General features: G+C 44.7%; 8 protein-coding genes, 1 long non-coding RNA gene and 2 other non-coding genes across 18 annotated transcripts; 3 read left to right on the forward strand and 8 right to left on the reverse strand.

The window, feature by feature from the left end:
• Positions 1 to 7,658: 7,658 nt before the first annotated feature.
• On the reverse strand, positions 7,659 to 30,287 carry Noxred1 (NADP dependent oxidoreductase domain containing 1). Of its 2 annotated transcripts, none has more exons than XM_037210749.1 (7): positions 30,016 to 30,287; positions 29,332 to 29,503; positions 23,018 to 23,217; positions 17,654 to 17,834; positions 16,933 to 17,084; positions 15,562 to 15,784; positions 7,659 to 7,925 (listed from the first exon to the last, which is right to left on the reverse strand). In XM_037210749.1, exons 2-7 carry the CDS (start codon positions 29,484 to 29,486, stop codon positions 7,736 to 7,738), a joined length of 1,101 nt encoding a protein of 366 aa, XP_037066644.1. In that variant the 5' UTR covers positions 29,487 to 29,503; positions 30,016 to 30,287; the 3' UTR covers positions 7,659 to 7,735. The 2 variants fall into 2 exon arrangements, with proteins under 2 accessions (XP_037066644.1, XP_037066643.1); XM_037210748.1 differs by having other exon boundaries at positions 30,008 to 30,285.
• Positions 30,288 to 33,292: 3,005 nt separating this feature from the next.
• Positions 33,293 to 59,452, reverse strand: Vipas39 (VPS33B interacting protein, apical-basolateral polarity regulator, spe-39 homolog). 3 transcript variants are annotated; one of them, XM_037210751.1, is made up of 21 exons: positions 59,239 to 59,452; positions 58,971 to 59,111; positions 56,705 to 56,797; positions 54,423 to 54,525; positions 53,234 to 53,374; positions 51,791 to 51,829; positions 50,500 to 50,564; positions 48,993 to 49,049; positions 47,895 to 47,987; positions 47,005 to 47,038; positions 46,291 to 46,393; positions 44,993 to 45,020; positions 43,957 to 44,030; positions 41,187 to 41,262; positions 40,465 to 40,599; positions 39,512 to 39,553; positions 39,125 to 39,214; positions 36,780 to 36,866; positions 36,217 to 36,306; positions 35,349 to 35,453; positions 33,293 to 34,229 (listed from the first exon to the last, which is right to left on the reverse strand). In XM_037210751.1, the coding sequence occupies exons 3-21, from the start codon at positions 56,795 to 56,797 to the stop codon at positions 34,209 to 34,211; spliced, it is 1,476 nt and encodes a 491-aa protein (XP_037066646.1). In that variant the 5' UTR covers positions 58,971 to 59,111; positions 59,239 to 59,452; the 3' UTR covers positions 33,293 to 34,208. The 3 variants fall into 3 exon arrangements, with proteins under 3 accessions (XP_037066646.1, XP_028731885.1, XP_037066647.1); XM_028876052.2 differs by lacking the exon at positions 58,971 to 59,111 and having other exon boundaries at positions 59,239 to 59,451; XM_037210752.1 differs by lacking the exons at positions 58,971 to 59,111; positions 59,239 to 59,452 and adding an exon at positions 56,906 to 57,713.
• LOC114699115 lies at positions 52,317 to 52,422 on the reverse strand. The gene has a single exon (XR_003735471.1). It is a non-coding gene; the product is annotated as a U6 spliceosomal RNA (small nuclear RNA).
• Positions 59,453 to 59,779: 327 nt separating the features above from the next.
• Positions 59,780 to 67,786, forward strand: Ahsa1 (activator of HSP90 ATPase activity 1). Its single transcript, XM_028876074.2, is given in 10 exon segments — positions 59,780 to 60,014; positions 61,283 to 61,473; positions 63,131 to 63,213; positions 63,583 to 63,700; positions 64,772 to 64,860; positions 66,343 to 66,471; positions 66,913 to 66,940; positions 66,943 to 67,013; positions 67,245 to 67,296; positions 67,387 to 67,786. Coding segments are annotated over 10 exon segments (1,014 nt in total). The 5' UTR covers positions 59,780 to 59,934; the 3' UTR covers positions 67,560 to 67,786.
• Positions 67,787 to 72,637: 4,851 nt separating this feature from the next.
• Positions 72,638 to 91,688, reverse strand: Ism2 (isthmin 2). The gene is given in 7 exon segments (XM_028876042.2): positions 72,638 to 74,247; positions 76,475 to 76,558; positions 76,842 to 76,982; positions 79,563 to 79,871; positions 79,874 to 79,937; positions 81,288 to 81,533; positions 91,549 to 91,688. Coding segments are annotated over 7 exon segments (1,497 nt in total). The 5' UTR covers positions 91,684 to 91,688; the 3' UTR covers positions 72,638 to 73,729.
• Positions 91,689 to 102,087: 10,399 nt separating this feature from the next.
• Positions 102,088 to 182,482, reverse strand: Sptlc2 (serine palmitoyltransferase long chain base subunit 2). Its single transcript, XM_028876029.2, has 12 exons — positions 182,246 to 182,482; positions 162,270 to 162,464; positions 150,137 to 150,291; positions 148,549 to 148,697; positions 140,260 to 140,384; positions 134,742 to 134,835; positions 129,682 to 129,787; positions 128,365 to 128,584; positions 123,312 to 123,438; positions 107,465 to 107,600; positions 106,336 to 106,465; positions 102,088 to 102,483 (listed from the first exon to the last, which is right to left on the reverse strand). Exons 1-12 carry the CDS (start codon positions 182,369 to 182,371, stop codon positions 102,364 to 102,366), a joined length of 1,683 nt encoding a protein of 560 aa, XP_028731862.1. The 5' UTR covers positions 182,372 to 182,482; the 3' UTR covers positions 102,088 to 102,363.
• A 17,174-nt stretch (positions 182,483 to 199,656) lies between these two features.
• Positions 199,657 to 201,980, forward strand: LOC119089065. 4 transcript variants are annotated; one of them, XR_005092914.1, is made up of 4 exons: positions 199,657 to 199,748; positions 199,845 to 200,046; positions 200,365 to 200,702; positions 201,790 to 201,980. It is a non-coding gene; the product is annotated as an uncharacterized LOC119089065 (long non-coding RNA). The 4 variants fall into 4 exon arrangements; XR_005092916.1 differs by lacking the exon at positions 199,845 to 200,046 and having other exon boundaries at positions 199,730 to 199,748; positions 200,557 to 200,702; XR_005092913.1 differs by lacking the exon at positions 199,657 to 199,748 and having other exon boundaries at positions 199,755 to 200,046.
• Positions 201,981 to 232,011: 30,031 nt separating this feature from the next.
• Positions 232,012 to 250,042, reverse strand: Alkbh1 (alkB homolog 1, histone H2A dioxygenase). Of its 2 annotated transcripts, XM_028876016.2 has the most exons (7): positions 249,816 to 250,028; positions 247,271 to 247,379; positions 244,747 to 244,909; positions 236,959 to 237,049; position 236,447; positions 234,544 to 234,736; positions 232,012 to 233,051 (listed from the first exon to the last, which is right to left on the reverse strand). In XM_028876016.2, the coding sequence occupies exons 1-7, from the start codon at positions 249,996 to 249,998 to the stop codon at positions 232,622 to 232,624; spliced, it is 1,170 nt and encodes a 389-aa protein (XP_028731849.1). In that variant the 5' UTR covers positions 249,999 to 250,028; the 3' UTR covers positions 232,012 to 232,621. The 2 variants fall into 2 exon arrangements, with proteins under 2 accessions (XP_028731849.1, XP_028731840.1); XM_028876007.2 differs by lacking the exons at positions 232,012 to 233,051; position 236,447 and having other exon boundaries at positions 234,544 to 234,682; positions 249,816 to 250,042.
• Positions 243,307 to 243,441, reverse strand: LOC114699054. Its single transcript, XR_003735454.1, has one exon. It is a non-coding gene; the product is annotated as a small nucleolar RNA SNORA58 (small nucleolar RNA).
• A 37-nt stretch (positions 250,043 to 250,079) lies between the features above and the next one.
• LOC114697706 (SRA stem-loop interacting RNA binding protein) lies at positions 250,080 to 255,848 on the forward strand. The gene is made up of 4 exons (XM_028875997.2): positions 250,080 to 250,224; positions 253,448 to 253,506; positions 255,215 to 255,322; positions 255,732 to 255,848. The coding sequence occupies exons 1-4, from the start codon at positions 250,128 to 250,130 to the stop codon at positions 255,804 to 255,806; spliced, it is 339 nt and encodes a 112-aa protein (XP_028731830.1). The 5' UTR covers positions 250,080 to 250,127; the 3' UTR covers positions 255,807 to 255,848.
• Positions 255,845 to 269,973, reverse strand: LOC114697695 (SNW domain-containing protein 1). Its single transcript, XM_037210753.1, has 11 exons — positions 269,846 to 269,973; positions 269,647 to 269,753; positions 268,416 to 268,520; positions 267,109 to 267,178; positions 266,568 to 266,633; positions 264,418 to 264,534; positions 262,700 to 262,841; positions 260,543 to 260,639; positions 259,088 to 259,205; positions 256,587 to 256,750; positions 255,845 to 256,507 (listed from the first exon to the last, which is right to left on the reverse strand). Exons 1-11 carry the CDS (start codon positions 269,897 to 269,899, stop codon positions 256,309 to 256,311), a joined length of 1,239 nt encoding a protein of 412 aa, XP_037066648.1. The 5' UTR covers positions 269,900 to 269,973; the 3' UTR covers positions 255,845 to 256,308.
• Positions 269,974 to 273,303: the final 3,330 nt, after the last annotated feature.

Raw genomic sequence — 273,303 nt, forward strand, 5'->3', positions numbered from 1 at the left:
TGACTATGGAAGGACCCTGGCTCAGTTGCCAGCATCAGTTCAGCCACCCGGAACTCCACTGCCAGAGGATTCAAGGCGCACTCCTGGTGTCCATGAGCATCCGACAACTGTGATGCTCACAAACTCATGCGGGCGAGCATGCTTACATAGTAAATAAGACCTTTTTTTTTTTAATTTGTTTTTTCGAGACAGGGTTTCTCTGCGTAGCGCTGGCTGTCCTTGGATCTCACTCTGTAGACCTGGATGGCCTCGAACTCACAGAGATCCACCTGCCTCTGCTTCCCGAGTGCTAGGATTAAGGGCTTGTGCCACCACTGCCCAGCTAGACTTTTTATTCATTTATTTATTTAAAAAAGAGCTTAAAGGGCTGGGGATTTAGCTCAGTGGTAGAGCGCTTGCTTAGCAAGCACAAGGCCCTGGGTTCGATCCTCAGCTCAAACAAAAACCAAAAAACAACAAACAAATAAACAAACAAAAAAAGGAGCTTAAAACAGTCCCCAAATATCAGTCAATTTCCAGAGTGTTTTTTTGTCTCCCCGGTTTACCATCTGACCCAAAGGAAGAAGCAATGGAGCCAGAAACATGAACCAGGTGACTAGTGACGTCAGTGAAAGAATGGACAGCGTAGTGACAGTGAGAATAAGCAGCCTCAGGAAGGAAGACGAGAGCCAGGGTCTGGGGAAGTCCTGCGTGCTTGGAGCCAGAAAAGAAGATGAGAACGACCTTGGCTGTCTGAGCGCCCCTGCGGCCTTCCGTCTGTTTACACTGGACTTGAAGAACTGGTACCAGCAAAGGGACAAGTGGCAGAAGAGCCATCGAAACATCTCCCTTGCAGCCTCGCGAGCGAGCCCTTTCCAAACCAGGTGGCAAGAACAAGGATGTGACGACATCCAAATCGGCAGAGCCAGGTTTGGAGGAGACAGGAGGACAAGCGTGAAAGGCTTATTCACGTGCTCTGACAGAAAAGACCACTGAGACTTAGACTAGGGAAATCAACCCTCCGTTTTCTCATCTGTCAGAAACAGCTGAAGAACCAGCAATGAAGAAGAGATGTGACAGAGGGGGTACATACAGGCCTGTCAATGAGGCCTGGTGGGTAAAAAGCTCGTGCAGTGTAAGCCTGATGACCCGAGTCAAGTCCCTAGAGCCTGTGGCAGAAGGAAAGAGACAAGTCCCTAAAGTTAGCACTGACATCTGTGTGCATACATGCACATCACCACACATGCACGTGCACATATGTGCGCACGCGTGCACACACACACACTAATTTAAAAATATTTGTGAGAAAAGATGCATCCATTCAGGACATCTGTTTTTGCAAAGGCATGAGGAAATGTTAAATATGACAAACCTATCAGAAATTAGAGTGTTCATAAAAATTGTCAAAAAAAACCCACAAAAAACAAAACCCCCAAAACTGTTGTTTATTCCAAGGAAGACTCACTGTAACACCAAAGGCAGAGCCCTCAGAGCAAGTACCTTCCTGGGCTGCAGAGATGACTTGGCGATTAAGAGCTGCTCATCAGAGGGCCTGGGTTCAGTTCCCAGCACCCACATCATGGCTCACAATCACCTCTAACTCCAGTTTTAGGGAACCCGACCCCTCTTCTGTCTGCCTTGGGCACCAGGCACATGCGCACATACAGGAAGGCAAACCACTCATACATATAAAAAATAATTGTGTAAAAAGTACCTTCAGGAACTAGAGAGATGCCTCACTTAGCACAACTCTGTCTCCAAGGGATCTGATGCTCTCATTTGGCTTCCACAGGCACATGTACACACGTGGCACATGCTTGCACACACATCTTTTTTTTTTTTAAGTGCCTCCTAATTTGACAAGTGGTAGTTGTGAGGAGAAAGATGCCCATGCAGTGCCTGTCTGGGCTACTGTGGACCTTTCCTGGAAAAGAACCCAGTTTGGAAAGTGTCTTTCAGGAAAGCTCATGGTTCCTGGAAGATGTGTGCTGTTCATCTTCTAAGGTTTGTTTAAGGGAAAATAATTTAGGCTTAGAAAGTAACAAAGCAGAACGTGGGAAATGCTTTAGACATATTTGAAGGGAATTTCTTTAATAAATTTTAAAAAAAAGTAACAACCTTAGAAGCAGATACAGTTGAGAGATGCACAAGCATTTGATTGGTAAATGAGAAATGATAGGGGGCTGGAGAGATGGCTGAGCGGTTAAGAGCACCGACTGCCCTTCTAGAGGACCTGGGTTCAATTCCCAGCAACCACATGGCAGCTCACAATTGTCTGTAATTCCAGTCCCAGGAGACCTGACACCCATAACAAAACAAGAGTGAACATAAAATTAGATAGGTAGGTAGATAGATAGAGAGAGAGAGAGGAGAGAGAGAGAGAAACAATAGGATCCAAAATGCTACCACATAGAAATTTGTATAAGACATACCTAAGTCTTGTGAGCCAAAAGGCTTACCCACTTGGAAGGAAAAAGACAACATTTCTATACTTACCAAGAAACAAAAATAATGCAGGCCTTGTGCCAGAAACCATCCCATGACATTTGCAGTGTTTATAAACACAGGAAGCCTGAATTAGAAGATGCCAGATAGCCATGTGATGCAGAATGCCAGAAACGCATCTAGATGACTGATTAAGGACAGCAAGATGAGGCTATAGCAATGTAGTTAACGTGTTACCTCAAGCCTGGCCATGGAGAAACTAAACTCCATCGGTCAAAGGAGCAGATGTCTGTCAGCTTTCCATCATGTGGTGAGGGGAAGACCCCATCACTCCCTGAGGATTCATAAGCCTCTATGATTGTTGGGGAGGCTGCCGTGACAACCCCATCCCCGCCCCCAGGGTCCACAGGCATCAAAATTTACTGGGGAAGGAGGGACATTTCCTTCAGTGGTATAGCCACTAATAAGCTGCTCATGTTCTGTAAGTAGCCCCTCACCCATGCTTTTGTAAGCAATCCTAATTAAACTTCATTCGTTCACTAAAGAAAAAAAGCTGTCTTATTCTTTTTTTTTTTTTTTTTTTTTTTTTTTGGTCAGAGCTGAGGACGGAACCCAGGGCCTTGCGTTTGTTAGGCAAGCGCTCTACCACTGAGCTAAATCCCCAACCCCGAGCTGTCTTATTCTTAAATAAGCATGAAACTGTGGCAGCAGAGCACAGGGCGGCCACTAAAGAACTTGCAAAGACAGAGACCTACTCTTTAAAGTAGGCAGGTACAATCTTTTTACATACAGGTGAATTATCTGTATCCAAATGGAGGGATTTTTTTTTTTTTTTTTATAAATAGAAGGAAAGTTCCTGGTAAGTTACTCCTTGGTACCAAGCTCCTAGGCCAGTGGTCCTCAACCTTCCTAATGCTGCACCCCTTTAATATAGGTCCTCATGATGTGGTGACCCCCAACCATACAATAATTTTCATTGCTGCTTCAGAACTGTAATTTTGCTACTGTTATGAATCATAAGGTAGAGCTATGTGTTTTCCCATGGTCACAGGCGACCCCTATGTTAGTTATTAGATGCCCCCAAGGGGTCATGACCCACAGATTGAGAAATGCTGCCTTGGCTTACTTCCTACAGATAGGGAAGTAAGTAAAGTGCCTCTGTATGCCTGGCTGATGTTGTCAACTCTGTGGAATTTACAATCACCATGGAAACAAGCCTCTGGGACAGCCTAGGGGAGGTTTCTAGATTAGGTTAAGGAAGGGAGACTTGGAGTAATAGAGGTCCCCACAGACAGGTGAGCAGCACCACACTATGGACTGGGGTTCAGGACGGAGTAAAAAGAAAGGGATCCAGCAGCAGCTTCCTCTCTCCACCTCCTCATTGCAGGTGCAACGTGACCAGCCGCCTCTTTGCTCACACTTCAGACGATGGCCCCAAGGCTCCGAAAAAGACTGTCCTGAGTTACTAAGTTGGCAAGAGGCTGATTCATTTATATAAGTCTTCAAAACTAAAGATCCAAAATTGTGTGTGTGTGTGTGTGTGTGTGTGTGTGTGTGTGTGTGTGTGTTTAGGCAAAGAGTCAGCCTCTGGTGGTGTTTCTCATTTTTAAGACTTATTTTATGTGTGTGGGCATATCACATGTGTGTGATTGTGTTCTACATGAGTGCAGTGCCCAGGAAGTCCAGAAGAGGGCATCAGATTCTCTGGAACTGGAATTGCAAAGGATTGCAAACCACCATGTGGGTACTGGAAACCAAACCCAGGTCCTCTGCAAAAGCAGCAAGTGTTCTTAACTGCTGAGCCATCACTTCAGCCTCATGTGCACCTTATTTTTGAGGACAGGGTTTCTCACTGGACCAGGGCTCACCAAGTAGGCTAAGCTGGCTGGTCAGAGACGCTCAAGTATCAGTCTGTTTCTGTAACCCCCACACCGGACGATAAGTGTGCCCCACCATGGTTGGGATTTTACATGGGTTCTGGGGATTGAACTCAGGTCCCTGTGATTGTACCATAAACTACTTTTTTTGGTTGCTGGGGCAAAATACGACAAAAGCCACTTGAAGGAAGGGTTCATTTTTGGCTCATCATTCAATGGTACAGTCTGCCACGGCGAGAAGCCATGGCGGCTGGTCTCATTGTGGCTGCAATGAGGAGGTGGAGAGAGGAACGCTGCTGCTGGATCCCTTTCTTTCTACTCCGTCCTGAACCCCAGTCCATAGTGTGGTGCTGCTCACCTGTGGGGACCTCTATTACTCCAAGTCTCCCTTCTATTAACCTAGTCTAAACCGCGCCCAAAGGCTGCCCTAGAGGCTTGTTTCCATGGTGACTGTAAATCCCATCAAGTTGACAAGATCAGCCAGTCATATAGAGGCACTTTACTGACTGAGCTATATCCCCAGGACATACTCTAAGGAATTGTTTTAAGTGAAAAGAGGGGAAATGTTTTCGGCATCAGAGGAGAAAGAGACAGGCAGAGATGGGAAGGACTCAGATGTAAAAACTCTCACAGACTACAATATTTAAACTGAAGTCAACTCATGTCTGGAATTTTTGAAAAAAAAAAAAGTACTTCTTTTTGCTTAAATAACTCACGTTTCCATCTTATTTTGATTTGTTTGGCTTGTGACAGGGTCTTATGTAGCCCAGACTGCCTGGAACTTGCTATGTAGTCAAGGAAGACCTTGAATTCTCCTGTCTCCACCTCCCACACCTGGCTGCTTCCTCTCAAGCTGTACAGGTTTAGCTGTCCTTTCTCTCTTGGCCTTACTGCTTTTAAATTTTTTAAAACTTGAGTATATAATTGTGTGGGTTTACATGTCATCAACGCATATTGGTGAAATTATTAAGGCCACTCCACATAGTTAAAAGGGAGGTTTATTTTGTGGGGTAACTCACAAGTGAAGGGATAGGAAGCAGTGTCTGGGGAAGACAGCGCAGTCCAGCGGAGTTCTCTGGAGAACTCTGCTCAGTCTACCTCCAGCGTCCAGGGTCCAGGAACCAAGAGAGCCGGCACATCCGGATCTCGGATCTTCAGGGTCCTCTCTTGTCCCTGCCTTGTAGGCGTGACAGTTACCGAAGCCTCAGTTGGGGTTGGAACTTCCAGACCAAAGCTGGAATGGCTACCCACTACAAACACATGTGGAAGTAAGAGGAGGACTTTGTGGAAGTGGTTCTCTCCTTCCATCTTTATTTACATGGATTCTGGGTAACAAACCCAGGATGTCTGGCTTGTATGGTGGGCTAGCAATCACCATTACCTACTGAGCCATTTTTTGCATGCATGTGTGTGTGTGTGTGTGTTCTTTATGTGTATGTGTGTGTGTGTGTGTGTTCTTTATGTGTATGTGTATGTTTGTGCCTGTTATCAGGGGCACACACGTGTGGGTGCGTTTGGAGATCAGAAGTTGATGTCAGGTGTCTTCCCCATCATCACGGTCATATTATTTACAGAGGCAGGGACTCTCAGAGCGCATTGACTTGGCTAGTCTGGGTAGCCAGCTTGCTCCCTGAGGCAGTTCCTGTCTCCAGCTCACCTCTCGAATTATACACAACCACCACACCCACTAGCTCAACTTTACTCAGATTCTGAGGATCCAAATTCTTCTGCTCATCTTTTTTGTGCAGCAAGCATGTTATCCACTGAGGTGGCTCCTCAGTGTCTTGGTCTTATTCCTAAAATCCACTGTGGTGAGAATAGAGTACAAAAGGTCATTGATGGACCTTCTCTAACAACACACCTGAATGGGACAAGTTAATATTTGTGCTACATATCTGTATTTGATGACAAACCAACTTTCCCCCCAAATTATACTAGGAAGTTCTATCAGAAACCGTCCTAAATAAATAAATAAAAGGAAAACATTCTGGAACCATTGGATTTACTTAGCGAATGATTATGCAAAACAACAAAATGTAAATGGTTAATATAAGACCACAGTGATTTCCATGCATTGCGAATGGTTTTGCTCAAAAGCCCTGAGCATTCGAAAAACATGACTCTACCCAGTGACAAAGCTGGGAACTTCATTTCCTAGCTGGGGGTAGGGAGGGCAGGGAGGGGATCACTTTTGTTCTCAGCTCTACTATAATTGACAAAAAAAAAATTGTAAAGCATGAAGCAAATGTACATCCTAGAAATAAGATCAATATTTTGCAAAGCTTCTCTAAGGATTCAATGTAAGTGCCAAGTTTGAGTGTGCTTTTTTTGTTTGTATCTGTCTGTTTTGAGACAGGGTCTCACCTGTGGCCCAAGACTAGCCAACTTCCTGCTGCAGACTCCTGGCACTAGGATTATAGATATGTGCCATCACTCTGCATCTGTTTGTTTTGTTGTTTTGTTTTTGGGGTTTGGTTTTTTTTTGTTTTTTGGGGTTTTCTGCCTTTATTGTTGGGTTGGGTTTTTCAAGACAGGGTTTCTCTGTGCAACAGCCCTAGCTGTCCTGGAACTTGATTTTTTTGGAACCAGGCTGGCCTTGAACTCACCTCTGCCTCCTGCATTCAAGGATTAAAGGCATGCACCACTACTACTACTACTACTACTACTACTACTACTACTACTACTACCACCACCACCACCACCACCTGGCTTTGTTTTGTTTTTTTTATTGTTAGTGGTGGTGGTGCTGGTTGATTCTTTTGGGGTTTTGGGGGGACATGGTCTCCTGTACCCCAGGCTAGACCCAAATTCACTATGTAGCCAAGGACAACCTTCAATGTCCTATCCTCCTTCCTCCACCTCCTAAGTGCTAGGATTGCAAGCAGGTGCCACCTCACCCAATTTGTGGGGTGCTTATGACTGAGCACACAGTTCTTGCATCCCAGGCAAGCACCACCACCACCACCACCACCACCACCACCCCAACCCCCCGCCGCTGAGCTACATCTTTACTAGTAATATGTTTATGGTTTTATGGATCTAAATGGTTTAAATGAGAACAGCTTTAAATAGCCATCCTAGAATAGTCAAGTATAACTAAAACAAGCATGAATTAATCATAATTCAACTAAGACTGCTCACCCAACATTTATTTCCCTACCCAAAAGAGTAGGAGAATCTAGTTGTCTCATTTTCTAGCTTTATATTATTATGGGGAAAGCAGCTTTCCTATTTGACTATCTGATTATGACATAATTACTTGGATTTAGCATTTGGAAGAGTAATAATTTGTGTTAAAAAGGCTTTTGGGGGGAAGCAATGTACTAGGTAGCTTCAAAAGCTAGATACGAGCAAGTATATTGATGTATATGGACCTCTTTTATTCTGTAGTCAAGTCATTAGTACAATTCTCTAACACAGTGCATGGCTCTCTGTCAACCCTCATCCCCTTGAGGCGAAGAACCCGGGGAAACCTCTGGTAGTTCTTCTTTGGTTAGGGAGATGCCAAAGTAGTCACAGTATAGAAGAGTAAGGTGGTCCTGGAGAATAGGAGTTGCCGCGAGATGCTGGCTGAAAGGTGTGTCCTTGCTTTGCACAGCAGACAGATCAAACCAGGGAAAAGGCCTGAGGTGGAGAAAAAAGATGGCATTATTTTCTTTGAGTCTGTTTAATACATATAACTTGGGTGTGAAACACCAAAATGAAGGAAGACTCTCTGAACTTGACTTGTATCACTATAGAAATGTCCAGACAGAAGAAGTAAAAAAAACAGCAATGATGAGCTATATGGACCAGCATATGCAAGGACTAGATAGGTAGGTAGACAATAGATAGATAGATAGATAGATAGATAGATAGATAGATAGATACCCATCAGATAGATAGATAGATAGATATAGATAGATAGATACCCATCAGATAGATAGATAGATAGATAGATAGATAGATAGATAGATAGATAGATAGATAGATAGAGATAGATGAGAGATAGATACCCATCAGATAGATAGATAGAGATAGATACCCATCAGATAGATAGATAGATAGGCAGACAGACAGACAGACAGACAGATAGATAGGCATAGAGACAACAGACAGATAGATAATACTAGAAGGGGAGGAGAGAAAGGAGCAGAATACTTGAAATAATAATGAATGAAATGTTTTGCAAATTAATATCATATAGCCAGCCAGAGGTCTAAGCAAGCTAAGAACACCAAGCAGGATAAATTCCAATAATAAAATGACCACAAAAACGACAGCCAGGTACATTCTCAAATGATAGAAAATGACAAGATAAAGCCAAAATCCTAAGAGAAACCAGAGGGAAACCACTTCCCGGTAGAACGTCTGACAGTCGGAAGCCACGCAATCACGAAGATGATGGAGTGACAGCCGAATTGAAACCATCAACCCAGAATTGTGAATCTTTTTCCCTGTCCATTTCCTTTGCTTGCACGTGTGTATGTGCACTACACTCATCCCTTGTGCCACAAGAGGTCAGAAGAAGGCGTCAGCTCGCCTGGTCCAGATGACTCTGAGCTACCCTGTGGGTGCTGGGAAGCCACACCCAGGTCCTTGCCAGAACGGCAAGTGCTCCTGACCTCCGTGCCGTCTCTCCATCCCCCAGAGATGTGAATTTTGTAGAATCATCCTTCAAAAGTGAAGGAGAAATAAAGAACTTTATCAAACCAAAGTTGAAGGAGTTGTCGGTATATCAGTCTTACAGGGAATGTCCACAGTTCTTTAGCAAGAAGGAAAACGGATGTTAGAACCTGGGAGCCACATAAAGGAAGGAGGAACATTACAGACGGGCGGAGGAACCCGTTCTCCTTCCTCTGCAGAGAGCAAACAGACAGCAGTGTGTTCAAAGTAATAGTAATGGAGATGATGCTCCATTGCTGGAATGTGTGCTCAACATAGGTGTCCCGGGTTTAATCCACAGCACCATATGAACTTGGGCTGCTGACTGTTCTAGGGAAAGATCCACCTCAACTCCCCTCCCCCATCTTTTTCCCCCAAACCCGCCCCTTCAAAGCCCACCAAACACAGCTCCTCCCCCAGAGAGGCTCAAGACCACTCCCACAGGGTATTTAAGCTGCATCCCAGAAAACAGACACGTGGTTTTCCGGAGAATCACCCGGGAACACCTTACTCATTAAACCGGGACTTTTCTAATTAGGTCTGATTCAGTCTGATTTAGATTGCTGCATCAGTGGAGAGATCTATCAGCAAAAAAAAAAAACTTATCACTGGCTCATTCCTGTAACCACAGCACCCAGAGGTGGAGGCAAAGGTCAGAAGTTCAAGGACATCTCTGCGGTGGAATAATCCTTTTGTGCACTGTAAAAATGTGTTCTCTCATTGTTAATAAAAAGCTGGAAGGAGCTGGGCGGTGGTGGCGCACGCCTTTAATCCCAGCACTCGGGAGGCAGAGCCAGGCGGATCTCTGTGAGTTTGAGGTCAACCTGGGCTACCAAGTGAGTTCCAGGAAAGGCGCAAAGCTACACAGAGAAACCCTGTCTCGAAAAAACCAAAAACCAAAAAAAAAAAAAAAGCTGGAAGGAAAGCTACCACGTGACTGAAGGAAAAAAGGCAGGATTTTCAGGGCAGAGAGAATGCTGGAGAAGGGCGGAGTGAGAGGAGACTCAGAGTGAGCAGGACAGGAAGTACCTACATGAATGAGGACAATGAGCCTCAGGGCAGCACACAAATAAATAGAAATGGGTTAATTTAAGTGATAAGAGCTAGCTAAAAACAAGTCTAAGCTATAGGCTGAGCATTTATAATTAATAATTCTCTGTGTGGTTATTTGGGGACTGGCTGGAGGGACAAAAAAGTCTGCCTACATTTCTCCTGGTACAGAGTGAGTTGGAGGTCACCTGGTTATATAAGAACAGTCCAAAAAAAAAAAAAAAAGAATGTACTCAATAATTATTTATGCGTGTATACCACATGTTTGTGTGAATCAAATTATGCCAATAATATAAGCACACATGAGGGAGGAATTCAAAGTATTTTGATATTATAAAACACACAATCTATGAAGTAGTGTGGTGTTATCTACAATTGACCTGGATTAGTTTAAATATATAGTACAAGGTTGTTGGTTATAAGATTGATGTACAAAACTCAAATCTCCTTCCTATAAACCAGCATTTTGGTCCATTTTTTGATGCTTATTTAATCCTTTCTGGAAACATCTTCATAATCACACTTAAAAGAGTGCTCTACTATCCTGAGAGTGATTTAACCCAACCAATCAGGCTGACAGTCAAGATTGCCCATTACAAACATGAAAGACAGGATCCATGAAAGAAAGAGTGAACTCAACTTAATTAAAATAAAAATTCTCTGTTACAGATGTGGTGTGGTGATACATGGCTATAATCACCACATAAGGAAACAGAGGTCAGAGGCTTCAAAGTCAGTCTGAACCTGCTGAGTTCTGGACCAGATAGGGCTACAGACTGACATTTTGTCTCAATTAAATAAATTAAACAAATATATAAATAAATAAAGTCTGTCTTGTGACAGACACTGTCAAGAGAATGAAAATTCAGACCATGAATTGGAAACTATCTGAAAAAGACACATTCAGACTGATACCTGCCTGGCGGTGGTGGCGTACACCTTTAATCCCAGCGCTCTGAAAGCAGATGCAGGAGGAGAGTCTCTGTGAGTTCGAGGCCAGCCCGGTCTACAGAGTGAGTTCCAGGACAGCCAGGGCTACACAGAGAAACCCTGTCTTGGAAATTAAAAGAGAGAGACAGAGACAGAGACAGAGAGAGACTATTATCTAAAATACAGAACTGATTCTGAAAACTCAAGAAGATGAAGAACCCAGTTAAAAAATGGGCAGAAGACCTTAATAGACTGCTCACTGAAGAAGATAACACAGATTACAAACAGGCATAGGGAAAGATCTTCAACATTAAGTTGTAAATTTAAAACAGCAAGGTAATGGCACCTCCTACCAACAGCTCTTCCCACCTACTAAATTAATTTGCTAAATAACTAAATCCAGAACACCGACAGCACCAGCTGCTGGTGAGGAAAAGGAACAACAGGAACTGGGCGGGTGGGAATGCTGAGGGGATGTTGGGAATGCTGAGGATGGTGGGGATGCTGAGGGGATGGTGGGATGCTGAGGGGATGGTGGGAATGCTGAGGGGATGTTGGGAATGCTGAGGGGATGTTGGGAATGCTGAGGGGATGGTGGGGATGCTGAGGGGATGTTGGGAATGCTGAGGGGATGTTGGGAATGCTGAGGGGATGGTGGGAATGAGGGGATGTTGGGAATGCTAAGGGGATGGTGGGGATGCTGAGGGGATGTTGGGAATGCTGAGGGGATGGTGGGGATGCTGAGGGGATGGTGGGGATGCTGAGGGGATATTGGGAATGCTGAGGGGATGTTGGGAATGCTGAGGGGATGGTGGGGATGCTGAGGGGATGGTGGGAATGAGGGGATGGTGGGGATGCTGAGGGGATGGTGGGAATGAGGGGATGGTGGAAGCTCCCTTAGCAGATTCTTAGAACATCAAAATCTTCTTTATTTACCAGACAGGCAGCAGCCAAGCCCTTGCGCTTACCAAAACAAACGGGATACATTGAAATCTGTTGCCAGAACACCTGCACCTATGCGTTTATAGCAGTTTCAGTCATAAAGATCAAGGCTTGAAAATAACAGTGGTGGTGTGAATGGAAATGGCCTCCATAGGCCCTTAGGGAGTGCACTATTAGGAGGTGTGGCTTGTCGAAGTACATGGGACTTTGTTGGAGGAAGTGTCCCACTGGGCATGGGCTTGAGGTTTCCGAAGCTCAGGCCAAGCTTAGTGGCTCACGGTCTTTTCCTGCTGCCTGAGGAGTCAGATGCAGAACTCTTGGCTCCTTCTCCAGTACCATGTCTGCCTGAATGCCGCCATGCTTCCCACCATGACAATAAAGGACTGAACCTCCGAACTTAGAAGCCAGCCCCAATTATATGTTTTCCTCAATAAGGGTTGCTGTGGTCATGGCAATCACAGCAATAAAACCCTAAGACAATAACCCTGGTGTCCTTCAGCAGGTAAGGAGATGAAGTGGGGTACAGACAGACAGTGGGATATGATTAGGTATGAAAGCAAAATAAGCTACCAAGGCACGAGAAGACATAGAAGAAACTTTGATGTGCATTGCTAGGTACAAGAATAACCAAGAAAAGAGGGGAAGGTAGGATCTTGCAAAGGCATAATCAGAGAAGTCTGGAGAACTCAGATGGCCAAGTCCAGCTGAACACATCGCTTCTCCAGGGTGGGGTGACATGAGCATCTGCATCACAATCATTCATAAAGCTGTATATTTACAAACAGAATATGCACTTCTGTACGTGTGTTATATTCCACAATATTTTAAAAAAGTAACTGGAGGGGTTAGGGGTGAAGGGGTAAGGGGGTAGGAGAGGTGGGATGTGAGGGGGCAGGCTGGGAAAATGGTTCAATTGGTTACGTGTTTGCTACTCAAGAATGATGCCCTTTAGTCAGGCATATTGGCACAGGCTTTTAATCCTAGCACTCGGGAGGCAAAGGCAGGTAAATTTCTTTTTTTCTTTTTCCTTTTTTCTTTCTTTTTTTTTTTTTGTTTTGTTTTGTTTTTTGTTTTTGGAGACAGGGTTTCTTTGTAGCTTTGGAGCCTGTTCTGGAACTCACTCTGTAGACCAGGCTGTCTCAAAGCAGGTAAATTTTTATGAGTTCAAGGCCAACCTAGTTTAAGTAGCAAGTTTCAGGACAGGCAAGGATACATAGTGAGACATTGTCCGATTTAAAAAAAAAAAAAAATAGAAAGGGTAAAATGGCCCAGCACCTGGGATTTGGCCAAAGGATTGGTAGAGCAGCCTGGGATAGATGAGACCTTGTCTCCACAAAGCAAAAATATAACAAGGTAGGTTAGAAAGGCCCTATAGCTCCCAACAGCAAATCTAAAAGCTGAAGACAATGGAACAGTGCTCAAAACCACCTCAGGGAAATGATTTTTTTTTTTTTTTTTTCAATACAGGGTTTCTCTGTGTAGCTCTGGCTGTCCTGGAACTCACTTGGTAGCCCAGGCTGGCCTCGAACTCACAGAAATCCGCCTGGCTCTGCCTCCCGAGTGCTGAGATTAAAGATGTGTGCCACCACCGCCCGGCTCCGGGAAATGATTTTCAGTGTAGAATCCACTACTTAACCATGTACTCAGTAAAACTGTAGGTAAGAGCACAAACATTTTCAAACATTAACAAATTGCCAAAATTACTTCCAATGTACCCTTTTCTCAGGGAGTTATTACAGGATATGGGGCACTAAAATTAAAAAAAAATAAATAAACTAAAAGGGATTCTGGAAACGAAACAATAGAGAGGTGAGGGGAATTCCCAAACCGAAAGGATAATCTGCTGGTGACCAGACTATGGGGTGGGGAAGAGAACTGGAGTCAGTGATTATGTCTGGGGCTCTGGGGTTCCTTGGAGCACTTGGTGAGGCTGTAGTCGTTAGGTAAGAACCCCACAGAAACAAGGATGCTCAAACACACACGTCGGATTTCAGAGGAGGTGGTGAATATGGGGTTATGTAGGCACAGCACCAACGGAGAGTTTTATGCTAGGAGAGAAAAAAAATGGCAACTTGAACTCCCACACGGGAAAAGATCACCCAGGAACTAGTGTAGACGAAAGAGAAGGGGGCCCAGGCTTGATCCCTCAGACCTCTCAGATCTGAGGGCAGGACAGCGGGAGAGCGATCTAAGGGGAGGAGCGTCAGCCCAGAGAACGACGGCTTGAAGAAGGATGGCGTGCCCAAGGCGTCCACGAAGAAAAGGAGCTCCGAGAGTCCAGTGAGTCTGGAGACATGGAAGTCACTAGCAATGACAGCAGCAAGCTTTTCATATTGGATCAGCAAAGGCCAGAAAGGGCGCCTGTATCCTTACCACACTAGAGAGGAACGACACGCGCCTACGGCAGCGGGGGCGGCGTTTTGCTAAGCAATAACGTACGTACGTTCGTGTCCTCTAACCCAGACAGCCATCGGGATGTTTACCCAGCAGAAATATCTGTCCAAGTATTCGAAGCAAGCGCATGGATGATCTAGCAGCGCAGTGTGCAAAATTTGAGGGGGAAGAAGGAATTACACTCTGTCACAGGAAGACAGGGCAATGTGTAACTTGCACAATGTGTCTGACAGGCTGCCCACGGGGCTGCTGTTCCTAAGTGAAGTAGGCAACGCCAGCATCCACAGAGTTCTAGCTGGATATAGAAAGCAAAAGTGGTGTTATGGCTCCATGCCTCTAACACTGAAGTAATAGATAGGCATGCCTACTGCAAGACAACGACAATACAAATATCTGTTGGTGCCTAGATAAAATGACTAAACAGTCTATTAGAGACAACTATCATGAAATGGGATTTAGGAGGCAGGGAGGCTTTTTTTTTTTTAAAACTGATTAATTTTTTAAATTTTGTTCTGTTTTTTTAGAAAAGTGTATTATTTGTACCAAATTTAAGAGGACACAGGCCAAAGTCAGGCAATGTGGTGGGGCATGTTTGCAATTCTGGAACTTTGAAAGGTTGAGAGGTTCGAGGCCAGCCTGGGCTCTATGGAGACTCTCAAACAAAGAAACACAAATAAATAAAATTTAAAAAAAAAAAAAAAAAACTCCTGAGACGGGGAGAAGAACATGAAAGCATAAAAGAAAAACATAGGGTTGGAGAGATGGCTCAGAGGTGAAGAGCACTGCTTGGTCTTCCAAAGGTCCTGAGTTCAATCCCCAGCAACCACATGGTGGCTCACAACCATCTGTAATGAGATCTGGCACTCTCTACTGGCCTGCAGGGATATGTGCAGACAGAATACTGTATACATAATAAATAAATAAATCTTTAAAAGAAAGAAAGAAAGAAAGAAAGAAAGAAAGAAAGAAAGAAAGAAAGAAAGAAAGAAAGAAAGGAAAACATAAAGGTGCTTGCTGCCAAGCTTGAGAAGCTGAGTTCGATCTCAGCACCCACATGGCAAAAAGACACCACTGACTCCTAGAGGTTTCCCTCTGGTCTCTCCAAGTCCTAGTCACTGTTCCCCTCCCAACCCCACTACCCCTCCCTCACCCCACTGCCCCCCCACACCCTCCACTCCCCACTCCACCCCCACACCCCCCACACACACACCCCGCCACCAACAAAGAAATGTTTCTAAAAAGCATCTGTTAAGACAAAACCGTGGGACAGATTCCAATGGCCAAATGTTCGACATCTTACCTTCTATGAAACAAGCTCTTGACGTAGCTCTTGTTCATAAAATCTGTTAGCTGAAATTTGGGGCAAGACGATTTGTCTTTCCCACAGCTCTCCAGGTGCACAGAGAGAAAGAGTCTGTTGAGGATGTGCAGCACGTGGGGGTGGAACACGTTCCTGGCGGTGCAGACATTGATGACCGAATAGAACACCCCCTCCAGCCATTTGATGTTGAGGATGACTCCCCCTAGACATGAAGGAGAGTAGCCGTGAGCATCTGCAAAAGCAAGCTGCAGGGAACCCAGAGGAAAACCCAGAGACGGGCTCTGCCAGGCCACCTTCCCCCTAAAGCGATTGGCGACACAGCCAGGAGACAGACACGCTTCCCTCCCGGGCCGCGAGCCCTGTTCGCCCTTTACAGCCACATCGTGTGCTGATCACACAGAGGGGAGCAGAGAGGGCTGAGTCACACTGCTGAGGGCAGAAGGATCTCCAGAATGGTCCCTGCCCACAGCAGGGAGGAACTGGGAAATACCGCAAGTGGAGAAGGAAGCCCGTTTTCTCTTTGTCCCAGTCATTTCATTCTCCTGTGTTTGTTTGTTTGTTTGTTTGAATCGGGTTCACATGTAGCTTTAGTTGCCCTCAAACTCGTTATATAGCCAAAGAGTCTTGATACCCTGATTCTCCTGTCTCCACCTCTCCAAGGCTGGGATTATAGGCATGTACCCCCAAGCCCAGCTCATTCTATTGTTCACATGAGCTACTTTCCCTGGTTGTTTCTAGTCCAGCCTGAAGGATCCAAAAAATTAGGCTTCTCAGCTCTGCCTAAGAAAAGCTGCTTTTATCCCACCCCCCACCCCCCGCCCCCACAAGCTCTTTTCATGCTATGGTAGTTTGAATGTAATTGGCCCCTATAAGCTCATAGGGAGTGGCACTATTAGGAGGTGTGGCCTTCTTAGAATAGGTATGGCCTTGCTGGAGGAAATGTGTCACTGTGGGAATGGACTTTGAGGTCTCCTACACTTGAGCTATGCCCAGTGACACAGACCACTTCCTGTTGCCTGTGGGTCAAGATGTAGGACTCTCAGCTCCTTCTCCAGCACCATGTCCGCCTGCATGCCACCATGTCCTGCCATGATGATAATGAACTAAACCTCTGAAAATGTAAGCCACCCCAACTAAATGTTTTTCTAAGAGTTGCCATGGCCATGGTGTCTCTTTACAACAATAGAAACCCTAACTAAGACACATACCAAACTCAAATAACTAAGAATGTATCTACTTTGTACACACACACACACACACACACACACACACACACACACACACACACACCAGTCATGAAAGGTAATTGTCAAAAGAATGTCAGCAACAGTTACACAGTTGAGCATTTACCCCCATTACTGTAGGGGCAGGTAGCCCGAAGAACCACTGGATCTTGGAGAACAGCTGTGATTTCCTTGTTCTCTCCCCAGATGTCATCAATATCCTCAGCAAAGTGATATTGGGGCCGCAAGATGTTGGTGTGGTTCAGTAGAAGTTTCAACCTGGAAGCCACAAAGACAGGAGAGTACAATGCCAGATTGGGGGGAAAAAATGACTATCCAATCTACTGCATTCGCATCTAAGCCAAAACAACAGCCCCTTCCCCTGCACAGCGCTGCTCAGGTAACATGATGTGGCCCTGAGTGTGCACTAGGGACACTCACTGATTAACTGGATTATTCAACCATCCACCTAACATTTGCTGAATGTTGTTATCAGGTGCCTAGCTCTTGACTAGATGCAAGAGCACAAAAATAACATTTGACATGTATTTTTCGTAGCTTTTTGTGTTTTCTCATTAATGCACAGAGTGGGGAGCGAGTACTACAATATGCCATTAACGTTTTAGACAGGGAAAACATCCCGATCCTAAGTGTTGTCTGTGTGAAAATCTTGGGGGTGAGGGTGGGCGGTAAGAAAGGCTGGCTGGGTCTTTCTGCAGTTCCAGCTGCCTCCTTATTACTGAGGATGACTGACTTCGAGAGGTAGGGCTATGGTGGTGGCAGGTAGTGAACGCGGAGGAGACGTCAGCGCCTGCGCCGTTCTGGTCTCATGCCATGTGACAAGATACCTGGGTATCGGGATGGCAGATACAAAGCTGTACACGATGCAGGTCTTCTCAAGTTTGGATTGGATCTCTAAGCAGATGTTAGGCAGCTGAGAGGGCAGGCAGCAGAGGAATAACACGCTGGCCCAGTTCGCCACAGCAGGATTGTCGTACAAGCACCGGACTCCTTGTTTCTGGAACTCAACTTGGGAGGGAGGGAGAAAGAAGAGAGATTGGACCTGAACGTCAAACGTGGGGAGAGGATGGTGGTAACTGTGTATCCAGTAAGCAACCTAAGTCACGTTGCCACAGCAACCAGAAACTGCTCCTGGATGCCTCTGTGAGCTGTGAAAAGAAGGGCCCTCCCCTGTGGGAAGTTGTTGCAGGATTCCTTTTTGTCTTGATTTTAGAACAGATGCTGGGTGTTTTATTTTATTTTTTAATTTAAGCTAGGGGGAAAAAAGAATGCTCTAAGAAGCATTCTGCTTCCATTTACTGTAGAGCTAGCACTTGCCAGATAGTGTATAAAGTGTTTCCTATGTATTCTTTAAGGTAGCTCTCAACGAGGATCCTCTGAGACCAATGAGGGCGGTTCCCATATTACAGATGAACCAACCGAGGCTTCAGGATGCTGCGTGGCTCACTGAAAGTTAGATAGCTTACTGGCCTGAGGTAGTGGGTGAAATTAGAAGTGTTCGAGAATGTACAACAGACACTGGGAGGTGCTGTGGAAGGTTCAATAGTTTTTGTAAGGTATACAAGACCTTTGTAAGACATTCATAAATGTAGAGGAAAAGTCTCTGTGCACATGACAAGTCATACAATTGCTTTAAACACACAGGTACTTAATTATTTGATTATCCTCACTACAACATGGATTTCTCAAAGTAAGAATTTAAAATGTATACTTCCATCTGGTATGCTTTAAGAGTTACTGAAAAACAGAATGCAAAAGATGTGGGGTTTTTTTTTTTGTTTTTTTGTTTTTTTGTTTTTTTGTTTTGTTTTGTTTTGTTTTTAACCAAGAGGTAAGCACTCATCCCACTGACCAAAAATGTTAAAAGTGATGCTGAGCTGGGCAGTGGTGGCTCACGCCTTTAATCCCAGCATTTGGGAGGCAAAGGCAGGAGGATCTCTGTGAGTTTGAGGCCAACTTGGTCTACAGAGCAAGTTCCAGAACAGCCAGGGCTACACAGAGAAACCTTAAATCGAAACATGGGGAAAAAAAGAAAAAGAAATTAAAAGACACATTAAAATGATGACATTCAGAATGCTTCCCAAGCTGGAGAGATGCTTCAGGGGTTAAGAGCATTGGTTGCTCATCCACAGGACCTGGGGTTCAGTTCCCAGCCACCACATGACAGCTCACAATCATCTGTAATTTCAATTCCAGAGGATTTTGGCTTCCAGTGGAAATGTATGCATATGTTACACAGATATGAGATACACCCAGGCAGAACAATCATATTCATAGAATAAAAATAAATATTTCTTAAGGAATGGTTTCAATTATTAAAAATGGTATAATGAGGGGCTGGAGAGATGGCCCAGGGGTTAAGAGCACTGGCTGCTCTTCCAGAGGTCCTGAGTTCAACTCCCAGCAACCACATGGTGGCTCACAGCCATCTATAATCGGATCTGATTCCCTCTTCTGGGTTGTAGGTGTACATGCAGACAACTCATACATAAAATATAAATAAATAAGATTTTAAAAAGAAAATGTTATAATGAAATGGCTGTTCTTATGCAACATTGCTAAAAATTCAAACCTGAACTTTCTTCAGGTTAAATTGCAAAGCAAAAGCATTAGCTATCTAACAAAACAAAGCATGGGATATTTCTTTAACAAGTGAGCCATTTTGCTTTCAGGCATTGTCTTAAGAAAATAAAATCAAAGTAGAATTTCCACGTGAACACTTGTATACAAGCCTTCATAGATGTTTTATTTGCAGTGAGCAAAAATTAGGGGGAAAGTTACATTAACAAATAAATAGAAAAACTGTAATACTCGTGCAATGAAATGCTACTTAGAAAGGAGGAAGAGCTAGATGCCAGGCATGGTGACACACACCTTTCATCCCAGCACTCAGGAGGTAGAGGCAGGCAGATCTCTGTGAGTTCAAGACCAGACTGGTCTACAGAGTGAGTTCCAGGACAGGCAGGGCTACACAGAGAAACCCTGTCTTGAAAAACAAACAAAAAAACAAAAAAAAAAAAAAAAAAGAAAAAGAAAAAAAGGAGGAGGGTATTGATATGCAAAATGGTATGGTTATATATCAAAATAATACACATTAAAAGATATCAGACTTAAAAGTCCTGCATGGTGCTGTTAAATAAAATTCCAGACAATGTGAACTAATTTATGGTGATAGAAATCATAGCCATAATTTCTTTTAAACAGGAAGGTGACTCAGTGTGGGGAGCTGATCTCAGCTCCCCAGAACCCACACAGAAAGGCGGTCACGGCAGTGCACACTTCCAATCCCAGCTCTGGGAAGGGGGGGACCATAGCATCCCTGGGACTTGCTGGCCAGCCAGGCTAGCTGAACTAAATAGCTCCAGGTTCATCAAGAGAACCTGTCTCAAAAACTAAGTTGAGGAGTGGCTAAGGAAGACCCCCCAACACCCATCTCTGATCTCCATGTGCATACAAAAATGAGTAAGTAAAATTTAAAAAAAAGAACTGCCACTGGTGTGTGAAGTGGTGGGGGAGAGGAGTTTACAGGAAGGCAGAGAGAGAGAGACAGGACATAAAGGTCAGTTAAGGGCAACTTTTGGAGGTGATGGATTTGTTCATTATGTTGAGTTTATGGTTTCCTGGGTGAATGTGTGTCAAAAACGCCAAACTGTACATTCTGGGTGCAGTTTGTTGTGTACAAGTAATATTTTAATAAATATGTACCTATTGGTCAAACTAGGAACTTTGTTTTGAAAATTATGTGTGGGGATAGTCAACTAAATAAGGGACATCTATGATTTGGGATACTACAAGATACTTAAAAAATTTTTTTTTACACTTACTTGTATGTGGCTGTGTGTGAGAGAGAGAAAGAGAGAGACAGGAGACACAGAGAGAGAGAGAGAGAGAGAGAGAGAGAGAGAGAGAGAGAGAGAGAGAGAGAGAGGATTCTGTGGTATTTCAGTAGAGGTCAGAAGCCAACCTGTAGGAATCATTCTCTCCTTCTACTCTGTGGGTCCCAGGGCTTGAACTCAGGTCTTCAGGCTTAGCAGCAGGTGCCCTAATCTGCTGATCCACCTCACAGCCCTTTTTAATATATTTATGTTTATTAAGGAATGTTACATGATCTTAAAATCACCTTTTTTTGTGATAAGATTAATCTGGTATGGAAATCAATGTTAAATCCTGAGAAGAAAATAAAGGGGTGTAGCTGGGGAGCACAGAGCAGCCTTCATTCACAGCTGCAGCTCGGCCACACACACACACACACACACACACACACACACACACACACACACACACAACTCAGCACCAAAATGCCCAGATGCCAGGGCAGCAAGCACACCCTGGCAGAGGCAGAGACACAGGGCTGTGTTCTCAATGCCAACTGTGGGGCAGTGAAAAGGCTTAAAAATCTTTATTTTAAAGAATGTTAAGTGATACAGAATGCACTTCCAATGCAAAAGTCAAAAACCAGGATACAGTTAGGTACAGTATCAATTTCTGATATACTTTCTGCTGTGGATGATTGATTGATAAATAAAACACTGACTGGCCAGTAGCCAGGCAGGAAGTATAGGCAGGACTAGCAGAGAGGAGAATTGAGAGAACAGGAAGGCGGAGAGGAGGAGACGCCAGCCTGCCGTCCAGGGAGCATCATGTAAAGGCAGCAGGTAAAGCCACAGAACATGTGACAACATATAGATTAACAGAAATGGGCCGAGTATAAGAGTAAGAGCTAGACAATGGTAGGCCTGAGCTAATGGCCAAGCAGTTTAAATAATATAAGCGTCTGTATGTTTATTTTATAAATGGGCTACAGGACTGCTGGGACTTGGCGGGACCTGGAGAGAAAAACTCTAGCTACAACTTTCAAAAAGAAGGAGGAAGAGGAGGAGAAGAAAGAAAGAAAGGAAGGAAGGAAGGAAGGAAGGAAGGAAGGAAGGAAGGAAGGAAGGAAGAAAGAAAGAAAGAAAGAAAGAAAGAAAGAAAGAAAGAAAGAAAGAAAGAAAGAAAGAAAGAAAGAAAGAAAGAAAGAAAAGAAAACAATAGCCTAGTTAAGAAGCATATGGGTCTGTGAGTCCAAGGCCAGCCTTGTCTACAAAGTGAGCAGGATAGCCAGGACTGTTACACAGAGAAACTATGTCATGAAAAACCAAATAGAAAAAAAATGAAGAATATGGGTAATTATTCTTCCTTTAAGAGTAATTTTTCAGGACTGGAGAGATGACTCAGAGGTTAAGAGCACTGGCTGCTCTTCCAGAGGTCCTGAGTTCAATTCCCAGCAACCACATGGTGGCTCACAACCATCTATAGTGAGATCTGATGACCTCTTCTGGCCTTCAGGAATACATGCAGGCAGAACATTGTATATGTAATTAAATAAATCTTTTTAAAAAAAGAGTAATTTTTCTACAATATGCATACTACTTTTCACTGTTATTTTGCATTTTATTGCAGTATAATTTACATACAGTACCACACAGAGTTCTGAAGGATATTGTTTGAACAGTATTTTTGGTTGAGTGCATACATCTATGCAGCCCATATTTCCTTCTCAACCTTCCTAATTCTGAGAACATTTAATACAGTCCCTCAGGTTGTGGTGACCCCCCAACTATAAAATTATTTTTGTTGTTACTTCACATCTATAATTTTACTGCTGTTATGAATCATAATGTAAGTATATTTTTCAATGGTCTTAGGTGACCTCTATGAAAAGATCATTTGACCCCAAGAGGGGTTGTGAACCAAAGGTTGAGAACTGCTGCTCTAAATAGAAAACATTTTCTTCTCTCCAGAAAGTTCTTACAGGTCGTTTTGCAGTCCATCTCCTCAGAAACAATCACTGTTCTTAATTCTATCACACTGATCAATAACTGAAACCATTGTACTTTCATATTCAGATGTCATTTTTTAAATATAAGGCCAAATACAAATATTCGTTGACCTTTTTTCCAGACTCTAATACTCCAGTTAGACTTGAATAGTATATGGAAAACTCCCCCGTATCTCATACCCAGAAAGATAATTTGCACCCAGGTCACAGGGAGGAGAGGCAGACATAAGTAAGTGGAGAAAAATTGTCTTAACAAGTTCAAAATTTCAGGCCAGCAAGCAGAGAACCCTGCTTTAAAGGGACCTTTTCAAAATAGCTTTGTTAGTGCCACCAGCCTCTTATCTACGGTCTAACACTCAGTGCTCCTCACCCAGGGACTCTGGCCTCCGAGTGGAGATCTGCAGGCTCTCAGGAGGGATGGGGACAAGTCTCAGCAGTACGTTAACCAGCTGCTTCCCAAGGTGGCCGCATCCAATGATGCCCACCTTCAACTTCTCATCCTCAGCAATGGCGGCGTCAAATGATACAGATCGAGGATGTATTTTGCGCCGACCCTCTTGTAATAATTCTCTAGAGAATGAACAAAGACACACAAATGCATGTACACATTGTAGTTTTCCCCAGGAGTCTCGAAGTTGAATGATTTTTGGTGTTTTGTTTTGTTTTGTTTTGTTTCATGTAGAAGCCTGATGATGTAATACTTCAGAAACAAGGCATTTCAATTGGAGGCCATTTATAGCAAGGCTGTAGCCTTACTAGGGAATAAAACCTTCATCCTGAAAAAGCACATTGCTTTTCCAAGGGATGAAACTGGGTGAAAATATTTACCAATGAAAATATTTTTTTGTTTTATGTATCTTGAATTTTCCTGGGACCTTAAACACGAGGTCTGTATATCTCATATTTTATTAACTTTGAACATCACTAATTGCTTGCTATACATCATATGGTGACATATAGCACACCATGGACCAATTCTTTTAACTTTATGGTCTATTTTCTGGGCAGACAGCTGTCAACTAGACTGCATCATCACCGTCTTCAGTACACAGTATGTTTGAATCTATGCATATTGCTATGCAACTGATATCTAGACCCTTTGCATCCTTGCAAAACAGAAACTTTATATTCCCGAACAGCTCACTTCCCATCCTCACATCTGGAAATTACCATTTTACTTGCTGTTTGTTTTCTAGACAGAAAAACTTTAAAACTTAAAAAACTTTAACTACGCCATCTAAGCAGAATCGTGCAGTGTTAACATTTTTGCACCCAGGATCATGTCCTCAAGCCTCATCCAATTCATAGTTTATAAAATTTCCTTCTGGAGGCCAAATAGTAATATTCCATCATATGTCTCTAATGCGATTTGTTTTGTTTTGTTTTGGAGAGAGTCTCATAGCCCAGGCTGGACTTAAATTCCCGATTTCCCAGCCTCTGAGTGCTGAGATTACAGGTGTGAGCCACTACTCCTGACATATATAACACAGTTTGCTTATCCATTATATTAGCCATTATATACCCATTACATCGTCTCGTTACTGTGATACCTAGCAAAAGTATCTTAAGGGCTATCTTAGTTATTTTTCTATTGTTATGGTAAAATGCCATGACCAAGGCAACTTATATAAAAGAAAGGGTTTGATTTGGGGCTCATGGTTCCAGAGGATTAGAACCCATGACCATCATGGTGAGGAGAACGGCAGCAGTAGACAAGCAGGCACTGGAGCGGTAGCTGAGCACTTACATCCTGACCCATAGGAAAGAGAGCTAACCGGGACTAGCTTGAGTCTTTTGAAACTTCAAAGCCTACCCGCCATTGGCACAGCTCCTCCAACAAGGCCACACCTCCTTATCCTTCTCAAACAGTTCCACCAGCTGGAGACCCAAGTATACCAAACATATGAGCTTATGGGGACCATTCTTATTCAAACCACAAGGTTTCTTTTTTTTCTTTTTCTTCTCATCATTGAGGGGTACAGTTGATCATGGTGAAGAACTCATGGTGGCAGGCGCTTGCCGAGATGGTCACGTGGTATCTACTATCAGTAATCAATGATGAGTGCTAGCACTCAGCTCACTGTCTCCTTTTTACTCCATCTGGGACCCAGCCCATGGCATGCTGCCACTCACAGTTTAACGGGACCTTTCCACCACAGTTGACCTACTCTAGATAATCTAGATGGTTCTCGGTCCTGTCAAGTTGACAGTATTAACCAGCACACCCATTCATCATCAATGGACATTTAAATTGCTTCCACATCTTGGATAGGTTAAATGAGGCTGCAATGAACATGGGCATAGAAACATCTCTGGGAGTTCTTAGGGTGTATACCCAGAAATGGGATTGCTTGATCTTATGCAATTTTATGTTTTTCTTTCATAGTAACTTTACTTCTTACACTCTTACCAACATTGAACAAATGTTCCAATTTCTCTATGTCCTTACCCAAACTTGTTCATTTCTGGTGCTCCAGTAGTGGTTATCATAACAGGTACAAAGGAAGATCTCATTGGAGTTGTGATTTGCATTTTTCTGATGGTTGTCAATGTTGAGCATCTTTTCATATATCTGTTGATTATTTCTATACACTCTTTGAAGAAGTCTTAGGTTAAAAATCAGGTAATTGAGTTTATTGCTGAGTTGCAGGATGTCTTTATATATACTAGATTTTTATTTTATTTATTTATCTTGGTTTATTTGAGACAGGATTTTTGTGTGTAGCCTTGGCTGTCCTGGAACTCACTCTTTACACCAGGCTGGCCTCAAACTCACAGAGATCCACCTCCTCTGCCTCCCAAGTGGGTTTTTTGTTTTGTTTTGTTTTTTGTTTTGTCTTTTTCTGACAGCTTAGTGGCTGCACATGAAGCTACTGATATTTTAATTATCATCTGCGGCCCCAGAACCCCACAGTCAGAGCCCTTCTGGCCACCCAGCCTGTGGCCTGCACTTGCCATATGTAGGTTTAAATGAAGTCTGTGTCCTTCTGTTTACCAACAAAGACTCAGAAGTCAGATGTGAGGGTGAAAACCTGCTGGATCAGAGAAGCTGAGAAGCAGCTCATCCCCAAACCAAAAGAAGCTCCAGACTCTAGCCCCACCCTTTCCTTCCTTATCATCTTCTCTGTCCAAATTCCTAGCTTCTCTGTGGCTAATTCCAGTTAGCTGGTCATTGGTTTCCCCCATTCAAGATTAATGTTATTAACAGTCTTGGAGTGTCACAGTGAGATCAAATATCCCTCAACAACAGCAATTATTATTATTATTATTATTTTTTGAGACAGGGTTTCTTTGTGTAGTTTTGGTGCTTGTTCTGGATCTCACTCTGTAGACCCAGCTGGCCTCAAACTCACGAGATCCGCCTGGCTCTGCCTCCCGAGTGCTGGGATTAAAAGTATGCACTATCACCTCCTGGCTCCAATTTTTCTTTCTTTCTTTTTTTTTTTTTTTTAAATAAATATTACTTATTGCTTGCATGTATCCCTTCAGGCCAGAAGAGGGCACCAGATCTCATTACAGGTGGTGGTGAGCCACCATGTGGTTGCTGGGAATTGAATTCAGGACCTCTGGAAGAACAGCCAGTGCTCTTACCCTCTGAGCCATCTCTCCAACCCCTCCCAATTTTTATTTCTTAAAGAAAGGGTCTCAGGGTTCTCTCTAAAGGAATAGAACTGACAGAATCAACGTATGTGTACATTAGTGTGTGTGTGTGTGCATGCATGTGTGGTGTGTGTGACTTATTAGACTGGCTTACGGAATGTGGTCTTGGTAGTCCAACAAAGGCTGTCTCACAACAGCAAGGCAGAAAACTTAATAGCTATTTCGTCCACCAGTCCAGATATCTCCGCAGTCCAAACCTGGCCCCGGAGGAGGATTCCTGCAAAGCCGCTGGTCTTCAGTCAACATCAGGATCCTGAAGAAGCTAGATTTAACGCGGCCACACCACAAGAATGAACAAACTTCGGAGTGGGCGTGAGGGCTAGCCGACAGAAAGCACGTTTCCTTCTTCCCTGTCCTTTTCTGAGCACGGCCACCAGATGTGGCCCAGATATGAGGTGGGTCTCCCTGCTCCAAATCATTGGATTAAGATAATTCTTCCCAGCAGTGCCCAGCAGCTAGGGTTCCAGCTGATTCCAGATAGTCAAGCTGACAACCGAGATTAGGTCATCAGGTATATGTTATAGATAATGGAAATGATAAACTGGGAGACAGTAGTAGTATGCCCAAGGAAAAGTTATATGACACTAAGGATCACAAAAGGTGGAGCTACTTTAATCCCAGCACTCAAGAGGCAGAGAAAGGAGGATCTCTGTGAGTTCAAGGCCAGCCTGGTCTACAGAGTGAGTTCCAGGACAGTCATGTGGTTACACAGAGAAACCCTGCCTTGAAAACCCACCCCACCCCCAAAAAAAAGAAAAAAGAAAAAAAGGTCGAACCAGTCAAATGATTCCTACTAAACATTCCACATTCTCTTCTCAACATCCGAGTCCATAAGACTCGAAGTGTGGTCCTCACACTTAAGGTTGCTCGCCCTTTCACTTTCTCAAGTATTTCCTCTTCCAAATGAATCTTTGCTTGCTCACCTTTTGTCTACATCTATAAATTATTTCATCACTGAGAACAAAAACCTAGACCAAAGAGATCTTACCTCAGTCAACCTTCTTTACGTCAGTGTGTTACACATTGACTGATTTTGCATGTTGAAGCATCCTTGCTTTCCCGGGATGATCTCCACTTGTTCATGGTGCATTATCTAATGTATCTAAATAATTACATTATTTAATGTAATATTGAATTCGGCTAGCTAACATTTTGTTGAAGATATTCACATCAATACTCACCAGTAGTGGGTATTGGTTGAGATTTCTCACAGTATATTTGACTTTGGGTATTAAGGTAATGCTGTTCTCTAAAATAAGTTTGAAAATGTTCCTTCTTCAATTTTTTTACAAGAGTTGTGGTGTGTGTGTGTGTGTGTGTGTGTGTGTGTGTGTGTGCTGCATGTACAGGTGTGTACATATGCTTGCACACCAAGGGTGATGCTGGGTATCTTCTTTGGTTGACCTTCACCTTAGTGAGCTAAGGTCTCTGACTGATCCCAGAGCCTGTGGTGGAGGCAGACAATTTAGCCACCTTACTGTCTGTCTTAGGGTTTCTATTGCTGTGAAGAGACACCATGACCACAGCAACTCTTAAAAAGGAAAACATTTCATCGGGGCTGACTCACAGTCAGAGGTTGTCATCATGGCAGGAAGTATGGTGGCATGTGGGCAGACATGGTGCTGGAGAGGTAGCTGAGAGTTCTACATCCAGATCGGCAGACAACAGAGAGTGCACACTGGGCGTGGCTTGAGCATCCGAGACCTCAAAGCCCGCCTCCTAGTGACTGAACTTGTGGTGGTTGTTGTTTTTTCTGAGACAGGGTTTCTCTGTGTAGCCCTGGCTGTCTTGGAACTCTCTTTGTAGAACAGCCTGACCTCAAACTCAGAGATCCACCTGCCTCTGCCTCCAGAGTTCTGGGATTAAAAGTGTGTGTCAACACACCCAGCCTGAATTCTGGCATATTTTTAAGTACGACTTTAATAATCCTAAGTGCGTTAAGGCTTGTTTTGTGGTCATATGTAACCGACCTACCCCGAGATGTTCCAGGGGTACTGAGGAATGTTTTCTGAAATCTCAGCACTCAGAAAGCAAATGCAGGAAGATTCAAAGCTGGCTTCGGAGAGAGACCCTGTCCAAGTAGAGCAGACCAAACAGCACACAAAGAGCGTACGTGTTCTCCTGCTTCTGAGTGGACTGTCCCGCTTTGCCTGTGAGGCTCCCATCGGTCCCCCGCATCCTCCTGTCTGCTGTTCCCCTTTTGACCTTCTGTCTGGATGCCGTAACAATGGCCGTAAATGGCCTTTTATCATTGTGACAATTCCATTCTTTGTCCCTTGGGAGTTTTTGATTTAAAATCTTATCAAATCTACTTAAAAACAGTGTTTGTTTCAACATGATGGAAGTTACATTGTACATGAGTTGCCTTTTTTTTTTCTTGCTTTCAAAATTATTTATACTTGGCAATTTGATTGCAATGTTTCCTTTCATTTTTTTCTTTTTGTTCTTACTAATACCTTCAGCTGACCCATCTTTGAGTTCACGGATTCCATCTGCTTGATCATTGCTGATGCTGAATTCCCCTGGTGAATTCTTTCATTTCTTACTGTTTTCCAGAACCTGACTGGTTTCGTAGTTTCTCTTTGTCAATATTCTTACTTGTTCATGTGTTCCTGATTTCCTGCAGCTGTTCCTGTCAACTATTAGTTCAGTCTCAGAAGAAAGAACTGCCTCTGTCTGAAGCAACTGACAAGGGATGACCGGTCCTCAGTGCTGTGGAAGGCAAGCTGGTAGTCTGAGTAAGTGCGTGAATGAATGAATGAATGAATGAATGAATGAATGAATGAATGAATGCAATGTATCAGCTGCCCTCTGGCTAGAAATCACCACTAATCCAAGCTTTACTATGTAAACACAAAATATCCTTGAGTGAATTTTGCTAGTCATTTCAGATCAGAAGTGATTGATTGTGGATTGGAAAGGTTAAAAAAAAATTTTCCCACCGAATTTAACCTCCAATATACAAAGCGCAAGTCCCTTGGGTTCCCAGCAGTGATGATGGTCTTTCTTTTTCAACTAGCTTACCTCAAAGTACAGAACAGTTTGCAAAAGAAGAGCGCATGGGCACAGCCTTTGATCATCAATCCCCGATACCGTCCCTGCAAGTACAGCCAGTACCGCTCCTCCTCTGGAATCCCATACTCAAACTTCAGGGACTCAAGGTCTTCTAGTATATTCATTTCCAAACCACGCTCTCCTGCAGTGACAGATACCAAGCACCATGACTCCCTACCCTGGAGAAGAGGGGTTTAGGCACAAAGGCGTAAAGAGGATGGGGTGTGTGTGACTAGGTCATGAGTCCTCGTGATGGTGGGCTTCAAGCACCACTCTCCTTCCAGATTCTGAACTTGGAGTTCACATCTCTATTTGAGTGGGACCACTGAGGCTTCCTAATAACTACGGGTCATGAATCCTGGATTCAGGAAACCTGAAAAGGAATTCTCAGTAACATTGATCCATGCTGGCTAGAGGTGCATTTTCAGCAGGAATTAGGATAGTGATAGGTTTCAGAGGTGTTCTTAGCTGAGAGCTTTTCCCTTCCATTCTGCGGGCTTTGGAAATATGGCTAATCACACAGAACCTCACTTCAAAGAAATTATCCACTTTAAGTAAACTCTGTGTTCCCTGTAGGGCAGAAAAGAGTCCTCGGCTAGAGCATGGGCACTTCAGTCTTAGAAAACAGATCTAGACATATACAAACCCATTTACATGCATCTCTCACTAACAAACAGAGATATACGCTCTATTCCTCAGGACTTCTAGCCTGGGCAAGTGAAAACGATATATGGGAGGCGAGCCACCCAAGAGAATTGTCATTATGACTCCTTAGCAACCAGTTCATTCTCCCCTCTGGTCTTAAAGGAGCAAGGCACATCTACAAACTTCCCTGGTCTGAGTGTGAGGAGGACACAGTTCCTTTCACTACTTGTAGGAATGCTATCCCAGGCCAGGGAGGAACTTATTTTTCCCAACAGAAGATTCTAGATTTCTATTTTTTTTCTTCCAGATTAGAGTATCATATAGATTTTATCACTGCTATAAAAAGAAGTAAATGACAGGACCCATGAGATGCTACGTGGGTCAAGGTACTCACCATGCAAGCCTGGCAACCTGGGTTCAATTTCTAAACCCACCTAAAGGTGGAAAGAGAATCCTCCATAAAGTTCTTTCTCTCTCTGTCTGTTTGTCTGTCTCTCTCTCTTACACACACACACACCAAACAAAAACAGCAAAAAACCAGATAGTTATTTAATGATTCCCCTCCCCCAGTACCTGGGATTGAACCAGGATCTGTGCATGCTGGGCAATAACCCCAAATCCCTTTCTGAGACGGTGACTCATTAAGTGTGATCGCCCTGATCTGCTATCTTAGGAAGCTGAGACTCCAGAAATGTACCATAACACTCCGTAAAGGAATGTGAGACCCTGAGGACTGAACCCAGAGCCTGGCATCTGCTGGGCAAACACTCTACCCATTCTAGCCCTTAGCACTACCCTGTCTTTTTGTGTTCAATAATCAATCTTGTAGTCATAAAGGCTGAAATCAGAGTTTAAAACCACCCAGTCTCTAAATCTCATTAAATTAAAAAGAAATCTAGGTGTATTTCATATAACATAAAATTACTCATTCTAAAACGAACAGTTCTTCATTACATTCAGAATGCTGTGTGACTATCTCTATTTCAAAAACATTTTTATACCCCACAGAAAGAAATCCTATTTGCATTAAGCCATTACTCCCAATTCCTTCCCACTTCCAACCTCCTGGAGTCACCAATCTGTTTCCTACATATGGATTTACATATTTCAGGTAATTCATTAAAAAATAATTGTGGCTGCCACTTGTCACTTTTTATGCTTGGCTTCTCCGATCCCTCTTACAGGAATGTGACATCGTAGAGGTCACATCCTACTCTTGCAAGCGAAGTTTCCTGTTCCAAAGCAAAGAGGAACTCAAAACCTGCCAGACCTGCATGACCAACACAGCCCCCTGCAGGCCTGAGTCCTAGGCATTTATCTGTACATCCTCAAAAATGAGAATTCAGAGTTATAGCTTTGTGACCTGGCAACTTGGTTAGACTGAACTGCTTTCCAGAATCCCTTTCTTTTGTGTTTCTGGTTAGAGGGGACCACAAGGAGTGTCTCTGTGAAGAATCTAGAATGTGAAAATCAAACGGCAGCCAGTTCCTGTTCCAGCTTGCAAGGCCACATCATTACTTCTCTGACTTGCTTCCTTGGTGTAGGTCAGCAGCTAGACCTGCAACAGCTCCGCCTGTTCCCACATCCTCCTTTCCCTGCTCACTCCTGGACCAGGTGATCCTCAACTCTGTGACAACACCCAACTGCTCCTGCAGGATATTACTCTATCGAGGTTGGAGGCATGCATCCTACTCCGGAACTGTGCTGGCTAGTTTTACGTCAACTTGACACAAGCTGGAGTTGTCTGAAAGGAGGGAACCTCAGTTGTGAAAATACCTCCAAGAGATTCAGCTGTAGAGCTGGGCGGTGGTGGCGCACGCCTCTACTCCCAGCACTTGGGAGGCAGAGGCAGGCGGATCTCTGTGAGTTCGAGGCCACCTGGACTACAGAGTGAGTTCCAGGAAAGGTGCAAAGCTACACAGAGAAACCCTGTCTTGAAAAACAAACAAACAAAAAGATTTGGCTGTAGGCAAGACTGTAAGGCATTGTCTTAATTAGTGATTGATGGAGGAGGGAGCAGCCCATTGTGAGTGGTGTCCTCCCCAGGCTAGGTGGTCCTGGGTTCCATTAAAAAAAAAAAAAGCGGGCTGAGCAAGCTATGAGGAGCAAGCCAGAAGGCAGCACCCCTCCATGGCCTCTGCATCAGCTCCTGCCTCCAGGTTCCTGCGCTGTTTGAGTTTCTGTCCTGACTTCCTTGGTGAACAGTGATATGGAAGTGTAAGCTGAATAAACCCTTTCCTCCCTGAGTTTCTCTGGTCCTGGCCATCGCAACAGTAGCCCTGACTAAGGCAGTAACTCTCGGTTCCAGCCCTGCCGTCCCCCACGGTACAGCATCTCCCCTGCCTCACTGCTTCCCCTGTGAAGTTCAAACTCTAGCACCCGACACAAAAGCGACCACTTCATACCAACTGTCAGCTGTCATCTGGACCTGTCATGAAGTATGTGGTGAGGTTGGGGAGATACAACCTATCTGCGCCCCTGGTGGCTCTGCCTCTCGTCTGAAGTCTGCTGTACCAGCAAATGAAACCCACTTCTGCAAGACTGAAAAGGAGACTCAGGAAAGTAACAGAGTATGAGGCTCCCTGGAACTGTAGAGGATTGCAAAATGCAGAAGGGATCTGATCCCTTGAAAGCAGATTCTTTCATTTAACATGTGTATGCGTGCGTACACACAAATATGAGGTCACAAGACAACTGTGGGCGTCAGTTCTCGGCTTCCACCATGTGGGACCTGAGATCAGATCCAGCTCTTCAGACTTGGCGGCCAGCACCTTACCCAGCTCTGAAGCAGGAGTAACGCAGCTGTTAGTTTTAAGCAGGATAATCCTTTGCTGTGGGGGCCTTTTCTGCACATAACAGGATATTTACCAACATGCCCCTAAGTACAGCAATGGAAATTGCCTTCAGCTATTGCCTAACGTTTCCTGCAGGCCCAAAGTGCCTCCAGCTAAGAAGCACACTGTCTTAGACGTCAGCCAGCTGTGTGCTGTGTGCATTATCCATTTTCCTAAAACTCCACGCACTTGTCATGAGTGCAGAACGTTAGTCACAGACTACGGTGCTGCTTTTCTGCAGATGAAGATGGGTCCCCAGACTAAGGACTCCCTGGCCCTGGTTTGTCAGCAGCGGAGCAGGGGAGTCAGGCCTTCTGTCTTGGACTGGTGCTGCTGCTAACCCCCCAATCCTGCCTGGCTGTGACACTGTCACACTATGTGGTGTGCTGACGGTCGAGGGCAGTCACAGATGCGGACAAGACACATCCTGCACTAAGTAACCAGAGAGGGCAGAGAGGGCACCAAGACTGCAACAGTTTTATTAGGAGTGCAGGCATGTCAGGGAAATCCAGTTCAGGGAGGCACAGGGCAGAACCTAACACTGCTGAGGTCTCCAGCAGGCCAAGTGGGGAACAAAACCTCTGTTGAGATAGCCGGGTGAAGTTCTGCCACATTAGCTCAGGTGAGACTTGTGGCTGCTTCTGGTGAAGTGACGTCTGCATAAAAGACGAGTGCTCCAGCACCGGTGGATCCGAATCCCATGTAAGACTGCATCCAAGACCGAAGGAGGGGACAGGGGAAGCAGATGACACACCACCCGGACAGTGTGAGGGGAGAGCGGGACCCTAAGTTATGAACAAAAGGACAGCGGATGGACACTGGCTGAAGATACCACGTCTAGGAAGCGTCTGTCATAAGATGGGTGGCCCTGTGCTTGAGAATTTGAGTCTGGTTTCCAGCAGGTCCTGAGCAATACTCGTATTCCTTCCTGAGGCTCCTGAAGAGTCCATTTAGTTCTGACTTCCTTTAGAGCAGAAATGCCGATGTCTCACACAGGTCCTGGGTCAGAATGGCTGAGAGGGAGTGTCTTGACCGCCCTGTGACACTGTAGCTCTTGGTTCAGATGTCCTTCTGGGGCAGTCACTTCTCTGACCAAGACATCTTAGCCAGGATGGGCTGGCTCCCGCCTCTCCACAGCACCGGGTGCAGAGCGTCTTTGCTGTGAGTCAAAGCCTTAGGTACTGGCCTTTAGATAACATCCCTGGGACAGACCAGCCTCAAGTTCATGGGCTCAGATGCTGGTCTCTGTCCCCAAAGCGGCAGGCCCTGCCTGCAAGTGAATGCTGGGACTCCCCCAAGGAGAGAGCGCTCTATCTTCACAGGCAGAGAAGTAGGAAGTGAGGCAGGTTTCCGGACAGCCAGCGACCCTCAGTTCTTCCACCGAATTTGCTGGGGAAAAGCAGACAAGGTGCGATCAGTTTTCACTCACCACTACAATGAAGGAGGGGAGTGAGAATAAGGGGCTGCTGAGTTTGGTTGTTTGGGACAGGGTGTGTCTATGTAGCCCAGTCTAGCCTGGAACTCAGTGTATAGCCCAGGCTAACCTCAAACTCCTGATCTCCCTGCCTTAGCCTCCCAAGGGTCAGGATTGCAGATGCACCAGTAAAGGTTATTTTTAACTCTCTGTGTGTGCATGTGTGTTAAAGACAGAGGTCAAGCTTGGGTATCATTCCTCAGATGCTACCCACCTTGTTTTTTTGAGACAGGATCTCTTACTAGCCTGGAACTTATCAGTTAGGCTAGGCTAGCTGACCAGTGAGCCCCAGGGAAGCTCACTCTACCTCCCTAGTGCTGGGATTACAAGCACATGCCATCATGCCCAGCCTTTAGGTGGGTGCTGGGCACTGAACTCAGATCCTTGTGTATGCAAGGCAAGTACTTTATTGATTAAATGATCTACCTAGCCCCAAGAAGATTTTTCCTTTTAGTATGTGGAAGTTCATTTATTCAGAGATAGATTAAATACCTGTTCTGTATTTTACAGACTGCTGGTTTAGAGCATTAACCTGGCTCTGGCCTCTTGACTGCAGAGATTTACTAGTGACCAAGCAGAGGTGTCAAAATTCCTAATACTAAGTTCTATGTTAACGAAAAGCTCAGTGATTTCATCCCGTGAGAGATAACCAGCTGGACTTCCCAAATAACTAATTCCATCTCATTCCCTTCTTATTTCCAACAGGCAGGTCACAACCATGTCCTAGAGGAAACATACAGCCTGGACATGGAGTCCATATCATGTGCTCTGTAGTTCCTAGGTGCTAGGTCTAAACAATAACCAGCAATCACAGCTAAGCTTCATGCTGAGGTCGTCAGGTTATTCTTCTATCATTTCATATCTCAAGAGTGACTTCTGCTGTTCAAAACGGTGTCTCTGCTCCTTCACTGCACAGGTGAGTCTTGTATCCACGTGGCTTGGCTAAGTGCCCTGCCTGGTCCTGGGAGCCTACACTTGACGCTATTTTCTGAACGGTCTCCTGGGCTCACCAGAGGGTAAGTGGGGCTGCTCACCGAACTGCTGAGGACAGCATCAATCTTCTCTTCCTCAACAGATCCTTTATCCACTTTGCTCCTGTAGGCAAGCAACTGCTGGCGGTCCCTCAGGTCGCGGCAGGTCTGTGCACCAAAACACAATCAACTCCCTACTCAGCCTCTCTATGAGGGGCTCACTCCTTCTGCCACTGTCCTTTGCCCCTGGGCTCTGCGGTAAAGCACCCACAGAACCCCTCACTGGAGAGAAGGCCTGCTGTGGGACGGTCTGTATGTCTGTATTGCTCTGATTGGTCAATAAATAAAACACTGATTGGCCAGTGGCCAGGCAGGAAGTAGGTGGGACAAGGAGAGAGGAGAATTCTGGGAAGCGGAAGGCTGAGGTGGAGAGACACTGCAGCCACCACCATGATCAGCAGCATGTGAAGACGCTGGTAAGCCACCAGCCATGTGGCAAGGTATAGATTTATGAAAATTGGATTAATTTAAGCTATAAGAACAATTAGCAAGAAGCCTGCCACGGCCATACAGTTTGTAAGCAATATAAGTCTCTGTGTTTACTTGGTTGGGTCTGAGCGGCTGTGGGACTGGCGGGTGACAGAGATTTGTCCTGACTGTGGGCAAGGCAGGAAAACTCTAGCTACAAAGGCCACAGACCTTACACAGCTCAATTCAGTTCTAATGACTCCAAATTCGACCTAAAAGTTGACAGAACTCAGTTGGAAGACTGTGAAAACAATACAAGTGTGTTGGTCTCCAAACTGATTCTTGCCAGACTATTTTGTCCATTCAGTCAAAACGGCTGGGAGCATTTCGGGATCTGGGGCAAATGTTGTATCCCCGACTCTCCACCCAGACCTAACTCAGGGTTCTCTCCTTGGGGACTCACATCAATAACAACATCATGGCACTTGAGCTTAGTGGCTAAGTTCAGCTTTGTGTCCACATCTTCCACCAGATTGACATAGTCCTGCAGTATCTGTGGGAGAAAGTGCTCTGATTAATGATGAGAACACAGGGCTCCCGAGGCAGAAAAAACAAGTTCTAAAGAAGGAAGAATTCACTACCCCATGTCTGCGACTGCCATTACAAAGCATAGTTCCGAAGTGGGAAATGAGGTGATGCTTGGCAGCATGTCCCTGCTGCCTCAGGAGGAAAGGGAAGAGCAGTCCAGATACACAGACCACTAGTCAGCGCTCTAGAGCTGGTTCCGGCATGCCTCATGTCCCTTGACGTCCTTGCCTACAAGCAATGCTCCTGAATCCTGGAACAGTGCACAGTTCTCCATATCGCTAAACACAGTAGCCGCCCCTCAAAGGTCTCAGAGTACTTGTAAAGGAAGGCTCCCAGCTGCCCTTTTCTATCTCAAGGCCCAGCACAGCCACAGTGCTACCATTAAGGAAATGGGAACAGCTCAGGTCCCCACCACTAGCTCTTTTTCAGAGCCATTACCTGGACGGGGGCACTGTTCTTGTGCAAAATTTCCACGACTCGATGGAAGCCAATGGGTGCTCTCTTCTTGGTGTAACCCAACCAGTTCTGAAAGGCAGGAAAGCAGTGGGTGGGTCAGACATCACTGTGTTTCATGATCAGAAAAGCAGGTGGAGAGAAGGGGTGAGGAAGGAGACAGTGACAGACAGATTTTTCAGAAAAGCCAAGGACTGCCGAGGGAGGAGCTCTGAAGGGATGAGAGATGACTAATACACACAGCATGAGTTTGTCAGTACGGAGATTCTACCTCTCCATCTTCACACGCGCATGGAACTGTCCGTCTGTAAACTGCAGGAAGGTCTGGGAAGGACTCACAACAGTCCCTCCCCAGTGAGGCGGGAGCAGGCAGACAAGAGAAAGCCAACCTCTTCTTGTCTGCTGGGAAACGAGAGCAGGCCTCTGCACACTACCCACCTGCTGAGCACAGTCCCAGCCTCCTGACTCATCACACTTCTGTCTATAGTGCTGGCTTTTTCCATTAGCACGTCTTGCTTTAGCAGTTAACATAACTAATTGATAAGTAAGAAGAAAAGCTAGAAAATTCTCAAGGCTAGAATGAAAAATTATTTATATTTAAATTTTAAGCCAATTTGTATGGAACCACAAAAGATCTCAGATAACCAAACCAATCCTGAGAAAGGAAAACTACACACGTGCACAAAATAAGTATAATTTAAAAATATTAATGTCACCATTCCTATATGAATTGCAGCATTATCCCCAATAGCACAAAATATGAAAAAGGTGCCTATCATTAAAAAAATAGATAATGAAACTGTATTGTGTATATATATGTGTGTGTGTGCGCGTTGTGCGTATATATACATATACATATATATACACACACACATACAGTGGAATGGCCTCCACTCTTAAGAAGATCCTGCTATTTATGATAGCATGAACTAACCTAGAGGTTATTATGCTAAGGGAAGTAAACCAGACACAGGAAGAAGCTACATAATCTTATTTATATAAAATCTTAAAAAAAAAAAAACCCAAATCTCCAATACACAGAAACAGAAAACAGTGGTTTGCAGGGGAAAGAACATCAGGAGTGGGCTAAAGGGTATGGTAACGAAGATAGATAAATCCTCAGTTCCAAGCTACAGCGGGAAGCCTGTAGCTAACTAGAGGATATCTTAAACTAGAAATCTGCCATAACTGCATTTTAGGGGATTATTAACACACACACACACACACACACACACACAGAGTGATGATGTAGGATAGATGTTATTAGCTTGGACTATAGTAATCACTCCATTATATTAAATCAAAATACTATACTGTACACTTTATAATACACAATAATCCACTGTTTAAGTATATATATATATATAAATTAACAGAGACTACAGTCACATCCAAGGATTGAATACAATCACTGGATCCTAATAACGCCGAAGTACAAAAACTAAAAACAGTGGCTGCAGAGATGGCTCAGAGATTAAGAGTACTTGATGCTCTTGTAGGAGCCTTGGGTTCAATTCCCAGCACCTACCTGGTGGCTCATAACTATCCATAGCTCCATTCACATGGTACATTCATACACATAAATTAAAAAAAAACCAAAAAACTAAAAACAGTAACGAGATAATTTAAAAGTGATGTATATATGGCAGATATTTATGATAATATAATTATATTAATATCAAATTTCTTGAGATGTGATACTTATGAGATAAAAGCTTGAATATTGGAGGCAAAAGTGTTATACATACAGTTTACTTTCAAATGGTTAAAAAAAAATGCATATAAAAAAAGTAGCCGGGCCGGGCGGTGGTGGCGCACGCCTTTAATCCCAGCACTCGGGAGGCAGAGCCAGGCGGATCTCTGTGAGTTCGAGGCCAGCCTGGGCTACCAAGTGAGCTCCAGGAAAGGCGCAAAGCTACGCAGAGAAACCCTGTCTCGAAAAACCAAAAAAAAAAAAAAAAAAGTAGCCGGGCAGCGGGCGCACGCCTTTAATCCCAGCACTTGGGAGGCAGAGCCAGGTGGATCTCTGTGAGTTCGAGGCTAGCCTGGGCTACCAAGTGAGTTCCAGGAAAGGCTCCAAAACTACACAGAGAAACCCTGTCTCGAAAAACCACAAAAAAAAAAAAAAAAAAAAAAACTAAATAATACAACAAAATGTTAATCAGCAGGGAGAAACAGTGGCTACTAGACTCTTCTTGCAAATTTTCTTTACACTTAAAATTTCAGAACACAGAGGCTGGAAGAGGACTCGTCAGCATCTGGAATTTGAGAGGCCCATGAAGGCATTCTCGCTCCAAAGGCCTCGGACGCACAAGCGTCAGGACACCCACCTTTGTGGTGAAGAGGGCATCAACATCATTCCAGGCTCGAAGCTTGGCACGAGCAGCCAAGGCTGTTAGCACATACTGTTTATCTGGGATCTGAAGAGCAGAAACCAGGAAAGCGTAAGAGGGAATACCAATGCATCCGTTAAATGCTTTGACATGCTAGAAAAATGTCTCTGTTTGCTGCTATTGATCCTGTCCTTTAAAGTTAACGGACCGCTCGGGTCATCAAACACCCCTATCTTCCCAGGCCACACCGCCGTACACGGCAGCATTAGAGTTCTCTTTCACTGACACAAACTCCTAGCCCTGGACACACACAGGGTTACCACGTCACATGCACTCCATCCAACACCCTGACGCTACTTTACAAAAGAGTCATGGCAAGGCTACCTTGAATGTCTTCTTCAGGTTGATGGGACTGCTGAAGGTCCCCTAGGATGACAGGGGAAAAGAAACTTCAATGACAGCACCCAATGCCCCCATTTTCTTTTCTATTATTCTACTATTTATTGTAAACCATTTAAACCCAGAAATCAGTTTATGAGAAAGTCTCCCTCGGGTCTAACAGAAAGGCACACAACCTACTTCATCGGGAAGAAGATTAGTGAGCACAGTGCTTTTTCCATTTTCCTGCTAATCCAAGTAAGAGAGAAGCATATTTGTTTTTATTTTTATTTTATTTTTATTTTTTGGTTTTTCAAGACAGCGTTTCTCTGTGTAGTTTTACGCCTTTCCTGGAACTCACTTGGTAGCCCAGGCTGGCCTCGAACTCACAGAGATCCGCCTGCCTCTGCTTCCCGAGTGCTGGGATTGAAGGCGTGTGCCACTACCACCCGGCCGAGAGAAGCATACTTGTGAAGGTTAAGTCAAGTCCAAACTTTTAAAATAGAAAAGGGGCTGGAGAGATGACTCGGTGGTCAAGAGCACCGGCTGCTCCTGCAGAGGACCTGGCTTCAATTCCCAGCATCCACATGGTAGCTCACAATCATCTGTAATTCCAGTCCCAGGGAATCAGATATCCTGTTTGGCCTCCATGGGTACCAGGCATGCATGAAGGTAAAATAAACCACCCATGCACATAAAGTTATTTTTTTCAAATAGAGAGCAATCCATAGCCCTATGACACTGTTCTCTATGCCACTGTTAAGGGAGCCAGAGACACCCGGTGCTCTGCTAGCATGCCGACCACACATGGCCACACAAACCCTCATAAACCTTTGTCCTTCAGCTCACTCTTGTGAGGGCCTGAGAAGTTTCTGGGTGAGTTCTGAAAACCACACGAGTCCTCTGACAATACCTCACAACCCTGGATTTGAACAATGCTCCTGCTTATCCGCCTGTACCTCGGACTCCGTGTAGTGATAGAAGCAGGCGTAGAAGAGCGTCGTCACCAGTGGCATGTTGAGAATGGAAGCCTTACGGGGGTGCTTCCGGAAGATCTCAGTCTGCCCCGCAGACTCTAGATGTCGATCGTTCACCTGTGATGGAGTAAGCCAAGTGATGGGGAGAGGCAGGGAAAAAACAAACCTGTACTACTACAGCAGTTGTTTCCCACCCTAGGAATGAAGCAAAAGAGAAAAACATAGAAATCGCTTAGGATATCCCAGGGAGGACTAAAATCCATAAACGGATCATAGATTTTAAGTTTAATTAAGAGATCTCAACAGCTCAGCTTGGTGCTGCATGCCTGTGATCCTGGCTCTTGGGGGGCGGGGGGAAGCAAGAAGATCAGCAGTTCTAGGCCAGCCTGGGCTCTATGAGATCCTGTCTCAAAAACAAAAAGAAAGAAAAGAAACAAAGTAAGAAAGGAAGGAAGGAAGGAAGGGAGGGAAGGGAAGGGGGGGAGAATAAATGGAGGCAGTAGATATGACACAAGCAATTTGGAATAAAAATGAAACAGGAAATATCCCCAGGCTAGCAGCAGGCAAGTGGGAAAGGATGCTTAAGAACCGTCAAGGAAAACTCAGAGATGAAATAAAAGGTTGTGACAGAAAATGGCATGTGCAGAGCAAAGGAGTGGCCTGGATGCTGAATGCGGGAAGCAGAGAGAGACAAGGAGTCTGACCTCAATGATGATCTGGCGTTCCAGGAGCGTGTAGTGGTCCTGTATGTGCGCAGAGTCTTCTGCTGAAAATGGCAAACTGGTAAAGGGCACAGGGTTAGTACCACTTTCTGCGTGAAAAGCAAAACAAACCCAATGAAACAACTGCTCACTAAAACCTTCTGAGGCTCCCGGTTTTAACAAGTCTGATCTCAATGCACCTTACAGCATCCTCTGAGACAGAAGAGCGGAAAACAGAGTAGACTGGCCTGGATGCTGCATGTGAGGATTGCCAGCTGGAGCTGGGGATAGAGCATGGCTGGAGCAGTACTTGCCCAGCACGCATGGAGCCCCAGGTTCAGTCCCCAGCACTGCACAGACCGGGTGAGGCGGTATATGTCCGTTATCCCAGCTTTCTCAAGGTAGAAACATGAGAATCAGAAAATCAAGGCCATACTTGGCTACAGAGGGAATTCAAGGCCAGCCTGGGCTACATGATATTCTTTTTGTTGTTGTTATTTGTTTTTCGAGACAGGGTTTCTCTGTGTAGTTTTGGTGCCTGTCCTGGCTCTCACTCTGTAGCCCAGGCTGGCCTCGAACTCACAGAGATCCACCTGCCTCTGTCTCCCGAGTGCTGGGATTAAAGGCGTGCGCCACCACCGCCACCACCTGGCCACTACATGATACTCTTTTTCAAGAGAGAGAGAGAGAGAGAGAGAGAGATTGTAATTTTGAAAACTCAAAAGGGATCTCCCGAAAGTTCACAAACGCACAGCTGCAAGTGCTTATTTGGGGAGTTGGATATTTGCTGAGTGGGTCACAAAGCTAGTGAGCCCTCAACTGCTTGTCATCAACATGCCCACAAACCCTGTGCCTTGCCTTGCTGAACTCTACTTAACCTGTTAACTATTTCTAGAGCAGAGTATTAAAAAGCAAATTAAGCCGGGCAGTGGTGGCGCACGCCTTTAATCCCAGCACTCGGGAGGCAGAGGCAGGCGGATCTTTGTGAGTTCGAGGCCAGCCTGGGCTACCAAGTGAGTTCCAGGAAAGGCGCAAAGCTACACAGAGAAACCCTGTCTCGAAAAACCAAAAAAAAAAAAAAAAAAAAAAAAAAAAAAAAAAAAGCAAATTAAATTATCTAGCATAGTGGTAGGTTGGCTAATATCCAAAGACTGTACCAATCTACAGAAATGTCAAGGACTCCATCTTCAGATCTGTCTTTAGCAGATATGGTGGCACACGTTTGTAATTCCAGCACTTGTGAGGTCAATCTAGGAGGTTCAGGAGTTCAAGGTCATTCTTGATTACATAGCAAGTTCAAAGCCAGTCTGGGGTACATGACAGTGAAAGGCACCTTTAAACCCTCAGTTCAGAAATCCATCCTTTAGGTCAGCAGCTCTCAACCTCCTAATGCTGTGACCCTGTGACCCTGTGATACAGTTCCTCGTGTTGTGGTGACCCCCAACAAAGAATTATTTCTACTCCTGTTGCTATTCATAACTGTGATTTTGTAACTGTTATGAATCGTAATGTAAATACCCGATATGGGACCCCAAAGGGGTTATGACCCACAGATTGAGAACCACTGCTTTAGACAATGCTGCCTGTTCCTCTAATCACAGCAAATCTTTAGAAAGAATTCTGAAATTAGTTACTGACCCAGGAAAGTGTGAGCCACGCTATCTGTCTGGTAACATTAAAATTAGGGGTTTCATAGACAAGCAAATTCTTTTTTGTTGTTGTTTTGTTTTTTGAGACAGAATTTCTCTATGTAGCCTTAATTGACCTGGAGCTCTCTATGTAGACCAGGTTGGCCTTGAATTCAGAGATCCACCTGCCTCTGCCTCCCAAGTGCTGGCATTAAAGGTATGCACCACCACTGCCCAGCTGACAAGCAATTCTAAATGTGACCCTGGAAATCCTTCTGTGAGGTATGGCTGAAACCACCGTGAATACTGGACCTTGAGGAGCAGGGGCTACTAGAGACTATGCAGCTGTATGGAAAGATACTGAGACGTACACTGCAGCTTAACCTAAGGAAGCACTTTCCTATAGCAAAGGCAAGGCAACAATAAAACCAGTCACTTCCCAGAGCAGAGAGCATTCCATCAGAAGAACAGTAACATCTGGACTTCCCAGAGCAGTGAGCATCCCATCAGAAGAACAGTAACATCTGGACTTCACAGAGCAGGGAGCATCCCATCAGAAGAACAGTAACATCTGGGGCTTCCCAGGGCAGGGAGCATCCCATCAGAAGAACAGTAACATCTGGGGCTTCCCAGGACAGGGAGCATCCCATCAGAAGAACAGTAACATCTGGACTTCCCAGAGCAGGGAGCATCCCATCAGAAGAACAGTAACATCTGGGCTTTGTTTGTTACAAGGAGGATTTGTGTTTGGATGAAAACTCACACTACAGCAGCAGTCCTGACTGTGGGCTTCAAAACCCGTAACAGGAAAAATGCACAAGGTCCATAAAAAGTCACTTTTTAACTTGATTACACCAAGTCATTAAGAAAAACACCACCAATTTTATTGCTAAAAGGAGGGATACGTGAGAAACCTAGTCCCAGAACAAAAGAGTCTTTCCAGTCCAGTGCATTCAGCTTTAGGGAAAGAGTCTACCCCAGGTTAACTCTACCAGTGACAACTCGGCTGGAGACTAGTATTTGGGAGCCACCGAGGGGACGACCTTCCAATAGTGCCATGTGACTCACTGTTAGCCTTTCCCTTCCCACTCCATCTTTTCTTCTCCTGACTACATCTACATAAGACTGCTTTCCCCCACACTTACCCAATGCAAGTCTTAAGAAATTCTTTTCGTTTTTCAGGGTCCTGAATGTTTAAATGCTCTCGATAATGGGTTAGCTACAAAAAACCAGAGAAGAATTTTAAGCTATTATGTCTCCTAAGAAGAGAGGGAGCTTGGACAGCATCCAGAGGTATAGCACTTGTCCAAGCACACATATGAGCACAAAAAGAGACACACACACACACACACACACACACACACACACACACACACACGCACGCACACACGCACGCCTGCCACAGAGAGAGAGAGTGCTAAGTGAATGTGTGAATGTGTGTGTGTGTGTGTGTGTGTGTGTGTGTGTGTGTGTGTGCGCCTGTGTTTATATATGTGTAGGAGCCAGAGGCCAGTATCTGGTTCTTTCTCTATTCCTCTCCACATTATCTCTTTATAGATGTATTCTAAGTATGTACACACATGCTTGAGGAGCCAGAAGACATAAGAACCCCTGGAGCTGGAGTTACAATGGTTATGAGCTGCCTGACAAGTGCTGGGAACAGAATTCCAGTCCTCTGCAAGAGCAATACACACTCTTAACTTCTGAGCCATCTCTTCAGTGCGTCCACCTGATCCTGAGCCAGGGTCTCTCACTGCTCCTGAAGACAGACTACCAGGCCAGCAAGCCTCTGGGATCCTCTTGTCTCCACTGCCTCAGCACTGGGCCTATGGATGCATACCCACTGCACCCAGTTTTTACAAGTCCTGGGGATCCAAACAAGGGTCTCATGCTTGCATATCAAGCACTTTATCCCCTGATAAATCAGATCTCCCCATCTTCCCAGCTTGAAGCTCTAGAAACCCAAATTCTTTATTCTCAGAGAGTTCTCCTGGACTGTAGATGATTATGTGTATGTTGGGGAATATGGTGGGCTGTGTCATTTCCTGGATACCTGTCTTCTAGATCTAATCTACAAAGAACAGGAAACAATTCAATTGGCAGGAGAGCTTGGCGGCTAGGCTGGGTTTTGGCTTAGATGCCTGGTAAGCAGACTCCCGACAGAAACAACACCACACTTACCGCCAGCTCTTCTGTTCTATCTAGGAACCTGGGAAAGCAGAAGGAAGCAGGAGAGTTAATGGACTGAGGAGCGGCATTTCCGACAAGCTCTAGACACATCTTCACAGTGTACAAAAGGATTATTCCACAGCAATAATTCACAGTTCCACTCATCGTCTCTACATAATGAGGTACCCTAATCTTACAATTCTTCCACTTCCATCCCTTCAAAACATTTGGTGACTTAGGGATCTACTTTTCTCTATGTCCTAACTAAATGAAACACACAGGGCAGGGCACTAAGAGCTTAAACAGACTGCCCTGGCCCATGTTTCTTTACTCAAAATCAAAACACTGTTTTCTGTCAAAACAATCTTGAGAACAGACATTCCACACAATTCTTTATTTCGTTCACATATAGAGTCTAATGTAGTTGGTCTGTTTCCTCCTTATTCTGAATAGACCATAGCTGACAACACCGACTTGATACAGAAGTGATGCTGGACAAGACTTCCTTGACTGGAAAGGGAAGCCAGAGACAGCAAACAGCCTGCCTCTGTGAGCACGTCCTCTTTTTAAAGTCCTTCTGGCCTAACCGGGTACACTGCTTTCCCACATCAGTCTTTGGGACAGCTCATCACTGTTCTGGCCACAGGGTAAGTGAATGACTCTGGGCCACAAAACCTAAGGAAAGGATAAAACATGCTTACAGTTTCATCTAAGAACAAGAACTCATCCCCACCGCGGGGAACGAGAGAAGGAAAGACGGCAGAAGGCCGCCACCACCAGACAGCCCACCTCTCACCTAGCCCCCTAAAGCTGCTGTGAGACTCCCATGGGGATCCGGACTGGGAAATTACAGCCCCTTCTTTTCTACGGTGCTCCTCACTGGCATCACGTGAACAAGAGGAGGGGACCTTTAATCCGGTGTTTTATAAGAAAATGCTTAGCAAACACTCATACAACAGATTAATGCTAGCCTACCCACTCAGTCTTCATTACCCAGTGTGGCAGACATCACCACCTCCATTTTACAAGGAGAAAAGCGCACTCTCAGAAGTCTAGTGACTTGCTCAAGATAACAGGCACACCTAAGAGCACACATGCAGTCCAGGCATGTTTGACTGTGGGGCCTGATTCCTAACACCCCTGCCACACTGCCAGCCTGAATGATGATGTAATACCCAACACACCTCAAGACCTTGTTTTCTAGGTGTTTCTGGAACAGAACACAGTCTTCAATTTCTGTGCACACCCCAGCTCCGAGTGCTCTGAAAATGCACCTAATACACCTCATAGACCAGAGGCCCAGCTCTTACCTGAAGAGATCCAAAAGCAGCTTTTGGTCCCCTATTTCTTTAAGGAAATGAATGAGATGTCTCAGGGCGACCTGGCGTACCTCCAGCTCTCGGAAGAGGATCTCTGCATGTAGGAAGAAGGTGGGTGAGGAGAGAAGGAAAGCTACCTGGCACTCGAGTCCGAGACTGGCTTCTCCACTCACGCATCCACAGCATCTCCTGAAAGCCCAGCAACAGCTAACGGTGGTTTCTTCTGATCTCAACGCACCATCACCAACAGCCTCTGTGCTCTAGAGCTGTGGTCCTCACCCTTCCTAATGCTGCACCCTTTAATACAGTTCCTCATGTGGTCACCCCCAACAATAAAATCACTTCGTTGCTACTTCATAACTGTAATTTTGCTACTGTTATGAATCATAATGTAAGTATCTGATATGCAGGATATCTGATATGGTTGAGAACCACTGCTCTAGAGCAACACATAGCCACTCAGGCAGCCTTTGAGTTCTCAATAATACTAACAGCGGGTACTTCCCACTTCTTCAAGCACACAGCCCAAGTGTTCCCAACAGAGAGAAGTGGCTAATACTGCCCCCACCCTAAAGGCTGCCCTCAGAGGTACGATGCTCTTAAGTCTCAGGCCACCCTAGCTCTGAACCAGACTTGATCCTGGTGAATTCTGATATAGAAGCCATGGGTGTTGCTGAGTGGAGACTTCCTTCAAACCATGCTCACCTTTGCTTAGGGTCCTCTTCAGGAAGATCAGAACCTAGAGGAAAGGAGACAAAGACTGTGCATTCTTTCATACCCAAAGGCTGCCCTGACTACTTCATGTGTAGGAATGAGGCCAGCAACTTGTGAGGAATCATTGCTGTGGAATAAACCTTTTGTACACTGTGAAGATGTATCACTGTTAATAAAGATCTGATTGACCAATAGCTAGGCAGGAAGAGGTTAAGGCAGGAGAGCCAAACTGAGAGGACTCTGGGAAGAAGGGAGGAGCCACAGGGTCGCCAGCCAAATGCAGAAGCAGGAGAGGAACACACCATACTGAAAAAAGGTACTGCCATGTGGTAGGGTATAGATAAGAAATATAGGCTAATTTAAGATGTAAGAGCTAGTTAGTATCAAGCCTAAGCTATTGGCAGATCATTTATAATTAATAATAAGTCTCTGTGGTTATTTAGGAGCTGGCTGGAAGGCTAGAGCTGACTGGCAGGACAGAGAAAGTCCACCAACCAATCATTGCAGGCAGAGCATGCCCTCTCTGTGGGACAGCAGGAAAGAACAGACATTTGGAACTAAGCCGTGTCCTAGGTGTCCACATGCCCATGCCCACTGTGTCCACATTGGCTGAGAGATACTCCACTTCTTGTCTGTTGAGAAACTACTCTCACACAGTTCCGCTGCCATAATACCTTGCATAAGATAGAGCAGGCAGCCTTCTGTTTTCCAGGAACAGTTAACAGTTCCGCATGGAACGCATGTCCCACCGGCTGAGTCGGGAGCACAGCTCTTGAGAACGCTATGCCTCAGAGAGAAAGCCAGGCTCTTGACATGCGACCCACTGTTAAGCCAGTTTTGACTGAATTTTCAGGAGCTACTGAACAACTGCTCACACTTACTGCAGTGATGACGTTTCCATCATGCATGCTGACAGCTTCCTCTAGGAGCTGCAGCTTGTCCTGTAGGGAGCGGAATCGTTCTAGTGAGCAGACCTGCAGAGTAAGAACACAGAGAGTCCGTAAGGGAGACGCTGCCCCCATTCCTTTGTCACTGGCAGTGAGAGAAGGCTGACAGTGACGGGAAGCACCCAGAGGGAACCTCTATAGTCACACGCTGGTCTCTGTGCTGGGAGCCCGCAGGTCCCACCACACCCTACCTAATGCAATGTGATGCCCTACAGGACACCAAAGTCTTCCAGTCTTGGCCAAGCCAACAGATGATCACTTGCTTTTCCTTCACGTGCAATTTTCATACAATAAAACTCACCCTAGGCGAGTGTATAGCTCAGCTTTGAAAGTGCCTACAACAGACATAGAACACTTCTATCACCCTTAAACAGCACCCCGTCCATGCTGACATCAATGCCCTCCTGTTCCTAGCCCACCAAAACACTCATCTGCTCTCAGCCACTGTAGCTTGGTCTTCCCTAGAATGTCACACAAGAAAGACTGTCACTACATAGTCAACCGATTTTCAAAAAAACATACTTCCAAATTTCAATAAGAAAAAGTCTTTTCAACAGTGCGAAGAAAGATTGGTATCTATATTAAAAAAGAAAAAAACATTAACCTCAACACTTATCCCACACCATGTACAAAAATTAACTCTCACTGTCTTTCTCATGGGAAAAGAGCAAGTTTGGGAGAGGGCCTCCACTGTGCACCCAGGCTGGCTCAAGCTCGCCATGCGTCCCAGGGTGGCTTTACCCTTGCCATTTTCCTGCCTCAGCCACCCAAGTGCCAGGACTACAGGTGTGCCCTACCACACATGCCTGTATCATCCACAACGGCTTCCCCCCATGCTGGCAAAGCAACTCGAAAGCCCAGAGAGTCAAAGACTCTGCAGCTGGCTGCTAACCTTAGTGGATTTGCTTTGCTCCTGAAAACCACTCCACTTCAGAAATGGGAACTGGAGAGGTAGTCACGAAATCCGTCCTGTGGAACATGCTCCCCACCCTGCCAAAGACTCCTCGAGAATTTTCTGTGCAGTAGCCTTACCTTGCCCCGGCGGAGGCGTCGCACTGTGTCACTGGGGCTCCAGTCGTTGCTGTAATCCTGGAAATGAGCAACACATGAGCCATACGTTATGGGCTCTGAAAGACTAGTGTACCAGCTCTATGCCTCAAATTCAATCTTTGACCTATGGGAGAAAGACTATGGGGAAGAATTGATCAAAAACATAAAACTGGAATGGTCCTGTTCTGAGTCTGGTCTTGGTCTGAGTTTCTACAGCAAGAGTGACACAGGCAGGGACAGGTGGCCTGAAGAGGGACACAGGCAGGGACAGGTGGCCTGAAGAGGGACACAGGCAGGGACAGGTGGCCTGAAGAGGGACACAGGCAGGGACAGGTGGCCTGAAGAGGGACACACCAATAGCGAAGCCCAGGACCCTCCGCCTGCTGCCTCACGGTTCCACACTCTATAGGCAACCAGTCACATCTGACACCCCAATATTCAGTGTCATTAGCCAAGAGAAGGGGAGACATTCGACAATAGCCCCCTTTTGGTCTTAGAATATAGTTTCTTCCCTTTGAATCATTTTCCTTGTTTAGTATGCTTTGTGGGAGTCTGACCTCCACCATCCCAGACTACAGTGACAGTCACTTAGTTTCATGGCAAACTCCCAAAAGGCAGCAGCAAAGGCAAGGAAGCATGCTAGGCCTGTGTCAGAAAAAGACAGACTTCGAGTGGAAGGTCTACCCTTTCCCAGCTGTGGGAACCCAGCTAAGGACTACTGTTACGAGACCGGTTTCTCATCTCTAAACGGAGGCTGAAATCCATTCATGTGCCAATGCATATACAACAGCAGTTCAACAGATTAAGGTGGAACTGAAAGTTTCCTGTTGTCTGGTAGTGTGTGTGTGTGTGTGTGTGTGTGTGTGTGTTACACAATCATGCACACGTATGTGGAGGCTAAAGGAGGATACCCTGCTCTATCAGCTCTCCACTTGTTCTCTTGAGACAGGGTCTCTCTCTCTCTCACTGAGCCCAGCAATCTTCCTGTCCGTGCCCCCGCAGCACCAAGACTAGAGGAACATTCATCACGCCTGGCTCGCCTGGCAACACATTTCCCAGAAGGCATCCCTGTCATTCTGTGACACATGACTGTAACAGCTGCTCAGAGTTGGGAAAATTAAGCAAGGTACTTTATACTGCCTAAGTGTCACACTATCTGATGACTGCCTGGGCTACAGGGGGAGATCAGATTTCAGAAAAGCAAAATCAAGGCTGGTGGCATGATTTTGCAGGGAGAGGCACTTGTTGCCAAACCTAATGACCCAGGGAGACAACCAACTCCCTTAAGTTGTCCTCTGACATCTGCACCTGGTGTGTGGCCAACACGTGCACATGCACGCATGCGCGCGCACACACACACATGCACACGAGCACACACATGCACACGAGTACACACACGCACACGCACACGCACACACACCATAAATAAATGTAGTTTTAAAATCAAGTAAGCAGTAGAGGGGAAAGGAAGAAAAATTCTGTAACTCACCCTGTACTCCCCTTTAGGCCTCCCCAGCTCTGGAGCATAACTTTTGGCAGGTGTGTCTGACAGAGCTGAAAAGGAACCAGAAGCCAGGTTAGAAGGCACTGGATGTACAGCCTCTTTCTTTCTTTCTTTCCTCCTTCCTTCCTTCCTTCCTTCCATCTTTCCTCCCTCCCCCCCCCTCTTTCCTTTGTTTTCTTTCAAGACAGGACTTCTCTGTGTAATCCGGCTGGCCTCAGAACTCACAGAGATCCGCCTGCCTCTGCCTCCTGAGCACTGGGATTAAAGGTGTGCATCACCGCCCAGCTATGCAGCCTGTTTCTCATCATTCTTTTCTTTCCTGCTTTCTTACTACATGCTGCGTTTGTGTGTGTGTGTGTGTGTGTGTGTGCATAAGCACATATGCGGTGTGTGTATGCCATACCAGGAGTGTGGAGGTCAAGGACAACTCTGAGATCAGGGATCGAACTCAGGTCATCCAGCTGTCTAGTGGCCTGGATGAGAATGGCCCCCATAGGATCATAGATTTGAATGCTTAGTCACCAGGGAGTGGCACTATTTGAAAGGATTAGAAGGATTAAGAGGTTTGGCCTTGTTGGAGGAGGTGTGTCACTGGGGGAAGGCTTTGAGGTTTTAGAAGCCCATGCCAAGCCCAGAGTCTCTCTCTGCCTATGGATGAGGATGTAGTTCTTAGATACTGCTCCAGCGCAATGCATGCTGCCATGTTTCCTGCCATGATGATAATGGGCTATCCTCTGAAACTGTAAGCAAGCCCAAGTAAACGCTTTCCTCTTACAATAGTTGCCTTATCATGGTGTCTTTTCACAGCAAGAGAACAGTGAATAAGACACCAGCCTCTATGTAAGTTCCTCTGCCCACTGTGCTGCCTACCCAACGAAACCTCTCCAAAACAAAACAGGCGGCGGCGGCGGCGGCGGCGGCGGCGGCGGCGGCGGCGCACGCCTTTAATCCCAGCACTTGGGAGGCAGAGGCAGGTGGATCTCTGTGAGTTCAAAGCCAGCCTGGTCTACAGAATGAGTTCCAGGAAAGGCACCAAAGCTACACAGAGAAACCCTGTCTCAAAAAACCAAAACAACACAACCGTTTGTCTCCTGGGGACCTCCACAGCCAAAAGTAGAACATGAACAGCTCTCTTTCCTGACTGTAGCCCTAGCAGTCAACCCCGGCAATGGAGCCTATGTGACCCCTACCTCCTCCCTTGGCACTAGAGGAAAGTTAATCCACTCATCCAGGCTGTACCTTAAATCAGCAATCAAGGAAAGGGGCTGATGCTTACCATCAGAAAGGGACTGGAAACTCCCAAGTCTCGTTCTGCCTGAGGGAAAGAATACAGCAGGAAGATGTCAATGGTTCAGGTCAGACCACCTGAACCTGGCTGAAGACACAGGGCACATAGAACCTTACTACCCAATATGGAGAAACAGCTTTTAAAAAGCTTTTATTCAGGCTGGAGAGATGGCTCAGAGTTAAGAGCACTGGCTGCCCTTCCAGAGGACCAGGATTTGATTCCCAGCACCCACACATGGTGGCTCACAACCATGTGTAACTCCAGTTTGAAGGATCCAACACCTTCTTCTGGCCTCTGTGGGCACCAGGTATGCAAATGGTGTACAGACATACATGCAGGCAAAACACTCATAGATATTAAAAAAACAAAATAAAATAAATAAAGTCTTTTTCAACTTCAGAAATCTCATGTCCTAGTAAAACAAGGGTCAGAGAGAAATATTTTAAGTATGGTAAAATATACATACATAACATAAAATTTACTTTTTTTTTTTTTTTTTGGTTTTATAAAATGTAAAAATACAGAACACTTCATGAATTTGTGTGTCATCCTCGCGCAGGGGCCATGCTAATCTTCTCTATGTCGTTCCAATTTAGTGTATGTGCTAGTGAAGCGGGCACAAAGTTTGCCACTTTCCTGATCTAAGTGTAGAATTCAGTGGCATGACGCACATCCACGCTGTCCTACAATGACTACCACCATCCAGCTCCAGAACTTTCACCATCCCTGAGACTCTCTGCCTGGAAGCAGTAACTCTCCACTCCCTCCAGCCCAGCCCTGAGGAAACTGTCTCTCAACATGAGTAGGGTAATACAGTATTTGTTCTTTTGGAGTTTACTGCACCCTGTAACTCCCTAGGGTTCATTCCTATTATAACATATATCTTTCATTCTCATTTAAGTTAACAGTCCATTGCATCTGTATTCCATGTTGTGCTTATCCTTTTAGCCCAAAATGGACATACACAGTATTTAGATCTTTTTGGCTATTGGGAATGCTTCTTCAAATATTAGCATACAAACATCTGCTCAAGTGCCTGTATTCAATTCTTTTATTAATTACCTAGAAGTGATACTGGTTCACACGCTAATCCTTTGTTGAACTTTTTTAGAAACTGCCACACTAACTTCCACAGTGGCTGCTGCACAATTATACATTCCCACCAGGGACACACAAAGATTCCCTAGAGGATGGCATAAAAGGCAAGGAGGAATACTGATCTAGGCAGATTTCTTCGGTACCTGACACAGGGCTGTCAATCTCATTCATGTTTACAAACCCAGGCTAATACCTGGGAATTTCTCATTCCTCCCATTCCTAGTACTAAACTGCCTGCTCAAATGAGAATTCCACAGTCAATGAAAACATCAGCCCGAGGCTTTTCCTGATGAAGGCAAAGGACATCCCTGTCCCTTACCCACCACTCTTTACCTTTAAAGAAGCTGCTCAGGGAGTAGGTAGAAGTAGGTTTGGGGAGTTGTGTGTAGAAGCTGTTCCGGCCCTTTAGCTGTTCCCGTCCTTCAGGGGTTGACCCGCTGTTCCCAGCAGTCTCTTTGATGGACCATGAGATACCTGCAGGATGGTAAGAGCTAAGTAAGCCTCATCCAGATCAGTCCTCGATGCCCAACACTCAACAAACGTAAGCTTGTTCAAGAGGCCCTGGCCAGCAGGAGGCCTGCAAAGATTATAATCAGTAGGCTAATCTTTAGCGCAATTGAGAAAGGGAGGAGCAAACGGAGGGAGATCCAAACGGCCTTTGATACACGGAGAGATGCTCTGCCTCTCTTGTTTCTTGAACAATCATTAAAGCTTGTTTAACAGTAGCTAATTTAACAGATCAGGTGTGTGTTAGGTTGTTTTTTTTCCTAGTTCACTCTTTTTTTGTTGTTGTTGCCCTGACTGTCCTGGAACTTGCTTTGTAGACCAGGCTGCCCTCCTGAAGATATTCATTTACCTCTACCTCTCAAGTGCTAGGATCCAAGGCATGCACCACCATGCCCAGCCAATTCCTTTTTCTTTCTTTCTTTTTTTTTTTTTTAAAGTTTTTCAAGACAGGGTTTCGCTGTGTAGTTTTGGTGCCTGTCCTGGATCTCACTCTGTAGACCAGGCTGGCCTTGAATTTACAAAAATCCACCTGCCTCTGCCTCCCGAGTGCTGGGATTAAAGGCATGTGCCACCACCGCCTGGCTATGCCAATTCCTTTCTTTCTTTCTTTTTTTTTTTTAATCACACTATACTACCTAAACAGAGTCTATGTATACCAATACAGAGTGTATGAAGAAATTAAGTGGTATTATATAATTAAAACTTGTTGGCTAAGGACAGCTCATTTATTTAAGTTAACAGCTACCAAATATGACCACATATGGCCTGGGAATCTGCAATGTTGACAAGCACCCCATGAGTCTGAAACAGCCATCCAAGCATTCACTCCGGGACAGCAGACCCAGAAAGCCGCGGAGGCACTACTGTTGTGTTACTCCATGTGGATCTGCCTGCTGCTAACTTCCAGGCTGCACCATTTGAGAAGAGCAGGGCTATTTCGGACCGGCACTGAGGAGACAGAGCGGTCCAGCCTTCATTACTGATAAGAACCCCTCGTAGGGCTCCTTCAGCTTACTTCCCACAGGTTCTCCAGTCCAGCTGACTCGCTCCAGGTCATCGTCATCGTCGTCATCCACGAAGTCTCGAAGGCTATTCACTGCCCGTTTGGATTCTTTTAACTGTAGAGGGACATAAAGCAGAGTAGTCTGGCACTTCTCACTTCCCTCCTGTCCACTGAAAACCAAGAAGGCTAAGCAGCTGGGACTCAGTGACTGCCAAGAACCATCTGTAGGTACTGTACCTTAGGTCCAAACCCCACCTAGACACCATTGCAGTCGGTGGGAGACTCAAAGTCACTTTCGAATTCTAATCATATTCTGTAACTTGTCTGCAAATCTGCGTGAACATTACTCACTTCTCCAAAAATGACTATTCCCAAACAGGTCATTTTTCAAAAACAAGTTATCAAGGAGCAGTGGTGTGTGCCTCTGGTTCCAACTTCCAGGAAGACAAAAGCAGGAAGATGGCTTGAGCCCAAGAATTCTCCATCAGTCAAAGAAACACACAAGATCCCGTCACCAAAACTAACAATGATAGAAACTGGGTGTGCTGGTACATGCCAGCACTCATAATCCCAGCACTCATGAGATGGAGGCAGCTATAATAAAAGAAACAAAAAATTTAGTTAAAAAAAAAAAAAAAACTGGGCACGGTGGATTCAGCAGCACACCTTTAACCCCAGCACTCGAGGGACAAAGGCTGGCAGATCTCTGTGAGTGAGGCCAGCCAGGGTTATATGGTGGGACCCTGTGAAAGAAAGATGGAGTAAAAAAGAGGAGAGAAAATGAAAAGAAACAGGAACCTATAAGATGGCTCAAAAGTAAGGACATTTGCCACCAAGCCTGATGATCTGAGTTCAATTCTCAGGACCCACATGGCAGAAGGAAAGAACTGACTCCTACACGCTGTCCTCTGGCCTCCACACGCAAACAGTGGCTCATGTGCTCCCTCACACATGAGTACATGTAATAAAAATTCTTTAGAAATGAGAAAGGAGCCGGCTGATGGTGGCAGCGCACACCTTTAGTCCCAGCACTCGGGAGGCAGAGGCAGGTGGATCTCTGTGAGTTCAAGGCCAGCCTGGTCTACAGAGTGAGTTCCAGGACAGCCAGCACTGTTACACAGAGAAACTCTGTCTCAAAACGAACCAAAAAGAAAAGAAGTGAAAAAGGAGACAGAGGCAGGAAGATCAGAAGTTCAAGGTCTTCACCAACTATATCACTTGAATTGTGATTTTAAGGTAATAGTAAGAAGGATAAAGTTAGCTTTTATAATCTTTCTGGCTCTTTTTTTTAAAGGCTTCTCTTCATGAAGGCTGTCATAGTTTGTATCTGTTTCTAATTTTAATTTAGTGTGTGTGCACGCATGTATCATGTGTATGTATAGGTGTGCCCATTCCACTTCACAAGAAAGACAGGTGGTGCTGCCTAGTTTTATGTCAACACAAGTTAGAGGCACTTGGGAAAAGGGACCCTCAATTGAGAAAATGACCCCACTAGACTCATCTGTGGGCAGTGCCACTCCTGGGCTGGAGGTCCTGGGTGCTACAAGAGAGCAGGATGAGCAAGCCAGTCAGCAGACCTCCTCTGCTCCAGCTCCTGCCTCCAGCTCCTGCCCTGCCTGCCCTCGGCGACAGTGTGACCAGAGAGTTCTAAGTTGAAATAAGCCACTTCCACCCCAAGTTCCTTTTGGTCATCATATTTGTCACAGCAACAGAAACCTAACCAAGCAAGACAACTGTAAGGAGTCGGTTCTGGAGACTAAACTCAGGTCGCCATCCTTCCGGCAAGCACCTTTACCAGCTGAGCCATTTCACGGGCCACTGTATAGTTTGGATTTTGAAGGTCCCCCAAAGGCCTCTATGTTAAAAGTTTGGACTTCAGTACAGCCCTATGAGAAGGCAGTAGAGCCTGAGAAGTGGAGCCCAGTAGAAGATCCTTGGGTCATTGAAGAGTGTTCTCAAAGGGGATTATGGGACCCCATGCTGTCCTTTTTCTGGCTATGAGGTAAGCAGTTTTGTTCTATCATGTGACTGCACCACAATGTGCTGCCTATCCCAGGTCCAAAGCACAGAGCAACCAATCATAATCTAGAACTCTAAAAACTGAGCCAGAATAAGGCTTTTCTCTGGATCAGTTGGTTATCTTGGGCCTTTCATGTAAGGGTAGAAAGCTGACTAACACACAGGCTTTTCTGAAGATTATGAGCCATAACATTGTGAGCCTACTGAAGATGAGAAGAAATTTCCGAGAGGCATTCAAGAGTAAACCTATGATTCTTAGCACTGTGGACACCTACCTGTGAGAGCTCATCATCTTCATCATCAAAAGTGAAAGCTTTGAACTTGGAGCTGTTCCAATATTCCTCCTCATCACCCTTTGTCCGGTTCATCTGGCGGGAAAGGAAGACAGGTACGGGTCCCTTTTGGAGCTCTCTAAAAAGTGTTACACTACTAACTGCTCCCAGAAATAACGGATGTAGGAAAGAATGGTAAAGTACCTGCCATAGAAGTTAGGCTCATCAGATCTCGTTAGAAACTCCAGTTAGACACAAACATTCATTCCTAGAACCGCTATTGTGTTCAAATACTCTCAGGTGTTGTAAGAACTATAAAAAGTGCAAGACAGAGTCTTCCTCCTGAAGGATCACGTTAGAGCGAGGGTACCCAAACCAGTGGGATGTTGTAAGAGAGGCAAATGCTCTAAGACTCGTCATAAGTTTGCCGAACATACAAAGATCAGCCAAAGCTCACCCCAAACAGAAAAAGTGACTTCATGTACTAACCTGAGACACTCTTCTAAGCTCTGGGAACACTACAGTTGACCACAGCCAACAAATGTCCCTTTCTCCCCGTATGCTCTTTAAGTAACGACCATAAACGAAGGGAAAACAACTAAAAGAATCAGAATTATCTTGCCTGTATCATCAACTCACGATTATTTTATTAATCACTTGGCCAATTATGGGGTCAATTTCATGACCAAGGAAAGAAAATATATAAGATTAGCCAAGAGATTCCAAATTCTTCTCATAACTGTTCTAACTGCTCTAGGTATTGTTCTGCAAAAACAAGTTTTTCCGAACTAACCTGGATAAGAGTGAAAACTGTGGTTTAACCTAATAACTAAGTGTGGCTCCAGGGTCTCAGAGTCAAAAGGTAAATGATTTCTAAGCCTTGGAGAGATGCTATCTTGCCTGACTCGCTTATAGTGAAAAATAAATAGTATTCAGAAAAACCTAACAAAATGCCTAGCAGAACATAAACACTTAACTTTACACCCTTTTAGGCACTCAACACCTTACTGACATGTAAATATAATGCATATATTATATATTATTTACAATGCTTATAAGGCATATCAGGTAGCCTGCCTAACAAGAATGAGGACTAAATTAGAAAATACATGCAAAGTGCTCATTGCCTGGCAGAAAGCTAATGTGTCCATCATTAGCTTTTTTACTTAATCTTAAATGGTATCTTAGATAAAACTAGAGAATTTTTTTGATGTTTGCTTTTCAAGACATGGTGACATGGCTTCTCTGTGTAGGCCTAGCTGTCCTAGAACTTGCTCGCTATGTAGACCAAGCTGGCCTCGAACTCAGACATCTGCCTGCCTCTGGCTTCCTAGTAGTGGGATTAAAGGTGTATGCCATCACTGACTGCCCAGCTAAAACTAGAGAAATTCATTTATTTTTTTTGCACTGGTGGGAATTGAACTTTGGGCCTCACACATTTTAGTCAAGCACTCTACCACAGAGCTAAATTCCCAGCCTCCAAAAAGGGGGTAAAAAACATTTAAAAAGCAATCCTAAAAATTAAAAGAAATTCTAAACCAGGTCATAAATATTGAAGGTGTGTATAGAACAAATACATGTCTCTATAATGTGTACAATTTCATAAATAACTCTGTCATTCACTTGGCCCCCTGGGAGATTCCCACCGACCAGGCCTAAACACTCTGAGTCCAAACTACAATCCAGGTTTTTCTGGCCCCTACGCTATTTCTACACTGGCTTTCACGACCCTTCTACCTTTTTTTCCCCCACTTTTGGGAAAAGTACGGCTGATCTTTACAGTATACGAATAAGCACAGAATGTGCCTAACAAAACAAATATTCCACGAGAAAATTTCTAGAACCTTTAACCAGACTATGGCAATGCATACCCTGTATCAATTTGTACTTCCAGCGGCAAAAGAGACTATGATTTACTTGGCAAGCAACGTGATCACATTTAATAACTCTAAGAAGGCATAAAGCAATCCCGTACAATGTTCAGAGTGACGGAAAAAGGGTGTTTGAACGTGGTTTAAAACGTTTCCGAGGTTTGATCTTATCATCCATCACCCTGTACTTGAGAGCCCACAAGGGTAGAGCGACAGATAAGAAAGGTAAACAGAAACATGACACAGGGAAAACAGGACCCGTTAAAAAAACAAAAACAAAACCCCACCACCAAGGCGCTCCTTGTCTCGGGGCACTGTAGAAACCCGCTACTAGAAGCGAGGCTAGGTTCTTAAGGCACTGTTCCTAGGCTACAAGAAGAACGTCCAGGAAGTCACACCTTCACGGCCAACAGCAGAGCCTGGAGAGACCTTGGGAGAGGACATGCTCGTTCAGAACCAGATGCTGCGTTCTCAACTAGCTGCTGCCGATTGCTCACTGGAAACTCCAGCTCCGAGCATGCTGACTCCCAAGAACGGTCCTGCCCAGAAGAATCAGCTCGGGAGTGAGAACGCAGGGATGCCTCAAAGACAGGGAAGGAATAAGGATGCGGAAAGGGTGGGTTCAACTAGACACGCGGCCCAGACAGGGGCTTGGGACACCCTCACCTCTTCCACACCGAGCCCTCCCGCTCAGGACAGCGCCAGGCTCAGCCACCGGACCAGCCTTTCTAAACAGGCTGTGCGGCATAGAGAAGGGGCCGAAGGGGACAGTCGCGAGAGGGGCTGAAGAAGGTGAAAGGAAGAGCCGCAAAGCATCCTGGAAGTTGCAGTTCCTTGGCCGCTGTCATCTTTGCGCTCTCCCGATGGGCCGCGGGGCTTCTGGACTACCATTCCCAGAAACGCTTGCGCACCGTGCCAGGTCATTTCCTTTACTTTCAGCGTGACCTTCCGCAGTTATCGGAAGGATCGTTTAACAAGACTACAACTCCCATCAGGCTCAGCAGGATCGGTTTAGGCCCCAAGGAAACAATGAGACGACTATTTTGTGTCCCTACCGGTGAGGATTGATAGTTTGAGGGCTTAGACTTCAGAGACCTTTTAAGATCAAACAGAGAGTTTTGAAGGAACTCCAGAAGTTACAGAACCTACGGTTCGGCGAGCCGGAACGGAAGTACCCGGTAGGAGTGAGGAGGAGCCGGAAGTTAAGGCGGGGAGGGGGTGGGGGTGGAGGGAAAAGCAAGCCAGGAGGTGCTGCTGCCGCTTCTAGTAGTTTCCAGGCGCTGCCGGGCGGCTGGGACCGAGCGGTCCTGAGGCTGTGGCTGCGGCTGCTTGGGAGCTTGTAGCGGTGCGATAAGTGAGCTGATGGCCAAGTGGGGTGAGGGAGACCCACGCTGGATCGTGGAGGAGCGGGCGGACGCCACCAACGTCAACAACTGGCACTGGTAAGGGCCAGCAGCAAGACAGGCCGCGGGAGTACTGCTTTCCAGGCTAGGGTTTGGGGGTGCCTGGGACTTTGGCGTGTGCAGATCTGGGGCCCACACAGCCCTGCCCTGGGGTTGGGCGTGGGTCCTTCCTGTAGCCGGGGTTCCTCTCCATCCCTCGCCACCCTCGCGGTGCGGTGCGGTGTTGGCTAGGGCGAGGGGTGCGACGTAGACCGCGGAGTCCCCGAGGAGGAATCTCAGAGCGAACAGAACAGAGCGCCCTAGTTGCTGCAGCCAGGCTGAGCCCGGAGATACTTCCTACACGTGGCCGCAGGCGTCCTTGAGATCCAGACCCCTGCCGATTGTGTGGGGAGACAGCTGGGGAGGTCTCGGAGCAGCCCCCAGGCGCGGTGGTTACTGTTCCGTGGGTTACAGTGGAAAGTAAAAGTCATAGGGGACCGCTGCCTCCGTCCAGCGGGAGACTCTTTGGAACGTGATCTGCAGGGCGCTTGGAGCTTCGGGATGCTGAACGCGATGCGTGCAATGCAGCCTCTCACCCGGAACTGTTAAGTTCTGTTGTAACTCCAGGTTGCCGGGCAGTCATGATTTTACAGCCTAGCTGTTCTTAGAAGCTTCCTGATCTTTATGAAATCTCATAGAAGCAATGTTATTTGGAGCGCAGCTGAACTTTACTCAAAACTATTTTTTTGTTTTACTCAGTTGCCGCTGCTTTTTGCTTACATCGCTTTAATAGACGGGCAAAGAATTGATTTTCCGCTCTTTTTTTTTTCCCCTCACCCTGTCCCCTCTTACCCAGTGGACTTTGTGACACTGTTTAGAGGACATAGAATGTTTAGGGCATTTTAAAAAGTGTGAATAAGACGGGTCAGAACACTGCTAATGAGGCTGGCATTGTTGGGTTTTTTTTAGTTACTGCGGCTCTTAGGGAAATGCTCTCCTGGCTTCAGCAGTGTGGTCACAGCTTTCCTCTTGGCCAGATGGGGGCGCCATGTTATTAATCAAGGATCATCTGACTGAGCCTGGAGAGAACAACTTAGCACTGGTTTGTCACAGCACCTGCCTTTGTCCACAACTCACCGCCCTTTGGCTTCCCCAGATGGCCTGTGTGTGGACACACTGGGGTAGAATTTAGAGGGTTCGTTGTTATTGGTCTTTTCTGCTTCCTTTAACCTTGCGCTTCATCTTGCAGCATGAAAAGTGTGTCCTCGTCGTCGTCATCATGGTCCCCACCCCGGTGACTGCTACCCATCTCTGCTTCTGTTTTGCAGGACAGAAAGGGATGCTTCCAACTGGTCCACGGAGAAGCTGAAAACGCTGTTCCTGGCCGTGCGAGTGGAAAATGAGCAGGGCAGGTGTGAGGTGACGGAGGTGAACAAGCTTGACGGAGAAGCTTCCATTAACAACCGGAAAGGCAAACTTATCTTCTTCTATGAGTGGACCATCAAACTAAACTGGACAGGTAAGGACCAGCTGGGCTGGCGGAGACGAGGTTAGCTCCGTTTCTGTGGCTCTTCCACTTGCTGGAGAGGAGGTTCTGAGCAGTAGCAAACCCTTGAAGGGAGGAGACAGCGCTGCTTGGGAGGAAAGCAGTTTTGGGTGCTGCTGGGGGACACCAGATGTGTTCATTTGCTCTCTGAGTTTCATCGGTTCCCACCAGTGAAGTGACGGGGCACTGGATCTTTGGACCTTGTTCTGTGTTAGGATTCATAAGGTGATAGAGTCTCAGGCTAGTTTATTTCATTTGTGTCTTATGAATGGTTTAAGAGGGAGCGGTTTTTCGTTTGTTCTCTTAACTTCAATCACTTTCTAACTCCAGTTTGAATCTTACCATGTTAGACTTCTGTACTATTGTAGCTGATAAGTAAGTATTACTTGGATGTAGAGTCAGTTTTGTCATAATTAATGTGTTCCTAAAAATTAATGAGTGCATTATGCAACAGTCATGCAATAAGAAACCACAGGTTTATAGAGAGGATAGAATTGGGAATACAGTACCTGATGGGCAGTGGTGGCGCACACCTTTAATCCCAGCACTCAGGAGGCAGAGGCAGGTGGACCTCTGAGTTGCCCGGCCAGTTTGGTCTACAGAACGAGTTCCAGGCCAGCCAGGGCTACACAGAGAAACCCTGTCAGAGAAAAAAGAAAACAGTACCCATCTGATGTGGTGATATGTGCCTGTGGTCCCACCAGTTGGGAGGCCGAGGGAGGAAAATGGCTGTGAGTTCTAAAGGGAAAGGGAAAGAAACCCACCTTCAAAAAAACATCATCAGTGACACGATTTTAAAATGAAGAAATTGGGGTGGAGAGACTGGAGTTTGGTTCCCAGCACCCACATCCTGCAGTTCACAGCCGTCTAGAACTCCAACTTCAGAGGGATCTGGTGTCTCTGGCCTCTGAGGGCCCTTGCATACAGATGTGCTTACACGTACACACACACACAAGTTTAAACTATAGAAACTAAGAATTAATAGTAGAGTTTTATTCGTGTGATGAGTATGAAGTACATGTATACTGTAATCGGGATGGTTTTTCTTTGATTGAAATTTCATTGTGTCCGTGGGCATCACAGGGATTGCAGCTTGAAGGCTCATGTGAGATCCTGGAAGGGAGGTCTTCTGAGGCAGAAGGATCATCACACCAATGGCACGTTACCTGACAGATGTTTTGAGATATGAGCTTTCATTTATTTCTGTGCATCTCTGGTTATAGTTTTCTCTGTTCACTTCTTATTTCTCAATGATGAACTCATAGAAGCAAATATGAAATAGCTATAAACAGATTGTTCCCTAACATATCAGTCATATTGGATAAATGCTTGTTTTCAGAACAGCTGTTCAAACTGAATTGATGCTCGTGGCTACCCGACAGACTCTGGGAGAACTGAGCTACTACCCGATTTGTGTAGCTCTCAGGGCCATGCTGTAATGCCCCATTAGATCTTTCCATGGGGTGAAAAAAGATATTGGGGTGCTGATGGTTGCTTCTGGCATTTGGCACTCTCTGAGGATAGAGGGGCAGCTTAGAATGGGGGTTAAAGAAGCTTTAAGTGGACAGTGTTCCTGGCAGGGCCTTCCCTGCCAAGGAGGAGGCTAATGGAATTGCATTGCTTTGGACAGGTACCTCTAAGTCAGGAGTGCAATACAAAGGACACGTGGAAATCCCCAATCTGTCGGATGAGAACAGTGTGGATGAAGTGGAGGTTTGTGTTTCCTCACTCCTTATCTGAGTCCTCCCTGTCTGTATAGTCTCAGACGAGAAAAGCGGTCATCCCCACCGTTCATAGTCAAGGCTTAGGCTAACCATTCTAAAGCCCAATCTGAGATGAGTCTAAGGCTCTGTGGTGCCTTTGGAAAGTTCCAGAGCAATGTGTACATAGTCAGTGTCTGTGCTTTGGCTAGGGAAATGGGTTGTAACATTAGCCCTCTCTGCCCTGGCAGAGAGGAGTGGAGAAGGAATGTTGTTGGGGATTGGAAAACGTGGCAGCTCTACACCTTTCCTGTGGAAATGTCAGCGGCCTCTTGACTGCTCCCTAAGTCATTTTATCACCTGCTCTTGATCTCTCACTCAGATTAGTGTGAGCCTTGCCAAAGACGAGCCTGACACAAATCTCGTGGCCTTAATGAAGGAAGAAGGGGTGAAACTTCTAAGAGAAGCAGTGGGGATTTACATCAGCACCCTCAAAACAGGTATCTTTTTGGAACTCTGCCTGAGGAGGCTGTCTTCCACTGCCAGACCTTGACTGAGGGCCTGGACTGCCCTTCCCCTGGCAGATGGGTAATGATGGGGGGTCGGGGGTAGGGGGTGAAGTTGATCTAAAAGCTCCGAGTTAGAGGAAGATCCTGAGCTGTGTTGTCTTATGGAGTTGGCTGTCAGGCTGACCCAAGTGAGGTGTGCTGGGAGTGTGAAATACACAGTGGATTTTGAGACGGTGCCAAAAAAAAAACAGTGTAAAATATCTCAATTTAAAGATTGATAGCCATTGAGCTCGGCGGTAGTGGCGCACGCCTTTAATCCCAGCACTCGGGAGGCAGAGGCAGGCCAGTCTCTGAGTTCGAGGCCAGCCTGGGCTACAGAGTGAGTTCCAGGACAGGCTCCAAAGCTACAGAGAGAAACCCTGTCTCGAAAAACCAAAAAAAAAAAAAAAAAAAAAAAAAAAATTGATAGCCATTGAAACAATAGTTATTTTAGAGTAACATTAGATAATATGATTAGGTTAAATATACTAGTGAAACTTTACCTTGAACATTAACTTTCATGTTACTACTGGAAGTCTTAAATTACATGTAAGACACACATGTTTCCCTCAGACAGCTCTGATCTAAAGACTATTTTAGAGTAATCCTGGACTGTTGCTGGTCCTCCTCCTCCAGGAAGTTGACATGGTTAGACGCAGAGGGGTTAACCCAGATGTGCTGGGGGACTCCGCCTCTACCACATCCTTCTGATCTTGGTGTTGGAGTTCATATTATGACCAGCCTTGAAATCGATCATTTTTAGTGAGAACTGAAACTCCAGTGTTGTGACTAGTGAGTCTCTTTTATAGTAGAGTCTAAAGACGTTGTAATGTTTCCATTTTCATCAGGGGTTTAAGCTTTTTAAGATAATGCTACTGTATTCTGTACACTGAGATAATCTGTTGGGCATAAACTAGGGTAGAGAGAGAGAATGCAGGCTTTTCCTTAATTCCGGTTACGACAGCTGTGTTTGTCTCATGTCCTGTGTCAGCTAAGAGATTAATAAGGATTTTGTCTTTGCAGAGTTTACTCAGGGCATGATCTTGCCCACAGTGAATGGAGAGTCCGTAGACCCGGTGGGTCAGCCAGCACCAAAAACTGAGGTGTGCAAGGTAAGCAGTGTTCCCAGGTGATGCCGTCCGCCTTCTGCAGAGGGAGAGAGTGAGCACCGCCATGTGCCACATCAGCTTTTCTGTGTCCCCGTCTCCAAAGCCAGAGCAGCCCGTGTGGGTGCTTTCTTAGAGAGACTGCAATATATAGTTTGCTCTCAGTGTCGTAACCTGGTGCAGTTTTATTTTACATGTTTATTTTTATTTCTGAACTTGTCTGTGTGTTCACCAAGTGCCCTTGAAGGCCTTTCAGGAGGGGTGTCAGGTCTCCTTCAACTGCGATGCAGCAGTTGTGAGCCACCTAGTGGACATGCTGGGAATGGAAGCTGCGACCTTTGCAGAACAGCCAGTGTTCTTAACCACTGAGCCATCCCTCCAGTCTCCTAACCTGTTCTTTATTGGTTGATGGTGGACCCCTGGAGCAGAGAGAAGCCATCAGGGACAGTGAAGGGTGGCTTGTGATTGCACATTGCACCCACCAGCCCGCTGCTCTTAGCGTCATTTCTAACTGGGGAGTTGGCATTTCGTACTTGAATGTTGAGGATCTCATCCCAGGGTTAGGTTGCTGCCTTCCTCCACAGGAAACTGATTCATCTCATTCTGCTTGTGGAGCAAGTGCATGATTTATCTAGAGCAGATCCTGGGGGTCCCGACTCAGCGCCTGGTTTAGAGCCCTGCATCCTTTTGTCAACAAGCACAGTGAAGAACACTCCAGAAAGCACTGCATCCAACCTGCTTGCTTTTTCTCCTTCCCCTCCTTTCCCTTTTTCTCTCTTCCTTTTCTTGTCTTTGTCTCTCTGTCCTTTACTTTTCTCTTCCTTCCTTTCCTTTCTTGTCCTGGGGTGAATCCCAGGGCCTCGTGTATGTGGAGCATCTATCTCAGACTGCTGAGCTCTGCCCTCAGCTCCCCTATCCAGTTACTTCATTTGCACCGAGCTCTGAAATGCCCAAGATTGACTTGTCCTTTGTCTGGCGGGTTTTGTGATAAGTCCAAGAGGACTTGTACTTCTAGGGGCTGGGGAGATGGCTCTCATGGAATCCAGTGATCTATGCAGGTACCACATGTGGTATACATTCACACACACTTAGACTCTTAAAGATCCTAGAGTGGGCCGGGCGTTGGTGGCGCACGCCTTTAATCCCAGTACTCGGGAGGCAGAGCCAGGCGGATCTCTGTGAGTTTGAGGCCAGCCTGGGCTACCAAGTGAGCTCCAGGAAAGGCACAAAGCTACACAGAGAAACCCTGTCTCGAAAAACAAAAAAAAAAAAAAAAAAAAAAAGATCCTAGAGTGGATGTCTTCGGTAAGGGTGTTTCTGGAAAGTTCTCCTGTGATGGAAACATGACATGCACAAACTCCCTTTAACCCCTTGGACTGCTTAGCTTTGGGGGTGCAGGCTTCTGGGCGAGCGAATGAGTTGTCCCTGCAGCTGTGTTGATTGAGATCTCACCAGCTCTAAAGTCACCCCTTTTCACCCGCTTCATAGGCGAAGGCTGCTCCTTCAAAAAGCCAGGCCAAACCTGTTGGTGTCAAAATCCCCACTTGTAAGATCACCCTTCGAGAGACCTTCCTGACGTCACCCGAGGAGCTCTATAGAGTGTTCACCACCCAGGAGGTGAGTGAGCTGCCATCGCCCCAGGGCCCTTAGGTGCCGGGCTCTGCTGCTAAGTGGACTGGGAAGGCCTCTTAGACCGGCGGGGTGGAGGGCATTTTCACACACGCTCACATTTTTTTTTTCTGTTTGTACTAGTTGGGGGCATGTCAGCAGGAGCCACTGCATTCTTTACAAGAGTGAATGGGGGTAGGGTAGGGTGGCTCAGTGATACGACACTTATATACTGGAAGGGAGGAAAACAAGGAAGTATGTGCGTGAAGTAATAGCATCATGGATTCAGAATTCCTGAGGTCCAGCCTAGTCTGTAGAGGACCAGAACAGAGGGAGACCAGAACGTCCTCACGGGCAGAGTGAAATCTCCAGGGAAGAGGTGAGGAACTGCCGTTGGCCCGAGTCCCGTTGAGAGCCATGCATCTTGTCCCATTTCCTGCTTCCCTGCAGCTGGTCCAGGCCTTTACCCATGCTCCCGCGCCTTAGAAGCAGACAAAGGTGGGAAGTTTCACATGGTCGACGGCAACGTCACTGGAGAGTTCACTGATCTGGTGAGTCATTCAGCCCTACCTCTTCCAGGTTGTCACCTCCATTCGGTTAGAGTCGTGTGTGTCTCCATTTTCTGGGCAAAACTTGAGGCCTCTGTGATACTTTCCAAACAGTGCTGTAGTCTGAGTTTTCTTGCAAGTGGCACAGTCACTCATACACACAGAGGCAGACGGCTTGCCCGGCCGGGCTGGGTGCACCGTGGCCTCTCTAGACCGAGCTCCCCGTTGTTCCAGGTCCCTGAGAAACACATCGCTATGAAGTGGAGGTTCAAGTCGTGGCCGGAGGGTGAGTAAGGCTCGCTGCCATCGTCCCCAACACTGTCGCCCCGTTTAAACTCGTCCAGGAACGCTGGGTCTGAAAACCCCCTTCCCACAGGGCACTTTGCTACCATCACCTTGACCTTCCTGGACAAGAACGGAGAGACAGAGCTGTGCATGGAAGGCCGGGGCATCCCTGCTCCCGAGGAGGAGCGGACGCGGCAAGGCTGGCAGCGGTACTACTTTGAGGGCATCAAACAGACCTTTGGCTACGGCGCTCGCTTGTTCTAGGGCCGCAGCAGCAGCAGCAGCGGGGTTCCAGCCTGTCGACACTTCAGTCCAGCCGTTCAGGAGGGGTTTGTGACTCACAGGATTGCACCGTCCCGACAGCTAACTTGGGGCTGGGGCCCCTCCCTTCCACGTATACCTTGGGTTTGTGCATGTTTTCTGCTGGGTGGGATCTGAGGGTGATTTCTCTTTTATGTGTACATACGCTAAATAAACAGATTTTAAAAGCATGCATTTCTTATAATCTGTGTTGACTGGGAGCCGAGTGTTCTGTTTTTGAACAAATACGTGAAGTTTGAAGCCTCTCCTATGATCCTAGTATTCAGGAGGGGGAAACAGGCTAACCTGGACTACATGAGACCCTATCAGTTGTGGGGCTGGAGAGATGGCTCAGTGGTTAAGAGCACTGGCTACTTTTGCAGAGAACGGGGTTCGATTCCCAGCACACACCACACAGCTCACCGCCACCTGTCACTCCAGTTCTAAGGGATCTGATGCCCTCTTCTGGCCTCCTGCATGTATATGGTCTCCATAGACAAAATATAGGCAAAACACCCATACACACAGAATAAAAATCTGAAAAGCGCAAAGGGTGGTGGCTGTTGATGACAGCAGGATTCTTTTGTTTTTGGTTTTTCGAGACAGGGTTTCTCTGTATAACATTCCTGACTGTTCTGGAACTTGCTTTGTAGACCAGGCTGGACTCAAACTCACTGAGATCCATCTTTTTTTGTGGGGGGTAGAGAGGAACAGCAGTATTCTTGCACTCGTTTATTTCACACTTCCTTCTTAGCACACAGGAGGGCTGGCACTCAGGAATAAACAGCACTAACAAAGTACACAATGGTGGCATGGGTCTTGGACTCTGACCTCTACAAAGAGATGACCTCAGGTGGTATTCAGAGATGGAGATGACCAGTGGTGGCCTCATAGAGAGCTGCTGTGTCCCAGACCTCCTCGCAGTCTGCTTTCATTGACTGTCTAATCTCCATAAAGCCCTGGGACACCCGGTCACCCATTTCATAAAACTTGAACTTCTTTTTCCTCTGCTTTGTTTCTTTTTCTGTTGTTTTGTTTTTAAGGCAGGATCTTGCTACATAACACAGGCTGGCCTTGAACTCCTGAATGCAGGAATTGCATAAGCCTACTGCCACGTGATCCTTTTAATGTATGTTACTTATTTGCCTCTGGCTTCTTAGGTTAAGAGCCCAGATCCAACAGCCAGTGCTGAGCATGGCTGACATTTAGAATGCAGACTATAACCACAGAGCTGGTGCTCACCTTGGGCCTTCTGCCTTGCCGTGTTCATCCCCACAGAGAATCGGATGCACCTCCCGTATGTGATTCTCCCTCCTGGAGTAGGAAGTCCCAGGCCTCTTAGTATTCCACCCTGAAAAGGAGGAAGGAGCCCACTTCCTTTTTGTGTGAACTCCAGGCCAAGCTGTGGGAGTCCTTCTCAGTGGGGTCCACATGGCAGGAAAAGTGAACCGAGTAAGCAGTAACTCCCACGGAGCCTGCCCCAGCTTACCCCCACCCCAGCATGAATCTGCACTCCCTTAAGACAGCTACTCATCTCCCACTTCATTGGTGCTGAGGCCTGCAAGCTAAGCCTACATGACTTGGCAGAATTTTATAGTTAAAGCAAGATCAGTTCAGATCATCGTGACTTAAATTATTCAGATAAGCGCTAGGCTAATACTGCATCTAATTTGGCATTCCATCCGCCTGCAAGGGACATAGAAGACCCTTGACAGAGACTCTGGACTCCACCTTAAATCAATGAGCCCTTTCTAACACAACCCAAAAAACCAGAGCCCCGCCACCTCTGTCTCCGTTTCAGAGTGCAGAAAAACGGGAAGGGATGACGCCACATTGGTATAGCCAGACGCAGCAGTGTGCCTGTCGGGTGACACACTTCATATCCCCAGTCAGCTCTTGCTGTGTCCACTAGTAACAGCCATCTGATCCCAAGATGCCCATGGTGAAAGAGAAAACCACCGACTTGTTTTGAATGGTGAATATTCCACTCCCCAGCCGGCTAGGCCAATGTCCTAGTTTATAAATGTCGATAACACGGGTTACCAGGTACTGTGGAGACCACACAAGGAATGGAGTGGGGCATGATAGTGTCCACCTGTGATCGAAGCTCTCAGGAGGCAGAGGCCGAAGGATCGCCACAATACCAGGGCCACACTGGTCACACTGGTCCCAGACAGGTCTACGTAGAGAGTACCTAAGGTTAACCTGACCTGGCTACAGAAGGGACCCTGTCTTTAAAAACTAACCAACTAAGGATGCACTTGGCAACACCTAGTGTCTGCTGACTTCTGGACTCACGACCAACCTCAGCTATTTTCCCTTAAATCAAAATGGATACTATGGGCCGGGTGGTGGTGGTGGTGCACGCCTTTAATCCCAGCACTCGGAAGGCAGAAGCAGGTGAACTCTTGAGTTTTAGGCCAGCCTGGTCTATAGAGTGAGTTCCAGAACAGCCAGGACTACTCAGAGAAACCCTGTCTCAAAAAAACAAAACAAACAAAACATACTATGACATACTGGTTTAGTTCAGATGGCCGTCTCCAGAACAATGGGTTTCCATACCTTAGGGGAACCTGTTCTATACAGAATCTCAGACTTCACCTCTATAGAGATTTTCACTTTCTAAGTGTAGATGCATGGCCCACACATTTGCATTTTTGTGTCTTAGCTCACTCTAGCTGTCAGCGTTTCGTTTTTTAGAAGCACTTCAAACATGAAAAAAAAAAAAAAAAAAAAGAAAGAAAGAAAAATCTACCTGTAATAGAGGAAGCAAGGGGCATATCCGATCTTTGGAAAGCTTTGAAGCATCCTACGTCTGTGCTGTTGCTGGCTCTTTTCAACTTGATCTGTCCCGCCTAGCCTAGGGGCCTGCGTGAAGCAAACCAGAGAGAGAAGAGGGAACCAAACCAGCTGGGTGGCTGGGGCTCCACCGTGCAGTATTCACCACGGGGTTGGTATTCTTGCTGGGAGCGCAGCTGGCCGAGTCAGCAAGGTGTGCGACACGAGGCTGAGCTGAGGAAGAAGAGCCTTCTCTGATTTCAAGGCCTCCTGGGTCTGACACTAGCCACTCCTAAACCGTCCCTTTCAGAGGTTCAGTGACCCCCGTCATTGGTGCTTGTGCCCCCGCGCAGGTGTTCCGTAAGCCTGCAGCCACCTGCACAGGGTCTCTTTCTCCTTAGCACGGCTTGAATAAACACTTACTTCACAGCTGATCGGCTGGCTACTCCTCCTGCAAGCCTCCCGCCCGGTGGCAACCTCTCTTTCCTTTCTTCAGGTTTCTCTCACCTGGGGCTTGACGTGGCAGCAATTTTGCGTGGCATTTAGAGTCCAATAGACAAGCCCTGGGCATTGATTAGGTTTGGATGATATTTAAGTGCCAAGATAAAAATTCTACTAGACCGTGTCAGCATACAGGAGAGACAGTGATTCTGTGAGTGAGGCAGCTGGCTACAAGTGAGAAAGGAAAGCACACAGAAAATGTTGAAAAAAAAAAAAAAAATTCTACTAGAAAGGAGCTGAATGGGCAGTGCCTATGGAGAGACGCTGGGATGTTTGGTTTTTGTTTTGTTTTTAAAGTTTCTGCTAAAACGTAATTAAAAGGAGCAGAAGGTGGCAGACCATGCCTGTGGCCCCAGCCATGCAGAAGCTGGAAGAGGCGGATCACTTGCGCTCAGGAGGCAGTCTGGACAAGCCAGAAAGACCCCGGTCAGACACAAAATAGTCCTGTGCTCTGTGCATGTGTTACCGGGGCTTGAATCCAGGTTTTCATACATGCTCGGCAGGTGCTCTACCACTGAGCTACATCCCCAGGATCTATTGTTTTTTTTTTTTTTTTTTTTTTTGGGGGGGGGGCAAGTCTCGATAGGCAACCTAAGATGCTCTCCTGGCCACCAGTATTTTCAGCTGCTCGGCTCCCCTGCTCCCCTTGAGCCTGACCCCAGCATTTCCGGGCCTGTCAATCACACTTTCCTGCAGAAGGACCATAGGTGGAGCAGGGAGGGGTCCTCTCAGCTCAGACACATCCTGCCCGGCTGCCTCTTCGGGCTCTAAAACGACCAACGGTAATGTCTACTTTCTCCGTGTGAACTTGTTCTTGGTCCCCAAGGGCAACTTTATTAGAACGTGAGGAACTAATATCTCTACCTCTTGAATCCATTCACGTTGGTCAGTTACTTTGATGTATAGACAGGGAGATAGTTTATAATCCACAACCCAGCCGGGCGGTGGCGGTGCATACCATTAATCCCAGCACTCGGAGGCAGAGGCAGTGAGTGAATCACTTGAGTTTGAGACCTGCATGGTCTATGGAGTGAGTTGCAGGAGAACCAGGACTACACAGAGAAACTCTGTCTCAAAAACCAAACAAACAAACAAAAATAACCAACCAAACAACAACAAAAACCCTCATAACCTCCCTGTCGCAGCCTCCCAAGGGCTAGGATTATAGGCACTCACTGAACTCCTTAGGGAACAGAGAGGAGGGAACCTGGCTCCTACCTGATGACCTGAGACCCTCTGTTCCCACCCACTAATATTCTACTTGCACCTGAACATATTTATTTAGGTTGTTGTTTGGACCCAGACTAAGATAATACCCTGCCATAACTCTGCCTTTCCCCGAAACGTTAGGGATGACAGTGGGGGGTCTGATAAGGGCACAGGCTAGGGGAAAGTACAGGTGCACCTCTCATGTCAGGTTGGACCCCCTCCAAGCTAATCTCTTGGAGGAGAGAGGTGCTACTTCCCTGCAGAGTAAATGCCGTTTACCTGTGTGTGCATCGCGGATTTGGAGTTCTGGGCCTCTGGGTCTAGCCAGCTGCTAGACAGGCTCAAAGGCAGCCTGCTCTGGGTGTGAGCAGAATAACCAATGGCGAGAGTCTAGTCCCTGCATTCAGGAAGCCCCATGGGCAGCTGCTTTAGGAAAAGGAGTTGGCTTGGTTATCTATCACAAGCCCAGCCAAGAGGAGTTTGACCTGGGTGATAAGCAAGGGCCTCTACACCCTCCCTTCTTCCAGGGCCCAAATCCTTTCTCAAACAGTGTGTGAAAATAAAGTGCTTTACTGCCGAGGATCCTAGGACAGCTTCCAGACAGCTGTGGAGGGGGCTGGAACTCAAGTCCCCTGCCAAGTCCTTCTGGGGGGGGGGGGGATTTGTGAATGGAGACACAAATATTAGGGCTTCAAACATTCCAGCTCCAGAGAAGTCAAAGAAGTGCGGTTTTGGGGGATGAGAAGAGCCTGGGAAGAGGCACAGGTGTGTTGGGAGCCAAAGGGCACGTCTCCGGACCCCAAGCACGGCCAAATCCTGTGCTTGCGGTGGCGCCATGAGGGAGCTTTAGGTGGGCCGCTGCTGTGGGTACTGACACCACACATCGAACCCTGGGACTGTCTGTCCCGTCGTGTTCCTGGCTTAACAGCCACGACAGGCACATGAGCCCCTCCTGAGCCCACCCCTAGTTCTGAGCCCACCCCACGCCTGGCTGCCATGGCAGTGGCATCCTGCACATTCCTTCCATCTGGGGACCGAACCAAGGAGGATGACCAGAAACAGCTGGCGGTTCCCTGCCTCAAATCAACACGCCCGCCTCGGCTCAGCCGTCCTCCCAAGCCCCAGGACCTCACAGCACGGGGCGAGGCCCAAGAGGCTGTGCGCCACCCATGGACAAGGAGGGGTGGTCACCCTGGTTCTGCTAGGCCAGCAGAGAGCAGCTGTAGGGTCAGAGGAAAGGACTGTGTGTGTCCCCCCCGCCCCCGCCCCCATGCTCTGCCTCAACGGGCCACAGGGTAGGGGGTCTGAGGGATTCACAGCAGATCCTGGGAACTTGGGTGCAGCATCGGGAGCATCCTGTCTCAATCCTGAGCAGAGGGAGAGGCAGAGGGGCCCCGTTCGTTCTGCAAGAAAGGGAAAAGGGCCCAGGCCAGACTGGGACGGCGCCTTCCCGTCAGACACAGACGCATTCCCTCACACACCCTCCAACTTTCTCACCAGTCCTTGAGATGCCTGGGCTCTCCTGACTCAGGGTCACAAGAGGGGGTATGCAAGCCAGAGGGCCTCTCGGATGAACCCTAACACTTGCCCAAGTGCCCAGCAGGGGCAGGGCGGGGGAGGCAGAAGGACCAGGACCGTTCTCCTCCTCAGTACTCTTTGGCTTCCTGCAGCTGGGCCAGGTACTCTTCCTCGGGTGGGTTGTCTGCGCAGGCCCGGCCATTGTTGGGGGGACGCACGGTGTGGTAGCGACTCCAGTCCCCCTTGCACAGGATCCAGGGCAACCTATCCACCTTGAAGTGCAGCTCGGGTGAGAAGTCGGTGCTGACGAGGTCCGGAGCCCCGGCCCCCTTGCCTCGGGTCAGCAGCCGGCTGCCCTCGTCGTAGCAGCAGTGCTGGGCGGCCAGGGTGCTGCTCTCCCCCGACAGCATGGAGCGGAGGCAGAAGCGGGCTGTGGGCTGGTAGATGTCCAGGCGCTCCCGTGGGCCGCTGGCATCCCGCCACTGGAAGCTGCGACCCTGATGCTCATCCCGCAGGCTCACGGCACTGTACACAGCCTCCAGCGGGTAGGCGCAGGGGCAACTGGGCAGGTCCTGGAGGACTTGGCTCAGGTACCTCGCTAGGAAGTCACTCTTGCAGTTCAGCCACTTCTCACAGCTGTCCACGTCTGCAGAGGGTAAGGAGGCACAGGAGAGGGCTGATCAGAGTAGGGAGGAGGCTGATCAAGGTCAGTCACGCGGAGAAGAAAGTCCAAGCCCCCCCGCTGGGGCAAAGGCATGGCCCAGGAGGGCCTCTGGGTCAGAAGTAGGACTCAAGAAAGATATAAACGCAGGAAAGGGACACCCCACACCATCCAGGCACCTGAACACTGGCATCATCTCTTTAGGTTCTGGGCTGTGGGAAAGATCTTGGGATCATGGAAGGGGGTTGGGATAAGTAGGGATGTGACAAGGACTTTTTTTTTTTTTTTTTGCTGTTTTTGTCCTACAAGGCAGGGTCTCAGATTCTAAGCTGGCCTCAAACGCACGATGTAGCTGAGGATGACTCCGAACTTCTGATCCTCCTGTGTCTATCCCCCAAGTGCTAAGCTTGCTGGCATCCACTACCATGCCCAGTTGATGCCCTGCTGGGACTGAACCCAGGCTCCATGAGTGCTAGGCAAGCTTTCCATCAACTGAGCTACATCTCCAGCGAAGGATGGCAGCTTTCTTTTGTTTTCCAGTTTTCGTTTTATGTGCATGGGTGTTGGCCTACATGTATGTCTGTGTATCACGTATGCGCAGAACCCATGGAGGACAAAAGAGCATGTCAGATCCTCTGAGACTGAAGCCCCCATGTAGGTGCTGGGAATGGAACCTTGGTCCTCTGGAAGAACAGCCAGTGTGCTCTTAACAGTTCAGTCATCTCTCCAGCTCAAAAAGGCAACAGGGTTTTGTTTTTGTTTTGTTTGTTTATTTGTTTGAAACAGGGCTTCTCTGTGTAACAGCCCTGGCTGTCCTGGAACTTGCTTGGGACAACAGTTTTTTTTAAACCAAAAAACATTTCAATGTTTTGACTAGTCTGTTCTCCTCCTCTCCTTTTTCCCCTTCCTTCCTTCCTTCCTTCCTTCCTTCCTTCCTTCCTTCCTTCCTTCCTTCCTTCCTTCCTTCCTTCCATTCTTCCTTCCTAAAGGAAACAAGGTCTCATGTAGCCAAGGTTACCCTTGAACTAATCTACTTGCTTCCATCTGCTGATCAATAATTCTCCTCCTCTTTCTCCTTCTTCATTTGTTTCTTGTTGTTATTTTCCCAGAGTTTCTCCTTGTAGCCCTGACTACCCTGGAACTCACTCTGTAGACCAGGCTGGCCTCAGACTCAGAAATCTGCCAGCCTCTGCCTCCCGAGTGCTGGGATTAAAGGTATGGGCTCCGCCACCACCCAGCTGATTAATTCTTTTAAAAAAAAATAATTTATTTATTCTTATTTTCTGTGCATTGATGTTCTGCCTGCATGTATGTCTGTGTGAGGGTGTCCGATCTTGGAGTTACAGACAGGTAGGAGTTACAGACAGGTAGCGTGACTGCCACGGGGGTGCTGGGAATTGAACCAGGTCCTCTGGAAGAGTCCTCAGTGTTCTCAACCGCTGAGCCATCTCTCCAGCCCCGCGGCTGGTTCATTCTTAACTGCCTTTCTTAGGGCGTGGGCTTTTGGTGAGTTGCTCAGCTGTTGTGAGCTTCCTGTGGCTCCCGACATCCGCTGACTCCTCCCCTCCCCCCTGGCAAAATGGAACCTCAGAGTCTGGCCACACCGACCAAGGGACCCCTTCCTTGTGGTTCTCAGACCTTCACACCGCACTCTGTAGTGCTGTGCTCATGCAGGCCACGTGTCCCCCCGGGAAACTTGACCTCTCTGAGGACAGATGCCAGGCCTCCTCCAGGAAGGCTCAGCCTTAGCATAGGCCCAGGTACATGACACAAGTTCGGGAAGCTTCCATGTCACTCATGTAGAATTTAGACTCGCGAGCCACGCCTTTGGGGGTGCAGGTGAGGCCCAGGAGCACCAAGAGGGAGCCCCGCGGCTCTCGTGGAGCATCCCTGGACGTTGGAACCCTGGCTCAGTCTGACAAGGTACCTCCCTAGACAGAGTCGGCCAGGGGCCTCCAAAGAATAACCAAGGAGTAGAAGCAGAAGGCCCTCTTCCCCTTACCCCCCCGCCAGCATCCCCTAGCTCTGGGGTTCCCATCGAGCCCCCCTCCCTGGTAGGAACCTGGAGGTAGGCAAGGATACTTGCTTACAATCTCTCCCGTAGGAAGGTCTGCTCAGGGACTCCGGCTACACAGTGATGCCCCCGTCCTCCCGAGAGAGAGGCTCCCCGCGAGACCCAGCAGCAAGGTCTAGCCCCCCTCCCCCCACTGACCTGGATCAAGCATATCCGTAGCATTGTGGGCTAGGGGCTGCCACCCCTCACTGGGAAAGCCCAAGGTGTGCTCGTCTTCGGTGCCTTTGGGAAGAGAGGAGGCCAGGCTGGTGGCGCCCCAGGGCACCTCTGTGCTCCCGAGAGATAGGGGAGCCCAGCCCTCACTAGGTTCTCGGTGCCCACAGCATCTGGGACAGGCCTGGGACAGGACCACCATATGCGTGAGCTTCCGGTGCCGGTCTCTGAAGCCCACCCCTCCCCCACACGTCCCGTTTTCACATTCTTCTCGGGGGGGGGGGGGGGGGTAAGCCAGCTCACGGCGTGAGCCACATTAGCCACTCTGGGCAGGGGCGGGAGCTCATCTCACCAGGACAGGGGGCCAGGTCGCAGGCCCGGGACTCGGTGGCGGTACAGGCGTAGCCGCAGGGCCGAGTTCTTTGCTGGCTGCCGCTGCGGCAGCTCCCACTGCAGGGGGACCATGGGCTCCACTCCTCCTGAGGCTCATCGTCTGCGAGGAAGGAGAGGACCAGGATGAGTGTACTCAGCCCCCGGGGCACGCTCGTGCCAATTAGCAGAAGGCACCCCTTGATCCCTGGCCAAATGTCCGGGCATGATTGGATTCCAGCCCCACCCATCCCCTCAGCTAGGCGGCCTTGCACAGTGAACAGACGGCCTGTGCAAATGCATTAGGGGGTCCTACGGAGACAGGACAAATTCTAACCACCCACCCTGTCAACCCAGGGATCCTTGGGACTAGAAGCCACCCACCTGCTATCAGTGTGACCGTGGGCAAGTCCCTTACGTTTCTGAGCTAGTGATTTTATGCCCATCAAAAGCAAGGAAGAGGGCTAGAGAGATGGCTCAAAGGTTGAGAGCACTGACTGCTCCTTCAGAGGTCCTGAGTTCAATTCCCAGCAACCACATGGTGGCTCACAACCATCTGTAATGAGATCTGGTGCCCTTGTCTGGCCTGCAGACACACATGCAAGCAGAACACTGTATACAAAATAAATAAATGAATCTAAAAAAAAAAAAAAGCAAGGAAGAGCAGTTGACAGTTCTTATCTAGCATGCACAAAAGCCCTGGGTTCCACCCCCAGCACCAGGTGTGGTGGTGAATGCCTGCCATCTCGGCAGTGGGGACACGGAGGAAGAAGGGTGAGAAATTCAAGATCACCCCTGACTATATATTAAGTTCAAAGCCAGCCTGGGCCTCAGGCTACTCGGTCCCAAATAATAACAAAGAGAAGTCGGAGTCAGAAATCAAGGGTGGTAATACTTTCCTAGGTCTGGGATTATTAAAGATTCCCCTGATTTCCATCTTTCTCGGAGAGAGCACAGACACCCGGGCCCAGGCAGGCCTGTACTCTGAGTCTCCGTGTGGAACCCCGCAGGTCTGGCACACTGGTTCTCCCTAGCTTCCAAGGCAGGCCTCAGGCCAGCTGGCGCCAGCAGTTGGAGGACGATGAATGGGGGAAAAGCTGAGACTCCTGAAAGGTCTGTTTACATCAGTTTAGGAAATTGGGAAGAGCTTGTCAGGACTTAAGTCCTAATCCCTTGGCACCACAGCAGTCCGATAACAAGACCTCGGGGCTTCCGGCAGAGTGAGCGAGACTGTGTACTCAGAGGCAATGGGAAGGACGACAGGAAAGGTACAAATGGCCATCCCAGCAGGAGGGATAAGGAGAGCCAGGAAGCTCTTTTATCACTTGCTGACACTTTATGTGCATATTTTTGGCGTGTGTATGTGCGTGGCATGAGTGCCTGTGTGTTCACAGATGTAGAGGTACACATGGTTGGGGTGTGGTACGTGTGTGCCTGTGTGGGTGGGCCCAAGGTTGAAACGGGGTATCTTCTTATGATAACTTTCTACCTTACACGTTGACGCAGCGCCCCTTGCTAAACCCAGAGCTGGCCACACAGCTACTGTGGCCAGTCAGCTTACTCTGGGAATTGCCCGTCTCTGCCTCTGTCCACTGGGAATACAGGTGGGCTGCCACGCAACTGGCTTTTTGTTTTTTTTTTTTTTTTTTTTTGAGACAGGGTTTCTCTGTGTGGCCTTGGCTGTCCTGGAACTCACTCTGTAGACCAGGCTGGCCTTGAACTCAGAGATCCAGCTGCCTCTGCCTCCCCAAGGGCTGGGATTAAAGGCGTGCACCTCCATCGCCTGTCTTTTTCTCTCCATAAGAGTTTAATTCTGGGGCTGGAGAGATGGCTCAGAGGGTAAGAGCACCGGTTGCTCTTCCAGAGGTCCTGAGTTCAATTCCCAGCACCCACGTGGCAGCTCACAACTGTCTGTGGCTCCAGTTCCAGGGCATCCGACACCCTCACACAGACATACATGTAGGTAAAACACCAATGCACATAAAATAAAAAAATTTTTTTTAAAAAAAGAGTTGAACCCTGGTCCTCATACTTGCATTTCAGGCGCTTCGGCCCTTGAAATGTCATCTCAACAACTGTTTTTTGAGGCAAGGTCTCAAGGGAGCTCAGGCAGGCCTGGAACTCACTACATAGACCAGGCTTGCCTCTAACTCTCAGTCTCCTGCCTCAGCCTCCTGAGTGCTGAGGCTGGGGTTGTGTACCACCCTACCCGACTATATAGAAGCTTGTTCATTCACTCTTACACCCAACCCCACGTCATTCAGATACATGATTACTGTTTCAGAGGGGACAGAACTGAGACCCAGCGGGGTGACGTGACTTGCCTGGGAACACTCTAACCAGCAGGGTCAGACGTCAAACTCACAATCTCAAAATGAGATTCATTGTGAGTGGTAAAACAGAGTATTTTTCAGTTTTTGTTTTTGTTTTTTGAAACTGACAAATATGAGTATTTATGTTATGAAGTAGCTTTTGCCTAGAGGAGCTCAGGGATACTGTGCAAGTCAAGTGTCGGAGGGAAAAAATTTAATTCTAGCACTGTTATGTTGGAGCTTTCAACAGTAACTGCAGAGGTCCAGGCTGCTGGCCTGCCCAGGTCTCCTGGCCTGGGAAGCTCTCCTCCTCCTCCCGCTCCCCCTCCACCCCATTCCCACTCAGGACCCTGTAGGGCAATAGCTGAGGAGGCCAAGCCAGGCCCACTCACCATAGCTGTCTGGCTCCGTGAAGTCCCGGTCCCGAGGACCTAACCAGCCATAGTCCCAGTTGTCTGTGGCCCCACTGGACCAAGGCTCCTCTTCCTCCTCCTCCTCCTCCTCCTCCTCTTCACTGCCCTCCTGGTTCTCACCATCACCATACTCTGCAGCATAGGCCTTTTCTTCTTCCTCCTCCACTTCCCCGGGGGCTGTGTCTTTGAGGCCGGTGTCCCCATCTTCACCTTCCTGGTAGCCCCAGAAGAGGGGCCAGAAGAGCTCCCTGGTGGGCCACCAGCTGGGGGCGCGCAGGGGCCAGACAGGGCTGGCTTCAGAGGCAGGTCCATCTCTACCTCGGCCTGGGGGTCCTGCACCACCTCGATGGTCACCTGTGGGAAGGGCAGGCGTGAGCCGGCCAGGCAGGCTCGGCAAAGGACCCCAACGAGAAGACGGGTTTGAACCGGAAGCCAAGGCCCATCTTGCCACGGAAACTGCTATCTTCTGTGCCTGATCTTGGCCTCTCCGGGAACAAGGGCATTGGCTAGGACCTCCTCTGTGTCAGAACCACCTGTGTGTAGACGAACCGGGGGGTGGATCCAGCAGGTGCCACGCCCACGAGTTTGGGAGAAGCTGTTTAGAATTCTGCCTCTACCACACATGGGCTGCCTGGCCTCAGGGACCAGAAAGAGCCTAGAGCAGGGGCGGGGGGGGGGGGGGGGGGGGGTGAGACGTCATGTGTCAGATCCCCCCAGAGTACCCTCTGTTGGTGCTGTGTTCCAACTGTACCAACCATGTAAATTAAACAAAATAAAATAAAAACCTAACCACCGCCATGAATGTGAACTTTGAAAACATTATTCTCAGGTACTTTCAAATAATAGGAGGTCACAGAACAAAATCTGGGGGGGCAGGGGGGTTTGACAGTAAAATACAAAGAAGAAAATGAGCCAGATGTGGTGGCACATGCCTTTAATCCCAGCGCCCGGGAAGCTGAGGCAGGCAGATCTCTGAGTTGGAGGCCAGCTGGTCTACAGAATGAGTTCCAGGTCAGGCAAAGCTACATAGAGAGACTGTGTCTTGACAAACAAAAGTATCACCTGCATTACATCACTAGCCGGGACACTTGTAATTTGTGTGTGTGCATGTTATTTTAATACAGGTAGACAGACAGACTTAAAATGAGTGTAGAACGGTCTGCACTTTTAAGCAGTCTTTCTTTCTTTTGGTCAAAGTATTCTGCTCCACAAACAGCACATCTGCTATTCTTGAAGATTCAGGATAGGCTGTAAAGGACACCGCTCCACTTCTGCCTGGCTTCCCTGAAACACCCTTCTGAGGGCTTTCCCATGCTCCAGCACCACCACCACCCATTCCAAACTGAATCCCTCATCTGCATGCAGTAAGGTTTTGGGGCCAAGAGGGGGGTCACACCTGTAGGTCATGCCAGCAGGTCTCCACCACATTCCAGGACCCTCGGCAGTATCAGGGCAGGGTGTCCTCGTACTCACTCAGTCCTTAAGACAGCCCTACCAGGTTGCTGGATTTGTCTCTTGCTACATCCAGGGTCAAGGCTCAGGAGCCAAGAGACTTTCTAGCAAGGAGATGGGTAAATACTCTTCCCATACTGCATGAGGAGTCCACTGTCTTTACACAGCCACAGAGGGATAAGAATGAGGTTCAGTCATCAGCCGAGCCCCTCTCCGGAGATCCCGTAGACAAACACCTCCTTACAGTCTCACCTGGATATTGGGGTTCGGGGCACTCAAGTCCGTGTTGGCCAATCCTGGCAGCTTCTGCAGCTCCAGCAGCAGGGGTGTGTGTTCCAGGGTCCTGGGAGGGGTGGCTGTACCCAGAGTCAGAGCGGCTGGCGGCTCAGGGAGGGTCTGACACCTGGGTTGACATGGTTCTGCCTGTAGGTGGTTTCCAGCAAATCCTGGTGTCTCCTCCTTATCCTGGGGAGAGCTGGGGTCTGGGGCAGGTGAGGCCTGGGGAGAGAGGGGAAGGCGGAGTTGACTAAGGTCAGAGTCTATCCCATGGGCCCTGGAAGGGACTGGGCAAGGGAGGCAGGAGCCCTGGGTCTGGCTGTACCACACACTCGCCTGTGACAGAGAGCATCTGGAGTATGTGTTTGGAAAGTTTTTTTTGTTTTTTTGTTTTTTTTGTTTTTTGGTTTTTCGAGACAGGGTTTCTCTGTGTAGCTTTGTGCCTTTCCTGGAACTCACTTGGTAGCCCAGGCTGGCCTCGAACTCACAGAGATCCGCCTGGCTCTGCCTCCCGAGTGCTGGGATTAAAGGCGTGCGCCACCACTGCCCGGCGTGTTTGGAAAGTTTTAAGGACCCTAGTGGATAGGTTGGGGTACAGTCAGCCAGAAGATGGACTATGTTCACAAAGTGGCCTTTTTTTCAAGCCTGTGTGTGTGTGTGTGTGTGTGTGTGTGTGTGTGTGTGTGTGTGTGTTTGCCATACAGTGCATACAGTGCTCTAGTGATCAGTCACAGTGTGGAGATCAGAGGAAATGAATTTTCAGGAGTGGGTTCTCTTTTTCCATGTGGACTCCAGGGACGAAGCTGAGGTCACCCGGCTTGACAGCAATCCCCTTGTCTACTGAGCATCAAAAGCTTTTGATGGCAGAGGCCTCCAGAGGCAGGGATGCACGGCACAGCCCAGCTCGATGCACTTACTTATTCTACAGATGAAAGAGGAAATAGCTACCCACGGCAGTAGCTCCAAAGTGTTGTTTTAGAGCCCCACCCCAGATCCTTGTCTGTACCTACTCTATATGCTCCCCCCCCCCCCCCCGCCCCAGAGCCTGTTCACACTGGGGTGTGGGCAGCCAGCCTGCTCCTTCCCATAACCCAGACACCTGGCCCTGCCCTCAGCACCCACCCAGAGGCAAACTCCTTTGGCCTCTCCTCTTGCCTGCTGGGCCTTGCACCTTTTTTCCCTTTAAGTCTGCTCGTGTGACGGTCTGTCAGCCAGTCTGTCCTCCCCCAGCCGCCTCTCCTAGTCACTGCTCTATTGCTGTGAAGAGACACCATGACCAAAGCAACTTTCGTAAAGGAAAGAAAGCATTTCACTGGGGGCTGGCTCACAGTTTCCGAGGCTTAGCCCATCACCATCGTGGTGGGGAGCATGGCGGCAGGCAGAAGGTGTGGTGCTGGAGAAGTAGCTGAGAGCTAAGAGAAAGAGAAGCTGGGCCTGGTGTGGGCTCTTGAAAGCTCAAAGCTCACCACCAGTGACGGGCTTCCTCCAAGGCCACACCTCCTAATCCTTCTCAAACAGTGCCACTCCCTGCATTCAGACGTGTGAGCCTATGCGGCCACTCCTTTTCAAGCCACCGCAGTGCCGGAGCCAGCACTACCCTTTGTCGGCTGAGACGCTGAGGGGAAGGAGCCCCTGAATATTCCTAGCAGCTCCTCAGAATTCACCTCAGATGGCAGACATGAGGCGGTCTATGTCCGCTACCTATTTCTGTTCCCCAGGTACATGGCAAGGCAGCAGGAGCTCCTTCCAGACGTGTCTCTGTGTGTCCCGCTCAGGCCTCAGCCTTGCCCCTCCCCACCTTGTCCCTGGTGCGGCAGAGGGCAACTGCTTCTGAAAAATCGGGAAAGAATGGACCCAAGGGCCAGTTCCACTTCCTACCAAGGCCTTCAACACGTACAGTGCCCTGCCGAATGAGAATGAGAATTCCTACAAAGAAGGCTTGGACTCTCCTTCAAGACATGTCCACGGCATGTAATGTGTAGTGGGCACTATTGTGTGCGTGTGCGTGTGTGCGCGCACAGATGCACATGTGTGTATGCTTGTGAAGGCTGGCGTACAGCTTTGGCTGTCGTTCTTTAGATGCCATGTGCCTTTGAAAAATACTTTCTTTATTTTATTTTATATGGATGGGTGTTTTGCCTGCCTCTGCCTCTTGAGTACTGGGATCAAAGGTGTACACAACACATTGGCCCTATAAAGCATTTTACCAACTTAATGCCCCAGCCTTCCAGGCATTATTCTAACTATACATTTATTTATTTGTTTGTTTGTTTGTTTCATGTAGCTGAGGCTGGCCTTGAACACCTGACCTTCCTGCTTCTACCTTACAAGTGTGTGGCACCATATTTGTTTTTATGTGGTGCCAGAGACGGATCCCAGGGCTTCATATATGCAAGCTGAGCAGTCCACTACCTGAGCCACACCCCCAGTCTCCCAAATACAATGCTGCTCACTGCATCTCCCAACAATACCTACAGATGTGGGGCAGTGGTGTCACGCACGCACGCACGCACGTACGTACTCGGGAGGCAGAGGCAGGAGGATCTCTGTGAGTTCAAGGTCAGCCTAGTCTACAGAGCGAGATCCAGGACAGGCACCAAAACTACACAAAGAAACCCTGTCTCAAAAAACCAAAAAAAAAAAAAAAAAAAAAAAAATCTACCAGCAGACAGGTACTAGCTCCCGTTCCGTCTTTACAGACAACAGCTATGAAGGATGAAGGTACACAGAGGGCAAAAAACCTTCCTGAAGTCACATAGGTGTTTAGTGGTAGAGCCAGGATTTGAACCAGGCCCTCTGGGGCCAGGGTTCACACTCCTTGCCATCATGCTATATGACTACAGGTTGAGAATATTGAGTCTGTCCCCTTTCAGTCTAACTGCTCAATCAGTCTAGATCTCTCTCTCTCTCCTTCTCTCTCTCTCTCTCTCTCTCTCTCTCTCTCTCTCTCTCTCTCTCTCTTTCCCTCTCTCCCTCTCTCCCCTTCTCTTCTTGTAAAGTTGAAAACAGATTCAAACTCCGTCTCTTCTACTTTGGATGTCCCTTTCTGGGGCCCAGAGATATCTGCCTCCAAGGCTCCTACACCAGACACCTCAGCTTAGGTCATCCCTCTGCCCTGTCAGCTTTGGGGAGCAGCCTCTTGCTGGGTCAAAGCACCACGGCCCATGTGGATGGTGCAGAAGGGGGTCTTCCTCTGCTGATGCATCTGGAGACCTGAGCATCCCTGATACTGTCTTCCTGTGGCCCTCTGCTGATGCATCTGGAGACCTGAGCATCCCTGATACTGTCTTCCTGTGGCCCTCTGCTGATGCACCAGGAGACCTGAGCATCCCTGATACTGTCTTCCTGTGGCCCTCTGCTGATGCATCTGGAGACCTGAGCATCCCTGGTACTGCCTTCCTGTGGCCCTCTGCTGATGCATCAGGAGACCTGAGCATCCCTGGTACTGCCTTCCTGTGGCCCTCTGCTGATGCATCTGGAGACCTGAGCATCCCTGGTACTGCCTTACTGTGGCCCTCTGCTGATGCATCTGGAGACCTGAGCATCCCTGGTACTGCCTTCCTGTGGCCCTCTGCTGATGCATCAGGAGACCTGAGCATCCCCGGCACTGCCTTCCTGGAGCACACCCCTGCAACCCTGACTGTCCTGACTGCTTAGAAGCGCCACTCTGCTGCAGCCTCAGTCACAGACGGGCAGTCGTGAGTGGCTTTGATAGCTTGTCTGGATGCCCTTGTCACAAGTAGGAGGTGGTGAGATACAGTGATGAAGTTGTTTTCATCTGGGAACCATCTGCAAAGTCTGGAAACATGAGTGAGGGCGCTAATGGCCTGGGGTTTCTAGTGGCACCTAGTGGCCAGAGGCCAGAATTGCTGCCATGCGGAGAGGATGCCCCAGGCCAGAAAAGCCACCACTGGGGGGAAAAAAATCCTCCTTCACCAGTAGCAACTACCCGATCTGAACTCTGACCTTTGCATCCTCATCTACAGCATGGGAACAGTGCTAGCCCAGACCCTGCTATCCTGAAGGCATGCAGAACATTCTTTCCTTCTCATCCCTCCTGCCATCTCCTCTCCCAGCTCCGGGTCAACTAAGGCCAGGGGAAGCCCTGGTCTCGGGTCCTAGCTGCCCAGGCTGCCCCTTCCTCCTTGCTTTGCTCCAGGAGCCTCTTGCTCTGGAAAGAAGTCCCTGGGGAAGTGCTGAAGGGTGGAGGGGGACAGAGGAGTCCTAGATGGGGGTCCCTCAGATGCGGGACCTAAGAAGAGCCAAATGCGGGTGGTTCCTGGAAGGCGACCCCAGGGACACAGCAGGGACCGGAAGAGTGGGGCTGGGGAAGGGAGGCAACTAACAGAACGTCACCGAGCGGGACCACGGAGGGCAGCGGGAGCTCAATCCTAGTTGGCATCTTTGGGACCTGGGGTGGTGCCTGTACCTCTGTTACCCCACAGAGGGGAAAAGCTGGGGTGTATATCTACCAATTTCATCAGGCATTGGTGGATTTCAGGCTAGCTGTGGGCAGCTCCGGATAGACTCTCCATTAGTTAAAACAAAAACAAACCAACTCAGGCTGGGGCTGGAGAGGTAGCTCGGTGCTTAAGAGCACGGACTGCTTTTCCAGAGGACCCAGGTTCAATACCCAGCACCCACACGGCAGCTGACAACTGTCTGTAACTCTGTAACTTCTAGTCTCTGAGGGCATCAGATACACATATAGTGCATAGACATACATGCAGATAAAACATAAAATAACGATGATGATAATAATGGACACTGACACCGGGAAGTAAGGTCGGGAAGGACCTGAGCAGGACACCCAGAGTCCTGCCCTGTAACCAATCTCCAATGCACCCGAGTTCCCAGGCCTGGGCTAAACTCTTCTTGCTGGCTGTCATTCACTCCGACCAGAAAGTTGTCTTCTTTTTCCCTGTATCCCCAGCTCCTCCTGGGGCCTGATGTGTGCGCAGGAGCTCCGTAAGTCACTGCTGAGTGGGTAAACGAACCAGCAACCCTGAGAGGTGAACACGACCTTCTTTATGTTAGCGATCTAGAGGGTGAGAAGCTCTGGGAAGATCTCAGAAGTGGCAATAACCACAGCAGGACACCAGGACACTTGTGCATGACCACACACACACACACACACACACACACACACACACACACACACACACACGCCCGACTCACGGCAATGACTCATGTGTAAACACCCTTCTCATTCACAAGGTGCTTCCACGTTCACCATCTTCTCAGGCACATGGCTGGAGTCACGCGACCTGACCTGGGTTCACATCGCAGCTTGCACACTTCACAGCTTTTGTTCTGGGACAGTTATTGAACCTGCCCTTTGTGGATTAGAGAAACAGCAGGGTCCGTCTGAGAGGGTTGCTGACTGGATTTCACCTGGTACCAGTAACCCAGAGGTGGCTCCGGTGGCTCCAGTGCAGAGGGGAGACAGGTTGAGTGCACCCTGTAGCCCTCTCTTGTGGAGTCCTGTGGCGGTTCGAAAGAGAATGGCCCCCAAAGGGAGCAGCGCCATTAGGAGATGTGGGCTTGTTGGAGGAAGTGTGTCACTGGAGGGGGTGGGGGGGTGGGCTTTGGGTCTCTTTTTCTCAAGCTTCCCTCAGTGTGACAGTCAGCCGACTTCCCGTTGCCACTGAGTCAAGATGTAGCCCTCTCAGCTCCAGCACCACGTCTGCCTGCACGCCACCATGCTCCCCGCCATGATAGTGGATTTAATCCCTGAAACTGTACGTGAGCCACCCTAACGAAATGTTTTCTTTATAAGAGGTGCTGTGGTCTTGGTGTCTCTTCACAGCAATGAAAACCCTAACTAATACAAGTCCTTTCCATCTTATTTATTTATTTATTTATTTATTTATTTATTCATTTATTCATTCATTCATTCATTCATCTATCTATTTATCTATCTGTTTATCTATCCATCCATCCATCCATCTAGCCATTTATTTATTTATTTGTTTGTTTGTTGAGACAGGGTTTCTCTGTGTAGCCCTGGCTGTCCTGGAACTCACTTTGTAGACCGGGCTGGCTTCAGACTCACAGAGATCCGCCTGCCTCTGCCTCCCGAGTGCTGGGATTACAGGTGTGCGCCACTGTCCGGTCCCTTACATCTTTAGCCGGGTCTGAGTAGGCACTCCCACCGATGCCTCTGATCCAGACCCTCCTGGCAGATGCACTCGTGTGCTCCGAGGCTCTGACTTGTTTGAGAGTATCTGTCCAGGGGGCTGAAGAGATGACTGAGTTTGCTTCCTAGCACTCACGTAAGACAGCACCTAGCCACCTGTAACTCCAGCTCCAGAGGATCCTGTCTGGCCTTCGAGAGCATCTGCCAATCATGTGCACATACCCACACACAGAGAACTAAAAATAGAATGATGTTTAAAGAATATCTGTCTATCGCCAGATGTGGTGGGGCACATCTGTAATCCCAGCATTTGGGAGACTGGGGTAAGAGGACCAAGGGTTCAAGGCTAGCCTGGACTACACGGTGAGACCCTGTCTCAAGAACAAATAAACAATCAATAAACAAACAAATACATGACCTGTCCTTCCTTACAAGACCATCTCTCTCTCTCTCTCTCTCTCTCTCTCTCTCTCTCTCTCTCTCTCTCACACACACACACACACACACACACACACACACACACTCCCTGGCACTGACCCAGGTGCTTCCAGATGGGATCACTATTCCGATCCCCTTCCTCACCACAGAGCAACTCTACCCACTGGCCTGTTTCCCCCCCTTCTGTGCCTCAGGGGCCAGGAGCTTGTCCCATCCACATCTTTTATCTCTTGTCTTTTTTTTTTTTAAATCACTATAATAATACTTATTGTTATTATTGTTTGGAGAGAGGGTCTTACACAATCTAGGCAGACAGACCTCAGACTCAATATGTAGCAAAAAAAAAAAAAAATGACCTTGAACCTTTGATCTTTTGCTTCATCCAATTCCCCACCACCCTGTCCCCTACCCCTCTCTTAACTTTCTCACACCTTGCTAGGGTGCCAGGGTGAGGTGCCCAGGGGCATAAAATGGAGTCTGGTTCTGGCTCTCCATATACTAGGCCTGGGTTAGTTACTGGGCCCACTGTCTGTTTCTGCACCCCTACATGAGAATAAAGAGGCCAGCCTCAGTGAGTGTCTGGGTGGCATTTGTATCTCCACGGGACAAGAGGCAGAGCTATGGCATATTGTGCCTGACCAGCTCTCAACACACCAGGCCCCTGCCCTTGGGAATGACTGAATGATCGTATCTTCCTTCTCACTGTTGGGATTACAGGGCTGTTCAACTGCATCTGGCTCCAAGGCCTCTGGATTGATCTGAAGTGGGGTTTCTCGGCAATGACCAGGGGAGCCAGGTGAAACACACTGGCAATCCCAGCAGTCAGGAGGCTGGGGTGGGACTGTCATCAATTTAAGGCCAGCCTGGGCTATGTAGTGAGTTCCACGCTGGCCTAGACTTTAGGGTAAGAGTCTGCCTCAAAAAAGCAGACACCCCCGCTCCCCTAAATAGCCAAAGAAAATAAAATGATGCAGGCATGGGGTGGGATGTGTTTCTCTCAGGAAACAATGTGGCAACATCTGGCACTGCAACCAACATCTGGTCACCATCAGATAAGCAGCTTGGGACATGCTATGTAAAGATGGATCAACACCTTTCTGGAACATCTCTTCATGGCCGGCCCTGCTCCTGCCTATGTCTACCATCTCTCTGATTTGAGTTTTCTTGTAGACAGGATCTTGCCACATAGCCAGGAATGACCTTCAGTTTGTGGGTCCCCTGCCTCAGCTTCCCGAATTGTGGGATTACACCTTCTGATTTTAGTTGTGTGGATCCACTGAGGAACCAGGTTATTGGACAGATCAGTTGTTTCTGAATTAGCACCCAGGTCCCAGGGATAGCCGTCTGCATTTACTCAATAGGACCCTTCACTTGAAATTATAAATTTTGGAAACATACACCAATGTGTTCATGGGGATGATGCAGCCCTGTTTTTTACTTTCTGATTATTTATTTTTGATATATATATATGTATGTATATATATATATATATATATATATTGAGACAGGGTCTCATCATGTAGCTCTGGCTGGCCTAGAACTTGCTATCGAAACCAAGTCGGCCTTGGACTTGGGGCAATCTTTCTACCTCCATCTCCTGAGTGCTAGGATTACAGGTGAGCTCAGCCATCACTGGCTAGCCCCTCTTAAACGTGAGAAAAGTATCTAAGGTGAGTCATATGCTTAATGACACTGTGGACCAGACCCCTAGTCCCTAAATTCCAAGTCTGTTTTTTCTTTCAGGCACTAATTTGTGTCTAGAGATTTTGTTGTTTTGAGACAGGGTCGTCTCTGTAGCCCAGGCTGGCCTGGAACTCACAGAGATCCTCCTGTCTCTCTGCCTCCTGAGTGCTGGGATTAAAGGTGTGTGCTGCCATGGCCAGCTGTGTTTAAGTTTTTGTTTTTTTTTTTTAAGAGTGTGCCAGGTTGTATCCTGGGCCTAAGAATACAATTCTGACTCTAACATAACGCATTCCTTCATACTAAAACATACAAGAAAGGATTTCCGCATGAAGTGACGAGTTAAAATAGGAACTACGAATGCCAAGAGAATGGAAATAAGACCAGTTTATTTTTTATTAATTTTATTCTATTTTGAGACAGGGTCTCACATGGACCAGGATGGCCTCACACTCGGTATGTAGCTGAAAATGGCCTTGAGCATCTCATCACCACGCCTAAACCTGGGGGGTTAACAAGCCTGTGTCACGATGACCTACCAAGCCAATTTTATTTGCTCACCATCATTATCCTCCGGTTCACAGAGAGACTGACCTAAAGTCTCTGGGTTTTTTGTTGTTGTTTGTTTGTTTTGTTGTTGTTTCTAGTTATTTCATTGCCTTGTTTTTGTTCTTTTTCTTTGAGACACATGTGGCTATAGAGCTCAGACTAGCCAGAGACTTTATATAGCCCATATCGGCCTCAAACCTGTGAGCCTCCTCCTTCGGGACCCTGAATTCCATTATTCCAGGTGTTCAGTGGCACATCCAGCTCAGAAATCCCTGCATGTGTCCACATCGGTGTTTCTCACAAATGGCCAGGTAGTTAGCTAGCGGTGTGTCCCCCGGGAAACATTTGACAGCGGCTAGCTCTCCAGCAGTAGGGAAAACTGGTAAGCATCTCGCAGAACACAGGCCAGCTACCCCCCAGGACAACAAATTCCAGGCCTCAGAATGACGACGGCAGCTTTACTTCCAACCCTGTGATTTACAGGATGCATTCCCATCAGGGGAAAGCGGGGAACCCGAGGAGAAAAAAAAAATGTCTTAGAGGTGCAATGGCTTGTGATACTTAAGGGGCAAAAAGTTAAGGCAGCCTTCCCGGGCTCTAACAGTATGGTGCCAAGTCCGGCAATCAACACCTCCCTATTTCCTACAGGTCCTGGCCTCTCAGTTTTCTTCCCTGTCTTAGACATAAGGATCTTCCTCCAGAACAGCTCAGGAAAAAAAGGACCCAGCAGGCTGGCTCTTGAATACAAACAAGCCTCCATGGGAATAGGGATGGCATCTGGCCGGACCCGCAGAGCCCTGGTGACCCAAACAGCATCATCAACTGTCGTTTCCAATACAGCCAGCACCCTTTCACCTTGCTCTTCTATCTTACGACCCTACATTCCTTGTGGAAACGTCTGGCTGACGCTCACCCCCAGCAAGGTGCAGAATTCCCTTGATTACCTTAGCCTGCCCCAACTCTCAATGGGAAACTCGATTCCTTGCCTGATTAGAATTCAGGGGCTGCTGCAGGGGATCACCTGGCCCACCTCGGCAGCCCCAGGCCACCACTCCACAGAGCTGAGCTCAGCGCTCGGGAGTCTCCCCTCTCCACCCCGCTTTGACTTCTCAGGACGGTGTGGCTGCGGGTGAAGTTCGCTCAGGGCGAGGAAGGGGTGCGCGGTGGGACCCTGGAAGCCGGGCTACTGCAGAGCAGGCACCAAAGTCAACTTTCTCCTCGGCAGCCCGCGCGTTACAGCGCCTCCAGGGCTCCCGGCCACGCGTGGGGAGTGTAAACTCCTGCAGGCTCAGTGCACCTGGCCCCCATCACCGGTGGATCTCTGAGTTCGAGGCCAGCCTGGTTCCAGGACGGCCAGGGCTACACAGAGAAACCCTGTCTGCCCGAAGGATCCAGACCCGCTCTGTCCCTCCAGCCCCAATGATCACTCACCTCCACCATCCTCGAGGGGCCGTGGGGTCCGGGACCCCGCTTCCTCAGGGGTAGCCCTCGGCCGGCGGCCAGGAGCGCAGCCAACAGCATCAGGGCGCGCGGGAGCCGCGGCGTTCGCACGGGCGGTGGCCGCATCGTCTCTCCGCCCGCGCGCGCGCGGCTGCTCTGCGGGAGCCGCCGGACTCGGGAGCGCGCGTTCGCGCCGCGCCGCGCCTCCTCCAGGGGCCGGAGCGCGCGCCGGGAGCGGCGGGAGCGCGCGCTCCGAGGGCGGGAGTGGCGGGGGGGGGGAGGCGCGCGGCCGGTGAGCGCGGGTCCGCGAGCGAGGTCAGTGGCCCTGCTGTCCCCCGCCCTCCCCGAGGGGGCCCCTCGGCGCCCGCGGACTCGTCCGGGCTCCGCGGGGGCGGCTCCTTTGATCTGGCGGCCTCCCCGCCCTCCCGTCCCCGCCGCTGTCGCCGTCGCGGCCCCAAGCGAATTCCTGTCCCGGGGAAGTTGCCGCCCGGCGCTGTGCGGCCCGCGCGACCGCTGCCGAGGGCGGGGAGGCTGCGGCGCCACCGGAGGGCTCCCCGACGGCGCGACGACGGCCACCTGAGCTAGCCCGGGGCCTCGCGGGCGGCCGGGGACGCGCGCGGCGGTCCGGCGGGGCGGCGAGCGGCGGGAGCTTTTGGAACCTAGGCAAAGGGGTGCGTGCAGCCAGGTAGGCTTGCAAGGTTTTGCGAGGAGGCTTTGCAAGATGCCTCGGAGGAGAAACTCCCCGCACTGCGATCCCCTTCCAGTTTTTAGGACGGTCAGAGCCAGCAGACCACACAAGCCACAGTCCCGGGACAGCGGGTGGGGTGGGGATGGCTTGAGCTCAGGGGTCAGAGGATCTGCCCCTGCAGCTGGTGTCGCTGATCACTGGGACGGCCCAGCCCCTTCTGCCAGACCCTCGGGTTGAGTCTTCACAGCAGGCCCCTGAGCGACGACGACCTCTGAGCAACTCGAATTCCCGAGCTGAGGCATAGACCAGGAATCCTAATGGGCTGGGTGGAGGGATGCGAACTGGGGAGGACGCAATCAAGGGGATGCCCACCTGGGATGGAAGCAGGAGGGCGCCTGGAAGTGAACTTGGGGGGACAGTGGAGAGGGTGGCCAATACGCCCAGCTGCGGTCTACAGCCATTCAGGAGTGGCTGAAGCGGAGTGAAGTTCTCAGAGCTGCGCTGGGTTTTGTTTTTGTTTTTGAAGTTACTCCACAGCAGGGGACGGACGCTGCAGGGCACTGGGTGACAGCCTGGGTCTGAGGTCAGGTCAAAGGGGCTGAATACTGGCAATTTCGCGTGGTCCACTAAGAAGATGCCTGCCTGGTACATGACAAACACTCAGATGTTAGCCAACAGAACCCTAGCCTCTGAGCATCTTCTAAATCAAAACTGCATTTACCAAGACTAAAGGCAAGGCTCTAAAACCTTTTTGGTATAAATACTTGTACATCTGCCCCCAATAGTTAGCCTTTTAGCCGTACTTTTGAAACTTTCTACCAGATTAAATGTGATTTTGAAGATAATGAGCTTGTTCATTCGTTCATTCGTTCGTTCATTCATTCATTCATGCATGCATGCATGCATGCATTCATTCATTCATCTGTCTCCATGTCAATAACTTCTACTCTACTCCAAGCCCCACCCCTTCGTCTGGACTGTCCGAATAATCAAAGGGGTCCTGCTGCACCCACTCCGATTCTCACATTGCTCCCACTCCTCAGTGCCATAGGACTGATATCTTCTCTGATTTTGACCAATTTCATTGAGGCACAGTTTACATAAAATCAAATATATCCATTTTTAGGGGCTGGAGAGACGGCCTTACCAGCGCCCACAACTGTAGTGGTTTGATTTTTTTTTCTTTTTTTCTAGACGGAATCTCATTAGATAGCTCTGGCTGTCCTGGAACTCACAGAGATCCACCTACCCGTTCTGTCTCTCTAGTGCTGGGATTAAAGGCGTAGGTCACTATGCCTGGGTCTACAATGGTTTCAATGAGAATGGTCCCCATTAAGCTCGTATGTTTGAATAGTTGGTTCTCAGTTGGTGGAACTGCTTGGGAAGAATTCAGAGGTGTGGCTTGTTGGAGGAGGTGTGTCACTTTGGGAGAACTTGGAGGTTTCAAAAGAGTCAAGACATCCCCAGTCGACCCTGCTTCCTGTTTATGGATTGGGATGTGATCTCTCAGCGGCTGCCCCAGCACCAGGCCTGCCTGTCTTCTGCTATTCACCCCGTCCTCGGGATGGTGACGGACCCCTATCCCTCGGGAACTATAAGCCCCAAATAAACGCTTCTATAAGTTGCCTTTGCTCATAATTTTTTTTTTTTATCACAACCACAAAAAGTAATTAATCCAGCTATCATCTGGAAGTTCAGTTTTAGGGAATCTGACACCCACTTCGGGCTCTAGGGGGCACTAGGCATTCACGTGGTGCACAGACATACATGCAGGCCAACAGATACAATGTAAAATAATATATATCCATTTTAACTGTGCAGCTCAGTGAGTCTTAAGAACGATAGATTCGTGTGGGCCAGTGGGGCGGCTCAGCTGGTAAGGGCACCTGCTGTCAACCACCTGAGTTCCGTCCCTGGAATCCAGACAGTGGAACTCCAGAGAGAATCAACTCCCACAAGGTGTCCTCTGACATCTACCCATGCTCTGTGCAACATCCATGGATGTTGCACCCACACCCACACTAAAGAGATATATTTAAAAATGTATGCGTTCATGTGACCAGCTAAGACTAGCACCTTCCTGTGACTCTGATTTCTTTCTCTGTGCTATATGAAGATAAAAAAAAATGCCTGAGAATTTTGTGGGGAGAGGGGAGCAAAAAATTTATGAGTAACCCTGCATTGTCCGCAGGCAGTGCGTCCTTACCATTCTCCTCATGATCTGATGAGTCTTTCATTGTCTCTGGGCTACATTTGTAGTTGTCAATAGTAAAGCAAAATGACTCTTGTCTATTGGAATGTCTTGTCTCGCAGAAGTTCAGTCGATGTATGTTAAGAAACCAGTTATGCCTTCATTTGCACCTTTATTTCAAATACTGCTCATCTGTAAATTTCTGTTCTTCCGGATCTTTTTTTTTTTTCCAACAGGGTTTCTCTGTGTAGCTTTGGAGCCTGTCCTAGGAACTCACTCTGTAGCCCAGGCTGGCCTCGAACTCACAGAGATCCATCTGGCTCTGCCTCCTGAGTGCTGGGATTAAAGGTGTGCACCACCACCACCCGCAGTTCTTCTGTATCTTATTTCCTTGTTAATGAGTTACTTTAAAAAAAAAAATTATTTATTATGTAGAGTGTTCTGCTTGAATATATTCCTGCAGGCCAGTAGAGGGCACCAGATCTCATTACAGACGGTTGTGAGCCACCATGTGGTTGCTGGGAATTGAACTCAAGACCTCTGGAAGAGCAGCCCATGACTCTTTTACATTTATTTTTATTTCTATAAGGAAATCATAATTTTTATGTTTTTGTTGTTTTGAAGACAATCTTTTAACAATCTCTTTGTATAGTCACCAACACGAAATCTTGGCTCCTGCCAACAGCTGATGCTACTGTCTTCCCATTTGCCTTTTTCTATCACGTAGCAATAAAACTGTATGATGTCTTCTCCAGGGTAGGCTTCCTTCAGCATGTGTCTAAGACATACGTTTTCTAGATATCAGTGATTTGCTCCTTTACACTGCCTGGTAATACATATTACTGTCATTTGGGCACACTGTAACTTGTGTATCCACTTAACATGATGTTTTGTGAGTTGTTTTCAGTTTGAGGCTGTCATGAATAAAGCATCTATGAATGTTCAAGTTCTGTGTGGACATGTTTTATTTTTTTTCCCTTGGGTAAATAAACACTTAATTGGCTGCAAGAAAGAAAGTGGCCATCTTGCTTCTCAGATGGTACCCATCAGCAACCTAAGAGAGCCCTGGCTACTCCACATCTATGTCCATTGAATATTGTAATTCTTCTAACTCTAGCCATTCTGTGGTCATGGGAGTGTCTTATTGTTTTCATTTAAACTTGATAGTAACAATGAACATTTTTATGGGCTAAGTCTTTTTTTTTTGTTGTTGAAGTGCTGAGATTACAGGCATGGGCCACCACATCCCTTACCAGACTTTTTGGACAAGTGTTTGATCCAATATTTTGTTTTATTTACATTTTTAAAAAATTTAATGTTATAAGCTGGGCAGTGGTGGCACACGCCTTTAATCCCACCACTATGGAGGCAGAGGCAAGTGGAGCTCTGAGTTTGAGGCCAGCCTGGTCTACCAGGATAGCCAGGGATAGAGAAACCCTGTCTTGAAAGATCAAAACAAAACAAAAATAAAGAAACCCTAACTTTATGTGCATGGGTATTTTGCCTGCATATATACCTGTGCGCCACATGCATGCTTGCCTCCAATAGCCACTGGATCCCTTGGAGCTGGAGTCACAGTTATGAGCCACCATGAGGGTGCTGGGTATTGGACCTGGGTCCTCAGGAAGAATAGCTAATGCTCTTAACCATTCCAGCCCATTTTTAGCGAATTTGTTGATTTGATGTTTTAAAAGGAATTCTTTGCTTGTGTATATTTGTGTGGTGTGCACATTTGTATGTGAGGAGGTGGGCTGCTCTTCATTTTATTTACCCAGGCGGGGTCTCTCTCTCTGAACACGGAGCTCACCGGGTCATCTAGCTAGCACTGGGGGGTGCTGGGGATTTGAACTCTGGCACTCATACTTGAGTGGCAAGTGTTTTATCCACTGAACTACTTCCCTAGCCCTACCATTTTCATATTTAGATCTATCATCTATTGTAATTAGACTATTGTATATGAAGGTGTTTAGGTACTCCAGGGCCACTAGGTGAAGCAACTGTATTTTCTTCACATGAGATCTTTTGTTGAAGCTGGGCAGTGGTGGCGCACACCTTTAATCCCAGCACTAGGGAGGGAGGTAGATGAGTTCGAGGTCAGCCTGGTCTACAGAACAAGTTCCAGGGCTATACAGGGAAACCCTGTCTCAAAAGCAAAACAAAACAACAACAACAAAAAGAAATAAACTCAAGTCCCCACGTCACACAGGAGTCTGCTTCTAGACTCTGCTGAGTTCAGTGTTCTGCAGGCACCCTGAAGTCAAGAACACTACCTACAATGTTAACGACTTCAGGCAGTGTAAACCAGTTTCCAAAACTGTGGACTATTCTTAGGACCTTTGTATACATATATAAAAATTTTATCAACTTGTCAATGTCCACAAAAAAGCATGCCATCCTCTTCAACTCTACATTTTCCTAGCCAGCAAGATGGCTCGGTTGGTAAAGGCACTTTGCCTCCAAACCTGATACACAGAGTTCAGTCCTGGAACCCCACATGGTAGAGGAAGGGACTTCTACAAACTGCCCTCTGACCACACGTGAACTGGCATGTTCACACAGACACATGCCCCGCCTTGTCCCCGCCCCCGCCCAATGAACATCAAAGAACAAAACAAAAACGTTTGCACTGGTGTCCCCACAGGTGAAGCAGACGCCTCCTCTGACCTGCCAAGGTGCCAGCATGGCCGCCCTGGCCTCTCCAGCCTGGTGTCCCCACAGGTGAAGCAGACGCTTCCTCTGACCTGCCAAGGCACCAGCATGGCCGCCCTGGTCCTAGTGGTCCCCCGCCCCCCACCCACTCCCACCAATGATCTTCCTGCCTCTGCCTCCCGACTGAGGTCTTCTTACACTGAAGCCTGTCAGATTTTCCACCTCCTCAGACAAGTTGCCTGTCCCCCTTTCTATTATCCCTTTGGGTTTTCTGCTCAAGCCCTTAGCAGTCTGTAGAAGGGTGTGTTCACACACCTGTCCACATCTGCCTTTTCACGGCTGTTGCTGGCAATGCCCAGTCCACTTGCTGGCACCGAGGTCAATGCCTGATATCTATTGGCTGAATGAATAAAGGCCAAGTGTCTATTTCTGAATATTTTATTAGGGCAAAACAGTATTTGTGGGATGATTCATATCAAGTAGGTCCCCTTCGAATTCTTAACATGCACTCTGAAAATTGACGCCCTCCACAGCCTACTATGGATAGCTTCACAGTCATCCGATATAAAATGAAATTTTAAAAAATCATCATCTGGCAAGAAGGCAGCGGGCTACAGAAGAGTGGCGTTGGTGAGACATGACTCGATGAAAAAGGTCCCCACATTCCCAGGTGTAGATAAGGACATGGCAACAATGGGAAGGGGTAGATCACAGTACGCCTTGCAGATTCCAGTTTACAGTAACCTGGTCAGTGGGAAAACGTGGGTCAACAGGACCACCCTAAACCAGCTCCCCCATGGACACCTGCTCTCCTCTTCCCCTCCATCCCTTATTGTTAGCTGCCTTTGTACAGAGAGGGATCAAGACTGTGGCACGCAGGCTAGACTATAGTAAAGGCTTCCATGCCCTGCGAAGAGACTCAACAGGGAGGAAGCTCTCAATCCCAACTACTGGCTAAACCCATCCTGAGGTACAATGTTAAGGGGGAAGGTAAGTCACTACTCCACCCCACTTGGTGGTACAGCCTCCACTCAGTTGGAAGAACCCGCGCCAAACAGTCAGGAACTGCACGAGAGACCTGGGAACCGTGCTGGACTCTGGACTCTTGAGTTGACGGGAGTTCCCTTGCACATGGGGAGAACTCAGACGGTAAGTAAACAGACACTTAGCATCCCACCCGGGTGCAGACACCTTTCATTCCACCTCCCACACCGCTCCCAAAACAGAGCTTTAGGGATTGCTTCATTAAAAACAGTGACTGCGGGGTAAGGGCCTCGGCATTCTTCAGGGTCAGTTTATTACAATCCATTATACCAGAAACAGTAACAATTTAAGGCCATACCGTAGTAAACAGAATCTTACCCACCGCTCCCCTACCCCTAAGCTACTCCGAAGGGTGAACTGTGAATGGAAAACCTTCAGACTCAGCATCAATGAAAATGGTCATTTTCATGAAGGGCTTAAGTTGGCTCCTTGTTTCCCTCCTAGAAACACTTCACTCTACAGCAAAAAGCTGCTTGGAAAACGGAAGTCACCGGAAACTACAAAAGGAACAACAGCATTTTGCAGGCAGGACAAGGGAAGGAAGGGATCACTGGCAGGCCCTAGCACTTCTCTGGCTCCGAGTCGGCTATCAGGCTGGACACGGCAGCTGGCTAGGAGCCCGAGCACACAATTCATGTGGCTAAGGCAGAGGGGAGGAAGGACATGCTTTTCTCCACATGGAAGGTATTTTGATTGACCGGCTTAAAGGATTAAGATGCCTGCTGGGCACTGAGCTTACAGGTAACAGCCCGTCCATAGGTTCTGGAACTGGGGTGGGGGTGGGGCCATAGATTCTTTGATAAAAAGACAAGCAGAATCCTGATTTTCATAAACCTCTCTGTTCATAGCCCCAGGCTAAGGTGATTTCACCTGTGAGAAACACTCCACAGCTCCTGGTCATTACAGGCACAGGGCAGTCAGAAAAAAAGCACAATTCTCCCTCTTTTTCTAAAGCCACATTGGAAACAAAGCAACAGGAACAACTAGGTATTTCTCACCTACAACAGCGTCCTGGTACTCAGTCATAGCAATCCACTATTCTTTTTTTAAGAGTCTTACCCTGTAGCCCAGGCTAATCCAGAGAATTCTAGGAGGTCCTCTTGCTTCTGTCCCCCAAGTACTGGGATTACAGGTGTGTACCATACCTGACCCACAGCAATCATTCACACAGGAGAACCAGTTGTTTTTCTTTTCTATGGGGTTTTGTCAAACATACTACAGACAATTAGGCAGACTCCTCAATTTGGGAAAAGGGAGGTGGTAGCAATCATTTCCCTCTTGTCCAAAGAGTTGGAAAATCTAAGTGAGCTGTTCATCTCGCTTTTTGCAAAGTACATTACACACCAGGTAACCTGACCACACCCTGCCAGTCACGGAGACTCAGATATGGATGCCCTCAATTAAAAAAGGAAGAGAGAGTGCCCTGACAATCACTGAAGTACATGGCTATGCATGCAAGGAGCAGGCTGTCTACAGCACAGCCCCCAACTCTGCACCAGCACATGTCAAGTCTTCTCTGGGGCTAGAATCCCAACCACCAAGCAGCAGAAGCTACAGAGAGGGTGAGTGAAAGACCAGAGGCGATCACTACGAGGATGTTCCACCCTGCAGCCTACCAACCTACGGGAGGGAGGGTGTGGACAGGACAACTCAAGGAAGAAGGCTGACTTTGAAGACTGCCTGGACCAGAAGAGTTGAAGAGCATGGATGAAGAACTGAAGAGGGCTGGATCCTTAAACAAGGACACACAGAGAGGAGATGCTCACTGCCCCTGCTCCTTGGGCCATGTCTTAGGCATGATTCTGACTGCCTGTGAAGTGGATCTTACAAACATGAAATGAACAAGGACAAAAAAGCATGACGCAAAGTGCTAGGATCGATCAGTCACGCCTTGCAGACCCATCGGCACTCAGCTCTGGTGGTGATGGCTGACTTATATATGTTTGAATCTCTTTAAGGTCCAGACTTCTACGCATTCTCAAATGCTCGACTATTATGGCCTTGTATCAGTCCAAAATTTGGATAATGACCTATGACATGACTGGACCCAAGATTTCTATTACAGAGTTACAAATAACCAGTCACATATAATGTGCATACACTGTCCTCTTCAAAATAAACTTGTAACTTAATTACATTTAGCTTGAAGTAAACTTTGTACCAACCAAGTGATACACATAAAAATTTAAATGCCCGTCAAGAGCACTTTGATTTGAAGTGACTTTACGTAAGCTGAAAGTTTGCTACTTCTGCAAGGCCTCGATCTACATCATTAAACAGTAACTATACTTGGCATTCCAGTGGGATTCTATGGGGGAGAGTGAGCAAGGTGTTCTGAGCTTCACAAGACTTAGTTATGGAATCTTTTTTATAAATGTAGCTCTTGTCTCTTTCTGTGGTTCTTCCACTTACCATTTCTTTCTTTCTTTTTTCTCTTTTGAGACAGGTTTCACTATCAGCCCTTGCTGTCCTTAAGCTCACTGAGATCTACCTGCCTCTGCCTCCTGAGTGCTAGGATTAAAGGCGTAGGCTACCACACCTAGGTTATGCATCCATTTCTATTCTCTTTTTGGGGTGTGGGGGTGAGATTTGAGACAGGGATTTTTTTTTGTCTAACAGCTTTGGTTGTCCTGGAAATCACTCTGTAGACCAGGCTGGCCTCGAACTCAGAGATCTGCCTGCCTCCACATCCCAAATGCTGGGATTTAAGGTGTGCTACCACTGCTTAGCTTCTTTTCTATTCTTTAAAAGAGCCACATACAGCCTCAGATCATCTCAGGGGATGAAAGCTCACAGAGGTCACAGAGGTCAAGAGATGGCAGCGATCTAGGGCATGAAAAGAGAGCTTCACAAACAACACTGCTTCTGTCTTCTCTTCCAGGCTCTGCAGCTGACAATTAGGTCCCTAGGAGAATTCAGTGGGGGCATCTTTACCAGTAAACAGGATAATTTTAAAGAATGACATACAGAAACACTTTTATACAGTTCTTTTCATTCTGTTCTCAACCGTTCCCTATAACACTTGATCACTACTAAAAGACAAATTCACCTTCAGTAACAATAAAGTCAAAAGTTCTCTGTAACTAAGCTTTGGTCAAAAGAAAAAAAGTAGCTTTAAACGGTGCTCTTCAGATGTGTTCTTTGGTCAAGCCGCACAAAGCTCTGGATGAAGTCCCTGACCTGGGGGTGACAGGAAAACAGAGGCTATTCCAGTTTAGGGAAGAGGTATTTGATCAGAAATTCCTCAAGGAAACCAAGTGTCCAATGGAAGCACAAGAGAAGGCAGCCCCAGATGCTGGTTAAAGTGGTCTTAGGACATTAGGAGTAGAAGAACTGGCATTTGGAGGAGCACTGCTCAAGTGGTCAGCATCCACAGGGAGAACCTAGACCACTAACCATCGGGAAGTGGAACGCGGGCAGAGGACTGACCAACACTTCCCTTTACCAGGTCAGATCCTAATCTGGACCCAGAACCAGCCAGAGGCTGTCCTAACTTTGGAGGTGGGAAGCATTAGAGTTCGATCTGGTGATAAATCCAAACTCTGGACACATCTTCAGTCTGTGACCATATGAAGAAATACCTGATAATAAATTATTTGGTGATCAGAACAACAACAAAAAACAGAGTAAGAGCAGTCCAGCGAGGTCCTTGGCCAGGGGGAGTCACATAACAAACCTCTTGGCATTGTTAACATTTAAGACTCAAGACAGAATGCTTTGGTTGATTAACTTGACTGGTTAAATAAGGGTTACAATGGGGGCAACCTCTGAGACCTGGACGGGAAGTCAGCAGAAGGCACTTGCTCCCTAGGGAGAGGGCCAGTTAGTCTCGAGGCTGGAGAGCCAGGGCCAGGGTAAGTCTTGATGGATCCAAGCCTATGAGGTGGCTGGAATGGGGAGTGGGGAATGCCTGTGTGGTAAGCCACAGGCAAGGGTTAGCTTGATTTCACAAATAGAATAGTTATAAAATAAAACATTTTTAATGGACAAAGTAATCATATATATATATATATATATAAAGGTGAGACTTAGCAAACAAAGGAAGAATGTGAAGCAGTTTGTTTGTTTTTACTATTTACAAAATGCCATTTGGAGTGGAGGTGGCCACCTTCAGTAGCTTCAGAACTGTCTTTCACATGAGGTGGTCACTGAAGTGTGGTTCCTGGAACTGGCTCAGAAAGGCCACACGCTGTCCTGGGAGGGAGTTTCTCCCTCTAGGGAGCACCAAAAAGGCTCAGTCTTCTGTCTCCTCATAGGTCGTCTCATCAAAGGGCCTGTCCAACAGAGGCACCAGCCGACGGCGTGAGTACTTGAGCTGCAGCAGGTCCCCAACTTCATCTATCTCCTTTAAAGCCTAAAACACACAAGACAGGGGTCAGGCAGGACAAGCAGGATGCAAGCATGCCCGACACTTTCCTGGGCTGACAACAGTGGCAAGGTTATCTTATTCAGGAAAGACTATCTACTGCTGAGGAAAGAATAGCATCTGAGCAAGAGCTCAGGCCTGGCCATCAAAACGGGCCGTGAGTACCCAAGCCTAGAGGCTACGATTCTTCAAGTGTAATGTACTCAGCAGGAAGGGGAACAGGCCTCCTGTCAGGAGTATATCTATAATTCTGTAGGAGGATGCACACCTTGCGTCAGTGAGCACCTCAGCAGGCAAAGGTGCCCTCCACAAAGCCTCACAACTCGAGATCAATCCCCAGGACCCACACAGTGGGAAGAACCAACTCTTGCAACTTGCCCTTTGACCTCCATATGCAAGTCATGGCATGTTTGAACTGAGCCCACACCCATACTCAAAAGCACAATAAATAAAAATTGTAAAAATTTTTTAAAAAGAAAATGTGTATTTTAGAACTATTAACTAGCATAAAGGTGAGTTTGCCTGTTCTTTATTCCAAAATGTGAAAAGTAGAAAGAGCTGAACTTCACTGTGCTATCAGAACAAAGTACTTCTGAGGCCAGGCTTAATGGAAGACTCCACTCTGAACTTCAGACGGGAGAGTCCATTAGTCATTTATGTCCTTGATTCTGATAGAGGATTTGTACATTTGAAACAAAAGTGTACGTGACTCAGAACACCAAGGAAAGGATATTTACGAACTGTAACTTCAGGAGCACCTAGTATTTCTTTTCATCGTGTAAAAAGGAAAAGTGCTTAGAAACAGGCAGTGAGCTGAAACAGACTCACAGTGCCTAAGGGGATAAAGATAAGGAAGAGTTCTGTTCCCATATCCAGTATTTCACGCAAGGTTTTGGACTTTTTTGTTGTTTGATGTGGAATCTCAACAAACTTCCCAAGCTGATCTGGAACTCCTGAGCTTAAGTGATCCTCCTGCCTCTGACTTCTGGGCACCCAGACAACAGGCATATGCCATCATTCACAGCCCAGACAAGTTTTATCTACATAAAAAACAAATCTGTAATAGAAACTGCTGGCCTTAAGTGAGGTTATTTGGTTAGATTAGGAGCAAAGAACCATACCATTTCTTAACAAACCATTGCAGCGGTCTCTGGCTCAAGGCATAAGATGAGCTCCTAAGAGGAAAATGGGTTCATCACAGGCTGAGTGAAGAACACTAGCAGAGCTGCCCTCCCACAGCTGACGCCATTATTCTTCCCTTATGTGGAAAATAACCATTGAAATATATGACCCACATGCTACAAACCCCAACTTTTTACTGGACACAGTTCAGTGCTTCTAGTATAATCCCATCAGGGCACAACTATCATCACCTCACTAATTGTAGAGGGTTTTCTTCTTTTCTTTTTGGCTTTTCGAGACAGGTTTTTTTCTCTGTGTAGCCCTGGCTGTCTTGAAACTGTCTTTGTAGACCAGGCTGGCCTCTGTCTCCCAGTGACCTCCCACACTCAGTCTGTTTATCGCTCTGCACGCCTGCTTTTCTCTAAGCGCTCACAACCACCACTGTATTTTCTGACACTGTGGAGTCGCCCAGCTCTGGGCTCTCCTTGTGAGTGGACTCCTAAGTCCTGGCTGTGTCTAGCACAGCTCGCAGGCCTGTCCACGCTGCAGAGTTGCAGCTTCACGGGCACCCATTCTGGCATCTGCTGGCTTTAGAAACTATCCTTTGCTTACTGCCTGCCCGGCTGGCCTGTTAACAACCAGCTGACCAGGTGCTTAGGCGAATTCCTCAGCTCTCATTCCAAGTCTCTGGTCTAACTGTGATCCCTGGGCTGGTACTTGCCTACCGCTTTAGTTACTGTAGGGTGTAATTAGATTTGAATTGACAAATATGAGTATTCCACTTTCATTTTTAACAACATGTCAGTTCTTTGGGGGAAACCTACTAGTTCCATATAAACGTGAGGATCAGCTTTTCCATTTCTGCAAAAGGTACAACTTGAATCCTGATTGAATTTGTACTGAATCTGTAGATGACTATACTCTCATTCTTACAATATTCTTTTTGTTTTTTTGAGATGGCATCTCACTATGTTGCCCACACTAGCCTCAAACTCCTGAGATTAAAGGATCCTCCTGCCTCAGCCTAAGCAGCATAAGTAACTGAGACTACAGAAATGCACAACTTTGCCCAGCTTGTTAAGCATAAATCTAACAATTTTACAAGGTAAAATCTTCCTTATCTAAACTTATACTTAGGTATCTACTGACCCCTGATGGTGAGACTAATAAAAAAGGCCCTGTGCACACTCATGCTGGCCCTGAACTTGTGACCCTTCTGCTCAGCCTCAAGTGCTAGGACTTAAGGTCTGCACCACGTCTGGCCTGAGAGTCCCTTTTCATTTGTTTAGTGCTGACACTCTCAAGTTTTCTCTGATCTCCATATACGCTCAAGCAGACACACACCACCACCACATACCAAATAAATGTTAATTTTTAATAATGTGACAGGACCCAGTACTGAATAAAAATTAGTTTGTATCACATAGAAATACTGTTCATTTTTAGTGTTTAATTCTATAAAACATCACAAGATAAAATGACTTCAACAAGCCTAATGTTCAAAAATAAAATAGAAAGCTTTAGCTAGGTGTAATGGCTCATTCCTATAATCCCTATCCTTGAAGATACAGAGGAAAACAGGCTCATAGCCAGGCATGACCACATGTAAGACACTGACTGTCTCAGAAACAAAAAAAGCAGAAGCAGGAAAAGTTCTGTGAGTTCAAGGCCAGCCTGGTCTACAGAGCGAGTTCTAGGACAGTCAAGCTGTTATACAGAGAAACCCCATTCTGAAAAACCAAAAAGAAAAAATCAAAACAAACAAAAACCCAAAACAACAACAACAAAAAACAACAAACAAATGCCAATCAGATTATTATAATACTTCTAAAAAGAATGATTTACAAAATTCCTTAGGGCTAGGAGACTGTAGCCTGGTATAATGGCCCTGTTTAGGAGATAGAAACAGACAGGTTTCTGTGAGTTGGAGACCAGCTTGTCTCAAACACAGAAAGAAAATAAAAAGCACACTATCACTCACCCACCCCCAATCCACAGTGAAACCATTACCAGCATAAAGAACTTGCTGGGCAGGGGAGAGGGTTATCTTAGGATGCCAAAGGAACATCAGCAAGGTTCCTCGAGTGGAGCTGTGATCAACGCACAGCATGACCACAGGAGAAAAGAAGGCTTCAGAAGGGAAACTGTGTACGTGTGTCACGTGTGTCAGCAAACTCGACAGCTGGAGTCCTGCTTTAGGTCCCATCACCAGGGAGACGACAGTACAAGTGGATGCTGACTGACTGAGTGAGGCAGCTCACACGTACAATCCCAGCAGCCAGGAGGCTCTCCAGTGTGAGCACACAGTGAGTTCTAGACCAACCTGAGCTACTTAGCAAGACCCTGTCACAAACCAAAAGGGAGGAAGCCAGACTGTTCTCCAGAACTCTAGAACTGGATTTGGTGGATGATTTGAAAGATTCTCCAATTGCTTTGAAATAGCCATTCAAAATAGCACTGCCTGTCACTGTCTCATCAGTTTAAGATGCTAGGTACTCGGGGCTGCAGAAATGGCTCAGCGGTTAGGAGCACTGTGTCCTCCTCTAGAGGACCTGGGGGGTGGGGGTGGGGGTTCAATTCCCAGCACCCACATGGCAACTAACAACTGTCTGTAACTCCAGTTCCAGGAGATCTATGGCACCAATTATGCATGTGGTACACACATATGTATAATACCATCTCTTTTAGTATGTGCCATATTGACTCTAAGGTACTTACTGTATCAAGTATTTCTTTGGTATGAGCTGCTGACAGGCAAAATCTGGCTCTGGACTCAATGATTGGGGTAGCAGGAAATCCCACCACAACTACACCAATGTTCCGCTTCAGCATCTCCCGCCCGAAGGCACTATAAAAGGAAAACAGGAAATGAAACCAAAAAATGTCATGGGGCATGGTAGCACATGTCCTGGATCTGAGTTCGAGGCCAGCCTTGTCTATAGAACTAGTTCTAGGACAGCCTAGGCAACACAGAGAAATCCTGTCCCCAAAACCAAAACAACAACAAAAGAAACCAAGAAGTGTAAATAGCAGCCAGTACAAGGTCTTGTTGGCCTGATTCCTCCCCCTGGCCCCCATTACCCTCTCCAAACAGGGTTTCTCTGTATAACAGTCCTGGCTGTCCTGGACTCACTCTGTAGACCAGGCTGGCCTCGAACTCACAGAGATCTGCCTGCCTCTGCCTCCCGAGTGCTGGGATTGAAGGCGTGCGCCGCCAGCGCCTGGCTGCTGGCCTGGTTACTGGTGGTACAGGCATGAACACTTAGAGCTGACGGGTCGGTCTAAATTCTGTGTTTCACTCCTCGGAGGGCCACTCCTTCACAAAGGTGGACGCACCTGGATCAACTCTGACAAAAGTTTGCTTCAGGTGACAGCCTGTCCCTGAAATGTAGTAACACTGGTTAAGATTTCAAAATCCATCAGTGTTGAAAAACTCAGTTCTCAAAACAGTAAATTTTGAGACTGTGAGGACAAACTTCACAATTCTTATACAACAACAAATCCACCACAGCTGTCTTGTGCCCTTACTCCACATCTGAATCCTAACTACATAATGAACTCTAACTTGGTTTGGTTGTTTACCAAATTATGCTTTGTGTTTTATCTTCCCTTAATTTGCTCACAGTATCTGGGAATAAGAGACTGCCCAGGGCACGTGTGGGAGGTAGAGGCAGGCCAACACAGTGAGGAGGCTTCATCTACACAGTGAGATCATTCAAAAAGCAAGCAAGGAAAAAAAAAATCCTGCCCATGTAGCAACACACAGGAAGGCCAACTTCTTCCCCTCCAGCCCCAACATTTCCTTCCGTCTAATGACAGGCCAGCTGTGACCTTCCACAAAACGTACCCGATTTTGGCTGGCATGTAGAGCATCAAAGGCACCACTGGGGAATCTTCATTGCCATAGATGATGAACCCCATTTCCTTCAGGCGTCTCCTGAAGTACTTGGTGTTCTCAGCCAACTGCTGTATACATTCTTTGCCTAGAAAAAAAAACCAAAATAATACTAAGGAATAGAAGAAAAAGATAACCATTTTCCCAGCCTTCTTTTTATCTAACCAGGTCTTTTGGTTTTGGTTTTGGTTTTTTGAGATAGGGTTTTTCTGTGTAACAGCCCTGGCTGTCCTGGAACTCTCTATGTAGACCAGGCTGGCTTCAAACTCACAGAGATCCACATGCCTTTGCCTCCCAAGTGCTGGGATTAAAGGCATGAACCACCACAGCCTGGCTTTATACGTGTTTTCAAACAACTTTTACTGTGTAGTCCAGTATGTCCTTGAACTCTTGGAATTCTTGCCTCAGCTTCCCAAGTGCTGAGATTACAGGCATATGCTACCACACTCTTTTCTTCTAACATAAAATAGTTTTGCACATTAACCTGTATGGAATATAAACATGAATATGCCTTGCTCATGGGGCTGGAGAGATGGCTCAGCAGGTACAATTAGGTACAATGGCTGTTCTTCCAGAGGACTTGAGTTCAATTCTCAGCACCCACACGGCAGCTTATCACTGTTTGTAACTCCAGTTTCAGGGGACCCAACACTCTCACACAGACACATGCAGGCAAAACACCAATGCACATAGAATAAAAACATAAATATGCCTTGCTCTGCATCCTGTTACTTGTCATTCTAGCTGTTGCTAACAGATTTCATTTTATTTTGGTACAGGGGCTAAAACCGAGGCTCTCACAAATGCTAAGCAAGCACTCTACCACCAAGTCTGCCACAGCCCCTACCTGACAGCAGCTTTTTGTTTACAGAGTCCGAGGTCAGCCTGGTCTATTCCCAGGCAGCCTGGTCTATAGAATGAGTTCTAGGACAGCCGGTGTTACACAGCAAAACCCTGTCTCAAAACACACACACACACACACACACACACACACACACACACACACACACACACACACACCATGTTTCTCTAACTTCTAATTGAATAAATATTTAGCGAAGTGTTGACGTTACACTAGTTGACCTATGATCAGATGGCCAAACAAGTCAATAAATTCAAAAGATTAACCTGTACAGTGCCAAGACTACTGTATGTTCTTCTCAGTCAAAAGTGCATCATGATGAGTAAGAAAAGGTTGGAAGCCAGGCACGGTGTCGCACACCTTTAATCTCAGCACTCTAGGAGGCAGAGGCAGGTGGATGTCTGTGAATTAGTTCAAGGCTAGCCTGGTCTACAGAGCAAAACCCTGTCTTGAAAAGGAAAGAGAAAGAAAAAGGGTGGTGTACTTTTCTCACGTTAGAAATTCAGTGAATTAGTATTTTTAAAAAGTTTAAGATGACACAGTTCATAAATTTATCAACCATTAAGATACACAGATAATTCACATGTCCTTAGAGTTAGAACACTGCCATACTCACCATTCATGGGAAACTATAGCTAAGATGGACACACATAGCTCCAAATTAATACATACATACATACATATATATATATACACCCATATATACATATACTCATATATATGGGTATTACATATACATACATACATACATACATACATACATACATATAATGATTTCAAGTCGATCAGAGAAAAGTACGAACCTTAGATTGGACTCATCACCCTGAACATCAAGGAACACTAGCTAAGTTATGCATGTGCCTTACAAAGAACAAGAGCTAATATTAAGCAAGATATATATATATATTCTGAGAACTGAGAATTACACACCCTAATTTCTCTCAATATAAACACCTCAATATGGGGCTTGAGAGATGGCTCACAGTTAAGAGCAATGATTGCTCTTCCAGAGGACCCGTGTTCAATTCCCAGCACCCACATGTGGCTTATAATTGTAACTCCAGGATCCAACATCTTCACATAGACATACATACAGGCAAAACACCAATAAAATAAAAGAAATAAATTAAAAAACCTCAATATATAAGAATGCCTATTCTACTTTTAAAAACTTCTATTGATTGGCTGGGTTTTTTTTCCCCTATAAGACAAGCTCTCATGTTTTCTTAAAAGTTTTTATTGCTGGGCTGGAGAGATGGCTCAGTGGTTGAGAGCACAGACTGCTCTTCCAGAGATCCTGAGTTCAATTCCCAGCAACCACATGGTGGCTCACAACCACTTGTAAGGAGATCTGGTGCCCTCTTCTGGCCTGCAGGAACACATGTATACTGTATACATAATGAATACATACATACATACATACATACATACATAAAATCTTAAAAACAAAAAAAAGGATACAATTAAAAAAAGTTTTTATTGCTATGAAGATATACTATGACCAAGGTTACTCTGATAAAAGAAAGTTGTTTTTCTTTTTTCTTTTATTTTTTGAGACAGGGTCTCTGTTGCAGAATAATCTTGCCATACACTGTGAAGATATGTTGCTCTTATACACTGTGAAGATATGTGAAGATATATTGGTTTAATAAAGAGTTAAACAGCCAATAGCTAGAGTTTAGGCGGGACTTGAAAGGGAGAGATGTAGGATGTAGAATGCAGAAGGCAGGCGAGTCACCAGGAGACAGAGGGCAAAACAAGATGAACATGCTGTACTGAAGAAAGGTATCAAGGTAGAATATAGACAAGAAATATGGGTTAGCCAGGCGGCGGTGGTGCACGCCTTTAATCCCAGCACTTGGGGAGGCAGAGGCAGGCAGATCTCTGTGAATTCAAGGCTAGCCTAGCCTGGTCTACAGAGCAAGATCCAGGACAGCCACCAAAACTACACAGAGAAACCCCATCTCGAAAAAACAGAAACAAAAACAAAAACAAAAAAAGAAATATGGATTAATTTACGTTGTAAGAGCTAGTAAGTAACAAGCCTAAGCAATTGTCCAAGCATTTATACTTAATAAGTCTTTATGTATGTGGTTATTTGGGAGCTAGCTGGCGGGACAGAAAATTACACCTATAGGTCTTTCTACATAGCTCTGGCTGTCCTGGAATTTACTATGTAGACCAGGCTGGCCTCATACTCAGAGAGATTTGTCTGCCTCTGCTTCCCAAGTAATGAAAATAAAGATCAGTCTGAATTCACGGCCAGACTGATCTTCACAGAGAAACACCATGTCTCAGAAAAGAAAAAGAAAAAACAAAAACACAAAACAGCAAGGAGGAATGGGGTTAAGAATGGTAATTACATGACATTTACTCATGGATAGCACACTTAAAGCCTGTGCATTTTACCTCATGAATGTCACTGCTGTAATAAAATGAATAACACCCAAATACTTGGTCTGTCACCTGGAGCTGGAATTGAAGCTAATACTCTGATCTCTCTATTCATAATCTTAATCATAGCCAACTCTTATTTAGTAATCATTCTTTCATCAATTGCAAACAAACAAAACACACCTCAACAAAACAGAGGCCTGAGTGTCCGGGTGGACTTGGCATTCTTAGCCTTTGTTGCTTAAGGCAGAACCTGCAGGCGGGAACAACTCAAGTTTTTGGTACTGGGGGTTCCAAGAATTTGTAAGACAGGGGAAGTGTTGTGGAAACAGCACTTGAGACTCAAAGCCCTTGTCCTGAGACAGGAAGTGAAAACATAAAGGGACCAGCCCTTCCTTTCTTTCCCTTTTCTCTTTCTAAACAATTCTATGAGTGATACACAGATCAGATGATACCGTCTATAAAAGTATTTATTTTCTGTCTGTCCGTCTACTTGCATTCCCGTGACAGCTTCCCTGAGTAGTTTTTACTACTACGTGTTTCTTCTGCAAATTCTGCCCGAGAGAAGCTGAAGGAAGGCTAGCATAAAGAACTAGTGACTTATACAAACGCCTGACTGCCTTTAGGAGACTGATGGGACAGTCTGGCTGAAAAGATGTGGGTGCAGTAGAACACAAAATGTTCAGCAAAGACAGTTCAATGACACCTCTCTACACTACTAAGGCATGGAAAAGGCTTTTGTGTTCAATGAAAAGGTCAGCTGGGTATTTAACAGCTTAAAACAAAACTCTGGATGAACATAAAATCTAAGAATAACAAAAGTTCTCCTGAAATAGTTTTTGTAGAAGAAAATGCTCTCAAGGATGACTGGACTCTGAAATCTAAATATCAAATATGGTAATACGGGCAATATAATAATTTCTCAGGAATACCAGAATTTGACTATTTAACTGCTGTTTTAAAGTGGTAAAGCTGAGCAGGGAAACCCAGGCAGAGAGTCCTGAACTTATTAAATAAAGGGCAGGTAAACAGGACATTCTTTCCATGTGCAAGTGTATGCTCTAACAGCGAGAATCGCTAAGATTCCTGACTTCATTTCCTCAGGAAATCAGTTTCCAAAAATATCTTTTCAAAGGAAGGTAACAAGGCCAGGCAATCGAACATTCAGATACCAAAAGTAACAAATATCCAGTCTCTGAGATTTTCCTAGCACTTAGAGAAAACCAACTGAACTTTGACTCCCACTCCTTGTTAACTCTTTTACACATAGACATTTGCATTTATAAAAGGCACAGTAAAACAGTGAATATGTTCTACTTCAGACTAGTTACTCCATATCATGAAATGTGTCAAATTAAATAACATCAACTACAGACAAAGTGCTCAAGCCAAGAATGGTGGTGAAGCCTGTAATGCCAACATTCAGGAGACTGAGGGACAAGGCCAGTGAGTTCCAAGCCAGCCTAGGCTACCTCTATTGAGAATTCAACTTTAAGGTCATCAACTAAGAGTTAAGAATCTGACCACGAACACTCAGAACATAGAGAAGATGCTGTGTGGCAGGGAAGCAAAACATTTGCAAACCATCCTGAAGCTAGTGATATGGCTCAGCACATAAATGTGCTTGCCACCAGGCCTGATGACCTGAGTTCTATGACAGAACCCACATAGTAGAAGAGAACTTACTCTCAAAAGTGAGCCTCTAACCTCCACATGGGTACCATGGCACACGTGAATGCACATAACAATAATGTTATTAAACAACAACCATATGTTCCAGTACTCACCGTGTGCCAGAAACCGTTCTAGACCCCTAATAAAACAGAACACAGCAGCCAGCACAGGCTTACCTCCACAACGAGGCTAAAGACCTCCCTGAAGCTGAATTGGAAAAAAAGACCCAAATCAGTCAAGTGCTGCTGCTGTGAAACACCAGAGTCCAGGAGCAAAGACTTGTCATCTCCAAGAGCTGCTGTGAGATAAGGTTGAGGCCAGCAGGTACCAGGACACCAGAGCCTCCTAGGCTTTCTGCACACGCACCCCCATGGAAACACACAACAGTTAACAAGAACAGCAGCAGCAAGAGGGTGGAAAACAATGGAGACAGCAGACAAGACTTGTGGCCTCCTCACACACAAGTACACAGCCGCATGTCCACGTGTACACGCATAGTCTCCCTTTACACACACAAGTACACACAATAAATAAACCCGAAGTCAGCATGTCATGGTATCTCATGACTATAATCCTAGCACTTGGGAGACAGAGGCAGGAGGGTTGGCATGAGTTTAAGACTAGCCTGGGCTACAAAGACATTTTTGTTGGGAGAATTTCTTACCCTAATTCAGAAGTTGGACACTGGGATCATTCACTATTTTGATGTGCACACTGTTACAGTTTGTGCTGTCTATACATGCTTTCTATCACACACCTTGTGTTTGTATTAGCCAGGATTCTAGGGGCTAGCTTGTACACTGAGTGTTACATGGGATGCACAAGGCTCTGGGTTCAATACAGCAACGCAGAAAATGAACTAGAATTTGTAATTTTTTAATTAATGACAGTCAAAGACTAACAGAGTAATAAAACCCTTGTTGGTGTGGAATTTGTGTTCATCTGTGCAAACATGAAGGTGGTTTCTTATGTTCTGACTTAAGCTCTGATTTTGACATGTTCTTTATATGTTCACATTCATGTAGCAATAGTACTTGAAACTACATATAAGGATAAGCTATCATAGCCATGGGGCTTTAAACTTGTCATTTTGCTGAAAGAAGTTTTTAGTATTGTTCCTGCACTGTGTGTGCATAGGACCTCTGGCATTATCCCGTAGAGGGCTGCTTTGTTACAATGTTGATTCCCTTTGAATACTAAAAAATTTTAGTATGTTTTATTATGTCTTGAGTTCATTCCCATTATTGCATAAATAGAGATGTAGTAACCCATTACTGTTCCTTGTTAGTTGTTTTACAAGTTTTTAAAGAGCTGTTTGCCAGTGAGAATTGCTTCTCTTTCCACCATGTGGGTCTTATGGATTGATTCACATTGTCACACTTGTTGGCAAACACCTTGTTTTCTATCACCCCCTTTCTGCTTTCCCTGACAAATGGCCCCAAGTCCCATCAAACCCATTTGAAAATCAAACACTTATCAGAAACAGTACCAAATCTTACAACTCATCTAAATGGTTTTTGATTACAAAGAAGGGGTAAGAAAACCCTGTTCCACTGGGCATGTACAACATACCTGTAATCCTAGAATTCAGGAGGCTGAGGCATACACATACATAGTTAAATTTGAAGTGAGCCTGGGATACATAGCAAGATTCCATCTTTAAAACAACCCCATAAACAAAATACTCTGTCCATATCAAATATAAAAATATATATATAAATGCTCCTTTCATCCTTGATCAACCACAATAAAACAAGCAAAAAACAGCTCATGGTGGTGCATGCCTTTAATCCCAGCACTCTAGAGGCAGAAGCAGGCGGATCTCTGTGAGTTCTGGGCCAGCCTGGTCTACAGAGCTAGTTCCAGGATAGCAGGAGCTGTGTAGAGACCCTGTGTCAAAAAACAAACAAACAAACAAACAAACAAACACCCCAGCTCTTTAGACATTCAAGGAAGAGACCTTATCATTGATGAGGTATTGATAGGGAACTCTGAAGGGTACGTGTTACTTATAAAACAAACAAACCAAAACAGCAACAACAACAAAAACCCCCCACACAAATTGTGGCAAAATTTAGAACAAATCTGTGGCCATACTCTGATTATATTCCTATAAGAACGTGTGTGAGTGTGTGTGTTAAAAACTGAAGGCAAGCAAAAACAAATACATAAAATAAAATTAAAAACCCACTGAAATCTTTTCTGTAGTGATGGCAAGCAGCTGATGCCTGTTAGTATAATTGCTGCCCATCTTATAAATTTTATTATTAGGCTGAAGTTCACTTCCATGTCTCCAGAAATGCATAAAGACTGAACTCTAAGGAACTTCCATCCCCTAATTTTCCATTTACATGATACTAGCTATGGACGGAGAGGAAGCTTTGGGGTCAGCAGACTGCACCCAGAGGACGGGTTGGAGCTGGAGAGCGATGGTGAACACACCACTCCCTGGGCCTCAGGATGCAGACTCAGACTGAAATCCAGATCATCACATCTAAAGGTAGCTAGCGGAAAGCTGCACCTGGACTGAGGAGGGAGGGGTAGGTGAGGATGGAACAAGTACGGGGAAAATGAATGAGGCTTTAAAAACCAAACTGTATTGGTAACTGAAATCTATTCTGCTGGTTTTCCAACTAACTCAGTGAAAGACGGAAAATCTTATATCAAAACCCTATGAAAGACAAAACCCAAAAAATGCGAACTAAAACGCAAGGTAAACTCTTAACATATTTCCCTTAAATTCCTATAAATGGCACCAAGAAAAAAAAAATCTTTGTTAGCTACTTAAGAGCCCCAAAGGAAAGGAAATAAATACAACTTAAACAGGCTTCTAAGAACTAAGATACTGTATGCCGGTGAAGCATCTTGTGAAGGGGGTATTTGCAAAGGCTTCCAGGAAACAAGAGTGAGTGAGCAGTTTTGTTACTGCTGGATGAAGTAAAGGAGTGGGAACCAGGTTCATCAACTCTGAGCCTCTATTTTGCTAGACTGGCGACTAAGCATCAAAGTGCCCAGCTAGGGCCACTGCCAGACTGAAGGACATCAAAGCAGCCAGACCTGCCTTTCCATGCCCTCAGAGCCCATTCCAAAGCAGCCCCTTGGCTTTCTAGCTCCAAATAAGAACGAGAGCAGCTTGAGCTAACACAGGCCAGTAAATTCCTCGCACAAGCAGAGTTTATCACCCCCTCCCTGGTAGTGGCTTAATCCTTTCACTCGTTTCAATGCCAAAAACCAGGATTTCCTGAGGACTGCCACAGGATGTACAACAAACAGCAGGGGCCAGGGCTTAGCGCCCTTGATTCAATATAATCAGAAGTTTAGCAGAATGTGGCTAATACAGTCCGTAACACAGGGCCCTGAACAAAAGTCAGAAAAGAGGCCAAGAGCCTTTGAAAAAATAAAGAACCAAATTTTAAAGGGTGCCAACTCATTCGGGATTGAGTCCCCCGTCTCCTCCATTCACCTCTCCCTTGGACCCGGAATCTTTAGCATGTTAGGCAAGCATTCTACTACTCAGTTACTTCCCTAGTCCAGGGCAGACAGTCCTTCCTAATTTGTCTAAAGACTCTTCTATCCTCTGATGGAGCTGGAACGTAGATAACACAAATACTTTAGACAGAACCAAAGGAATGAGGAGGAATTCTACTGTGCACAGTGTGGTCAGGCATCCACCTCCAGACCTAGAGAGTAACAAAGAAGGGCAATCACTGGATAAGGCCTGTTTGGTTTTAAGCTGGTAGTTTCAGAGTCAGACAACTGGGCAGTAAGTTAGTTTACAAACTGATAAATAATGAACACTAAGGAACACATTTATTGGCCAAGGCTATTTGTATGTTATTTACTAAAGACTATGGGATTTTGAATTAACAAGCTACAAAAATACTGAGTAGTCAAAATGGAGAGGGGAAACAAAAAAAAATAAATTCCAAGCAACATCTCCAATCCTGAACTTGGGCCTAGAGCTTCAATTCTCCTTCCCCTACCTGATTTCTAACTCCCCACCCCTGATGTCAGTATGTCAGGGGTCAGGGGCCCTAAGCAGTTAGGTCTCCAAAAATGGGGACAACTGGTAGCTTAGCTTTATCACCAAACATCTCACTTCTTGCCTTCCAATGTCTTTTTCTTGTCAGTAGATTTAGTTTTGGTTCTCTCTGATGTAAACAAGCTTTAAAAGCTAAATAAAAAACACATACATTAAGTCTTTTAAATGTTAGTTAGCTTTCTGACTGAGGTGTTCTTTAAAATGCTAGGAGCCTGGTGACAATTATCATTGGTTTGAGGAGAACATGGCAGAATTCTTTTTGTGGGGTGTGGGGAAGACAGGGCCCCACCTAGCCCAGGCCAGACTTGAATTTCCAATCCTCCTGCGATTACAGGCGTGCACCTGGCTTAGAATCCTCATTTTTAACAAACCTCACAGCAACGGTGCTAAAGTCAGGCTCACACTGAAGGTACCTGGGATGCTTTTGTACTGGTTTTTAGCTTTTCTGCATATGAACAAGGTCAGACACTACCATGTCAAGAATGCTTCTGATGGAAGTTCTCATAGTTTACTTTTGTGAGGGCCTTCCAACACTGATGAAGACTCTCTCCTTGCACTGACGTCCACCTCTTCTAAGACTTTTCTGACCAAATCACATACTAGATTCCCCTGTCTTTGAGGAGTCCAGATTGATTGAGAGACAATCCTGTAAATCATATTAGAGAAAATCCCCTGAACATGGTATCCTATTGCCCAGTCTGCCTTCAGCAAAGACTCTGAAGGTAAGGAGCACCCTTACCCTGATATTTCCTCTTCATTGACCTGCATCCTGCTCCTTGACAACCAATCCCTGTATTTCCTGGTTGGAGTCAGAACTAAACTCAATTAATCGCTCTTACGTGGGGTAAAACTTCTTGGTACCTCCACAGTCCCTCTTGAATAGAACTGCTTTACTGTATTAAAGCAGCATTATGGAGGAGGAAGTGGAGCTCAGAGACAGAGGGCTGGCTTACTATGTGCAAGGCCCTAAACTGAAAACTTTAAAGTAAAAGCATCATAGATAGGCTTTCTTCTTTAACATTGCATTACACCGTGAACGCAGATGACAGGAACATACAATTCAAACATTTGGAGAACTAGCAAGGCCACAGGAAGCACTGGACCAACCCTTTGGCACATTCTCCATCTCTGTGGGGACAGTCAGGAGATAACTGGCATCTCCAGCTTGTCACTGGCATACACTTCTTCTTAAGTAGCTGTGCAGCAACAGACTCAAAGGTGAAGGACTGCTGTGACCAGCCCTCCCAGACAAAACCCTCAGAAACAATTCAGGGGAAAGAAGCAATGGCAATCCTGCTGTGGTGTGCAAAGTTAGATATGTTCTTCAACACAGTCACAAAGGCCACAAACCCAGAATGGTGAGAAGAAAGAGTAATGTCTCAGCTCAAATAGACATAAAAATTATAGAGGAAAATCTTCAAAGTAAATCTGACTATAAAATAAAGCCACCAAAAAAATTAAAACAGCACCAAGGAAATCTATCTACTTTAATCCTTGAGAATGTTAAGAGCTTAGCCTCACCACAGCAGGCAACCACATCTTCACACGAGGGGCTTCAGGTTCAGGGCTCCGTTCCCACCCCAGGGGAACCGAAGCGCCTTTCTTAGGTTTTTCTACTAAGAACAATGTTCCATTTAATGGCCAAGTATACATCTGTTCAAAGTTTAGCTTCCAGCCTGATGCTTGTGGGCATCTTACTAGCCAGCTTCAAACTGACTGTAATAAGACACAAAAGGAAGGTTCTTACTGTAAAAAACTTGGATCTGCATTCGGATTTTGAAGAGATGGGTGGAAGAAAGCAGCGCTCACAGACCACATCCCCGCAAAAGCTCCTCGGCGTCCGAGCAGCTTCTCAGCACAATGGGGGAAGGGCTTGCTCAGTCCCCGGGAGGAGACAGGCAGCCACAGGATCCAGCGGCTGTCACTTGTCAGGCTACCATTCACTAGGAAATTCAGGTGTTTTGTGGAAAATTAGCTGAACAAAATGAGCAAATTAGAAATAGGCCATAAAACAGCCTGTTTTAATCAAGCACTGACTGTCATCAGAAGTAGAAGCAGATGGACTGAGGAAAGCCACATCCTACTTGGAAACAAGATACAGAAAGAACTTGCCCCCCATGTGAGCTCAAATTTCCCCACCTGTAAAGTGCTCTTAATGCTTACTGATTTTAAAAAGCTTAAGCCATTGGTTAAAAGGCCTTTTGTGTTAGACAATGAAGCAACTAATTTATAAAAGGAATTTTTTCTTTCATCTATGGTAATTTGCAAGAGGCTCCACAAGGAAAAAATTCACTGAGGTTTGATTAAGCATGTTAGATCTGAGTTTGCTTCAAGTAACTTTCACTGAGTTGCAGGAAACTTATGGTTTCGTGGGGGATGTGGTGTGGAAGGAGGTTGTTTAGAGAGGGGACGGAGGGAATTAAGAAAAGAGTAAGGTAAACAAAGGAGAATGTTTCTGACTCTGAGACTAGTTCCTCCAGGAATCTTATCCTGCCATGCTGCAGGGCAGTTTTCAAAGGCAGGGAACACATCTGTTCAACTCCAAGGAGGAGGCAGGAACCTGATAAACACTGACAAACGTTTCTGGACAGCAGTGCTCTAGGCATTACGTCACAGGCCCAGAACTCGGCACTGGAAGAACTGCTCCAATGTTCTGGGCAAGGACGAAACTGCACCAGAAAATGTATGCTGCCTTTTCTGCTTTTTATAATTCCTGCACTCTGCTCCTTCTACTCTACTCCCAACACTCCATTAAAACACAACACTACAGGAAAAGCGAAGGCAGACACTCCAGGACTTGGAAGGCAGTGCTGGGGCCAGGTCAAAAGCTGCTAGTCCTAACTAAGTAGCATGCAGCTCTCTATAGGATCATACTGATGCTTCTCAAAGACAGGGTAGTGTCTACTCCTAAATCAGAACTCCTAAAGTTCCCTGGATCATTTAACACTGCATTAGCAAGTCTTCTACTTGATTAATTCAAACAGGCCAAGCCTAATTTTGATTAGACTCCAACCTACCTGGCTCTTCTACATCAGTAAGGAATTTACCTAGGGTCTTTAGAAACTAAGTGCAAACAGTAATGCTTTTTACTGCAACCATTGTAGAGGCTACCTGCTGAATGTGTGTATGCAGTTTACTTTATCTATTATTCGGTCATACTGGTAGCATCCAATTCCACAAGCAATGTACTATACAGAAAGCAATGAATTATTTTACATCCAAGTGAAGTTCCAGAAAAAACATTTAATGTCTTAGTTGATTTTTCTGGATCTTTTATTTTGATTCATAAAAAGATCGTGGAGCTAAAATCTACCACAGAATATGGTCAGTGATGTATGACAGACAAGCTAGCTGTCCAAATGTCTGGTGGACTTTTCAGAACTTCTAGGTCTCACTTTCTCTACCCACCAGTCTGTTCTAACTCGACACCGCCATTGGAAGAGGGCCACTGGCAGCAGTTTCCATTCACAAAAAATGACGGCAATTATAAGGCATCCTCCCTGGCCAGCTGCAGCTTTCCTGAGCAGCACTCTGATCCTCGTTTTAAGCAGGACTTATTATGCTGAATGAATTCTTTCAAAGCTCTACTAAGAAAGTAATATTCACATAGTAACATGCAACTTTAATAGTACAGAATATTATTAAACAAAAAAAGACTCTTCCCCAGCCCCTGCATTCTCACTCTCAGGAAGCAGTACTGAGTTTTGTTCTGAATCTGGCTTTTCTGGTTGTAAGCGCCATAATGTTAAGCCTTTCTCTGTCTTGTCCCATCATCCCTCGGTAGAGTCTGGGAAAACCCTTCATCTTTCTAGAACATTTCCTCCGTGAATCACCACCAATTTGCATGATATTACTCTTTCTTTCTTTTTGGTTTTTCAAGACAGGGTTTCTCTATGCAACAGGCTTGGCTGTCCTAGAACTCCCCCTATAGACCAGGCTGGCCTTGAACTCACAGAGATCTGCCTGCCTCTGCCTCCTGAGTGCTGGGATTAAAGGTGCGCCACCACCACCAGGTTTGATATTACTGTTTCTAATCCCTCTTTTGCCCAGTCATCTTCATAAGCTTAAAAACATAAATGTCAGAATCTGCTTATACACTTACGGCAGACTCTTGCTTCTTTATTAAATACAGTAGCAGTAGTGGGAGAGAATACTGAAGTCCTGGGGAAATAACTTTTTTTTCACTGTTTTGTTTTTGAAACAGCTTTATTCTGTAACTCAGGCTGGCCTTGAACTGGCAGCAAACCTCCTGCCTTACTTAGCCTTCCAAGTCCTGGGATCACTGGCCATTTGCTAGTATGCTTGGCTGGGGAAAGAATTTAGAAGTCTTGGGCTGGAGAGATGGCTCAGAGGTTAAGAGCACCGACTGCTCTTCCAGAGGTCCCGAGTTCAATTCCCAGCACCCACATGGTGGCTCACAACCATCTGCAATGAGATCTGGCACCCTCTTCTGTATACATAATAAATAAATAAATCTTTAAAAAAAAAAAAAAGAATTTAGAAGTCTCTAAAGATGTCTGCCAACCTCACTGCAAGGTATCCATCCAGGCTAACCTTACAAACACACAGTGGAAACAAGCAAAGATCACTCTGCAGTTCTAATACCACCTCAGAATTGCTGCTAATAACCTAACATCCATCAGCAGAGTGAACAAGAGGGCTGCTCTGCTCTAACACTGGAAAAATGAAAATAAGTGAATGGGAACCTCACACTCAACATGACTCATTTATGTAACATTTAAAAACACAAATCATACAGACAGTCCTCATTCTTAGAATCTGGTCCATTCCTACAAGTATAATAGAATGTAAAATTTCAGGCAGCAGAACCTACATAACATTATTGAAAACAGGAAAAATTGCCGAGCGGTGGTGGCGCACGCCTTTAATTCCAGAACTTGGGAAGCAGAGCCAGGCAGGATCTCTGTGAGTTCAAGGCCAGCCTGGTCTACAGAGCAAGATCCAGGATAGGCACCTAACTACACAGAGAAATTCTGTCTCAAAAAACAAAAACAAAAAAAGAAAATAGTAAAAAGTATACAGTGTCCTTGATTCATCCCAAACTTCCCTACCCTGCAATTATTTAAATACTATTAAATGCCCACATAACTGTCTACCTGCTGTATGCCATACAAAACTGAGAATACTTGATGGATTTTGAATGGCACTGTACAATGCACACTCTTCCCACTTGTGCAAGCACTAGGGTCAAGAGGCCTTAGTGTGTTATTTCCTTGGAATGTAAAGGCTGCCTTTGCACCAAGGCGCCCGCCCCTGCATCTTCATGCGCAATTCTACATGCCACAAGGCATGCTGAGCAGTGTAATAATAATAGAGATAAACACATTTAAACAACTTAAGCACACAGGTGCCAACTCTCTCCTGAGGAAGGGCTGAAATATGACTCATATGCTTGCCATAGTGTCCTCCTCAGACTAATGCCCAGCTGACAACTTTCATGATGTGCAAGAAAGGCTAACAACAGTAGGTTTTGATTCAGCTAAATCACTTAAAATTTTCAGGTTACCACAGCAAGTATGGCAAGCCTTCCAACAGTCAGTGAAGAAGCTGACAGATGACCCCAGTTCCCAACCAGCTCGGTCCTCCTAGCACTGGAATCTTCTAAGCTGGTCCCAGACACTGCAGAGCAAAATTAATAACCTTTCTTCTTGAACAGGCAAATTCATCAAACTGAAGCTGACAACACCATTTCCAAGTCTCTCCATAGAGATAACAGGATGACTAACAGAGGGGAACAAGTGTAGAGTTGGTTTTGGCTTCCGGAAAGTCTTAACTGTCTCCAATGCAGGCTGCAGCCCTTCTATAGCACCATGTATTACCGAGTGGAGAGCCCACGGCTGAGCATGTGAAATCTGCCAGAGCCACACCGCCTCAGAAGTAGCAAGAGAGCAAGTTCAGTTAGGTTCCTGCCATACTGCTGGTAGAAAACGGCTGTTATTTTCTTTGTTTTTGTTTATGAGCTAGGCCTCAAGAGACACAGCTGAGGATGACCTTGGAAAATTAACCTTCTTGTCTCCACCTCCCAAGTGCCAGGGTTACAGATCTGTGTCACAATGTCCCATCCCTGAAAAGACCTTTAAATACAAATTACCCTCCTTTTGTAGTAACTAGTCAACACTGCCCTCTGGTGATACAAATTAATAAACAAGGCAACAGCTTTTGTTGTTCATTTCAGATATGTTTAAGTAACTGCATCTCTTTTGAATGCACATTCCCACCAATAACAAAAATAGATTTAAGATGACCTTCATTATTTATTGTTCATTAAATTATAAACTTTAAAAAGGTTTTAAATCAAGGACATTTACTCTGGAAACAATGTATTGATGATACACACATCACTATGTAGTCAATTACATTTCCACATAAAAAGATGTGATTAAGAAACACCTCGAAGGCAAATGTCCTAAATTAAAAAAGCACAGTAGAACAGCAAGGTAAGTCTCATCATGTGTAAATCAGACGTAGTGGTAGTGGCACACACCTTTAGTCCCAGCACTTGGGAGGCAGAGGCTGTGAGTGCAAGTCCAGCTTGGTCTACTTAGAGCTCCAAGACAGCCAGGGCTACAAAGAGAAACCTTGTCTCAAAACAAACAAACAAACAAACAAACAAACAAAATTCCATAGGAGGGAGCTAGTATGTGGCTCAAGGTGTGTGCATCATAGTCACTGGAAAGTGGCTATGGAAACCAAAGCCTCACAGTGGCCCATTGGACTCCTTACTAAGGAAAAACCTCAACCAAAAGAGCACAATTGGCTGCTAAGTTTTTACTACATCAAGGAAATGCTGTCCAAAAAAGACCTACCAAGGCTGGTGCCATCCTGTCCCATGATGCACTTCATGGAGGTGATGATCTGCTCCACCACAGGTGGTGACATCGACGTGGCGTACACAGCACTGTGAGAATGTGTGCGAAGATAGTCTATCAGCGCCTGCAGAAGCAGAGGCAGATATTCAGAGGCAGTTACTGAGCATGGTTATTCAAGTGTCTTCCTTCTAGGCTACTGGACTCTTCCATTCAAAAGGCTGGAACAGGGTGCTAAGCAGAGACTCAAGGTCAACCAACACCATCAAAGCTCACAGCTGGCCAACAAGGAGCCAAAAACAGCAGTCTTGGTGTAGATGTAACCGTTTTATTAAATAAGAAACACAGAGCCAATGCAAAAAGATGAAAGCCCAAGAGGTCAAAGCAATAGAGCTAAAAACCTTACCCTTCACTGTCGCTTCTGTCCTTCTCAGCAATAGAGCTACTTCCTATCTGTTTGTCTTTTTTATAGACTTTCTATTCTGCCTTCTCATTGGTTGTAAATCCAACCACATGACCTCCTTGTCACTGCCTGTCTGTACAGACCTCCAGGTCTTCTATGGTTGGTATTGAAATTAAAGGCGTGTGTCTCCATGCTGGCTGTATCCTTGAACACACAGAGATCCGCTTAGCTCTGCCTTCCAAGAGCTGGGATTAAAGGCATGCACCACCACCACCGCCCAGCTTCTGCTATGGCTTGCTATTAGTTCTGACCCCCAGGCAACTTTATTTATTAACATACATTAATATTTATATTATAAATAAATTTATATTATTATAAATATTTATATTATTAACATACATTAATAATAAAAATCACATTTTAGTACAATTAAAATATCACCATATCTTGGACTTTGTTTTGGTTTTCAAATTCATTTTTAAAGGATTACTCTGTATTTGAAGAACCTATCCTTTAGTGTTATAGATTAGTATACAAAGATGAATTGCTCTTCCTGATAGAAGGATTTCCTTTAAGTGTCATTTGTGTCTCACTCTATACATACACAGTCCATCCTTATACTCCTAAATAACAATTTGCCTGGCCTGGGAGTGCATCACTCAGTGGTGGAGCCAACATTCGGCAGGTATGAGGTCCCTGAGGTCAATCTGTAGTATTCCACCTCTCTCAATATTCCTCCTCAGGATGATTTAAAACAAAACAAACAAACAAAAACAACAACAAAAAAAAAAACTTAACTGATTTTATATCAGTTTTGATCGCTTTCTGTATCTTAATAGCATTTAAATCTTTAATTTTTTTATTTTTTTTTAAAGATTTTATTTTTTTTATTATGTATACAGCATATATGACAGCAGGCCAGAAGAGGGCACCCGATCTCATTACAGATGGTTGTGAGCCACCATGTGGTTGCTGGGAATTGAACTCAGGACCTCTGGAAGAGCAGTCAGTGCTCTTAACCTCTGAGCCATCTCTCCAGCCCATAAATCTTTAATTTTTTAAGACGTATTTTATGTATCAGTTTTGTGCCTGCACACGTATATGTGCACCAAGTGTGTGTGTGTGTGATGCCTACCCACTCTGGAACTGCTGGAAATCAATATGTGGGTGCTGGGAGCTGAACCCAGAATCTCTCCTAGAACAACAAGTACTCTTAGCAGCTAAGCCAACTCTCCAGATCCTCATTTTAACTTTTTTTGTTTGGTTGGTTTTTTTGAGACAGCCTTCCTCTGTGTAGTTTTGGTGCCTATTCTGGAACTCACTCTGTAGAGCAGGCTGGCCTCAAACACACAGAGATCCTCCTGGCTTTGCCTCCCGAGTGCTGGGATTGAAGGCGTGTACCTCTGCCGTCTGGTTTTTTTGTTTTGTTTTGTTTTTTGTTTTGATGGAGTTTCTCTGTATAGCCCTGACTATCCTGGAACTCAATCTGTAGAACAGGTTGGCTTCAAATTCAGAGATTGGCCTGCTTCTGCCTCCTGAGTGCTGAGAATCAAGTCATGCACCACCACCGCCCGGATTAAATCTTTAAAAATAAAATATGCACAAGCATCTGGTGTACTACTGGGTGTGATAGGACATGCCTATAATCGTAATGTCTGGGCGATGAGGCAGGAGGATTGCAAATCTAAGGCTGGTCTGGGCTATAAAGTGAGACTATGTCTTAAGAGAAGCGGGTAAGCAGTAGCCTATGTACCAAAAACAAACAAAGAGATACAAAGTACAACTGTGAAATAGGTTGTTCTTCTAAAACTCTCAAAATTGCACCTCAAAGCACAAATATGTTACATCAATTCTGAAATAACACCCTATATGATTTATTATCCTTTAATTCATAGCAATATATATTACTTAAAAAAGCCAATTAACTTCCAAAGTAGACTTTGTCTCATTAACAAAAAGGTAAAAATTAATAATGAAATCTATCAGCCTAATCAGAAGCAACTGAAAATGCGTCTTTCTAAAGATAATTATCAGAAGAATGTCTCTCTTCTGTCATCACATCTGTTCAAGTCTTCCCAGGAAAAGACAGACAACGCAGAGGTAACTGGATGGACAACTCTAGAAGAATTGACTAGAAGAATTGGTTAGCCTGAGGCCATGCCTAGTGAGAGAAGCCGTGTGTTTTGTTAGAACATTGCTGCCTGCAGAGATACACCATGCACAGCACGAACTGAAGTGTTCACAAGTGTTATGCGACGTTTCGTACAGTGGATGGCTTTTGTACACACACTTAACTCATGGCAAGCGTGGCACGACACCTAAACACAGAGGAGAGCACTGACGCTGGGCAGCGAGCAGCTTTTGATCCCAGTACTCGGGAGGCAGAGGCAGGCGGATCTTTGAGTTCGAGCCCAGCCTGGGCTACAGAGTGAGTTCCAGGACAGCCAGGGCTGCACAGAGAAACCACCACATTGAAAAACCCAAACCAAACACACACAAACATTTTCCTGACTTAAGACTTCCACAACGTCTGATCAGGTCATCCTACAAAGTCTAACTGAAGTTTGTTTCAAGGCTAACTTGAGAAAATTCTGCTTCTGGGTGATCTAAGTCTAATTCATTCTATCCACCAAATACCCGTAAGTATTGAACAATGTGATATTAAGGAAGGACAGAACCTGGTATCAGGTCACAGATTCCTCTCATGCGTGCTTCCTTTTCAATAACATCTTTCATGTAGAACTGGTCCATAACTGCTGGGTCCATCCCACTCATCAGAATTTCCAGGGCTTCATCTGGCTGCCTGATTGCCCAACTCTGGCGAATGCAAAGTACACAAGTGACTGTGGCCAGAATGTATGCACCCCATAATCCACTGGAGAAAACTGTACTACAAAATTCCGTTTCCCCCTGGAAATGTTGGATGCAGGTAGGTACTCCTGACAAGAAGGTCTGATGGAATTCTTTGAACTGAGTGAAACCCAGGGAAATCATCAAGAGGGGAACTAGCTGCTGTTCTTGCTTCCTGCCTGCTGGCTCGTGTCAGTATCAGCACCCCATCCCTTCCAAAGCACTCCCTTACGGCCCGGGGTGGCACAGGGACCCTCAGATCCCTGGTCCATGCTGCGCTGCTGTCAGGGAACCAACCCCTAGCAGCTTCCTGGTCCTTACAAAAATATTTAGCTTCTCTCAGATGAGTCTAGAGAACCATCAGAAACCACAGAAAACTAATGAAACTAAATCTCTTTTCCTACTGCTACTTCTGTGGGTTGTTCGAGTTCTGTTACAAAACTTCAGGTTCCTCTAACTACAATTTTATGTTATGTTTTTAAAGATTAATAAAAATGTCCTTGCTTTTGTTACTGTTGCAGGTTAATGCTGCACATGTGTCTGTTGGCAGCAGAGGCAAATACGGTTCCCTCTCTTGCCAGGCCTGGTGGTAGCCCTGGGCTCTCCCTTTAGGGTAGGGCAAGCACTAGTTAATGACAATAGCCACAATGCATACACTGAGAAGGACTATTCTTTAAGGCTCCAACTGCTTAGTTTTAAGAGGAAATTCAGAGCATTTATGAGTGTGGTGCTTGGCATACATTTCTTAATATTACAACAAGTTTTTCTTTTCTGTCTGAGAATCAAATTGAGGTCTGAACACACGCCAGGCCCAAATTCTTTTTAAGTCATAGTTTTATGGAAATACAAGCCACATTCTACCATAGTCACCTTTGTAAAGGGTACAATTCAATGGATTTTGGCTTAGTCAGGGTGGTGTAACCCTTACCATTACCTAATTTTAGAACATCTTCATCACCCTACAAGGAAACGTCATATCCATAACAGTTACTTTCCATTTCCCCATCTCCTTAAGCCCCAGCAACTAATCTACATTCTGCTTCCATACCTGTTCTAGATAAAACAAGCAAACACACCCAAAAAAAGAGAAGAAAGCCATCATATAATATGACCTTTTGTGATCCACTTTAGTTAACATGTCTGCAAAATGCACCTGTGTTGTATCATAGGCACACATCATTTTTAAACCATTACCACATTACAAGCCCCCCCATATTTACTTTTACTGATAAGGAAACTAAAAAGTTAAAAACGCCTTCCCTAAGGTCTCACAAAGGAAAAACACATTCAAATGCAGACAGTGGCCACGATTTTGCATGGATTCTTAACTGCCTTAGAGGTCATATGTAATTTTAAAGTTGAAAAAGATGCTTTGCAGTGTATTAGAACTAACAAAACCTCTTCTTGTTTGTGCACTCTGATCTACCATTCCCATTGGCTCCTGTGACAACCCTGGAAAGTGTGAGCACAACTCAAACCCAACAGAAGACTGTGGCAAACAGGAAGCACCACTGTGTGCTCTTTTACAAAAGAGTGTTCTATAGCTCAGACCAGAATGTAGTTCAGAAAGAAGCTCAAATGAGCGAACAACAAACAATGAACAGAACCAGGCTTCAGCTCAGCTAGAGACATCAGAGTTCCTCCCGGGCATCTGAAGTAGCAAGTCCACCAGCAGCAGAACATGAGCCACAAGCACACCCAGGATCCCCACATCCCAGTTCAGGACCCCACCTACCAGACAGTTCCCAAGTCCACAGCCTTTCCCAATCTCTAATTGGCCACTCTAAAGGCCTGTTTTACCTTCTTGCCTCCAATGTATCCTCCAGAAGCACCGAAGCTCTTTGTGAATGTTCCCATCATAACATCTACATCCTCGGGATCCAGGCCAAAGTAGTCTACCACACCTCGCCCTGAAGGGCCAAGCGCCCCAATGCTGTGTGCCTCATCCAGATACAAGTATGCCTTGTACTTCTTCTTGAGAGCAATCACTTCAGGAAGGCGGACAATAGATCCTTCCATGCTGGCAAAACAGGGTTAAAAAAAAACACACACACACTGAGACTTTTTAACTTTCAAAATTAGCAACTGGTCGCTTTATTTTTAATGTTTTGAGGTTATTACTTTTCAAAATAAGTCTGAAAAGTCCACCTCTGGTTTTTAACTAAGTTACGTGGTATATGGACTTGGCAAGAAACAGGAGGTTGACTTCTCAGAAGTAAGTGCCACATTATAATTGGTTTATTTCACAACAAAAGAATTAAAGTTACAGTAGATTATTTCTGTTTGCTTTTGTGGAGCTAGGGATTAAAGTCGGAGCCTTGCAGATGCTAAGAAAACACTCCACCACGGAGCCACATCACCAGCCCACTAGAGTTTTCTAAAGCTTGCAATTACAAGCAATATTAGACTTTGTATTCATTATACATGCCTTGACTTCCTGCCCAGGATTCCTTCAGTGGACTGTGGCCTAGAATATGCCTTATATATCCAAGTTGCTTTTGGTCATGGTCTTTATCACAGCAGCAGAAATCTAAGATAGGCTATCCAAATTAACAAAAGAAAAACATCTTAAAAATAAAATATAGCCTGGCATGGGGGCATATGCCTGTAAATCCCAGCACCCAACAGACAGAGGCAGAGGCAGAATCAGGAACTTAAGGTCAGTGTAGGCTACATGAGAACATACCTTTAAAAAAAATAGTAACAAAAAGTAACTTATTTTTATTTATTTTGATGTTTGTTTTTTGCGGGCCTCATGTCTGCTAGACAAGAGAGCAACCACTGTGCTCGGGTCTTGCCATGTAACCTGGCCTGGGTGGGCCTCAATAGGTGGTTCACCGTCTCAGCCTCATGAGTGCTGGAATTACAGGTATGTACCCCCACATTTAGCTTTAACATTTGTTTTTGATAAATTAGAATCTTTTATGTGTAAGCTTTTCATAAACAGTAGAAAAATAACCTCTATAGAAGGATCTGGAAGCTGTGTACTATACAGACTTAAAGATCTTTGGCCTCAGGTCTCCTTAGTTCCCAGAGCGGACTAGTCTACCAAGCCCTTCAGCTGAAAGCTTACATAACTACAGGCCTAGGCCATAGTCAAGCACAGAGAATGAGTACCTATATATGCCTTCCACAAGGATGAGGATTTTCTTCCAGGGCCTTCTTGTCCGAGGCTGCCCATAAACAATGGCATCTTTCAAAAGCTTCTCCAAGCTTTGCATATCTATGGCACAAAGAGAGAATTCAGTCCCAAAGTATCTTTTTCCTAACAGAATTAGAAAAACGTGAATATACATTTCTTATTCAGAAGCGTCTCAGATAGCAAAGGACATTAGCGTAATTAGAACTGAGCAGAAAAGATATTAAAATATTGCTTCATTAACTGACATCTAAATGTGACAAATGTTCAAAGCTATCAACAAGATTAAATGACTGGTAATTGATTGCTTTAGTTGGTTAGATAGAAAATGACGCTGGGCGGTGGTGGCGCACGCCTTTAATCCCAGCACTCGGGAGGCAGAGCCAGGCGGATCGCTGTGAGTTCGAGGCCAGCCTGGGCTACCAAGTGAGCTCCAGGAAAGGCGCAAAGCTACGCAGAGAAACCCTGTCTCGAAAAAACAAAAAAACAAAAAAAAAAAAAAAAAGAAAGAAAAGAAAATGACAACTGTTTTATGTTAAATTCTCTGCCTTTGATTTAGCTTTTTTGTGTTTTTAAAATCAAACCACATCTTTAATCCAAGTGATTCATTCAGAAGAAATATATAAAGACCAAGCAAGAGTAAGTAAATCACCCCAAATACATGTTCCTCCTAAAAAGCCAACGGCATGGGAGACTGCTCAGGGTTTTACAGCACTTGCTGCTCTCTCAGAGGACCCAGCTTTGATTCCCAGTACCCACACGGTGATTCACAACCACCCAAAAGTCTAGTCCGAACGGATCCAATGCCCTCTTCTGACCTCTGTGAGCACCAAGCATGTACATGCAGGCAAAACACTCACACATAATATAAAATAAATATATCTTTAAAAGAAATGGAAACATGGGGCTGGAGAGATGACTCAGAGGTTAAGAGCACTGGCTGCTCTTCCAGAGGTCCTGAGTTCAACTCCCAGCAACCACATGGTGGCTCACAACCATCTGTAATGAGTCTGGTGCCCTCTTCTGGCCTGCTGTCATATATGCTGTATACATAATAAATAAATAAATAAAATCTTTAAAAAAAAAAATGGAAACATGAAGATAAAATAAATACATCTTATTTAAAAAAAGTAAACATGGAGAATGAATTTCAAAATGCATGATCTATTTTCTTTTACCCAGGATGCATTCAATAGCTGTTTATTAAACTGCCTTCTCTTTGTACTAGTTAAAAATACACCAGTTTGGTACATGCATGAGTCTAAGCTTAAGCCAGCTTGGCAATCAGTTGAGACTGTTTCACATTTACTCCATCAGTTTGGGGCTATCATTAATAAGGACCATAGTTTTCCTCTTAAATGCTTTGAACTCCACTGTTTCCGTCTCTATAGACTTTATACTTAAAATAGTTGTTCTGAATGACATTCAAAACACTTCTCCCTAAAATCTAAGCAACAGTAACTCTGAGGTACATGTCAGGCACTAGAGTGGGAGAGCCCACACTGTAAGCTTTGATTCTGTGTTCTTTCTCTACTGCTCATTACTGAAAGAGGGGTCAAAACCGCATGGCTTCGTCCTTCTTATAATCGAACGCTGATTGTCTTTTGATAGGAAAGGGTAGTAATGTGACAAGAACACACAGCGGGATAACCAGAGGTCACCAACTGTGTCACAGCTTTCAGTGTGTGCCGCACAGCAATCAGCCCGCGGCCTGACAGGAGACAAGTCAGCCTGTACTCACTGCTGCTGTTTCCTGTTTAGATACAGAAAGGGGGGAGGTAGGAGTACGCAGTGCTTCAGCTTTCAAACAAAAGGAAGAGAACAGGAAAAGGAAAGCTGAATGTGGCGTGCATGGCTGCAATCTCAGCACACAGGAGGTTGAAACAGGAGAACTATCGTAAACTCAAAGACAGCCTAGGCTATATAGTAAGTTCCAGGCTAGCCGGGGCTACATAATAAGGCCCTGTTTCCAAAACAAGCAAGCAACAAGAGTGAAAAAAGTCTACAAACTTTAGACAAAGGGAACTATCTACAGCAAGAATGCTTGCGCAGATTATCTACTTAGGAAAACATTTTCCATCTTTCTTCCATCATACACCCTTATAAATTCCATATACATTAAAATTTTAAATAAGTCACAAAATCTCAAAGGAAAATATGAGAACAGACACCCTTTAATGAAGAAGCATTAAATACAATCTAAAAGTCAAAGATATATATATATATATATATATATATATATATATATATATATATATTCGAGACAGTGTTTTCTTTCTCTGTGTAGCTTTGTGCCTTTCCTGGAATCGCTTTGGAGATCCACCTGCCTCTGCCTCCTGAGTGCTAAGATTAAAGGCATGCGCCAAGCCGGGGGTGGTGGTGGGGTGGTGGTGGCGGCGGCGGCGGCGGCGGCGGCGGCGGCACACACCTTTAATCCCAGCACTCGGGAGGCAGAGGCAGGCAGATCTCTGTGAGTTCGAGGCCAGCCTGGTCTACAGAGTGAGTTCCAGGAAAGGTGCAAAGCTACACAGAGAAACCCTGTCTCAGAAAAAACCAAAAAAAAAAAAAAAAAAAAAAAAAAAAAGGCATGTGCCACCACTGCCCAGCAAAAGTCAAAGATATTTTGATGAGTCAAAATAACAAGACAGTTAAATAAAAATAGTATTACATAAAAGGACAATATAAAAAGTTCCTAAAATCAATAAAGACATCAGCTGATAATAACCAGCTTATAAAGAAATATCTACAAATACAATAGCTGCATAAAATAATTGCTCTATACCTAAAAAAAAAATAAATAACACCCAAAACATTGTGTCCTTATTAGGTTTAGAAAGATTTAAAATGGTACATAATGGGACATGCTGGCCAGTGAGTTCAAGCAGCCTATGTCATACACCTTTTTTCACTGGGCACTCTTGAGGATGCTGATAGCGATCAGATGATTGTGTAAACATGTGAGTGTAGTGCTGTTTCTAGAAAGGATTTAAGATTCAAACAGAGGAGCTGACGAGCTATGGTGTAGCTGGACACATTACATTTAAGGATAAGAAATAGTCACAGGTATGGACAAGAGGTTCATAATATTTATGGTTAAAAGTTTCACAACAACAATTAAAAGGTCTGAAATCACATACAACAAAACACTGTTCCAGTCTCACTGTAGAACATTTTATATAAGAAAAAAAAAAAAAAAAGAAGTAAGTTATTGTTATCCAACCCTTCCCTCCAGAGGTACAGGCCTAACATTTTGGTATATATGATCTACAATTTCATCTACATATACATATTTTGGCAAGAGAAGATATTTAGAATACAGCTGGATGACCTTTCTCCCTATATGTGTTTTAAATTATGAAAACTATGATTTTTATAAGTTTTTTATAAAAATAATTTTTTAAGGGCTGGAGAGATGGCTCAGAGGTTAAGAGCACTGCTTGCTCTTCCAAAGGTCCTGAGTTCAATTCCCAGCAACCACATGGTGGCTCACAACCATCTGGAATGAGATCTGGCACCCTCTTCTGGCCTGCAGGGATACATGCAGGCAAAATATTGTATACATAATAAATAAATAATCTTAAAAAAATGTTTTTTTAAGATTATGATTTGTGCACTTTAAAATTTTTTTCAACTATGATTTATGCACTTTAAAAACAGTGCACAAAAGTATTTCCACTTAAGAAACAAGTTTTAGCTTGAAGACATCATTCCCTACCACCTTTGTATATTATTGTACAGAATATTTATCTATTTTTTTTCTTGTACGTGTGTGTGTGTTTGTGTGTGTGTGTGTGTGTGTGTGTGTGTGGTATGTATGTATATATTTGTGTATATACACACGTACAGGTACATATGCACATGTAGTATTTGTAGAGGCCAGAGGTTGATTGTCATGTGTCTTTCTCAATCATATTCCACCTTATTTTTTGAGACATTGTCTCTCCCGAACTTCTAGCTCACCAACTGAGCTAGCCTGGCTAGCCTCAAAGACCTGCCTGTCTCCACCTCCCAGTGCTGAGATTCTAGGCATGAGGTGCCATGCCCATCTTTTTATATGAGTGCTGGGGATCTGAACTCAGGTTTTCACACCCGTGTGGCAGACACCTTACAGAACGAGCCATTTCCCCAATACTGTCTGTTATACCTTTAAAAAAATTTAAGATTTATTGTTATTAATTATGAGTGTGTATGTCTGCAGGAGTGCAAGTATCTGTAGAGGTCAGAGAGGGTGTGTCAAATCCCCTAGATCTGGAGTCACACGTGGTTGTGAGAAGCCTTTTAGTGGGTACTGGGAACTAAACTCAGGTCTTCTGTAAAAGCTGTACACACTCTTTTCACTGAGTTATCTTTCCAGTCCCAAACGCTGTTGTTGTTGTTGTGGTGTGTGTGTGTGTCTTGTGCTGTGTGTGACGAAAGGTGGGGAAGGCCCATACCACAGCAGAGTGTAGGGTAAGAAGACAACTTTATGGAATCAGTTCTCTCTCACCCAGGTTCCAGGGTTGGAGGTCACGTCATCCAGTTTGTGTAGCTAACTCTTCCCTCGCTGAGTATGTTGGTCCCATCTGTTGTATTTTTTTAAGTTGTTCGTTTAACTATTCACTAATCTTATTTACTCTTCCTAGTGTTATGACAAGACACACTATAGGTACCGAGTTAATGTATTTGAACAGAGATTTGTAAACAAAGAAGTGCAATGGAAAACTTAAAAGTCAAATCAAGGGAAGGATAATTTGCAAAAAGGAATCCAGTCAGCATATGTTCTATTCCTTCATAGATAGATAGACAGATAAAGACATATACACACGTGCTCAAGCTGACCTCAAATTAAAAATCCTCCAGCTTCAGCCTCCCAAGTGCTAGGATTACAATCACATGCCACCACATTCTGTTTTTATTTCATTAAAGAGAATGTCTTTTTAAAAGACTGGACTTTAGCTGCATTGTACTTTCCAATTATGAATGTAACTTTGTCATCACCACCACTGTAGCAAAGAATATCAAACATGAAAGCCAATGGCAAAGCCTAGGGCTAACTCACTGTTGTGTTTGAAGATTCGAATGGTTGCTCCCGACAGCCTGGCTCCTAGAACCAGTGATGCATGGTTCAGCTCATCACTCAGAATCAGGCAACCCTGAAAAACCACGAGTACAGGAAGGTGAGTTACTAACAAATGTTGGTAATAACGGATTCTCAAAGATGCTTTAGAAGCAGATGCAGAATCCTAGCCTACATAGAATAGTTTCTTCATCCTGTCAGTTTAAATGTCCAGATGTACAGCAATATGTTCTTATTTACACCTAAAATCTAGCAGTCTTTAAAAGGGTCTGGTATCTTTGATTTGACAGAATTTTGATGTAGCCTTTTGTGAGTAATGGCAGCTGTAGAAATAGTGCTTTTCCCTTCACTATTAACATGTCTTAGTTCAGGGAAGAACCTATTTCTAAACCCCAAGTCACAGAGTATGCAGGCTGTGGTTTAGCCTCCTCAAATCCCGGAACAGACTTTAACACATACACTAAGGAGAGAGCAAAGCCTGACACTCTTGGCGGTTTAGTTCCCCCTCACTTCTTACTCTGCCATCTCTCATGGGACCCTGATAAAATAAGCACAGAAACAGGGTTTTGTCTTTTAAAAAAGGCCTCAACAGGGGTTGGCTGAGGATATAAAGCTCAGTGGTAGAAAGTATTTGCAGAGCATGCAAAAAGGCCTTGGGTTGGATCCCTGACACTACAATAAACAAACAAATGAATAAACAAATTTCTATGTGAAAATCATCTCAAAAAACCCCAATGGCCCAAACAAAAACAACTTAGGCAATAATGGTATTCATAGCTGGGAATAGCACTGCACGACTTTAATCCCAGCACTTGGGAGGCAGAGGTAGGCATATCTGAGTTCGAGGTCAGTCTGGTCTACAGAGTGAGTTCTAGGACAGCCAGGGCTACACAGAGAAACCTTGTCTCAAAAAAAAAAAAAACCCAAAAAAGTTTAACAAAAAAAAGAAAGAGAAAAAAAGGTACTAATGTTGGATTATTACACAAATGAGATATTCAAGAATCCATACTGAGAAGCAACAACTCTTCCACAAAACTCCAATGAATAAATATAGAAGGAATGAGGGGAAAAAAATCACTCCAAGAATACCAAAGCAATTAACTGTCACTGGCTATGCATATCCACACTAAAATTAGTATATGAAAGTTTAATAAAAAACACTATTTACATAGTCCTGAAGTTTCTCTACCATAGTAACTGGTAACTACAAAAGGAATAGCAGTAAGTTACAGTAGAAAGTCTTGCCTGATATCTTAGCCAAGGGACCAGGGTTTATTCATATTACTAGTAATAGAGAGTGGCACCATGTACCTTATACAACACACTGAGGTGAATGTCATCAGTTGTGACCACTCAAGCTAAGAGACACTCTATAAAATAAGGACCAGCCAGCACAAGGAAGCCAGGAAGTCCACTGGAAAAGAGTGGGAGCCCCAACTAAATGAATGTGGCCCCAACAGAAGCCAGGGCAGAGACTGGCAATGTTTAACAGTAGACATGAAACGCGGCCTGCATCTGTCAGTGTCCTGGGTCACAGTAACCTCTGGGCTCTGGGGAATGCTGCACTGGAAAGTAAGGTCCTATCATAATGGGAAGCGGAGTGAAGGCCATGGAGGACTCGTACCCTCTGGAGCTCTTGTCTAAGTCTAGATTTAAAGAGCGGTAGGGTCATTCTTTTATACGCCACCAGTCTGTACTGAGCACGCACGGCTCTAGTCTAGTGCACTTTAAAAGAATTCTCCTAACACACATAATTCAATTTCCTTCTCTTTCCAGATAATGCATTTTTCAGGCAAAACTTGCAAGGCTGTTTTTCAGAGACTCTAGTCAACATTTTTAGGTTATCAGTCCAGCTTTTTTCTTGTAGTCTACTGTGAGATTCTATGACATAGTTGGTTCAAAACTAAAATGATATGAACTATTAGGAGGTAACATCTAAGTGTATATGCCTTAGGCAGTTTGTTAAGAATTTTAAGGCATTATTTTGTTATAATACATGAAATAGGTACTATTATCATTTTCAATTTACAAAACAAAGTCACTTTTATGTGGTGGTATTGTGTTCCCCAAAATATTGTGCACCCTAATAAACTTTTCTGGGGTCAGAGAACAGAACAGCCACTAGATACAGAAACTAGAAAATGGTGGCACTCACACCTTTAATCCCAGCACTTGGGAGGCAGAGGCAGGCGGATCTCTGTGAGTTTGAGGCTAGCCTGGACTACCAAGTGAGTTCCAGGAAAGGCGCAAAGCTACACAGAGAAACCCTGTCTCGAAAAACCAAAAAAAAAAAAAAAAAAAAAAAAAAAAAAGAGAGAGAGAGAGAAAGAGATTCATGCTACACTCTTATCCAAGCGCAGGCACAAAAGACTCAACACAAAGTTCCTGATTTTAGACCATGTGTCCAATCAGCCTTTAAGCTGATCTAACCAACTTAGATTCAAGATCAGATTCAAAGAATTAACATTCTTAAGAGATCAAATAATAGTTACTACCATTTCCACTCTAATTTGGAAGATGATCTTTAAGGCAGTCCCTCTTCCATGTTATTACAGGAGACATCTAAATCTAAACAATGATTTACTAGGGTTCACGAGCACACGGGAAGATGAAAAGTGAGGTCAATTAATCTTCTAGTGTCAAAAGCACTAAGAACGTCCAAGTCAGAATTTCAGGTTTATGCTGCCAAAATGCAGGATGGCAGTGTATTGCTGTCAATGGAAGGAAACACACACTAGTCTTTCAAAGAACTTGTCCATGCTGTACGAGCTGCTGAAGAGACCGCGTCCTAAGACTTCCTTCTTATCCTGTAAGTCCACAGGATCTACAAAGAAGTCATTTCTTTCACTCCTGCTCTCTCTGCTTACCCTGATTGGTCTAGTTAGATTTGGCTGTTTTATTCATGTCTCAAAGAATCAGCTTCAGTTTCACTGCTTTCCCTAATTTACTGATTCTGTAGTTGTTGCTACTGTATATTTCCTGTTTACTTAGTTGGGTGTGGTTTGCTTTTATTGCAATGTTTTAATTTTAGATGTATTTATTTTATGTGTATGAGAGTTTGGCCCGCATGTATATATGTGTACCACAGGCATGCCTGCTGCCCGTGCAGTCAGAAGAATACAGTAGGTCCCTGGAACTAGAGTTATGGGTGGATGTGGGACACCATGTGAGAGCTGGGAATCAAACAGAAGCCAGCAAGTACTCTTAACCAATGAACCATCTCTGTAGCCCTCTTTTTTATTTCTTAAGATAGAGAAGCTTTTCTTTTTTTTTCCCCCCCTTAAAATAATCATTTAAAATGAGTATGTATCTCTGGAGGAAGGCACATACCCTCAACCTCAAGACCCCAAGTATGTTTAGAATTATATATGCCTATGTGTATACTGCTTTAGTGATTTGTGACGTTACATTTCATTGACTATTTTTTATTTTGCCTTGTTTTTTCTTCTTTAACTTCCAAAATCTGTGTGAATGATTTGATTAAATTGCACCGTGGTCAAAGAACACACTTTAACAATTGTGGTATTTCCAAACATATTAAAACTTATTCAAACCCTAAAGTACCATGTATCCTGGCAAATATTCTGCTACTGTTGGCAAGTGTTTGGGAGGTGTCTAGGAGGCTAGCAGACTGAGACTGTTTTCCCAGTGGTCTGTACCCATGATGATTCTTGTTGCCATCATTCTTGCTGCTACCCACTGCTGATATCATTAACTGCAGTACTGTTTCTCCACAACCCTTTGAGTTCCATCAGCTTTTGCTTCCTGTACTTTGAAACTATTATCAAGTTCCTAATATATCTTGATTAATCAACTCTTTTGTATTATATTATAGTCTTCATCTTCACAATATTCCTTGGTCTGAATTTTGTTTATATTAAAATAGTAACTTCAAATTTTTCATTGGTTTGCAGCTTTTTTATCTTTTCTTTTTCCTTGAAGGCTAGAGACCAAACCCAGGACTATGGTGATATTTTATTTGTACTGAAATGTGATTTTAATTTTATGTTAATAAATAAAGTTGCCCTGGGGTCAGAGCTATTAGAGCCATAGCAAGAGCGTGGTGGTTAGAAGAGCTAGGTAGATTTCTGTGTGTTCAGGGATGCAGCCAGTATTGGAGACATACGCCTTTAAGACCTGGAGGGCGGTACTTACAGGCAGTGATGAGGCAGTCATGTGGTTGGGTTTAGAACCAATGAGAAGGCAGAACAGAAAGACTATTTAAACACAGACAAACAGGAAGTAGCTCTCTCTCTCTCTCTCTCTCTCTCTCTCTCTCTCTCTCTCTCTCGGAAGTTAGGAGCACTGCAGGAGGTAAGATTTTATCTCTGAGCTCTGACCTCTCGGCTTTCTCTTTTACATTGGCTCTGTGTTTCTTATTTTAATAAGACGATTGGTTACATCTACACAGGACCACGTACATGCTAAGCAAGCATTCTTTACCTATTTAACACGGCCTCTACTCCCCACCTCTAATGTTGATCTCAAGTCTCTGGGCTTGAGAAGTCCTCTTGCTTCAGCCCCTCAAGCGGTAAGGATGGCAAGTGCATGCTGCTGTGTCATGTCGTCTTTTTGATGTTCATATCTTTATCTTTCAATAGGTTCATTTGATATTAGGAGACTTGAGCTTATCTAAGAAGGTCTACCTTCTACTTCAACGTGCAAATAAACCAGTTACATTTTTGTAATATCAATACAATTGGGTTTAAATCTCTTACATTGCAATTTGTTTACTATTTGTCCCATCTGTTCCTTACAGAATCATACAGTTATAACTGAATTAGAGTTACACTAACCCGTTTACAAAGGAAACTTTAAGGATTAGAAAAGCAATGTGACATGTTCACAGCTATAGATAGGTTTGACCATATAGTCAACAGACAAGCAAAACTCAAGTCTGAGGCAATCCACTGCTTCTGTCTATGTGCCAATTCTAAACAATCATGCTAAGATGTAAAACAAACACACACACACACACAAAGGAAAAAACCACCTCAAGGATTCTTTTCAAGCTGACAGTGCTGAGCAGCTACATTTAGAAAGGATTTTACCTCTCCTTACTTTAATTCTCACAAGTTCTATCACAGTATAGATATGCAGAGATATAGATACACACACACACACACACACACACACACACACACGTTACATTTATATATAATTTACCTATAGAAAGGTAAATGCATTCTTATTTTTATACTTAAGCAAAACTATTAACTTTCTGAATTAAACCTTTGTTTCATAATTTTAATCTTTTGGCATTTATTTTCATCAGAATTCCTTCAAAACTGTACAGGAAGAGAGAAGGACCATGGGTTCTAGGAGGAAAATTCCAACCAGTATTGGCTCTGCAAGATATACTTGTCAAAAAGCTGTGATGTAGTAGTATCTTGTAAACTGTGCTTAGTCTAATGTTAGTAATAACTCAACTGGACCTGGATGTGTATCAGAACGAAAGAACATATGGATAAGAGAATGGCTACAAGTGACGCCACCTTACTTTGCCAACAAGAGCAGGAATGTTCATTGAATTTGTTGCAAATCCCATGCCATAGGTCATAGCAGCTTCCACGCCCAAGAACCTTGCTACCAGTTTCTCTAGTTCTTCATGCTTGTCCAGGTTTCCTGCATGGAGAAGTCAATTAATAAAATCAGCATCATCCTCAATTTTAAAATTAGTACTTTATTAAGAGAAAACAGGGCAGCAAGATGGATCAGTGGGTGAAGTCACTTGCTGCCAAGCCTGACTATCTGAGTTCAATCCCTGGAATGAACATGGTAGATGAAGAGAACCAACTCCTGAGAGTTGTTCTCTGACTCATACCACACATGTGCATACATGCACACAAACATTAATAAAAATATTTTTAGCAGGGTGGTGGTGGTGGTGTACTCCTTTAATCTTAGCACCCGGGAGGCAGAGGCAGGTAGATCTCTGTAAGTTCAAGGCCAGCCTAGTCTACAAAGTGAGTTCCAGGACAGCCAGAGCTGTTATACAGAGAGACCCTGTCTCAAAAAATAAAAACAAAAAAGAAAAAAAGAAAAAGAAATCAATCCATGTGTTTTAACGTTTTCCAAATAAGTTCATGAAGAGACTGGTACTATAAATAGCAACAGCTATAAAAACACAACAGCTGAAACATTCATATTCAACAGCTCTGGGGAAAAAGGAGGACTACTAACTTACGTTTTCACGTTCTAGTCTCAGATCTAAGCCCTAAAAAATCTAACTTACGTTTTCACGTTCTAGTCTCAGATCTAAGCCCTAAAAAATCTAACAAAGTTTGTGCCTACATTTTTGAAGTTGCCAGTCATACACAACAGTATTAACTGGCTTGTTATAAAGACAGAATATAGAGAAAGGTAAACACTGGAGGATAAGAAGCTAAACAGCAGAATTATCAGCGGCGCTGCTGGCCAGCTAAGGTGCCATCTGTGTCCATTACACCATCCATCCTCAGGGATAATGGCTCACTTGAAACCACATGGAGCACACCCATTCTCATTTTCAAATGATTGGTAAGTTTGCTTTTTTGTTTTTGTTTTTTCGAGACAGGGTTTCTCTGTGTAGCTTGGCGCCTTTCCTGGAACTCACTTGGTAGCCCAGGCTGGCCTCGAACTCAGAGATCCGCCTGCCTCTGCCTCCCGAGTGCTGGGATTAAAGGTGTGCGCCACCACCGCCTGACAATTGTTAAGTTTGTATTGTGACTACCACAGTGGTTTTCAAATCCCTAATGACCGAATGATTTGCACAGAGAATGGATACTGAAAAACGGAGAATGTTGAACTTGAATGCTATGTATCATAAGACTCGTTTTTTCACCTGCTGAACACTAACAATACTTCCTTATCTATCTTATGACGTTGTTATAAGGACCAAGATAATATGCTGGTACTTTACAAAATTCATAGTGCTGTGGAGATACACAGTGCTCACTATATCTGATCGCTGTGTAGCTCTCTCTTGCCCATACCACTGACCTAACAGCCTGTGATATCTCAAGCTTCAGCTACAAAACTTACTTTAAAGGTGGAGTTTAAAATATTATATTAAGTGGGGCATTGGTGGCACACGTCTATAATCCCAGCACTTAGGAGACAAAGGCAAGTAGATTTCTGAGTTTGAGGCTAGCCTGATCTACAGAATGAGTTCCAGGACAGCCATGACTACACAGAAAAACTGTCTTGAAAAACAAAAAAATAAAACAAACAAAAATTCTATTGATATTTTCTGTTGAAAAGCAACACAAACTAACTCCAAAACACTAGAAGGACAAGAAGTAAAACTCCATTTATGGATACTTATAATCCTTAATATAATTGGTGAAAAGTGAGAAATATAAGCATGGGTAATGTCAAAGGGGGAACTGTGTTTCCCTAAAAAGATATTCTGAGCGGCTGAAGAGGCAGCTCTGTATAGAACAGATGCACAGCATGTACAAGGCCCAGAATCAGATTCCAGAGCCAGAACAAAACAAAGTTCTAGCTCCTTTTCCTCAGAATGTAGCCACTTTGGAAAGTCTTCACAAAAATAATCAAGATAAAATAAGGTCAATGGGACTGGGCCAACAACATCCTGGACAAATAGACACACACCGGGAGGCCCAGAGGACGACAATGTCTGACACACAGGAAGACAGCCACGGCACCACAGGCTAGGGGACACTGAGGTGCTGTCAGTGAGCGTGGCCCGCCAACATCTTGATCTCATACTTCTATCCTCCACAAGTCCCTGTTTCTCATTCTTTGCTATAGTAGTCCTAGGAAGCCAACAGAGTTGGGCTTTGAGAGAGAAAGGCTAAAGCTATGTCCTTACCAAGTAGAAGATGATTTGATGAGAGATGAGCACACTCACTGCATGAACTCCAGAAAGGCTTAAATCGAGAGGCAGCAGTGATCAAGGCAAGCAAGGGTTAAGGCTAGGCTACAAACATGATATATAAAACACACAAAGCTGCTGGGCGGTGGTGTGTTTTATATATTTTATATATTTATATATTTTATATATTTATATATAACCAACCAAACAAACAAACAAACAAAAAACCACAAAGCCAGGGATGGCAGAACATATCTGTAATCCCAACACTTGTATGAGGTCACAAGTTCAAGGCTATCCTGGGCTATATAGCTGCAAGACTATCTAAGCATGCCTCACCCCTACCTCTTAATCCCAACTCCCAAAAACCATAAACTCTCATTGCTGATGGGACTATACAATAGTGTAGCTGCTCTGGGAAGCAGCTCAAAAAGCTAATCATAGAATGACCATGTGATCTAGCAATACCACACCTAAGTACATACCCAAGAGAAATGAAAATGTTATTTCCAAAATATATTCTTACAGGCAAAAAGAAGAAAGAAACCAAATGTCATCAGAGATAAATGGATAAACATGTGATTATTGCAATGGGTTGCTACTTAGTCACAAAGTAGAATGGCATGCTGATGCAGTCTATGAAGTACGAATGCATACTACACATAGATAATCTTGTGAATATACACTGAGTGAAAGGAGTCACACACAAAAGGGATCTGTGGTTGGTGTGTGAAATGAATTTAAAAATTCCTTAATTAAAAAAAGGCCACAATGTTATATAATTCCATGTATATGAAATGTCCAAAGGAGGCAAATAAAGACTGTAGACCACTGGTTGCCAGTGAAGGCTGGTGGGTCAGTCAGCTCTATCAGAGGGAATGAAAATACTCTAAAATTTAAACTGTGGTGACAGCTGCCATCTCTGTGAACATTCTAAAAGACTATGAAGGATACCCTTCAAATGGACAAATTACATGTCATATAAATTATATCTTAATAAAGCCTTTAAGACAAGAAATAGAAAGTAACACACTGTTGGGCTAGAGAGATGGCTCAGAAGTTAAGAGCACTGGCTGTTCTTCCAGAGGTCCTGAGTTCAATTCCCAGCAACCACATGGTGGCTCACAACCATCTGTATTGGGATCTGTGCCCTCTTCTGGCATACAGGCACACGTGCAGACAGAACACTGTATACATAATAAATAAATAAATCTTAAAAAAAAAAAAAAGTAACACACTGTCCCTTCTAAATCCTGCACAAGCAATCAAGTAATTCTGCCTTCTTTCACGCCCACAGTAAAAGGACATTATTTTGAATTTCTGGGCTTCAGATATTGAAGTGTGTGTGTGTGTGTGTGTGTGTGTGTGTGTGTGTGTGTGTGTGCGCGCGCGCGCAATGCCAGGTTGTAAAGGTGAGGAAGGGCAAGTTTATAGACAGATCTGCCCACTCAACATCTCACTAACAAAAAAAAAAAAGGAAAGGAAGACAATTGGGGATAAATACTAAGAGTTTGTACATGGTTTTCAAAAGCAAAAACTAAGAAAATATTCAAGAGAGTATTATAAAATCAAAGGATATGGGTCTTCAATTTGTAAGGATCCACACAAACACCAAGACAGTACAGCTTGTGAGGGAGAAAGATTCATAACAAGCTAGAATCGTAATTTCTTGATACAATCAAAAGAAATAAGAGGTCTTAGAAACTAGAAACTAGGGGGAAAAAGCTCAAAAAAAAAAAAAAAGAAAAGATGTTTTCTCACATGTAGACTCTAAATGTAAATGAATTTATCAAATGGAAGCACAATAGGGGCTATTTAGAGGGAAGGAGGAGATGGAAGGAATTGGGGAAAACGAGGATGGTAGGATGGTAGTGGGGCACAAGTATGAGCAATGTACAAGTATATGTGTGGATGTATGTATTACAATGTAAGAATGAAACCCATTTATTTTGCATGTTAACTAAAAATATTAAAATTTTTGAGGCTTCTAAGAATATGCAAAACAAACAAACACCCAGAAAAACAACAGCAGAACCCATTTCTGCAGGAAGGGGAACAGCAAGTCTGGACCACAGGCAGCAAGCAGACTTTTCATTACATGCCTTTAGATACTCTGGGGATTATTTTTGTTTTGTTTTGTTTTTCCAGACAGGATTTCTCTGTGTAGTTTGGTACCTGTCCTGGATCTCTAGAGACCAGGCTGACCTCGAACTCACAGAGATCCGCCAGGCTCTGCCTCCCAAGTGCTGGGAATAAAGGCGTACATCAACACTTTGGGGATTATTAACCATGTTTATATATTATTTATCCCCATCACGGGTTTCTAAACAACAAAGTCTTCTTGGTTAGAAACTTGGAGAGAAGGAACTACACAAAAACACTGGGAACCATAACCATAACAGCCTCATACTTGACCGGCCCCACTGGTCCAGAGAACAATAGGCAACAATCTCAGTATTTCAACCTCCAAAGTGGTAGTGCTAGAACAACTAGTCGAGTAATATATCACATAAACGACAGTTTCTGACAGCAAATTTCAATCCCCTGCACACCCTGGGGGGGTACTAGACAATGAGCTCTACATGAGGGATCTGTTACTGAGAGGGAGGTACAGGGAATAAAGAATCCAACTGGACAAGGGAAACAAAATTCCTGAAATGGCCCCTCTCAGGCCCCAAATAAAATACCAGAATGTAACTGTAAAGCAGTCCCGAGAGCAACAAGTTCAAACTAAAGCAGAAGTCAGGATGGAATTACATCAAAGAAATACCTAAGAGTACACAGAGAGCTACAGAAAAGAACATGCTTCTCAAAGCTCCTCCTTTTGGGCTTGCCTGGTAAACTCAGAACTGAAAATGTGGGAAAGATGCAATTGAGGCTTCTCCAGCACTAAACTGGCATGGGATCCAAGAAACAAAGTGTACAAGCTATAGTTACAAAGCATGTTCTAAATCACCGCAAAAGGACTAGCTCATTTTTTACTTTACTGAGCTATTCTTTAATAAATGAAAACTTAGGACTTTTAGATCAAAAATGTCCACATTATATGTAACCATACACTTTAAGAACAAAGACAAACAAAATAAAACAAAAGAATAAAGCCAAACAAACCAGGCATGGTAGCACAAACCTGCAATACCAGCACTCAACAGTCAGGCGTTATGGAATATTATTTTAAGATGTGTTACATTCGTTTATGCTGTGGAACATTTGTTTAATGATGCAAAGATGTGCTACATTCTTTTATGTTGCATTTGTTTAACTCTGTGAAGCTGTGTTACTTTGCCTGTCTAGAACACCTGATGGTCTAATAAAAAGCTGAACAGTCAATAGTGAGGCAGGAGAAAGGAAAGGTGGGGCTGGCAGACAGAGAGGATAAAGAGAAGGAGAAATCTAGGGAGGCAGGATAGAGAAAAGGAGGAGAGGATGCCAGGGGTCAGCCACACAGTCACACAACCAGCCACGGAGTAAGAAAGAAAGAAAGATATATAGAATAGAGGAAGGTAAAAAGACCAGAGGCAAAACATAGTTAAAGAGAAATGAAATAATTTAAGTTAGAAAAGCTGGCAAGAAACAAGCCAAGCTAAGGCCAGACATTCGTAAGAATAAGTCTCCATGTATTTATTTGGGAGCTGGGTGGCAGGCCCCCAAAGAGCAAAGAGTAAAACAAACAAACAAAAACCCACAATCAACTACAGTCAGGAAGGAGTCAAAGGCAGGCAAATCACTGAGTTTGAGGCCAGCCTGATCTACATAGTAAGTTCCAAAACAGCTACATACTAAGACCCTGGCTCAACCAAACAAACAAACAAACAAACAAAAAAACCGTAACAAATGGACATCTAAGGATCCTTACAGGAGCTAAGAAAGCACACACTGGCCTCCTTCCAGGGTCTCAAAGTGGAGCAGGGAACCTCTGAAAATTTAGAGGAGAAACCAAATACAGTTTAACATACTGTAGCTCTCTCAAGAATTGACTTTTAGTTGAAATTTGCAGCTGAATATGTTCTAGGAAGAAGTACTTATGTGTCTTGGCCCATAGCAATGACATTCATATTTGAGAGTTGAGGATAAAAATCAAAGCATAAATAGCTACAGAAGTTTCCTAATAAACTTTACTAATAATATAATGGTGTTGTAAAGTTCTGTAGTGTGTACTATGTACATATGGTATGAAAAGTCTGAATGAATAAAGCAGAGGATATGAAAGGTGCATAATTCTGTTTTCTTTTTAACTTTCTCTTTATTTAATTTTAAATGCAGTATGTTGATTGAGTTACTGTGGCAGACAAAATATGATGGGAATCCCTTTCTTCTCTTTGTACTGAGAGGTGGAGTGCCATCCCCACAGTCCGTGAACCTGGGCTGGCTTAGGGACTAGCTTTGACAAATGCAAAGTGGAGCTTCCTCTAGGAAGTCTGCTGCCAGGTAAGACATAATGCGCCAGGACCATCACGGCTCAAAGGAGCCCAAAACATATGGTAAGAACATATAGTAGTTCTTTAAAAAAGGGGGCGGGGAGTGGAATCTAAAGTCCACCTTTGAATTAAAATAAGTTTCTTTACATAAGATTGTTAATCCTGGGAGCTGAAGAGGCAGCTCAGTGGTTAAGAGCACTGACGATGTTGTGAGCAAATTTAATTCCAGCAAAGAGGCAGGCAGATCTCTGAGTTCAAGGTCAGCCTGGTCTACAGAGAGAGTTCCAGGACAGCCAGAAACCCTATCTCAAAACAAAACAAACAAAAGAGCACTGGCTGTTCTTCCAGAGGACCTGGGTTCAATTTCGAGCCCCCACATGGTAGCTCACAGCTGTCTGTAACTCCAGTTCTAGGAGATCTGATACCCCATGCAGACCCACATGCAGGCAAAACATCAATGCACAAAATAAAAATTTTAAAAAAGATGGTTAATCTTTCTCATTTTACATATTTGTAGCAATAGTTTACATTTTCTGAGTATCTATTCTGTTCCAAGTGCTTTACATGAATTAGCTTATTTACTTCTCAAAACATATCCACAGGATTATTATCGCCCTAGTTTGCCAGTATGAAGAAAGCACATTAGCTTTGAGAGTTCCCATGCAGTAAGTTGTTGCAGGATATTATTTCAAGGTGTGTTACTTTTGTTTATGCTCTGGAACATTTGTTTAAAAATGCAAAGATGTGTTTGACTAAATAAAATTCACCTGCAGTCAGGAGGCTGCGTCAGCAACTAGCTGACAGGAAGTGGTAGGGAGGAGCCAGGTGGAGAAGGGTTTGTAAGGAGGGGCAAGGAGAAGCAGGAGGGCTTTTTGGAGGACGTGAGCAAGGAAGGAGAGGAGGTGAGCTACTTGCTATTCAACCTCTCTGAAGAGCAGAATTCCACCTTAACCTCTGAATCTGGAGTTCTTTAGAGGGAGAGAGGTTTAGTTAAGTTCCCTGCATAACACCGGGCTGTGGTGGCGCACATCTTTAATCCCAGCACTCGGGAGGCAGAGCCAGGAGGATCTTTGTGAGTTCAAGGCCAACCTGGTCTACAGAGCAAGCTCCAGGATAGGCACCAAAACTACACAGAGAAAAAACAAAACAAAAAGTTCCCTTCATAGCTTTGAAAGAGTTGGTGCCTGAGGGAACAGAATTCGCTCCTGCTACAGTCCTTGCTGGTAGTGGTGGAGTTGCAGCTGCTGATTCGGACAGCCATGGCTTAAAAGGCAGCAACCATTTTAAAAAGGACAACAATAAGTGGTACTTCTAAGATTTACAAAATCAATAAAATCCAACAATGTCATAAATGAAACAAATACAAAAATTTGCTATGGACATATGTACATGTAACACATTGGAAACCATCTCAAAACGGTTAACATTAACATTAGCCATCACTTGAGGAAAACAGTGTGGACTAGACCTGACCTAAGGCAAAAGGCAAACGTTTGTGCAGTTCTTACACTAGCACTGTGCCTGTATTACTCACCCTTGGGCTCACACTTACCAATCTCCTGCCGAGTGCTGCACACTCCAGCTCCATACTCCTTCAGAACTTCAGCAGCTGCTTCCTGACATGATCCAGTATTCCTCGCAAATCCAAGGTAGTTGTAGGAACCCATGTTTATAACACCTTTAATTATATTCCCTGTGTACCTGTGTTTCAATAGTATAGAACTTAATGATACTCCCAGCATGCCTAACACTTAAGTGTGACATACACTGGTAACACAAAAGCACCAAACAGAAACAGAGACAACGACATCTGTAGAGAAGCCGCAAACTCCCCACTAACAAAATCCAATGTGCACTGTGCACATGTATGACATGTCAGAGTAAAAATTACCGTTAAAAAATGTTAATTTATTAACAGTGATAAATAGTTTTTTGTTTCTGTTTTTGTAAGACAGAGTTTCTCTGTGTAACAGTTCTGGCTGTTCTGGAACTTATCTCTGTAGACCAGGCTGGCCTTGAACTCACAGAGATCTACCTGCCTCTACCTCCCGAGTGCTGGGATTAAAGGTGTGTACCACCACCACCAGGCAACAGTGATAAAATTTTAAAGTGTGATAGCCAATATTGGCTTAGAACATTATAATAAACTAGGCTCCATTCAATATTTTCTTCTGGAGGTCAACTTGGTACTACTTATTCACTGGAAGTTGCACATGTTCTGACTCAGCAATCCCACATGTGAGCAAGCACACACGAGGATCCTTTAAGACCCATTGTCCTTCCCTTCCATAGGCCCAGGGCCCAGTGATATTCCCGCTATGATGGAAGCTCAGTCAGTAAGGACATCATGGTCCAGATGACTGATGGTTCCCCATCAACCCAAGGTAGAAGTAAAGTGCTGAGGCTTTAAGTGCCTAGGATCTGGGACTTACTACCATGAGATGGCTAGGATGGCACACCTACACTGTAGAACACCATTAGTCACTACAAATAACGAACTTACAGTGGACATACACATAGGCAAGATGTTGCCAGTATGCTAGCAAATAAAAAGAGCAAAGAATAATTCATAACAGATGATCCCATTTTTGTGTATTAAAAGAGTGAGTTTGACAACAGCCTGGTCTACAAAGTGAATTCCAGGACAGCCAGAGCTACACAGTGAATCCTGTTTCAAAACACAAACAATGCTGGGCAGTGGCAGTGGCGGTGGCAACAGCGCATGCCTTAATCCCAGCACCCAGCAGGCAGAGGCAGGTGAATCTCTGAGTTTGAGGCCAGCCTATCTACAGGACAGCCATGGCTACACAGAGAAATCCTGTTCCAAAAAAAAAGCAAAAAAGGGGGAAGAAACCAAACAACAAAACAAAAACAAAAACAAAAGAATCAAATGAAACAGGAAAAAAAAAAGATCTTAAATCTCAATGAGGGTTGTGGGTGTAGCTCACTGGTACAGCTCTTGCCCAGCCCAGCACATCGGAGAGCTTGGATTTAAATCCCAGCATCCCTCCAAAAAAAATTCCAAGAACAATGAACAGTGCCAGAAAACTAATCATACTGTATCTTCAGCTGCTGCTTTTGCTTTGAGAGAATCCTCATACTCTTTTGTTGCTAAGAAATAACTTGTAAACATGACTCACTTGAATGACCAGTTATAGTCATGGGACTTTCTCTCCATGATATCCACTCTGGCTCCAGGCACACTACAGATAGGTCGATTCCAGTTGTCTCTTATCCTCATGTAGAGGTTTCTTGTATAGAAGTTTTCGAAATCCTGATACAATGACACAAAGTCCTGCAACAAATAGTGAAGCAGTATAGATTTAACTCATATATTTACAGAAAAGTCTTACAATTTTTCTTTTCATACCTCAGGATGATGTCAATCGATCATATTTAATTAACTGACATAGAAAAATACATTTGGAGAGGCACTGATTCTACATTTCAAGTCTTTCTGATCAGGCAAAAGTCACTTAGCTCTGATGTTTGACTTACATTTCATGATTTCTAATAATGAAAACACACAAATAGAGAACTGACTTAAAGCTGGACCCATAGAAACAAAAGCCAGTCAGGTAATTCTGCCATTAAATTGTCTCCCTTCCTAATGATCTGGAAAAACTGCTCTCCCACCTGTCTCTCCCACAGTAAAGTAGGGGAAGATGCCAGAAAAACCTTATAATCCCAGTTGAAAAGGAGAAAATACAAAAAGACTTCTAAAGTTAAGATTTTTTTTAACCTCTGCTCAAGGATCAAAATCAAACATCCCCCCAAAAAAAGAGATTTAAAAAAACCACTAAAATATAATTAGATTAAGTCTTTGGCCTTGGATTTTTCCTATTAGATAGGAGTTAAGACAAGTATATTCTGGGCTGGAGAGGTGGCTTGTTCCACCTGCAGAAGACCCAGGTTCAGTTTCCAGCACCCACATCAGGCAGCTTACAAACACCTCTAACTCCAGCTGCAAGGGATCCAAGCCTTTGCCCTGACATGCATATATGTACGCATAAGCACACACATACACATAATCCAAAACAATACCAACCAACAAACAATCCTCTGGAGGCAGTGGCAGGTTGATTTCTGAGTTTGAGGTCAGCATGTTCCAGGACAGCCAGAGCTACACTGTGAGACCCTATCTGAAAACAAAAAAGTGCACTCTAAAAATGGAGTCCTAGCCCACAGATTTTAATCTCTTTTCTTCTAGGATTAAACTAAAAGTTAAGTCTGGAAAAAGTTAAGTCACAGTAGAGCCAAAATGAATACACAATACTATTCCCATGTCAATATAAACTCTTCCTGGAACAGAATGATCAGTCCATATGTGATCTACTTCAACTTTCAATTCTCCAAGTTAAACAGTGACCCAAACAGAAAGAACTTGGAAATGCTTACTGTAATCTGAACATCACTGAGCTTGTAGCCATCAGGTCTGGGCTTGTTGTCAAACTACATTAATCTGTTCAGTAAATCTATCACAAACATTTTTAAAAACATATGCTTCATATTAAAAAGACTCTGTAAAAAATTCTAAAGATAAAAAAAGAAGAAAAATCAAAAGAGAGGAAAAAAAAAATTCTAAAGCAACCTTTCATTGACTTGGACTCTAAAGTGCCTAAGACCTAAGCCTCTTAGTAGATATCATCTCTTTAGACATCTAGAAGAATACTTCAAATGTGAAGAATAGACCATCTCTCTCATAATTCCTTCTAATACTTACCTTTTTCTTAAGGCAAAATCAACCACCTCACATCCTACCATCTCTATCATTGTTCTAAGAAAGCAAAGAATATTGGGGCTGGAGAGATGCTCAGCAGTTCAAAGCATTTGCTTCTTTTGCAAGGACCAAGGCAGTTCCCAGCAGTGACAGCTGTCTGTAACTTCGATTCTAGGAGAGCCAATGCCCTCTGAACACGGTGCAGAGACATTTGCACGCAAGGAACTCATACATATTTAAAAATATATAATAATGTGTCTGTCACAACTGGAAGTTAATCATTTAAATCATCTGTTCCCTTTGATCATCTCCCCTTCCTTCAAGAACACCAGCTGAGCAAAAGTAGAGAGAGATACTCAAATTCTAATTAAATATTTTACTTGGACTATTATTTACCATGTATTTATTTCCAAAAGGAAACACACACACACACACACACACACACACACACACACACACACACACACGTTTATTTCCAAATGACTTGCAATGGGCAGTGCTTTTGTTTAGTTCTGGGGGTGTGGGGTTGGTTCACTTGTGCTGTGTCTTCATGTGTTTCCCCACCTCATGTGCATAGTAGGCAAGCCCTCTATTACTAACTGAGCTACATCCTCAGTCCCCAACTTCTTCTAGTGAAACTACAGTACTGGTCATCTTATTCATTTTTAATTAGTGTGTACACATGCATGTGCACGTATGTACATGTGTGGGTATGCATGCCACAGCATTTGTGAAGGTCGGAAGACAGCTCCCTGGAGTTGGATCTCTCCAAGGTCAAGCTGGATCCAACTCAGGTCACTAAACTTGCATGACCAGAACCTTCCACACTGAGCCATCTCACCAGTCCCGATAGACACAGTATTTATAGATATTTTTTGCTCTACAAAAATGTTAAATATAAAGAATTGAAGGAGATGGTGTTGTGTCTTGCATATTTGAAGAATCCTTTCTGACTGTGATCAGCTATTTTAAACAACTGAAATAGCTATTTCATTCAACTGTTTTCTAAACACCTCACATTAATATTTAAGTATGAACTCTAAATACTTTAAGGAACTGTTTTCTCACAGGCAAATTTTTATTAGCAACAAAAAACAAGTTTTAAATATATCAACATGGAATAAAACAGAACAATCCCCTTGAGGCCGGTTCAGATACCAGAAGGGTTACCAAAAGCCAAGACAGCTGGAAAAGGGCTGCAGGCCAGAGCATGGCAGAGCTTCACCACTCCGTCCTGAACTGAACAGGGACAACTAGTGACATATGCTATCTGTGATTAAGAGAGGAGTGAGTTCAAATCTTCCAACAGAGAACTTTATGATCAAGCATCTCCTTATAGCAGCAAGGGAGCACAAGTCCCTGAGATGGGAGACACCAGCATATCGAAATAAAAGATACTGCAAGGATGCCAGGTCCAACAGCAATGGGACACAATGGCAACAGAGGGACTCGGTTCAAATTTAGCTTCTCTTGACCCCTACCTAAGTTCTAAGGGCAGCTAACCAGATTCCATGAAGCCTAGCTCAGAAGAGAAATTGCTACTGAGCACCTCAGTTCCAGACCATCAAAATCTTGTACCTTTGATATTCTAGGCCTAAGGTTAAAATAGGGGACTTGGTTCATCGAGATGGCTCAGTAGGTAAAGGCACTTGTGGCTAAGCATGACCACCTCCCCAGAACTCACATGGAAGGAGAGAACCGACTCCTGCAAGCTTTTCTCTGACCTCCATACACATGCTAAGCATGCCCCCCATAAACAAATAGATGTAATTTAAAAATCTTTAAATGAGGACTTATCTTTTCATTAATTTATTCATCAAATATAATTAAATGTAGACTTGAAACCTGTTGTTGAATTCTAAGAACAAAGTGGGGGGTCCCTCTTTAAACAATGAAAACCTATCGTTTCCACTCTACTTAACCATTCCCCACCTTCTCTCCCCCTAGCCTAATCACTGTGGAATGACTTTAGTGAGAGCTGACTATAGTCATGATGCTCAGTCACTGAACAAACATTTACAGAGTAATTCCTTCCAGGCACGAACTGGGCCTGGGGGATAAGGTAAGGAAGCACCATTTCTAAACTCCCTGAGGTCTCTGCATGGCACACGGGCACACGAGCACAGTGGATGCCTAGTATGACAAAGTATGTACTATGAAGGGTCCCTGTTCAGAGATGGGAACGGTATCTAGTCAGTACAGACAAGTCCAAGCAGCCTTCAAGGATGTATTCTTCATGGATGTTCTTCCTAAAACTCCACACTAGCACAAATAAATAGAAAGAACCAGCACCTTCTTGAGATTATATGCTAGACTGTTAGGTCTGAAGCTCTCATCAGTTGAGATTCCTTTACTCAAGAGGAGAACTCAAATTCATGGACTTGCTAACTAGGGATCACGATAAACACTACCAAAAGTAATCTGAGGTCATCTTATTAAACAGCCAGTAAATATCCTTTAGTAGTCTATTTAAGGCAAGCTTTGAGAAAACACACTATATTGTTTAGGACAAAGGGATCTCACCTAGTCTAGTGTCTATGCAGACCTTCCTTATAATCACAGGGGAAAAGATGGGTGCTATCACTTTGAGACAGAACTTTCCAACTATTCATGTCCACCATGTGCAATTCTGTCCATCATAGGCGTCTATACATTGTTACATGACGATGAGGTGGAAAGAGAAGTAATTCTATTATTTATGATACACTAGGGCACTTGCCAATTGCTTTACATATACATGTTTTTCTACATACCTGACTATCTCTATACCCTCTTATAGAAGATATTGTTTCTCTAGCGTTCAGAAAGGTAGAGCTTTTTTTCCATTAAGGAACCATCTAGAGTCAGAATGTGAACTGGACTTTCTAATTACACACACACACACACACACACACACACACACACACACCGAATCTCCAGACACTCTTACGATCAGGCTATGGAAATGGTATGGTATGACTCGTACAAATAAGATCTGTAGGGCAGAGCCACTGGCTTTCTTTTTACACCAGTGCAGGTAATCTGCATACAAATCCATAGCGGCCCTTCATACTGGCAACACCAGCCAGGTTCCACATTCCAAAGCATGATACTTGTGGCAACAGCAGTTTCCAAACCTGGAGTGGCTTCTTACCTGACACTCCTAGCCAGTCCTCTGCAATGTTATAAACATGTGGCTCCCTCTCCACTTCAGTGGCCTACAGTAATGGAGGCTAATTCCACTGCAACTTTAAACAATATCAACACGTTCTCTATAACTACTAGTTGAGAAATATTTAATAAGTTGTCTGTGTTTACAGATTGAAAGAATAAAATTTAAATACTGTGCTGTTGGCCAACTACCAAGTGACAAGGCTGAAATGGAAACCCTAGCAGCATTCCAAACGAGCAGCCATTGGTAGTAAAGCTACACTTATCCCAAGACAAGTCTTCAGTGCCAGTTCTAACTCAACAACTTGTTTATCTTAGAGCCCAGGTATTATGGTTTGGACCAAATGTCTCCCAAAGGCCCTTAGAAGCCTGAGTGGGAAGTTGTGAACCTTCAGCTGGTAGAACCTCATGGAAGGATCATGGAAGTACGGCGACCTTGAAGGGGATGGTGAGACCCTGGCCTTGGTTCTTCCTCTGCTTTCTGGCTGCCATAAAGTGAGCAGCTCTGCTCCACCATGGACCCCCTATCATGCCTGACAGAAGGTTCATAAGCAACAGAGCTGAAAAGCTCTTCCATCACTGAGCCTCCATAAACAGTTCTTCCTTTGAAGTTGTTTGTCTAAAGTTCTTTTAACCACAGTGAAGGACACACTAGGGTACAAATTTCAATATATCAAAAGACAAAATTTCTCTCAAACACAAACATTTGAGGCAAATAACACTTGCTTTGATGTTGGGATAACATGCTCAGAAATATGTCGACATCAAGACAATTTAGAGTTTTAACCTTGACTTTTTGTAGAGTGAAGAGGATAGAAGAAGAATGCACAAAACTATTGGAATCATGAAATAGCTTTATGTTTATTTAAATCTTGGATAAGTAAAGAAAATAGAATGAGAAGATAAAAATCTATTAAAAGCAGGCAGAGGCGGGCAGATCACTGAGTCTGAGGCCAGAGTGGTCTAGAGCAGCATAGTGAGACAGTCTCAAAAAATCAAAAACCAACAACATAGGGCTGGAGACATGATTCTAGGGTTAAGAGTACTAACTGCTCTTCCAGAGGACCTGGGTTTGTCTTCTGCACTCACGTCAAAGAATTCCATGCCCTTTCTGGCCTCTAAGGGCTCTGCAAACATGCGATACACAGACATAACATGCAGGCAAAACACCCATACACATAAAATAAGTGAATTGCTCAGAAAGAATTTAGCCCCCAAACCTCGCTACTCTGCGGCATTCTCTCTACAACCTGGAGCAGCCTGGAAGCTGGTCTCTCAGACTACAGTAACAGAGGAAGTGACTGAGATTGGGGCTAAAAACTTTAAGACTGGAGAGATGGCTCAGAGGTTAAGAACACTAGCTATTCTTCCAGAGGTCCTGAGTTTAATTCCCAGCAAGCACATGGTGGTTCACAACCGTCTGTAATGAGATCTGGTGCCCTCTTCTGGCCTGAAAGGATACATGCAAGCAGAACACTGTATACATAATAAATAAATCTTAAAAAAAAAAACTTTAAGACCAACTGAACTATTCAGAGACCTTGTCTCCAAAGAGGAGGAGGGTAGTTCTGTAGGAAATAAAGGAATGCAAGAGAGGAGAATATCTATTACAGGAGTCAAGCCACAACCAGGCTAAATGCAAGCCTGGATGCCTACAAAGGGGCATCAGAGGACCAGTCAGTAATCAATCACTCATTACCTCTAATAAGCCCCATTGAATGGCTGAATTCAAGTGGTGGAGTTCACCACATTTTACACATGATTTTTGTTTGTTTGTTTGTTTGTTTGTTTTTGTTTTTTTGAGACAGGTTTTTGGTTTCTCTATGTAACAGCCTTGGCTGTTGACCAGATTGGCCTCAAACTCACAGAGATCTGCCTGCCTCTGCCTCTCCAGTGCTGGTACTAAAGGCCTGTGCCACCAAGCCTCGCTACACTTTAGGATTTTTGATAACAAAAGTGTGGCATTTTCAAAATACTGTAGAGATGACAGGTGAGGTGGCCCATGCATGCTGTAGAGACAGGTGAGGTGGCCCATGCATGCTGTAGAGACAGGTGAGGTGGCCCATGCACACTGTAGAGACAGGTGAGGTGGCCCATGCACACTGTAGAGACAGGTGAGGTGGCCCATGCATGCTGTAGAGACAGGTGAGGTGGCCCATGCCTGTAATCCCAGTAATTGGGAGGCTGAGGCAGGAGGATTGAAAGCAAGCTCAAGGTCAGCCTGTACTATACAGCAAATTCCAAACCAGGCTACATAATGAAACCCTGTCTCCAAAAGCTCTAGAGAAATAAACATAACTTCAGCATAGCCTAAAGTCTAAAGAAACTTCAATGTAGATTCTGAACTTACAATTGAGAGTTCTGGAAATTCTATTACAATTTATTTAATGTATTTCTTCATTTTGAATACACTCTACCATTTTGACATCCCAATGACAATCTAAGGCAGTGGTTCTCAACCTTCCTAATGCTGTGACCCTTTAATACAGCTCCTCATGTTGTGGTGACCCCAACCATACAATTATTTCTGTTGCTATTCATAACTGTAGTTTTGCTACTGTTATGAATTGTAATATAAATACCTGATATGTAACCACCAAAGGATTGTGACCCACAGGTTGAGAAGCACTCATCTAAGGAGTAACTCAGATCATCACGTAAGAACCAGTGATTTACACTTTTACATTCACAGTTAATAGTAAAACACAGATCCAAATTGTTACATGCAAAGAAAATCTCAATTAAAAGTTGAAGCCCAGAGATCCAAACATCCAAACTTTTCAGGTAGAAGGGACAGGGAGACAATACACCGTACAGCTGCTCCACACAGCCCCATAGCTGACGGGGAGACAGGGCTGCACACCCAATACTGGCACTACAGTAAATGGATAAGGTGCTGTATTTCCTACAGAGATTATAATTACATCATTTCTCCCTTCCCTTTCCTCCCTCCAACCCTCCCATGTTCTCTTTCATAGTCATGGCCTCTCTTTTAGTTGTTACTATGTGTCAAAATATGTCATTCAACTAATACAAAATACAACAAACTTTTGTAAACGCCTTTCTTAGCATGACCATGTAGTTCAGCTGTGTCCAAAGCAGCACGCTTCATTTCCCTGTGAGGAAGCATAACACAGTGCATGAGTGTGCTCGCTCACTCTCTCCTGCTTTTCTCTCTCGTGTTCTCCCCCCTCTCTGAGGGAATGGTCTTGACACAGAGTTTCTCCATGTAACCCTGGCTGTCCTGGATCTCTCTCTACAGACCAGGTTAGCCTGGAACTCAGAGATCCACTTGCATCTGTGCTGGGATTAAAGGTATTCAACCACTATGCCTGGCTACTGTTTTTGAAATGGAATGAGGAAGACACTTGGGTTGTAGCTATGAATGCAGCTACCTCAGTCACAAGAGAAAAATGGCAACAACAAGGTATTTGCACTGCATGATCCCAGCAGACTTTCCCTCCCTTTCCGGTTGAACTGGAAAGTCTGCCTGCTGTTTTCACCAGAGCTTGACACCTGTCCTCGGAACAAATGATGCTTTCCCTCAAAAAGCTGAACTTTTAAGAGAATGGACACTGCTGTTTTCAACAGAAAAGAATCCTATTGAAATGAATTGGATTACTTTAGAAAAATCCTTTACAAACTGTAGAGACAAATGTCCTCTGTACTCACCCCCTATTTCCTCTTAATAATTCCTCTACGAATTATTTCCCTTCTGACCTCATGGTAAGCAGGAACTTTCTGTTCTGCATTTTAATACAATCCAGGCACTATTTACTTCTATGTTTTTGCAAAGGAAAGATTTATGTGTATACGTTTCCTGAACAAAATTAGAATCTACTTAAGGAAATCTACCTGTCCTATTTTTTCCACATAAAGTTAAATATACATAAGTAGTACCCAATAATTAAACTATAAACTTACCCTCCAGAAATACCAAACAATATCCAAAGAAGGATTCATTCACAAAGTAACCCAGATTCATTGTTGCAATTTCTTGTCAGCCACCGCACTCTTGAGTACCAGCTGCACAAGCCCATGATGGCTCCCCTGCTCAAACACTGCTCAGGTCTCGCCATTGCCTCATTTGTCATTCAAAATTCATATATCATATTTCAGGTCCTCCCAAATATTGCTCCTGCAGTTACTACAAAACTTTAGCTACCATCACTCACCACCACCTTCAGTTTGGCCCAACAGAAAGTGAGTACACAATGAACCACTGTACAGCGCAGCAAGTGATTAACAAGCTACCTGAGTGAACAAACCAGCACTTCTGTGGGTTTGCTCTGGGTAGATGGACTCCGCTAGAATACGAGAGTCAAATGTGTTCGGGTTTCTAATCATAAAAACTGGCTTTGTCTACTTGATTAAGTTACAAATATAGGGCTTTACTGTCTTGTCTTTTTTAAAAAAAGAACATTTTCTTAAAAGGTTTTTGGTTATTTTGTTGTTGTTGTTCTAAGACTTATTTATTTACATTTTATGTGTATGGGTGTTTTTACCTGCATGTATATCTGTGTACCACATGACCATATGAGTAGCCTGTAGAAGAGGCCAGAAGAGGGTACTGGATCCCCTAGAACTGGAGTTATGGATGGTTGTGAACAACCATATGAGTGCTGGGACTCAAACCCGGGGTCCCTGGAAAGAGAGCAGCCAGTGCTCTTAACCACTGAAGACTTTCACTACTCCTGTAAGCACATTTCAATAAAAAAAAATTTTTTTTTTAAGTTTTTTGAGACAGGGTCTCTCTATGTAGTTAGTAGTCCTGAAACTCTATGTAGATCAGGCTGACCTTGAAATCAGAGATCCTCCTGCCTCTGCCTCTCCAAGTGCTGGGACTAAGTGTCTGTAACACCATACCTGGCCTGAAAAAAAAAAGGTAATTAATGAAATTACCTTGTAGGCATTTCGGGGCCATGTGTAGAGAGGTCAACTTGGGAGGCCAGGCTGGAAGTACAAACTGGCTGAGATGAAAGAGAAGGACACCTGATCTTGAGCTCTCAGGGGTCTGATTTTTCCTTCCTTTTTTAAAATTGTATGTTCTTGGGTGTTTCGTCTACATGTATGTATGTGTACCCATGTGTGCCTGATGCCCTTGAAGGTCAGAAAATGGCACTGGACCAGGTATGGCAGTGCATGCCTTTAATCCCAACACTAGCACATCTGAGTTCGATGCCAGCCTGGTCTATATAGAGTTACAAGACAGCCAGGGCTATGTAGAAACCCAGTCTCAAAAAAAAAAAAAAAAAAAGTAAATAAGTAGAAAATAAAAAAAGATGGCTTTTGGGTCTGTGGGACTGGAGTTACAGATGCAAAAGATTGTCCATGTGAATACTAGGACTCAAACCAGGGCCCTCTAAAGAGTAGCTGAGCCATTATCCACAGACCCAAGGGACCTGAGTTTTCTTTCAATCCATGTATAAATACACTGATTGGGTCTGTTTTCCTAATAACGGACAAGGGCCTTTATTCTTCCCCAGGGTCTTGTTATGTGGCCCAGGTTGAACTCCTGATTTCATGCAATCCCTCAGCCTCAACCTCCCAAATATCTTAAACACACCAGGCATGCACTGCCATACCTGGCCCAATGCTCTTTTGTTTTGTTTGTTTCTGAGACAGTCTCACTCAATAGTCCAGTTTGGCCTGAAACTCACAATTTAGCCAAGGATGTCTTTGAACTCATAGCAACCCTCCTGCCTCAGCCTACCAAGAGCTGGCATTACAGACATGAGCCACCACGCCTATTTTTCCTGCTTTTTCAAAAAGTGCTCTCTCTCTTTCTTTACTGGCTCCTCAATCAGAGATGGTATTACCACTCCATATCTGACTCTCTCCATGTCCCACAAGGATAAGAACATTGTAAACAATAAAAAAGCTAATACCGGGCTGGAGAGATGGCTCGGAGGTTAAGAGCACTAACTGCTCTTCCAGAGGTCCTGAGTTCAATTCCCAGCAACCACATGGTGGCTCACAACCATCTGTAATGAGATCTGGTGCCCTCTTCTGGCCTGCAGACATACAGGCAGACAAAACACTATATACATTAATAAATAAATAAATAAATCTTTTTTTTTTTTTTTTTTTTTTAAAAAACTAATACCATGGGCTAGGGAAATAGCTTGGTCAGCCACTAGTAGGTTGCCATGCTCCAATGGACGTCCCACACTCAGGCACAAACAGGTAGCACTAATTGGATGTAGTGGAATATTTAAAAAAAGAAAAGGATATAAAGTTGGGAGGGGGTCCAGGGAGAATGAATAGAAGGGGAGAGGTGGAGGTGGCGGTAGATACAATCTACACATATTTCATAACACGTTGTATGAAATTCTCAAAGAATAAATTTAAAAATTTCTTCAATCCTGGGTGTTTATTAGGAATAGGTAACACATATGCATTGTATAAAGTTATAAAGGTCTATATAGGGATATTCTGAGAAGTGTGGCCTGAAGTGAATCTGATCTTTCACTACCCCTCAATTTACTAAGAGCCTTTGCTGCTGTAAACACACTGGCCTAGCCACATTCAGCTTGGGGACATGTTTGTTTAGGGACAGGTACTGACCTGTGAACTGGACAACTATGTCCAATGTATCCAATCCAGTCTCTGCAGAACATTATTAACACAACACAGAATCGAAGGATGAACATTCCTGCCGCACCATATAATCTATAACACTAGTCAACTTTTAGACACACTGCTTGTGATTTTTGCTTCTAATCTATGAAACAAGCTTCATTAAGTTGTAGTGTGGTGAAGTTACAAAAGTTAAATGATGCACGGTGGTGGTAGCACATGCCTTTGATCTCAGCCTTTAATCCCAGCACTTGGGAAAAGGTAAGCAAGTGGATCTCTGGAGGCTAGCCTGGTCTAAAGAGTGAGCTCCAGGACAGCCAGGCTACACAGAAACCTGTCTCAAAAAAAAAAAAAAAAAAAAAAAAAAGGAAAAACACAGTTCAATACTTTGCTCTTTGTCGTCCTCAATGTTTATCTACATGTGAGCATTGTATCTGCATGTCTGTGAGTGGATCAGCAGGTGCAGCCGTGAGCCCCCAGTGGATGCTGGGAACTGGGAACTGAACTCAGGTCCCCTGCAAGAACAAGGGCTCTTGGCCACTGAGCACCTCTCCAGCCCCAAATGCTTTGCACTTTTTACGCCTTCCACATTGTCTTCGGCTTTCCTTGTGGAGTATTTTCACAAAGTTTTTGTTACACTGATTATTTGGTTTCTGTATCCCAAGCTGTATTCCAAGCTGGACTCAAAGTCACAGCAATCCTCCTGTGTCAAAGTTTAACTCCATGTGCCCAAATTTCCACTGAGGGGGGAAAAACTGTGTGAAAATGACAACATTTCCATGAACAGATCTATTGAACAGAACCAAAGACTCCCTGACAATTACCTTTTGTTCTTCTCTTTCTGTTGCATGGTGGCACTTCTCAATTCTCCAATGCCTCAAGAAATCTCGAAGATATCCAAAGAGGGTGAGCACCCCATATCCCACATATGTGAGCACGGCAACCAGCATGGGTGTTTCCTCAAACACTTCATTAAACGGTCTTTTATACAGTCCTCCATTTTCTGTAACATGATGGATCTAAGAGAGCAATCAGAAATGTTGGTTGAAGTCACAGCAAGAAAAAACATTTCTACTGAAAAATCTCAGTCCTGAGAGAGTTGTAGAACACTATACGTTGGGAAACACTAAGACCATGCTTCCTTTCAAGAGAAATGATTCAAGAATCATTTATGAACAACAAAGGGAGAGGCGGTCAACAGAAAGGACAGAGTCAACAGTGTCTAACACTGATTTTATCATAATCTGATTTTCTGAAACAGATTCTAAACACACTATTATTCCAAGGAGCAACATTTCTAATAAAGAAAATAAAAAGAGACAGCCTAGTCTAAAAAACATTGTGTTAGTGTGGTGATATATCGTGTACCCTAATAAAATTTGCCTGAAAAATCAGAGGACAAAACAAGCATAGAGGTCAGGCAGTGGTGGCACACACACACACACACACACACACACACACACACACACACACACACACACCTTTAATCCTAGCACTCAGGAGGCAAAGATCCATCTGGATCTCTGTGAGTTCAAAGCCACCCTGGACTACATGAGATTGACCTACAGAGCCAGGCAGTGGTGGCACACACCTTTAATCCCAGTACTTGAGAGTCACACGCCTTTAATCCCAGCACTAGGAAGGAAGTAATGGCTGGGCGGAGAAAGGTATATAAGGCTGAGGAGACAGGAAATAAAGCTCTTTGGCTAGAAAGCTTCTTCGCCTGGAAGCTTTTTGGCTGGAACCCTTTCAGCTGAGGACTCAGAGGCATTCAGTCAGAGGATTCCTGGAGTTGGTGAGGTGAGACGTGGCAATGGCTTGTTCCTTTGTTTCTCTGATCTTTCAGCATTTACCCCAATATCTAGATCCAGGTTTTTATTATAAGACCAGTTTAGCAATTTGTGTTATATATTAGCTCACCAACAAAGCAATCACATGTCCAAAAGTAAACACAGTTTTATAATACAAAAGTATGTGTAAATTTTTTACTACCAGCTTTTTTATTTATTTTTTTTATTTTTTTATTTTTTTTTTTTTTTTTTTTATTTTTCTTGGTTTTTTGAGAAGGTTTTCTGTGTAGCCTTGGCTGTTCTGGATCTCGCTCTGCAGACCAGGGTGGCCTTGAACTCACAGAGATCCACCTGTCTCTGCTCTGAGTGCTGGAATTAAAGGCATGTGTAACCATTGCCTGGTTGTACCAGTCATTCTTAAAGCCACTCAACTACAGTACTTCAAATGACTATCGATTGGCATTAGGCTGTAGGAGGTGCCTATAAACTTTCCTCAGCGATAATACACACAGAGTAAAAGGAGGGCTGCCGAGAGAGCTCAGAGCTTTAGCCGCCAAGGCTGATGACTGCGTTCAATCCCTAGGATCTACATGATGAACTGACATGAGCTGTATGAAGCACATTTGTGCACATATGTGCACACTTGTGCCCACATATGCAGAAGGAAAAGGGTAGGAACATGAACCAAAACTAAGGATTATGAAAACGGCTTACAGAAACCAGTACTTGGTAAAATAATTTAAGAAAAAAAAATTTTAAGGAGTTTTAATGGAGGTACACTGCATGGGTGGATAAGGTTTCCCTGAGAAGACCCCTAAACACATGCACAGACACACACTAAATAAAAATAAAAATATTTTTAAAGAATAAAGCTTGGCAGTGGTGGCACACAACTTTAATCAAAGCACTCAGGAAGCAGAGACAGGCAGAACTCTTTGAGTTCAAGGCCAGCCTGGTCTACAGAGCTAGTTCTAGGACAGCCAGAGCTACAAAAACAACCTCTGTGTGTGGGGGGGAATAAATAACAAAGAAGGTGAAATTTAACTTAGGAAGGACAAAAGTTAAGAACAACCAGCAGCCATCATGCACTAATCCTGTCTCTCTTTATTTTGATCTAAGTGAACATTCCCAAACTTTTAAAGATTATCCCTTATTTTATCTTTTAAGATATGTTTAGTGTTTGTTTACGGAGACAGGGTTTTATCATGTCACCCAGGATAGTCTTAGACTTATAAACCTTCTGCCTCAGCCTTCTGAGTGCTGGGATTACGGGTATGTGCCACTATGCCTGGTAGCACTTGGGTTTTAATATACAAATACAAAGATACTTTACTTTTGATTTCAATGATTAAAACATTTTACTTTTTGGTTAATTGTAATGGGAATCTTATTTTACAGAAGAAACGCCTGAGGAAAGAACTAAGAATATCGGGCTGCAGTTAGGGCAATCAACCAAAATTACTAGGAGCATATTGTCAAAAGCACTGTACAGGAATCCTGTCATATGAATTACTATAGTAGAGAAGTCGCAAAGGAATCAAATAGGTCCTTTCTTGCTCTGCCAGGCATTCCTGATTAAAGGTATAACATAAATACAAATAAGAATTTATAACTGAGCAGTGGTGGCACATGCCTTTAATCCTAGCACTTGGGAGGCAAGGCAGGGGGATCTCTATGAGTTCGAGGCCAGCCTGGTCTACAGAGGGAGTTCTAGGACAGGCAGGGCTTCACAGAAAAACTCTGTCTCGAAAAACCAAAAGAAAAACAAACAAACTCACATAACTAGGGGCTGGCAGATGGCTGTCAGTAAACAATGTGCCACAAAGTGTGAAGATGCCAGCACCTAGTTAACAAGCCTGTAATCTCAGTGAAAGCAAGGCATGGACTATTGAGAGCAAGCTCTCTATAAACAAAACTGTACTGTGCATCTGAACTTCGGAATCCTCCAGGACTCTTAACAAAGCAGTCATTCTAACTGAGAGTTTTACTGTAGCAGAGTACTAGCATGTAAGTGGGCTGGGGAGATGGCTCAATTGGTAAAGTTCTCACAGTGCTCGAACCCATGGAAAGCAGCAGGAGGGGACTGAAGTTGGACCCCAGCAACTATGTAAAGAAGCCAGCACTTTGGGACTGGTGAGATGGCTATGAGGTTAAGAGCACTGACTGCTCTTCCAGAGGTCCTGAGTTCAATTCCCAGCAACCACATGGTGGCTCACAGCCATCTGTAATGAGATCTGGTGCCCTCTTCTGGCCTGCAAGGATACATGGAGGCAAAATGTTGTATATAATAATAATATAATATATATATATATAATATAAAAAATAATATAGTAATATATAATAATATAAAAAAAAAAAAATAAAGGCAGGCCAGCACTTTGAAAGACAAAGAGGCATCCCTGAGGTTTGCTGGACAGCCAGTGTAGCTGAATCTGTAAATTCAGTAAGAGAGGCCCAATCTAAAAAAATGTGGATAGTGAGGAAGATACCAACATCAGCCCTGGCCTCTACAAGTGTACACATGGAAATTCTAGCATCTCAGCCCCTCCAGTCTCAACTGTAAGCACACAAGAATATGCTGCTGATAGCACTACTCAAGAGAAGATTCACGAACTTCAATGAACACCGAGGTGCATTTGCGTCAACAGGACTATTACTGTTCAAGGAAATGCAAAAGCAAACAGAAAGGAAGACTCCCCCGCTTCCCCCAGTCAACACTACAAACACACTAGTATAAAACATACTGCAAGTCAAGGAGAACAAGAGGGAAAAAAAAAAGTCAAACACGAATTTTTGTCCAAAGTCTTCTTGCTGGCAATCAATCATATTCATGATGCAGTTGAAAACCTGGAGAGGTGGCTCAGTGGTTAAGAGCACTGGTTGCTCTCTAGAGGACCCCGGGTTTGATTCTTAGCATCCACATGGCAGCTCACAACTCTCTGTAGCTCCAGTTCTAGGGGATTCGATGACCTGTTCTGGCCTCTGCAGGCAGCAGACAAACAAGTGGTGCACAGATATACGTGCAGGCAAAACAGTCATACACATAAAATTCAAAGACAAAAGGAAAAAGAAAAGATACCCTTAACCAAAGCAATAATGGAAAGATGTACTCAAAAGATAAACCATGTACACACACACACACACACACACACACACACACACACACACACACACACACGCTAAAACAGACTAGAAAAAGACACAAGAAATCAGGGCAGTGAGGCTGGTGAGATCACTAACTCAGTGGTTAAGAGCACTGGCCAGCTCTTCCAGAGGAAGGAGTCCATCACATTCCCAGCACCCACATAGAGGCCCACAACTGTCTGTTAAGCCCAGTCCTAAGGGATCTGACATCCTCTTCCAGCCTTTGAGAGCACTAGGCACAAACTATAGAACACAGAATATGTATGCAGGCAAAACACCCATATACAGTATATACATTAAATAAAATTTTAAAGCGAGAAACAGAGAAGGTAGCAAGAGACAATGGACAGAATCTTCTAAACCACTTTGATGCTTATTTAGTTATTGATTGTACGTACAGAGCTTTATTAGGCCAGGCTAGACTCATACTCACTATATACCCGAGAAAGGACTTGAAATCCCTAACCTTCCTGCCTCTCCCTAAACTCTGGGATTACAGGTGTGTACCACCACCTCACTCAGCCAGTTTGATTCTTGTCTCTCTTTTCTAGTCAATACTATTACTGACTTTTTACTTGAATTTTTTCACTGACTTTATTCACTATTTAGATGGAAACAACAACAACAACAAAATCTAAAAGCTGCCTATGCCTAACATAACTCAGGCTGTCTGACTACCCATCAGATCTCCAACCTTTTGATATTGCAACATAAATGTTGTGATCTACAAAGGTCACACTTAAAAACCAAACAACATGACACTCAGACAATGTGATGCACATCGAAAGACAGGCAGATCTCTGTCTGTTCCTGGGCAGCCAGGGATATATAGTGATATCCTGTCTCATAAACAAACAAACAAATAATCTGGCAACAAAACAAGAAAAATAATCAACCTTTTAAGCAGGTTTATAATTTTTTTGTGTTGGGCCCCATTCACAGCCATCCTGTGGCACAGGCTGAACACACCTGAGTCCTACAGTCTCTAGGGAACTTTCATCTGCTTATTAGTTTTCAACAGACCTCAGATGCTGGAGCAAACAAATCTATGTTGCAATCCCCATTTCTATCCCCACAACTCTAAATTTACATTCCCATTTGCCTCTGTCTTTTGGATTCCATGGCATCTCAAACTCCACAAAATGAGTACTGAACTTAACCTTCCCACCCCACCCCTCCCTCTCTCCACCAAAACCTGATTCTCCCTACAACCTCTTTTGATCCCTAGTGTTGCCACCCAGTCCACCCTGTCTCCCAAGTTCACAGTCATCTTAGGTCCACCTTATTTTCTGGCTTCCTCCCAGAGTTAGTTCCAGACCTTCTTGTTTGGCACCAGGAGTATGTTTGTTTTTGTCTTTTGAGACAGGGTCTCCCGCAGCCCAGCCAGGTCTGGAAATCACTACGTAGCCAAAGATTATCTAGAACCCCTGATCCTGTCTCCACAAGTGCTGGTTACGGTCACAGGTCTGTGCCACCACACCCAATTGGCATCAGAGAATTTTAATGGGGGGGGGGGCGACAACACTGAAAATGTTGCGTATCTTGACAGGTACAGGATGCAAACACACAGAAGTTAAAATTCGATAGCCTGGTACAAGAGACTAGCATATCCTACTCCTTAATTAAAAAACTATTCTTTTTTTAACTCTTCCAACATCCTTTGTGCCATCTGGTCTCCACACCACCTGGGCTCTCCCAACAGACCAATAAACATGCCCAAACAAATGTGATCACAACACTCCCTTGCTCAAAAAGCATCACTGTCTTCACAAGGCAAATTCTCAAGTCACCATCATGGCATCTGACTAAGTCTAAGCCTTAGACAGTGTGGGCTGACATTTCTTCCTCCTAGCTCCTGAGTTCTTTGTTCCAGTCACAGCAAACTTCTTGTCGGTCCTTCAAAACAAATCTCTTCCAAGAATGAAACCCTTCCTCAAGTAATGGCCACTGCTGAAAAGACAAGATGTAGTAAATTAAGTACATTAGAAATGAGGAGATAAAGCCCAGAGACGGTGCTAAAAGAGAAAACAGAACCACTGCCTCTGAAGATGAAGAGAGGCAGAAGAGAGAAGGCTGTAGCATATTTCACAAGTCCTGTGGAATTCAGATGCTTAGAGCCATGTGTTAAAGTTGAAGTAAAGGGATAAGAAAAAAGAATTGTGTGTGTTCCTTAAGGATGGAAAGAGGGAAGAATAGTGGAGAAGGAGAAAGGGGAATAGAAACAGGAAGTTGGGGAGTAGAGCACAACAGTAGAGCACTTGAGTAATGTGGGAGTAGATGGAAGAGGGCAGGAAAACAGAAAAGGAGTCAAAAACCTCTCTTTGAGCCATTTGTGAATCAGCCACTGTTATTGTTACCTTTTAATATTTGAAAGTATTCTTTATTACAAACAAGAACACTGCCGGTATGATGGTGCACACCTTTAACCCCAGAACCTGGGAGGCAGAGTTGAAGGCGTGTCTGGCATACAGGACAGCCAAGGCTACTTCAGAGAGACCTTGTCTCAAACAAACAAACTAAAAAAGAAGAAAAAAAAAAAAAAAAAAACAAGGACATTGTATTACATAATAACAATCAGAAAATTGATGCAGTACTAATGTTTAGTCTACAACATTATTAAAATTTTGCCAACTATCCTTCTGATGTCCTTTACAAAAAGGAACTCTATCTTTGGTCTCAGGAAAAAACAAACAGGATTTAACTACACTGTAAAATAACTTAGAAGGACAGACTCCTGACTCTGAGTAGGTTTTCAAGAATCCCATGAAAGGATGCAGAGTTAACCATATAATGACTCAAACAGCAAAATGATTATTGGGGAAATCAAGGCATACATTTCTGATATGAATGCAAGCTCATATAAGTATGACTTCATCAAGCAAATGAATGTATGCCAGCTGCATGCTAGGTCAAAGTCTGACCATCTAGTGGATGCTCTGTATTATTTTTAAGTCTTTATGTCCAGCTGCTGGGGAGGACTTCAGGTCCTTCCCCAACATTCACATAAAAGTCAGGTAAGGCAGCATGTACCTTTGATCTCAGTGCTAGGGAGGAAAAAACAGGTGGATCCTTGGGGTTCACTGGCCAGCCAGCCTAACCTACTAAGCAAGCTCCAGGCCAGAGAGAGACCCTCTCTCAAAATATCAAGGTGAGTGTCATACATGGTGACATGTACCTTTAATCCAAGCACGCAGGAGGTAAGAGGCAGGTGAATCTCTCTGAGTTTAAGGCCAGCCTAATCTACACGGTTAAGTTCTAGGCTAGCCAAAGATGCATAGTAAGACCTTGTCTCAAATAATGATGTTGATGATAAACATTATATAATAACATAAAACAATAAAGCAAAAGGTGCCTGAGGACCGACATTTGGTATCCTCTCACCTCTACACACACATACACACGCTCAAACATGAACACATACACCTTCCCACGTGTAACAAAGCAAAATAAATAAACCGAATGTCCAATATGAGCCACCTATTTCTCTTCAGCAACCCAAGACCGGCTATCATACCTTCCGCAGTAAGGGACACCACACATTTCTGCTGTTCTTTCAAATCAGGACTGCTGAAATCAGGATCTTTTCTTGGAATTACCCTCTCCCCACTGCATATCACATGCACTAGAGGAAGAGCCAGGAGACTGATGCAAATCATACAAAGTATATGCCATGCTTTGAATGTGTTTCCACAGTCTCTTTGATAGGCAGAGAAACTACGAAAATTAGACAGGCCCTCTATTTTCTTGTAATTACAGTAAGTTCTGTAACGGCTGGCTTTGTGTGTGTTTGGTGGTTTGAATGAGAATGAACCCCATAGGTTAGTATTATATGAATGCTCAGTCTCCAGCTAATGAACTGCTTGGAAGGACTAAGAGGTGTGGCCTTGTTGGAGAAGGTGTGTCACTGGGAGTGGGCTTTGAGGTTTCAAAAGCCCACATCAGGCTCAGTGTCGGTCTCTGCCTACTGCCTGTGGATCAGAATGTAAAACTCTCAGCTATGGCTTCAGCCACCATGCCTGTCTGCTTCCCACCACGACAACGGACTAACCCTCTGAAACTGTAAGCAACCCCCCACCCTTACATGCTTTCTTTTACGAGTTGCCTTGGTTGTGGTCTCTTCACAGCACTAGAACAGTAACGTCGACTGACTGAAAAGTGCTCTCCAAACTAGCTGTCCAACACATACTGTAGGACAAGACTGTGCTACTGAAAATCCTACGCTTTCTGAACCAATTGATTCTATAACTCATGTAGGAAACCAATCACCAAGAACAAAAGTGCCTGCGAAGCTAAAGGAATAGGTGGAATTACATCAAGTAATAGTGATTAAAGATCTATAGTAATGTGGGCATAGGATTTTAATTAAACAATGGGGAAATAGACCAGAACGGAAAACCCAGTAAAAGAGCACTGTGAATAAAAAATTGGACCAATGATAGAAGTGGTGTTTCAAATTACTGAAGAATGAATTGCTTTTTTATGAATTAAAATGGTTTAGTATGTGCAAATAAATAAAAAGTAGAACCAGCCGGGCGGTGGTGGCGCATGCCTTTAATCCCAGCACTCGGGAGGCAGAGCCAGGCGGATCTCTGTGAATTCGAGGCCAGCCTGGGCTACCAAGTGAGTCCCAGAAAAGGCGCAAAGCTACACAGAGAAACCCTGTCTCGAAAAACCAAAAAAAAAAAAAAAAAAAGTAGAACCCTGGTCAAGAAATGGTGGCTCACACCTTTTATCTTAGCACTCAGGAGGCAGACACAGGAGGATCTCTATGAGTTTGAGTCCAGCCTAGTCTATATAGTGAAGTTCCAGGACAGCCAGAACTACATAGAGACCGAGTCTCAAAATAAACAAATTAATTAAATAAAAAATAGATAGATTCCCTGATAACATACTATATAAAAAAAAATCAATCCTCGATTATTAAATATCTAATGTAAATCCAAAAAATTAAATTGAAACATGCTAAAAAATAATCTTTATGATCTTGGAGTATACAATAATTTCCCTAAGCTACTGAGTAAAGGTTAAAAATCTTCTCTGCACATGCATGTGTATATGTCTGTGTGTGTGTGTATGTGACTAATGCATGCACATGTACTGGGGCATGTGCATGTATGTGCAGACAGAGGCCAGAGGTTGATGTCAGGCATCTTCCTCAATTATCCTATACTTTACACAGTATATACCCTTTTGTCTACTCAGCCCCACCAGAAAAATGTTCACTGCAGTAAGTCACTGGTCCGGTTCAAGGCCTCTGGCACACCATCATTACTGGATCATCACTGAAACTCCTCTTGGATATCGCGTTGTCACCCTGAATCATGGAGATCCTGCCGCGATCATTCCGCAGGACCAGTCCCTTCACACACTCTGGCAGGTCATGTATGGAGTAGATGTTAGGGTAGGCCAACCTAAGGCCCAGGATGTGGGTCTGGGTGGTAGTGGAGAAGCTAGTCCCGGCCTTTGGGACTGCCCTCCTCGGGTAAGGGGCGGAGCCAGCTCTCCTAGGCCCATGCCATGAGGGAGGGCCACAGCTCTCCCACACCTCTCCTACATCCGTGGTGAGGCCATCTATCCCATGAGGCTGGGGCCAACTTTCCTGCTAAAATGTCTAGCGAGAGGCAGGGCCAGTTATTCCAGGGTCCAGTAAGGGGCAGGACAGGCTCAGCCAGACCCTCAGATTTCAACACACATAGTTCCTATGACCCCCTGTGGTAACACAGGTCATGGACATCAACACAGACCCCAGGTGCAGCAGGAACAGGAACCCAGACATGGCCCTCTGCAGCAGCTTGGGCCCGAATGTCATCATGGCCCAGTGGCAGCAAGGTCCTTGAACACCAACATGGCCTCAGGTGGCTGACCAGACCCTGGGCATCTGCACAGCCCTCTGTGGTGCTATGGATATCAACTCAGACCTTGGTTGCTACAGGAAGATGGACCCAGATAGAGGGCCTAGACAGCAAAAGGGCCCAGACATGGCCCCATGTGGCAGTACAGGCCACCCAGATTGGCATGGCCCCAGTGGCAGCATGACCCTCAGACACCACCATGGCTGCAGGTTGTGGCCTAGACCCTGGGCAGATGTGTGGCCTTTGGTGGTACCGTGGGCCATAGACATCAACACAGACCCCAGCTATGGTAGGACCACGGTCTTCAGCAGCAGCTTGGGCCCAGATGGATGGAACATAGCTTTAATACCAGCACTTGGGAGACAGAAGCAGCCACCTGTGAGTTCAAGGCTAGCCTGGTCTACAAAGCGAGATCCAGGGCAGTCAGAGCTACACAAAGAAACCCTGTCTAGGGTGTGTGTGTGTGTGTGTGTGTAAAAACAGACTTCTGCCCCTTTGAAAAAGCTTAAAAAAAAATTAAGCATGAAGGACTGCAATGTAGCTAGGTTGTCAAAATGTTTGCTTTGCAATCATAAAGGTCTAGTTCTAATCTCTGGCACCCACAAAACCTATCCTCCTGCCTTCCCTTAACAGGCTGTCTTCTGCAACTATATCTGCACAACGGTCCACAGAGGAAGAGAGAGGAGGAGGAGGATAAAGGAAGATGTACACCTCACTTTAGTCACTTCCCACTGGTCAGAAATCATCACATGGGCGTCCTCTAACTGCAAGAGACTTGGCACTCGGTTGCCACGTGACACTGAGAACCTGGGGTTTGATTACTGGTATGAAAATAGGGAGAACACATAGTGGAGAGCAGTTAGGAGTCTCTGCCGCAACAGGGCATGAAGAAAAGCCCTACCTAGATTTCTTTTTCCTTAAACAGTCAATGTTCCTGAAAGCCCGTATTAAAATAACCTATTGCTTCCTCTTTGTTTTGTGAGTTAACCTTGCTTAGGGTGGCTTTGAATTTGTTCCCCACAATCTGACAAACAGTAGACAAATAGAGAATTTTGATTTGTGGTCTTCTGGAGTTTTGAGGCTATCGATCATCATATACATTATGAACAATGTGGCAAATTGATAGTTCTAGCAAGTGAGTAAAATCTGATGTCCTCAAATATAATATGTATTCTAGTTTGTTCTGCTATTGCTGTGCCACAACACTGACCAAAAGCAAATTGGAGAGAAAAGGGTTTGAGTTACATGTGCCAATCACAGGCCATCACTGAGTGGATGGAGTCCAGGCAGGAACTCCTCAAGCAAAGCAGAGACAGAAACCATAAAAAAACCTGCTTATTGGCTTGCTTCAGGCTCAGTCAACTACCTTTCTTATTCCTCCCAGGACCACCTGCCCAGCAGTGGCATCATCGCCCAGTGAACTGGGTCCTCCCACACCCATCAACAATCAAGGAAATGCCACACTGACAAGCTTACAGGTTCCCTCCTCCCATGTGACTCTAGTCTGGGTCAAGTTGACAAAAACAAAAACTAACACACATGCACGTACACACCTTGAAGCCCTAAAGAGTCTACAGGATATGCTAACCCAGTATATACCAAACAGCAGTATCGACAACTGGAAGAGCTTTTCATAGAGAAGTTGAACTTGTCACGTTTCAGTTGAGAGTAATGAAGAAGGCTCTAGCTAAACTAAAGGAACAGGCGACTTACTCAAAGGATGGTGGTATGCAATAAGGGAGAAAACTGATGAGGACAAATGATTCTCAAAGGTATAGAGCAGCAAACTCCCAGGCCTCAGGAGCAGAGGTTTCCTAACCTTTTCTCACAGCAGTCAGCTACTTTTCAGATTCTCTCATCAGAAACTCCATTCTCTATAAGAGAGGGTTGTTGGGTTCCTTTTGCTCAAGTGTTAACATGACCAAGGAAATATGGTCAAATACAGATGCGGCCACAGGAGTCCACCCCACACATAAAATGTGTTCTCAGACAAGAAAAATGGGCACATGCAGCCACACTCAACTAGCCTGTGTAAAGGGCCGAGCAAAGAGGCTGGCATGACAGGATCGGCACACCTTAGAGATGTGTAAGAGCTGAGACAAAGAGCAGGCTATGGGGCAGAGCTGCCATGCGTTCAGTCTCCTGCCTGAGCCTGTTATCATAACGTGACTGAAACAGAAACTGCTACAGTGGAAATCAGGGCAGTGTAAGACTCAAATGTCCCCACAAGATCATGCTGTTGAACACTTGGCCCCAAGCGGGCAGTGCTGTTGTGGAGCCTTTGGGAGGAGAGCCCTAGCGGGTAGCAATCAGTCACTGGGAGCAACCTTGAAGGTTATAGCAGAGCCTGATCCTTATCTAGAGCTCTCTGCTTCCTGGTCCACCGCCACAAGGTCAGCACGGACCTGCCACACACTCCTGTCTGCACGGAACTGCTCCACATGCCTTCAAAGCCATGGCAGACTGGACCCCTAAAACTGCTCTGAGAAAACTAACACATCATTAACTCGTGCAGACACACTTGCCCAGTGCGCCTCTCAATGGACACCTTCCAGTCCACAGCAAGCTGAAGGCGTCTGTCGTGGGTTTACAGTAGGATAAATAAAAATCATGTCAAATGATGCTTTCTAGTTAAGCTCTGGAAGCCAGTCTCAGTCCATTTCACATGAGACAGATACTGCCAAATATCAGGGATTTTATCTGGTAAGAGGAGATATGGTCACAACCTTGCAAATGTTTCCTGCTGATTAAAAACATGGCCAGCTTTGGCATAGCTCGTGCGAGTTACACAAAGGCTCGCACTATTCTCTCTAGCATGTGTGGTATGCAGTGGGAGAGGCTAGCACACTTCTGTAAAATTCCAAGAAAAGGCCAGCCTCTGTTTCCACCGACTTTTCTCATACCGCTTCCTCCCAACTATGTTCTGGCACATTCAAAACTCTGTGTGTTGCATGTATGTGTGTCACCTGAGAAGCACTATGGTTATCTAGTATTCTATCTTTGGCACCTCCTCTTCTAGCTTAATGCCGTCTTTTACACACTTTACCAACTCCATGGCTTCAACTACCATCCACCCCCTCTTCAACCAATTCTCAAGAGATGAAATCAATTATCATCCTTAATTATCCAATTTAATGTCTCCCAAAACTATGAATGGATTCTGAACTGTCATCAGGGTACTGGGCATCAAACCCGAGGCCCTCTGGAAGGGTAGCCAGTACTCTTAACAGCTGAACCATCTCTTCAGCGCCTAGTAATGAATTCTGAATTCAATGGTATGGTAGAGTCAGACTAAATACAGCCAAGACTTCCAAACTCAGTGACAGAAATGTCTGAACTTTAATTGTATTTGCAAAATGAGGACACTATTTACCTAGAAAGGCTTTTCTCAATTTTTTTTAATTTTTTAATTAACCAAGTTTATACTTTGACAATTTCATACATGTACACAGTGCATTCATTCTACTTAATCTCATTTTCCAGCTTCTCTTTCCTCCCACCTGTTCTCCACCTCTTCTCCCTACAGGTCCTTTTCCCATTTACGTCTTTTGTTTTATAACACTGATTTTAACCAGGATCGTAGTGTGGCCACAGGTTTAGCCGCTGCATTTTGTACACAGCTGAAGGCAATAACTGTCCCTTCCCCAGAATCCACCAACAGCCAATAGTTCCGTGGGGAGATGAGTGCCCCTGACCCCTCCCTATCCATCCCCGATTGGCCTGTGCGGGCATTTGCGGACACTGTGAGATCATGCTTGTAATGGCAGTGTCACACCACGGAGACAGCGGCCATTCACATTTCTTCTCTTGGTCCTTCAGGAGGAACTCTGTATATGGTGTCCTTTTCTTTTTTTCTCTTTTTAAGATGGGATCTTATGCAGTCCAGGCTCAAAATCACCATGAATCTTGAACTTCTCTGTTCTCGTCCCCACTCCCGAGTGCTCTACCACCAACACTCAGGTGCTGTGGAATAATCCTTTTGTACACTGTGTGAATATGTCGCTATGACTGGTTTAATAAACAAGCTGACTGGCCAATAGCTGAAGAGAATAAAGTTAGGCGAGAAAGTCAAATAGAAAAATGGGATTACAAAGGGCGGAGTCAGAGCAGTTGTCAGCCAACTGGAGAACAGAGTTGGACACACAAAATGGGATAGAGGTAAAAGCCATGAGCCTTGGGCCAACACACAGATGAACAGAAATGAGTTAAGTTTTAAGAGCTAGTTAGTAACAAGTCTGAGCTATTAGCCGAGCATTTAAATTTTTATCAAGTCTCCGAGTTAGTTGTTTGGGAAGCTGCTGCTGGTTATTTGGGAGACAGGAAAATTCCGCCTACACTCAGGTTCTATGAAGTTCTAGAGATAGAACCCAGGGCTTCGTGTACGCTAGGCAAGCACTTTACAACTGCACCACACCCACAGCCCTCTCTATTACTATTATTATTCATAATTTCTCACTGAAAATATTGCTTATCCTCCTTAATGAAATAACTTGGTTTTTCTCAAATACTTCCTCCTAATTGTGTTTTGCAAGCCTATTCTTCAACCTTGTATATCTTTTCCAAGGAACATTATGATTCTTAAATTTAATGACCTTGGTATCGTTTATTCTAGCCCTTAGGACATCTTCTATATACTTTACCAATGCCATAGCTTCAAAGACTACCAATATCTTCAAATAACATCTCCTGAATTCTCACTCTATGTAGGCATATAATATAAACATCAAAATCTCAAACGTTTGCTTTAAGTTTTCAAATTAGGGGGAAAAAAGGCTTATTTAAGGCCAGGCGGTGGTGGTGCATGCCTTTAATCCCAGCACTCGAGAGGTAGAGGCAGGCAGATCTCTGTGAGTTTGAGGCCAGCCTGGTCTACAGAGTGAGTTCAGGACAACCTCCAAAGCTATACAGAAAAACCTTGTTTCGAAACAAACAAATAAAAAGGCTTATTTGAACTGATTCAAGATCATCACGTTTGGGCTAGGGCCATGGCTCATTTGGTAGGGTGCTTGCCTAAAATGCATAAAGCCCCAGGTTAGATTGCCAGTATCATAGTGCTACATGTGATTCCAGCATTTGGGAGATAGAAACAGGAGGATCAGAAGTTTAAGGTAATCTTTGACTACATAGCAACTTTGAGCCTGTTTGAAATGTTCACCTTAAAGAAATGATCAATGAATCAAGAGCTAGACATGTTGAATATGACTTAGACGTTACACAATGTACACATGTATACATTTATCAAAATATTACATAGATACAATTTTGGTGTTTTTCTATCAATTGACTGTAACACAAAACAACTGTTCCAATGCTTTGAGATTGTACAGTGAATATGTACCATTTCTACAACCAAGAGTAACAATCTTTTAAAAATGAAAAACAGCCTCAACTTCATTAAGGGTTTTGAAAATAGTATTAAAGATAACAAATATAAAATAAAATTTCTGAGATTAAGCGGGTCAAGAGCAAATGGCTATCTTACTATTCACAAATCACAAATTATAGAAGCTTTCTTGGAAACTACTCAGGAGGCAAGTGATTTGTGGGCAAAACCCATTTCTTTAATCAAGTAAGGCCCAACCACTCTGCATGCAAACACTGCCTCTACCCATCCCTTTCAATTGCCCATTCTACATAAACACTGCTTCTTTCAATAACCGAATCAGGCAATTAGCTCTCTTGTTGAGAGGATGACCAGCTTCTAGTGTACCTGGGCCCACCTAACAAATTGGAAGCCTGTCCTCCCTAACACCCATTGTAAATACTACCTCAGGAACCAAATGGTTTATAATTTCCTAAGAATTCTTTTGTTGTTGTTGTTCTTTGTTTTGTTTTTCGAAACAGGGTTTCTCTGTGTAGCCCTGGCTGTCCTGGAACTGGCTCTGTAGACCAGGATGGCCTCAAACTCACAAAGTGCTGGGATTAAACGTGTGCATCACCAGAGCCCAGCCTAAAAATTCTTATTAAAGAAGCTTGAGTCCCACAAATGACTGGAATCTCTCAGACCCAGCTAATAAAAACCAAATGTTCTTCCCTTTAGGGCAAAATGCCTTTGAAACAAAAAAACTTATCTCACAAGTTCTCTTTAGTTACAACATTATTTCTGCCTAGAGCCTAAGGTGTCTTACCCTGCCAAACCTAGGATGTATGATGGCTATATTAGGTCTACTAGTCCTACTATCTCATAACCAATCCCCAATCACCGTTTGTCTTGAGTGGAAACAAGAGCTAAGAGTAAATCACCTTCCTTAGTTACTTGTGGGCCTCTTTCTGAAATCACTCTTGTTTCTACCATGCTGGACTTCTACTGAATAGAACAACGCATGCCCTACCGCTTCCTTGTGACCGAACTCTACTGATTCCGGTCATTAGAAGTCTTACCTCCCTTACATTTCTCATCAAAACTACTCTCAGATGGAAGAAAGTTAGGTTCAAAGCTGTCCCAATAACAATATCCTTTCTCTTCTTTCATACTGGTTCATATATTTTTTTTTTTTAAAGCAAAATCTGCCAGATGTAGCCTTTAATCCCAGCACTTAGAAGGCAGAGGCAGTCGGATCTCTGTGAATTCGAGGCCAGCCTGGGCTACAGAGCGAGTTCCAGGACAGCCAGGGCTACACAGAGAAACTCTGTCTGGAAAAACAAAACAAAATCAAAATCTGAGTCCAAATCTAAACTTTTATAAAGACACGTCTTTTTAAAAGTGCTGATAACGTACACAACCGTGTCATTTGCTTATTAATCAATTGTTAAATCCACAAAAACTAACCCCTGGTGATTAATATTATTAAACAATGTTATTGTGAAAATTTGCTGTAAGTCTCCTCCCCCATACCCCCAAGAATCTTGTCAATCTCTGGGAATTCCCAGCACCTGGGAAGTGGATGCAGGAGGGTAACAAGTTCAAGGCCAGTCTGACCTAAAAGGTCACAAACTCAAAACAAACAAAGGAACCCATAAACACAGACATTGGTTTTAAGAAAATCTTGCAGAGATAAACTGATTGAATTACAAAGACAAAAAGACACCCTGAAGGTTCTTTCCAGTTCTAATGCTGTAGATTGTTCTCAGTCTATAAATCACCCTTGACATTTCAATAAAGGTTGACACTCCTCCCACTTCTTTAATGGCAGAGGAAATTTAGTGCTTTATTGTTCAACTGCTGCTCTTGTGAAAACTCTTGTCCACTGTCATCATTCATTGAACACTAGTAACCTCTGTTTCGTAATACCTCCTTACCACGTTATCTACTTATCAAACTCAGCCCCATCCAGGAGTCGTTGTTAACACAGGCATTAATTCTCTTCAAACATATCCTGTTCAGTGTATACAAATATCAGAAGGTGGCTGCCTCCCCTTGAGAGAAGAAAGTCTACAAGTTTCTAATTTCTCTCCAGTCCATTAAAAACATGACATGTGAGGAAACCCTTTTACGTTTCAGCCATGTGATATTTAGTATTTTAAAGAAAGGATGACACTTGTATACCTAGTATCTTACTGTGTCTTTTCAGACAGAATTGGCAATATTTCCCAACAGTTCCCCCCACCCCCTGCCCCAGGATGCAAGGAGAGATAGGCAGGGGTTAGAGCACATACATTTTTTTTTAACTTAACGCAACCAACTTCGAAACGACTTTAAGACATTCTCTTCTTCTCATAAACATAGAGCTCTTATTCCTCCTAAATGAAATACCCCAGCTTTAAAATTTTTTGTGAAAAATAGAACATTCCATTAGAACATTCTTCCAAATGCCACTGTGCCTTGGGTGAAAATGTTCGATAAAGTAGGTTAAACGAGCCAGGCAGATAGAACAAGCACAGACTTTTTTGGGGGGCTTTGAACACTCCTTCTTCCAGCCTCAGCTTCCTTCCCACATGCTAGTATTACAGGTGTTTGCCACCACACCCCGCTACAGTCACAGATTTTTATATTTCATTTTAATAACTTGCGATTTCTTCATCTTAACAGTTGGCAACCTCTGAAGAAATACCATGCCTACAAATGCTAAATTGTTGGGATTCCAGGAGGTCAGAATCTGATTTACTATTTAGTCAGAATATCTAGTGACTGAAAGGAACATTCAGACAGACAGCATCTCTAACACATGACTGGCTTTGGACTTCCTTCTTCCTCACCTATTATCTTCTAGCTCCTGTTCAGTTTCCCTGACACATTCTACACTACTACAATGCTGTCTCATTAGCCATCTTACACCTCTAGGGAAAACAGCAAATTCTTCCATGGCTCATAACAAATCAACAGCCCCCCCCCCCTTTTTTGGAGATAATGTCTCTCAACATAGCCCCCAAAACTGTCCTCAAACTCACTATGTAGACCAGGCTGGACTGAACTCACAGAGATCCACCTGCTTCTGCTGGGATTAAAGGCCAGCCACACCAAGCCCAGACCACAAATTGACTTTTATCACACCCTCTCTCACATAATCATTTTTTGAAAACCAATCTTTTGAATCTTAACATCTTACACATTCAATGGAGGTCAAGTCTTTTCTATGTACTCCCTATCTTAAGCCTCCATCCACTCTTCCCCAGGGTCTCAATAACTCAGCATGATCTGGAAAAAAAAAAAACCCTCCATAGCACGGTCTTAACAGGCCTATCACAGTTACTGATTCAGCGGTCAGGTTAGTATCTATGTTAATGCGGGGTCATCATCCTATCAAAACTGCAATAATCACACTCCTGCTAAGGGGTTAAAAACTACTATTCTTCCTGACACAAGATTTATAAATGTTAAAATCATCACAGCACTCTTTGCCAGCAGCGTCAAGTCTTGCATCTTTTGAAGAAGTTCCTCCTTAAAAACACGTTTCGGTAAAGGAGTCAGTAGCGATAAATGAAAGGCTGGTTTAAAAAATACTGTCAGGAAAACCAGGCGGGGTGGCACCCGGCATTAATCCCTGCACTTGGGAGGTAGAGGCTGGAGGATCTCCGTGAGTTCGAAGCCAGCCTGGTCTACAAGGCAGGGCAGCTAGGGCTGTTACACAGAGAAACCATGTCTCAAAACAAACACAATACTGCCAGGAAGTCAGAACTCTGTAAGGTATTTTAGAACTGCATGAATATGTTGATGATTCAACTTCAGTTAATTAGTATAAGGCCGCATGACAATGTACCACTGGGTTAAGCAATGCCCTCTACGACAGCTCTATTGCTTGGTGTAAGGAAGGGGCCACCAGAATCTAACTAACCTGGATGGTGGCATGGGGTCTCACCAATCGCATAACAGGACAACTCGAGGGGAGTTCCCCGCCAAGTCCACAGTCAAGGTTTTCCTGGTAAAGGAAGTTCAGAAGGGGGTAGGAAGAGGCTGCCTGGGTGTACTTCCACAACCGCAGCACTGCCTAACTTTCGGGGCTGCAAGACTCTACAGGAAGCATGTACATGAGGGGACCTGAGGAGGAACCCTGGAGAAGGTACTGCCGAGCTCCGAGGGAGTTCCTCTGCTTCCCATCGGGAGCGGCCTGCACTTTTTACAGGATCCACATGGGAAAGACTGGGAGAGGAAACCCAGCTTCCAGAGACCGGGAGGGCCCTTCAGGACAGCAAAGGCAAGGAAGGGGTGCTCCGCATAGCCGAGGAGCCGGCAGACTTAGGGAGTCCCGCGTGCCTGTGGAGCCCCGCCGAGACCGGGGAACCGGGCAGAACTCGGGAACACCGCACACCGAAGAAGCCGGGAAGATCTGGGGAGTCCTGCATGGTTAGGAGCCCCTCATCGCTGGGGAGGCGGAGACCCGCAGGGCTGGGGAGCCTCGGGTAACTGGGGAGCCCCACATGGTTGCTGAGTCCCGCGCTGCCCTTGAGTCTCCCTGCCGCTCAGGGGGAGGCCCAGTCCATGCCGGGTCCCGGGGGCCAGCGCACCTGAGCCGCGCCGAGCCGCCCGCCCGCCGGCCGCTGAGACCCGCCCGCGCGGCTGCCCGTCCGGCCCGGCCCGGCCCCGGGCTTCGGCTCGCGGGGTCCCCGGCCCCGCCCGGCTTCTGGATCCCGTCGTACCTGGCCGGCAGCCGCGGCGGTGGCGGTGCTGCTCCTCACGTACCCGTTCCTCACCTCCCCGTTCTTCACGCAGCCGTTCGCCCGCAGCGGGCGGCGGCAGCAGCAGCCTCCGGGCTCCGGCCGCATCGTCCCGGCAGCACCCGGCAGCAGGACAGGCTCTGGAGGCGGCTGCGGCGCCAACTCCCGCTCCGCACCGCACCCACCTCCCCGAAACCGGAAATGGCTGCAGCGCCGCTGCCAATTCCCGGTCCGGCCGTCACGCGAGGGCGGGGCCAGCGGAGAAAACTAGGCTCGCAGAAAGCCCGGCGGCCGGAGGGAACACGGGGCGGGCCTGGTGGAGGCTCTGGCCAATCCAAAGGCGAGGGAGGCGGGCCTCATGCTGCCTCTGGCCAATCAAGGGCGAGAGGAAAGCGGCTCGCCGGCGTCAGGGGGCTTCTTCGGAGGAACTCGAGAGCTGGGCACTTGATTGGAGCCCTAGCCAGGTCGTAGATGGAGATTTGCTGCTTAATGGTTCAGACTTGAAGAGGAGGCGGAGCCCGGAAAGAAGTAGCCAATTAGCGTGTGGAGAAAGAAACCGGGGCTGAGCCCATCTCCAGAGCTGGTTCCCGGTTCTCCAGCACAGGTGGTGGTTGCCCTCTGTGCCCTTCCTCCCTAGAGGTTCTCGGATTGAATCCAAGCCCGAGACAGGCAGCTCCCTGATTTCATTAGCAAATTCCTCTGTGGGTGTTAATAGAATAGGCTTTTTGACTGTCTCTCGACGTTCTTCACTGTGCGCTTACGCGAACGTCTCACGTGCTCGTCACTTGTTCCTATCCGGGCTTTCCCTATACAGTTTCCTTTGAAGACTTTCCTTGAAAGTCAGGAGACCTGATCTATTTCCAGATCTTCTGATAACCGGAACTGAAACTTGAGGGACTAACTACTTTAAGGAGCCTACTTTCTTCTAAAATTCTTTCTGCTTCATAGACTCATTTGCAAGAATAACATTAGTAAAGCGTTGAGTGCCTATCCAAATATCTAATCCGGACCAATAGCAAAAGAAAGGAAATTGATCGGCATCACAGCGACCTTTAGTTACCCATTAAAAAAAATTTAGTGTCATAATTAGAGTATGACTCAGTCTAGGTTTGAATCCTTACTGCCTCACCTACTAGCTGAGTGACCTCTATGTGTCTTCCTCTGCTATGGGGGATAATAATAGTTGCCATAAGAGAATCTAATGAGTTAATGCATGTGATGTATTTTGTACAGAACCTAGCAATTAGTAAGTATATCATTAAGTGCTGGTTATTATTAATTGCTGAATGCATCTGTGTGAATCCCAACATCACACAGCCCTACTCCCCTGGAGCTTTAGAAATGAGTTGGCAACGTATTTGTTTTGCTTGATTTAGGAGAGGACCAGTTTAACAGAAAGTGGAGAGAGCACAAAACTACTCTCGAATCACAAGCATTGTGATCTCAAAAGTGAACACGAGAATCAAAAAGAACTATATGGGACCTGAAGGGATGATTCAGCAGTTAAGAGCACTCACTGCTCGTAAAGAGGACCTGGATTTGGTTCCTAGCACCCACGTAGTGGCTCACAACTATCTGGAAGTCCAGTGTCAAAAGATTCAAAGCCTTATTTCTGATGCCCTTATTTCTGAGGGTATCAGGCACAATCTTGGTCCACAGACATACATGTAGGCATTACACTCACAGACATAAAATAAATAAATCTCCTTTTAAAAAGTTGGGTTTTTTGTTTTTCTTTTAAAGCTCTGGATGCCTTTAAACCAAGCATGGTAATGCATGGGTCTAATGCCTGTACTCATGAGTGGAAACAGGAGGATCTATAAAACCAGTTCCGGGCCTGGTGGTGGTGGTGCACACCTTTAGTCCCAGCACTCAGGAGGCAGAGCCAGCCTGATCTACAGAGCGAGTTTCAGGACAGTCTCCAAAGCTACAGAGAGAAACCCTGTTTCAAAAAAACAAAAACAAAAAACAAACAAACAGTTCTGGGCCAGCCTGGGATATATGAGTCCCCGTCTTAAACATGAGGGGGTGGGGGGTGGGTAATCAATGAAAGACTGATGGGAAAACATGAAGAGTTGAGCCCATATTCTGAGCATCGACTTAAAATCCCGGTGCTGGGGATGCAGAGACAGGAGGATTCCTAGAATTATCGGTCCAGCCAGTCTAACTGAATTGGTGAGCTCCAAGTTCAAAGACTCTGTCTCAAAATTAAGATAGAAAGGAAGTGAGGAAAACACCCAGCATTGACATCTGACTCTCGTGCACATAAACACATACACACACAAAGAAGTGTATGTCTCTTGGTGTTTACATTCCATTGAGAGACAAGATACAGGGCTGGAGAGATGGCTCTGTGTTTAAGAGTGCTGGCTGCTCTTCCAGAAGATGGCGATTTGAGTACCTGAACCCACCTGGCTGATTATATGCATCTATATAGGTGATCTGATGCCCTGCGAAGACATACAGGCAGGCAAAACACTCATACATATAAGTAAAAAAATGATGCTTTGCTGGGTGGTATTGGCATATGCCTTTAATCCCAGCAGTTGGGAGGCAGAGACAGGCAGATCTCTGTGAGCTCAAGGCCAGCTTGGTCTATAGAGTTCCAGGACTATTACACAGAAAAACCCTGTCCAAAAAAAAAAAAAAGAAAAAGAAAAAGAAAACAAAACAAAAATTTCTTTTAAAAGGATATACCCACATAAAGGAAAATTTAAGATTAAGTTAAATAAAATAAAAAGGCAAACTTAGAAGAAGAGGAAGTAGAGGAAGGAGGAGGAGAAGGAGGAGGGAAAGAGAGGAGAAGAAGGAGAAATAGGCAATAGGAGTTCAAAGTGGGACAGTGGATGACAGCAACAAATCAAATTACCATAGGCAGTGGAGGTATTCAGGGCAGAAATCTGGTTGAAAAAAGGGGCCAGGAGATTTGATTGATACTTAGATAGTGGGCTGAGAGAATGTGGAACAGGCTTGGATGAAAGCTATACAATTAGCTGGACCTTGAAGTGGGGCTGAAAACTGGCTCTGAATGTGCGGAGGAGTTTGTTCTGGAGGGAAGGACTCACGGTAGCACATGTGCAGAGCTGGGCAGAGCAGAGCCTGGCCTGGATCCTCGGAAGAGCCTGTCTCTTCCTCCTGAGGACAGGACACCACTAACTCCTTATCTTGTTCTGCCACTTACGCACCACTTGTGGCCGTAAAGGAGTCATCACACACAGACACACGCAGCCCTGATTTCCTCACTTTGCCGTTTGAGGTTAATTCCTGTACTTCTTCCCTTGCCAGACTGTTGTGTGCATCCATGATAAATGCACAAACGATCTGATTACTCAATAGACTATTGCTAAATCACAAAAAAAGATACCTCAGTAGGAAACACCCTGGGCTCCACAAAGGCAGGAAAATAGTCCCTTCCAGATACATAAGCTATCTCCTTCTCCTCATTTTATAGAACTTATATATGCAAAGTCTCATGCATGGTACCAGAACACACCCTCCTTGTCTTCCAAGACGGCTCAAGCCACTTCAACTGGGAAGCTTTTCTGGAAGTTCATCATCCCTATAAAATTAGACAGCCTGCATCACATGGCTTTGGAATTCTCTGAGAGGGAGTGATTACAAACAAGAACTCAGTTGTCAAATACAGGAGACCTGAAGACCCAGCTCCAGCCAACGTACAGACCTCGTGACTTAGCAAAGCAGTCTAATTCTCTGTGACTCAGTTCCTACATGTGGTAAATGGAACACATGAGCTGAACTGGGAAAATTAACTCTAGGCCCAGGGATTCAGCACCTTCTTTTGCTTCCACAGGTACCTGCGTGGTGGGGGCACACGCACGTGTGCACACATACATGCACACACATACATCAAAATACAAATACATTTTTAAATGAAGTATACCGTTTAAATTTAGGATGGGAAGGGTGCTAATACAGGAAGATTCCAGGTTACAAATATTCTGGATACAGCTCATTTGTTGTTTTTTTTTTTTTTTTTTTTTTTTTTTTGTTTTTTCGAGACAGGGTTTCTCTGTGTAGCTTTGCGCCTTTCCTGGGACTCACTTGGTAGCCCAGGCTGGCCTCGAACTCACAGAGATCCGACTGGCTCTGCTCCGAGTGCTGGATTAAAGCGTGCGCACCACCCCGGCTTCATTTGTTGTTTTTAATATCCTTGTTTGAGATGTCTTTAGGAAAAACCTGCATTATCTCTGCAGGCAATTCTATCTTGACTGTCCATCAACAAGAAAAACAAATTAGGTTGCAGAGAAAGGGTCATTTTTTGCCTTCTCATGTCCCTTAATTTTCCCTGTCTTCTATCCTGTCTCATCAATGAGACCGCAAAAGACTCCCAGGGCAGAAAGGACCCTTTAGAAGTCAGCTACTTCTGTATAGAACAAAAAAAAAAAAAAAAAAAAAAAAAAAAACACGAAGATGGACAGCTCAGAGCTAGGATGCAACCTTGACGTTAAGAGCTTTTTGAACACTCCCTTTCCAAGCCCTCCATGCTCCATTCATTCATTGTTCTGTTTGGCCATTCATTCAATAAATACTGTTTTGCTAGCCATCCTATCAGGTATCACAATGATAGGAAGGAAGAGCAAGGTCTCTACCCTCAGTCAAACTTTCAGGGTGTTTGTGTGTGTGTGTGTGTGTGTGTGTGTGTGTGTGTGTGTGTGTTCTGTGTGTGTGTGTGTGTGTGTGTGTTTGTGTGTGTTATGTGTGTGTGTGTGTGTGTGTGTGTGTGTGTGTGTGTGTGTGTGTGTGTTTGTGTGTGTGTGTGCTGGTGTACATATGTATGGAGGCCAGAGGATAACTTCAGGTGTCATCTTCAGGAACACTCTCCACCTCCTTTAAGGTAGGGTCTTTCTTTTTGTTTGTTTTTGTTGTTTGTTTTGTTTTTTCGAGACAGGGTTTCTCTGTGTAGCCCTGGCTGTCCTGGAACAGACTCTGTAGACCAGGCTAGCTTCAAACTTGGAAATCTGTCTGCCTCTGCACCCCAAGTGCTGGGATTAAAGGTGTGTGCCACCATGCCCAGCAAAAGATCACCAATTAGGCTAGGCGAGCTGGTCATTGAACCTGATGAGTCCTCCTGTCTATACATTCCCAGCTTCCCAGTGCTGGCATTACAAGGGTTCACCCTTGTGCTGGGTATTCTGAGAGAATTCTGAAGAAAGAAGTCAGTTTGTCACACTTGCCAGTAAACTGAGACATCTCCCTAGCCTTTTATTTATTTATTTATTTGTTTGTTTATAAAAAATACTGTGTTACACAGCCCAATCAGGCCTTGAATTCACTTGATAATCCAAGATTTTTGTAGTCAAAGATGACCTTGAACTCCTGACCCTCCTGCCTCCCCATCTGCTGGAATTACAGGGATACAACACCATGTCTGTCTTCAGGCTTGATTTGCAAGGGATGGACGGGCCATTTCCCATTCCATTCTCCCTACTCTAATATAATACAGCCAAGGAAAGAGACGACTGTTCTCCCTGGATTTCTGACCCCACTCTCAGTACAATTTTTTTTTTTTTTTAAATCTCTCAAAGCAGGACAAGCATCGCTGTGCCTTCTTCTGGTCTCCACAAGGGCATCATTATCAGGAGGATTGTTCTATGTAAAGGAATGATTGCATGTAAATATGAGGCTTTAGGAAGAATAAAGGGTTCCTGATTACACACCTAGAGTGTGCCCACTGAGCAAGCAGTAGAGTGATTTTAATCCGTATCTTATAAAGCATTGACAATAGGAATTCTGAGGTCAGAGATGAGCTCTGGGGACGAGCCAGAGCTTGCCTCAATGCCAAGTCCCTGCTTTTGTGTTTCTTTGCTCTAGAAGCACCTCCGAGCTTCTGATCCAACCACCACACCCCCAGCTGCCAGCCTGAGCTTCCTGCGGGCACTCAGCCAGCTAAATGCTGCAACCATCTGAGTTCAGCTTCAGGAAGTGGACTTTTGCTCCTGGCTCCAGGGATTCTGAGGAGCGAGTTTTGAAACCATATTCAAATTGGATGAAGCAGAGGAGAGATTTATTATTGGCTCATCTCACCAGACTGGATCCAGGTGCCCTTATAATGACACTGGGAATACGTTCCCACCCTTGGCTTGGCATATGTTTGGGGTGCTTTCTCTTCTTGCTATGATAAAAAAAAAAAAAAAAAAAAAAAAAAAAAAAAAAAAAAAAAAAAAAAAAACCTGACCAAAACCAACTTGGGGAGGAAAAGGTTTATTTCATCTTCACACTTTTAGGTACCAGTCCATCTCTGAAGGAAGTCAGGAGAGGAACTCGAGGCAGGAAACTGATGTAGGCCGCAAATGGGAGCGAAAGAGAGCCCACGGAAGAACACCACTTACTGGCTTGCTCTCCGTGGCTCGCTCAGCTTGCTTCTTACACAGCTCAGGAGTGCTTGCGCAGAAGCGGCACTCCCCACAGCAGGCGGGGATGTCTTCATCAATCATTAGTCAAGGAAATGTCCCACAAGGCAGTCTGTCCTAACAGGCCAGCCTGACAGAGAACCGCAACGGAGGTTCTCTCTTCCCAGGTGACTCCAGTTTATGTTAAAAACTAACCAGCACAGGCCCCCTTTCTGCTTCCTTTCACCTTATAATGGCATGACTCCTGGAAAGTCTGTTTCCTTAGCACGACCTTGAGACTTGAAAGCCGCCAGAGGCTGCAGTTTCTAGCTCAAGGTCAGAGCACTTGTCTAACCTGTGGAGACGCTGGGTTCCACCTCAGCACCACAAAACTAAACAGAGCAAAGCAAAACAGGCAAACAACTTGCCTTTCTGTGCTAAGACCAGACCTGGAGTGAACAGGCACGGTACCCCACATGCAGCACCACACTGGCAAGGTCCTGACTGTCCTTGAGGCCTCGGCTCCCCTCAGTCCCCACTGCCTGATGTGGCCTACTTGAACTGCTGTTATTCATCCATCAGTCTGTTTGGAGCTGGTCCGGCACTTTGACTCCACAGTCCTGTGGCTCAGCAGCTCCACTCAAGCCTGTGGTCCAGGCTTCATCTCATGATGCTACAGCATCACTGTGTACCTCCAGCATCTCTACAGCCTCAGCATCTTTTCTCACCACTGCAGTGAGTCTCTGCATCTTTCCCTCTGCCTCTTTGAACTCATTGAAATCTGTCATGGCCTGTTTAACTCTTTTGTAGTCATTCTGTAGTCTCTCTCTCTCTCTCTCTCTCTCTCTCTCTCTCTCTCTCTCTCTCTCTCGTGTGTGTGTGTGTGTGTGTGTGTGTGTGTGTGTGTGTGTGCAGTTACCATTAAATGTGTGATCTGAACACCAATATTAGTAATCAAGATCAGAACAGAACTTGTGTGGTGATATTTTAATTGTGCTGAAATGTGATTTTATTCGTATGTTAATAAATAAAGTTTGCCTGGAGAGCAGAGGTCATTATCGAGCCAGGAACAGAAGTCAGGTGGTGGTATCCCACGTCCTTAATCTGATCACATGGCAGGCAGAGTTTCTGTGTGGTCAAGGACACAGCCAAGCGTGGTGACACAAATCTTTAATCCTAGTACCACCATAGAGACCTGGAGGTCTGTATAGACAGGCAGTGATGAGGAAGTCATGTGCTTGGGTTTAGAGCCAATGAGAAGGTGGAACAGAAAGGCAATAAAAAGACAAGTCAGACTGGAAGAAACGCTCTCTCAGGGGAAGGACGGAAGTGAGTGGTAAGCTAAAGGCTCTGATCTCTTGAACTTTTACCTCTGTATTTGGCTCTGTGTTTTATTTAATAAGACTGTTTAGAAATTCGTCTACAAACTTGTGTTTGCCAGTACCCAGCTATCAAGGGAAATTAAGACCACGTGGTTGATGGAAGCCAATAAAACCATTGTAGCTTATGAGTTTATTGTTATTCAATAAACTCTGACATTGTGGAAAGACACAACATGTCCACCTACGTTTCCGGAACAGAATGTTCACAGCATCAGTCTGAGTCTTGTACCTATGTCTAAACCACCAGTTTGAGGTCAGTGGTTTCCAAATCAGAAGGGATGAGAGAGTTGCAATGTCACAAAAAAGAATGCTGGATGGGTACAAACAACAGATAGCCCTTAATATTGACCATGTTGGAGGTGGGCAGATGGTAAGAGGCAGGAACTAGGGAAGCCTAGGAGACCTCAGCACTTTTCATTGCTGTTACAGACAGCACTAGTTATAGACTGGTTCTTGCCCAGTTCTTGAAAATCTATTCCAAGCTTGCGGTATGGTGGTTATCTGCATTCATTTCATTTCCTAAAGTAACCAATACCATCTTCATCTTTATCAAATCATTATCATAAAGCAATTAATAGAAATCTGCTGTGGGTGTGACTGTATAAGAAAGGCAGAAACACTGGCAGGATTGCCGAGAGTTCACTCTGTGAAAATTACCCTGATAGGGGCTCCATTAGGAGGACTCGTTACTTTAGTAGAGGACCCAGGTTCAGTTCCCAGGGCCTCCATGACAACCCACAACTCTCCGAAACTTCAGTCCCAGGGAATTCTCCACCCTCTTCTGACCCATGAGGGAACAAAGAATGTATGTGCTGTGCTACACATACACACATGCAGTCATACACATAAAAACAAACAAATCTTTTAAAACAGCATTCATGGTGACATAGGACTTGTACACAGCCATACTGGTTCTAAGAATGCCATATGTTGTCAATTTAAAGTGCCATAGAGGTGGGCATGTGGCTCTCTGGTAGAGCAGGCATTTAGCATGCCTAAGGCCCTGGGTTCAATTCCCAACATACAAAAACTTTCCTTTAAGCTAAAATGAAAAAAAAAAAAATGAATTGTAGTCTATGTGAAGGAAATCTCAATAGGGTATCCTAAAAATGTCTTAAAATAAAAACAACAAGAAACCATGCTTCTCTCTGCTTCCAGGTCCACGGAGAGGTGAGCTAGCCATCTCGTGCTTCTGTGACCAACCTTGAGCCACGCCAGCTACCACACCATCCCTCACAAGAGGGACTGTACGCACAATGAGATGAAACAAATCTTTCCTCCCTTGGAAAAAAGGAAAGCCACAAGGAAGGAATGTTCCTCCTAGGCAATGTGCTGTGTGTGTGTATTTCCTGGGATGGTGGAATTTGCCTGTAAGAGAAGCCTAGCTAGCCAGGCCTGTAATCTCAGAAATAGGGAGGTGGAGGCAGATCCCTCAGGAGTTCAAGGGATCCTCAGGGCCAGCCTGAGCAACACGAGACTCTAGCTCAAAAAGTAAAGGAATAGAGTGATAAAAACAGCCAGGAAGTATAGTTTAAAGCAAAGGTGCTGTTTCTCTGAACCTTATTATAGAACCTTTCGAAGATATTCCCTCCTCTCCCTCGGGTGCTACCCTGACTTGGTAACAGTACATTCTGGACAAGATAATCTAACTTCCTTTGAAATCATCTTGTTGGGATTTTTCTCCCTCCTTCAGGACATTCCTTTCTCCTCCTCCTTCTCCTCCTCCCTTCTTCTTCTTGAATTGCCCCATACCCAGTCATTTCTGGCCTCTAGTGTCTGGAGGAACCTTGCTGACCTGTCTTGAAGAGTGTTATTCTCTTGTTTATGCTCCCAGGATGCCCCAAATCCCTCAGCAAAGGTTTTCTCAGTTGGTTTTCTAGAAAACACAGGAATTAGATGAGGGAGTGAGAGTACCACAGGAAAGTCCAGAAGGCTTAACAATGAAAGACACTTTCTTGCATCGGCTTTAAGACCTTGATGGTGGACTAGGCTCGGCTCAGCAGGTGAAGTTATTTACTGCCAACTCTGAGTTCATTTTCCAGGACACACATGGGTAGAGAGAACTGACTCCCACATTTTGTTATCTGAACTCCACAAACATTCCATGGCACACACAGACACACACAGACACACACACACACACAGACACACACACACACACACACTTTCCCCTTTCTTTTTTTAATATTCATTTCTTTTGCTGGGCAGTGGTGGCACGTGCCTTTAATTCCAGCACTTGGGAGGCAGAGCCAGGCAAATCTTTGTGAGTTCGAGTCCAGCCTGGTCTACAAAGTGAGATCCAGGACAGGCTCCAAAGCTATACAGAGAAACCCTGTACCATCTTCAGATATCAGTATATATATCTTTTATGTATACGAGTGACCTGTCTTCATACACACTAGAAGAAGGAATCAGTTCCCATTACAGAAGGTTGTGAGCTACCATGTGGTTGCTGGGAATTGAACTCAGGACTTCTAGAAGAGCAGCCAGTGCTCTTAACTGCTGAGCCATCTCTCCAGACCTCACAAACACTTTTCTTTTTTCTTTTTCTTTTCTTTCTTTCTTTCTTTTTTTTTTTTTTTTTTTTTTTTTTTTTTTTTTTTTTTTTTTTGGTTTTCTGAAACAGGGTTTCTCTGTGTAGCTGTGCGCCTTTCCTGGAACTCACTTGGTAGTCCAGGCTGGCTTCGAACTCACAGAGATCCGCCTGCTCTGTCTCCCGAGTGCTGAGATTAAAGGTGTGCACCACCACCGCCCGGCTCCCTCAAACACTTTTCAAAAGCCCCTGAGCTTTTAATATTTCCAGTATGCTACATTTTTATATCATTAACAGCTTCTAAAGTGCGTGTGTTGGCTTCAAGAACACAGTTTCATGTTACCCAACCACCCTTTCCCACGCTGACCACTCTGTGTTTCCCCCTAGTACCTCTCGTTCTTGCTTCTCTGGTTAGGAGTCATTATTAAAGGTGAGTTGAGGATTGCTCAGGGACAGAACAGGGGGATGGTTGACTCACTCATGGCTCAGGGAAGGAAACCTGTTCTCTCTAAGAGGTGTGGCAGGTAAATGGTGAGGCTCACATGAACCGAAGGCATTTGGCTACCACAGGAAAACCACGGAGGAAAGCCAACACCTGGAAGTGGGCCCGGCATCTGTTGTGCGCTGTTTCCCAGAAAGACATGAGCAAGAGCCTATCCCTAGTCAGGACACCAAGCACCAGCCACGTGAGCGAACACTGTCAAGTCTAACTTAGTGAACAGTGAGTTTACTGGGGTATCACACAGAAGCATCAGGTGACTCAAGGGAGCTGAATCACAGAAAGCCCAGCACAGCACAGGTGACAGCCCAGAGACGCTGCCCCCACACAACTCGAAGGCAGTATCACTGGACAGCGCCCCCTTTACCAGCCATTCACCTTATAGAACCTTCAGGGAGGAGTCTTGCGAAGCTGGTAAATTTCTCAGTTCCCTGAGCTTTGTAAGTTTTGCTAGCTTCCTGAGAGGTGTGAGCCTCCTGCCTGTCTCCAGTGGGGACTGTTCCAATAAGGAGGGAATGCTTACAGGATGGGCACTCACTGACAGGTGGAGAGGAACGCTGTAATTGAATGATGTCTGCAGTGTGCATTAAACACGCATGCCAGCTTGGCTGTACTCTGTGTGTGTGTGTGTGTATGTGTGTGTGTGGTCATATTTATTTGTGCTGAAACGTGATTTTATTTGTATGTTAATAAATAAAGTTACCCTGGGGGTCAGAGCTAATAGCAAGCCATTTAGCAGAAGTTTGGCAGTGGTAGCACACGCCCTTAATCCCGATCACATGACAGGCAGAGTCTGTGTGTTCAAGGATATAGCCAGCTTGGAGACACATGCCTTTAATCTCAATACCAACCATAGAGACCTGGAGGTCTGTATAGACAGGCAGTGACGAGGAGGTATGTGGCTGGGTTTATAACCAATGAGAAGGGAGAACAGACAGTCAATAAAAAGACAAACACACAGGAAGTAGGTCTCTTTCGGAGGGGAAGGATGACAGCGAGGGGGTAAGAAGATGATCTTGGTCTTAGCTCTTGGTTGCTGCTCTGACCTCTTGGGCTTTTAACTCTGCATTTGGCTCTGTGTTTCTTATTTAATAAAACCGTTCAGAATTACATCTACGTATGTTTGTGTGTATATGAAATTGGGACTGAAACCACACAACTATTATAATCATTCCACAGAATCCTTTTGTGTTTTTAATGAGACAGGATGTAATGTAGCCCAGGCTGCTCTCAAACTCACTATGTAGTCAAGGATGACCCTGGGCAGCTCATTCTCCTATCTCTACCTTCCAAATGCTGGGATTACAAGCATAGGCCACCATTCTCAGTGCTAAGGATAGAACTCAGGCTCTGTGTATGCTAAGGGGAAAAAAACTACTGAGCTCTATCCCTAGTTCATCAAAATCTTTTTAATAATATTATTGAGGTCTAATGAGGGGCTGGAGTGATGGCTCAGCAGTTAAGCAGTCTAACGAATCTTAAGTAAACTGAAAATATTCAAATGCATAATTTGATGAATTTTGATATATGTATACTACTTGTGTCCAAGGTGGGTATTATTATGCCTAGGTGGTTACGTGTGTCCAGGGATGGTGTTAGTGGTGCATGTCTATGTACTCACATGTGAGTATGGATATCCCAGCGTGCCCATGTGTCAATGTGCACTTGTGCGGAGGCCGGAGAAGGATGTTTCTCCTCTTCCTCTCTCCTCATTCCTCTGAGATAGGTTATCTCACTGAACCTGAAGCTTGCCCTTTGGGCTAGGCTAGGTAGCCTGTCAGCTCCTGGGCCAGGCTGTCTCCATGCCTCAAAGCTGGAATTACAGATATGGAGGACATGCTTGACTTGTATGGGGGGATGAGGACTTGGACTCAAGTCCTCAGGCTTATACAGCAAGTGCTCTCATCTCCAAAGTCATATCGCAGACCCCTGGGTGTATCTCAGTCCAGTGCAAGTTGACCGTCCAAATTCACCACCACACATTCGGTTGTCATGTGCTCATGTGGGATTGTTTCCTTTTTTTGCTCTGAGACAGTCTCACTATGTAGCTCAGGTTAGCCTAGAACTCAAAATCCTCCTGCCTCAGCCTCCCGAGCACTGGGATTATCAACATAAATGACTATGCCTGACCTAAGGTGGAATTATTTCTCTGTCTCTCTCCCTTTTTAAGACAGGGTTTCTCAGTGTAGTCCAGGCTGTCCTGAAACCCACAAAACCTTGAGGTTCTGTTGTGGATAATTGGCTTTCCACTTTTAAGTACTCCCCAGGTTTTAATGATGCAACTATTTATAATTGCAATTAAAACCTAATAACAGAGGAACTACAAGCTTGCTTTAATAACTAAAACAATTAACTACACACAACATATTAATGAAGTACAAAAACCACATAATCATTTTAATAGACACAAAAAAGCATTTAGCAAAAATCTAACTTTTTTTTTTTTAATGATAAAACATTAGACACACTAGGAAAAGCCAGAGTTTCATCAACCCCGTAAAGGGCATTTATAAAACACATAGAGCTGGACTTAATCTAGTGGTGAAAGTCTGGATTTTTTTTTCCAAGATCACAGACATGATAGGAAGGTCACCTGTCAGTCACCACCTGTATTCTACATTTGTGCTGCAGCTTCCAGGAAGGGCAATTAAAAAGAAAGGTTAACGAAAGGGCTTCCGGGCATGGTGGTGAATGCCTGTAATTCCCCACTGAGGCTGAGGCGGAAGGTTGTGAATTCAGAACAGCCTGGGCTGTAGAATAAGACTCTCTCAACAAAACAAAAGAAACAAACAAAATCCCCACAACAACAACAACAACAACAAAACAAACAAACAAAAAACCCGGACAGACAGACAGCACAGTGAGATGCTGCCTCAAATGCGTGAGGATGGCTAAAATAAAGAGATAGACAGTAATAAGTCTGTACATTGTTGGTGGGAATATAAAATGCAGCAGCAACTTTGGGAATAGTTGTCCAACTCCTTAAAAGGTGAAACAGAGCCATCATATAATCCTGTTATTTGTGTGTACAAAGTTTGGGTAAAACTGACCTAAAATTAAGTTGTGGAGATGGTTTATACTCTAAGTATACTAAAAAACCACTGCATTCTATAGTATGTGTTTTATGGTATACTAAGTTTTTTTTTAAGTTTCTATGTCCCACCCAGGAGAAATTAAACATGTCAACACAAAATCATGTATACTAATATTCATAATCATTCACAATAGTTAATGTGGAGATACAGCCCAAATATCTATCAACTGATGGATGGATTTTAAAAAGGGTTGATGTTGATAAAACAGAATATTATTCAGCAATAAAAAGGAATGAGATACTGATACATGATACAGGATACAAGAAACTCCAAAGCACTGGGCTAAGGAAAAGACAAACACAAAGAAATGCACATGCTTCTAAAAATGGCCAAGGCAGAAGGCACAGGAGTGATGTCATTGACCTGGGTGAGGATAGAGTATGAGGTGGATACAAAGGAAGAGAGGTAGGCCAGGAAATGACTGTTCGTGTATACAAAGTTTGGGTAAAACTGTCCTAAAATTAAGATGTGGGGATGGTTGGGAAACTCTAAGTATACTGAAGAAAACAAAACAAAACAAAACACTGCATTCTATACTATGTGTTTTATGGTATATTAAGTTCTTTTTAAAATTTTCTTCTTTATTTTTATTGAATCAGTGTTTTTGCCTTCATGTATGTCTGCTTACCGTGTATGTGCCAGGTCCTTGTGGAGGTCAGAAGAGGACATCAGATCCTCTGGAACAAGAGTTACAGAAGTCTGCGAGCCACTGTGTGAGTGCTCAGAATCGAACCCAGGTCCTCTGCTAGAGCACCCAGTGCGCTTTTTTTTTTTTTTTTTTTTTGGTTTTTCTATTTTTCTAGACAGGGTTTCTCTGTGTAGTTTTGGTGCCTGTCCTGGATCTCGCTCTGTAGACCAGGCTGGCCTCGAACTCACAGAGATCCGCCTGCCTCTGCCTCCCAAGTGCTGGGATTAAAGGCGTGAGCCACCACTGCCTCCCCCGCCCAGGGCTGAGCACCCAGTGCTCTTAACCACTGAAGCCCCTCTGGAAAGTTCTCAATTAAAAAAAAACAAACCCTAAAATACCATATTTTAAAACACACACACACACACACACGCACGCACGCACGCACATACACACACACACACACACAGACTTTGTTTTTAACCTTTAAAAAACCCACCACTTTTTTGTTTGTCTTGAGATTTGTAGCTAGAGTTTTCCTGCCTTGCCCACAGTCAGGACAAATCTTTATCACCTGCCAGTCCCACCGCTGCTCAGACCCAACCAAGTAAACACAGAGACTTATATTGCTTACAAACTGTATGGCCGTGGCAGGCTTCTTGCTAACTGTTCTTATAGCTTAAATTAACCATTTCCATAAATCTATACCTTGCCACGTGGCTGGTGGCTTACTGGCGTCTTCACATGCTGCTGGTCATGGCGGCTGGCAGTGTCTCTCTGCCTCAGCCTTCCACTTCCCAGAATTCTCCTCTCTCCTTGTCCCACCTACTTGCTGCCTGGCCACTGGCCAATCAGTGTTTTATTTATTGACCAGTCAGAGCAATTTGACATATAGACCGTCCCACAGCAGAGATTGAGTCTCTTTGTAGCCTAGGGTGGCCTTGCAGAGGAGGGTGAGCTTGAATTGCTGCTCTGCCTGTGTCCATCTCCTGAGTGCTGAGATTATAAGTATAGTCTACCATGCCCACTTAGGGACTAGTTTTTGTTTGTTTGCATTTATTGCATCTGTAATTACATCTGTAATCCCAGCACTAGGGAAGTTGAGGCAGAGGTTCACAGACAGTCATTGCTACATGGGAAATCTTGATGGAGCCAATGAGGGAAGGAGAAAGGAAATGAGAGAACCATGATATTCCTTTAAGAACTGTTAGTTTATTCACTTAAAAAAGATTTTTATTTTTACCTCTGTGTGTGTGCGCGTGCGTGCGTGCGTGCGTGCGTGTGTGTGTGTGTGTGTGTGTTGTTTGCACATGTGTGCTGATGGAGGCCAGAAAGGGCGTTGGATTCTCTAGAGCTGGACTTAGACAGGTTGTTTGCTGCCTGATATGGGTATGGGAATTGAACTTGGGTCCTCTGCAAGAGTAGCAAGCACTTTTAACCTCTTTATTCACTTTCTGTATGTGTGACCTTAATAATGAGGAAACTGGGTCTCTTAAAGGATTAATAAGTGACACAGATTCAGACTAGTGGTCAGTGGAGGAAAAAAAAAATCAGAACCCAAATCTGTGGTAGGTACTCTGGGTATTCGTTCCTTGAACTATGTAATACAATAAATTATTTTCAGAGAACCCAAGTCAGCTGAAAACATCTAACCTTTACACAGTTCAACCCGGAGAATGTGGTTCGAATGTGAAGGACAATTAAGGATCTCCTCTCTAGACCTGGGGGTAGCCCACCCACAGGAAAAGCTTGAATCTATAGCCCACATGCTGCTCTTCCATGGTCCTGGTGGAGAGGAAGAAAGGCAGGGACCAGATCCCCAAGCTATTGACATCACCCTTCCCTGGTGGGCAAATGTGTGCAGAGATCAGGACCCGCCTCAGCCTATAAGAAGAGAAGGAATGGGGCTGAGACCTGAAGTGATTAGGATGACCTGAAGTGATGGGGAAGGATGCATTTCCTCCCACCTACTCTTCTGTCCTCCTCCACATCCCTTTTTAGGGATCAGAGTCTCAGATATTTCAAGTTGGCCTCAGACTGCTAAGTGGATGGAGATGGCCTTGAACGCCTGACCATCCTGCCTTCCCAGGATGGGGATTGCGGGCTCCCACAACTATGACTGGTTTACGCAGTGCCAAGGTCAAACCCAGGGCTTCACTTATGCTCTACAGACTAAGCTACGACCCCCGCTCTCCACTCTACTCCACTTCTCTTTCTCTCTTCTTCTTCTTCTTCTTTTTTTTTCTTTCTTCGAGACAGGGTTTTTCTGTGTAACAGTCCTGGCTGTCCTAGAACTCACTCTGTAGACCAGACTGGCCTCGAACTCACAGAGATCCACCTGCCTCTGCCTCCCAAGTGCTGAGATCAAAGGCGTGCGCCACCACACCTATCTTATTTTTTCCCTTTCTCTTTCCTCTTCTTCCTCCCTTTCTTCCCCCTCCCCCTTTAAGATAGGCTCTCATACCTCGATTTGGGGGATGTGGGGATGCGGGGTGGCTTGGGAAAGAGGGCTGGGGGGTGGAAGGAGGGAGGAGGGGGGAATCTGTGGATAGTATGTGGAGTGAGTAGAAAATTTCTTAATAAAGAAAAATGAAAGAAAAAAAAAAAGATAGGCTCTCATGTAGTCCACACTGGCCTGGAACGTCCGATCCCCCCTGCCTCTGCCTCCCAAGCACTGGAGATACAATGCAAGCTTGCCTGCCCATTTTTAAAAAACAGAGGTAAAGTCTCCCTGTAATGCCCAGCCTGACTTTGAGCTTATGGACTAAAGCTACCCCCTCCTTCAGTCATTGAGGAGTAGGGGGGGGGGCGTAGGGGTGCACATGGCTTTGGGAAGGCTTTCTCCTTTAGAGAACAAAGTTTGGGGAAGGTGTGACTGACACTGCTTTCCTAGTTAACACCGGCTTCTCCTCCCTTCCCCTCCCCTTCTGTTTGGGTACAGGGAGGAAACCCTTGATCTCAGAGCAGAGTCTTGCCAGCCATGATTCATAACTGGGCTAAGGTAATAACAGAAATCCAATTCACCTTCGCCACACCTTCACCTTTCCAACCTTCCTGGGGTGGTGTCAGCGACCCAGATCTTCTGCGGGGCCTCTAGGAGAGATTTGTCTTCACGGACGAAGACTGAGTCCCTGACATTCTGGCGCCTCCCCTTCTTACTTGATGCTGTGACTGTGAGGACAAGATGTCTGGGGTCTCGGGAGCTTTACTGAGACCACGAGACAACAAGCAGGATCATAAATCAACATGTTGAATGCCAACTGATGGAAAGAGCCTGGGTCCTCAGGGATGTAGCTGAAGTAAGCTCTGGTCTCCACCCTCTTCCGTCCTTCCTAAGGAAACAACTTGTCCTGGGGATTTAATTCACCATTTAGGTTCTCTCTCTCTCTCTCTCTCTCTCTCTCTCTCTCTCTCTCTCTCTCTCTCTCTCTCTCTGAGACAGGGTTTCTCTGTGTAGCCTTGGTTGTCCTAGAACTCCCTCTGTAGACCAGGCTGGCCTCGACCTCACAGAGCTCCACCTGCCTCTGCCTCCTGAGCGCTGGGATTAAAAGTGTGAGCCACCACTGCCCAGCTAGGTTGTCCCTGGTTCTCTCTCAAATACATCTAAATTCATACAGGTGTATGCCACGTTCAGGGTGAGTCTCAAGGGATCCGAGAGCTGCTACCCCTGAACTGAGGAAGCCGGAGCCGGAACGCTGTCCCACTGCTGGGTGGTGCGGCTCTTCCAGCCTCACCTCTACGTCTCTCTGAGAATTGCATCAGTCCTCAGCCCTCTCTCTGCTTCCACTGACTCAGCTCTCCCACGGCAGAGCCCGCTCTGCCGTTCCTGTGTCCTCCTCAGCTAGGTCTACAACATCTGCAGGAGCCTCATTCCAGAGCCGAGGAAAGAGAACATGTGGATCCAGCTTTGAGTCATCTACGCCCAGACCCAGTGAACAGGGCCATGGGAGCAAAGGTAACGCGCTTACACACGGCTGTGGAAGGCCCACCCCAGGAGTGTGTAAAGATTTTTAAGTTCTTATTTAGTTTGTTTGAACTCACACTCTCGAGCTTCAGCCTCCCTTGTGTGGGGATGACAGGTGAGCCCCACCACCTCTAGCCTAGGCATTTCTTTTTGTTTGGTTGGCTCGGTTTATTGGAGACAGGGTTTCTCTGTGCAGTCCTGGCTGCCCTGGAAGTCTCAGTGTAGACCAGGCTGGCCTCGAGAGGCTTGTGTGTGTGCCAAGCCACCACCGGATTCTAGCCTAGGAATTTCTTAAGAGAAAGGCAGGCATGGAGTAAAAAGACCTCCCCACGTGTCCATTGTTCTCCGTTGAATGAGGCAGAAGGGGTAAGTGTGTTAGGGAGGGATGGGAGAAGACTCCAGCAGACAGAAAAGACGGACAGACTAAGAACAAGCTTAGATGGGACATGCCTCAGTTAACATGTCAGTTTCTCCCTTTCTTTTTTGTTGTTTTGTTTTCTTTAAGAGACGGGGTTTCTCTGTGTAGTTTTGGTGCCTGTCCTGGATCCCGCTCTGTAGACCAGGCTGGCCTCGAACTCACAGAGATCCTCCTGCCTCTGCCTCCCGAGTGCTGGGATTAAAGGCGTGCCGCCGCCGCCGCGCCGCCGCCGCCGCCGCCGCCGCCGCCGCCACCACCACCACCACCTGGCCCTTGAAACAGGATTTCATTGTACCCCAGGCTGGATATTGCTATGTAGCCACGGATGACCCCCCTCCCCGCCCCCAACATCTGATCCACCTCAAGTGTCTTCCTCTCCACCCTCTCCCTGCCCCCCACTCCCCTCCCCCCTTGCGTGTGTCCACTATCTGGGCTTCATTTCCAGGCCCTTATAAAGATTTGATCAAGGAATGAGGAAGAACGATTATAAAAGAGGAAGGAAAGGAATGGGTCCAGAATAGAAAACGTTGTCACCAGGAAACAGAGGACCGGGTCTCTCCACCTCCAACGGTCCTCTGCTCCCAACAGAGGGTGAAAATCAGGTCACCTGGTTATTTTAGTCTCCCATCACAAAGAGACCGACTGTTTGTGTGTTTCCAGGCACTTCATGGCGACAACCTTTCTCTCTAGAAAGTTCACCGAAGCAGATTGGGATCAGCCTTAAGAGCGGTTCCTGCAGGCACCCGAACACTACACTGGAGGACAGGGTGGCAGCTTCCTTCAGAGGCCCTTTGAAGGGCGTCCTGCCAGGAGAGAAGAGAAGAGCATCACCTCCAGCACCATCCTGCGTTGTGTCCGCCCCCCCCACCCCCGTCCCCGTCTCCCCCACCCCCCGCCTGCGGGCGAAGCAGGAGGAGGATGCCCACAGGGAAGGAAGTCAGGGAAGCCAGATAGCAGAGGAGCAGGCGTGGTTTCTGGGAACAGAGCCTGGCCAGCATCCCTCCCTCCTCCTCCTCGGCATTCCTGCAGGTTGACGTCTGAGCCTCTGCTCCTGGACAGGCTCAGCAAACACTTCAGTCACAGATTGAGGACCCCGCACGGTGCTCTTAAGAGGTCCATGCAATGGGCAGGCTTCTGGGAACCCGGTGCCTGTGGTGTGACACCTTGCACAGCCTTGGTGCAGTGGGAAGGGGCTTGGACCTGCCTAGGCTCAGTGAGCTGGGCTCTGTTGACTCCCCATGGGAGACCTCGATTTGGGAGATGTGGGCATGCGGAGTGGCTTGGGAGGGTGGGCTGGGGAATGGGAAGAGGGAGGAGGGGGGCCTGTGGAGAGCATGAGGAGTGAGTAGAAAATTTCTTAATAAAGAAAAATAAAATAAAATAAAAATATAAATAAACACAGCTTATATCCCTGAAGAAAAAAAAAAGATCCATGCAAGAGGAAGGAACCTGGGCACCTCTGCTGTGCCTTTATTCCACGGAACTGTTACTGATGGATTTGTTCTATGCTGGAAAGAATGAGGAAGGAAAATGTTCTGACCACTGGACCAGTTAGGGACTGGAAGTGCATGGCCCTTGACGGGAGTAGCCTGCTGACCTTTGTTCTGGAGTTCTGAGCGCTTACTTTGGGTCAGCGATCAGGTCAGACACGAGGGTCAACCTGGGGTGTGTAAGACTGAGGGAAGACAAGAGTAATTCTGGAGTCTTTGGAAAAAAGCCCAGAAACTATAGGCTGGCCTTGGTCTGTGTGGAAGAAACGACAGGCTTAATGCAAGGTATTCTGTGGGAATTACAAAATCAGGAACACTGTAACGTAGAGACACCCCACTTTCTAACCACCGTTCTGAGCATTATGGAGGATTAGAAGCGCCTTTCTAGGCCACCTCCCAAGAGGCCCACACAGTGCTACCAGGGAGCAACAGTACATACACTGTGGACTATGAGAACACTGGTAATTATAGCTGACTCTGTCCTTTCTCCTGGTTTATTGGTTCATACCTAATGAATGCTCTAGACCAGATGCTGAGGATTTTGCAAGCACTGTTTGCTCTGGTCGATGGCTTTTGGTATTGCCCCCATTTTGCAGGTGAGGAAATTAAGGCTTGGGTAAACTAATGCGACACAGATGGGAAATGGATGGAATCAATGTCGAAACAAGGGCCAGTCTGACTTTTTATGTTTGCAATGCTGGGTTCTCGAACATACCAACCAAGTACTGTACCACTGAGCTAGATCCCCGGACCGAATTTAGAATTCACTCTTCATGTGGCGGTGCATTGTATTTCCAGTGACTACAGTTGATTACGTCACAGCCCACGTAACGCCTGCAAGAATGGTAAGGGGTTGTCCCGTTGCCTAAATTTCCTGCCAGGAGGAGAAGAACATAAACATCGGCCCCTTCTAAGGCTCCAGTGAAAACCGGGGAGCCGGTAAGTTTACTGGGCTTCCTTGCAGAGAACAGGTGAGGAGTCAGTTCCAGGGGTGTGGTGGGTGCTGCTCCAGCAACAGGCTGCACCTGGAAAGACGTTGTCCAGCAGGAGGGGTGAGGGCTGCCCCCAAAGACTCTAGCCTCACCGGGAAGCCATGTACAATTAAGACACAGTTGCATATAGCAGATGGTAGGGAGCAACTGGATACTCAAGGTGAGGGTCTTGTGACCCCCCCCCACTCCACACACACACACACCCCCGCCCCAAGCCTCCTGTGTCAACACACCCAGCTGGGGTGATCCTTGTGCAAAAAAAAAAAAAAACGACACAGCTGGAGTTTCCCCAAGATAGTAGTTGCTTGGCTCAGGGGGGACAGTCACCCACAACAGGTTCAACCAAGAAAAAGGCAATTACTCCAAAAAGCACTCAAAACAGAGGGCATTTGATGCCAGGCATTGGTGGACCGGCTGAGAAGCTCACAGGAGCCATCGAGACAGTCCTGATGGGTATAACAGCAGGGCGCTACCGGTACAGCTGAGGTGCAGAGGGATCTTAGCCTGCCTGGTCTGCTGTAATACAATACACATCAGCAAAATGGCTCAGACACTGGCGATTTATTCCTCACAGCTCTGGAGGCTGGAAATCTGAGATCAACGTCCTTGCAAGGTTTTATTCTGAGGCCTCTTCCCTTGGCTTATAGGCAGCTTCATTGCCCTGTGTGCCTTCTCTGTGTATGCACATTGAAAGGACGCCAATCAGCTCTCTGCTATATCTTACTTTTAAATTTAAAAAGAATATCCTTTTTGATTTTTTTTTTCCTGTGTAAAAGCTCTGGCTGTCCTGGAACTCTTGTAGACCAGGCTGGCCTCAAACTCACAGACTTCTGCCTGCTTCTGCCTCCTCAGTGCTGGGATTGAAGGCGTGCGCCACCAACACTGGGCAGGTTTTGGTTTTTCATGACAGAGTTTCATGCAGCTCAAGTTGGTCTTGGACTTGATATATTGCTGAGGAAACCTTAAATTCCTGATCCAGCTCCCCCACCACCCCCACACACTATTGTAGCCTTGGCTGACCTGGAACTTGTCGTGTAGACCAGACTAGTCTTGAACTTGTAGTCATCCTCCTGCCCATGGTGAGAGCATTCACTTTTCACTGCACAGCTTACTTGTACATCTGGATGCTGCTTGGCATTCAATACATCTGGATGTTGCTCGGCATTCAGTTGAGTTCTGGGTGCAAGTACTCCAGGGCACACCCACTTATTAAAGAATGCAATGTGAGTTGATGTGTCCAAGTCTGAAAATTGTTCAAAAAGAACCTCTGCAGAGATGTGGTCTCTGACCCATTTGTCTTGTGGGTGGAGTAGGAAGAACTCTACCCCAGGGCTGGCTCCAAAGTGTAGCTGCACCAATTTCCACGGGACTTTGAAGTTCAAATACACGCTGGAGTCAGAAGCAGGAGGATCACTGCAAGTTCAAGGCCAGTCTGGTCTGAATAACAAGTCCCAGGCCAGCCAAGGCTACAACAGTGGAGGGGAGGGACGGACAGAGGAAACACACACACACACACACACACACACACACACACACACACACACACACACACAGACAACAGGAGGATCAAGAGGAGTTCAAGGTCATCCTCAGTGATATATCAATTTATAGGGGTGGGGTGGGGATAATAAGGGCCTCTCAGCCAGGGGTCAGCCATGCTGCATCCTGGGAGGGACTGAGAACTGGAGATTCTCCAAGATTTTCAAAGGAACAGCTGAGCAGAGCTGGTATAGTAGTGGCAGACTTGCCATCCCAGCACTTAGAAGAACGGGGACAGGAGGATTACTATAAGTTTGAGATCAGCCTAGGCTATACAGTTCCCAGCCAAGTGGGATGACACAGCAAAACCATGTTTCAGAACAACCCACCCCCAAAACTAAAATAGATTAAAAGGTGCAGCGGCTAATGAGCTGCAGGCTGTTGTTGCCATGGGGAAAGAGAAAAGTGGTTTTGTTGGTTTTAGTTATAGGCCAGCTTTTTACGTGAAATGTACTAGTTTTAAATACTGACAACCAGCGCTGTGAAGAGGCCGAGGGAAACCATGTTGAAGGCTGTTCGGGGGTCACCCATTCGACATCTCAGAGAGAAGCAATGTGGGTAGGCAAAGATCTTGGATAAAAGATGGTCTCACCATGGCCCTCAAGGATCCAACCAACTGACATGCTCTGGAGCTGCTCTTATCTATGGGGGAGGGGGTGGCACAGCAGCTTGGGTCTCCCCTAACCTCCAGGAGCTAGTGTGTAACAGGGTCATACCCCCTCCCTCTTGTCCACCCTACCCCTAGGGTGAGGGGAGCCTCCCCTTCCCTATCAGACTGGATGTACCTTTATCCTCTAATGCCCCGACCTCTGAGCAACCCCAGTCTCCACCTGTTGGTGGGGGTGCTCCTTGACCCACCCAGATTTGACAGTTGGGGGGCTCCTGTATCCCTCCTCCCATCCTGTACCCCCCATTTCTGGGGCCTCATCACTGTGGAAGACAGGGATAGTAAGGGTATTTGTGGGTGGGAGGCATGGGGAAGGTTTTGGAGTAGAACCAGGGGTGTGTATGAAGAGGGGGTGACATGGTCCCCCAGGGAATTGGGGGGAATAACCTTGTCTGGTGGATGAGAAGGAGTATTTATTGTTCACTCTACAGTATTTAAAAAGAGAATAAAAAAAATCCAGTGGCAAAGAGGGGGGAGGTCCTCTGGAGGGCGTGAAAAAGGAGAGCCTCCAAGAAGGAATTCGTGTCTGACGTCAACAGGGAATGGAGCAGGTCTGTGGACAGCTGCTATCTGGGAGGGACACTGGGAAAGGTATGTGGACGCGGGCACTTTGGAAATTCGGTGGTGGGTGGATGATTTTTCTATTTTCACCAAACCTTCAGGAGAACAGACTTTCAGCACGGATGCCTACGGTGCCAGGTCTACTCTTTCCTGTAGAGGACAGTGCTGTGAACTTGGCTCCCATGAGGCTGGGTCACACCTGAGTTGTACTGAGTCTCCACCCTGCTCCAAGTCCGGATCCCAATCCGGTTTGCTGGATAGGGAGTCTGGAAAAGCAAGTCATTCAGGATGTGGGTCTTAGTGGAAGAAAGGAGGCTTGAGTCCCGAGTCCCTGTGTGTGTGCTCCAAGCCTCTGTAAAGGAGCCATAAAACAAGGCCTTTCACACAGTGTTGTAGAGACTTACATGAGGAAATGAATAAAGTGGGGCAGTGGTGGCGCCCACCATTAATCCCAGCACTCGGGAGGCAGAGGCAGGTGGACCTCTGAGTTCGAGAACAGCCTGGACTACAGAGTGAGATCCAGAACAGCCAGGGCTACTCAGAGAAACCCTGCCCCCAAAAAAGTGGAGAAATGAATATAAGATGTTTGTTTAGTTCTGGGCTGGAGAGATGGCTCAGCGGTTAAGAGCACTGACTGCTCTTCCAGAGGTCCTGAGTTTAATTCCCAGCAACCACATGGTGGCTCACAACCATCTGTAATGAGATCTGGTGCCCTCTTCTGGCCTGCAGTCACATATGCTGTATACATAATAAATAAATAAATAAATAAATCTTAGGAAAAAAAAAAAAGATGTTTAGTTCTGTATTTAATGCTTAGTGTGCCTGACAACCTGGGTGCAATCTGAGGACTCACATGATGGAAGGAGAGAACTGATTTCTGCAAGTTGTCCTCTTACAGAGAACCTGAGGGTGGTTCCCAACCCCATGTTGGGCAGCTCACGACTGTCTGTAACTCTACCCCCAGGGGATCCAATACTGCCTCCTGGCCTCTAAGAGTAACTACCCTTGTATGAATACACCCCAACATAGGCACGCTCGTGTGTGTGCGCGCACACGCGCACACACACACACACACACACACACACACACACACACACATAATTAAAAATAAAATAAATCTTGAAAATGGTTTATTTTCTAAGAAAATGATAAAGCTACTCTCCTGGTTTTTATGCCTCAGTCTCTTCTGAGTGTGGTAGTGTGAATTCACAACTCTCTCTTCACAGGCGTGATGTGTTTAAGTTATTCTTGTACCAATAAAAACTTAGGAGTCTGATATTGGGATGCAAACCTGATAGATCTAGAAAACATCAGAGAAACGATGGGCTGACTTTTTCTCTCCAGCTTCCCAGATTGAAAAGACCTGGAAAACTCCTTAAGTCTCTCCTTATCTCTTCCTGTACCTCTCTATGTGGCCCTCCAAAATCTCTATGGCTAATTCTGGTCAGCCAGTCATGGACTCCATCCCTTGATTCAAGGTTTAACTTTATTAGCAGTGTCAGATTGTCAGTGTGAACAAATATCCCACAACATTTCTCCATTTTTGTCTAAATAAAAAAGAAAGGTTTTGTCAGGAGGTGGTGGCACACGCCTTTAATCCCAGCACTTGGGAGGCAGAGCCAGGTGGATCTCTGTGAGTTTCAGGAAAGGCACAAAGCTACACAGAGAAACCCTGTCTTGAAAAAAAAGAAAAATGGGCTGGAGAGATGGCTCAGAGGTTAAGAGCACTGACTGCTCTTCCAGAGGTCCTGAGTTCAATTCCCAGCAACCACATGGTGGCTCACAACCATCTGTAATGAGATCTGGCACCCTCTTCTGGCCTGCAGACAAACATGCTATACACATAATAAATAAATAAATCTTAAAAAAAAAAAAAGAAAGGTTTTAACTCTAACACAGTAACACTTTATATAATAAGAACAATTATCATGTATTGTCTAAATAAGAAGGGAAAGTTTTAACAAAGTAAAACTATATACTATAAGAACAATTATCACTGGGCGATGGTGGCACACACCTTTAATCCCAGCACTCAGGAGGCAAGAGGCAGGCAGATCTCTGTGAGTTCGAGGCCAGCCTGGGCTACAGAGCACGATCCAGGAAAGGCACAAAGCTACACAGAGAAACCCTGTCTCAAAAAACCAAAAAAAAAAAAAAAAAACAAAAAAAAAACAAAAAAAAAAAAACCCCAATTATCATGTAAGAATTATATTCACAGTGTCCAGTCCATTTGTATTTGGCAAATTCAAAGAAAATACTCCATTATCTATCCTCTCATGGTGAGTCTAAAGTTTTGTATCTAATTCACTTTCTATTATAACTTGTATTACTAACCTAAAAACATCTTTTTAGACCTCAAAACATTTTCTTAGATAAACAACTTAAGCCTTTATGTCTTTCAATCTTATACCCTTTACACCTCTTTTGTGAGTTTCTTTTCTGAATTTGGTAACAAGGAAAACTGTAAATATAACTATCTAGTTTTCAACCCCCCTCAGAGATCTGAGAAGGATATAATATTACCTGAATAAACAGTAAGTTCAGAACAAACAACTTCCCAAACCATAGAAATGACAGAGACATTTGGCTGCCTGGACAGTCACACCAAGGTTCCTCTGTAACAATAGTGTATCCATCTTCAGTCTACAGGCTTAGAATATCTGACAGACTTCTGTGAAGCAGTAATTTTGAAGGACTGTCTTACCTTGTCTTGGCAAAGTTTGGCAGTCACCTCCTTTTGTGTTCTCCTTGTCCAATTTGGACAGCATACTGTCAGCTATCAAGGCAAGGACTATTTCTTGCCTAGTGTCTAACTTTGCCACAATAAAAACAAACTCCATGTGGAGTTCTTTGATACCCATCATCCTTTTCTGAAGTAGATTGGTGCTGCCAGAGCAGACATGTCTCACTGTCATGGAAAGCTTTATGCTATTAAAACATCTTATGGGGCTGGAGAGATGGCTCAGTGGTTAAGAGTTCAATTCTCAGCAATCACATGGTGGCTCACAACCATCTGTAATGAGATCTGGTGCCCTCTTCTGGCCTGCAGTCATACATGCAGACAGAATACTGTATACATAATAAATAAATAAATCTTAAAAAAAAACTTAAATGCCATATTCTGGAGATATCTGAAGTGTTTGAAGATCATCTATCTATCTGTTTAATAACTTGTATTAACATACCTAAACTGACTACAAGTTTGATTGTTATAGATGACTAACTACTAACCTGCATTTCTTATTTATCCTAAATAGTTTGTTGGAAACAAAAGCAAAGCTTCCTCTCCAACATAACACATATCCTGGTTTCCATTCTGAGGTCAGCACATTTTTGAAGTATACAAGCTGATTTAATTCAGCTTTTTTCCCTACTATCCAATGTCTTTCTGCAGCTGTCATTCCTTTATCATTAGCATTTAAAAAATTCAAAGTTAATAAAGCATGTAATCTATCTCTGGGGGTCTTTATTAGCCCTTTCTGTTTATTAAGCATATCTTTTAAAGTATGATAATATCTTTTTATAACTGTCCTGTAGGATTGTGCAGTATACCTGCAATAAGCTTTGTGTTGTAATATGTTAAAAAACTGTTTCATTTTACTAAAGACATATGCTGGATCATTGTAATTCTTAATTTGTACAGGTATTTTCATAATGACTATAACTTTTAATAAATGCATAATTACAGAATCAATATTTTCAGAACTCAAAGCAGTTGCCCATTGAAATCCTGAATAGGTATCTATGGTATGGTGCACATAGTTTAATTTTTCAAACTCCACAAAACGAAACACACTCATTTGCCAATTTTTTTTGAGTACCTTTTGGGTTACTTCCTGCAGGTAGTGGAGTTTGATTATACAAGGAACAAGTAGGACATTATCTTATAATTACCTTAGCTTGTTGTCAAGTGATAGAAAAATCTTTCTTTAAACCCTTGTTATTAACATGGTGTTTCTTATGAAATTTTGAGGTTTCTAGTACATTTTTTAACCAATAGTTGATCAATTTCATCATTACCTTTTGTTAAAAGGCCTGGTAGATACTTATGAGATCTTATACATGTTATATATAAGGGTAAGGGATGATTTTTATTTTTGATTACTTGTTGTAGTTGAATAAATAACAAGTGAATTTTGAATCATCTGAACTAAGTTCAGTGGTTTCAATATGTAAAACAATTCTGTATATTGAGAATCAGTAACTATATTAAGAGGTTTTGAAAAAAATCTAATAAAACCATGAGAATAGTATAGAATTTTAACTTTTGAATGGAATCACAAGGGCTTTGAGCAATTTTGCTTATATATATATAAAACATAATTTTTTAAATTTATTTGCATCAGTATAGAATGTAGTGGCTCCAGAATTGATGTTCCTCAAACAACATGAGGAAGGATCTAATCAGTTCTTTTTATAAACTGAATTTTCTTGATTTTGGGATATTTGTTTTTAATCTTTCTCAAAAAATTACTGAAAGCTCTTTGCCAGTGTTCATTTTCTGTCCACAATGAGGCAATTTTAGCATTAATAAAAGGTACCACAATTTCTGTTGGGTCTATTCCTATTAATTGATGAAGTCTCAATTTTTCTTTTAGACTCAATTTAGAAATCTTTTTTACATGGGTCTTTAATTTTTTACTAGTTTGTGTGGCAAAATGTCCATTTCAAAATATTATCTTTTGTTTGTATAAGAATTCTTGCAGGAGAATGCATAGAAGGTAAAATAACCAGAATACAATCAATCCCTGGATCCAAGAGATCCCCATGTGCATCCTGTAATTTCTGTTCTACCTGAGTAAATTCTCTGTAGGGGGATGTTTCTCTGTCCCACCTAGCCCAATGATCCAGATGAATCTCTCCCACCCCAAGCTCTTGCAGCCACTCATAAAATAATCACTCAGAGGCTTATATTAATTACAAACTGTATGGCCTATGGCTCAGGCTTCTTGACAGCTAGCTTTTATAACCCATTTCTATTAATCTATGTGTGCCATGTGGCCATGGCGTAACTGGTCTGCTGGCATCTTGTTGCTCCTTTGGCGACAGGCTGGCATCTCTCCTGACTCCACCTTTCTTTGTCTCCATCTTCAGTTTGAATGTACCACCTAACCTTATTCTGCCCTGCCTTTGGCCAAACAACTTTATTTATCAACCAATGAGACCAACACATATTCACAACATACAGAAAGATATCCCCCCAGCACTTTCCCTTTTCTGTCTAAACAAAAAGGAAAGTTTTAAATTTAGCATAGTAAAATTATATATAACAGAACAGTTATCAAGCAATATCTAGTCTATTTGTATTCAGTAAAATTAAAGAAAATAGTCTATCATTTATCCTATATTTGTGAGTCTAAAATTTTATATCTAATTTACTTTTTTTTTTTTTTTTTTGGTTTTTCGAGACAGGATTTCTCTGTGTAGCTTTGCACCTTTCCTGGAACTCACTTGGTAGCCCAGGCTGGCTTTGAACTCACAGAGATCCGCCTGCCTCTGCCTCCCGAGTGCTGGGATTAAAGGCATGCGCCACCGGCCTAATTTACTTTTTATTGATGTTGCACAAATCCTAAATGATCTTATAATAAAACACAGAGCCAGATATCAGGGTGGAAGTTGAAAAATCAGAGAAACAGAGCAAGCCACAGCCACTTCTCATCTCGCCAACTCCTCAGCCAAAAAGAGAAGATCCTGTCTCCACAAATCTTCAGACTGAATGCCTCATAGTCCTCAACCAAAAGGGACTGATTCCTGTCTCCTTCTGCCTTATATTCCTTTCTCTGCCTAGCTACATCACTTTCTGTCTCAGCCTTCCTAGTGCTGAGATAAAAGGCATGTGACTCCCCAGTACTGGGATTAAAGATGAGTGATCCCAAGTGCTACAATTAAAGGTGTGTTAAACTGGATTAATCTCGTGTAGTTTAGGATGGCTTTGAATTCACAGATATCCAGAGAGATCTCTGTCTCCTGAGTGGTAGGATTAAAGGTGTGTGCCACCACTGCCTGACCTCTGTAGCTAACTCTGTGGCTGGCCCTGTCCTCTAATCTTCAGGAAAGCTTTATTGCTTAGATTACAAATATATCACATTTCTCCTTTTTTGTCTAAAATAATAAAAGAAGGTTATAACTAATAAAGAAAAACTATACACAATAAGTACAACTACACACAATATATATAGCCAAGAATTACATTAATAATGTCTAGTACATTAACAATTGACAAATTCAGAGAAAATACTCTATTTTTTTATCATATTTTGTTGAATCCAAAGTGTTGTACCTAATTCACTTTCTATCTTAACTTGTATTGCCAACTGAAAACTATCCTTTCATATCTTCCAAACTTACATACTTTACACCTCTTTAGTAAGTTTTTTTATTTCTGAATTTGTTAACAATAAAATGTATAACTGTGGGATAATACTCTTATATCACACTGTAAAGATTTGTCACTCGAATTGGTTATTAAACGTTGATTGGCTAGTAGCCAGGCAGGAAGTATAAATGGGGTGAGCAGACTAGGAGAATTCTGGGAAGAGGAAGGGTGAGTGAGGAGTCACCAGCCAGACACAGAGGAAGCAAGAAGAGAATGCCACACTGAGAAAAGTTACCAAGCCATTTGGCTAAACATAGATAAGAAGTATGAGTGAATGTAAGTGTAAAAGCTAGTTATTAATAAGCCTGAGCTACCGGCCAATCATTTATAAGTAATATTAAGCCTCCAAGTCAATTATTTGGGGAGCAGCTACTGGGTATTTGGGAACAGGCAGATGGGAGAGAAACTTCTGCTTACAGTTCCCTCTCAATCTTAGCTGATAATTTTCTTGGACTATTTAAGTCCTTATCACCTTGTAAGGTTTGAAATAATTTACTTAGTTCTTGAGTTGTTAATCTGATTGTGAGCCATAGCCAGTTAATATCTCCCAGCAATTATTTGAAACCATTAAGAGTTCATAGTGAATTTCTCCTGATTTATACTTTCTGTGGTTGAATTTTCTGTAAACATATTTCATATCCTAAGTAATTAATAGAATCTCCTCTTTGTGTGGGGTCCCCTTTTCCCTCATGTTCCATTGTCCAGGAACCAGTCCATGAGGACAAAGGGGCAGAAGTGACCACAGAGAGCTTTGGGTGGCTTGTGAACATGGCTGAGATAGCTGTCTGAGAGACATTGAGTCATTTCAACTTTATTCTCAAGTATAGGGTTGGGGTGGTAGCTGGGGCAGAACTTATTTGTATTAGGTGGCATGTTTCTATCATATAGCTGGATTAGTGGCAACACAGTCCTATGAAAATAGCTAGAGTAGGTTACTTAATAACCCTGTGGGCAGCAGGGGAAGAGTGTTTGCAGGGAACTGTGTCGAAGGTCATCCTTGAGATAAGTCAGGCATCTGGGCCTAGAGACATCCTCCAGATAAGGCTAGGTAGAGAACAGGAAGCCCCTAATGGTTCAGGGGGGATGGGGGGGTCCTCTATATTGTGTCAAGCCTGGAGAGAGCTGCTAAGCTACAGAAGATTACAATCTCTGACCAGCAGGGCCTCCCAACATCTTTGTATATTGTCAGGAGCGATTTGTAATCTCCAACAAGGCAAACTTCTCTTTACTTTATCAAACATTTTTTTCTAAGTTATCTGTGTCTGAATCAGCTAGTAAGATATCATCCATATAATGGTAAATTATATATTGAGTGAACTGTTTATGAATTATTTTTAATGGATGTTGTACAAAATATTGATGCAAGGTGGGACTGTTTAACATCCTTGTGGAAGAAATTGTTGTGGATACCTTTGGAGAGGCTGGGAATTATTATAAGTAGGCACTGTGAAGGCAAGTTTTTCTTCTATCCTATTCTTATAAAGGTATAGTAAAAAAAAAAACCAGTCTTTTAAATCAATCACTATAATAGACCATCATTTAGGTAATAAAGAAGGCAAGGGAATTCCAGGTGATAGAGAGCCCATTGGCTGGATCACCTTATTAATAGATCTCAAATCTGTTATCATTCTCTATTTTTCAGGTATTTTTTAAATGACAAATATAGGAGAATTCCAAGGACTGGTTGATTCTTCAATATGTTGAGCATTTAGTTGCTCCTGTACCAGCTGTTCTAAGGTCTGTAATTTTTCTGATATCAAAGGCCATTGTTCTACTAAGACAGGTTTGTCAGTTAATCATTTTAAAGGTAAGGCTGTTGGTACCTTTGAAAGATCAACAGCTGTTGTGCCCTGCTTGTGTATGGTCAGTGACTATTTTTTGATAATACTTTTTATTTCTCTCAGAAGCATTTTTTTAAAAGATTTATTTATTTATTATGTATACAATGTTCTGTTTTGCATGTATCCTTGCAGGTGAAGAGGGAGCCAGATCTCATTATAGATGGTTCTGAGTCCCTATGTGGTTGCTGGGAATTGAACTCAGGACCTGTGGAAGAGCAGTCAGGGCTCTTAACTTCTGAGCCATCTCTCCAGCCCCAGAAGCATTTTTTTATTTTATGGCTTGTTTTTCAGATTGGAGGAATGTTAATCTGTGCTTTTTGTTGCTGTAACAAATCACATCCCCATAAATGTATTGCTATGTTAGCCACATAACTTTTACTTCCTATCTGTCCTTTTGGCCCTATACATTCTCCTCACCTTGCACTTTGTTTTACCTGAGATAAAGTTCAAATCTCTAGAAGCTGGATATTTACCTCCTGAAGAGGGTAATCAAGACACCAATTTGGGTGAAATTATTGTTACATCTGCACCTGTGTCAACTGAACCTTCAGTTACAATGCCATTTACTCATATTTTTAGTTTTGTTTTTTCATCATTTATAAAAGTTTGTCAAAATACTTATTTTATAGTCTGTCTTGAAAATTTTGTTTTATCTACTGAAGCTATTCTCTCATCCAAAGCAGTATTGTTTTTAACCACAGGCATTAAGTCTTTTAATTGCTTTGTAGATGAGTGTCTCTAATGCTTACTGTTATCAAACCACTTTTTAAGGATAAAATACAAATCACCAAACTGACAATGATTATAAATAATATTATGTCAATCCCACCTAAGTTGGTTATCCCTTCATTTAATTTTTTCATTTTCAAACCATCCATTATGGAACCATACAAGGTCCTTGCTCTCTGTGTTGTAACATTGTTCCCCCTTCCTAATGTGGGAAAGACTTGTTTTCTAATAAAATCTAACCCCCCCTTAAGAATTCCCAGGTATCTCACCAGATCTGCTGATGACAACAGTGTAGGTGAAGCTGTGTGGGGACAGCGAGTGGCAGTGCTCGGCTGGGGGGGGACACATGGCAGGGGTGTGGGGCTGGCTGTTGCTGGGCTGCTTGAATGTGCAAAGGGCCCAGGGGGTGCATGGCCGGGTTGAGGGCACCTGCTCATGTGCGGCGGGTCTGAGGGTGCCACAGCATGAGAGGGCACAGGCAGTCTGAACGACAGAGCAGGCTAGTGGTAGGCAGCTGACTCTGGCAGCTTTGGGACCCAGCCACCTGCAGTGTTTGGGTCTGGGGGTGGGCAGTGGCCAGAGGCGGCTGCAGGTACTACAATGGGGAAAGCCCAAAACTCTTAGGGAGGGCCTGAGGGGGAGGGAGAAAGCCATCTGCGGTGGCAGTGGAGAGGTGGTGACTTTGCCATCTTGGCATGATTTAATGCCCCACATTGGGCACTAGGTTATGTGTTAATCTAAGTTATTCTTTTATCAATAAAAACTCAGGCTGGGCAGTGGTGATGCACACCTTTAATCCCAGCAGTCAGAAGACAGAGTCAGGCCGATCTCTGTGAGTTGGAGGCCAGCCTGGTCTACAGAGTGAGTTCCAGGACATCTGAGGCTACACAGAGAAACCCTGTTTCAAAAAACAACCAAACAAACAAACAAACAAAAACCAAACCAAACCAAACAAAAAAAACCCTCAGGAGTCAAATATTGGGATCCAAACCTGATAGATCAGGAAAGCAGCAGCAAAATGATGGGCTGACTCTACCTTCCCAGATCAAAATATCTCACTAAGCCCCCCCTTTTCTCTTCCTGTACTTCTATCTAGCCCTCCAAAATATTCATGGCTAATTCCAGTCAACCAGTCATGGACTCCATCCCTTGATTCAAGGTTTAACTTTATTAGTAGTCTCAGATTGTCATTGCAAACAAACATTCCACAACACAGGGATTTGGGATTCACCTTCCACACAATACTTGAGCCCTGGTTACCCCCCTCCCCACCCAGTTCACATAGAGAAGGGGGATAGTTCCACAGCCTGTGAGCAGAACCCGAGTGTTCTCATCTCCCTCGTCACTGCTCTTAAGTGAACCAACCAGCAATCTTTGTTCTCTGCTTTCTTACTGCAGATGCAAAATGACCAGCCCACTCACACTCCTGCTGCTGTGACTTCCCCATCACGAAGGACCGCACCCTTGAACTGTGAGCCAACATGAAGACTTCTTCCCTTCCATTGTTCTGTTGCAAAGAAGTAAAACAAAGGAAAATGGTCAGTAGTTGTCTAGACAGCCCACATTTACACCTGCTTCTTACTCTTAGCTGAGTGTTCTTTACAGTGCAGGTGAAGTTCAGAGTTGTGGAATGTTCCTTTACACTGTGGGAATACTTGTCACTGTGAATGGGTTAATAAAGAAGCTGACTGGCCAATAGCTGGACAGGTAGGGGTTAGGTGGGGCTCGCAGAAAAAGGAGAGTGCAAAGAAGAGAAGTCTCTCAGAATCAGAGACACAGAAAGGAGATGAGCTTGTCATACTGAGAAAAGACATTGAGCCATGTGGCAGAGCACAGATAAGAAATATGGGTTAATTTAAAATGTAAGAGTTAGCTAGTAACAAGTCTGAGCTATTGGCCGAGCATTTGTAATTAATAATAAGTCCCAGTCTGGTTATTTGGGAGCAGCTGCTGGGAACACAGAGAAACTCTGCCTACATAGGGCTTCTTCCTTACCCGGTTAATTATGTCTGACTGGCTTCATGTGGGGATAATGAGATAACTCACCTTGGGGTTCAAGGTTCAGATCAAAAGTACCTGAGAGAAATGAAAGATATTATTATAGGCAATGCCAGCTCTTTGAGTCTGGCACTTAACTTGGGAAATGGACTGCAGGCCTCCTAGGCCCCAGACACTGACTCCTGGGGTTTCTAGGAGAGGGACTCAGAGGCCAGGGCTCTCACTGGAGGCTCTGGTGGCAGTGCACAAAGATGCCTATGTTAAGAGCTGTGTTTTAGGAGGTAGCAGCGTCAACAGCTGGCGTTTGGCACCTCATGGCCAAGCAGCACTTGGCTTTTAGAGCTAGTGAGGGTCTTCAATGGCATGGTGCCCACAGAGCAGAAACAGGAAGGTTGTGCTTCATAAATGCCAGCAACTGTTCTGTAAAACAAAACAAAACAAAACAAAACAAAACAAAACCCCTTAGGGAAACCGAGTGAGGGGCAGCTATACTCCCATGGGGCCAGAGAAAGCCACAGGAAGCCGTGACATGAGCCTTCATGGCAGAGCAAAGCTGGATGTGTACGAGTAGATAAAGAAGAGGCACTCAAGGCATGACCCCTGAAAAGCATGACTTAAGTATCGGGATGTGTGCAGAGGCAATGTGTGTGTGTGTGTGTAGTGTCGGCAGTACATGTGTGTTGGTGTGGCAGAGACTGTATATATTGGTATGTGTGTATATAACAAGAAAGTGTGTGTGTGTGTGTGTGTGTGTGTGTGTGTGTGTGTGTGTGTGCCTGCATGTGTGTGAACATATGTGGAGGATTCTAACTCTGAGTGGTGTTGGAAACGTAAACATTTGAGGGGCCAGTGTCTGAGCCATGTTTATTGCTGGGTCCTCATTCCTGCTACAGGATTGACCAGGGTATAGGGCCTTGGTTGTTTTTTTTTTTTTCCTTGAAGGCCTATGGAGAAAGGGAGAACTTGGGAGGTTTGGATCTTTGTCTTTAAGGGTTCTAAGCAAAGGATAACAGATAATACACACATTTTGGAAAGTGGATTCTAGAAAGGTTGTCCATTCTGCAGAGGAGCAAGGAGCCTGCCTGCTGTCCCTTGGATGATCACTAGAGGGAGACCTGGGCTCAGAAGTCGCACTACATTGGCCTATTGAGGGGTGGCAGGTCCTGCCTTGGAGGAAGCGCACAACTGAGGTGGCCAGAGCCCCGTACACAGGTGGAGGTGGACTTGCTGGATTACCCACGAAGGCAGGAAGAAGAAGAAGAAGGTCTCCAGATGTGCCGTGGAAACCTGGTCTTCAATGCACTGTCTCCTTTCAACAAAGCTTCCTTTTCATGCTATTGCTGTGTGTCCACTCCGTGTGTGTAGACACCCCCATGGAGGCCTGCCAGGCCCAACTCTGTCCACCACTACAGAGAGCCTCTCAGGCACACGTGGCAGACTAGTGGAAAGATGGGTCTTAAGACAAGGCTTGTGCAGGCGGGAGCAGCAGGGTCAGGCCTCTTGGGAAGAGAATACCGGGACTTGGGGGACAGTCTGGGGGGCGGGGGTGCAAGGGCACTGAGTAAAAGCTTCCATTGAGTCTGTTGGGAGGGGTGTGGCTAGAGGAGGGGGCACCTCCAAAGTGGGGACCAAAGGATGTGAGTCCTTTTACACTCACTCCCTCTGAAGCAAAAGGATGTTGCTGTGTCTCACCCCCCACCCCACCCCCCGTCCCCGGTCCCATCCCTTCTCTCCCCTTCTCTCTCCTTTCTTCCTTTCTCTTTTTCCCCCATCTCTCCTCCCCTCTCTTCTCCTTCCCCTTTTTTTGCAATGCCTGGGATTAAACACAGGACCTCACCCATGCTAAGCAAGAACTCCACCACGGAGCTCCACCCCGACCCAGTTATCGACTTTGCTAACAGTTGGGGGGTTTGCAGTACAATGCCTTCTCTTTCCCCACCTGTTGGTGTGACAGCCAAGCCACCTTTCCTTTGTTGACGGCTCTCTGTGGTCGTGGTCGCTGGCCTCCCAGTGACGAAGGGGTGCCTCTTCCCTACCTGGGCTAGGTTTATCTGCCGACCTAACAAAACAACAAACTGGAGAGATGGCTCATTGGGTAAGAGCGCGGACTGCTCTTTCAGAGGACCCAGGTTCAACTCCCAGCACCCACATGGCAGCTCACAACTGTCTCCAACTCCAAGATCTGACACCCTCACACAGACCCACAGGCAAAAATACGAATGCAAATAAACATAAAAGAAAGTAAAAACACAAGCGTTCTAGATCCTCCAAGGTGCTCTGGCTTCCTCCTCTTTGCAACTTGGCTCATGGCTCAAGGGAAGATATATGCTGCTTCCCGAGGACACCGAGCCTACCCTGTGGAGCAGCCCACGAGATGCAGAGGTCACACCTCTGCCCACAGCCAGGTGTGAAGTCAGTAGTCTTGTCCTATTGAACTTCCAATGCCTCTAGCAATCCCTGAAGCTTGAGAACTCTTTGGGGGTGATCCTGACCCTCACACACTGTCTCTTTAGGATGCTCCCTGACAGCCTTTCTCAAGAGACTCTGAACCGCACATACAAACCTGGTAGGCTGCTCCCCAGTAGAGCAAGATCTGAAATATTTATCACTTGAAGTCACTAAGTGGGCTGCCTGGCCGATCACACAGCCATAAATAGCCATTATATTACAGGCTTCCAGAGGGTTCTCAATAAAGAGCACACACATTTCCTTCTTGGGTCTTCAACCAAGAAAGGATAGTAATAAGAAGAAGCTGACACAGAGATGGAATAGCACTTTTATTATTGATAAGGGCCGAACAGCAGGATGTGGTCGTAGGTCTTCAGCCGCCAAGTCTGCTACTACTGAACCCCAGATGTGAGGTAGCCTCACCCACACAGTCCCAAGGAGCACTAAACACAGTGAACACAGACAGGAAAGAGAGCATACCTGAGCAGGTGGGCTCATGCCTCAGAGAGTCAAGGCAAAGATCTGAGCCAAGGTTGCCCAGATATTTGCCCCAAATCAAGAGTGGGGAAGCGCCTGTTACTCCACCATTTCCACTAGGGGAGGAAGGAGCAATGAGGTGAAAAGTTCCAGAAATTCTACCAATTAAACTTCCCTCGTGGGAAGGAAATGTGAAGAGCTTTACTGTAGTTTGATCTAAGTGGCCCAAAAGGCCTTTGTGGTAAAGGCTTGCTCCCCAGCATGGTGATAGTGGGTGCTATTGGGGACTGTGGACCTTAGGGGAGTAGAACCTTCTGGAAGGTCTTTAGGTCATGGGGGGGCATGTTCAAAGGGGATTTTTAAGACCCCACTCCCCTCTCCTCTCTATCTCTGCTCTGAGGTGAGGGCTTCAACTCCATAGAACTTTGTCATGATGTCCTACTCGGACACAGGCCTGAAAGTGCCAGCCTTCAAACCTCCAGAACTGTGAGCGCGCAGTGGTCTTTCCTCTTTATGAGGGATTGCAGCTGTTATGGACAGTAATGGACAGCGGAGTGACGTAAGTGAGGAAGAAGGATGCTCTTTCAGATTCTTCCCTTCCACTGGGGGGCGCTCTCACGCACCTGTCGCCTTTCTCCCGTGGGATTGGTGAGCTCATGTCTTCTCCATCTCGGTACCCAACAGCCATACTCGTCCGTCTCTATCTATGGCGTCCTAGGAACTAGGAACTCGTGCTGACAGTCTCCACAGAGTAGAGCTCAGCACTCACTGGACATTGTCATGATACTTCAGTCTTGCCCTTTTCATTGGTGTTTGGGTACCAGGGATGAGGCCCACGGCCTCAAGTGTACCAAGTGAGTGCCCCACCAGCGAGTTACATCCATGACTCTTACATTTGCTGCTTTGGAAATAGGGATTTTTGTTTTCAGTCTGTCTTCTTTTCCCAAGCCTGGGGTTTTGTTAGCTCATTCATGCGGATAGAACAGATCGCCTCTGCGGGAATAGCATACAAATGTAAAATCAGTTTTTAAAACAAAGACCTTATCAGAGAGTTATCATTCTGTTTTATGAGTAGGACTGTGGTTTTGACATTTCTTTTTTTCTTTTTTCTTTTCTTTTCTTCTTCCTTCCTTTTTCTTTCTTTCTCTCTTTCTTTCTCTTGCTCTTTTTTTCTTTCCTCCTTCTCTCCCTCCCTCCCTCCCTCCTTCTTTCTCTCTTTCTTTCTTTTTTTTTTGAAGCAGAGTCTTACTTTATAGCCCAGATTGACTTGGAACTTGCAATCCCCTGGCCTTAGCCTTCCAAGTGCAGTGGTTAAAGGCATGTACCACCATACCTGGCTCTTCTTAGAATACAGAATAAATTGTACATTTATTGGTAACTGGTTAGCAGAGAGTGAGAAATCCCATTATCTATCCACTGTCATTCAGTGAAAATACACACACATGCACACCCATTTCTAATGTACAGTTTTCTTGGGAGTGGCTTATATTTTCTCTCTCTCTCCTCTCTTTCAAGAAGAGCAAATCTAGATCAATTAAAGAGACGTGAGAAAGAATCCCCGAGAGAGAGTGACTTCCAGGGAGGAACACCATGTATCACTTTCTTTAAAACATGGTTTATTAATAATTTATTCTTATTTGTGAACATTGGTGTTTTACCTGTAGGTATGTCTGAGTGAGGGTGTCAGATACCCTGGAACTGGAGTTACAGACAGTTGTGAGCTGCCATGTGGGTGTTGGGAATCGAACCCAGGTCCTCTGGAAGAGCAGCAGTGCTCTTAACCACTGAGCCATCTCTCCAGTCCCTCTTTAAATTTTTTTTATTACATTTTATGTGTTTATTATGTGTGTATATGTGTGAAGGGCAGCGGACAACTTATCAGAGTCAGTTCTCTCCTTTTACCACATGGGGCCCAAGGAGCAAACAAACTCAGGGTGTCCAGCTCGGAGGCAACTTCCTTTACGTGCTGAGCCGTTTCGACAGCCCCAAATGGGTTTCTTGTGTGAGTGGAATTTGGGGGGAATTACACTTTTTTTCCCCTTTGCTCTTTAAAAACCAAGCTAAAGGACCGGCAGATCTAGGTGATGGCCACAGGTTCTTCCTATCCCAATACAGACATCCCTTTGTGATACAACATGACAGTGCTTTGTGCCATCAAGAGGTTATTGTCCTGTCCCTTGAAATCCAGCTGACTTTTGGCTTGCTGTGACCAGTAGAATGTATCAGATATGATGTGGAGGAAGACCAGAGCCTGGACCTTCACAAATCCTGATGCTGCTGCCTTCACGGTCTTGGAATACAGTCCTCGGGTCACAGAGATGCTGGCCTCCCCCACTGTGTGAGGAAGGGCCATGAGGAGACCCCCCGCAGCCCACCTGGCAGCAGCATCTGTGAGCTCTTGGGTGCTCTCTCCCCTACGCACAGGTTTGGAAAACACAAGCTCTTGTTGCTTCACACAAGGAGGGTGGCTCTTTCTGCAGCTACGGTGGCTGAGACAGTTCCTTTCACTAACCTCAGACTTCTCAGGCTCCTTCGTAGGCATTCATGTTCACATGCATGTAACTTCATGCTGAAATACATTCACACAAACATACCTGGATTACATAGCACTTTCAGACGCCCGAGAGTACAGACTTGTACAGATGAACCTCTTCCTTACTAATGGAGGTCTAGGCAACTGCTAATTTTTCATTATGGTGATCATATTGTAATGACTATCTCCGGGCCTTCATACCTCCCTGCTCCAGTCTATCCTGCCTACCACTGTATGGCTTGAAAGACCTAAGGCCTTTTGGGTACTTGTGGGGCTTTGGTCTTCTGGACTACCTTGAGAAGCTGACCCCTGTTCTTTCAAGAAAATGGAGAAACATTTGGGTACAGTGACCACTATACTCCTCTCTCTGGGCATTCTTAAAAAGCTGAAAACCAGGTGGGGTGGCACATGCCTTTAATCCCAGCACTTGGGAGGCAAAGGCAGGCAGATCTTTGAGTTCAAGGCCAGCCTGGTCTATCTACAGAGTGAGTCCCAGGACAGCCAGGGCAACACAGAGAGAGCCTGTCTCAAACCACCTCCCACCCCTCAAAAAAACTGATGTACACTGTAGCCTTTTGAGGATGATGATACAGCTACATTCCAGGGACAATGGAAAAGCATGCAGACCCAGTGGTCTTCTATGTGGCCTAAGATTATTGAAGACATTTGCAGTGATGGGTCACTCTACTGTCCCTAGCATGCTCCATGCTGCTTGCGGGTGATTGGCTGAGGCCGTTCAGGAGAGGGTGAGGAGTGTGGATGTCTATGATAGGGAGGAGGGATTGGGAATGGGCTCTGCATCCCGCAGTAGTATTTCTGCCAGAGGTGTTTGCAAGCTGCATGGGGGCTGCTGACAGAGTGCCGTGTCTGCCTCAGTGTGGATGTGACCAAACTCAGGGATGTGCTGCTGTTAAATGAAGCGAGGCATTTCCATGGCAACACATCTCTCTGCTCCCAGCCAGATGCCAAGCCCTGAAATTATATTTTTCTGGCTGAAAGCACCTCAATTGCTTCTAGTCTCCAAAGCAATGGGACTGTGGGGACACCAGATGCCTCAACCTTATTTCCAACATTCAAACAAAGCCTAAGGGGTGATATGCGGGGGCACAAAGGGGTTTTGTTTTGGGGAAGGCCTGTAAGTAGCCAGTAGTTAAGGGGGCTGGACCAGCTCCATGTCTATCTCTTGGACCAGTGATCTGGGGTTAATGTCTTCCAGTGCTTCAGTCTAAAAGGAGGATCTGTACAACGAATGTAGACAGAGATGTCAATCATTTATTCTGGTAATCAGTGCCTTTCTGCCCATCCACTGTCCTTCTTTTGGTTTTGAAAGAGTTGGGTCCTATGTGTCAAGCATCCCTGCCTCCTTGGTCATAGGTAACTGGTCCGGGGCACACAGCTGACCCAAAGGTGGCCAAGCTGATTCTCTTCCATCCATTCAGGTGAGGCAGTGGCAGGCCCGTGGAAGCAAAATCATCAGAGTTGCCCTAAGATGGCTAAGAACACAGAGGGAAGTGGAGGACGGGAAGAGGACAACCGCTGTGTTCTGACATCTTTCCTGATTCTACTTACGGGAGGCTAGGGCCTACTTCCTGCAGTTGGCTGTTTTCCGTTTGCTCTTGTGACATGCTCCCTGACTAAGGGCATGAGTACTTCCGTAAAGTTCAGTTGGTGATACCCAGGGTGCCTTTTCTACCACAGTCCCACCCACAGGCACAGAGGCTCCCTCTCAACGAAGGAGGGTGCTTGAGAAAGCACAAAAGCAAAAGGATGGCTGTTGCATTCCCACAGCGGTTTATATGTAAAGAGTCTTGTGGGATCAGTGTCACGGCAAGACTAGGACCAAGAAGTTTTCTTCACATAACGATTTTTTTTATTGAGCAGCTACTATGCACCGCACACTGTTTCAGATGTCAGTGAAGCCGCTCCAAATAAGAGTGCCTTTGGGGAGTTTATTCTCCGGAGGACACAAACAATGAGTGCATAGAAGCTGTCGGAACAGATAGGGCTGTGGGCTATGAACACAAGTGATTCTCAGGCTATGAGTCATGCGCAATCGTTACATCAGGGTTACAAGTGTCCACAAATGTTGCCAGGTGCTTTTGTTCTCAGGAGAGGGATGAAACAGCTGAGATAATAGCTGCCCTTTGACCCAAATAATAGCAGGGTGGAAACAAGTTTTGCTTGCTGTCAGCCTTTATATCATTTGCTCCGGGAAGGCGGACCTTCAGCTCTGGGTAAGATGTCTTTCCTCCTATTGCACCTCGTGCCTGGCCCATCATCATAGCCTTGTGTTTTCTCCACTCCCCATGAGACCTGAGGGTAGAGATGATGCCTGCCAACACTCAACTAACACAACGGCCCTTCACCGATGCTCAATAGTGGTCGACGAATAAGCACCAGGACTGGATGCCTGGTCAGCAACCACACTCTTGTTTGGTTTTATATCTTGAGACAGCTTTTTCACATAAGACCCTGCCTGATTCGGGAACAGGTGGTTCATGGCTCAGCTAGAACATGTCTGGCTTCAGAAACACAGGAGCAGGGTTGTCCAACTCTTTCTCCATGGCTGAACATGGGGCTCCTCTGCTGCTGATGGGGCACATGGAGACGTATGGTCACAGAGCTACAATGCAAACCCAGCCTCATCGAATACCTAACCAGGGAGAGGCACACAGTGTCATGAGCAACGGTACAAACACCTCCTGGCGTGTTCAAACAGCAGAGAGCTTACCTCTTCTCCCTCCCTTCTGCCACCAACACATGGTGCATGGAAACGCAAAATCTTAGGGCTCTGTGGTCTTCAGTGCTGTCTGCCTAGGCACGTCCCCAGAACACAGTACTCCTTTTCAGGATAGATTTAGGGCCTTACAAAACGACTCAACCTCAAACGTGACTTATCTATTGCCCGAGCAAGCAAAGCCCAGGATTAGTACTTGCATGAGGCGGGCAGACCAAGGCTGGTGGGCACAGCAGGGTGCTTGAACTTGGGATGCACAAAAGCAAGAGGCTGGTTCTCTTATTGGGATAGGTGGGAGCCCGGATGTGCCAGCCAGCCTGGCAGCCTGTGGGGCAGCCTCCCACACTGCTGTTTGCAACACATGGCCCAATCCCAGGCATTATTTATAAACGGCAGCAGGGTAGACTGGCTGGAGAAAGGTAAACCCCGGCTTTACTTTTATACTGAATACGGTGGTTTTTGTTTGTTTGTTTGTTTTGACCGGTCTTACTATGTAGCCAAGACTGGCTTTGTTACTTGACACTTCTGCTTCAGCCTCTAGAATGTTGGGATTGCGGGTGGGAGCCACCATGCAGGAACCTCCACATAACATTCATAAGGTTTGCTATGTGTCATTAAAATGACACATAGGTAACACATGAATGTATTTTTTTTTTTTTATAAAAAACAGAACAAAATTATATAGCGGAAAGTACCTTCTACCACCTCCCAATGTCTCCTCTAACACTACATTTGGATCCATTTCCCCAGATGCATTTACGAGTGGACGTGACACAAAACCGTATTGTTTTGCTTTTCCCACGACAAGGTTTCTCTGTGTAGCCCTGGCTGTCCTGGAATTTGCACTGGTCTCGAACTCAGAGATCCGCCTGCTCTGCCTCCTGAGTGCTGGGATTAAAGACATATGCCACCAAGCTTGGCCATTTTTAAACAATATTATTTTGCACTTTTCCCATTAATTTATCTTTAGAGTGCTTTGGTGTCAGTATATTATTTTAAAGGAAGGGATTTGTAATATCCCTTTAATTAAAATTATTTTGATTTGTGAGTGCATGTGTGGAGGTCAGAGGACCTCCTTCCATCGTGTGTCCTGCTCAATGACAGGCGTCTCTACCTGCTGAGCCATTTCACTGATCATTTATATTTATTTATTTAGTTAGATTTTTCGAGACAGGGTTTCTCTGTGTAGCTCTGGTTGTCCTGAAACTCGCTTTGCCTCAAACTCAGAGATCTGCCTGTCTCTGCCTATTGAGTGCTGGGATTAAGGACATGTGCCACCACCACCCTGCCTTTTTTTTTTTTTTTTTTTTTTTTTTTTTTTTTTTTTTTTTTGCACAGGGTCTTTCTTCCTTTGTATCCCCAGATGGTCTGGAACCAGGCTGGCCTCCAACCAGCTGGAACCTCCTGCTGCTTCCTGAATGTTGGGGTTACAGGTCACGTTCCACTCAGCATTAATGCTCTATAGTGTGTATGCACCATACTCGATTAGCCTGCTTGGTACCAACTTTTGGGTTGTTACCAGTTTTTCATTCTTATCTTTTAACACATTACGTACCCATAGGGAGGTTCTATAGGGAAAAGACCCAGAATTGCTGGATTGAAGTTTATGTCAACACTGACAATTTGCTACCAACTTACATTCCCACAGTAGTGGAACACTGCCTGTTCACACATCCATGCCAACACCGAACAGCAACGTGCCAGGCATTGTTCTAAACACAGAACACACATCTATCTGCCTTGTGGCACCGATAGTCTAGTGGAGAGAAACAATATATTATTTACCACATTTCCTTTACATGTACTATTTAGTAACTTATGCAGAATATAGAACGACCTGAGGAAGAATGAGGTGTAAGGGGCTGGGAGTGAGAAGCTGAGAGAACTCAGGGGCCAGCTGGGGTAAGTATGTGTAGGTGACTGATGGCATTCGGCTTTGGACTCAGGGAGAATTGTCATGAATGGGAAGAAGAACCAGTCAGGCAGCTATTGCTCAAGAATCTAGCTGAGATGGCAGTGGCCCAGCCCAGGGTAGTAACAATGACTTGAAGGGGCCAGAATCTGAAAATTCTGAAGCTAGTTTCTGGGGATTAGATACAGGGCAAAGGAACAAGGTAGAAGCTCGGTGGGAAAAATGCTCCAGGCAAGCCTGAGGACCCCAGAGCCACATGGTGGAGAGAATCAACTCTCTCAAGTTAAATGTTGGAACCGTTACTAAAACCTAGCTATTACATTTTACCGTCTAGTAAATCATCTTATTTTAGTAAGAAATCCAATTTACCAGTGAAACGAACTGGGAGGCAACAAGCCCATCTATCTACAGGGGAGCTCAAGTTTGGACAGGTAGTTGATCAAAAGGAAAAGTGTACCAGCCAGCTAGGTAAACCAGGCCTCCATTGCTCTTCCCAGTGCAGCCTGTGAAGCTGGTCAGGGGTCTTTCTTGCCCACTCCCTTCAGCCTCTGGGGCTTGCTGACATCAGTAGACACTCCCAAGCCCCTCACAGACTCATTACCATTCGAATACGCCTCAGCTGAATCCACCTAGAGTATTAGGGCTTTTCTTTTTCTTTTTTCAACTCTAATAAACAGCCTTGAGATTAAGGGAGAAGGGATAAGACCAGCTTATCTTAGTGAAAAAGGACCTCAGAAAATTGGATGGGGAAGCTAAATCTTGCTGAGTCTGCCTGGTTTAGCAATACATCTGTGTCCCACAAAGGCCCTGGGACCCTTCTAGGGAAAACCAGACATGGGCTGAACATGGCACCAGACAGCGGCTCTACAGAAATAGGCGGGGATCATGGGAGATCCAGTTAAGCACGTGGCCTTCTGATTGCTTTCAGAAGCAGACCCACAACATAAACTTCACTTCTAGGAACAGAGCTGTCCAGTGAGGTTTTTGTGTAAGATCCAGGGATCCGAAGAGAGGTTGTTAAAATGAGGGAAGACATTAGGAAGGACACCTGGGTGTGACCTTCCACAAACCTGTTGGTGCTGAGCTCGGCATACGCCTCACCCAACCCATTCAAACAGTTCCTTCATAAAGGCGACCCATATTGCAATGGCTACAAAAACCTGAGAATGTACGCCCTTCCTATGTGCACATCCACTTACAAATTTTTGTTTTGGTTTTTCGAGACAGGGCTTCTGTGTGTAGTTCTGGCTGTCCTGGAACTCACCCTATGGACCATAGAGATCCGCCTGACTCTGCCTCCTGAGTTCCCGGACTAAAGGCATGTGCATCCACCCCCACCTGGCTAAACATGTTTTGTGTGTGGTTGAGTGCTTTGTCCACACCTGTGTCTATGCACTACATGCATGCCCAGTGCCCTCAGGGACCAGGAGTGTTGGATCCCCTGGATCAGGAGCTACAGAAGACTGTGAGCTGCCATATGGGTGCTGGGAACTGAACCCTGGAAGGGTTCTCTAGAGCAGCCAGTGCTTTCTCAACGGCTGAGTCCTCTCTCCAGCCCTTTAAAAAATACTTTGAGTGCACAGTATTTGTTTTCTTCACTTAACATTTTAAGCATTTCTCCCAATTGTTAGGTATTCCCCACAAAAGGATATTGGTACTTTTTGAGTTTGCTTTTTTTAGACAGACTCTTACTTTGTACAGCTCTGCCTGTCCTGGAATTCACTATGTAGACTGTCTGCCTCTACCTTCCAAGTGCTGAAATGAAAAGGTGTGTGCAACTGTAGCTAGCTAGCGTGATACCGGCTCTTTTTTTTTTTTTTTTTGGTTTTTCGAGACAGGGTTTCTTTGTGTAGCTTTGCGCCTTTCCTGGAACTCACTTGGTAGACCAGGCTGGCCTCGAACTCACAGAGATCCACCTGCCTCTGCCTCCCGAGTGCTGGGATTAAAGGCGTGCGCCACCACCGCCCGGCGATACCGGCCCTTTTAAACATAACTTCATCTTCTAGTCTTCACTAGACAATGCCGTTGTTCCTAGATTTGCATTCTCAATTTCGACTGAGGCAGATAATTACCAAGTTTAAGAGTTATGCTTTTCAGGTTGGGGAGATGGCCCACTGGTAAAGTGCATTTTACTGTTCTTCCAGAGGTTCAGAGTTTGATTCCTACCATCCACATGGTAGCTCACAAACATCTCTAACTCCAATTCCTGGGAACCCATCACACTCTTCTGGCTTCCACAGGCCACCAGACAAGCAGGTGGTATATAGACACATATGCAGACAAAACACCCACACATAAATTAAATTACCACCTTTTCAAAGAATAACATTTTATTTTTTAAAGAATGAATGAATTTTAAGATTTTCAATGTGAATCAGTACAGGGAAGCACAAAAAACACATTTTGCTTTTTTTTTTTTAAGTATGTAAACATGGACACCAGGAATACACACATGTACAGGCAAAACACCAAACAAAATTTAAAAGATTAAGAAATATATAACATTCTGTAAACAAATGTTGCTCTGCATAAATTACTGATCAGAATTTCTCTTAAATATAAAAACTTCCCCATTTTCCTACTGCCCTTGAAAAGGCTATTAGTTTTCTGTGTATGGGTGTAGTGTATCTGCAGGACCACAGTTCCAGGAAGGGAGCTGCTTTGTCTAGTCACAAGAGTTCTAGAACCATTTGTGGAGAAACACGAATCTGATTAGCCACTTCCTGCTGCTGGACATGCGACTTGTTTTAAATCTTCACTCTGATAAACATTCTTGAACAAAAGCCTTCCTGAATGGCTCTGATGACTTTTGTAGACTCAGTTCCCAGAAGTGAAATTTATTTCAGCCCAAGGACACACCTCTGAAAACATTTAGAATAGTCACATAACTTCCTCAATGGTACCCGAGAGGGAAAGCGGATCTGGGACTGTGCTCTCCACTGCAAACACCCGAGAGGGCAGCGATTCACATTCTCAGTAGTAGAGTACTGTGCTGCCAGTCCTCCCATCTCTACTGCCCGTGCCTAGACAGCACACCAATCAATGACAAAAGAGCTTAGCTAAAAACGGCTGCCCACTGGTCCTTTCTTCAGGTGTGGTTTCTTAGGAGGCTAGACGTGTTCTGTCAAGGTGCAGATTGGATCTGCACTTATTCCCCAAGTCTTTAAGAACAAAACTTCATTTTTATGTTTGTTTGGCCTCTTGTAACTATGTGTGTCTCACAGGGACCAGACCCACAAGAGGGGGCTGGATCCACTAGAACTGGAGTTACAGGTGTTTGTGAGCCGCCTTGTGGGTCCTGGGAACTGAACTTGGGTCCTTTGCAAGGGGGCCCTTAACTCCTGGGTCCCCTCTCCAGCCACCCCTCCAAGAAATTAATTCTGATGCTGGAACTTCATATAAGTTATGTGTCAGTATATTCTTCTTCTTCTTCTTTTTTTTTTTTTTTAAAGATTTGTTTGTATCCCTGCAGGCCAGAAGAGGGCACCAGATCTCACTACAGATGGTTGAGTCACCATGTGGTTGCTGGGAATTGAACTCAGGACCTCTGGAAGAGCAGTCAGTGCTCTTAACCTCTGAGCCATCTCTCCAGCCCCATGTCAGCATATTCTCATGACCCCTTCCCCACAACTCACAGCCACTTAGAAATGGCTTGCAGACAGCAACAAAATGAGCTGGGCTGCAGTTTGTTGGACTGTAACTTAATTGAGCATGCTCCCTACAGGAGCTTGGGATGGAGACAGGTCCCTGCTCTTGGCTAAGGAATTTCCACTTGCTCCTAAACACAGGCCAATGCCTTTATCTAAAGAGTCTGTCTTAATGGTAAGGATAAACTTTGTGTTGGATTTATCAAACACCAGCTTGTTGGTTTCAGGTGGGTCACATTTAATGGACACCAAGGAAAACTTAAGAAAATTTCCCCAGGGGTGAGTTACATAAAAATTTCCTATGATGCACAAATTTTAAAAATCCAGCTTACATAATTGCTTTGTATTAATTTTTGCTCCTTACAAAAAGTGCTGTACCCACTGTTATCAAATGAACCCAATAATCAAGTGCAGATAAATGGAGGAGGGGACAGGGCAGAGAATCCCACTGCAGACAGCAGGCAGTGGCGTCACTTCCAGCCAGTCCCAGTCTCCCTCACTAACAGGCACATCCAGTTTACAAAGGAGCACCAAACCCCCTTTAACATCCAAACTCCCCATGGAGATGACATTAAATTGGCGACATCAGAAAAGAGCAGCGACTGTCAGAGTGTTCTGTTATGACAGCCACAACACTTTGGGACAGTCTGAGGCTTCAACAGCATGAACAATACAGCAAACAAAGAGGAAAAAGTGAATCCTTGATACACTCTCAAAGACAGATACAGACCTTTAAGATGGAGTGTTTATTCATGGGGAAAATAGTTAACAAAACACTCTAGAGAGTTTCTTAGTCTATCAAAACCAATTAAAAAAGCCACCAGGAAGAGTCTAGAGACCTAAAAGCCACAGAGGACTACGGTCCCCTTTCCTTTGGTTTATCTGTATTTATCTCTTTAAGCAAAGGCTATGGGTGACTAACTTCTTTAGGGGTCACTTTGTGTGGATGAGTATTATGTAGCTCAGGCTGGCCTTGAACTTGTTATATAGCTGAAGGTGACTTTGAACTTCTGATCCTCTACCCTTGGGAGTGCTGGGTCAGGCCTGTACCACGCCTGATTTATGTGGTACAGGGTGTTGAACCAGGACTTAGTGCACGGTAGGCATGTGCCTATCCAATCAAGTGCCAGCTCCAGCTCCTGAGGGACACTTTAATTCCATTGTCTTCACCTGCATAAGATTTCTCTCTAAGAGCAGAGAAGAGTGAAGAGCTCAAACATGGGATTTGATAACGACTAGGAGTTAGGAATCCTGGTTGCTGGTTCACAAATCACATGTTGCTGGGAGGAAAACATTACTTCCTATTAATAAACCCTGAGGTCGTGATACACCACAGACATATGAATTCACAGCAGAGGCTGAGAAATCGTGTGGATCATTATCATACTTACTGGAGCTAGACTTAGTCAAACACTTCTCTGAGCCAACTGTAATCAGTTTACTCTCTGAGACGTGCCCAGGCAGCAGCATGGTGGATGACTTCTTCCTGCCTGTGTGTGGCTTGCCTTGGGCGAACACACGGCAACAGGAGCTAACCTCTAAGTCTTAGCTGTCAGGATTTAGCATTGCCCGTTTTACTGGGTTACTCTGCTCATCCAGATGGCACAAACCACTTGCAGTAATGTCTCTTTTTGTCTCCTCCATGGGTTCCAAAGGGAAGTCCTGGCCTGGGGCCAGTACCTGTCTGACAGTCATATTAACTCGAGCAGTATTCAAATAGGCAGCACACACCTGCCAGTCTTCTAGAGAGCAGGGCTCAAGCAGCGAATTGGTCGGGAGGACAGCTGGGAGAGGTGTCTCCAGGCAGCGAGGCAGGCATTCCCCATCAGGATGGGGAAGGACTCGAGGGACCGCATGATTTAACAGGCGGCTGAAGCCCGACATTACCATGATGTCACCACTATGCATAAACATGGCTGTAGGGGCCTCATCTCTCTTGAGGCCACCCAGGAGAAAGATGGCGGACTGTCCAAAGCTACAAAAGAAGGTCAAAGTAAAAACAGAAGTTTGTTATTAGTTATACTTGTGAAAGTTACTGCCAACTGTATTCTTTTTACATTTCAGACTGACACTGATTGAACTCAGGTTGAGTTGGTGGTAGGTGCCTTCACCTGCTGAGCTACCTCATGATCCTTATCTATTTTTGATCTGTGTGATCTTGTGTGGAGGCCAAAGGTTAAGGCTGACATCTTCCATAATTCCTCTTCCATCTTTTTTTTTAAATTTATTTTTTATGTGTATGGGTATTTTGTCCACATATATGTCTGCACACCTGTGTGTCTAGTTTCCTCGGAGCCAGAACAGGGAACCGGATAGCCGGGGACTGGAGATACCGATGGTTGTGAGCCACCATGTAGCTGCTGAGAATCAAACTTCAGTCATCTAGAAGAGCAGCCAGTGCTTTTAACCACTAAATCACCTGTCTAGCTCTGCATCTCTTAATCTTCTACTTTATTCTTATTATTTCTGTGTGTGCATCTAATAGGTGTGTGAATAGACTATGGAGCACACATGGCAGTCAGAGGGTGTTTTGGAGTTCTCTCCTTCTACTGTGGGATCTGAGTATCAAATTCAGGCCAGCAGGATTGTTAGGAAGTGCTTTACCCACTAAGCCATCTTATTAAAATCAGCCCACCTTTGAAAAATTACTATCCACAGGTGAGAAGTCAGAGTAACTCCTAGAGTTGGTTCACTCCTTTCAATATGGGTCCCGAGACTGAATTTAGGTCGTAGGCTTGCAGCAAATGCCTTTCTGAGGAGCCATCTCACAGGCTTCACCAGGCTGTTTTTTGAGACAGGATCTCTCACTGGATCCATCCCAGGATCCATTGTCTCTCCATCTTGCCCCCTTCCCCTCAAGCACTGGGATTGCAGGTATGTTCTGCTTCATATGCCTGGAGTTTTACATGGGTTGGTGGGGGGCAGCAGGGTGTGTGTGTGTGTGTGTGTGTGTGTGTGTGTGTGTGTGTGTCTGAACTTGGGTCCTCATGCATGTTACTTGCAGGAAGTTACTTAACCAACTGAGCCATCTACTCAGCCCGAAAGCCGTCACTTTTAAACTATCCTGGCTTGTGTTTCTCATAATCCCATACATTATTACGACAGCCCACAGAGTTGTTAAAAAACAAACAGTATATTAATAAAATCATGAGTCATTTCTATGTTTCTAATTTCTTCATTTTCAAGACTATTAAGGAAAGGTTCTTTCTTGTTGAGATTCTATGGACTCTTTTGCACATACTAAAACTTCTGTTTAGGGGGATAGAAGGTGAACTACTCAGGATTTGCGTTTATTCTGTATTCTGCTTCACTTTTCCAAAAAGCCTAGTTCAATTTGCGTTATGGTCATCTAACGTGCTTCTTACACAACAGCAATGACAGTAATTCTCGTTAAAAAACTTAAATTTTTGCTTAAAAGTGTCTTAGAAAAAAACAATAAACACCTGAAATCCTTAGAATTAAGTTACCTGAAGGAGAGCAATGGTTTGGAGTGATCTAGTTCAGATCTGTCCACGTGGATCCCCAGTGTGGAGTCTAGGCGGTAGTAATTCAGGATACCTGCTTCTGCTCGGAAACCCTGAAATCCACAGGCAGCAGCAACTTGCTCTGAGAGGAAAGCCAGGTCAGAAGGGAAAGGTGTATAATGATCTGCTGAGTATTCTTTGGTAAAAGTAGAGAAAACAAGAAAAATAAACAATGACCTCAGAATATAGGAAATGGTGGCATGAAATCCTTTGCCTCATTAACTATTAACACAGGCACTTAAGAAGCCTTCCACCCATTACCAGTGGCTATTACTGAAGAAAATGTCTCTTCCCTCCCCAACAACCATATAGATCCACAGGGAGGGGCCCTCTAAAGGTTGTTTTTATTAAAAGGAAACCCAATACTATAGCCAGCTAGCAACCTGGCTTGATACTCATCTGCCTGGTCAATCTGATAGGGTGACATGTGCAAAACGTCTGGATTAAGTCTAATCATAGCCAAGGCGGGATCTCCTTTTTCAGCCATTTATCCTCTCGATTTACTTCTGTTTTTCTTTCTTTCTTGATTTTTTTTCTTTTTTAAAGTTTTTTTAGACAGGATTTCTCTGTGTAGCCCTGGCTGTCCTGAAACTCTGTAGACCAGGCTGGCCTTGAACTCAAGAGATCCTGTCTACTTACTGGGATTAAAGGCATGCGCCACCACCGACCAGCCTGCTTCTGTTTTTTTTTTTTTTAAAGATTTATTTATTTCTTATGTATACAGTGTTCTGTCTGCACACACCCCTGCAGGCCAGAAGAGGGCACCAGATCTCACTACAGATGGTTGTGAGCCACCATGTGGTTGCTGGGAATTGAACTCAGGACCTTTGGAAGAACAAACAGTGCTCTTAACCTCTGAGCCATCTCTCCAGCCCCTGCTTCTGTTTTTAACACTCATGCTCTGCTAGAATGACAAGCCGGCCACTAGAGTCAGGCTTTCTGGGCTGTGCACACCTGCAGAGGTCGGATGCTTCTTTGCTCTCACTCCTTTCTGTGCTAAGTTGAACTAAAGTCTCCTCAGAAGACCCAATTTTTGTCTTCCAATTCCACTGGTGTTCTGGTGCAGCTAGTTGGACCAAGTCACAAAACTGCCCAGAGTAGAACCAACTCTAAGTGCAAAAAACTTTTCTATGGCGTCTGTGTGGATGGGCTTCTCTGGTTGGTTGGAACTTCTGTTTTTAGTGTTTTGTTTGTTTTTTAAAAATTTATTCAACAGCATATAAGTCAAGTCCCTACTTAAGTCTTTTCTGTTTGAGATGGGCCATCTCTACATAGCCCTGACTTTCTACTTAATTCTTAAAATGGAAGGCGTGACACTAAAATTTCCTATATTAAGCTTTGGTCCTTTGGAAAAAAAATCGGGGGTGAGGGCTGGAGAGATAGCTCAGTGTTTACGAGCAAATACTGCTTTTCCAGAGGACCCAGGTTCAATTCCCAGCACCTACAGGGTAGCTAACAACCACCTGTAACTCCAAGATCTGACATCCTTACACAGATACACATGCAGGAAAACACCAATGCACATAAAATAAACAAACAAATCAGGGCTGCTGTCCTAGTGTTGCCCCTGGGGCCCTTTTTTTAACTGTCTACTATATTTGGACAAACTTTCCTCCCCATTTTCATTTTTTTTGTCTTTGCTCTTCTCTGAATACTCGTGTGGTTTTTGATCATTTTCACTTCTCATTCTCTTAGTAAAGAAAGGGTAACCTTGAAGTATATAAAAATAGTAAGAGCAAATGAAAACATCATTAAAAGCACTGACTGGCTTTTCTGGGTTAGGGTAGCTAACTGTTTAGCACAGCGAGGTACTGCTGTAAAGACATCACAGGCATTAGTCACTTACTCTAAGCTTTTAAGGATTTATATGTATGAGTGTTTTGCCTGCATCTATGTCTGTGTACCATGTATGTACCTACTGTTCACAGAGGCCAGAAGATGGTATCAATACCTTGGAACTTAAGGATAGTTATAAGCTACCACATAGGTGCTGGACACTGAAGCTGAGTTCTTTGTAAGAGCAACAAATGCTCTTACGCATTGAGCCCTCTCTCTAGCTCCTAATTTAATTTTTTGAGACAGGGCCTTGTTACATAGTCCAAACTGGCTTTGAACTAGTGTACCTCCTGCTTCAGCCTCCTGAGATTAGAAGTAGGGCTAGAGATGTGTGCTGCCGCTCCCAGCTGTCCAAGAGATATATAAAGGAGGCAATAAGTCATAATCACTCCCCTAAATGGTCCAATTCATGCTCCTGACAGCCTTTGCTATGGCAGTGGTATTTCAAGTTTGTTCAGGAAGAAATATAACTACATGGGCCCAACAACCTATAAATGTGAAACAAACGAATGAAGCAAATACCTTACTGTCCCAGTTATAATGGTACCCTAGCGTGACCCAGCGTAGTCTCTCTAGTAAAGTCCGGGGTCTCCGTTTATTCACTTCTTTAGACCTGTAAAGATTGTACACAAGAGAATTTAGTCATTTTAAATGGCAGCAACAATCCTTTCTGTAGAGTCTATGCATTTAGTCTAAGCTATTAGCCAAGGCTTGAGAAGGAAGCTGACATTAAGAGTATTAAGACTTGAATTGAGGTGAGCAGTGGATCTCTGAGTTTAAGGTCAGCCTGGTCTATAAAGCGAGTTCCAGGACAGGCTCCAAAACCACACAGAGAAACCTTGTCTTGAAGGAAAAAAAAGGAAGACTGGAATTTTTTTGTTTTTATTTTTTTGAGTCAGAATCTTACTATGTAGCCCTGGTTGGCCGAGAACTCACTAGGTAGACTAGGATGGCTTCAAACTTAAGCAATCTGCCTGCCTCTGCCTCCTGAGTGCTGGGATTGAAGGTGTACACCACTGTTCTTAGCTTGGAATAGAGAGGTGCTAGCATCTAACCTAATTTTAAATCTTTACCCAGTTAACCAAAATAATCTTCAATTTTTTTAAAAAATGCATGGCCCTTATTACTGGCTTTCACAGCAAACAGAAGCATGTTATCCTCTCTGCCCTTGACACTTTCTCCAGGCACTAGATGATGGATAGGTGGGCTGGCCACCTTCTCCCCTGGCCAATGTGCTTACGCAGCAGTTTTCTGTTTTTGTCATGGCTAAGTAAGTGCTTCAAGTTAGTGTAGGCATTTTTCTCAGCAATCATGTTATAATGCCATGGCTTTCAAGTGAACCCCAACTGTGTGGAAATGAACTGACCAGTTGTCCACTCTGCAGTGGGCAATCTGGGCCCCATAAGCAAGCGTTGCATTTTTTTTTCCCCTATAAAAAAACGGAGAATCAAGCCGGGCGGTGGCGGCGCACGCCTTTAATCCCAGCACTCGGGAGGCAGAGCCAGGCGGATCTCTGTGAGTTCGAGGCCAGCCTGGGCTACCAAGTGAGTTCCAGGAAAGGCACAAAGCTACACAGAGAAACCCTGTCTCGAAAAACCAAAAAAAAAAAAAAAAAAAAACGGAGAATCACTGGTAAGCCACCAACCTATGACAAAATAACGCCAGCATCCTACTGTAAGGTTTTTCTTCATTTCATTTTTAAGGCATGGCAATTGTCTTTCTTAACTATTTCCTCAGAGACCCCACAGCTTTCTTTCATCCTTCCTTCCTACTGAACCCGACCTTCCAAAATTTGTTTTTTAAGATTTATTAATTTTATGTGTATGCATGTTTTGCCTGCATGTATATGTTTGTGTACCATGTGTGCACCTGGTACCCAGGGAGGTCAGAGAGCACATCAGATACTCTAGAACTGCATTTATGGATGGCTGTTAACTACAACAAGGATGCTGGTGTTAGGACTTGAACCTGGGAGATCAGCAGGTGCCCTGAACCACTGAGCCATCTCTTAGGCTGGTCTGAATCCGATCTTTAATCTTCTGTCCCCAGAGCCACGTTCTTTCAGCCTAAGGGTTTCCAGTTGTCTCACCCGACTCTCTTAATCACAAGTGAACACACAGTGTTACAGTAATCGCTAACACCCTTTCACCTCACTTAATCTTCCAGCTTCTGCTCTATACCATTATGCACTTCCAGTTTGCAGTTTTGCCTGTGTCTTCTAAGGTCCATGAGAAACACAGGCACAATCAAATGATGCAGGAAAACAGCCTAATACTCTAACCGGCCTTCTTCCTGGTTCCTCCTCTCCTTATACTACATCATCCTATTACCCTGATACCCTTTAGCCTTCCTACACTGGAGACCTTTGGTCTCACACATTCCAGCCGCCCTCTGTGCTTTGTTCCTTCCTCTGCTGTATTGGTTTTAATCACGTTCATGTGTAGGTGTCTTTGGAGGTCAGGTGCTGATCCCCTGCATGCAGGGTTATAGGTGGTTATGAGCTTGGACCCTCTGCGAGAGCAGTGCATGTTCTTAACTGCTGAGTCGTCTCTCCAGCCACCAACCAAAATTTTACATGGGGATAAAATGGAAAGGACCAATTCTGCGGCTACATGGAGAGTGTAGATGATAAAGTTTTCACACACAAAAATGGATAAAGTATCTCAGAAGCTACACATAAAACCAAAGCTAAGCTCCTTTATTTTTCTCCTTTTATACTTTTTGTTTTGAGACAGGGTCTCTGCTTATTCTTGGCTGTCCTAGAACTCTCTATGTAGACCAGGCTGGCCTCAAACCCCAAACCTGGGTTTGATGGTGTATGCTTGTGATTCCAGCATTTGGGATCGCAGGCAGGAGAATGAATACAAGTTCAAGGCCTGGCAGGAATATTTAAGTGAGACACTGCTGTAAGAAACATTTGATGGTGCACACCTTTAATCCTAGCACTTGGGAGCAGAGGCAGGTGAAGCTCTGAGTCAGGCCAGCCTGGTCTACACAGGGAAACTGTCTCAGAAAACAAACAAACAACAAAACAAATATAGCAACAACAGCTAGTACAAAGAATGGAAGCAAGCCTGATGTGTTTAAGGAACGGCACTTCAGGCCAGGGTGGCTAAAGAGAAGTAAATGGTAAAGAACAGTAGGAAATAAATTAGAAATATCATGGAGCCAGATCAGACTACCTAGTTCTTATAGGCTATAATTTTAAATTTCTAAATACATGATGCTGGGCATAGTGGTACACACCTTTCATCCTAGTACTCGGAAGGCAGATACAGGAGAATCTCTGAGTTCAAGATCAACCTCGTCTACATAGCAAGCTCCAGGACTACATAGAGAGACACTACATCAAAACACACACACACACACACACACACACACACACACACACACACAAAACGAAGACCACGATGGTGTCATGTAACAAAAGATTTGTTGCTCTGGTTCTGGGAAGGCAATTTCTTTTTTTATTCCTGGTCCTGGGGACAAGACTCAAGAACCGACACGCATGTATGTAGCAAGAGCTACACTCACCCTAAACCCTCACGATTTTCCTGATAGTGTCCGTCCCACTGTTAATCATGGTGGCTCCTTGCATCACACCTGGGTTTATGCTAAGGAGTGATGATTCAGGATGTTGGCTGGTAATCCCACAAAAGCCAACCATATGATCAGAAGAGTGAGGTTTTATGCTAAATGGTATTAGTTGGACCTCCAGACTGAATTCAATCACGTGGTTAATGACTTGTACATATTCAGGTGTAAGTGTCCCTTCTACGTGTGTGGATGAACATGCCCATGGCGGCCAGAGGTAGCTTGGTGCCATAGACAAAGAGGTGTCCACCTGGCTTTTATTTGATAGTATCTCTCTCAGTGAAACACAGGGCCCACGGCTGAGACCAGCAAGCAAGTCCCAGGGATCTGTCTGTCTGTCTGTACCTCTCTAGCATTGGGAGTGCCATCATGGTTTGTTTTCAAATGTGGGTACAGTTGCCAGGTGGTGGTGGGGCACGCCTTTAATCCCAGCACCCAGGATGCAGATGCAGGTGATCACTTAGTTCAAGGCCAGCCTGGTCTATAGAGAGAGTTCTAGGACAGCCAGGGCTGAACAAAGAAACCTGGTCTTGAAAAACAAAAAACAAAACAAAACAAAACAAACAAACAAAAAAGGTGGGTATGGGGGTTGAATCCAGACCCTTAAGCTTGTGTGGCAAACACTTTAAGCCCCAAACTCCCTTTCTTGAAACAGGGTCTCTCTCTGCCCTGGAACTTACCAAACATGCTGGTGAACTCCAGAAATTTGCCTGTCTCTGCCTCCTCAGTCCTGAGATTATAAGTAGGCAAGGCCTGTCTGGCTTTATCCTTCCTTTCTTCCTTTTAATTAAAAGAAAACAAAACACATGGGTTCTGGGGAACTGAACTCGGGTCCAGTCACCTCCCTAGCCTACATGACTAATGATTACATCAGTAGTGACTATACAACAAAATGCACCCCCCAAAATTCTGGATGCTAAAACTTGGGAGCTCACTGGCTGGGAGAAACTTCAACGTGCTATGAAGGCAAAATGCCCTGATTCCACAGTGAAGGAAGGGCACACGTCTGGTCTCACGGTCTTCATTTGTCTGGCCCCAACTTAGTGTAAGTTTTCCCTGCAGCATAGGGCTGATCTAGTGAGCTACTGAACACCAAGGGCCACCAACGCCCCTGAACCATAATCAGTGGTCGTCAGTATGAGAAGCCAAGAGCAACCTCAAGCCCGACCGACGTCTCAAATTTGTGGTAACCCTGCGTAGCTTCAGAACTGAACTTCAGATGAGAGGCTGTGACAAAAACAACATGACTTCTACATTCCACGTAGACAAGGTTTGAAAAGGGGCAAAAAGCAGATTGGACTAAGGTGGCTGGGTTAAATACAGTGAGAAATGATAGTTTAATCTGACTCTAATACCTACTTTGTTTCCAAGAGATGGATTTAAGGTCTTTTAATGGCTATCCCCTACTTCTGGGACAGGCCATGACTGTTGATCTGGTCTCCTGCACTAAAATACTGCATACCCACCAACCCCATACTCAGGACCAGGGACGAGACAAGCCCTGCGCTGTATCCCAACCCTACCTGTGCTTTTGTGTAGACTCTAGCTGCGCCACCCCTGAACAAAGCACAGAAGTGAGATGCAATCATTCTGTCCAGTCCGTTTCCCCAGCACATTCACCTACCACATCTTCACTTCCCATTGAAAATGGCCAGAGTCCTAAGGTGACAAAAGCCGAAGGCTCCTCAGGCCCTCTTGTTGCTGTTCTCAATGCAGGAGGATGTTGGAGCAACCAGAACCTCTGGGGAGTACCGGGACAGTAGACCCTTTCTACTCTGACAGACTTTGGAAGTGGAGTCTTATTGTACTGCTCACAGGACGCTGACAGATGACTCAAACACCTGGATGGCTTATCCCATCCAACACCTATATTTCCCCCGTGAGGAAACAGAAATATATATCACACAGTGACAGGATGGGAACCAGAGAGCTCATCGATTTTCAATGCTGCCAGCACAATGTCTCAGACTATCAATTTCTTCCAGTCTTGACAACACAAGGTATAACCACCACCATATTTATTTTTGCATTAGATAAAAAAATATATCTCCCTATTGTCCATTGGATGATATATTACAGGGGTTCATCTGAGCTATCTTAGAAGGCAGCTGTGATTTCTACAGTCATATATCAGAAGGCAAAGAATAAATTATTTGAAAATACAGGCTGGTTTAGATATTAAGCACTCTAATTTCTTTCTTTCTTTTTTTTTTTTTTTCCGAGACAGGGTTTCTCTGCGTAGCTTTGCGCCTTTCTTGGAGCTCACTTGGTAGCCCAGGCTGGCCTCGAACTCACAGAGATCTGCCTGGCTCTGCCTCCCGAGTGCTGGGATTAAAGGCGTGTGTCACCACCGCCCAGCTAAAGCACTCTAATTTCATTCAGTCACGATCTTCCTTTACATTGCCCTCAGTTCTAAGGGTAGCACTAAAAGCTGAAGAACAGGAAAGGTTTCCCACACTGCTCCTACATATACATTAAGCTACAGACATAGGAAGCTTTAAAGGAAACCTGCTAAATGTTAGTTATTTTCTTCCCCTTTGAACATAAGGAAATCTTGTACTTCTCCCATTAGAAGCAGCACGATAGTTTATGGCATGAAGGGCAAATAGGCCACCAAGAGGACATATTTTCTTTTTTGGTTTTTTCGAAACAGGGTTTCTCTGTGTAGCTTTGCGCCTTTCCTGAATCTTGCTCTGTAGACCCGGCTGGCCTCGAACTCACAGAGATCTGCCTGCCTCTGCCTCCCAAGTGCTGGGATTAAAGGCATGCACCACCACTGCCCGGCGAGGACATATTTTCAAGAAGCATCTTCTAAGGACTTCTCACATACATTCACAGAAACCAGAGGGAAATGTTAAACAAAACAAAAAAAAACTTGTCCAAGATTACCCAGCTACTACAGAGCTGAGTAAGGATTGGAAGAGAGACAATCTGACCCCAGAGCTTGTGCCCTACATCGCTAACCCCTGTACAATTTGGTCCTACTCCATCTACCATGCCCACTTAATGTTTTGTCTACCCTACCCATGACTTCCAGAAGCATTTTTATAAATTATTCCAACTTTGCCATGCAAGAGACTACTCTCATGATAAAGTATAAACTCTAAACTTGTAACTGCCAACGTAATCTATTTAAACGTGTTATTCTCCACACTTCTATAGAAACTCATAGAAGACAGGAAATGTTTTTGGCTTTCCCTTTTAGAACGGAAATAAAGAGACAGAGGTTAAACATCACCACTCTCCGGCACGAAAAACTGTCAGGCGACAGATACAGAATGTTGGAGTACTGCAATTCACCCAGCTACTGATTAAGCTGGTTAGAACTTGCATGAACTCCAATTCCTCTTGCATACGCTGTCCCCCTTGCCTGGCCACGAGCTGAGTCAGGCAAGGTCTACGGATATGCCTAGGAAATGTTTCCTAACTTCTTTTGAATCACTAACACTCCAGCACACATGCCTGTGCTCCTCCTATTTCACAGAACATACTCATAAATACCATACCATCTCTGCTCAGTCTGATGAATACTGCTAACCAGACTTTTTACTATTCTGAATGGCGAATCCCTAATCATTCTGAAGAAGAGTTGAAATGGTCGGGATAGGGGTGGGTAACAGATCAATAGATAAAATTATTAAAAAATGTATATGAAAGGCCCTAGCCCTTCAGGCTTACACCCCCAAGCCTCAGGAAAAGAGAAACTTCAAGCACCAGGAAATGAGAAACTAAAAATCTAGTTCCAAGGGCAACCTGACTTAGCTGTTGTTCAATCTCCCTGCAACCATATAACAATGTAAAGAGATCTCTGTTAAGAGATGTGCTCAACTGTGGCTGGGATAGTTGCAGGTGTTCCAGGAAGGACCACAGTGACCTGTGTGTAAACTCCACTCCCGCCTTGATACCCCCCCTTGAGGTTTCAGGGAAAATGTACCTGTGGACGTAACTGTACCCCCTCTGTGATCACTCTGTGCCCAGACCATGGTCTTGTGAAACGAAATTGTATGGGAATTGTAATCTTATGGCTTTTGTGGGTTTTTCCTTTAAAAACCCCCAAGTGGCTGCAGTAAGATGCGGCTCTTGCTTTTAGGAGCAGGGTTTGTCCTTCTATAAAGAAGCTTAATAAATTCTCTTGCGTCTGCATCACCTGGACTGGAGTCTGGGTTCTTGGGGCGCCCACTTGAGAGCCCCAGATTTGGGGTCCAACAGTTCTTGGATACTTCCATACTGCCTGGAAGAATTATTCCTCCTGTTTCTCCAGTGCTTCCCACTACTGTAACGTTTTCCCAGCTCTACTGTAATCACTCCTGTATAGAATTCTTGAGCATAAGGAAAGTGTCTCCAATGCCTAGCATCATGCCTGGTATCCAACTGACTTCTCCAGTGAGTATTTGTGGAACGAAAGCTGAAACATCAAGAACCAAACAACAGCTCTTCTATGAGCAACAACTGACCCACCATAAAAAAAGCTAGCCGTAGCACCTCCATTAAAACAGAAGTGCTATCAGTGATATTCTTCCTACAGGTCTACAAAGGAACACACTTTGAATAAAAACAGATCATGTGAGGACGATGTGGATGATCTCAGTTTCTAAGCTATGACAAGACTTTTAAGAACAGACAGTGCTGTGCACAGATGAGGGGGGAAAACCCAATGTATCCACTTTTACTCAAAGCAGTTTCTTCAAGGATCTTCCTCTGGCTGTTAAGACTTACCTTAGGAACTCTTTGCTCTGTTCCCATGGACTCTGGGCCTCTTCTTTAGACATGTGCTTGTCCAGGTTACATACATTAGGTTTCTGGGAGTACAACTTAAGGCACTGTTTTATCCAGTGCCGCTGGCATCCTGGGAGGAATGGGTTTGGGATGAAAATAAATCCTAGAAAAAGAAGATGGGGTGGGGAGAAATTTGCAATTGTTCTGTTTCTTTTTTCATTTCTTACACCAACCATTCTGTCATTTACTGCCCATATCCTTTGGTTCTGCTTAAAGTTAATGAAAAAACAAGTTACTATAAACAGGAGACACCATATAAAAATCTGACTTTGGGAACATCCTCAAGAACAAACAATTTGAAAGGTTAGCTGTCAATGGTGTTGTCCTAAAGCAACTTTAAAATTCAAAGTTCAGAATCCTTAGATTTTTACCAGGTACCAATTACAGTCACACAAGAATCCCCTAAGTCTTTGTTTCACTTATTACAGGCATAGAAGGCTACCTCTAATACTTGATTTAACCATAGGTCTTCATCTAGTAAACAGAACACTAGTTATTAGTCTTCTTTGTTTCTCAACTTCAGATCCACCTTTCTTGAACATACTGGCACCTGTCACTACAATCTCAGAGGATCTAACACTCTCTTCCTGTTTCCACGGCACTCCACACTGGTGTGCAGACTAAGTTCCGGCAAACCCCCCCCCCCAACACACACACAAGAAGAAAATAATATTCTAACACTTCCAAAAGATAACAGATAAAAAAGAATACATCTGATAGAGTTCACACCTTGGAAGTAACTTGGAAATTTAATGCCTCTTTGGGCAGTCTATTTCAGATAAGTTCTTTTTTTTTTTTTACTTTTTTTTCAAGATAGGATCTCACTATGTAATTCTGGCTGTCCTAGAACTCACTGTGTAGACCAGGTTGGCTCTAACTCACAGAGATCTGCCTTGCTCTGCCTCCTGGGATTAAAGGCGTCTGCTATTTTGCCTGGCATTTTTTGTAATGGTGACTGAGCTAAGACCTTGAGCATGCCAGGTGAACACTACCACTGAGCTATATCTCTAAGCTTCTTCTTCTTCTAATTCTTTTTTTTTTTTTGGTTTTTCGAGACTGGGTTTCTCTGTGTAGCTTTGTGCCTTTCTTGGAACTCGCTTTGGAGACCAGGCTGGCCTCAAACTCAGAGATCCGCCTGCCTCTGCCTCCTGAGTGCTGAGATTAAAGGCGTGCACCACCATCGCCCGGCCTAAGCTTCTTTTATGGGTTAAAAATCTGCCTTTCTTTAATTTGCATTGTTTTGGGGTTCTGACATACATACACACACACACCTCCAAATCAGTTTTCTTTTTCTTGGCTTTAAAGATAGGATCCTGTTATAATAGCTTGATTGATTCATCCCATCCCCTACTTTGCTTGCTTTGAGGTGGGCCCTATTTTTATACACACACTTTATGCTTAAAGAAACTGAGGGCAAGGAAGAGATTTGTCCTATGTCAGTTAGTACAAAGTGGAGCCAGGTATGAGTCCAGATAAATGGGAACCAGAACCTATGCCTTAACCACCACTCCACTGCTTCTCATCCTTTGTGAATAGCCATTTTTCAAATGTTTGATGCCTGCTGTCACATTTCCCACCTAAAGCTTTTCTTCCCCAGACCTTGTTTCTTCCAGTAAAAACAGGTTTTGGCACACAGAGTTCCTCCAGAATAAGTCGGATCAAGAAGTAAACAAAATCCTCTGGTCACCCTAAAAGGAGACCTTCCCATGCTGTGCATATTATACTTCTCTTAAACGAAGCTTACAATGGCGTTGAAAGCCAAGGAAATCCCCTAAGAACACAATGAAGTAGTAACCCATGTGATGTGAAACCCTACAATCCTGAAAAGGCAGACACGGCACTTCTGACAACATGAAACAGAAGTGGGATGGAACAGCTTGTACCTTGAACAATCTATCCAGCAGCAAGGCCCAGGCCAACAGGAAACTGTGATCTTGAAAACACTAAGTTCAGAGTTAGAAGTTTAAGGCTGAGGTGGTGGCGCATGCCTTTAATGCCAGCACTTGGGAGGTAGAAGCAGGCGGATCTCTGTGAGTCCAAGGCCAACCTGGTCTACAAGGTGAGTTCCAGGATGGCTAGGGCTGTTACACAGAGAAACCCTGTCTCAAAGGGAAAAAAAAAAAGTTAGAAATTTAAGAGCAGCCTCTCGGGGTTGGAAAGATAGGCCCACATTTGGTGTACATATATGCATGTAGACAAAACAGTCATACACATAAAATAAAAGTAAATACACCCAGGGGCTGGAGAGATGGCTTAGCAGTTAGGAGTATATGCTGCTCTTGCAGAAAACTGGTCTGGATTCCCAGTTCCAGTGATGCGGCATCCACTTCTGAGTTGCTCTACTCTTTGGAGGCAGTAGACAAGATAACCCAGAGAAGGCACAAATAGGTTATGCTCCTGGGTGTTTGCATGTCCGCTGTTTATCTCTTCAGCACTCATTCCTCCAGTCTCTGACTGGACTCACCAGGATAGCCTTCGAGTCCATAGGCCCGCCACTGGCTCACAGGCTTTAGGCCTGCTCGACAAACCTCCTGCTCAGTCACGGAGGCCACGTTCAGATGAAACCTCACCACCTGGAGGAGAGAAACTCAAGTCAGAGGGCACGCTGTCTCAGGTCAACCCTCCAAAGAGATTTCCACTATGGGTTCTTAGCATCAGCTCTCCCACCTACTTAACCCATGGCCTTAGTTCCCCCATTTGTATTCTAACAAATATTATACAGTTCTGCAAAATTAAGCAAAATAAAGTAATAATAATAATCGGAATAAACTAGTTTGGGCTTTCTTTTTAACTTTCAAACAACCCTTTCCTATGAGAACACACTTTAGTAATTTAAGCGTTTGCTATCTTGGAGTATCTCAGTCACAATGCTGTTTAGTCTGGTTAGCACGAAAACACTGCTTCTGAGGTACTTGTTACAGTTAGCAATAGGAAACTATCAGGCAGGAGTAGGATGAGAAAATGGAGAGTTCTCCTACCACAAGGAAAAAGTTATTTCCATAAAACACTAGGGCCCCATTTGCTGAAAGTGTTAACCTTTGATAAAATACTAATGCGAGAACTTTGCTTTTATTATTAAAAAATTAAGTATTACAAGTGCATAAAGTTTTCTTTGCACATAAGAGTATCTTATAGTAGATACGATGTTACACTACTTGTTGAGACTCAGCATGTAGCTGGGCACCGGTGTCACACACCTTTAATCCTAGCACTCTGGAGCAGAGGCAGGCAATTCTCTGGGAGTTTGAGAACAGCCAGGGCTACAAAGAGAAACCCTGTAACTAACCTAAACTACTCGAACTAAAAACTAAAACAAACCCCAATATGGCAACATAGGGGGAAAATATATATAAAATAAAAATAAAGAAAACAAAGAGAAAAATCCCACTTCATTCTTTCATGAATAATCAATTCAGCTTGCCTTAAAATATATTCAATTTCTCCCCCACCCCAAAGAGAAACGAACTGCTACTGTGTTGTTGGTTTTTGAAGACAGGACCTCACTATGTAGCCCTGGCTGTCCGGAACTCAGAGATCCACTTGCCTCTGCTTTCAAGTGCTGGAATTAAAGGTGTGTGCCACCACGTCTGGCTTGAGAAATGAACTTTTGTCTTAACAACCTCTAAGCATGGAGATTTCCTGACAAAATTCCAACAAACGGCTGGTGTATACGCAGGCTTAAAACAAAAAATTTCTTTCTCCGTGTTGCTGGGAAATCAAATCCAGTGCCTTGAACATGCTAGGCAAGCACTCCACCACAGAGCTACATGTCTGGTCCATCACTCTAAAATGGCTATCTGGAACTTTCTGAGAGCCTTGACCTACTTAAGTTTTCGAGTTACTTATACTGATGGCTGATAAAATATTTTATCATGATTTCTCTCTCCTTTTGGTTTTTCAAGACAGAGTTTCTCTTTGCAGCTCTGGCTGCCTGGGAACTAGATTTGCAGACTAGGCTGGCCTCGAACTCATTAGCCACCACCAGCCTGGGATACAGAATAAGACTCTGTCTCCAAAAAAAAAAAAAAAAAAAATTAAAACGTGACTAAGGAAAATATACATTATACCACTACAGCTTTCCCCTCTGTAGGAAATTATGTTCTCTTTCTTCTTAGGAAGGGGAAACAAATGGGTATGTAGGCTGTTTAGATTTATCTTAAATTTATTCTATTCGCACGAGTGTTTTGCTTGTGGAGGTCAGAAAAGGGTGTATGATCCTCTGGACCTGGAGTTACAGACGGCTGTAAGCCTCCACGTGGAGGCTGGGAATCGAGCCCAGGCTCTCAGCTACAGCGGTGAGCCGCTGAGCTATCTCTCCAAATCCATATATGTATATATAATATATTATATATAAATATAATATATAGATATACACACCCACATACATACACAATTTATTTCTTGGTTTTTCTAGACAGGGTTTCTCTTGTCTAACAGCTCTGTCTGTCCTGAAACTCGCTTTGTAGGCCAGGCCTCCCTCGGCCTCTCGAGTGCTGGCATTAAAGGCGTGCGCCACCACCGTCCCGCTTTAGATTTTGACATCTATCTTCACCGTGGATGGAGGATCTCAAAACCCTACAACGACCTCTTTGTCTTTTTTAAGTTTCGGGGAAGAGAGGGCCTAGCCTCGCGCCCGACCGTTGAACAGCTTGAGACTTATTCGATGGCAGGTTTTTATGTGAAACCCTGGAGCCACCCTGACGTCCTGTCGGACTTTACAGAACATGACGCACCAGCGTGAAGTGGACAGCTGGCTCCAAGAGGGACCGGCCACCTCCGGGCTTTATGGAGCGGGGCCGCGGGGGCTGCGGAGAAAGCGGCGGCGGCAGGAAGAAGGAAGAGGCCGGGCACCCTGCAGGCAGCGAGCCAGCTGGGGAGCCTGTGTACAGCTCGGCGCCCAGGTCCCGCAAGGCTTCCCCCCCAGAACCGGCCCGGAGGCCGACAAGTCCCGGGAGGCCCCGCAGGACGCCAGGCGCGCGGGGCGGCGCGCACGCCTCCTCCCATCGTACCTTGGGCACGCCGGGCCGCGGGCCTGGGGCCTCGTGTGCCGTCGAGAAGTCGATGACCGCTCCCAGGTCCGCCGTCCCGCGCCGGCTCTGCCGGTAGAAGCGGAACAGCTTCCGGAAGGCGTCCTCCCGCGGCTCCGCCGCCAGCGTGGCCAACGAGGCCACCGCCGCCGCCATCTTCCCCATGTCGACGCTGCCAACGGTCTGGCCCGGAAGCAGAACTCACAGCTCGGGATCCGGGAGGTCCTTCCGGGGTCACGACTCCTCCCCCCCCCCCCCCGCCCTTCCCGGTCTAGATTCGTTCAGGTTTTTAACATGGCAGCCTCCGCCGTGAGTCGGGCCATGGCGCTGCAAACGCGTGCTGGTCGGCACATTGCTTTTATCAGAAAAATTCCTTGGACCGCGGCGGCGAGTGAGTGATGGAGAAGGGCGCAGTTTTTATGTTTAAGTAACTCGTAAGACCTTGTGGAGAACTTAAGTCAGCATGGTAGATGGGTTAGGTCAGGTAGTTTGCCTTTTTAATTTTTTTAATTTTTAAAATTTTTGTAATAAATGGAACGCTTCGCAGATTTGCGTGTCATCCTTGAGCAGGGGGCCATGCTGATCTTTTTTTGAAGCGAGCACAAGTGGTTTGCTCTTGAGCAAGTCACTGCGCGGAAAATTTTGTTTCCTTTTAACTGTTTAGGGATACCTCCCCACACCCCCTCCCCCCAAAAAACCCCCACAACTTTTAGGGTGCCAGTCGACCTTACCCAGTGATTTGGTGGAAAAATTTATTATTTGCTTCCTTGGACATTTACAATTCAGAGGGAGCTAGTTTGACCTCAGGGGAGCTTCGCTTTAAAGCGGCAAGAATGTAGGGGTGAAGATGAGAGAAAAGGAGATTTCATTCCGTTCAAAGATGAAAACTTGGACTCGGGAACTGGTCAAGGGGGAGGGGTCAGAAGCACATAGTTTTTAAAGATAAAATTGACAGCATCCGTGCTGGTTTTAGGAGAAAGGTGTACATTCCAGATTCCTGCCATAGACAACTTGTGCTTTTAGAATTTAAGAGGCGCAAACTAAGAGAAGAGTAAAGTTGCAGTGTGTGAATTTGAACTGCTAGTGAGGTCTCTGACCAGCTTATAGGTGGAGGTTGTATTTTGTGGTTGAGAAGTGGACTTTGAAGTCAGACTGCTTGGGTTAGAATTCCAAACTACTCATTTTAATAGTTGCATAATCCGAATTACTTGGGGAATAATATGGGAATAAGGAACTGAATGTAAGACCTTACTAGAGAGCCTGTTTAATTTTCCAAAAAGTGGAATCAGTAATACCTTGACATCGAAATGGAGAAAGGATTAAAAGAGTTTATGTGTAAACTCAGTAGATTTATGCTAGGGTGTACGTACTTAACTAGTGGTAGTTATCTGCATGGTTAAAATTGAAGTGCAGGGAAGAAGACTAGTCTGGCAATAGAGGGTTAGTTGGTTCTAAAATCACCCCCTTTGATTTCTGTCAGCTGCAGTTTAGATTTAGTTTTTATTTATGTGTATATATGTCTATGTGGATATGTGCAGGTGAATAAAGGTTCTTCTCTGTGTAGTACAGAAGAGGACATTGGATCCACAAGAGCTGGAACTGCAGGCATTTGTGAACCCTACTGACACGTGGGTATTTAGAACTGAACTTGGGTCCTCTGTAAGAGCAGTATGTACACTTAAATGCTGAACCATCTCTCCAGCCTTTATTTTACTTTGAGAGAGGATCTCAAAATAGTTGATAGCTTACCTTATAGACTGAGTGCTGGGGTTATAGGTGAGTTACCATGCCTGGTTAAGTTTTTTTTTTTTTAATTTGCTCACCCAAAGTTAAAATCCAACATTATTTTTTGGTAGTTATTCATGTAAAGATCAGCCCCCTTAAAGGTATAGACTATAGTGATATCTTAGTAATATTCTTAGTTTTGTTTTTTGTCTTAAAGCTCAGATGTAGCAGTATGATTAGAAATAGGTTCTGTGCTTCATCTTGGTGAATGCCAAGCCCACTATAGTGTTATTTGTTATAGTACTTCCCTTTCCTTTTTTTTTTTTTTTTTTCTTTCTTTTTTGAGACAGGGTTTCTCTGCATAGCCCTGACTATTCCTTGAACTTGCTCTGTAGACCAGGCTGGTCTCAAACTCATAGAGATCCTCCTGCTTCCGACTCCTGAGTGCTGGGGTTAAAGGCGTGCATCACCACTGTCAGGCATATTCTTTTAAACTTTGTAGAAAGGCTGAGGATTTTCACCAGCATCTAGTAGATTCAAGTTTGCATGCCGTAAGGGCTGCCTTGTAATCTTTAAAACTCAGTAGTAACATTGCAACTTTGAAACATTTTTTCCCCCCAGTTCATCCTTTCATTAAGCAAACAATTTGTGAGAGGCCATAATGGTCAGAAAGATCAGGGCCTCACAGAACAAAAACTGGAGGTTAGGCAAAATAGCACCAAACACACATATTTAAAACCAAATAGTAGGGGCTAGAGAGATGGCTCAGAGGTTAAGAGCTTGGGCTGCTCTTCCAGAGGTTCTGAGTTCTATTCTCAGCAACCACATGGTGGCTCACGACCATCTGTAGTGGGATATGATCCCCTCTTCTGGTATGCAGGCATACATACAGATGGAGTACTCATATACATAAAATAAATAAGTCTTAAAAAAACGGTAAAAATTCTAGAAAACACTTGCAGTGTTGTGGTTTGGACCTTGAATGTCTCTCGTTGGCCCCTATGCCAAGGATTTGGGTTACTTAGCCTGTGGTGCTATTGGAAGTGGGAACCTTTTATGATATCAGGCTGTTCTCGTTTAGATCATCACAGGGACATCAGCAAGTAATATTAAAATATAAACCTGGGCTGGAGATTTAGCTCAGTGAGTGGTAGAGCGCTTGCTAAGGCCCTGGGTTCGATCCTCAACTCCAAAAAAAAAAAAAAAATGTAAACCTACAACCACTGTAGGAGAGAAAGAGACTGTGCAGCTTTATCTTTAAGATCATGTACTGTGAACCTTGTGAGATCTCACAGGAAGAGTATTGTATTCTAGTATGAGCTCGATAATTTAGCTCGGCCTGAAAAACAAAAGAAACCTTATAATTTAGATTGGAGGAGATAAGGATAGTGACATATGGATGAGAACCATAGACACAAGGATGGAAATCCACAGGATAGGACAGAATTAACTTTGCTGTACTTGATAGTAACTAGGCCAGCAGAAGCAAGTAAGGCAGGAAGCATAGGTAGGACTGATCGAAGACCAGGAAGTTGAGGTTTAGTTTGGAAATCTCCAGTGCATCTGGCAGGACACTGGGCTGTGAAGATTTATACCTTCCGCTTACAGGGATTGTCTTCACACACCCAGCGCCGTACCCGCTGTGAGAAGAGTATCTCCTGAGGATGGAGACTGCAGCCTGGCCAGCTGTTTATCTGTCCATGCCCCCATCACACCTCCAGATCTGGTGTTTTACAGCAATAGTCAGTCCTGTAGCTTTTGGAATCTTAAGACTCAGGGAATGCAAAGAAGTTCAGGAACTCTGGGCTCTTTCTGATTTTTATCTACAATCTACAATAGCGAATGCAAGATACACAAACTTATTTTAATATGCTTTCTCTTTCCTACAGGTGAGCTGAGAGAACACTTTGCTCAGTTTGGCCATATAAGAAGATGTAACATACCTTTTGTGAGTATTAAAACATTAACAAAAAACTGTTGGGGGTGTGGAGGGGGATATATCTCAGTGGTAGAGCACTTGCTTCGTATGTATGAGGCTCTGGGTTTGATCCTCAGACTCAGACTGCCAGAAGAGAAAAAAAGTTATTTAATTTTTGATTTATTTTATCAGCATTTAAAATACATTATCTAATGAAGTGAAACTCTCAGAAAATCTGTTGATAAACTTGTGGGTGATACTGATTAAAGCATACAATACTTTATCACAGATATTTAATTAAACATTTTTTTAGCTGCTGCTGGTGGTGGTGGTGCATGACTTTAATCCCATCACTCAAGGAGCATAGGCAGGTGGATCTCTGAGCTGGAGGCCAGCCTGGTGTATAGAGTGAGTTTTATGACAAGCTAGGACTACACAGGCAAACCCTGTCTCCAAAAACAAAACAAAGAAATTATGCTAAAATTGCATAATTTCCTTTTTAACAATTTTAAAAAGATTTATTTATCATGTATATAGTGGTCTGTTTGCATGTATGACTGCACGTCAGAAGAGGGCACCTGTAGATGTAACCAACCGTCTTATTAAATAAGAAACACAGAAACAATGTAAAAGAGAAAGTCGAGAGGTCAGAGCTCAGAGCTAAATCTCACCCTTCCTTCTGCTGTCCCAGCTTCGCGAAAAGAGCACCATCTCTCCAGCCTCTGGCAAAATTCTTTTAAAATTTGTGTTTTTGAGACAAGACCTCACTATGTAGCTCAAGCTGTCCTCAAAATTACTATTCCCGAACTCACAATTCTCCTGTCTCAGTTTTGAGTGATGGGCTTACAGGCATGTGCTACCATGTTCCCGTTTGGCAGCAAAGGTGTTTCTCTTAGTGTGTTAGGACGGTCACATTTAATATCGTACTGGTGACAGCCCATTCCCCTTTGCCATAGATCCTGATTGGGGAAGCTGTTTCTTATCATGTTTGCTATAATTTGTCTTTTTTTTTCCCTTCAAGACAGGGTTTCTCTGTGTAGTTTTGGTGCCTGTCCTGGAACTCACTCTGTAGCCCAGGCTGGCCTCAAACTCAGAGATCCACCTGGCTCTGCCTCCTGAGTGCTGGGATTAAGGGCGTGCACCACCGCCGGCAGCGGCCCATATTTTGTCTTACTAAGTTACATATTCTGACTCCAGTTCTATGGCATCTAATGCCCTCTTCTGGACTCCATGGTTACCCATGTACATATGGCATACATTTACACAGGCACATAAACATCAAAACTGAGCATACGATGACAGAGGTAGTGGTGACAAAGTTCACTGGTCTCAGAAATGACCAGATGCAACTAAGTTTGGGGTTTTTTCCAGCTCGTAGTAAGTAGTTCATTAGAAACAAGGAAACAGTGAAATGAGTACTTCAGTGGTCCGTTTCCTTTGACCGTTAGAGGTTTGCTTCTAGACCTTTTGACCATGTTAAGTGCACTGTTCTTCTGATCTGCATCTAGAAAGATAGGGAAAGCTTTGTTCCTATTTCCTCTATTGCCAGTAGGCAAGCAGGATAATGCTAGAATTTAGCCTTGGGCAACCAGGAGGGTATGTAGTAAGGGTTACCGATATGCATTGTCTGTGATCCAATTCTGGTGAATGAAAAAGTTGGTAGCTTTATATGGGTGGAGCTAATGGAAACTTTATCAAGTTCTTAGTTAATTCTTTTCTATTATATTTTCACTTTTAGGACAAAGAGACTGGCTTTCACAGAGGCATGGGTTGGGTTCAGTTTTCCTCAAGGGAAGAACTTCAGAGTGCACTGCAGCAGGAAAATCACATTATTGATGGAGTAAAGGTAAGTATTTCTGTTGACATTTGTTCCATGTCGCTTTTTAAAAAGCAGTTGGTGTCCTATAAGGTCGCTGAGGAAAGTACATGAAGACCCTGTTATTTTTGGTGCGAGGGCTTGACTCCAGAGCGCTGCACATAAGAGAAGCACATGTTCCACTGAGTGTTCTTCCCCATGGAAGACCCTCTGACAGTTTGTCCAGGCGGACGAACGCAGAAGGGTGGAAACAGGAGTGTAGGCAGATGGGCTGACATCTTGCCTTTCCCCCAGACGAAGAAGTTTTAGTTGATTACCAGAGGGAAGACACCAACCACCTGAGTCTCTCATAAAATGGTATCCTTACAAATAGGTAAATTCTGCTTTTAATGTTTCTGATAAGCATTACCTTTTCACACAGTGCTTTCCCCCCCTACAGGTCCATGTTCAAGCTCAGAAATCAAGGGTTTTGCAAGAAGAGGCTCAAACATCTGATGAAGAGAAAGACTTCTGAGATTATTGTCTTAGCCAGTAAATAAAAGTAACTGAGACTTTTTCTCAATGTTTTTATTTGAAACAAGAGCTGCACTAAGCAAGACCTTAGTTTCCCCACTGCGAGGCCAAACAGAACGACAGGGCAAATACGTTTGGTGGCATAGTTCCAGTGTGTGGACGTTATCCTACTCACCGTCTGGGGTAATTTTACTCATAAAGTTCTTACACAAAGTGTTACCCCTGGATTAGCAGGTGTCACACACAAGGAAGTGGTCTTCATTCTGTGCAGGGCAGTATTTCCTATAAGTGCTGCACGGTGGGAGAAGCACAAACATAACCCATTCTTTAAAAAAACTAATCCAAAGTAGAATATTCAACCCCCCATCTCCTGGAATAAAAAGTAGTGCTGGGATCTATCGCCCAGATTTGGTTTTTATCCTGATCATTTACAAAGGGTTTCCCAATGACTTGCATCATTAGGTTGTTGAATAAGAGTTCATTTGCTCTGAAGAGAGGCCTATCTACTCCTTCCTCCGCTTCTTGCCTTCATGCTCATGTTCCTTCGGGCGACTGCTATCAGAGGGTCTTTTAGAACCACCGTGCTGTTTGGCTTCTTCCAAAAATTTGTCCAAACCAAAAGGATCTTCCTCAAACTGAACTGGTCCCTCTCGGCCTCTCAGTCTACGGTCTGAACCAGAAAACTCCTTATCAGGAACGAATCTAGGGGAGAAAGAGAAGAGGTCATGAACTACCTTTGTTTTACTGGTGTAACGGGACAGTCAACTGTCTGTTTTGGTACCTGTTGGTCTTTATCCTGGTCTCTAGGTCATCACCATACATATCCTTGTCCAGATTTTTACTCGGCCTGTAGATACTTTGAGCCATATCTTTACCGCCTCTCCAGGCCTGATCATACACATTATAAATTTCATCTTCTCCATCTGCAAATCCACTGTCCATACCCTGTGGAAAAATAAATGACACTAAATAAAAATGTGTATTTATCCAAAGCTGAATCTGAATACTTGTGAGGAATTAACACTTCCAAGTTTACAGATAATTTTCAAAAAATCCCAATTGCAACATTTAAAAGATATATAAACTTGTTCAAATACATTTGAGTCCTTACCTAGAAACTTAATATTAAATTAAGGTATTCACTAAAAAGTTTGATTAAGCTGGCTATGGTCTACATATCAAGTTCCAGGATAGCCAGAACTAAGTAAAAGACCCTGTCTCAAAACAACAAAAGCTTTGACTAGCCATAAGATAAAGGACATAAAATTGGGTGTGTAGAGGAAGGTGGGGTAGATTTGTGAGGAGTTGAAGAGAGGGAGTGAATATGGTCAAAACTAATTTTTAAAAATTGACTAGCAATGCCATTAAAGTTGAAGGATTCTACTATAAGTATTTGACAGTAATGCTGAGAAATGTCACCTTAGCTGCCCGAGAACATCATTATCAAAGCACAAGACAATTAGGCTCTCAATGAAAATCTTAAAAATTTTCACCCAATTTCGAAAAGCTTTAAGCTTAATGTTATAAGAGATACAACCTTTCACCACTTAAAGCATAACGGTTAAGAAAAAAAGCTTTGGCTCAGAGGTTAAGAGCACCGACTGCTCTTCCAAAGGTCCTGAGTTCAATTCCCAGCAACCACATGGTGGCTCACAACCATCTGTAATGAGATCTGGCGCCCTCTTCTGTATACATAATAAATAAATAAATCTTAAAGAAGAAAAGAAAAGAAAAAAGCTTTGGCATCATCAAAGCAGTCAGGGTTGACTCTTGAGTTCCGTCAATGACCTAACCTCGTCCCAATTATCTATGAAACATAACAGGGGACTGGGAGATGGCTCAGTGTTGAAGCGCTTTCTCCATGAGCATGAGGTCTGGATCCTTAGGACCCACGTAAATGACAGGCGGGCATGGAAGCTGGCCTGCAACTTCATCCTCTGAAGATGCAGACAGGAGATCGCAGCCTCAGAGAATAAGGTGGGAGGAAAAGTGATAAAGGCCAATTCCCATGATCAATGCCTGGCCTTACACACATGTACACATGTGTGCCTACACATGCAAACATGTAAATAAATGAAAATGGAAAAATAAAAATGAAAACAATATAGCTTCATACCCACCCCCCACAAAGTGTTTTAAAGGACCGAGATAGAGTTAGAACAATGCCAGAATATAAAAAGTATCAAAAAAAGTGACTGTTACTCAGAAGAACTTACTCAAATGCTATCTCCCTATCTTCTAAAACCATCAAGTCAAAGCTTTATATCCAGGAAACACTAACATTACACTGTACATGTATGCACACTCAACAGAAGGTTCTTTGAGGGCAGGGGCACAGATATCTTTCATCTCACTGACTTATGGGAAGTTATTAGTCAACAATAGGTGATTAAACTGTTCTAGGCTGGTTAATTACAACCAATACTAGAAATGTGATTTCCTGACAGTCTACTACTTTAATAATACAGCTCCATAGTATATATATGTTTTTGAAACAGGATCCCATGCACCCCAGGCTGATCTTGAACTCCTGATCGTCCTGCTTCTACCTTCCAAATGCTAGCATTACAGACATACCCACCAGACCTGGTTTATGTCATACTGGGGATCCCATTCAGTGCTTCAAGCATGCTAACAAGCACTCTACCAAATGAGCTACATTTCCAGCTCTAAAGCGTCATTTAAAAATATTTCAAATCAATGGTGCTACAAAACTAAACAAACAAATACCCAAGAGGTGGTTTTATAGGAAACCAGTTGTTTTAGAAACAAAAGAAAAGCCAGGAGGTGGTGGCATATGCCTCTAGTCCCAGCACTTGGGAGGCTAGCCTACTCTACAGAGTGAGTTCCAGGACAGCCTGGTCTACACAGAGAAACCCTGTTTCAAAAAACAAAAAACCAAATCAAAAAAATTAAGAGAAAGTAACAGAGAAAGAAGAGACGTAGACGTAGCAGTATCTACTCTCATCCCCCAATTCCTCTCATTGTCTACCAGCGCTTCAGATCACAGCCAATTCTAAGAAGTCACAATCAGAAGTGCTCCAGGCCCAGGCTAGCCTTGAACTCTTATCTTCCTCTCCAGCCTCCGAAATGGAATAGAAACACGGGCCACCATGTCCAACTTGCACTTTTGTCTTTAAGTAAAAACATACAATTTCCAAATTTTTCCTGTCACCACTCTGGCATACCCTTGGCTAATCCAAATCTGAAGTATGTACTTTCCTGAGAGGAAAGACATCCTTACCAGTGTCCAAGACAAAGCTGTTTTTAAGTTCCTCATACCTTGGATTGGTTGAAGAGCCTTTGGTCATACTGAACTTCATTCGAAGTGCGAGGGTTGGGCACACCGAGAGCAATGACTTCACTGATATCTCGATTTTCATTTCTCTGCAGTTTTGACCTATGTCAAATACACAGTCACTAACTGAACATATTTTACAGACAAGATTGACATATGCAATATAAATACAACCACTTTCAGAAGCAAAGGAAATGAATGTGGTATGTTTCTGTCTCATGAGCATACATTCTCAGATAATGCACAAGCACATCAGCAGCTCTTACAGAACTTCAGAGAAGGTGGGCAGGAGTCCACACAAGAGACTGGTTCTTGGATGCAAATGAATGCACCACATACCATCAATCCTTTTCAGCAGGCCACACTCAGCCCTGACCTAACTATATGTAGTAATTTTTATCCTACCAGGGTGCTGAGGAAAACATGACAATGACTAGATTTCTCTGAAAGGCTTTTGACATTACACTAATTCCTCTGCTGTTTTAGTATAAATGCAATCAGCATCTCAATGAAACCATGGTAACTGTCACCACTTTACAATGCTCATGTCTTAAAATATTTCTGTGGACAATTTTATTTTCATCCAATTACAAGTTCACAGCTTTTCTGTGTCATCAATTCTCACAGCCACTTTACTGGTTTGAAAAGCCCTATTTCTGTACAGAGCCACTGTCCTTCACAATGTAGCAAGTCACCAACTCACTGACCATGTGCATACTTCTCTCAGTCCTCTCTCTTCTACATGGGTTCAATTTCTGCTTCCCCAACTAAACTTATCCAGAGAGAAGAAATATGCCAATTAAACAAGGCAGAGATGATTTAAGATATAAATTCCTAGGATAACCAGAGCAGGGAAAATTGCTCATACAGAAAGAAAGTATTTCATATTTGCATTTCACCTGAACCCCGAATTCCACCTCTGCAGCACAGCGTTTTCTGGACTTTGAAATAACAGAAGTCCTCAGCCATTAGTGAATCTCAAATTTCCCTGATTTCTACTTACGTCCCTATACATTGGTCCCACTTCATTTCTGTAAAAATTTCCCATTTGTAAAAAGCTCTGTTCTGAATTTTAAAACAAACTACTCATGAAAGTCCAGAATCTTCTTTTAAAACTTTCTACTGTACTAGGCACAGTAGTTGGCACAGAAAGGATGTCACTAAGGCTATGACAGCTGGCTTTCTGTCTACACACAGGCACATAACCAGCTTATCCCACCACCTGAACAGGAAGGCACACATTCTCCTTCTGATTCCCTTTTTCCTACCCCGACTATTCTCCATACTAAACACTAGTCCTACAAGGTGATGGCAGGGCAGGCTGCCTTCCAGGGAGAGTCAATTCTGTTAAGACAAAGTTAATTGCTAATTTATTACCAAGCTCAAGAACTCAAAATGCCCCCTTTCCTAACTTGCAACGATGCCAGCTAGCGACCCACCTCTTATCAGGCGCCGCCCTGGAGAGGTTCCGGTCATGCTGTCTCTCTTTCCGCCTGTCATGACGGATTTCATCCCTTTCTCGCGCTTCTCCATCCTCTGTGGACACAGTTGAAAATTACATCGTCACCGCATTAGCTATTCGGATTTTTGCACAAGATCTTTAACCTTAGAAAATGCCATATTTTTTTGGTTTTTCAGACAGGGCATCACTATATGACTGAGGCCAGCCTGACACTTTGGACCTTCCTGCCCCCACTTCCCCTGCTGCTGGGATTACAGGTGTGCACGACCACTTCTTTGTGGTCACACTCAGTCTTTTAAGGTTACTTGCAGGTTACTAACTTAAATCCAATTAGTTTGTGGACTGTGGACTCTTATGTCAGCTGCCTTCAATTTACTTGAAATGCACCTAAACAGAAAGCTGGACTGAGATGGTGGGGTGAGCATACAGGTGAAGAAGAAAATTCAGTAATGCTCATTGATTTTTTTTTTTTGGATGCAGGGTTTCTCTGTGTAGTTCTGGAACTCACTCTGTAGACCAGGCTGGCCTCGAACTCAGAGATCTGCCTGCCTCTACTTCCTTAGTTCTGGGATTGGCTTTTTTTTTTTTTTTTTTTTTGACATACATAGGCTCTTACTAAGTGGCTCTGGCTGTCCACAAACTTTCCATCCTCCTGTCTCAGCCTCCTCAGTGCTGTACTACCATGTGATTAGAAAAAAACCCAACTTTTTTTTTTTCCCCTTCAGATAAAACAACAACAAAAATAACTCTGTCTCCCTTTCTCTCCTGCTTTTCTGAGACAGGATCTATGTAACTCAGGCTGGCCTGGAACACCACGAAGACCAATCATGTCATGAACCTGCTGCAATCCTCCCGTCTCAAACCTCCAGGTGCCAGTATTACAGGCACGCCCCACCACACATGGTGAAGATGACCTTTCCTTGTCTTTCTGTTTACTGAAGTGGATTCTTGTATCTTACCCTGTCCTACCATCTGGCTGAAGATCTCTGTCTAAAAAAGAATGCCACACACTGGGTGCTTGGAATGAACTGAGCCACATCCTTACAGCTTTTCTGATTACAATTACGAATTCACCGTAATTCTGTAGGACTATTGTGGCAGATGCCTTTAATCTCAGCATTTGGGAGTCAGAGGCAGACAGACCTCTGAGTATGAGGCCAGCCTGGTCTACATACAGTGCCAGTTCCAGGACAACCAGGGCTACACAGAGAAACCCTGTGAATTAAAAATTCATCTTCCCCTCATAATAGACTCGATACACTAATGTCAATCACTAAACAAAGCCAGTCAGAAAACTGGCAATTTTAATGACTACAAGATACATTAGTCTACAAATCAGTAAAACTCCAGATTATTTTACAACGTTGGCAAATTGACTTAGTTGGGAATTTATATTTTCTTTCTAAATTTTAAGAAAACCACAATGGGACTAAAAATTGACAAAGCCTATCAATAGCAATAATGTAAACTGAAAGGTATAACTGTGAGGCTGGTTGTGATGGCGCACGCCTTTAACTTCAGCACTCAGTGGATAGAGGTAGGCAGATCTTTTGAGTTTGAGGCCTGCCTGGTCTATATATGAAGTTCCAGGATAGCCAGGCTATTCTATTTTTTTTTTTTTTTTAAGTATAATTGTCCCTCAATATCCTACAGAGACCTCATGTATACTTTGATGGGTGAATGTTCAAGTCCCTTACATAAAAATGTTATACACACATCTGACAGGCCATATTTTCTAGGAATAATGGCAGGAACAAGCCTGCACAGTTTGGATACAGATGCCAACTGGCCAACCTAGATATTTTCAATCCATAACTAGTCTAGTCTGTGGCTGAGGATCCTAGGGATACAGAGGACCAACTGAATATTAATGAAAAACTAAGAATTTCTAGTGTACTTCCATATGGAAGACTCGTTTCAAATATGTACTTCATTTTTTTCTACTTCAGCTTAGTAAGGAAGGAGGTCACCCCCCACTTCTACATTTTCTGAAATATCTAAATATTTCTTATACATACACACTACTTTTGTTTGCTGTAAAACATGCCCCACCCCCAACACACAATGCACAGAGGTATTCTAAAATGAGATATACATTGTTCACTATACAAATTCCAAAATGAGGCAGTCATACCTTTTTCCACATGGGTTTTGATCCCAGCTCTCCTCTCTCGGGCTTTCTGGGCCATCTCTCTGAGCTTCTCTTCGTGTTTCTCCTTTTCTTTTTGAGCCATCTTTCTCTCCACTTGGGCTCGCATTTCCACAGCTTCCCGAGCCTGTTCAGTGAGGTGAGATGTTAAGTGTGCCACACCGCAGGGTAAGTATTGACAGTTATATTCAAACTATCTTCCTGAGGTCTGCTGGGTCAAAGAATTAGAATTCTTATCTGTCGCTGTTGGAGAGACTCAGACTCGAGAAGGCTGGCCTTTTGTCTCTGGGGAATATGGTGATAGCTGCAACTACAGAGACCCCAACTGATTTATAAGTCAAGCACATCACTAATGCTTTCTCAGAAACAATCTAAAAATGAGATGCTGGCTGAGCATAACATCGAGCACCAGTAATCCCAGCACAAAGAAGATCATCTAAGTCCACGAGTTCAAAACCAGTCTGGCATCTGCTGGGCACGGTGGCACATGTCATCAACGCCAGCACTCAGGAGGCAAAGGCAGGTGGGTTTCGTGAGTTTGAAGTCAGCCTGGTCTATAGAGTGGGTTCTAAGACAGCCAGGGCTATGTAGAGAGACCCAGTCTCAAAAATAAAACAGACTAAACCACAGCAAGATCCAGTCTCAAAGTAAATAGGTAAATAAATGTAGCTGGACATGGTACTACATACCTGCAATCTAGAACTCAGAAGGCTGAGGCAGAAGGATTGCAATGAGTTCCACCTGGCCTGAGCTTGAAACTCAGATGCTGCCTCAAAAAACCAAAACCTACCAAAAATTAAGTATGACTTCATCTTAAGATGAAACCTTCGTCTACATTTGAAAGACTTTAGTCAGATCCTGCCTTAAAAAACTAAAACCCGCCAGGCGGTGGTGGCGCACACCTTTAATCCCAGCACTCGGGAGGCAAAGCCAGGCGGATCTCTGTGAGTTCGAGGCCAGCCTGGGCTACCAAGTGAGCTCCAGGAAAGGCGCAAAGCTACACAGAGAAACCCTGTTTCGAAAAACCAAAAAAAAAAAAAAAAAAAACAAAAAAACTAAAACCCTGGGCTGGAGAGATAGCTCAGAGGTTAAGAGCACTGGCTGCTCTTCCTAGAGGTTCTGAGTTCAATTACCAGCAACCACATGGTGGCTCGCAACCATCTGTAATAAGATCTGGCGCCCTCTTCTGGTGTCCAAGCATACATGCAGACAGAACATTGTATACATAATAAATATTAAAAACAAAAACCCACCAAAAATGTTAAGTATGATTTCAGCTTAAGACAAAAGCTTAGTCTACATCTGAAAGACTTAAGGAAAAAAACAAACAAAAAACAAGAACCTACTTATTTGTATGTGCATGTGCATATTAATACAGCACTTATTTGTAATATCAATAGCCAATACCATTAATGCCACTTTATGCAGCATTTAATTGGAATGTTTCCCTATCATTTCCTATAACCGTCCTTTTGGGGATCATCTACATCTAAAATAGAAGAAAAGTATTCGGTGTAGAACAGGATCTAGCACCTCCACTCTGTGTGCTGAGAGGGAGCAGGGTCACCACTGGTGGGTACAGCTCCGGACAGAGCTGTAACTAGTCCCTGCTGTCATCAGCACACACGAGTTAGTGTCTCTCTAGTACCCGAGGTGAACAGGTGTGGGTGCACAGAACATTAAGCAAACTGGAAATGACCAACCTTCCGATCAGCAATGTACAGAGCTTCAGCCAGTTTGGCAAAATTTTCGTTGATGTGTACGGTCTGAAGTCCTCTTCCATCAGCAGCCAGCCTTTTATCCAGAGGAATTGTGTAACCCTGAAGGCAGAGCAGAAGGCAAGTCAGCTCCGCTGAGCTACAGCCATCATGGAACATTAGCCTAGTGCATGCCCAATTTGAGAACACTCCAATTTCTGTTTCTCACTCTTCTTACACTTTTCTTAGTTGTTTATGGAAAACAACAAACACTAGGTGCTTTGGATGGAGGATCCACTGTCTAATCATCCTAGTAACTACGTAATGCTGGGACCACAGCATTTTCCACTTCACAGAGGAAGACGAGTCAAAGTGCTGAGGTGACAGCAACAAGTTCAGAGTCGGGAAGTGGGTGATCGAAGACGACAATACCAACAGTAAGATGCAAGAGCCCAAGCTTTGAAACAGTGATTGTGTTAATAACTGTGGATCTCAGAAAAAGGAAGTCATTGTCCAATAGTCAAACAGCTGCTCCAGGAGTAAAACCACCAGTCATAAGAGCGCAGATCAACTGCTACAACCCAGGGAATATGCTCAACGTGTATGGGACTTTCATGCCTGGTTGTTTTTCCAGATTTCTAACTCTTCTCCCAAACACTATTGTTGTGTCCACTGTCTCTAACATAAAACAGTGCTGGCTGGGTATGGGGGTACAGGTCTGTAACCACACTTGAGAGGCTGAAGCAAGAGGATTATAAGTTCAGGATCAGCCTGGCTCACAAAGCAAGTTCTAGGCTATATAGAGTGAGACTGTGGCCCCAAAACCAAAAATAAAAAGAAGCTCCCATCTAAAAGAATCCATAAACGTAAACAAAGTCCGCAGGGTTTCAGAATCATCTCAACACATCATGGAGTTACACAGAATCATCTCAACACATCATGGAGTTACACAGAATCATCTCAACACATCAGGGAGTTACACAGAATCATCTCAACACATCATGGAGTTACACAGAATCATCTCAACACATCAGGGAGTTACACAGAATCATCTCAACACATCATGGAGTTACACAGAATCATCTCAACACATCAGGGAGTTACACAGAATGAATGAATCAACCCAAGGAAGACAGTTGGACAGCCACTCCAGTGGAGGATGACTATTTAACTTTAAGTGACTGCCTTCACCTATCAAAGTGACTCTAAGCCTATAAGGAATACGAATTAGGAAATGGATCCCATATTTAAAGATTTTTACTAACTCCCAGAAGCTCTGGCAGTTAGCTGAGATACCCAGTTTGTTTGCCCTGGCTGTCCTGGAACTCACTGTTATACCAGGCTGGCCTCGAACCTATAGACTTGCTGCCTCTGTCTGTCTCAGGGGTGCCACCATGCTCTGCTACACATAGGTTTTATTGTTGGGGCTTTTTAGACAGGATCTTGTGATGTCCCCAGAGGAGTCTTCAACTTGTTATCCTCCTGCTTCAGCTTCATGTGTGCAGGGATCACAAGCACACAACACTACCATGCCTGGCGACACAGCAGAGTAACTGGGGATTCAAACACTGTTCTCCTTTCTCACGTGGACCCTGAGACTGGTTTAATTTTTTCTGGAAATAATTCTAACCTAGAAATTTGACCTTCACGAGGAATTACATCTTCAATCAATAGGGTATTTTGCTCTTATTCTTCCTTTTCTATGAGCTTCTGATATGCCAGAGATTTACATGGCATTCACGCGCCCAGTATAGCAACATGCCGCGTGTAACTGAAAGCATCCCGCAAAGCTGTCTCGACCACTCTGGTGGTGCCCCCGTGTTTCACACGCTGGAATGTGTGTATGTGCTCTCCCACTGAGCCCCGCTCTCAGCAGTAGTAACTTCTTCTTCTTTTTTCAAGACAGGGTTTCTCTGTGTAGCTTTGCGTCTTTCCTGGAACTCACTCAAACTCACAGAGATCCGCCTGGCTCTGCCCCCCCCCCCCCCACCCCCCGTGCTGGGATTAAAGGTGTGCGACCACCGCCCGGCCCAGTAGTAACTTCTCATTGTGAACATTTAGCTAAGTGAGGCAGTGAGGCATGTCGCCAGGCTGCAGCCCCTTCCTGAGCAACCCCCAGGAGACGGTACTAACAGACCGTGTGACCGACAAATCACCTTTGCGTTCTTCCAGTTGGAAATACACGGGGGGATCTTCCACTCCTGTTGTTCCTTGACAGTCATCTGAAACACAGGTGAGGGAGAGACACTGTTACTACAGTCTGACTCCAACCCAGACAGACCCCATGCACCGACACACGAACAGCAAAGTCTCTGTAGCAGTGCACACTGCTCCTGTCTAGTGGGCTCTCGCCAGAGGAGAGCTCCTGTGAAAGAGAGGAGAAGACTGCAGATATTACAAATGCCCAACAGTAGTTTTCCATACTTAAACGTGCCTGAAAACCCACCCTTGTGGGCGTCAACCAGATCCTGTGCACTCCACTGAAAGCAGAGGTCGAGTTATTGGTGGTAGCAGCGAACACTCACAAACATTCGCATAAAATGTTTGCACTACACTGTGCTCTGTAGTCCTAACTGGGTCTCCGTATTTGCTCTTGTAAAAGAAAAAGGTTTAACTATCATGGTGACTTGGACCTATAGGCAGAGGGACTCTTTATGAATTAAAAATCACAGGGGATGTGACTACAGCAAGGATTACCTTCCGACTAGGAGAATGCATTACAGGTGCAGGAGGAGATGGTGGTCCCCGGGGAATTTTCTTATTAATCCTGAAGAATATATCAAAGGAAAACAAATCATCAGAGCACGAAGTTCTCAGTTACTTTTTGGTTACCAGGTCCCAAGTCTTCCCTTCTCATTTTAATTTTGTTGTGATGAATGCTCATGGACACCTCGTGCTTGGTTTTGTTAGCTACTAACACTCACACTGTTACCACTGCACAGTGCAATGTCCTCATGGCTTGACGTAACTAACCCATAATTAATTAAACATGAAGTGTGCAATCCGATCCCCTGGATAACAGAAGCTAGACAGCAAGCATCCTCGTCATCTCAACCTCTGCACGTGTTGTGCCTACTTTTTCTTCTCCATGGGCAACCACTACTCACCTGTCTATAACTAAGAAGAAAATTGCATTTTCCAGAATTTTTAAAATCATGTATTGTGTGTGTGTGTGTGTGTGTGTGTGTGTGTGTGTGTGTGTCCGGGGTATGAACCCTGGGAAATCTGGAGGTCAGAGAACAACTTTGCAGGAGTGGGTTCTCTCCTAATGCCATGTGAGTCCCAGGAACTGAACTCTGGTCACTGCACTTGGCAGTAAGTGTCTTTAACCTCTGAGCCTGACTGCTGACCCCATTTTCTAGAGTTACACACAGAACCATAACATTGTATTACTTGTTTTTGTCCGGCTTCGTTCATGTAGCACAATTGTTTTCAAACTCATCTATGTTATAGTAGTTTATTCCTTTACTTGGCCCAGTAATACTGCAGGGGCTGATGCACTAATGTTTGCTTATCTAGTCACTTGTTCACGAACACATGAGACACTTGTTTGATCCTCATTATTCTGGGTGGTTTTGTGTGTCAACTTGACACAAGCTATAGAGTCATCAGAGGAAGGAGCCTCAGTTGAAGAAATGTCTCCATGAGATCCAGCTATAAGGCATTTTCTCATTTAGTGATCAAAGGGGGAGGGCCCAACCCATGGTGGGTGGTGCCATCCCTGGGCTGTTGGTCCTGGGTTCTATAAGGTGGGCTGAGGAAGCCATGGGAAGCAAGCCAGTAAGCACCCCGCGCCCCCCCCCCCCCCATGGCCTCTGCATCAGCTCCTGCTTCCAGGATCCTGTCCTGTTGTGAGTTCCTGTCCTGACTTTCTTCAGTGATGGACAGCAATGCTGAAGTGTAAGCCAAATAAACTCTTTCCTCCCCAACTTGCTTTTTGGTCATGGTGTTTCGTCACAGCAACAGAAACTCTATTTAAGACACTCATAAAGCCAGATACTTACTTGAATCTTGGAGGCTCCATTGGATCTTTCTGCATTTCTACCATCCGAATAACTCTCTGTTTAGCTCCAGAGTTGAATGCTACTCCTTGCTGAGATGGTGTATAGCTAAATAAAGTAGATGAAAATTAAAGGTGCAATTAGTTCAAGCTTTTGGTAGGCATTTATCTCCTATTAGAGTTCCATGTGCCTATACTTCAATTCTTTTCAGAAAGTACTGATATAAAATAACTATACATTTAGGCAGGGCAGCCAGAAGCAGACAGAAAAGGAACAGAAACCGAATCCAACAAAATGTGCACTCAAGTGGTTAGTGACTTCCAGTGCTCATACTTTCCCTCCTCATCCTTTCCACATTCCACCTGGGAAGTCTGCCTGCTCAGCTTTGCAGGTCTAAAACTAGCACCTACTTTTAAGTCTACATGATGGACAAAAATTGCCAGTGCTGGAGAGATGGCTCAGTAGTTAAGAACACAGACTGCTCTTCCGGAGTTCAATTCCCAGCACCCACATGGCATCTGACCACTGCCTGCAGCTTCAGTTCCTGTAACTCCTTCTTCTGGCCTCGCTGGGCAATGGGCACGCAGGCAAAACACCCATACATATAAAATAGCAATAAATAAATATAAACAATTGTGGTCTGGGCCTTTACCATAGGTAATGGTTATTTTCTTAAAAACTGAAAAATCAAAACCCCACAAGCCCAAAACAACCATTTGAAGATCACAACAGCTAACATCTTGCTTTGAGGCAGGGTCTCAGTATGTAGCCCTGGCTGGCCTAGCACTCAAGAGATTCACAGGTCTTTGCCTAGGCATATGCCACCCTACCCAGCTTACAGCAGTTAACATCATAACGTAGGCATTCAAAAAACAAACAAACAAAAAACAAAAAAACAAAACAAAAACAACAACAACAAACTCTTGGGGCTGGCTCAGTGGTTAAGAGACTAGCTGCTCTTCCAGAAGTCCTGAGTTCAATTCCCAGCACCCACATGAGGGCTCACAACTATCAATAATGGGATTGATTCAATGTCATCTTCTCTCTGATTCCCTCTTCTGTCTTGGAGGCATACATACAAACAGAGCACTCATACACTAAATAAATAAATAAAGCTTAAAAACAAAACACCCTTCTGCAAACAAGAGTCAACAGGCTTCAAAAGTCACTAATTAAGACACTGCATTTATAACTGGCTTGGTAAGCTGGTGAGAGGGTCCAGCACGGTGCGTACCGGATATACTGAGCCGGAGCCAGCTTGTCAGCTGCACGAACTGGCATGGCTGCAGCAACCTTCTGCGATACGGACTTCTCCAAGGCTACTCTTGTCTTCTCCGTTATCTGAAATGAGAAGAAGCATCATGTTGAGCAGCTGGAAATTAATAAGGACACAAAGTCATCTAAAATAATGGCATATATCGACTCCGAGTTACCTCTTTAATAGCCTCTTCATCAGGCCTTTGCAGGTCTGGGTCATCTGCATTCATAACCTCCTTTGGAACCAGGTCAGTGTATTTGCTGTAAATGACCTAAAGTGTTTAAACACAAGCAGGCTTAGAACACATAGAATGGAGAGAAGCAACCTCATTAAGTCACTCTAGATGTCAATATGTCCTTTCAGCATATTTATTTACACACTTAGGATACCCAGTTTTGTCATTCAGATTTTAAAACTAAAGGAGCTTAAAATATGTACACAAATTGCTGCCCTGGCTCCAAGCTGATCACTTTCCCTTGACCCCATGCATTTAAATTATTTGAGATCTTCTAATCAAGTCAGAATCCAAACATTCTGCCAACAAAATCTTATGCATCAGTGATCTCTATTTTTGAGGCTCACTAGGACTTGAAATTAATGATGATATAAATTGCCTATAGCACCATTATCTTGGATTAAAAACTCATCAGAATTTAAGTCGGGTTACTAAATAATTTCCAAATTCACTGGGCCTAGAAAATTCCATTGACCTCATCCTATTTATATTGTTTCTGTTTTCTGGAATCAATTCTATTCACAAACTAGGAAAGTGAACATGAAGGAAAAAGAAAAAGCCCAGAATATTTTCTTCTACAAGAGTAAGAGAAAAACAAAAACATATTTATACCTGTGTCCTAGTTTCATCTCTGTCTCTGTGACAGCCTGACCAAAAGAGACTCGGGGAGAAAAGGAATTATTTGGCTTACAATTCCAAGTTAGAGTCTACTATTGAGAGAAGTCAAGGCAGGAACTCAAGCAGCCGGTCAGGTTATATCCAGTCAGGAGCAGGGAGAAATGAATGAGTTTCTGCTGCCTGTTCCCATTTAGCTTTCGCTTGACTCACATAGTGCAAGAAACCCTCTGCCGAGGGGATGGTGGCGCCCACAACTGGCTGTCTGCTGTTATCAATGATCAAGACAATCCCCTACAGACATGCCCACAGGCCAACCTGATTTAGACAATATTCCTGGGCTCCTTTCCCATATGATTCCAGGTTATAGGAAATTGACAATAGAAACAAATCATCCCAATACATAACTTGCTCTATACTCAACATCAGGATGACTTTATGAACTGCATCAGGACCAACACCATCTTTTAGGCTGATCCTAATGTGATGAGCTCTTGAAACAGATCATTTGCTTGCTTGTTATCAATACTTCCCTAGTATTTTCATTAAAATGCACAGGCAGACTTTAAAGGAAAAAAAAGATACTAGAAATTTAACAAATATTCTAGATTTTAATACTTTTGTTAGACATTCTTTGAAAGACATACATTAAAAAGAACAATTTATGGGGCAGGAGAGAAAGCTTGGTAGTTAAAAAACATTTTCTGCTCTTATAAAAGACCAAGGCTCAGTTCCTAGCACCCATAAGGTAGCTCACACTAGTCTGTAACTTTGGTTCCAGGGGATCTGATACTCTCTTCTGGCCTTCAAGTCACCAGGCACATACACACATACAGGCAAACACATTCCACATTCATAAAAATGAATCTTTAAGTGGTGGCACACGCTTTTAACCCCAGCACCTGGGAGGCAGAAACAGTCCATCTCTGTGAGTCTGAGGCCAGCTTGGTCTACACTGCAAGTTCCAGGCCTGTTAGGGCTACTTGGGGAGAGATCCTGTCTCAAAAACAAAAAGAAACACACATAACAATACCCAAACAAACAAACAAAAAAAAAAATAAAGAAAGAAAAAAGGACAATTTATCCAATTTATGAGTAGAAAACAAAATTCCTGTGATCTTCACATTTTTTTCTTCAGAAGACAACATTAACCACTAAAAGCTAAACTTGTAACCTACCATGCATCTCTTCAAACAGCTGAATGGGATGTAAACTGTTCTCAATTTCCTACTCAAGCAACAGTGCAAGAAACACTGGCTACTTCTAACCTGGCTGTGCCTACAGCCTCATCTCTCCTGCTTACAGGCACACATTCCCGCCGCAGGCACACAGAAGAACATAATGTAGTTTTCCCAGTTCCAAGAGGGTGTAGAGTTCTTCAAGTTCTAAATCTCTTGTGTTCCAAATTGGTTGAGGTCTGCCTGCCCCTCCAGACCCAATCACTCTGCACCTCAGCACTTTGTCTACTCTCTTCAAAGCATTCATCACACTACGCTTTTTTTCTAAGTCACCCTGTAAAACAATGAAAATGATCACAGCTCATATTTACCGAGCTCTTTTTTTTTTTAAAGATTTATTTATTATGTATACAGTGTTCTGTTTGTATGTATGTCTGCACACCAGAAGAGGGTACCAGATCTCATTATAGATGGTTGTGAGTCACCATATGGTTGCTGGGAATTGAACTTGGGACCTCTCTCTGGAAGAGCAGTCAGTGCTCTTAACTTCTGAGTCATCTCTCCAGCCCTACTGAGCTTATTATTTGATACCATGTGGTTCTGCTTGCATGCATGTGATTCAGACTGATTTAACCTTCATATCCACCCACAAGGCTTGCAAAATCATACCTAGTTACCAATGAGAACACTCACTAATGGGTTTCTGGTTCCTGCAACAGTCCCTGGTCTACAGAAGGCACTCAGGGACTTCTTTGGTATAACTGAAGGACTAAATGTCCTTTAGAGGTGCCTTATTTCTATGTAGGATAGCGGGAGGGGGAGAGACAGAAAAGAGGGCGTGCTGTCCAGGCTGATCCAAACTACCATGCTCCAGGGCCCTCCAGTGAGCAGGGACAAGTGTGCCACTAGTGCCTGGCTCAGAACTTTCTATACAAAGTACTGATTTCCCGGAGCTGCCGACTGAAATGTCCAGCTTACTATGGAAGGATGAGAAGGGTTGGGGTTTGGCCCAGGTGTAACCACTGACATGAGAGCCATCAACGACACTGACTTTTACGAGTGTTCATTTTTATAAGGGACTCAGAAGCACACAACAATGAGAAAAGTATAAGGGGCAGTACATGAAGATCATATATCCAGTAACCAACCTCAAAAGCCTTATTTCTTTTCAGGCTGGAAAAATCTGTACCACCACAAACTGAAAACTCTCTAATACTGTAAAGAAGACTGAGATTGTGATGACTTGCCCAGTTTTCCACGGTAGACATTACAGGGAGATTCTAAGTAAATGGCTCCCTAGTAGTCATCATGTACGTTCAATATAGTCTCAATACTAACTTAGCCCAGAAGAGCCATTTGCTGCTTCTTATTTGGGTACTCCAAAGTTAATAATGCTTTAAACAAGCATCAGTAAGATTCTAGCATCTTACAAGACAGAGTGAAGGACATCTCAAGAGCAAGATTCCTTTGTGGTAATTAACTATAAACTCCCATAGCCTACAGCCTGAAAACAAAATGTGCTGAAGAAACTCGGCATACCTCAGCAGGCAACATGGCTGGGTGGAGTCATCTGAACACTACAGCACAGCCTTGAAGGTAGGATCA

The sequence above is a fragment of the Peromyscus leucopus genome, chromosome 14 (genome assembly GCF_004664715.2).
Source record: "Peromyscus leucopus breed LL Stock chromosome 14, UCI_PerLeu_2.1, whole genome shotgun sequence".
NCBI lineage: Eukaryota > Metazoa > Chordata > Mammalia > Rodentia > Cricetidae > Peromyscus > Peromyscus leucopus.

Coding starts and splice junctions, on each gene's coding strand:
- Noxred1 (XM_037210748.1), bottom strand. Junction 23,218..29,331: donor AAACTGTTCTGTACTTTGAG/GTAAGCTAGTTG, acceptor TTCATTCTCTAG/AGAATTATTACAAGAGGGTC. Junction 17,085..17,653: donor TCTGCCATCCCGATACCCAG/GTATCTTGTCAC, acceptor TGTGGCTTCCAG/GTTGAAACTTCTACTGAACC.
- Vipas39 (XM_037210751.1), bottom strand. CDS start 56,797: ATGAACCGGACAAAGGGTGATGAGGAGGAATATTGGAACAGCTCCAAG. Junction 49,050..50,499: donor GGCCTAAAGGGGAGTACAGG/GTGAGTTACAGA, acceptor GCTCATTTCCAG/GATTACAGCAACGACTGGAG. Junction 41,263..43,956: donor TTTCTTAAGACTTGCATTGG/GTAAGTGTGGGG, acceptor GCCCTTTACCAG/TTTGCCATTTTCAGCAGAAG.
- Sptlc2 (XM_028876029.2), bottom strand. CDS start 182,371: ATGCGGCCGGAGCCCGGAGGCTGCTGCTGCCGCCGCCCGCTGCGGGCG. Junction 162,465..182,245: donor CCGCCGCGGCTGCCGGCCAG/GTACGACGGGAT, acceptor TTGCTCTCTTAG/ATCCATCATGTTACAGAAAA. Junction 148,698..150,136: donor GACTATAACTGGTCATTCAA/GTGAGTCATGTT, acceptor ATTGAAACACAG/GTACACAGGGAATATAATTA.
- Alkbh1 (XM_028876016.2), bottom strand. CDS start 249,998: ATGGGGAAGATGGCGGCGGCGGTGGCCTCGTTGGCCACGCTGGCGGCG. Junction 237,050..244,746: donor CAGAGCAAAGAGTTCCTAAG/GTAAGTCTTAAC, acceptor CAATCTTTACAG/GTCTAAAGAAGTGAATAAAC. Junction 233,052..234,543: donor AAACCATTGCTCTCCTTCAG/GTAACTTAATTC, acceptor CTTCTTTTGTAG/CTTTGGACAGTCCGCCATCT.
- LOC114697706 (XM_028875997.2), top strand. CDS start 250,128: ATGGCAGCCTCCGCCGTGAGTCGGGCCATGGCGCTGCAAACGCGTGCT. Junction 253,507..255,214: donor GAAGATGTAACATACCTTTT/GTGAGTATTAAA, acceptor TTTCACTTTTAG/GACAAAGAGACTGGCTTTCA. Junction 255,323..255,731: donor ACATTATTGATGGAGTAAAG/GTAAGTATTTCT, acceptor CCCCCCCTACAG/GTCCATGTTCAAGCTCAGAA.
- LOC114697695 (XM_037210753.1), bottom strand. CDS start 269,899: ATGAATGCAGATGACCCAGACCTGCAAAGGCCTGATGAAGAGGCTATT. Junction 260,640..262,699: donor CAAAACCCATGTGGAAAAAG/GTATGACTGCCT, acceptor CTGTGTCCACAG/AGGATGGAGAAGCGCGAGAA. Junction 259,206..260,542: donor AGGGCGGCGCCTGATAAGAG/GTGGGTCGCTAG, acceptor TATTTGACATAG/GTCAAAACTGCAGAGAAATG.